Source organism: Pinus tabuliformis, chromosome J (assembly GCF_031772625.1).
Source record: "Pinus tabuliformis cultivar Carrire ecotype Pingquan chromosome J, CPIR1, whole genome shotgun sequence".
NCBI classification, from domain to species: Eukaryota; Viridiplantae; Streptophyta; class Pinopsida; order Pinales; family Pinaceae; genus Pinus; species Pinus tabuliformis.
The window spans coordinates 208,068,182-208,356,539 of NC_142295.1; the positions used below are offsets into that span (position 1 = coordinate 208,068,182).

The 288,358-nt window shown below is 40.0% G+C and overlaps 1 protein-coding gene across 1 annotated transcript; it reads right to left on the reverse strand.

The window, feature by feature from the left end:
• Nucleotides 1-9,246: 9,246 nt before the first annotated feature.
• LOC149226416 (fanconi anemia group D2 protein) lies at nt 9,247-207,370 on the reverse strand. The gene is made up of 23 exons (XM_089380195.1): nt 207,347-207,370; nt 206,118-206,260; nt 205,915-206,012; nt 205,642-205,723; nt 205,438-205,489; nt 205,207-205,287; nt 148,746-148,841; nt 148,505-148,608; nt 77,565-78,060; nt 13,673-13,711; nt 13,302-13,515; nt 13,066-13,199; nt 12,465-12,648; nt 12,013-12,245; nt 11,759-11,854; nt 11,267-11,359; nt 11,114-11,146; nt 10,840-10,974; nt 10,683-10,743; nt 10,523-10,578; nt 10,291-10,347; nt 10,065-10,185; nt 9,247-9,978 (listed from the first exon to the last, which is right to left on the reverse strand). Exons 1-23 carry the CDS (start codon nt 207,368-207,370, stop codon nt 9,800-9,802), a joined length of 2,811 nt encoding a protein of 936 aa, XP_089236321.1. The 3' UTR covers nt 9,247-9,799.
• Between the last annotated feature and the right edge of the window lie 80,988 nt (nt 207,371-288,358).

Consider the following 288,358-nt stretch of genomic DNA (forward strand, 5'->3'; position numbering starts at 1 on the left):
GATTAATGCATATGCTTTGCTGTTCTTGTTATCCCAAATGACGAGCTCTTTGTCTGATGTAGGTTGTACTGGGTCATTGTCTCCTTCTCCGACACACACTCCCTTCCACAACTCATTGAAGATGAGGGTGTGTTTTATCATCCGGGACCATTCAGGATAGTTCTCCTTGCCAGTGAGAACTATTCCTACCATAGAGATGATTGAATGCATTCTGTAAAAAATACTTCTGCTAAAAAAAACTTCTGCTGATAAGAAATTTCTGCTGATAAGAAACTTCTACTGATAAGAAATTTCTGGTGATAAAAAACTTCTACTGATGTACAGTGAAATTGTACTCAAAAAGGGCAAAAAAAAATTTCAAATACTTTACTGTTTCTTTAAGTCCCTCCAAGGATCCTCATATAATATATGCACCATATTCCATATGTACAGGCTATTTTAATGCAGTCATGATCCATTCATGAGACAACCTCCCTTTCTGCTTACAATATAATATGATGTGTTTAAATCCTTTAGAATCAACAGTGCCACGTTGTAAAAACCCAATCATAAACAAAAGCTAAAAAAAAAAGGGCACCACGGGATCATATCACAGCCTCAACGCTACTTTACATCAGATAAATTCATGATCCACCATGAAGGTTAATGTTATCAGCTATATTATAAATAGCCAGACGTTTCCAACTAGAACCAAAGAGCTGTTCACCGCATATGTAAAATGTCAATGCCCATGATAGAATCACCGTTGTATACACTATAAATCCAATGGCTATTCAAACAGCGTCCAAGGCATATACAACCGACAAGCCATAGTTACAACGCGTTCAAAACATAAACAAGGCATATCATATACAAACAACGTCCAAGGCATATACAACCCAATTCAATGTTGCACATTACAGAGTATTAAACCAAGGGATATGAATATCAGACCAACGCACATATAAACTTCACCGCACATACCAGGAGTTTTAACCAATGCACAAAGAATACGCACAGAGACTCGGAGATTATTCAACACAAAATATAAACCACGGAGCCCCACATAACTTACTGCTTCATACCAGAGATTCAATGCACACCATTGTATTCAACGCTCCATTCCCACGCTACAACGTTGCATTCAATGTTGTATTCAACGGAGTTCAACCTACGCTTTCAATACGACCTTCACCACAGTCCATTCATCACACAAAGACTATGAATCGATGCATAGAGATGCTTCAGTGTATTCATTGCTCGAACTATTCAACACACTCGCTGCTCAAACACATTCACGGCTTCAACTATTCAACGTATTCACTGCTTGAACAAGGAGGGTGTCAGGCCATCGACAGAGGCAGAGCAGCGCTCAGGACTGAGGTAGTGGCAGACTATTTCAGGACAGAGGCAGTGGCAGAGATGAAGGGAGTTACAACTATTTTTAGAACTGAATCTGATACCATGTCAGGCCAGGAGTAACTCCAGACTTGGCAGAAAAACTGATTCGTTTATTTCATTAGGTAGCTATTGTTATATATATGAATGTGACTGATCAGTTCATCTTCTTGATGACTGTTCACATTCCAAATTCACCCAATCGAAGAGGATTAGGTGTCAACAGAAACAAAAGTCCATTACACTTAACACAGTTGAGGTAGAGGATATTGCTGCTAGCATGCATAGTTGTGAGGTAGTTTGGTTGAGGAAGCTCTTTGGAGAGATGTTTGAGCATGTTTTGGATATGACAATGATATATTGCCACAACAAGAGTGGGATCCGATTGGCAGAGAATCTTGTGTTCCACGACAAGTCCAAGCACATTGAGATTAGATATCACTACATCCGAGATATGATTCAGAGAGGAGCCGCAAGACACCATCACATTTAGACCAGTGAATAGATAACATATATTCTTACCAAGGCTTTGCCAAAAGGAAAGTTCTTCGTCTTTTGAGAGAAGCTTGGACTAATGGATGTGACCTTCTCGGGAAAGAGTCACACGTGATTGAGGATACTGAGCTATGATTTCCCTCCTGTCTAAGCTCCCAAGGAGAGAAATTGAGCCAAAGAACTCCTGGGGTTGAAGGAACTTTGGACAATAAGATGTGTGATCCTTGCCATCTATGATAAGTTGGGTATCTTGCCTATTGTATCCTTGTCATTTATGACAAGTTGGGTATCCTCCCCTACCATCGCGTTTGGGACTTGACAAAGTATACCCCGATATGCATCCTCCCACCAGTTGGTCTTGTCGAGATTAACACCCATCTGCCCAATAAGTGAGGAGAGACTTCGAAGTGTGTGATCTTGACCTCTAGTAAATGGGTATCCTCCCAAAGTGAAAGGATGCATGTGTTTTATCACTTGATTCTTGAGGGTCAAGGTGGGAAGATCAATAAGCAATATGATGTGTGATCCTTGTCTCTCATGGCAAGTTGGGTATCCTTCCTATTGTCCTTGGATATAGGATGGCATATTTATCTACCCTATGATGATTCTTCTTCGTTAGATTTGAGTGTTCAACATATGAACAAACATGAGATATGACATAATACAACAATGATGATGACAGGACTTTTGAGATGAGATTCATGACGCAGTTGGTAATTCCTCCCTAGCTGAGAGGGAGTGTTGAAATTTGGTAGCTCATGGAGAAATTTCCTCCATTGAGAAGCCTTCCTCATCCAGAGAAGCCCCTACTAGCCCTTGGAAGAATTTAATTTGGTCAAGGAAAAATATTATTTTTAATATGAAACCCACATGTGCACAAAAGTTCAAGTCGGCCTGGGCAAGGAAAAGCCACTTCATCAATCTCATATAAATACGCATCATGTCACATCACTTGAAGGACATCATCACATCCCTCTCTTGATTTGATTGGTTCGTAGAGCTCTAAAAATTGCAAGTTGATCTCACACGTGCGAAGGAGAAAGTTATATTTTGTTGGCCAAATTTGTCTTTTGTTTTGGGCCTTTGACTAACGTTGACTTTTGGGACTTAAGAGCATGGTTTAACTTGGGTTGACTCTGTTTTTTTGATCTGTAAGGCCGAGTTGACTAGAAGGTTGACCAAGCTTTTTTAGAGCACTTTGAACAACATTGACTGAGATTTCAAAACTAGGGTTTCCATAGGTCAAAGTTTGACTTTGACCAAATTTGTAGTGACTATTTTGGGTTGACTTTGACCAACAAAGGAGGGCACATTTTCTGACTATCAACCGAGTTGCTTTGGACATGATTTGATTGTTGACCATTGACTAATTAGGGATGCCACCATTGTTGTTGACTTTGACATAATTTGAAGATTTGACTTTTTGGTCTCATCTTTGATTGGATATTGGATTGGTATTTGGGATAGTCAAAGCTTTGACCTTCAACTTTTTGTTGATAAACTTGAACATGTATCTCTTTGTTGAACATTTGACGACAATCTAATAGAAGAAGAATTTTGAAAGGGTTTTCCCCCTTGTGGGGTTTTTCCCTAGTTGTTGACCAAATATTGTCTCTATTGTTTTTGGTTGTCTTCTATTGTGCATTGGTTTACTATTTTGTCTTCTATTGTTTTTGGAAACAAATTGATTGCTAATTGAAGAAGAATTGATATCAGTGATTCTCTATGAAATCAGCTTCATCCCCTTGGCCCGTCGTGTCCCGAATCGGGCGAATCAGACACAATTTAGTCAGTTTTGTGTCCTTTTGATTGTGTCTCAATTAGACACAATCGTGTCCCAATTCTGGGACACAAATCCCAAATTTGGGCTCTTTGCGCGGCGTTAAGACGCCGTTTTGTCCATTCTATGTTCACATTCACTTCTTTTGTTTGTTGTGGGTGTTTGGGAGCAAAGGGCAAAGAGTGTGGGAGCATTTTCAAGGAGATTTAAACAACATGTAAGTGCATTTTCTCTCTATTTTTTTGCATTTTTAGTACAACAGTTTGCATGTGCATTTCTTTACAAATTTGTGCATTTTCTGTTTATTTTTTTATAGCATTCATGGCTCAATCAAGGGCAACAGAGAAGGGGCAAAAGAAGGAGAAGAATGTCCCCATTGGAAATGCCCCTCCTCTCCCAATTTTATCAGGGTCTACTGCAAGTGTTCCCTCTATTGCAAGTAGGGTTGCAAAAACAACTTCAAATGTTGAGGGAAAACATCCTCCTCAAGATAACAAATATCCCTTGTGGAAATATGTCACAAGAGAGTAAGGTGAAGGGAGGAGGCAACGTGAGTTGGAAATGCAGCTATTGCAATACTAATTTCACGAGCACATATTACCATGTAAAAGATCATTTGATGGTTTTACCAAGTTGTGGAATTGCAGCGTGTACAAAGATGCCTTTACCAAAGAGGAAAGAAAAGCAAAGAGAGTCCAATTTTGGTATGGAAAATGTGGTTGCAAAATCTAAACAAAACAACAATGATGACCCCCTTCCATTCTTGAAGAAAAGCAGCAACAAATTCCCATTTGAGAGTTCTGGTGGGGGACAAGCAATAAAATGAAAGGCAATTTCACTTGGTCCAATGGACAAAATTCTTCAGAAAGAGAAACGCGAAGAACTTGATCTCGCCATTGCCTTTTTTTCTATCAAAACTTCATATCCTTTAATGTTGCACGCTCACCTCTATTTATTGAAATGTGCCTAGCTCTAACTCAAGGGGCTCCATCAAGGTATGTGCCTCCTGTGTCAGAGAAGATTAGAACCACATTGTTGACGAGGGAAAAAAAAGAAGTGGAAAAAATGCTTGAGCCTATTAAATTAGCATGGCCAACATTTGAGGTTACCATTGTTTCTAATGGATGGACAGATCCAACACGACACCCATTCATCAACTGCATGGTGTCTTCCTTGAATGGTCCAATTTTCTTGAAATGGGTGGATGCACTTGGACAATACAAGGATGTGTAATATATGGGTGAGTTGTTTATTAAATTTATTGAAGATGTAGGTGTTGATTATTGTGCGCAAATCATTATAGATAATGCACATGTTTGCAAGGCTATTGGCATGACTGTGTAAGCTAAATATCCACAAGCATTTTGGACAGCTTGCATTGTCCATTCATTGAATTTAGCACTTAAATCTATTGTTTCTGATGTTCTTTGGATTGGAAGCATTATTGAAAATGCATGACATATCCACAACTTTGTACAAAATCATACAAATGACCTCACTATCTACAAGGAGTACACCAATCTATCATTGTTGAAGATTGCAGATACACAGTTTGCCTCTTCATTCATCATGTTGAAGAGGTTGAGGGAGGTCAAGACCACTCTTGGAGCCATGGTTATTTCAGAGTTTTCGTATTTTTGGAGAAAGACAGATCAAGCAGTCTCTCAAAGAGTGGACACAATGTTAGATGATGCTTGGTGGGAGAGGGTAGATCTACTTATTCAAATCATGGACATTATCATTTATTTGTTTTGATTTGCAGATACAGACCAACCCATCCTAGGAGAGGTTGTGAGGGACGGGATTCCATGATTGAGTCTGTGAAGAGCATTATTTTACATAGTGAGTGCCCCGAGTATGAGACATCATCATAGGCTTTCTTCACCACCATACAAAATATTCTTGTTAGCAGATGGAACAAGGATTGCACACCTTTACATTGTTTGGCTCACTCATTGAACCCAAAATACTATAGCCATGAGTGGCTGAATGGTGGAACTTCTCACTGATTCCCTCCTCACATGGATGATGAAATCTCACAGGGGAGGAAAGATGCATTCAGGTGGGTTTTTCAGGATAGAGCATCCCTTGATGAGGTGGAAGATGCCTTTATAGAGTTTTCCACTAGCATTGGTCAATTTGTAAGATATGATTTGATTAGAGACAAGGGGGCTAAGAAGCTCTATTCTTGGTGGGCAAATCATGGGGCAACAAGCCCTCCTCTACAACAATTAGCAATGAGGTTCCTCTCTCAAGTGACTTCATCCTCTTGTTGCGAGAGGAATTGGAGCACATATGCAAATTTGTATAGTGTCAAGAAGAGCAAGCTTGAGCAGTCCAGGGCAGAGACAATGGCGTATGCGCACAACAACCTTCGTCTTATTTACAGGGAGAGGATTAGTGGTTGAAGGGAAAGCCAAAGATGTGGGAAGTCTGTTATGAATAAATATATAGGAAATAACGTAAATGATAATAATTAATAATGATTAGTTAACTAATAATTAGGTTGAAGAGTCATGTCTAATGAAGACATGACTCTCCATGAAGAGGCACCTACATAGTATATAAGCAGAACTCCCACTCTCATTTGTATCATCAATCTTATTCACATATTTAATAGATAATATTTGTATCCTTGTGGATATATTTATATTCCAAGTCTTTTGGACTAATTAATCTTAAGAAATAACTTTGTTTGCTTCATTTGGTTGAAAGCCCATCATCACTCCTACAAAATGATGTAACCCAGTGTACCAAGAAATTGCAGTTAGAAGATCAAGATAGGAAAAATAGCCAAACTTCGGCAAAAAAAGAAAGTGTTACAACAAGAACATAAAAATTTTGTGGATATGCATTACAAGAAAGTAATGGAAAAGGATGAAGAAATCTCTCACCTCAAGGACCATGTTGAAAAATTACTTGCACAAGTGAAAAAGACTAAGGTCACAAAAAAAGAACTCAAGAAGTATTTATCAGAACAAGAAGAGGAAACTTTATGTTTAAAGAACCTTAATAAAAATTTATTAAAACAAATCAAATATCTAAAAGATGAAAAACTTAAAAAGTCAAAACATTGAAAATAACACTGATGAATCAGAAACCAAAAAACTTTTACGTCTAAGAAACCATAATCAAAGTCTACTCACTCAAATTAAGAAACTTAAGGATGATAATAAAGCATCAAAAGACAAGTTAGAACAATTTACTCAAGGAGAAGTATCCTCCAATCGTAATAGCCCAAGTTGAAGATAAGTGAACGAATACCGATCCAGTGAATATCATAACTCAAGAAGAATGCAAACTAGTTGAAGAAAAGATGCACTTAGATGTTGCAGTTCATATGATAAACACCCCAAGTGAAGGTTCTGTAACCAACTCAACAACATTGCCACCTAAAGTAAATAAAAAAATTTCCACACACCTAATAAGGGAAAGTCAAACCAAAAAGGTTCCCTATCGACATTCAAATCATGGGAGTAGACAACTCAACCAAGCTACGTATCGGGACCATTCAAAACAGAAAAAACAAATTGATGTTTTAAAGAATAGTGATGTAACCTCAATCCAGTCCTATGATGACAAGTTGTTACAAAATTCCAGTGATTAGAATATTCCACAAAAGATTAATCTAGGATGGTTTGATCCCTTCTCAGTGCGACATTTTTGTTTGTCACTTAGAAGATCATATCAACTTGTATTGACGAAGATGATTGTTCCGAGACGAGAAGACATTCGAAACTGAAAAAAGATGAAGCCTTTCATCAATAAGCTTTGAGGACAAAGGATTTTGAAGAGGAAGTCAATGTTACGAATCAATATATAGGAAATAACATAAATGATAATAGTTAATAATGATTAGCTAATTAGTAATTAGGTTGAAGAATCATGTCTAATGAAGACATGACTCTCCATGAAGAGGCACCTGCATAATATATAAGCAAACCTCCCACTCTCATTTGTATCATCAATCTTATACACACATTTAATATATAATATTTGTATTCTCATAGATATTTTTATATTCCAAGTCTTTTGGAGTAATTAATCTTAAAAAGAAACTTTGTTCGCTTCAATGTATTTCTTGATGATATGGGTCTAGACAATAGTGTTGAGTTGGCATTGGCCAACTTGGATTTCAATGATCCAGTGCTAGAGCTTGTCACATTTGATGATGGTGATATTGTAGAGGGGTCATCCTCCACACCAATAGATGTAGAAATGACTTTAGATACAGAGAAAGAGGATGCAACAGAGGAAAGTAGTGGTGACCATGATGATAGTACAATGATGTTGATTTTGATGATGAGGATTGATGACTCATGAGCTACCTAATACCTTGAGGCTTGTATACTTGCAGTTGTTTTGTATTTGCTATTTCTATTTGCCATTGGCATTGCACTAACTATGTAGCGCATTTTGATTTTGATGACTTAATGAGAAAACTATAGTGTCTTACTATCTCGTCTTTCTCCTATTGGATCATTGATGAATTGAATATGTATTATGATTTATCATTTATGTCACAATTGTATTTGTATGCATAATGTTACTTTGTAAAACTTACATCTAGATGAAGATCTATGTTTGAATCAATGCATTTCTATCATGAATGAGGATTTGTGTAAGAAATATCTAATTTTTAATATATATATATCCAAACATGTACATATCCGACACTTGAATCCTCGTGTCAGCTGACTTAAGTGATTGTGTTAAGCATAGAACACTGGAAAATTAACAAATGAGGGTAATTCCACCAAATCCTTTTCCCTTGGCAAATTATCATGGCTTGATGAGGGTAATGCCACCAACTCCCTTTCCCAGTGAGAGTTATCATCTCGTTGGTTCCTTGGTACAATTTCCTCTTGGTTCCACTCATCTTCCTTCTTCCCATCTACCTACTTGGACGAGATAGATACCTTGAATCCACTACCTTTGGTACCTTCATTCCCCTCTATGAAATTTTGGTTTATAACCCTAGCTACAAGGGTTTGGTTCCCAATTTTTCCTTTCAACACTTTTGGACCATCCAACTTCACATCTTGATATCTAACTAGAGTTTCACATCTTTTTTGAACTACTATTTTTGTGTATATTCATGTAATTTTCAGTGGTTATTTGGATTTGTAAGTAATATGTATAGTTTGAAGCATGGTTTTCCACACATCCTATTCAACCTTTTCCAAAATTCTGATACAAATGGAACTTTTGAAACTGGCAAGCATGCACAAAACACCCAAGAATTAACAGAGAATATGCAACCTAGAGATTCAACACAAAAAAATCCATACCATTGGATAGAACATTGACATCTGATGAATGTACCATCCTCAGAGGACCACAAGTAAAGCTGATAGCATGCAATCTGCATCATTAATCATACTTTTGCAGTAGCCTTGTTCAAACACAAACTTGTGGCATTCTATTTGTAGCTAGTTGGCATGGCTAACAAGATGCCAAGCACTAAATGCATTTGCATGAGAAGTTGAAAGAATAGTGTAGCACAAATTGCAACAATATTATGAGCTTTCTTATTAGTAAATGTACATACTACAACTACTTCCAACATTCCAAGTCACCCATACAACTTTAAGTCACAAGGTGTCTGAAATCTACAAATCCGGGGTCAAAAGGATAAAAAGTATTACCAAATTAGCCATCCTGGTGTCAAGGTCTTAAAGAAGTGACGTCGAATAAGGTTCTACAGGTGCTCCCAAAGAGATTATCCCATCAATTATCATCTACTGAAAATATCTGAGATTTAGTTCCCTTGAGAAGAGCCATTGTTTACTATTTACATCAGGTATTCGTAAAACATACCTCTGATAACAAGATGATGTTTGGTGAACATATAGCTACAGACATGAATCTATTCTGATTATGGCTGATTGGTGTTCTAGTGAGAACTGTTATGTTCTCTTCTGAATTATTACAGGTATAGCTGGCTGCAAAAGAAGAGAATCATATTTATATTTATAGGCCCTTGTTCCTTGTTGAAGGGCTCAATTGGTACATTTCTATATCTAAAATTTTATGGGCATTGTTACATGGATACAGTCCAGATACTGGCATCAGCACAGATCAGCGAGACATCTAAGAAGAGAGATGCTACAAATTTCATTTCCTCATGTCGCCTGGCTTGAAATTTTAATCATTCAACTCTTCCAATCCCTGACCATGATTATTTTCATCATCATCATCATCATCATCATCAGCAGACTCAGCCACCCCATTCTGATCATTTAGAGGTTCATCCTCTTCTTCTTCACTCACATGCAACTGAGAACTAACCTCCCGACCTTGCAAGTCTTTATGCTTTAGGTTGCCTGTTGGCCACAAAATTATTTATATTTATAATTCAGGATAAAAAATTAACAAGGACAAGGAATATCTTCAGTAAGCAAATATATACCCATCCAGAAAGAATTTCCATGTGAGGTACTGTGAAGAAGAGCTTTAACACAAAACAGGTAACGCTCCATAGACCGCTTCACAGCAGGGATCTTGCTTGTGACTACTGTCCTTTTGAAACCCTGCATTAAAGCACTATCATCAGACCACCTGTTGAAATTTCAGAAATCAAGAAATAAAGATGATAGTACCAAGTATCATGTCTGAGGACGGCGTTTGTTCATGACCTTGGCCTCAGAACAGAGAGTTTGAATAGTCCTTGTTGCTTTCTGGAGCTCCTTCACCTACAAGTCCAGTAAATGATAGAAGTGAGTTGTGATTCAATATCTCAAGGGCATACGTAAGGCAACTAAAGCATGACAGGTGTAGTCAGTACATAAACAAGTTATCATGTCAGCTCTCTTCTTTGCACTGACACAAACATGTTATATGTGGGCTCTCTTAGCACTGACAACTTACCAACATAATTATGCTATTCTTGTGAGCATCATAGCGAGCCTTGAGAAATTCAAAACCTGGAAGAAAAAGGGGAATTTCACAAGTGTCTCAGGTAGTCAATCAGAAATTTGGTAGCAGAGATGAGATTATTTAAGCTACTAAGAATCAAAATATAAATTACCTTTCAGAAAGCTGTCTACAAATTTCCCACCATACTTAACTGCCATGGCATGTATAGATACCTGTAAAGTGTATGGTAAGGAAGTCACTTTCATTTTTGCCATATCAAATGCATAACTGCTGTCTATTCTTACAGTTGTCAAGCCAATGACCAATACCTTATCATGAACTTTAGTCAGATTCACAAGAGATACAACCACATTCACACATTGACGAGCAATGCTCAAAAGCTTTTCAACATTCTCTTCATTTACAGTGGCCTTTGACTTGTGACATGCTAGTATTTCTTGGATCTGCACAACATAAATAGTATGGGATTTGTAAAGAAGAAAGCCTCATCCAAAAGGCAATTTTGTGTTTCAAATTTTCATCTATTTCAATACACACAAGTTCAAACCTCAATATGTGACCTAATAAAAGTAGAGCTCTCACCACTTTGTTTAAGATAATAAGGATTTCTTCATGCTGCAGACAAATCAGATTTCAATTAAACCCAGATGCATCAAACTAAACTTAATGCTATCCAGAAGATATATGAAAAGTTACTACAAAGGAAATTACTGTGAAAAGACTAACATATCTGACCTGTACTCGATACCAAATAATGAATGTAGAAGAGGAAAGAGTAGGAAAGTCTGGAACTGAATCTTGTCCACTTCGGGATTTCCCAGCAGGCATCTACAAATACAAGAGAATTTCTAAGCTTCCATATTTGTAGCCTGTAAATACTTATATCTAGAGATCAAAATACCAAAAAAGCCAAACAGTCACTCAAGTTCCAAAATATGACACTCAGATTTCCCATATCAAGGTGTATTACTCCTGGGTTCCCTATATAGAGAATGCAAGTGATCTAGCCACCCTTACAATCAGCTGGACAAAAACTGGAAATCCTATCCGCCCTGTAACTTCTTGCCATCATAGCTAACTTATGGAAATAAAGCTCTTGTAAATTTTAGGAGTATCTTCAATCCATCCAATGAAGTGAATTTATAGGGTAGGTAGGAAGGTCTCTAATGACTTAACAGACCCCTCCCTCAAAGACTCCCATTATGCGAAGCCCAAGACAGACCATACCTGTGGCATAATCCTGCAAGCAAGTTCTTCAAGACAATCAATTGGAGATTCACTGTATTCAATGTAGATATGAAGAACTTGCTGTAACACATCTCCCTGTATACAAAAACTTAGCTTTTTAACCAAGAATTTGATTGAAGACATAATTCTCAGTTTAAATGAATGCTATGTGGCAATGATAAATTCATAGAAAGAGATAGAACACATGGAACTTCTAGCACTGAAACAAAATGCATTCCCGCGAGGTGGCTCACCTTGCTTGTCCACGTTTTACCCTGACCATCAATATCCCAATTGTGCTCCAGTAACTTGCGGGCTGATGCACTAAGCCTCTTATGCAAAATTGGGACAAATCTTACCATCCCACTAACACTTGAGCGTCGTCGCTTACTTTCAGCAAATTTTTTAACACAGGCTTCAGCACAATTTGCTAACGTTCTGAGTGTCATTATAAGTTCTGATGCCACTAAATATGAAGTTGTTCTAGCTGTGCCACACAGATGCATTAATCACAAAACAACACATTGTGCAGTTAATATGGTTTGTGCTAATATCTAAGTTTGCATTATCTACTTCAAATATGCATCTGATGCCAATGAAGATGTCCATTTCATTTTAATGCATGCCTGCTAGAACTCAAAACAAAGAGAATATATGATTGATGGTATGCAACTTGCAAGTAATGAAATGTAAGTTGATTGCATACCAGTATCGAAAAGCCCATCAATGAATGCATAAGCACTACAGAAACAGTACTCTATTGTGCCAACAGAAGGGCATGGGTGAACTGAACAAAGATCATTTGCAGCATCAGGTGACTGAAATGCCTCAAGCAACTCTTTTAGAGTGGGTACATTACTAGGAGTGGACAAGTCATCAAAACTTAACATCTGCAATTGTTCAACAAAGTCACCAGCTGAAAATCAAATTTGAAACAAATAAAGAAAATTTTGTTGCCTTGAATGGAACATGCATAATATGCCTCTGTCATTCCAGGTTACGTTTCATTTTGTTTTGATAGTAAATACTATTATAAACTCCAAGTAGGTCTGGTCTAGAACCAGGTAGATACATTTCCCTTTTTGAATCATCAGCTCTCTGCTATGTCCCTAGATGGGAAAAGACTGAAATCAGAACAGTTCCACTTTTTTTTCACTATGGTTCAGCTTCCTTTGGAAGCCGGCCACAGTCTGGACTGCTTGTAATATTTTCTGTATAATATTAATAGATTGAGTAGCTAAATTACAGAAAAAGAACTTGCACAACATAACTAAAATTATTTCATTGGAGGGCTAATCAGCATTTACCTTACGCACACAGCAAAGAATCTCCTTGAAAACAGATTCCGCAGTTACAGAACATGAAGCAATAACAGCTGTTGTTTGTGGGTTTCCAGATTGAAGAGACTCAGCCATCCAGTGTTGTTGGTAACCTTTGCAATCTATACAGTGAACATTTTGCATTGATTTTTAATAAGCAGATATACAGAGATCTTATTATGAGCAGATATTCCTAATTGCTCCAACCAATGGAAGCAACTTACCTTCTTGAAGCAAATTAACTGCACAGTCAAGATGCCTTCTGAGGCTTGGAAATAGGCCTTGCACTTTCTTGAGAAATTCAATTAAGGACATATTCTTAAGGCCAGAAGGTGCCTTGCTGACAGTGGATAGCATAGCAGGAAATTGCTTGCGAGGACAATCCATGCAGTCCAGCTTATAGCAAAAATCACGTATAAGGTACAAGTGAACTGGCAGCTGAAACAGGTATAAACTTGCAAGTTGGCAAACTTATTTACTTGAAGAGCAGTTTTGGATGTTGGAAAAGAAATACATACCCAAAAACTAAGTATATATTCCAATAAAATTTTCAGATCAGCTTTGCCTATAAGAAAAGTAAAACCTTTACTTATACCTCAGCTGCGGGATCAGCGCAACAGGATGCTTTCGACTCCTGCAACTCAAAAGAAAAACTCTGCTCTTAGATAGCACTGTGGTAATGATTAATAGGCATAGAATGCCGCATTAAATTTATGTATGATTCATTATTCATGTATAAACTTATTAAAACTAGTCATCCTACATGATCCACTTCTAAAATGATAGTTATTAGATTCCCCATGTTACAACATCAGACAGTGACAGGATAATGGGCTAGTTCTACAGTGGAGTATAATAGAAATGTTGCCGCATATGTGGGAATGCTTACATCATATGTTGGTTTCAAACAAGTTATAAAAAAATCTTTATATATACCAAGCCTAGATCCATCTTAACCCTGGATCTATCAAGCACCGAGAGGGATCAAAATCTCTCGAGGTGCAAACCTCCTTTTTGATTCCTCTCGGTGCTTGATAAATCCCGGGTTAAGATGGATCTAGTCTGGTTTCAGTCATGCGTGGTGGCACAAATTTGTTGAATACCTAATTATTTTGATCATTTTAAATATGCTAAATATGTATAAAATTAATCTGGTCATTCTAATTTTAAATTTACTCAATTACCTTGGTTTGTTGAGATGATAGAGATTATTAATAACTTGAATGATGAAAAATGATGAAATAAAATTTTTGAATGCAAAGTGATATTGTAAAAGTGTTGAATGATAGACAATGTGAATAATAGCAATGTAATCAATTACAAATAGTCTTCATTGTGATCAATCAAACTATTTTCATCTATTGTTCTTATCATCACACCTGTTAGTTTTGCCATCTTTTCACATTGATCATACGAAAAGGGCGGTTGAAATTATAAACCATTCAAATCTTTAACTCGAACCATTGTAGTAAATGTCATACCTTGTCTCTCTTGCTCTCTAATAGTAATAGACTAATAGTAGCTTTCCCCAAAGTCAATCATTGTGACTTATGGAGTGTTAAACACCAAGTAAGTTTCAATGGTACTTGTCTCCTATTACATCATTTGAATGCAAGTGACTAACAATGTTGAATGATGGAAAATGGGAATAATAAGAATGTAGTCAATTACAAATAGTTTACAGTTTCAAGAAACAAACATTTCAGGTAAGTATACATTTTATTTAAGATGAAAATTAAGATACTTTATTTATAATTGAATTACAGTAAGTCTGTAACACAGAAATTAATGCACGCCGTTGTTGAAATGCTGAAGTTCTATGTTGTAATAATTACTTCATCCAATAACTTCTTTAATCTGCAATGTTAGTTAAACAATTGTAGATAAAACATAAACCATATACAGAATAGAAAACAACTAAGAACTCAATAAGACACAGTGAATTTAGGTCCAATGACTAAGGCAAAACCCACTAGGGGAAAACCCAACCAGATTCTTCTTCTATTAGAAATCAATGTTCAACAAAGATACTGTTGATTTGTGATAGTATTGAATGTGCTCTAGCCATGAAAATTTGTGGAGAGGCTAAGGCACATAAGATCTCCAAGTCCCAGAAATGGTTTGGGGAAATTCCACCCGGTTTGAGAGATATTAAAATAATTAATATTTTTAATGGGGTTCCTAAGTCTAAACTTAGGAAAATTAAAATATTAATGGTATTAATATAAAACTGGGTGAGAATGTTCTAAATGACATGGATCAAGCCAAATCTAATCTTAGCCGTTGAATCGTCAACATGAAAAGTATAAGGGGAGGCTTGAGGGTCAGTTGGAGATACACCAAGACACCAAGAGAGATTAGTTAGTTCGATTTTTTGGGGCGAGGTTTGCTGAGGAAATTGAACAAGTGATTAGTTGCAGTGAAGGGTAGCTTGGTAGGAGGCCGAGGAATACATATCAGAGAGGCAGTAGAGTGTCAAAAGAGGCAGCATAGAGCCTAGGAAGGTTGACGCAGAGGCCCAAAGGCATTGACGCAGAGGCTAAGGATGCCAGCGCAAAGCACGCAAAGGCCCAAAGGAGCTGATGCAAAGGGCTTTAGAGGCTGTGCTGAGGTGATTCAGTGAGACAGACTGAGATTTGATTGGCTGACGCAAAGCCAGAGAGGGTGACGTAGTTCCAGACAGTGCGTGGAGCAACATTCGCTGTCCAACACAAGGAACAGTCGGAGTTGTTGTGGGATTGTTCATTCGGTTGCTGATCAGTTAGAATATTTGTCTCCAGATAGATGTATTGCTGCCAAGGAAATTCTCTGAAGGGTGAGCTATTTTTGGCACCCTAGTTGTATTCAGAATCTGCTTAATAATAAAACCCTCTATATGTTGCATCGTTTTTGCATTGGGTTTTTCCGGGGACGATTGTCCAAAAATAACATTGTCCCTTGTGTTGTCTCAATTTATTTCAATTTTCAGTTGTTGATCTGTATATTTGTGAAGGTTGCAATTGTGTTTACTTCAATATTTATGTATTTAAATAACTTGTTAATGTAAAGAACAAATAGGAGATAGTAAATTAGAAATTGCAGTAGGGGTTTCTGATGTGTTAGATTCAGAAATTTTCACATGGTATCAGAGGGATTGTAGATCAAGGATTGAAGACACCAACAGGAGAAATATGAGGATTTGCAGCAGTGAAGCAGCTGTCCCAAGAAACAACGTTGTTCAAGAGCTGAAGAGGCAAGAGGAGAAGGGACGCAGTGCTAAGAGGGTGACACAGAGCCTGCGTCAGCATTCAGAGCCAAGAGGAGAGCCAATTCAGAGGCAGAGGAGGGGCAGATAAGGCCTACGCAATGCCCAATCATCTTTCTCAGTCAAGAAGGATTGACACTGAGGCTAGGAGGAGCTGATTCAGCTCTCATTGTGATTGCGCAGAGCCAAAAGGGCTCAGATTCTTCAGTTGTTGAGGCTAAGGGAGCTGCACAGATTGTGATTTGAGGAGCTGGTAGGACGTTGTTTCTGTCTGAGCAGAATAGTGTCTAAGAAGACCGAACCAAGGTAGAGGGAAGCACTACCTCGACAGATTTCTAGCCAAGAAATCTAGATCCGAGTTGCAGTAGCAAAGGGGGATTGGAGAGGAGTGAATTGACAGTTGGCAAGAGGATTTGCAAGAGGATTTCCAAGAGGGAAGTCGAGACTCAGAGGGAGTCTAGAAGAGGAGCAGAGATGGCAACGAGCAGATTGAGGGATCATGATAGATTGGACGGGGCTTCCAATTTTGTCATCTGGAAGGCCAAGATCCTGGCAATCCTGGATAAACATCACATCAAGGACTATGCCTTGAAAACCATAACTGTACCAGTTGACTCGAATGCTAATGAGAAGTATGAGGAGGCCAAGGTGAAGGTCAAATGCATGATCCTAGACGGGGTCAAAGATCATGTCATATTGCTGAGAAGAACATAGCAAGGGAGATGTGGGAGACCCTGACCACCTTATACAGCGGAAGATGCTATTAGAGAATCAGCTGAGGTCATATCAGATGCAGAAAGGAAAGGAGATAGATCACTTCCTCAGGTTGCAAGGAATTCGCGACCAGCTTACTTTCGTGGGGTCTACACCGGATCTTGAGTTTATGGTCAGGATTGCTCTGAATGCAGTCTTCGAGGACTGGGAAACGTTTGTCCAAAGCATCTTGGGCAGAGCGACTCTCCCTAGTTGGGAAGAGATGTGGGTAGCTCTTCGACAGGGAGAGATTAGGAGGTTGACCATGGCGAGGAGTAGTGGTAACGGAGTTCAAGTCAAGAAAGAGGAGGAGGAGGATGCGGCTCTAGCATCTGTGGGACAATAAGGGAAGAGAAAGAAGAAAGACATCTCCAAGGTTAAGTGCTTTAATTGTGAGGAGCTGGGACATTATGCATCTTAGTGCCCTAGGAAGAAAGGGAAGGGAGAAGCTTCTGACTCAAAGGCAGCTCCAGCTAAGGCGGAGAAGGAAGTCGAGATTGATGACGACTGTGCCATGAGTGTTCATGCACCTCTAGAGAAGAGGTGGGGAGACATCGAGTTGTAGTCAGGAGGACTACATACTAAGGGCAGGATCCTTGAGGTGCCCAAACTCTTGGATCATATCTGGCTACGGGAGCCCTTAATAACAATAGCATGATGGTAGGTGTTGGGTGGAGCAAAGTGTGGTGGAGCGACAAGGCAGGGCTAGGGTGCATAAGTTTGTAGCAACGCAATAGAGGTTGTGACAATGCGAGAGGCACATAGGTGTTTGCAGCAGCGCAGTGGCAACAAAGGGAGCATAGGATAGCAACAAAGGCAACTTCAACATCACGAGGCTTCCAGACTAGCTGGGATGTCAGTATTTTGGGAGAAGTCAGTTACCTACTTCTTGATAACTGAGTTGCAGTTAGCAGTGGCAGTGCTAGGGGCAACATGGGCAACATATTGAGAGGGAGTTGCAGTACAGATGTAGCAGTGGCAGTGGCAGTGTTATGGGTAGCAATACAAAAAGCAACAGTGTAGATGATGTGAGGTAGCAGGCCAAGCATTAGCACAGATACTGGTGCGGAGGATTAGTGTGATGTTTCCATGGTGAAACATTACTAGAGAACATTCCATGCTAAGAGGGAGTGTTGATTTGTGGTAGTATCGAATGTGCTCTAGCCATGAAAATTTGTAGAGAGGTTAAGGCACATAAGATCTCCAAGACCCAAAAATGGTTTGGGGAAATTTCACCCAGTTCGAGAGATATTAAAATAATTTATATTTTTAATGGTGTTCCTAAGTCTAAACTTAGGAAAATTAAAATATTAATGGGTATTAATATAAAACTAGGTGAGAATGTTCTAAATGACATGGATTAAGCCAAATCTAATCTTAGCCGTTCATTAGGGACTTAATCTCGGCCGTTGAATCGTCAACAGGAAAAGTATAAGAGGCTTGAGGGTCAGTTGGAGATACACCAAGACAACAAGAGAGATCAGTTAGTTTGATTTTATGGGGCGAGGTTTGCTGAGGAAATCAAACAAGTGATTAGTTGTAGTGAGGGGCAGCTCGACAGGAGGTCGAGAAATACATATCAGAGAGGCAGCAAAGTGCCGAAAGAGGCAGCGCAGAGCCTAGGAAGGCTGACGCAGAGGCAACAAGGGTTGACGCAGAGGATAAGGAGGCTAGCACAGAGCACGCAAAGGGCCAAAGGAGCTGACACAGAGGCCATAGAGGCTAATGCAGTTGATGTAGAGGGTTTCAGAGGTTGCGTTGAGGTGATTCAATGAGACAGACTGAGAGCTGATTGGCTGACGCCACTATATATAATATCGCTGATTTTCGCAAATATCACGATATTTTTGGGGAGACGAAATATCGCTGAGGAAATATCACAATATTTCGGCAAATATCGCTCGACGATCGAAAATCTCACCAATCGAGTAAAAAATCTTTGGGCCACTGTTAAAAAAGGTGAATTTCGGTTTTTTTTTTTTTTTTTTGGGAGAAAGAAGGGGAGAACATTGTGCTTGCTTTCAAGGAGGAATTGAGGGTTGAATAGCCATTATCGCCACCAATGAATTTTTTTTGATCAAAGATTGAAGAATAGTGAGACAATCTTCATTTCTTCCATTAACAGGTATGTGCTAAGAAACCCCCATGTTAATGATTTTTTTGATAGATTTTGGGTTATTCTTGCTTGCCTCTTTGCCTACCAACATTTCGTTTTTTTTTTTTTTTTTTTTCATTTGCTATGATTTTCATGCCCATGAGCCAATGCAAGGGTTTTCTCCATATTTGGACAGCAAACTCCATTTCTTTTTTTAACTTTCAAATGCACCTTCTTATTGTCACTTTTCATTGAATTCACATTGCAAATAATGTAGCAAAAAAATTATTTTGTAAAATGAGGTGGTTATTACTTTTTATTTTTTGTGTATGGGTGGAGTAATTTACTAATTTTAAATTTTAGTCATTAACTCCAATTTTTTTTGGTGCCCTAGGTTTGAGTTAGCTCACTACAAAATTCAAATATGCCAAAAGCCTTGGACCCATTTTGGGAGTATGGGGAGTCTGATGGTGGGACAAATCGGGAATATCTATCATGCAAATTGTGTGGGACCAAGATGACAGGAGGGGTTACACGATTGAAATACCATCTAGCTAGACTCACTGGACATGATATTGGGATTTGTACAGTTTCTAGTCCGGAGCTTATACAAAAATATCTTGAAGCAATTGATGAAAAAGACAGAAAGAACGAAGAGGTAGAAAGAAACAAGGTTGAACGTGTAGGTAGATATTTCGGGATATCTTCTTCTGATTTTGAGGTTAAGGGTAGTGGGAGGGGCTCCACAACATCACCTGTTACTGCTAGTGCGAAGTCATCATTTTTTGTTCCACGAACAGGAAATGGAGCACAACCTTCCATAAATCAATTGTTAAAAAAAGGAGAAGCAAGAAGCAGATAGAGTCATGGGGAGGTGTCTTTTCTGGAGTGACTTACCTCTCGGCATCATCAAAACCAATCCATTTTGGTAGCCAATGTATGATACTATTGTTGTTGCGGGCCCAAGGTACAAAAGTGCTACATATCAGGAGTTGCGGGGGCCAATTCTTCAAGCAGAAAAGCAGGACATCAACTCTAGATTGGTGGAGTTGAAAAAAACATGGGAAGTTTCTGGATGCACAATGATGTCTGATGGTTGGATAGATAGAAAAGGTAGGACCCTCTAAATTTCTTGGTACATTGTCCTAAAGGTACCATGTTTATTAAATCAGTGGATGCATCAGTACAAATCAAAGATGCAACAACGATATGTGAGTTGTTAGATGGGTTCATTCAGGAGATTGGTGTGCAGAATATGGTGCAAGTCATAACAAACAAAGCAGCGAATTATGTGTCTGCCGACAAGATGCTTATGGAGAAGCATCGCACATTGTTCAAGACTCTGTGTGCAGCACATTGTATCGAATTGCTTCTTGAGGATATGGGGAAACTCTCCTTCATTAAGGAGGTGGTTGATATGGCTAGGAGTGTCCCCAAGTTTATTTATAACCATGCTTTTGTTCTTAGCCTCATGAGGAGGTTCACTAGAAACAATGTTGCTTGGAAGCGGGAGCGGAAGCGAAAACGGGAGCAGGAGCGACCATTTTCAGAAGCTCCCGGTTTGGGAGCGAATCCGGGAGCAATTTTTTAAAAATATATATATATTTTTATATTTTTTAATTTTTGATACATATATGTCAACAAAAACATGTAGAATGATGAATTAGACATAGAAAACATAAAAAAACATAGATTGATCATTGAACCATCTCACATCAATCATCTACAAATTATAATCATCATCAAGTTCGTCAACCATGTCCACAAGTTAGTAAAATACATATTACAACTGCAACATATTGAGTCTCGTGAATCATGATTCATCAAATTCAATCTTAAAGTTTCAACTTCAAGCTTTCAAAATTGAAAATTCAATAACATTTATCATCATTCATCACCAAAGTTGTACTTGTAAGCTAAGTTTAACCATTACAAGAAGTAATATCTTATTTCTAAGTCCTAACTTCTAACTGTTAACATGATATGAAATGTTATAAATTTATAAAATGAAACATGAATAATGAAATGAAATGAAACAACTTTAGTCTTTCACGAAGCATCATATTCATAATTCACAATCATTACCAATGAGTTATAATTGCCAAGGCCCAACTTCAAACTTCAAATTTTCATTGTCACAGTGATATATTGTTTACAAAAAATATCATTATGATATGAAAGAGTCAAGGGTCAAGAGTCAAGGACTCAAAACTCAACAGTTATGAAAACTGAAGTCTAATAGAAACTAAAAGAGACAAGTAAACTGTAAATCTACATGTGGCCCTTGCCACGAGAGTCTCCAGAAGTATAAGCAGGTCGTGGTGGTCTTCTAGGAGTCTCCCGCACAGACCGACGACCAGAACTAGAACCTCCACGTGAGGGTGTAGATGGAGGTGGCGACAACAAAGGAACAAGACTCGGACCTCGAGCACTGCTACTGGATGGTGGAGGTGGAGGTGGCATGGCTGCTGCAGCTGCTTCATCTTCATCCCTTACAAGTTCCTCTTCCAGTTCTTCAAGATGTACAATGCCATCCTCCAAATTGTCATCCTCTGGGTGATTGTTCCAAATTTTATATGTGGGATCCTCATAAGCCCGATCACAGTAATGGCTCAACAACCTCAAGTTGTAGTGCACATAAACCAAGCTTTCTGCTCGGTTTTCATTGAGTCTGTTTCTTTTCACATTATGTATGTAGCTGTAGGTGCTCCAACACCTCTCTGCAGAAGAAGTATTTACAACCTGTCAAAGAACCTTTTTTTGCCAATTTTGGCAAAAGTCCTTGGCCGCCATATGTTTCCCACCATGTGAGAGTATCAAATCTATCTCTGTCGTCCATTGCATGGAAGTTACCATACAAACCAGTGCCACTGAAGTATCTGCCTATTTCAAGGCGCATAGCTGCACATTCCTCCCTGTCAGGTATCAAATTTTCTAATGCTTCCAAATATCCTCTAGTTACCTCTGCATCTAAATGGGGTTTGGTCCTAATCCCACCCCCTGGTGCAGGTTGGCCCAACCAAGATGTAGAGTAGTATTTTGGCGTAAGGATATACGCCAAGCAATGTAGTGGAAGATTAAGTCTATTCCACCGTTCACACACACAATCGTGAATCAGATTGTACAAGTCGGGATCTCTGTTATGAACAATATCTTTTATTTCCACCAACATGGTATCCATCTGCTCATACACCTCGCTAATCATTGGTTTGTCTGTATCTGCAAACTGAATCATGTGATAAATGGGCTTGGTGAAATCCAATACTTACCTCACACTTGTCCAAAACTGACCATCAAGAGCGGCCTCCTCCACCAACTCAAAACCTCGTCTGTCCGCTGCATTTGTAGCCCTTTCCTTTAATACCTGCCAATGTGGACTTGATACCATGCTAGCCAATGACTCTCTTACCTTCAAAAGGCGCCTGAAGGTCAGGTAATAGCTACCAAATCTGGTCTTCGCAATCTTCAACAACTCCAATCTCGAGTGACTACGGAAAAGGCCATGGGTATTGGTATGATTTGTAATAAATTTTATCATTTGTTTGCCTTTCTTGTACAAATCACCAATCCATTGGTATTGTGCATTTTTGTTTTTGACAACATCATGCATCAAAAGGTTCAATGTGTGAACCAAACATGCAGACCAAAATATGTTGGGGTATTTATCCTCAATAATTGCTCCCGCTGCCTTACAATTAGGAGCATTATCAGTGATGACTTGGATGACATTGTATGGCCCAACACGATCAATTGTTTCAAGTAATGCTTCTGCAATGTTGATGGCGGTCCTGAACTTGTCTGAGTAATCATGTGCAGTTAGAAAGATGGGACCATTAACAGACACAGCAAGAACACTTATCAATGGCTTGCCTTTTACATTTGTCCATCCATCAGATACAATGGACACCCCATGGTCAGTCCAAGAACTTGTCATTCTATTCAAAGAATGTGATATTTTTGCTTTTTCATGATCAAGGCCAACGGTTCTTGCCTTGTCATACCCAGGGCTCTTGTATCCTTTAGGGGCATCATTTATGGTAGAAACCATTTCGTGCCAATAAGGTGAGCGAAGAACATTGAATGGTATCCCACATGCATAGAGAAACCTGTAAACCTTTGAATCCACATCATTCCTACACCCCTCATCAAGGAAATTTGATATGGTTCTACGCCTTAAAGCTGATGACCCTATGCCTCCATATCCACTGCCTTGGGAGGATGTTGAAGGAGTTCTTTGTGATTGTGAGCTTGGTTCAAAGAAACCCCTTGATTTTTTTGATTTGTATTGGGCTTCCTCCTCTTCCCTTATGTATTTGGCTCTATCCGCTGCTGACACCGCTGGACAAGTTTTGATTCCTATTTGTTTGTCTCCATCCCATGGCCTTTTCCCGCAGAGGTGTCTTCTAGCACGGGTGTATGAACCTGTGTAATCATTGTTGCAATGGGGGCAATGAAATTTAGTGGTTCCACCCCCTCTCCCTGTTTCAGCCCTGTTAACATATTTCCACAATGGGGTTTGGTCTTGTTTAGTTTTTTGAGGGTCATGTTCACCCTCCTCCAGCTCCTCCTCACCGGGGTTTTCATCAATTCGACTTTCTCCAGCTTCTTCATCCCCCTCTTTAGTTTGGCCCCTTCGTTTCCTACTCTCCAGCACCATAATAACCATAAAAGGGACCAAGAAGAGGAAAATGCCAAGAAATATAGCCAGGTCCATGGTGTTTGATGTTTGTAGGGTTTTGAATCTGCAAATTAATTTAATTTATTGGGATTAATTAATTTAATTTAAATTCATGATTTTTAAACTAAATAAACTAAATTAAATTAACTAAATTACTACCTAACTAAATTAAACTAACTAAATTACTAAGTTACTTACCTCTTTGCAGGCTTGCTCCTCGCTCCTCGCTTCTCCTTGCTCCTTTGCTCTTGCTCTCCAAGAAACTCAACTCAATGAAGTGATAATGAATTTTTTTTAGGCCCATTGGGCTTTTAAAACAATTTTTTTTTTAAATTTAATTTTTTTCGGGTCCGCGGAATTTTTTTCCGCCGGATCGCTCCCGGCGCCGCCCGAAATGCTCCCGGAGCGATTTTTTAATGTTCGGGAGCGATCGCTCCCCGATCGCTCCCGGGCTTAAAATTTCGCTCCGGGAGCGACGGAGCGATCGCTCCCTACAACGATCCCGAAAATGGCAGGGAGCGGAATTTCTTTTTCGGGAGATCCCGGGTTTAAAATTTCGCTCCGGGAGCGATCGCTCCCTACAACGATCCCGAAAATGGGAGGGAGCGGAAATTTTTTTCGGCAGCGCGCTCCCGAAAATGAAGCGCGCTCCCGCCCGGAGCGCGATTCGGGAGCGGGTTCGAGGGGAGGGGGGCGCTCCCCCGCAACTCTGACTAGAAACAAGGACTTGCGGCGTCTTGCAATCACAGGTTTTGCCACAAACTTTATTACTCTTCAGTCTTTGCTTCGATGCTAGTTTGAGTTGAAGAAAATGTTTTGTTTCTGATGAGTGGCGTGATTGTAGATACAACAAGAGACATGACAAGACAACCATTGTAAAAATGGTGTACTCTAACACGTTTTGGCGGGGAGTAGAAGAAGCATGCTTAGTTAGTGAACCTATAGTAAAGGTTCTGAGATTGGTATATGGGGAGAAGCCTGCAATGGCTTATTTGTATGAGGCCATGGATAGGACCAAGGAGGCCATTCGTTCTTATTATGCAGACAAGGGTTTTGCTGGGCTTGATAGGCATATGATGTTATGGGATGAGATTGATAGTCGGTGGACAGGGATGCTTCATCGACCCATTCATGTAGCAACACTCTTTCTCAACCCCACATTTTCATACAAATGCGGCTTTGATTTTGATGGCAAGGTAATGGAAGGGCTCTGTTCCTGTATTCATAGGATGGTACCTAATCTTGAGCTTCGTAGCAAAATCAATCGCGAGATACAGTTTTATCGGGATTGTGTTGGTCTATTTGGCTTTGATGATGCTATCAGGGATAGGACACTCTTCATGCCACGTAACTAACAAGTCACCACTCATTAGAAATTAGAATTTTCAATTTAGAATTTCCTTACTTATAATTCTAGATTTTAAAAATTCAATTATGTAACTTTTATTTGAAAGTTTTTGACTTTTTTATTTCTTTATTTTGTTGTAGGTATTTGGTGGCAAAGCTATGGTGCAAGGGCACCAAATTTGCAGAAATTGGCCATAAGAATCTTGAGTCAAACATGTAGCTCTTTAGGGTGCGAGCGCAATTGGAGTGTGTTGTCACACAAAGTGTCTAGGCAGCACGACAACGCTCTGGGTAAGAGCTGTCACTCTTGATCCTTACTCACTCTATTTAGACTCTCTCCTAGGCAAGTCAAGGGGGGTAGTCCCTAGGCAAATGGATGAAGATAACCTGTGAAGAACAAACTATAAGAGATTTTAATGGTGGACAACTCGATGAATCTAAACGATTAAATCAGATTGATAAATTAAGTGCCATCGTAATCAAGACATGACCACAAGACAAAAACAATTTTAGACCAGTGCCTTCGATATTTGAATAAAACAAGTTGCCCAAAACGATTTTCAATATGTGACGAAAAGTGATGATAATCCATATAAATGCCCAACACTGTATCATGCAAGATATTCCAGATTTAAAAATGATTACTGTTAATCACAAGATCTAGAACAATCACTATGATTTATCGCGCTAGACTATGTGAGAATTATGAAAAATTGCATTTAATGACCAAATGACACTAAGGAACTTCAGGTTAATTGTTTTTAATTATTCTTTAGGAACTTAATTTAGTCAAAGGGCTAAAAAAATCAAAATTTTTTAATGGGCCATAGGCCACATTAAAATTTCAAAGTTTAAGTGAATAAACCCCTTAATTTTGTTTATTCTCAGTCACAATTTTTTATTTTTTTTAGATTCTCTTAATCTTTTTAGAAACTTTTAATGTTTTAAATTTTTTTCTAATTTTATATATTTTTAAATGTTTTTGGATTTTTTGAAATTTTATATATTTTTTTAGATTTAAAATCTTTTAATGTTTATAATTTTTAATTTTAGAAATTTAATTTTTAGATTTTTTTTAAGGTTTTCAAAATCAAAATGAAATTAAAAATAAAAAAGGTGAAATGAAATGAAAAAAGTATTAGAATCTGAATTAATGTATATAAAAAAATAAAAAATTAGAATGAGTGAAATATCACATGAAAATCAAAACGAAAATAAAAATAAAAATCAAACTTAAATCAAAATCAATGAAACTAACCCTAAGTCCTAAGTCCTAAGTATATATGCAAGTGAAATAAGATAAAAGAACCAACTAACGCAGCATACATAGAAAAAAAAGAGGGTTTCGAATGTTTTCGTTTGTGTTTGCAGGTTCTAACGACAGAAAGGAGGAGGCTGCGATGAGAGGTTTGCTGCAAGGAGAGGGATGAGCTGCGGGGGTAGTGGTTGAGGAGATCTGCGGGTAAATGTTAGCTGAAGGGAGCCACAGGGTTAGAGGGTCGCAGGGTATGAGGATAGTGGATTTGATTGGGCAACGTTTGAAGAGATCTGTGGATGGGAAAAGAGTAGGTTGATGGCGAGTAGTGCAGCAAGGATGAAAGTCTGAGGGCGAAGAAGATGGCTAGCGTTTGGATGAACAACGGAAGAAAAGGCAAGGGATTGATGGTAATGAAGAGCTTGAGAGTAGCGTGAGGGTTAACGAAAGGGCAACGGTGGGAGCTGAGGGATGGATGCAGGGTAAAGCAGTAAATAAAGACTGCGTGAGGGGAATGGGGAGTTGTGGGGTTAGAAGGCTGGAGCAGCAATGAAACAACCGCAGAGGGGAGCGCAAGGGAAAGCCGGATTGCCCACAGAAAAATTTGAATTTTTCCTGCAATAAAAATAAAACCCCAGGCAGCAGCCAGGTAGCCAAAAACTGGAGAAGAAATTACAGATTGGAAAGTTATACTTATGCTTAAAATTTATCAATGAAACCCTTATAGAAAATTCTCCAGATTTAATTAAAATATTTAATCCACTTCCTTCAGATTTGACCCTGAAACCCTCATTAAATTTCCAGATCTGAAACTAAATTTAAACCCTTGCAAAAAATGATGTTGATGGACCTCCAGAGATCCAGATCTTACCCTCCAAGGCCTAGATCTGGACTTTGCACAACTTTCAGCTTCAGATCTGCAGCTGCAATACAATAGAAAACAACACCCAAACAATATACACAATGACCCTAAAAACATTAAAACCCTGAAAACCAAAGTCAGAAACTAAAATTAATTACAGATCTATGTACACAAATGGTAGATCTATCAGATCTAAGGAGTGTGAGTCCGACTCTGCTCCGAGATCTGATGATTTGTGGTTCTCAACAGTGAGATCTGACGATTTAGCACAAAAAAATTAAAATTTTTCGAATTTTGGAGGTACTAAGCTTGAAACCCTTCATGCATCACTCATAAAAATAATATCTTATGATAAGCCCGAGATCAAATTCAAACTGGGCTCTTCAGAAAACATGGATCGGGAGTTGGCTGGTTCAACCGAGAACTTCCCCAAACGCCCGATGATTTGATAATCAAGGATTTTCCTGCAAAACTCAATTCAGCCGTCAATCATAGAGCAAGAGAACAATAATAAAATTCAGATCTAATAGAGATACCTGCTATTATATTCAAAACTTAAATTACCATTCAAACCCCAGCGACTGAGCAAGATACCTGTACTCAAATCGCTCTTCAAAAAGTTATATCAATGGCCAAAAAGAAATATATAAATGAAAATAATACATCTTACAGCATTTCCATGAAGAGTAACACCAACAAAAGTTAACCCCAAAGTCTTTCTTTATTGCTCATAAAAAGATTACAAGAGAGAGCTTTTCGCTTAGTACATGATCAAAAGATCAGATGAATCTGACAGACAAAATGACCTCCTATTTAAAGATAAATCTTCCAACGGCTAGTTCGAGTGATCCTTGTCAAAGTGATCTCGACTGTTGATGAGGATCAAAATTTCTTTTAATCTCATTCGTCGAAATTTTAAATATTGAGGAAATTTTGGATTTTTCAATTAAATGCATTTTAATAAATTCAAAAATTAAAATTTTGCATTTATTTCCTTAAAATTTTGACTTTGACTTAACCCCAGAGATCCAATCCTCACGACATTTCTTCGACATTCATCTTTTATCTGTCTCATCTCTCATTTGAGCCGGCAAAGTCAACACTCCTTGGCGTTGCCACTGGGGACAAAGGTTTTTATATCCTTGGTTTCTTTGAAATCGCGTTTAATCATCTCATCTTTTCCGCCATTCATTAGCCTGTCAAGCGGCAAGCTTTTCCTGGTGTCATTTGATCTTTTCATCGCCCTATCTTTCGTCATCTCGTTAATTGTTTCATTTGCACCTTTAGGACCATTCGGTTAGTTTCTTGTTTGGGTGGCGGCTCCACTTCTTCCATTTATTATTTCTCAGACAAGAAGCCCTCCCTTATATCGATTGTTTGTTGCCTTTTGGATCCTAGCGTTAGATTCATGTTCAAGTGGCGACTCTACTTCTTTCATTTCTACTCGAAGCTCGATTCTTGTGGATCTCTTGATTTTCTTGAGCAGAGGTCTCTTTCTATCATCCATTTGGTTCCTCATTATTCATCATGGATGATTCTTTTACCCCATGTCATTTTACTGATGTTCTCCATGATATTCCAGAAGTGGCCATTCATAAATTGTCTTTGTTTTCGGGTGGTGATTTAGTCGCTGTTAGAAAGCATTTATGCAGGTTTACTTGTACAATGCTCATATATTGTAGTTCTCCCTAGTATGATCATGAAGATGTCAAAATGCGTCTATTTGCCTTTTCTTTAGAGGGTGATGCTTTGAATTGGTTTAATAATTGTCCTGAAGATTCTTTCGCTTCTTTACAAGACATCGTTCATGCTTTTAAAGATAGATATGGTTATCAAGATAGCTCGCCTTGCCCTTAAAATTATGCAACATAATGAAAGTGATCTTGTGAAGGATTCAACTATCAATGAAAGATCTCAAGACAATTCTCCATATCAGAATGTCCCATCCATTTGCACCATTACAGATCAAATCCATGACAGTGGGAAGATAGGGACAAGTTGTCAAATCAGTGTCGACAATGAAAGGGAAAATGATAAGCAAATTATAGAAGAACTAATGCGGTTGGTAAAAAATATGGAGCTTAATCAAGAAAAATTTGTAACTGATTACGTCAAGGATATGAGAACTTTATACACCCACCTGGAAAAGCGAGATAAGGAGATGGAAACCATGAAAGCTAATCATGATAGGAAAATTAATTCTATGCAAAACAAGTTATTAACTACGGATGAAGAAATGACCATCATGACATTCGATTATAATAACCAGTTGGCTACCATGCAAGCAAATCATAAGAAAGAGATAAACCATATGCAAGATTGTTTCATGGGCATGAAAGCAAAGAATGACAAAGCAATAAAAGATATGGAAGCTAGTTAGATATGTCTTCAGAACAAGTTGTTGAGCATGGAGGAAGACCATGCCAAGGAAGTTGGTGCTGTGAAGGTTGAACATTCTAGCTAGATGCATGCCATAACAATATAGGTACAAAAATTTCAGCGTCGGTCAGAGGATGAAAGAAACAAGGAGATGTCAAAAGATCAGAAGCCTCCTTATCTGCTATAGTAAGCTCCATCTTATTATGAGGAGGTCATTTGTTCCATTGAAAAATGGTTAATTGAAGGTGACCCAGATAAATTGAAAACGATAAAAAATCAGATGCAAAATGAAGAAAGACATGCCACAGATATCTTACATATTTCATTTGAGAGTTTTGAAGCAGAATGTTCTACGTCATCAGTAATACAGCCTGCCACAAAGAAAAGACGCAAGAGAAAGAGAATGAGAAAACGATTTGATGCATTAGATGGCCACAAGCAACTTGATTTTCAGATAGGAAAAAGTCCTACCATATGCAGAATTGGACATGGCACATTCGAAAAACAGCCGACAGATTTGCCTGAAAGCAGGCAAATGCTCAATATGCACTATATTGAATGCATTTGACGCCATGGGTATCTTTGTATTGTATTTCTAACCTTATGCTATGTTATTTCAGTGTTTCATTTTGTAGTTAGATTTGGTTTTTCATGTTGTTAGACTAGTTAATAAATGAAGAGCTTATATCTTTCCTGTGCTTAACTTTATATGATGATTTTTGGATGGACGCTACTTATGTTTTGTTGTGTGTTGCTTGGATTCAGATTCTGGATTCTCACATTCCTCCAGTGCAGCAACGTGTCCCCAAGTAGAGCCAGATGTTGACCACTACGTGTCAACAACCCATAGCAGTACACCCCCTTTTTTTGCAAAAGGGATAGTGCCTGATCGATGTGTTCCTGCCATCCAGCGATTATCGTCAGCCTGAGGATCATCTTATAATGTGAACCCAGTCTGCATGTGTATAATGTAAATAATATCAGCAGATCCGTGTCATGTATGTAATCACCTAAGTAAACCTAGTTTTTTCGTAATGATCCACATTCCGAGAGTTTTTTGTCTCACCGATCCATTCTCGGATGGTCAACAGAGTTTTCCTTCAGCCTAACCCAAAGCCGGAATGGATTTTGTCACTGGAATCTTAGGTGAGTCCTAGTGTTCTAGATCGAGTCTATGTAAAAAGTGATTTGGGAATATTCCTAACTATTTGGTTAGGTTATTTTATTACAAATTGCTTGATTTGCTAGATTATATTTGTGTCGTAGAATTGGGTAGTTTGTGACGGTTTTTTGCAAATGGGCTTTCCCCCTTGAGATGTAAAAATGTAAAAAATCATGATGTAAAGTGTTTTGAGGGTTAGAAAAATAATTTATCCCCTCATAGGTCTTTGGGGTTAAAATAAAAATAAAAATAAATTTAAACTAAAAACATTTAAAAATCTTTAAAAAATTCTAAAAATTCTAAAATTTTTAAATTTTGTGATCAAGGATTTAAATTAAGGGGTTTTTCACTTAAACGTTTAAAATTTTTAATGTGGCCTATGGCCCATTAAAATTTCAATTTTTGACCCGTTGATTAGTTTTAAATTCCTTGGTGTTTCTGATGTTAAACGCTAAATCTTAAATTCTCACGATTCTTCTATAGTCTAGTGCGATAAATCATATTGGCTTTTGGAAAAGATTGATTAATTCTTGGTCATTAACGATAATCATTTTAGATCTAGAATTCTTTGCATGTAGCAGTGTTATTGTTACTTTTTCATCACATATTGAAAATCGATCTGGATAGCTTGTTTTATTGATGGTTAATTCAAATATCGAAGGCATTGGTCTATAATTGTTTCTATCTTGTGGCGTGTCTTGTTTATGTTGGCGTTTAATCTATCAATCTAATGTAATCATTTAGATTCATCAAGTTGTCCATCATTAAAATCTCCTAGAGCCTGTGATCCATAGGTTTTCTCATTCATTTACCTTAGGGACTACCCCCCTTGACTTGCCTAGGAGAGAGTCTAAATGGAGTGAGTAAGGATTAAGAGTGACAGCCCTTGCTCTGAGTGTTGTCGCGTCGCCTAGACACCTTGTGCGACAACAGGGTGTATTTGAGAAAATACACGCAAAAAAGCGCAACAGGTATAACTTTGAGCTTCGACCTTCAGTTGAGCAATTACACTTATTGTAATTTTATAATTTTTAATTTATGATCTTCAAGTGTCAAGACCAATGTTGCACGAAGCGGGGACGAAACAGGGATGTTTTTTGGAAGCGGGGATGCGGAAGCGTCATTTTCCAAAAATGTAGGAAGCAAAGCGTCTGCTATATATATATATTTTATATTTTTTTTGCATTTATACTCAAAACAAACATCCCAAATACCAAATTAGTTGTAGAAAACATGAAAACATGCATATTTTTGCATAAATCAAGATAGATATGGCATCCATGATTCCATTGTATTTACTAGTATGTACATCGATGATTAATTATTCAAACATCAACCATCTATATTCTAACAATTGCAAACATACATCAAATTTTTAAGCATATTATAAAACATAAAACATAGAGCATATTATGATTTATCTAGCAAGTGAGCAATTGTCAACATTTGTCATGTCCAAAATTCAAATAATAATGTTTACAAAATATGTCACTTGGTCATCGCCGAGACAAAAAGGTTCAAATTCACAAGCCTACAAGTCTAATGATTAATCTATGACAAAAGTAGTAAATTGTGAATATATCTATTGTGAATATATCTACTAATCTCTCCTCCTTGCACCACGAAGAGAACGTGGTGGCGGGCCTCCATGTGCTGGCAATGAAGAAGATGGTGCCTGTGGAAGTTGCGGCATTGAAATTGATGAAGACGAACCCCCTGCTGTTGGTGTTGAACCATGGAACCTAGGAACCAAGGGACCAGATGGGGGTGGCATCTCAACACGATCATCATCATCCTGGAATCGCTCAAAAAATTCATACAAAAAAAACACTAGTTAACAAAAAAAATTAAAAACATGAATTAGAGAAATGCTTTATAAGCAAAATTCATACCACAATGGACATACCTGGATAAGAGCATCCTCTAATTGCTCTAATCGCAACACTCCATCCTCCAAATTGGGCTCCTTTGGATTCCTGTCCCAAATCTTAAGGTCTTTATTAGTCTTTGCATCATCACAGTAATGGGACAACAATCGCAAGTTGTAATGAACATAAACCAAGCTCTCTGCTCGGTCTAAACTCAACCTATTCCTTTTAACACTGTGGATGAAAGAATAAGAGCTCCAACACCTCTCTGCAGAAGAAGTGTTTACCACCTGTGATAGCACCCGCAATGCCAAAGTCTATAGAAGTGGAGTAGCCCCTCCATGCATGTTCCACCACTCAAGAGAAGAAAAAGTCTCTCGATCTCTAATTGCATGCATGCTCCCAAATGGACTAGTGTTAAGCGTATAGTTGTTCAACCGTCTTCGTACCATGGCAGCCTCCTCCTCATCAGGGACTAATTTACTCAATGCAATCATATATTTTTTGTGAACCTCTTGATCTTGGTGTGGTTTTCTCTTGCTTCCCCCCCCCAGGTGCTGGTGTTGAAAGCCATGATGGATGATAGTATTTAGGTGTCAAAACATATGCTAATGCATGCAATGGAACATTTAGCATTTCCCATCGGTTTTCCACCTTTGCACGAATATAATTGTACAAGGTGATATCTCTAGGCTCAACAATGTCTTTAACCTGCCCCAACATGCTATCCATTTGCTCATACACCTCCCAATTATTGGTTGATCTGAATCTCCAAACTTGATCATGTAATAAATTGGTTTGGTGAATTGCAAAACATATTTAACCTATGACCAAAAATACATGTCAAGAATAGTGTCCTTGGCTGCATTAGCACCATATCTATCAGTGTTAATTTCATCCCATGTTTTAGCACACACCATATTAGTTAAAGCTTGTCTCACCTTCACTAGCTGCCTAAAGGTGAGGTAATAACTGGCAAATCTTGTCTTTGCAATTTTAAGCAACTGCAACTTGGAGTAAGTGCCATAGAAGTAGTTTATCCTTGTATGCCCTGTGATGAATTTAATGAGTTTCTTCCCTCTCCTGTAAAGCTCATTAATCCACCCACATTCTTTATGCTTCACAATATCATGCATCAAAAGGTTCAATGTGTGAACTAGGCACCTAGACCAAAAGATGTGTGGATGAGTACGCTCAATAATTTTTCTTGTTGCCTTACAATTTGCTGCATTATCTGTGATCACTTGAAACACATTATTTGGATTGCAATAGGAGATCTGCAATGTTTTGGGAAGATGCACTGATGGAGGAGGAGTCATGAAATGTAATAAATACTGCACTACTAGCAAAAACACCAAGAACATTTATCAAATGTTGGTTTCTAATATTTGTCCACCCATCTGATACAATGGATACCCCACAATCTACCCACTCATTTGTAAAATGTGTCAAAGCTCTTTGAACCTTTGTTTTTTCTCTTTCTAATAACACTGTTCTAGCTTTCTCATAGTTGGGGGACTTGTATCCTTTTGGGGCTTCATTGATGGCCTTTACCATTTCATGCCAATAGGGAGAGCGAAGCACATTGAATGGTACACCGCAAGCACAAAGAAATCGGACTATCTTTCCATCCACATCATCCCTCCCAGCAACATTAAGGAAATCCCCTATTGTTCTTTTACCTCCAGAGCTTCCAGAAGTACCATGAGGAGATGAGCTACCAAATCTAGAGGTTGCACTTGATTCAAAATGAGTTTTTTGTTTCTTGCTTTTTTGTTGTGCAACCTCCTCTATTTGGATGTATTTTCTTCTTTGTTCAGCGAAAATGTTTGGGCAAATTTGTATCCCCACAACACCCTTTTTATCATCATTGTCCATCACCCCACAAAGATGTCTCCTCACACGGGTATATGAACCACTAAATGGTTTTCCTCCATGACAACCATGAGGGCACAAAAGTTTGTAGCTTCCACCACCCTTTCCCCTTCAAGTTTGGTCACATAGTTCCACAAGGGTGTTAATGCAACATTCCCCTCTAGTGTTTCAGTTTCCCCTTCAGGTTCAACTTCATCCCCTTCCTCTTCAAACCCTTCCTCCTCATCATACATTGGGTCACTCATATTGGGACCACTATCCCCTTGTGCTTCTTCCCTTCTATTCCTACTCCCCCTTGCCATCATTAAAACCAGTGTAATGATACATAGAAGCCAAAAGAACACCATCTTGGAATATGGATATAGGTGGTGGGCAACCTGCAATTAAATGAGCAAGTAGAAACAATGGAAAAGAGTAGGAAAGGGAGGAGAAAAATACAAAAAAATTGTCAAAAGAATAAGGGAGTTTGGAGTTTGCACTTTCCTCTTTAGCTCTTGTAGATGGAAGTCCTCCAAGCTCTCCTCTCTTCTCTTCTCATCTCCTCTCCAACTCTCATAAATTCAAAGTGAGAAAATGAGAGATGAATGGGGCATTAAATCCCTTCATTCCTCACCCTAACCCAAGGTGGACCCACCCCCAACAATCCAAAATGCCAAAAAATGAAAAAAAAAATAGCGCTTTTTTGGCCGTGCAACAAAAACGGAGTAAGTTGTATGGAATCGCTCGTGATCCGTACGCTTTGTATTCCGAAGCGCGACTCTTCGACCGTACGAAGCGCTTTTCGAAAAAATCGAAACACTTCTCGATCACACGCTTCCGAAATTTCCAGGGAGCATGTTTATCAGTTCGAAACACGTTTAGTACAACGCTTCCCCCACGCATCCATAAGGATCGCGGATCGGGGTTTTGATCTGGGGGGGACGTTTCCTGCACCATTGGTCAAGACTCAAGACTCCAGACTCATTAGTTTTTTTGACACTCTTACAAGTTGGAGTTCGCACGCCTCAATGATTTAGTGTATGTCCATTACAATATCCGACTTTGAGTGAAGCAAATAGAAGCACCAATGGATCCAGATGCCATTTCCTTAGACAATACTGATGTATTGTCTTAGTGGAGGGTGGAGTCTGAGGAGCCCATCTTGGAGGAGTCACCTTCATGGTTAGAGCCAGATGATCCATTAAAACATGGGCAGCAAGAGGAGCAGCACGAGGAGGAGGAGGAGGAGGAGACTGTGGGAGCATTAACATCAACACCATCTGCTATAGATATAGGAGAGCACAACTCCATATCTAATACTCATTATTTGACATTAGGTGCAAGGGCAAGGCCAGGGCCTTCTACTGCTAGGGGTAGGCCTGGCAAACAACCCATCATGTGTTCCCGTAAAAGGGGGAGAGTGCATTGATTTCAGATAAATAGTTGCTAGTTTTATTTGTTTTGCTAAATATAACTCATGATGATGAGATACTTTTATATATGTGATGTTATTTTGTATTGGTTCTCCACATTTGAGTCCTTGATTAGACAATTATCAGGGATCAATAGGATTTGGTATCGCCTTTGATGTATCATTTCTATTTGATATCATCTATATCGGTGCTTTCTTCATATTTATGTGTCAATGTCTTTATTTCATGTTGTTATTTCTTTATATGTTTAAAAATATGAAAACAATTAATATATTATGCATTTTTTATGCTTTCCGATATTTGCCGATAAGATGTTTTCTAGACCCTTGCTAATATTTTGCCGATAATGATATTATCAACATTGGTTGACACAGAGCCAGAGAGGAGCTCACAAAGAACATGCTAACTGCAAAACATATTGGCTCGTCATGCTAACTGCAAAACATATATCCGGACAAGAGTTCACCAAGAACATCAATGCTACTATGAGTAGATGAAACTCAGACGCATTTCCCAAATCAGGTTAGACTAACACTACTGCATAACTTCTTAAAGTTAAGCTCCATTGGGGTAGTCACGGGCTTGCAGTCTACAATCCCATATTCGGAATCCAGCTCCCTCTTACATTTATGAATGAAAGGTCTATCATCCACGACCTTAAAGCAAAGGTTTGGATTGGCTTTACTCCTAGTGAATCTCAGCTTCATCAGATAGCTATCAATCTTCTCAAACCAAGTATGGGATGCTTGCTTCAAATCATAGAGAGCATTCTTTAACCTGTATATATGAGGTTCTCGGTCATGAACCTCAGACCCATTGGGTTGATCCATTTCAGTAGTCACGCTACTTCTTGAGGGAAAAGGTTTTCCTTCGGTACATCTTGTACATTCATGCTCTTTTGACATCCTTGTCACCACCTGTCTTACATCAGGTAGGGATGTGTCGCAAGACATGGCCCTCACTAGACTTCCTGCAACTTGATACAAAGTGCTAACCCTGAACCCAAGAGTAAAAGCATCTTTAAAATCTCTTTTCCAAACACGTTCCTTTCCATCGATGAATGCCACCTTGTAACCTTTGTCTTCCATTGTCGAAATGGACACCAGGTTCTTCTTGAGATCATGTACATAAAAAACTTCTTGTAAATGAATCGAGTTACCCTGATCCAATTGAAGAGTAACATTCCCTACACCTTTCACAGGATAGGTGGCATCGTCTCCAAGAATAATCTCCAAGTTTGTTTCCTTCTCTATCAAATTAGAGAGAGCTTCCTTGTATCCGGAGAAGTGCCTTGAAAGTTGAAGCACCACTATCAATAAGGCAATTTCCCAAAAAGTTTGGAGGAGAGGTAGTGGAGAGGGCTGATATAAGATAATACTCCTTTTGCTTATCAGAAACAACATTTGATTCTCCATACTTGGAGTTCCTGGCTTTCTTGGAGGGTCGACCATTTTCTTGACGTCCTTTTTCCTTTTTCCTTTGCCATTGAACCTTCCATTCCTTCGATCATTGAAGTAGCCCTTGGAATGATTGTGATCATCATCATGTGATGTGTCCCTTCTATTTGGACACTCCCTTGCAAAATGACCAAACTTATTGCAGGCAAAGCATCTGCCTTTCCTTCCACCCTTAGATCTAGGCTTTCCATTGAAGTGACCTTTAGGCCCTGCATTATTTCTCCTTTTGGCATGAGCGGAGAAAGCAGTAGTGTTTCCTCTATTAGAAGGCATTTCTTGCTGCATCATCTTGGTTTCTTCTTGAATGCATATCGACATCAATTCTTCAAACCCTGGAATTCAATCATTATTGAGAATAGTGGTTCTAAACATATACCACTCAAGTGGGAGTCCTCCAAGGGTAGTGATAGAAAGTTCTATGTCAGATATGATTTCTCGAATCGATAGAAGATCATTCTTGATCTCAGTGATCCTTAAGAAGTAGGATTGAATATCCTCGTCCTCACCCTTCTTAATATCCTTCAACTTACTTTTGAGAAACAAAATTTGATTTGCATCACTGACCTTGAACATGCTTACAAATTTGTCGTAGATCTCCTTGGAGTTGTTTAGATCGGAGAGGTAGGCCACCAAACACTTGTCAATGGAATCTCTGATAATTTTCTTCGCTTTGACTTCACCTTGGTGTACTTGTTCTTCGTAGCAGCCAGTGCATTTGATGGAGGCTCAGGGATTTTACCCTTCACATAATCCAGCACTTCTTGCTCTTCCAATGTCAGATCCAGAGACATCTTCCATCCGTGAAAGTCAGACTTTTCACAGAGTTTGTCTTTAGTCGGAAAGTGGGATGAGGAACCCATTGAGCCTTTTGACCTTTCCAACTATCTTTGGCGATTGCTCTTTCACTCTTGCTTGGGCTTTGTCTTCACCTCACCTTTGACACCATGTTAATTTTAGGAAACAATGGTATGTTCTATGCTTAGGGCAGTTTACTTCAATTTTTCATATTAGCCCAATAACAATATTCAGATTTGCAATCACATCAACATCATAGCAAGTCCAGATAGAACATAAACATAAACAATAGAAGACAAGCCAAGACAAGAGGACACAAGATGTGGCACCAGCCAGGGACAAACTCCAATATGGGGAAACCCTTGATCAATTCTTCTTATATTCTTCAATAGTTCAGCAGAGAGAGATAGTACAAATACATAAATCTGATATTTATGACAACAGTAGTTATGGAAGTCTTCAATCATGAAGAATGTTGTAGCATGTCCCTTGATAGTGAGAGGTTGTTGATCTGATGAGGGCACCCGAGGCTGACCTAAACTTCCTTCATAATCTCCCAACAGTCCAATAGAGCAACTTTAACAAACCCTTGCTATGATGCTATGGCCTATGGCCTAGAACATAGCAACACAGAAGTAAATGTCCTTATAACTGATATATAATCATCATCAATGCTTCAGAATATTAGCATCCAATCTGCATTTGAAGTCTAAGTGCAGGCTCCTTCATCACACAGGTTTACCTTATGACTGTGACTTCCACTCGCAAGCATTCCCATACCTGGAACAACCTTTATCACAGTGCTAACATCTACAACAATGAGCTGTCACCTACAACAATCTAACCATGCTTATTCTTGATGTGCTGAAGCTTCCTTTGGCTGCGACTTAGTAACTCTAACGTCCCTTCTTGCTGTGGATGAGAGACTTACATTGATATGCAGATTAGGCTCTTTAAACAGTGGATCTCTAGACAGTTAATAGGTCTTCTATTAGCCTGCGGCCAAACCTCCTCACTGCTGCTAAGGCTTCTCCTTTCAGCGAATAAGGGTTTCTTCTAGGCCTGCATTTAGGGCACTTTTAGGACTGCAGATAGGAGCCTCTTCTTAGGCCTCCTTCACTGCGGTTAGGACAGTGGCTAGATGCTCCTCTTGGCTGCAGATTAAAGCCTCCCCTTTACTGTATAAGTGCCTCCTCTTGCTGCATATAAAACCCTCATTGACTGCGGCCTAGGGCACCCTTAAATGCTGCGGTTAGGAGCCTCCCCTAGCTACATATAGAACCCTCCTTGACTACAGCTTTGGACAGCGTATGAGTCTCCTTAGACAGTGTATAGAAGGCCTCTCCTTGTTGCGTAGATAAACCCTCCTTGACTATGTAGAGGTGTCTCCTCCTAGGACTGCGTATAGCCTTCTCTTTTGACTGCGTCTAGGGCTAGGGCATCTCCTCTAAGGCAACGTATTCTCCTTTAGATCTCTCTTGCCACTAAAACCCAAACAAGTGGAGAGAGATCACAAGAGATGTGTGTGTAAAATGACTTGCAAGCCACCTCTATTTATAGTGCAACGTTGGGTTAAGTTGGGGTTAATTTCGTTGTTGGCCGACTTTGACAATTTGTCAAGTAATACAAATAAATTAATATCTCCATTAATACATATCGGAATCGGATGATCTTTAGATCAATCCTACACCTCTCGACGAGAGGAATCCAAGAAACATATCAGCTACCATAAATAAGAAGACCCACATGGAGTTTGGCCCAGTTGTCAATTTTAACAAAGAGTCATTATTGTAAAAGAGTCAATCTGCCTAGAGTCGAAAAGGCATTATTGGGAGGTATAGGAGTCTTTGTTGGGATGATGTCATGGTTGGGTTGCAGCCTTGCAGGTCATATTGTGATTGGGTGTTCGGTCAAAATCATTGTAAATAATATTGTATCGTGGATCATTGTCTCTGGTACGGGAATCCACACTCTTGTCTCATTTTAGTGATTATAGGGTGGCAAGGAGGTCCTAGGAAGGTGTATGAAGTCGGCTACAGGTTGGGGCCTATGAACCCTTCATGGTGGTAGGGTGGTGCTAGGGCGAGTTGTGGCTCGCTAGACTGTTGGGGCATCCATTCAGTTGATTACTGAAGAAACCAAGGCATTGGGGCATCCTTCTAGTGGGAGCTGGAGAAGAATGCTTTTCTAGAATTCTAGGAAGTCGCTTTCATTTCAATTGGGGCTGAAGATTAAAGAATTTATTAGAAAAAGCGTTCGGTGGTTTTTGACCTGGAGGGGTTTTCCACCTAAAATTCTTGTGCCTACTATGTTCTTTTATTTACTGTTATTACTGCATAAACAATAATAATAATTGAAGATTAACTAATGCTCTGAAAAGATTTAAAAGTGTTATTGCTAAAGAATACTGATTCACCCTCTCACCCTCCCCCTCCTCTCAGTATTTCCAACAATGGACTCTTCAACAAATGGATGTGAAAACTTCTTTTCTACATGGCTTCCTCAAGGAAGAAGTATTTGTGGAGAAACCACAAGGCTTTGAAATGCATGACAGGAAAACATGTGTGTAAAGTAAGAAAAAGGCTCTATATGGATTGAAGCAAGCCCCAAGAGCTTGGTATGCCTGCATTGATAGTTTCTTGATGAAGCCTAGTTTTACGAGAAACAATGTTGATCCAAATCTCTACTTCAAGATGGTCCAAGGTATGCCTTTGATTTTGGTATTATATGTTGATGACTTATTCTTAATATGTGGAGAACCTCTTGTCCTCCAGTGTAAGAGGGAGTTAGCTTCTGAGTTTCAAATGAAAGATCTTCACTTGATGCACTACTTTCTAGGCTTAGAGGTATGTGTTGAAGAAAGTGTAATTAGGTTCGGTCTTCATAAATGTAATTTTGATCTTTGTATTTATAAAAGAAAAGGAATAGTATTTTTATTATTTATATCAATGAGTTTCTTGCTCATTGGATAGGTCTAGAACATGTCAAAGTGCTATAGGAAAGTCAGAGTCAAAAGAAATGTTGAAGACCCTTAAGGGCATGTTACACCATGTATATTTATGTATTAGAGTCGAAAGAATACCTCTAAGCAAAGTCAACAAGTCTCCTCCATGCAACTACATCACCAAAGAAGCAATCTGAATTATATATGACAAGTAGGCCTCAAGTCAGCCTAAAGAAAGGACAAGCCTCTATATATAAGAGGCTGTCCACTCCTCCAAAGACAATGAAATCTACCTCTGAAATCAGCAAAGTGAAGGGACAAGAAAAGGGTGAAAAAGAGACGAGAAAGGGAGCCTCTAGTGCAGCGAAGAAGGAAGGAAGAACACTGAACCTTAGAGGACTGTTCTAAGGTCTATTAGAGTCACACGTGTGAAGATAAAGAGGGTATCTCTGCTGTCATAGCAGCCCTCCACCACAGTCATACATATCTCATTGTTTGGGCTAGAAAAGTAGGCCTATAAGGCCTCTCACTCAAGCGAAGAAGAAAAGAGGACTTCCACATAAGGATCTTGAAGGAATCCCCTCACACATGCGAAGAAACAATGATACACTATTGTCATATCAGACCTGCAACTATATCTCAAGAAAGAGCTCGGTTGGAGGAGGGATAAAGTACTCTTCATATGTGAAGGAATCTACCAAGGAACAAAGAGGAATATCTCTTATAGAAGAAGCATAACAAGGACTACTATCAGTTGCCGGAAGAAGGACGAAGTGCTAGAGGAAGGAGGACGAAGTGCTAAAAGAAGAAGGACAAAGACTTGACTTGTGCTTGGAGGATATTCTTGTCAAGGGTCTAGGGTTTGGCATTTATCAATATAAGCTTCAATAAGAGAAATTTGAAGAAGGGTTTTCCTCTCTAAGAGAGAGAGGTTTTGCCTTGACAGAGAGCCAACATCTTGTGTTCTTGTCTTTTGTATTTTGATAGCAGTTTGATGAAGTAAAAGAACATACACTAATAATAAGAAGAAGATCAAGCTAACAAGAAAAAGTTAAAAGTGCTTCACAAATTGTTATCATTGCTAGAAGAATCCTATCTTAACTATGATGCCCTAGATTCTTCAACATGGTATCAGAGCTAAGGTGACACATCAAGGAAAGGGCATCTCAAGAACACTCATCAAGAAAAGACATCTACAAAAGTTGAAGCATCAAGTCAAGAAGTCTCAATCTCATCAAGCACAAGAAAGGACTACAAGAAGACTACAAAGCAAAAGGAGAAGCCTTTTGTATAAAGGCACCTACAAGAAGAGCAAATCAAGAAGGGATCTACATTAAGCCACACCATCTTCAAAAAGAAAAGCACTACAAGCACAAGTCATCAAGCAATCAATCAAGTCAATTTGAAGAAAGCAACTTGAAGAACATCAAGATCCAAGGAAGGCAAGCCATCAAGTCTTCAAGAAGAAAGCAAGTCCACTACATCTCAAACTCTATCAAGTATATGTCCCCTTCTGATTATACATCAATGTCTTTTTGCAAGGAGAGCAATAAATTGGTTGTAACCACTAGCTTCTTTGGATGGAAGAAGAGGACTGATTTATTTCTCAAGGAGAATGAACTTTTAGAACACATCAAAGGGAATCACTATCCCTACTAAGGAACAAACTCAAGCCTTAGCCAAGTACAATAAGGATGAGACAAGAGCTCAAAGGATTCTAATAGAATCCATTAAAGACTCTCTCATTCCTTATGTCTCTAAACGTAAAACATCAAAAGAAATCTATGTCAAGCTAATAGAGCTATTCTAGGTAAGCACAGATGGAGAAGTGATATCTCTTTGAAATGATTTGTATAAGATGAAGATACCAAAAGAAGGAATAGCTCCATATTTCATGAAGATCTCTAAGATGAGGGATCAACTTCAAGCGCTGGGAGAAGTCATGTCTAACAGAATAATGACAATCGTAGTACTTAATGCTCTACCTGAGGATTGGGGCAACTTCACATCAAGCATATATGCCAAGAAGAAAGCTACTCCACTAAGTGAATTATGGTCTCTATGCAAGATAAAGGAAACTAGACTCAAAGCAAAAGAGGATGTGGGATCAAAGGAGCAAGCATTTGCAACCATGGCCAAGAAAAGAGGAAAATTTGGCAAATTTGGTCCACGAAGAACAAACAATAGAAATATGTCCAAAATCCAATGCTTTGGATGCCAAGAATATGGACACTACAAAAGGAATTGTCCAAAATTTAAGAAGGACAACAACAACAAAAGAAAAAAGGAAGAAGCTCACATGACTCAAGAGGTGAAAGAAAAAGACAAGAAGCAAAAGAAGGAAGATCCTTTGTATCTCTACTATGACTAAGTCTATTTCTTTACTTAAAATCTTCTTTCAATGTTTTGAGTAGTATAGGAGCGTGTAGGAATAGAATAAAAATGCATGGCTAGAAACATCTTCTAGAATCTAGAAGCATGATGTACATAGAGTTCAAAATACTCATGTAGAAGGAGCATTTAGAAATAGAACAAAATGCATGGTTAGAAATATCTTCTAGAATATAGGAGCATAGTGTACATATAGCTCAAGATATTCATATAGAAGGAGCATACCTATTATAAGACCTCATCCATGATAAAAGAATAAGTGATCATGATTGTAAATCCTAGAAGGCCACCATCATCAAAAGAAAGAGACATTTGCAGGATGAGGATCTACAAGATCCTATGACAAGAATCTTCAAAAGAAGGTTCATAAATAAGAGCATATGTGTCAACAAGAATTCCATTCATGGAATACAAGGAAGAATGATGTGCAAGCAAGAATGGATGAAGCAAATAAGGGCTACATCAATCAAGAAGGACCATCAAATGAAGCCGAGATGATCAAAGCAGAATCAAGATGAGGTATGTATGCACTAAAAGGTAAAGTCATGTCATCTTATATATTATTAAAGTCATGGGAATAGATCTAAGACATGATCAAATAAAAAAAGATCTCATTCACCGAAGACATACTCAAGAGCATGTACAAGTCAACAAGAGAAGTGCTCACATAAGGAGCATAAGGTTGTTGATTACTCCATGAAGCAAATGAAGAAGAAAATACTCTCCTAAGGAGTACAAGATTGCTAACTAAAAGACATGTGAAAAAGAAATGTTGACTAGTTCAAACAAGCAGGAAAAGAAGAAAGTGCTCTCATGGGGAAGTATAAGGTTGTTATCTAAACAACTCAAGAAGAAGTAAATGAAGAAAGAGATCAAACATGTGAAGAACACCATGGTCATAAGGAATCACTATCAGACAAGATCCATTAAGGACATCTCCCGAAAGAAGGTATGACAACTCTAACAAAGATCAAAGGACCCTTGACACCTATGAAGGCCTTGGAGATATTAAGGTGCAAATAGCTGATTCAACTCTACAAAGATGTCATGATGAGGCCATCCAACAAAATCACTATCTAATGTCGAAGCAAGTCAGGATGAAGTCAAGAAGGGCTACCAAATTGAAGCACGGAAACAAGCAAGTACAACTAAGCATCTATGTGATAAGTATTCTAAAAGCATAGACAGATGACAAAGGAGTAGCCAAATGATGAAAGAACCTGACACACATCTAGAAGGACACTTTCCACGAAGAAGCAATGACATGACAAGCCAAGAAGGAAAGTGATCGATGGTTGGTGCCCTACCAAGAAGAAGTTACAACAAAGAATTCATGACATTAAAGAAGGAGATCAAGCAGCTGAAGGACCCACGAAGAAGAAGTTGTTGATGAATGGACAAGTCCCTAGCTAAGAGGGAGTTATAACAAGTTCCCAATTACAAAGGAACTTGGACAAGTACCTTGTTAGAGGATACTTGGGCATATCTTCCTCAATTGAGAGGAAGAGATAGACACAACATTCTTGTCTTCAATTAGGAAGAAGGAATGGGAGGATTGGGTGCCATCCGATACTCTGTGAGGATGTGTAGGGCATCCAAGACAAGAGTAGGCAAAAGGACCGATATTCTTTGAGGGTTGGGCACCCAAGAAAAGAATAGTCCTAGAAGGTCATACTTAGTGAACACCCGGGTGGGTATGTACCTTGAGAGACAATGACTAAGGTGTCTATAAGTCATTGGTCTCGCCAACATTGTGCTCGGATCCAATGAGAGATAGAGCTGTAAGTCAAGGCCTTGCTATGGACAATGTTGGTTACTATGATGCTATAAGAGATGGATTGCCAATCCAGTTTCTCTTATGTGAATTCTTCAAGATTGAAAATGGCCAAACACTTTGTAATGATTTATGTATACCTCCCTAGTTAAGAGGGAGTGTTGAAGAAAGTGTAACTAGGTTCGGTGTTCATAAATGTAATTTTGATATTTGTATTTATAAAAGAAAAGAAATATTATTTTTGTTATTTATATCAATGAGTTTCTTGCTCATTGGATAGGTCTAGCACATGTCAAAGTGCTATAGGAAAGTCAAAGAGTCAAAAGAAATGTTGAAGACCCTTAAGGGCATGTTACACCATGTATATTTATGTATTAGAGTCAAAAGAATACCTCCAAGCAAAGTCAACAAGTCTCCTCCATGCAACGACATCACCAAAGAAGCAATCTGAATTATATATGACAAGTTGGCCTAAAGGAAGGACAGACCTTTATATGTAAGAGGCTGTCCACTCCTCCAAAGACAACGAAATCTACCTCTGAAATCAGCGAAGTGAAGGGACAAGAAAAGGGTGAAAAAGAGACGATAAAGGGAGCCTCTAGTGCAGCGAAGAAGGAAGGAAGAACAACGAACCTTAGAGGACTGTTCTAAGGTCTATTAGAGTCACATGTGTGAAGATAAAGAGGGTATCTTTGTTGTCATAGCAGCCCTCCACCACAGTCATACATATCTCATTGTTTGGGCTAGAAAAGTAGGCCTATAAGGCCTCTCACTCAAGCGAAAAAGAAGCTCACTCAAGCAAAGAAGAAAAGAGGACTTCCACATAAGGATCTTGAAGGAATCCCCTCACACATGCGAAGAAACAATGATACACTGTTGTCATATCAGACCTGCAACTATATCTCAAGAAAGAGCTCGGTTGGAGGAGGGATAAAGTACTCTTCATATGTGAAGGAATCTACCAAGGAACAAAGAGGAATATCTCTTATAGAAGAAGCATAACAAGGACTACTATCAGTTGCTGGAAGAAGGACGAAGTGCCGAAGGAAGGAGGACGAAGTGCCAAAAGAAGAAGGACAAAGACTTGACTTGTGCTTGGAGGATATTCTTGTCAAGGGTCTAGGGTTTGGAATTTATCAATAGAAGCTTCAATAAGAGAAATTTGAAGAAGAGTTTTCCTCTCTAAGAGAGAGAGGTTTTGCCCTAGCAAAAAGCCAACATCTTGTGTTCTTGTCTTTTGTATTTTGATAGCAGTTTGATGAAGTAAAAGAACATACACCAATAATAATAAGAAGATCTAGCTAACAAGAAAAAGTTAAAAGTGCTTCACAAATTGTTATCATTGCTAGAAGAATCCTATCTTAACTATGATGCCCTAGATTCTTCAATAGTATGATAGAGACCTAGTGAGATGTTCCATTCTCAAGGAAAATATGTTGTCAAGCTTTTGGAAAGATTTGGTATGAAAAAATGTGAGTCCATGAACACACCAATGGAAATGAATTTCAAAAGGTCATGTGGTGAAGTTGCAAGACCTGATTTGGCTAATCCTTCTAAGTATCAACTGTTGAAATATGTAACTAGGTTTGGTCTTCATAATGACATGTAATCATGATTTGATGTATTTAATGGAATGAAAAAAATAAATTTATTATTGTTATTCTTGAGGCATGGGTTTCATGCTCAAAGAAATTTATTTTAGAGGTCAAGTTCCCATTGAGAGCTTCTGGGGCTTATAAGTCATTGTCATGTATGAAATACCCATTTGGGCATGTTACATATTGTAAGAAGAATTTATTTGAGTCAAAGTCAAGTCAAAGAACTCTCCAAGACCAAGTCATGATGCAATATTCAAGTCGGCCTACACTCAAGAACAAGTTGACCTAAAAGGAGAAATTCGACCCAGTGAGAAGCCTATATAAATGAGACATCGATTTCACTTGGAGGACTCACTTCACTCTCACAAGTTCGATCATAAGAAAGAAAAAGAGTGTGAAGGAATGGAGGATGAAGAAGGAAGAGAAAATCGAGTTTTTGGGATTGTTTCTGGGCTACTTCTCTCCACATGTGCGAAGTAATTAGGTTCATGTTCTTGCAGTAAAGTCGAGTTGTTGAAGTGAAGTTAGGTCATCAAGAAGAGAAATTTTGGAAGCCGAATTATCTAGGAGAGAGAATCTACCCAAGCGAAGGAAAAAGGAACAAGATCATATCATCATTTCTCACACGTGCTAGGGTTAGAGTTTCTGCAAAAGATTTTTCTGGGCAAGTCGAAGTTGTAGAAGCAGCTATTGGGTAAGTCGAAGTTGCAAAAGAAGTTGTTGGGTAGGTCGAAGTTGTAGAAGAAGTTGTTGGGCAGGTCGAGATTGCAGAAGACGCTGTTGGAAGTCAGAATTTGCAGAAGTTGCTAAAAACAATGTTTGACTTGGTCTTGGAGGTTCTTGGTCAAGGGTCAAAGGTCTTGGAATTTGTCAATTGAAGTTCTATAAGAACTTAAGAAGAGAAAAAATTCTGGTGGGTTTTCCTCAATGTTGTTAAAAGCGCGAGCGGGATTAAATCGGCGCCGGGAATGAAGCGGAAAAAATCGGAAAAGCGGGAAAAAAGCGTTTGGTACAAAAATATTCATTTTTTTTTCAATTTTCATTATAAATCGCGCTGCCAGGGACCCCCGAGCTTTTTTACGAAAAAAGCGCGCTTTTTTCGAAAAAAGCGGCAAAATTTTTTTAGGCGCTTTTTTCCCATAAAAAGCACGATTAAATCGGCTTAGGGAAAAAGCGCGCTTTTTTGAAAAAAGCGAGATTTAATCGCGCTTTTAACAACACTGTTTTTCCTCTCAAGTTGGAGAGGTTTTGGCCCTAGCTGATCGCCTACATCTGGTGTCCTATCGTCTCATTGTTCCTTATGTTTTGGTAGTTGTTTGATGATAGAGAATGCTAATTATAATAAAGGTAAGAAGAAGAAAATCAAGAAAAGTAAAAATACATCACAAGCAACTATCAAAGCAAGAGAAATCACCTACACTGATTGCCCCTAGATTTCTCAACATCAACAACTGATTGGGGCACTGATGCTCTTAGTGAACACTAGACCAAACATATGTTTTGCGGTCAATACTCTGATCCCATATATGATTAAGCCATCACATGTACACTGGATTGCTACAAAGCATGTGTTGAGATACCTGCATGGGACCATCAATCTTGGATTGAGATATATTGCTTGAGATGTGAGATAACATGGATACTTTGATGTTGATTGACCTGGTAACTCTGTTGATAGAAAGAGCACATCTCGACGTTGCTTTAGCTTGGAATCTACCATGATATCTTAGATGAGCAGAAAACAAAAGTTTGTAGCCCTTAGCACGGCTGAAGTCAAGAACATTGCTGCTAGCATTGCTAGCTGTGAGGCAGTATGGTTGAGGAAGCTCTTTGGAGAGTTGTTTGAGCATGTACTAGATACGATAGTAATATACTGTGACAATAAGAGTGGGATTCGACTTGCAGAAAATATTGTGTTCCATGACAAGTCCAAGAATGTTGAGATCAAATATCACTATTGTTCATTTGGGGTAGCATCGGATGTGTTCTAGCCACGAAATTTGGTGGAAAGGTTGGGGCACATGAGATCTCCAATACCCAGAAAGGCTTTGGGCCGATTGTAAACGGTTCAGGGGATATTAAAATAATTAATATTTTTAATGGAGTCCCTAAGTCTAAACTTAGGGAAAATAAAATATTAATGTGTATTAATATGAAACTGTGTTAGAATGGTCCAAAAGACATGGATCAAGCTAGATCTAATCTTAGCCATTGATTAGGGACTTACTCTCGACCGTGTCAATGAGAAAAGTATAAGAGGAGGCTTGAGGGTCACTTGGAGAACACACTGAGGGAGACCAGTCAATTCAATTTCTGGAGTGGGGTTAGCTAAGAAATTGAACCAGTGGTCTGAAGAGCAGTCAGGAGGTAGCAAGTATGGAACAGAGAGACGGGAGATCAATGCAGATGCAAAAGAGGCAGACACAGGGCCAAAGGAAGCCACGCAGAAGGCCAGAGAGTCTACGCAGAGCCTCAGTAGGCTAACGTAGAGGGTTTCAGGCTGATGCAGAGATTAGTAGGGCCTATGTTGGGTTCAGAAGCAGTGTTGGAAAATTTGTCTATCTGTGGGTAAGCCAGTTTGGCACCCTGTTGTACTAGAAAATTGCTGAATAATAAAAATCCTCCCTTGCTTCACCGGTTTTCCCACAGTGGGTTTTTCCGGGGATATTAGTCCAAAATAACTGTGTCAATGTGTTGATTCTTGTGCATATGTTTGTTTCTGTATTAAGGTGTGATATCTGCAGCAATATTTATTTTAATGTTTGTTGAAGTAATTTCATTAATAACTTATGGTGAAATAAGTAGGAAAAGTAAATCAGTTGCTACAGTGATAGAATTTTCACATGGTATCAGAGCAAGTAATCAGAGACAAAAAGGGAAAATCAGTTATGGGTTGAGACAACGATGCAGAGGCATCCACCTTAGGGGACTCATGCAAATTTTCAGAAGATTGCACAAGAGAAGGAGATCTCGATTTCTCTATGTTGGCTTCCAAGTTGGAAGAAGAAGTGGCATGCATGACTAGTGCTGCATCATCAGAAGTATGGTATATAGACAGTGGAGCCTCGTGGCATATGACAGGAATCAGGGAGTGTTTCTCAGAATATCGAGAAGAAAAGATGAACTTTCAGATCACCATGGGGAACAAGGCAAAGTGTACTCCAGTAGGAAAGGGTACCATAGTTTTTAGACAGAATCAGGAGAGCGGTTCCGTGCCACAAATGTGCTGCATGTACCAGGATTGGGGATGAACTTACTTTCCGTGTCACAACTACAAGGAAAGGGCTATGACGTCTACTTCATCAAGGAAAAGGTATACATCAAACACTCGAGCTGGAAAAAGAAAGTGTAGATCGGGATCAAAAGTAATCGGTTGTATAGATTACAACTAGAATCTCCAATGGCACTAATAGGCAGTCATCGGGACAAGGACCTGAACGAACTATGGCACAGAAGGATGGGCCACTTGCACCATGGAGCTCTGAGAATTCTCAGGAGCACTGTAACAAGAGTTCTGAATCTGAGTACGAAACGAGATGATGTATGAAGGGGATGCGCTCTAGGAAAGTATGCCAAGGTGGCATTTCCTAGGAGCAAACACAAAACCAAGAGTGTACTAGGATCAGTGTTTTTAAAACCGGCCTAACTAACCAGCTACCAGTCTAACCGGTCGGTTAGCAAGGCCATCGGTTGGAACCCACTGAAAAACCCGGTCAGGAAGGCAATGTGGCGAAGTTTTGGCCCTAACCGGTCCTAACCGACCGATTTAGGACGGAACCAGGTAGTTTGTAGTCAAACCGGTCGGTTCAGTCTTAAACTGGCCGATTACCTGCCATGCCAGCCTCCACCATTTGGATTGTTGGTTTGGCATGTGGTGTGAAGAAAGTTTGCTATGGAAACTAAAATTGTGTCATTCTATGGTTGAAATTTGCATTATGGTTACGTTACTCGGTAGCAGGGGATTCTTCATTACAAGTTTTTTTAAGGCATGTTGGACTGTACAAAACATAAACAATGTACTGATTTCATGTCCGTTGTTCCACTATGGTATTGGCAGCCTGTAGGGCACGTTGAATTCCAACCGATTGAGGATGGTAAGTTTGGAGAATTCACAATTTAAAGGTTGTAAGTGCATTTTCTGGTGTTGTTTCAACATCTCAGACAACCTGCAGATTTAACACTGTTTCCAGTAGTGAAGTATATCTCCAGGAATCATGTAACAAAATTCAAGTAGCAAATGCATCAACAGAAAGAACACTCCAGTGCAATGTTTCTTTTCAGATTATAAACGAATTCTGGTTGAACCTGATTTCATGCTTAGATCATCCTTCGTCCAAGCAGCCAAAAGACTAGAAATAATCTCCAGTAAACATGTAACAATAGTCAAGTAGCAAAATGTATCAGCAGAAAGAGCGCTCCAGCAGAATGTGTTCTCTAGTTTAGAAAGAATACTGGTTGAACCTGATTTCATGCCTGGATCATCCTTGGGTCTAGCAGCCAAAAGACTAGAAACAATGGTCACAGTCACCTTTCAGAGTGTAACAAAGAATACTTTGAGCCTGTCTAAGGGAACACCTCACCTCTTATTGCTCACACTTTGGTTACAATAAAACTTAAAAGGTGAGCTCAATATTGAAGGAAAAGGAATAATCAACCCTTCTATAGATATTGTATGCTCAGTCCTGTTTCTGGCAGCAGAATTACAGAGGGTGCATGATTTTGGAACATTTTTGTGGTTATGGTTATATATATATTCCCAACATTCTTTCGTGTTTAAGGGCTGACCTAAGACAAGATGCGGGAATGTTTGAGAAGACATATAGACTGAAAATTAAATTGATTTAAAATAGAGTTTTAAATCTGAGCTGACCTGTCCATATAACTAGAAGCAGTTTTACTTGAGACCATGAAGAGCTTGAAAGAAAAACATGTTGACCCACTTGTCCATATATAAAGGTGGATTTGAGGTTTAGTTTACATGATGTGTACAAATTTGTAAGGCATAGATGGCATTTGTATTACTGGTTTGTTTGTGGAGATCCTATCTCTGACATGGATATTGAGAGTTTAATAGAGAAATGTCTAATTGGCATACTCAATTACACCAATTACAATTAGTGTCAAAGACCATCTCATGAAGCATAGAGAAAGAATTGTAGGGTCTATCTTTGATGATCTCAGAGAGCCAAACATGGTGGAGGCAGGTGAACCATTTTTCATTATTAATGAACAACCATATCTTTTCATCGTGGTGATTCAGTGCAAGATAAAGGGTTTTTTTATGGCAATAAAATTGCAAACCAAACAAATTGGTTATTTGAGTCATTGCTTATGTATTTTACTATTTTGTCGATGATATGTATTGCACTCGGTGCCATTTTGATATATTCACCTTTACATGGTATATAAATGAACAAATTTTGCATATTTTGTCTCTATTGGCTTGGAATGATGGTTTGAAATCTTAAAAATAGTTTTGTTTCATTAAAAATTAATTAATTAATGTATTTTTCTAAAACCGGTTCGTTTAGACCTAACCAGTCCCAGTTCGACTGGTTCCGATCGGTAAACCGGTTCATTAGGTGGACCGGTCCGGTCACCGGTTTCGGTTGTAAAAAAATTGAATAAGATTGATACACTCAAATATCTGCAGACCTATGTCTGTCAAAGCTCTCAGCGGTCCTGAGTATTTCCTTACCTTCATTGATGACCACTCGAAGAAAACTTGGATTTATTTTCTGAAAACCAAGGATGAGGTTTTTTGTAGATTCAAGGAGTTGAAAGCTCTAGTAGAGAATCTGACCATTAAGAAAATAAAAGTCTTGCGCTCAGATAATGGTGGAGAATATGTCGATAAGGACTTCACTAATTATTGCGCTAAGGAAGGCATCAAAAGAGAGTGGACAACTCCCTACAATCCGGAGCAGAATCGGGTGGTAGAAAGGAAAAATAGGACTATTGTAGAAGTAGCTAGGGCCATGCTGTATGATCAGGATATGCCAGAATTCCTATGGGCGGAAGCATGCAACACAACTGTCTACGTTTAGAACAAGACTCCTCATCGAGCATTGGGCAAGATTACTCCAGAGAAAGTCTTCATTGAGAAGGCGCCTGAAGTCAGTGATTTCAGGATATTTGGGAGTTTAGCATATTCTGCATACCCAAAGAAAAGAGGAAGGACCTGGATCAAACTGCAGAAAAGGGGTATCTGGTGGGATATAGCAAGAATGCTAAGGCATACAAAATCTATCTTCCAGGGAGCAGGAAGGTAGTAGTACGACGATATGTAAAGTTCATGGAGGACAGAGCTTTCAGAAGATCTCATGAAATGCGTTCAGAGGAGCAGTCGAAAGAGGATCCGTTGGTCATGCCTCTTCAAGCAACGGAAGTGAAGAATTCTTCCTCAGGTTAGGAATATTCTCAAGATGAGGAGGAGGAGCAAACAGAAGCACCAACTGGCAGAGGAAGAACTAGCAAAGAACTTTGTCAGATTCTGCGTGATGCAGAGAACTTCATCAGTGAGCCAAGGAACAATAAGAGGGAGCGAAAACAGCCAGACAAGTATCAGGTGTTAGTAGCTTAGGATGAGGAGCCTGCCAGTTTCAAGGAGGCAGCTCAGCATCAGGTCTGGCTAGATGCGATGATGGAGTATAACTTCATAATGGTGAATGATGTCTGGGAGGTGGTGTCAAGGCCTCAAGACAGATCTGTGGTAGGTTCAAGATGGATCTACAAGCTCAAATATGCTGCGTATGGTGGTGTTGAGAAATACAAGGCCAGGTTTGTGGCTAAGGGGTATGCTCAAAAGGAAGGGATTGTCTATGAGGAAACCTTTGCCATGGTAGCTAGGTATACATCTATTAGGACTGTGATATCTCTTGCAGCCCAGATGGAATGGGAAATCCATCAGATGGATGTCAAGACGACATTTCTAAATGGGGTAATAGAAAAAGAGGTATACATTGAACAACCCGAGGGCTTTGAAACTCATGAAAAGAAGTCTCATGCATGCAGACTGGAAAAAGCCTTGTATGGTCTGAAGCAAGCACCAAGAGCGTGGTATGGTCGAATAGATGGCTACTTGCAGAAGATGGGGTTTGTCAAGAGTGACGCGGATCCGAATCTCTACTATCTGGTTGTAGAGAACGAGCCTCTTATCTTAGTATTATATGTGGATGATCTCTTTCTGACAGGATCATCTAGACTCATTGAGGATTGCAAGAAGAATCTAGCCACAGAGTTCAATATGAAGGATATGGGATGAATGCACTACTTCCTAGGGTTGGAAGTTTGGCAGCAAAAAGGAGACATCTTCCTTGGGCAAGGGAGGTATGCTACAGAGATCTTGAAAAGGTTCGGGATGGGAGACTGTAGATCTATGGCTATGCCAATGATTTCCAACTAGAAGAAGATTGATGCATTAGAAGACAAGGATGTCGATCCCACCCTATACCGACAGCTCATAGGGTCCCTGATGTATCTGGTCAATACCATGCCAGATATTTGCTACGCTGTCAACATCCTCAGTCAGTTCATGGTGGAACCAAAAAGGGCACATTGGGTAGCACCCAAACATGTTCTCAGGTATTTATAGGGAACAATTGATTATGGGCTCTTATACACCAAGGGGAAGGATATCAGGTTGAGTGGAATTACTGATGCAGATTGGGAAGGAAGTTCAGTGTATCGGAAAAGTACCTTTGGGTACTGTTTCAACAATGGATCAGGAATGACCTCCTGGTGCAGTAGGAAACATAAGTCCGTGGCTCTGAGCTCATCTGAGGCAGAATATATGGCAGCAAGCATAGCTTTGTGTGAGGCCATATGGTTTAGAAAACTGTTGGTGAACCTATTCAGAAGAAATATGGAGGCGACTAGGATCATGTGTGACAATCAGAGTTGCATCAAACTCTCTTAGAATCCAGTATTTCATGATAGGTCAAAGCATATTGATATCCGGTGTCACTTTGTCAGAGACTGTGTCCAACGAGGAGCTGTACAGTTAAGCTACACTCCTACAGGAGAACAAGTGGCAGATATCCTAACCAAGACGCTTGGAAAGTCAAAATTTGACTACTTCAGGGAAAAGATGGGGATGGTAAAGAACCCCTTTCAGAAGTAGTGTGTTAGCAGCACAAATGAAGAGGGAGTTGCAGTGCAGATGCAGTGTTGGGAGAAAGGACCAACAGCAGCACAGAAGCAGAGGGAGTTGCAGTGCAGATGCAGCGTTGGGAGAAAGGACCAGCAATAGCATGGATGCAGAGGGAGTTGTTGTACAAATGCAGCATTGGCAGTAGTAGAGTCATGGGTAGCAGTGCAGAGGATGTTGGGCAGGGAGGCTTAACATCATCACAGGGACCGATGCCACATGATCAAGGTGATACTCAGTGAGGAGTATTACTAGAGCACAGTCCTCACTAAGAGGGAGTGTTGATTTGGGGTAGCATTGGATGTGCTCTAGCCACGAAATTTGGTGGAGAGGTTGGGGCACATGAGATCTCCAATATCCAGAAAAGGTTTGGGCAAATTCTAAACAGTTAAGGAGATATTAAAATAATTAATATTTTTAATGGAGTCCCTATGGGAGAGGCAGCTACGGAGCAGGACGGTTTGGGAATTCTTGGTGAGGTGGAAGAATTTACCGGATGAGGATGCTACTTGGGAGAGCAAGAAAATTTTGCAGCATCCATCACTTCAGTTGCTTGAGGACAAGAAACATTTTGCCGAGGGAGACTGTGATATTCCTAATTAGCCGTGGCTAATTGGAATATTCGATTTTTGCTCAATTTTTGCCTTCTATAGTTAGTTATGAATAAAAAGGTGAGTAAGGGTGACATAACTCATTTTTAGAATAAAGTCACTCCCTAGTAGCACAATGTTGTAACTTAAAGGGGAGCCAAGGGGGCCAAAGGACCACGTAGAGGAGGGGCCCACGTAGACACTTGGAGTGACTGCGCAGATGGATAGGAACACGTGGCAAGAGGGAGGCTACGTTGGAGAAGGTTGGCTTAGGGTTTAAGAGGGGCCAATGCTATAAAGGAGAGAGGAGCCTCCTCATTTTGGCATTCGATTATGTGCATTTGAGCTAGTCACTTCGACTTAGAGCACGCCGACTATTTAGCTAGTCTGCAGCACTGTTTAGTGCATTGAGTGTCTCCATTCGGAGATCTCACCCCTAGCCCCGGGGGACTTCAAGTGCCTGCTCGGGCAAGGTAGTTCCATCAGTATATTGCAACAGTTTCATTGGCAGTTGGCAGGAGGATTGAGCATTGTGGATGACTGCGCAATCTTGAGAGGGATGACATTGTTCTTTCTGGCAGGAGTTTCGGATTGGGGTTTGGCAGGAGGATTTGTGCTGGGCAACTGAGCAGGGGATCAGCTCTGCATATTGGAGGATTTTGGCAGAGTTTCAGGTAGAGATCTAGAGGGTTTTCTTCAGTGGCAGCGCAGAGCATTGAGGGACTGCGCAGATCCCCAAGGGGGTGATTTTCGAGGGTCGGCCATTTCAGAAAAGCTTTTTGGGTTCTGGGTTTATTGAGTAGAGGCAGATTCCAGAGTTTCAGCATTTTTTGAGGAGGGGAACAACCTCAAATCCTCATTTGATTCTGGTAGCAGCAGCAGCAGCACTGCAGTACTCCAGCAGCTGGGATGCAGTTCAGAGAGGAGCCATTTCTTTGCTATTCTGAGTGTATTTCTTCACTTGCCTTGAGCAAGTCGAGGTGCCATCTTTTTGATCACCTCCTGTACTCGTTCCATTACTCAATATAATAAAATGGCTTAGCATTTCTCGCTACATTTCTTGAGTATATGTTTATATTTCACGTATACATTATTGTTTATTGTATTATTGTTATTATATCTCTGTAAGTTTCTCGGCTACTATACCACTTGTGCGTTTTTCTGGTTGGGATTTTGCTGCGGTTTGAGGAATATTCCTGGAAAGGGATATTACAGTACATCTGATAAGCAGCCTATTGATCTACCTGTAAGCAAGCAAATGTTTTAGATTATGCCACACAGATGACATCTGATGCCATAGGGCATCATTGTATAGTATCTCTTACCCTACTCCTTTTCATTTATAAGTTTATTTTATGCACTTATGTTTCGTATCTTTATATTTTAGTTTGTTAGAGTAGATTTTTCTATTTCGGCAGATTTACTATATATGCATGATGATTTCGATTTTGAATGGATATCTATTTGATAGACTTCTATTTTCTTAATACAGGATCATGTGATTCTCACATTACTTCATGGAAGCAACGTGTCCACATATGGAGCCAGATGTTGCACACACTTTGTCAAAGTTCTAAGGAAGTAGTTGTATCAAAAAATTTCAAAAAATCACGATCATCAGCCATCAGCTTTTTGAATCATTGTAAACCCATTCTGCAATTTTATAATGTAAATGATGCTAGTAAGACCATGTATGTATGTAACAAACCTAGGTAAGCCTATTATTTTGGCAACGAATTTCATCTTAGGAGGTTTTTCATCACACTAATTCATTTATGTTTCTAAACACGGATGATTTTTACCCTCTAGCCTCACTCCAAATCTAGGGTTGAATTTATCGTCGAAGTCTTAGTTGAATCCTAATGTTTTAGTCAAGTCTTCTGTAAAAGTGATTTGGGAGTAATTTAAGTTATTTGGCTAAATTATTTTATTACAAGTCACTTGGTCTACTAGAGCATCGTGTGTCGCAAAATTGGGTAAGTTATTTGAGGGTTTATAACTTTATAATGAACGGGTATTCCCCCTTTGATAGTTGAATTTTGTAAAATCTTATGTAAAAAATATTTTAGTGCATGGTCCCTCATACTTGGACACCATGGCCAAAATATTTGAGGGTGGAAAAATAATTAATCCCCTCAAGTGTCAATTAATTAATTTTTCTGGCAAAAATAAAATTAATCTTAAGCCAGAAAATTAATTAATTAGAGTCAAAAATTAAAATGTTAGAGAAATTAAATTCTCCAAGTGGAAAAATTCGTGGGTCTTGAAGAAATTAATTTTTGGAAGTCCCCCACTAAAGTAATATTGGAAATTTCAAGAAAAATTGGACCCTTGGGCCTTGGTGGTCAAGTAAAAGTCAATTTTTTGAGGAAATTAGCTCAAAATAATTATTTTTGAGCTAATAAAAAATGGGTTTAATGAGAAATTCGAAAATTCCTCAAAATTAAGTATTTTCGACGACAAAGATTAAAAGTTGATCAAGCATCTATTGACAATCGAGATTATTTTGACGGGGATCAAACCAACTAGCCATTATTTCTATTTGGAGGATTTATCTATAAATTAGAGGTCATTTGTGTCTCAAGTCAGTGGATTTTTGGCTACAGTTCATCGTGTCTTTGTTTCGTTGATTTGTGGTATGTAATGGTTATGGTCGTTCCTATATTGTGCTTTAAAATTTTAATGAATCATTATTTCATTGTAGATGATAAGAACATTCTATTGGTAAGTTTTGGGCTTATCTTAGGTGATCCAATTCATTATATGTTCTAACGGATTATTCTTGAGAAAATATATAGTGTTTGTAGGTTCCTTAGCTTTTGGGCTCCAATTTCACAAACTATGAGCACAGGCCGACCATGTTTTGATTCTAAATATTTTATATGATTGTATAACATCGCTAAGGTTGTGGTTTGGCATTTATTTTTCGAAATACATCTATCCATTGTCAAAATCTACAAAATTTTCCATTCTCAAAATTTTTCTAAGCATTGTACACTTGTATATTTTGTAAATATATATTTGTAAATTGTTTTATTTTCTAACCCTTGTTTTGCAGGTGGGGTTTTCTGGGGTTGTAGGATTTGGAATTTTTGTATATATTAGGGTTTTGGGCTATTGTAAATCTATTTGTGCAGGTGAGATCAAAGGAAAATTGTTGGATTAGAGCTAGATCTAGGTCCTTTTGGGTAAGATCTAGCCACTACAATTTTTTTGCAGGGCCAACAACTCAAGAATTTTGCAGAAATTGAAGATCTAAATCAAGATATTTTTTTTGGCAGGGCTTTCAAGTTTTTTAGGCCTCTTAGGCCCAGCATCCTCCTTACTCCTAGCCATCCAACCTCCTTGGCCCCCATCGTCAACTCTTTTCAGCCTTTTAAGGCTAGTCGTGGGCCCCTAGAGGCCTCGGCTTGCCCTTCTCTCTTAGCCGTGGTGCTTTAAAGGCCTTCTTAGGCTTGGCCGTAAGCCTTTGAGGCTTCGGCCTCCCTCCTTGCACCTAGATAACAACCTTTTAGGCTTGTTGTGGGCCCATCTAAGCCTCTAAGGCCTAGCCGCAGGCCTTTTTAGGCATTTTCCTTCCCTCTCCTCTTCCTTGGCCCTTCTCTTTTGCCTTTTTAGCCCCTACGTCCTCCTCTTTGGCCTCTAGACCCTGATCGTAGGCCTATAAGGCCTTTTTCCCTTGCCTCTTGCTCTTTTCCTAGCCCTAGCTTGCCCTCATCCATCTTCTGATTGGTCATTCAATTTCTGGACTGAATATTGGTGGGTTTTCCAGGGAAAATTGGCTCAATTTTTGATGTTTGCAGGTGTTCCAGCTCTCGGAAAATTTTGAACAAGTTTGGCAAGCTCTTTCTAGGCCTAGGGCCTTTGATTTGACCTCTAACCCTTATCCTCTCATCTCTTTTTCATTACAACAGTCATAATAACTTCATAACAGTGGAAAAATATAATTTTAATTGGCTTAAAACAAGTTCATAAATTGCCTAACATACTAAGGAGTAAATTTCTTAAGTTGGGCATTCATCATTAGGCTTGTTTTATGGTTTATTGCTGACTGTAATGAGAGTAATCAGAATCTGATATATCACTGATAAACACATTCAAGAGGAATATAATTGATTGGTAAGGTATCTAGCACATTGTCAAATCATTTAAGTAACTTGGGCATTAATCTTTCGGCATAAATCTTCAAGTTTTCTTGACTGATATCTCTGCATAATAAGTGTGATCGGATATGATATAATTCTGGAAACTACACCATAAGAATGTTTGTTAACTCACAATTTCATATTGGCAAGTTTGATTTGGCATCTAGAAGTATTTTGGCATATTTAACATACTTGTAGCTCACTGTTTTCATAAGATATCTACTGTTGTCATACACAATCTTACTGTTGTCCTAAAGGGTTAACGATTGCTTATTTAATTGGAATACAAGTTACATAAGTACTCTCATTGTTTTAAATTCTATTGCGAAGAAGGATTGCTAAACATTGGAACGTAACATTTGTTTGTCTTGTGTAAGCTCTAAATATCCTTCTCTTTGCACTAAACTCACTCATATAAGCATTATCACTGTAATCTCATATTGATGTTAAGATTTAAATGCTCTTTACTTGAAGTCTTTGAGATAGCATTTAAGTAAACTTGTTCCTCTTAAGTGGCAATCTAATTGGTAAATTGATACTTTCACATGATCATTCTTGTTTTAATGATATCCATTTATGAATGATAAGTACACATTGGTATTGAAATTCTAAGTGCCCTTGGTTCTGATCTAATCGAGCATCCCTTGATTGTTGGCATAAGATCATCATTGGCATTTACTTCGTTGAAATATCCTGGAAGATTTTAAATTGTCTCAAGTAATTGTCATTGTTGAATCATTGAAGTGGATAAGTGCTCTAACTTGCTATCATTTATATTGGTTAAGCATCTTGTGGAAGATAATCTTGGTCGTGGATATCTATTGTTGAGTATTGGCACTTGATAATTTGGCACATTCTTGGTGATAAGATTGTCTTTCCATTTGTTGTTAAGTACTCTTGTCAATAAAGCTAATCATAACTTAAGTACTTAAACATTAAGCAATCTTAACCTAAGAAATCACTCATACACCTTGCATAAGCATTCTAAGTCTAGTTGCATTAATAATGTACCTCCAAGCATAAGCTTGGTTGATAGACATCTAGGGCCCCCTTTTCTCAATTTAGCTTTAGGAATTCAACACCTTTTTAGTGGTTAACACGGTGACCTTACAGTCGTCAGAGCCATAGTTGCTACAGCGCCGGAGGCATTAGGTGCTTGGAACACATGCAGAGGTATCATTAATCAAGCCTTTGCTTGCTTCCTATTGGCTTCCATCCCACAACCTACTCTAAAGACTGGTTCTAAAATAGTTAAGAGGAAGGTCATACTTAGAATAGGCATATAACTAAAAGTAACCAACATTCTTGCATCACACCTAGGTCTTAGGATTTGCATAGCATATAAGTTAGTCAAGCATTCAAGGAACAATTGTCCATCTGGTTACTTCGCATTCAATTGGTAATAAGCAAGAAGTTAACTCCATAAGGCACTGGTCTCACATTCGAATCCAATCTAATCCTTAAGTCTTGCTAAATTTAACCAAGTAGCTAGGCCACTCAATCGTGTCTCCCAAACTCGTTGGTTGCCAACCTGTCCTTCATCTTCACATTTCCATAAGGACTACCCCCCATAGCCTGTTGTTGGGAGACAACTAGAACAGAGAGGTCAAGGATCAGAGTGACAGCCCCCGGCTTGGGTCATTGTCGCAGTGCATGTACAATCCGAGTGACAACAAGTCCACATATTTCTATTCGGTCCACAAGGTGTTAGCATCCCCTTCCCCTTGTCCATAACTTGGGTCGGGCCTGGAACGATGCCTTAGAGATTAATGTAGCTAAAAAAAAAAGATAGAAGCATAATATGGCCACATACAAAAGGAAATGTACCACAAAATGCAAAAGATGGTCAAGATAATAACATTTAGCGCGTGGGCAAAAGCCAATCATGAGCTCTACCCCTTATCATTATGGTCATCACCATGGTTCCTAGGGCCCCTATGAGTGCCTCTTGCATCATTAAGGAACCCATGCATGTCCCAACCCCTAGTGGGTGATGAACTACTCCACTTTAAAAGGGTAATCACAGCTATATCATACACAACATGCTCTCATCCCTTGGAGCCCCGAGCAGTAAAATAAAATAAAAATCAATAAAAGGTAAAAGACATATGAAGAAGGGTAGAAAAAAAGGCAGAGGTAATTCATGTACCACAATTTCTCCCTCCTACATTCATATACCCAAGCTATGGGCACTCCTTATCTTAGCTACCCTTATACCATGGCATGTGGCTTGGAGCCTTCCCTTTGTCCCCACTCTGTTCCATCATTATTGCACATGACACCTGCCATTTGAAGGATGTGGCTTCGATTTGTCATTCCCTTAAAGGTTGAAACCACCTAATAGGGCCCTTCATTAACCACTCCTACTTAGGAAGGTAACACTACTACATGTTCAAAACCCCAAATTTGGAAGGGAAACCCACTATTAAGTCTCACTTTTGACCTTGATTAACAAGCTTATTCACTCAATTTCACTAATGAATCATTACATTTGAAGGTGAGAAGATGCGTTGGATCTTATACAGGATTGTAGGTGGGTTTTCATCTTGGACTTGGCCTCCCTATATGGGAACCAAGCCCTCCATAGGATCATGATGGCATTTGTAGGGTGAGCGTTGAGAGCCATGGGCCCCCATTCATTCAAAGCATTAATTGCCACACCATGGACTTCTTCAACACAATTATTTGTTTGTTCGTGCCCCAGTTATTTGAGATGATGATACACTTGGTCCAAGATGCCCTAGTTGGCTATACATTGCACCCGACACTCGGCAGCTGATGCAAGGCCCAGAGGAGGTTGTGTCTTTCCTAGGCAGACATGGGAGGGCATGTGTCATTCTTGAGCCCTCATTGATGGAGCATCTACTTGATTTTGAACCATGACTCATTTTGGGGCCCCAAACCCAAAATAGGGGTCCTAGAGATGTTTTGTAGCATAAGGAGGATGTTGACCACTACGTGTCAACTACCCATAGCAGTACACCCCCTTTTTCGCAAAAGGGATAGCGCTTGATCGACGTGTCTGTGCCTGTCATCATCAGCTCGATCATATTATGCTGTAAACCCAATCTGCATGTGTAAATTGTAAATAATCTTAGCAGATCTGAGTCATGTATGTAAATTGCCTAGGCAAACCTAATTTTCTAGTGATAATCTATGTTTCAGAAGGTTTTTTGTCTCACCGATCCATGATCAGCAGAGTTTTCCTTCAGCCTAACCCCAAAGCCGGAATGGATTTTGTCATTAGAATCTTAGGGGAATCCTACTGTGCTTCAAGTCTATGTAAAAGTAATTTGGAAATAATTCTAACTATTTGGTTAGGTTATTACAAATTGCTTGATCTGCTAGATTATAGTTGTGTCACAGAATTGGGTGGTCTATGAGGGTCTATGTCAAATGAGTTTTCCCCCTTGAGATGTAAAATTGTAAAAGTCATGATGTAAAGTGTCTTGAGGGTTAGAAAATGTTTTATCCTCTCATAAGTCCTAAGTCCTAGGTCCTAGGTGTTTTTTCCAAAGGTTAAGTTCGAGGATCTAATAAAAATAGTAAAAAATAATAAAAATAAAAATAAAATTAAAAAATAAAATAAAATTAAAAATAACTAAAAATTAAAAATAAAATAAAGTAAAATTTAAAAAATAAATAAAAAATTTGAGAAATAAAATAAAATAATAATAAGTCAAAGTTTTGAGAAAATAAACGCAAAGTTTTAATTTTTTTTAATATATTAATGCATTTAAAATTTCGACAGATGAGATTAAAATGGATTTTGATCGTCATTGACGATCGAGATCATTTTGACATGGATCACTCGAACTAGCCGTTGGGAATTTTTTCTTTAAATAGGGTGTCAGGGGTCATTTGAGATTAGATTGGATCTTAGAGTCTGGTGCTAAAGTAAGCTCTCTTGTAGTCATTTTTTGTAAAATAAAGAAAGACTTTGGGGTTGAAAATCTTGCTGGTGTTACTCTTTTGGAAATGCTGTAAGATGTTGTTAAATTTGGACAACTAGGTCCAAACTCCATGTTCTGATGCTCAGATTAAGAGGCTAATATTTTTGTTGGATTCCTCTTTCTGAGAGGTGTAAAATCCATATAAAAATAGTCTTAATCCGATGAGCAGAACTTATATTTTGAATTTATTATTCTTAATAAATTATATGTGCAAGGTCAGCCAGTTTTGTAATGTAGGCTCACATGCCCAACAGATGTGTCACACACCCTCATTGATGGATATATATATAGGAAAAGTTGGAGAGAATTTCATCACAACAAAACTCACATCTTAGGGTTGTTGTGTCACATGCTGGGCTGGCTGACCAAAGGAGACTTTGCTGGTTGAAGCATCCTGTTGACCGCCGAAACGATCACATACATTTTTCTTGTTTCTGATTTGTCTTCTGTAAGATCTGCTTATATGTTCTATCTGCATTTTGCTTATCTACTTGTATGATTGCTGTGAGAAAAGTGAAATTGCTCTTAGCATAGAACATCTACAAAACTTAACATGGTATCAGAGCCAAGTTGAAGACAAACTCTATCTATAACAATCATCTCTTGTGATCTCTCTCCACTTGTCTTTGGGTTTTGGTGGTGTGAGAGATCAAAAGGGATATGCTATCCTAAAGGATGCCCTAACTAATACGCGGTCAGGGAGGAAGGTTTCATAGCGCAGCAAGGGAGTGACCTAAACACAGGTCTAATGTTCCGTTGATTGGTTTGCATATCTACTTGTTCGTGGAATATATAAGTTCGCAAGACTGTCTCGCATATGATATGACCGCAATCCCTTTTCGCATAAGGTATACCCGTGTATGTCACAATCTCTGGCCCGCATATGGAATAACCGATGACTCGCTGAAAAACACAGTCACGTTATCAAATTGCATTATATATTATCACCACATTGTGTATGGCAAGGTATGGCAAACAACGTATGGCAGACAATGTTTCTTTGACATGGCAGACAATGTCATGGTATGGAAAACATCATGTTGAAACATGATATGGCAGACAGTTCTTTCATGGTATGGCAAACATCATGTTGAAACATGATATGGCAAACAGTTCTTTGACATGGCAGACAATGTCATGGTATGGAAAACATCATGTTGAAACATGATATGGCAGACAGTTCTTTGACATGGCAGACAATATCATGGTAAGGCAAACATCATGCTGAAACATGATATGGCAGACAGTTCTTTCATGGTATGGCAAACATCATGCTGAAACATGATATGGCAGACAGTTCTTTCATGGTATGGCAAACATCATGTTGAAACATGATATGGCAAACAGTGCTTTGACATGGCAGACAGTGAACAACATATATATACACGGTATGGCTGACAGGATTTTGGTATGGCTAACAATATATATATATATATATATGACATGGCAAACATAGTATCCATGACAGGGTAGTCTCCCTAGTGACATGATATAGTGGACGCAGTAATAAAAGGACACAGTCAACCGCAATCTAAATTCCACAGTCCTGAGGTGTAGCTGGAGTTATGTATACGCTGTGCAATTATACGCTGGGCAGTCATGTCATACATTGCAGTTATGGTTATATACATTCGCTGGACAGTCCTGTACACATCACATGAGGATATATATATGCACGCAGAGATCCTGTACACGTCGCAGAAGTCTTGTACGCATTGTAGAGGAGTTATATCAGCCGCAGAAGTTTTATACAATATTATATAGGTCACAGAGGTCCTGTACACGTCGCAGAAGTCTTGTATGCATCGCAGGGGAGTGATATTAGCTGCGGAGGTTTTATACAATGTTCCTGTACACATCGCTGAGGTTATATATACACGCAGAAGATGCCAAAGACTTATATATACAAACAGAGTATGCAAATGTCCCTTATGTATATTCGCCGAGGCTGCGGAGGTTTCATACAATTGCATTGGTATATGGTCTCACATTCGTCTCTTTGATGTGGTATGACATTCGCATAATATCCCTGGTTATAATGGCAAATGATATGATCGCGATACTGTGATGATATGTGATATTGCTCTGGTGTGAAAATTGATACAAGATGTATGGCATCAGCGTTATATGACAGGGTCTCGATATATATGATCTTGCTCCAGCAGTATATAGGGTCTTAATATGTATCTGGTCTTGATGTGTATGGTCTTTATATATACGGTAGACTGTACTGACGATGGGCAGTAATCGCTGGACAATATACGCTATAGTACATAAGTTATATATATATGCTGGACATGTATATACACCGGGCAGTCATGATTATATATACACTTGTCATGGTTATTAATACCAGGACCAGAAATACCAGGTATGAGGAGTCTAATGTTGTTGATAAAAGAAATAAGTTCAAAGACTTTTGCAGAGAAGCTGGCATTAAGAGGGAGACTACCACTGCATATACTCCTGAGCAGAATGGTGTTGCTGAACGCAAGAATAGGACTATTGTGGAAACTGCCCGTGCCATGCTATGTGACCAGGGTCTTCCAAAGTTTCTGTGGGGAGAAGCTGCAAATACTGCTGTGTACATTCAAAACCGATGCCCTCATTCCGCTTTGGACTCCAAAACTCCCGAAGAGGTTTTCTCTGGTAAGAAACCTGATGTCTCACATTTTAGAATTTTTGGATGTCCTGTCCATTTTCATGTGCCGAAAGAAAAGAGAAGTAAGCTGGATGCTACTGGGAAGAAAGGAATGTTTGTGGGCTACAGTGAGACTTCTAAGGCATATAGAGTCTATGTACCTGGTCAAAGGGAAGTAGAGATAAGCCATGATGTCACTTTTGACGAAGATGCTTCCCTGAAGAAAGTAGTAGATCTTCCTAGATCTGAAGAAAACCATGAAGAAAGACCTGGAAATCTGGAAGAACCCCAGGATGAGACTATGCCTGATGTTGAAGGGCCAATGGATCCTATTGATCCTTCCCCTTCTCTAGGAAAGAGGCCATCATGGCTCAGGGTCACCCTCGAAGATGCTGAGGGTCATGCTGCCCCAAGGGGAACATTCCGAGAAAGCAAGAAGCCGTGTAGATACCAAGGGTATCTAGCTGCTATGAGTACTATTATACAATCTGAACCTGGATCTTTTGAGGAAGCCATCAAGCATCAAGTCTGGAAGGATGCTATGCATGAAGAATATGAGGCTATTATGAAGAATGATGTCTGGGATGTGGTCCCGAGACCGAAGGACAAATCTGTTGTCACCGCTAAATGGCTCTACAAGATTAAACATGGATCTGATGGGAGTGCTGAAAAGTTTAAGGCAAGATTTGTTGCCCGTGGCTTCCCTCAAAAGGAAGAAATTGACTATGACGATATATTTGCACCTGTGGCTCGATATACCACCATCCGATCCATCATAGCCCTTGCTGCTACGCAAGGATGGAGTCTTCATCAGATGGATGTCAAGACCGCTTTTCTGCATGATGCAATAAAGGAAGAGGTGTATGTAGAACAACCTCTGGGATTTGAAGTTCAAGATCGAGACACTTATGTCTGCAGGTTGAAGAAAGCCCTCTATGGGTTAAAGCAAGCACCCAGAGCTTGGTATGAGAGGATGGATAGTTACTTGATGAAGCTGGGCTTCACTCGAAGCAATGCTGATCCAAACCTTTACTTTAAGGTTGTGGAAGGAAAGCCTCTCATTCTAGTGCTGTATGTGGACGACCTCTTCCTGACAGGTGATGACCCTCTCATTCATCAATGTAAGAGGGAGCTTGCTGCTGAGTTCGAGATGAAAGACCTAGGACTGATGCACTATTTCCTAGGCCTGGAGGTCTGGCAGAGACCTGGAGAGATTTTCCTTTCTCAAGGAAAGTATATTGTGAAGCTTCTGGAAAGATTTGGGATGGTGGACTGTAAGTCCGTGTCGACACCAATGGAACTCAACTTTAAGAAGTTGAGTGGCAGCGCTGCAGGGCCTATCTTGGCCAATCCTACTGAGTATCGTCAACTCATAGGAGCTTTGATGTTCTTAGTGAACACCCGTCCGGACATATGTTTTGCAGTGAATACTTTGAGTCAACAGATGGTTGAGCCTCATCATTTTCACTGGGTTGGTGCCAAGAATCTTTTGAGATATCTTCGGGGCACGATAAACCATGGGCTGAGATACACTGCCGGGAGTGTGATACTCCGGGGATATACTGATGCCGATTGGGCTGGCAGTGTGGTGGATCGTAAGAGCACATCTGGATGCTGTTTCAATCTTGGTTCTGCTTCGATCTCATGGATGAGCAGGACGCAGAAGTCGGTGGCTTTGAGCACCGCGGAGGCCGAATACATTGCTGCTAGTATGGCCTGTTGTGAAGCAGTTTGGTTGAGGAAGCTCTTTAGTGAGCTGTTCCAACATGTGCTAGATACCACTGTAATACTCTGTGATAATCAGAGTGGGATTCGTATGACTGAGAATCCTGTGTTCCACGACCGATCCAAGCATATTGATATCAGGTACCACTTTATCCGGGATATGGTACAGCGAGGCGCCGTAAGGCTCGATCATATAGGAACTGATGAGCAGGTCGCGGATATTCTCACTAAGCCCCTGGGGAAGGTCAAGTTCTTAACCTTCCGTGAGAGTCTTGGTGTCGTGGAAAGACCCTATGATGTGGGTCCTGTTGGACGATGAGCTCTGGGAGCTCTAGGGGGCTTTGGGGATAGCTTCTCAGAGCTATAAGCACTCATAATGCTTCTGCCCCACCCTTGTGATTATTGAGCTGGTTCGCCACTCATTTAATCTGTGCCCCGTATGCATCCTACCCATTGAGTTCAGGGCTCATGGGAAGTACCTCTCATTTGGCCAATGAGGTGTGGAAAAGCTAGAGACTATTAGCAAAGACTGATGGACGCATCAGAGATTGCCGTACTCTCTATCTAGGATGGCATGGTCCAACCACTTGATCTGGGATCAAGATTTGTGAGGTCTGGGACCTCTGGACTGATTATGTCAGTCGGGGAATGATGTCTTTGTGACTGACCCACTTCTGTTCTGAAATAAAGAAGCCAGCAAAGCAAGTTTCGGCGGGATGACTCACGATGTTAATTGCACTAATAGATGGAGTTCTCCCTAGTTGAGAGGGAGTGTTAAATTTGGACAACTAGGTCCAAACTCCATGTTCTGATGCTCAGATTAAGAGGCTAATATTTTTGTTGGATTCCTCTTTCTGAGAGGTGTAAAATCCATATAAAAATAGTCTTAATCCGATGAGCAGAACTTATATTTTGAATTTATTATTCTTAATAAATTATATGTGCAAGGTCAGCCAGTTTTGTAATGTAGGCTCACATGCCCAACAGATGTGTCACACACCCTCATTGATGGATATATATATAGGAAAAGTTGGAGAGAATTTCATCACAACAAAACTCACATCTTAGGGTTGTTGTGTCACATGCTGGGCTGGCTGACCAAAGGAGACTTTGCTGGTTGAAGCATCCTGTTGACCGCCGAAACGATCACATACATTTTTCTTGTTTCTGATTTGTCTTCTGTAAGATCTGCTTATATGTTCTATCTGCATTTTGCTTATCTACTTGTATGATTGCTGTGAGAAAAGTGAAATTGCTCTTAGCATAGAACATCTACAAAACTTAACAGATGTTTTATTTTTCTGCATAATTTTATTTTCAGCCATTGATAATAGCTTGATGAAGATTGATCTAGGACCAGGTATCTTGTCTGATCTCTGGGGTTTGAATGATAGTTTAATTTCTAAAGTATAATGGCAAGTATCTCCATTTGATCTGAATTTCACTGTTGTTTTCTCCCTCTATGTTAATGGTCGATTTAAGCTGTGCAAGATATCTTTAGTTTTGAGTTTACCGGGCGTTAGGGGAAGTTCTCGGCTGAACTAGCCAACTCCTGGATTGCGTTTTCTGAAAGAGCCCAGCCAGTTTTAATCTCGGGCTTATCATTAGAATTTGTGTTGTAGATGCATGAAGGGTTTTCTGAAGCACCTCACATTAAGTTTAAAATTCTGAAAATATTTATGTGGCATAACGAGAAATCTGGCTACCTAGAGCCTTCAGTTTGTAAACACTGTAATTATTTAGCTGGTTCTTAGGGTTTTTAGGGTTTCATTTATTTTTGCATTTTCAGGTTCTGGCTGCTTGTTTTCAGGTTGCAGGTTGAAGATCTGAAGTCAAAATTTGATTTTGAAGCCAGATCTAGGCCATGGAGGGTAAGATCTGGCCTCAAAACTAGCTTGTGCAGGTACTTCGTTTTGCAGTCCAAGGGTTTTAAAGTCATTCATTTTCAGATCTGATTTTTTTTATGAGGGTTTCAAGAAATCTGAAGCAGAGCTGATTCAAAAAAAATTCAAGTTTTCTGAAAAATATTTTTTAGGTTCTGGTAAATTTTTGATTGAATGCCCAGTGAGGTTTTATTGCCGTAGAAAATCTTCAAAATTTTTAAAAGCCCATAGGCTTTGTTGCTGCTATACGAACTCCACCCCGCTGCCCATGCAATAAGCTTCAAATTTGACCTGCGTTTATCCTTCTCCAACGCTGCCATTCAAGCCCCCTTCACGCCTTCAACCTGCAGAGACAAAGAAAAAACGCATTTCGATTTCTGCTCTGTCACCGTCGCACGTATACTCACTGGCTACTATTCTGCATAGACATTGATTTCACTATTCGTCAAGCAGCATCCAGTTTCTTGCAGCCAGCTCTCTCAATGCAGCTCCAACGCTACCAATTCTACTTGCGTGAAATTCTTGCATCCTCCCATCCTCCATCCAGCTTTATCAGCTCTCTATCCCTTGTATTTTGCTCATCCTCGAAACCCCATTATGCTGCTCCAGCTCCCTACGCATATTCTGAAACCATCACACCGCATTCCTTTTGCCCCACGCAGCTCCCTTGGCTCCTACGCAATCTTCATTTCATCGATTCTTCTCAGTTCTCCATTGTTGCTTTGGCTATTCTCTCCATGCAGCAAGCTTCAAATTTCGACCTGCATTTATCATCCTCCATGCACATTAACCCTGCGTTTTTTTTTCTCCATGTATCTTCTAAACCTTCCATTCATGCTGCCAACTGCCTCACGCAGTTCTTATGCCATTCTTACACTGCCAGCAAACTCAAAACCCCCACAATCTCCACCTTCACGCAGTCGTGCAGCCGTTACCGCCTTCAAACTTGCAGAACAATAGCAATAAACACTACAATTTTGTGCTTTTTTTATTAGTTTCATATGGCTAGTGTATTTATGATTTAGGGATTAGTTCATTTTTTTTGTATTTCATTATTTCAGTTTAGTTCACGTATTTTAATTTCTGTTGGTTTAACATTTTATTTAGGATTCGTTAGGTTATATAAGAATTTTCGATTTTTTCTATTTTCATTTAGATTTTAGAATTAGATTCTTATCTTAGTTTAGATATATTCGATTTATCTTATTTGTTTTGTTTGATTTTGTTTAAGTTAAGTTTTAGTTCAGGCTTTGGTTATTTAGTTTTAGAATTAGACTTTTTTACTTTTGATTTTATTTAGCTTAAGTTTTTGTTTTATTTTTTTTAGATATATTTAAGCTTAGATTTTGTTTTATTAGTTTAGCCCATAGTTTAGTTTAGGACTTAGTTTTTTAGAATTATATATATATATATATATATATATATATATTTAGATTTCATTTTTGTATATATTTTAAGTTTCATCTAGTTTAGAATTAGACATTTTTCTTTGTTCAGTTTTGTTTCAATTTTTTTTTTTTTTTTTTTTGTCTGAGTAAGACTAATTCTATTAACAAAGTAGAGAAATATATTTACATAGAGACCGAAGTCAAGACTCTGCTCTGATGAGAGGCAGAACTATCAGGAGAAAATAGGTGAGGAAACAGAATTCAGAACCCGCGCAGGGGACCGGGATGATACTCTCCTTGTGCTTCATAGTTGACAAAAACAACAAAAAACACAGGAAATTCACAACACAGTTTACATAGCAAACTTGCCCAGTGATAGACGTAGCATAACCAAAAAACGATGCCAGGAAGAGCGCGCTAGTCATCTTGTGGTTCTTCCACGATATGGCACCATCCAAATTCTGGCACATCCTTAGCTTGAGCAACATTCTGATCAGAGGGGCCAGGGTCAACCGGCATCATCTCCACATCCTGAGTGCGGCAACCCAGAACATTCAAATCCTGCCGAGGCGCATTTCCAATTCCCAGTTGGATGGAAGGAGAAGGAACAGAGACTGCCCCCGAGCCTCCCGGATGAGAATCAGAATCCTCCATCTAAGTAGTCTCATGGAAGACCACCATAATGTGAGCCGTTATCCTAGGCCGATGCAGGGAACTATTAAAAGAGAAAATTGCAGAGCCAGACGAGGAAGGAGGCCCAGGGTGGTGTCTGGAGGCACGGAGCCGCCCTCTCCCACTGCGCGTGCTGGGGTAGCGACGGGTAAACAGTTCACTGGAGAGGGAAGGCGAATCAGAGGATGAGCTTGTTGGCGCACGCCGGGGCTGGCCTCTTCGACACCCCATTCTTTGGCGGAGTCGAGGCATCTGTGAGGGTGAGACAATGAGATGCCGGACAGGCTGAGCAGCGATTAGGCAAGTGGAGCAACGAAGACACCGAGACCAGGAGGGGAGCCTGCGAATGCCCTTCACCGGCAAAGCCAAATTGAACACTAAGTGATTCTTTCCAGAGAAAGTTCGGGCGACCTTAGGATTGACTGGGCCAATCTCCCGCCACCCTGTATCAGAGACGAGGCTTGAGACCAGATGATTAATCGTCGGGACAGAGGCTATGAAAACACAACTCAAAACCCACCACCCAAAGCCAGAGACAAGACCTGAGACCGGATGATGAAATGTCGAGACTAAGACCACCAGACAATAGCTCGAGACCCAGCGGAGGAAAGAGAGGAGCAGTAGGAGCCGCTCCAGGAGGTCCGAGCCAAGCTCCAGAGAGACTTTCCCCAGCAAGTGCCGAAAGCCTTCAGAGAAAACAGAGTTAACCTCAGACCATAGTTTTAAAACTCCGACTCTGACTCCGACTCGGCCGAGGATCGACTCCGACTCCGACTCCGAAACGGTAATGACTCGGCCGGCTCGATTTCAATGACTCGATCATTGTAAAAAATACATTAAATATTTATTTATTTTTTATAAAAAAACATAATTTTAAAGATTTTAAACATAATTTTAAAGATTTTCATTCATCTTTCCAAACACACAGCATTATAATATAGATGGAAGACAACATATGATCAAAGTAGGCTCATGAACCAATCCATTATATCAAAATGGTACCCAATGGCAATACATAGTCAACTGTCATACATGATCAAAGACTAAAAACAAAAAACACATAACCAAGGAGGCTAGAAATGGCCTCTCCAACAAAAGTAAATTGTGACCAGACTCCAGTACTAGTACTATAGCTACTGGCTAGTAGCTACTGCCAGAGGAGCCAAGATCATGTTGATCAATCTCTGGGTCATCATCAGAGTCAGACAGGCGGCTCCATGGCTCCTCCTCATCATCATCATCTCCAACTACAGCTGTAGAAGTGGTACCACTAGCAGGCTGTGCAACTGCAGCAGATGCAAGCTGAGATAGAGTAGATATACGGCTGCGCTTCTGTCGTGGCTGAGCAGAGGAAGCACCTACAACTGGAGTCCTTGCTGGCTGTGAGACTGAGGTTGGTGGATTGGGATCTGCATTCAACTGAACAGCATGTTCAAGTTCAACTGATGTCTCGATATCTAAATCTAAATCAAGATCCTCATCAGGATCAAACTCTGCTGGAAGACTCTCGAGTCTCCACTACCCAATCTGATGTTGGATCAATGTCTTCCAACACAATGGGATCTGAATCAGGTCTTTTGTTCAACAAATGGTTTCGTCTGAGCCGGAGGTTGTATTGGACATAAACTAGATCATTTAACCGTTTTTTATCCAAATGGTTTCTCTTCTTTGTGTTACTTGGGAGGAGCGAAAACGAGAGCGAGAGCGACATTTTCAGAAGCTCCTGGTTTGGGAGCGAATCCCAGAGGAGTTCGACAACCAATGTCACTAACATCAAGGTACATAGAGGGATTGGTGCTCTTGATTAAATACGAGTTCCATACCCTAATACATGACAAAATTCAATGGAAACATTGCAATCCTCCAATCCTGAAATCCTGAAAAACTGATAAGTCTGCTGGATTTTGAATGAAATCTAAAATTCTACTTTCTCCATATGAAATCCAATGAGGCTGAAACCACTCTCAAACATCCTGAGTCATTTCATGGTAATGTTAAAAATTTAAGTAAGAGGATGAAAATGAAGATTAAGGAGAATGTCAGTTTTACTTTAAGAATTTAACATTACCATGAAATTTGAATAGCATATCAATAGTAGAGAGCATTTGAGTGTGTTAATTAGGGTTTTGGAGGGGGAAATGGACCCCAAATAACATTTAACTAATTCATAAAACGCATTGGAGTCCAAACCAATCAGCAAACACTTCAAAATTTCATTAAAAAAATGTCAAATCGCTGTTTTGATGGGGTTACGGGCCACCGGTTATGACTCGGCCGAGTCAATACGGAAACGACCGAGTGGGCCGAGTCAGCCATGACTCGACCAAACGAGCCGTTTCTTCAACCGAGTCACTCTTGAGGGCAACGAAACGGATCAACTCGGCCGTTTCCGTTTCGAAATAGCCGTATTTTAAAACTATGCCTCAGACAGCTTGAAAACCGAAATGAAAACTGAGGCGAGGGGAAGAGCCAAGTGAAACAACCCAAATGACTTCATCGCAAACCCAGAACAGAGCCTGGCCTTAACCTTTCCTGGCATGCCTCGAGAAGCCCCTTCCATTACTGCAGCATTGAAGAACGCCATCATCTCTTGCAGGTCAAAGCGTGCGGAGGGAAGAACCGTCGCGGTAGACAAGAAATATGAACCAGAGCCACTGGAATGTGAGCTATTTAATCTTACACTGCGCGCATGCCAAGCGCTCTCCAGCTTACATGTATTTAACTCTATGTACTGGGTGGGTAGGTGTGGGACTGCCTCACCCCACTCCTGTCTCTTCACCGTAAATGCCGCCTCAATCACCCGCATCCGGGGGTTCAGTTTTGTTTCATTTAAAAATATAAAAAATAAAAATAAAAAGGGTATCAAAAAGGTTCCTTTATGGTTTTAGATTTAAATTTGGTTTAGATTTAGATTAGATTAATATTTAAGATTTTGAGTTATTTTGTTTAGTTTTTCATTTAGTTAAAATATATATATATAAAATAAAAAATATAAATATAAAATATAAAAATCATAAAAAGTTTTTTTTTTTTTGTTCTCATTTTAGAATTTTCTAACCATTAAAAAAAATGAAATATTTTTGTGTCGTATTTAGTCTTAGTATATTTTTGTCACGTTTCCAAATTTTGGTGTATCTCGCTAAGGCTAATAAATTTTTGATGTGGGATTAATATTTATCATTTTTATGTGGTTAAACATGCTTAAATGTTCATTTGAAGATTAGCCATATGAAAGTGATAACTGGTTAGCATTTAAAATTGCGTGGTTATTTAAAGCATTTAATCTTTTGAATTTTAATTGCTGGAATATTGTTAATGCATTGAGCATTTATCGACTGTCTCACATTTGGTAAAATTGATCTTTGTTTGAGTTATTTGATGATAAATCACTGTTAATAGTGGAATTACAAAGTTCATATTTCTGCAGCATTTGATAAACAATTATTTAATCATTAACTCCATAAGGCACTGGTACATTAACTTCTAAAATCAATCAGGTGCTAATTTGCCTTGCTGTGTCTCCCAACCCAACTGGTCCACAGTTGGTCATCATTTATCTCATAGGGTCTACCCCCCTTAGCCTTGGGAGATGGCTTAAACGGAGAGATCAGGGATCAGGGTGACAGCCCTCGGTCGGAGCGTTGTCATGCTGCCTAGACAATCTGTGCGACAATAGAGGATATCACCCTCTTCATCATGATTTTTGGGGCCCTGTCCCACACTTCTAGCACAAGAGTCCTCAACACTGCTCCTCTAGGCCTCCACGCATGCATGACGTCATCCTTGCATGGGCTTAGGAGAGATTAATTTGATTTTTAAAGCTATCATGGTTGGCTTGTGACCATGGGTGGGTTACTTAGCACATTAAACATGTTAGACGAGCTCTATTATTTGTAATATGACATTATAGATATTGTATATATTTGTGAGACCACATTTGGGATCTCACCATCACACTTGGGAATTTCGCATACCTCATTAGAGGATTCAGACGTGCAATTTGGAGAGGATTTTGGAGGCTTATGGATGAATTTTGATGTTTGGATCATTTTCACAATCTTTTTGGAACCTCTAATGTCTTGTTGATGGATGGATATACTTCACATTGTCTTGTAAGTGCTCTTTATGATGAATTTCTTATTTTCACTAATGTCTAATGCATGGAATATCATCTCATGACGAAAATTTGTGCCCTAGTTTATTGAATATTGTTCTAGAATTGTAATATTGGGAAATTTTGCATGTGTTAATCATTGATAATATGAATAGAATGTTTCTAGTGGATAATGTTCATATTTAGTCCATGAAACTCCATCAACTAAGATCAAAGAGAGTAAATGATCAAGGGTAGTTAGGGCTTCTTGTTTAGGCCTCCTTGAATGACAATTTGGTCAAATCAAAGTTCCCATGATTCCAACCTCCCACTGGTCTAGGCACTAGTCTTGTCCCTTGGTGGTCACACTTAAATTTTCCTTCTTTTCTTTGTCCCTTTAAGGATAAGGAGGTTCATCTAAGGCTTGGTGCGAATTCTATTAGAGGAGGAATTTTTGAATTTGGTTTGAATTGAAATCTCCCTTTTTGTCTCCCATGGTGCATTCTCCATAAATTTTGATGCCCTAGTTGTCACATCAAAAGGGAACCCTAGAAACTAATCCTTCAACTTAAAGGATTCTTTGAAGGCAATTTCTTTAGTACATGGTGAAGTAAATCATACATTCCCTTTTCTCTCATCTACATTGCCCTTGGATGCACATATATCTCGTATCGAGTCTCAACCCTAGGTTTTCTGTAGTCTATTTTCCAAGGGATTTTTCATGGAAAGTCTTACTAGCTTCTCCCAAAGCTTGCACCTTCGTTGAATGTTTCCATTGAATGAGCTACCTTGCCTCAATTCAAACCTATTTTAGATACATTTATCACAAGTGAGTAATAGTGAGACTCCTCCCGCCTGGGAAAATCTGAGAAGAGTAGGGGACTTAGGCTGTGGTGACAATGGGCCTCTGTCATAGTGTTGTTGTGCCCTCTAGCTTTTGCCTCATCAAAATGCCTGCTAGTTTGTGTAGCAATAGGCCCATAATAAGAGCCTCGAGTAAGGGTAAAAATGCTAACTATTAGATCTCATACAGTCAGGGTTTAAATTCAACCATAAGGTGATGCAAGGGTTAGAGAGCAAATAGCCTGATGCACACCTGTATGCATCATCTGTCATGATCTGAATACACTGACTTCTAGTTAACAGTAGGCATCACTTGTAGTGTAGTTAACGCATTGTCCTCGGTATCATCATATCGAGTGTATTTGCAACAATAAAATAGTGAAATAGAATTCATGTCTCTACATTGCATCCATTTTTCAATTTGGAACAATATTATGGAGACTTCTGAAAGGAAAAAATGATTTATTCCGTGAAATACTATAGACACGAAAACAAAGAACTATTTCTATAGCTGACCTGTGAAAGAGAGAGGATTGATAAGCAGGATAAAACTAGTGGCCTGAATTTGAATCTCTGCATCTCCAACTGTTCAGGGAACATTGAAATATCTATCAATTCATGTTCATCATTATTCCTAGCTTTTTCCTCCTCGCCTCCAGTTCCCATTTGTTTATCTGAACTGGCAGGAAGGCCTCGACTCTGCTGAGAAGATTGCTGACTTGGTCCTGTTGTTACATTTTTCAAAACATCCGAAATTGTTTGCTGCTTCAGTCTTCCACTAGAATTTATATCTTGGGAAGACTTTGAGGTTGTACTCTGACTTTTAGCTATCTCTGATGCACTGCCAAAACCTGTGGCTTTTGATTTTCTTCCTCTTTTTTTCATTGGAGTGTTCTTTAACTGGTGATGCTCACTACTTTCTGCAGGTCCAGAGCTGTCTGTAAGAGAATGCAACTGTGGCAAAAATAGAGGTGATGATTTGAGGCACATATTGAGTAAACTTTCCAAGAACCTGCATAAATTTATATAGCAATCAGAATCTTAATAATATCTATGACCTTCATATGTTTCCAACAGTGAAGTGTCTTGTGAATATAACCATGCATATGAATTATCTCCATGAAAACATGTATAATTCAAAATGACAAAATGGTAAGTTCACAACTATTATTCTAATACTCGATTCCAATATCAAAAAGCATCTAATATTCTAATATCAAAAAGCATCCATTATTCTAATCCCTTTCATGCTAACCCAACCATAAGAACCTCAAGGACACAAATGTAAACAATGATTGCAAGGTAAATCGGAAGCATCATGGTTACTGTGAAATTGATTTTGCATGCTAAACAAATTATAAATTATAAAGGAAACAAGCCACAGCTTAAGATATAGTCCATTTTAAGGATTTCTGTACTCTTTATTTGTACAACAAAGGAACTGAACTTTAGTTCAATTACAACAGAAAGTTTCTAGGTTCCTATCTGGGACTTCTGCAAACAGTTAATGTACCTGAATTGCCACAAGATGGCAGCATTGGTGAACATTGTTGGGAATTTTACTGCTTAATCCCAAAACAAAAATATCTTGAACAGAACAGAATAATGCTCTGTTTTTCAACACAGCGGAAACTAAAATTGTTTGGGAGAACAGAGTTTCATACAAGCACAGAGAAACTTGTATTCATTGATAAAAACAACTGTTACAAAAGTTCTTCCTCTGCCAGAGGGATTCTTCTAAATAAAAACAACAAAAAAAACTTTAGATCATTTCTGCACTGCTGTGCAATACAAAAAAAATTACTGTCTCAGCTTGAAAACTTTACACTGCTGTGTGTAAAAGTTTTCTTTTTACATTCACTGCTGTGTGAGAACTTTTTCTTTACTCACTCCTTGCTCACTCGCTGCTGCGTTTCACTTCGTCTTCTCAACAATTGAATTATGCGATTTGCGATTTTCGATTTTATCTTATCGCGAAATCGCAATCAGCGCAAAGCAGGGGTGCAACAGGTTAATGTGAGATAGCGATTTGCGATTTGATCGCATCGCACAATCACATCGATCCAATTCAAGGTATAACGTTAGAATAAATCAAAATTGCATGCGTTTACTACAGATATAACCTCAAGCAACTGATGACCATAGTAACTTCCCCAGCAAACAACCTTCATTGAAATTATACAAACATGCCTACATATCTGCAATTTATTACTGTACATGGACACAGCAATTGGATGGAAACCCAACATGGACTGTATCTGCCTTTGCATTATCAATATATTATTTCATGACCACAAAAGAATTTCATCAAAAATGAAATTGTTCCCAAAAGTAGCAATTAAATCATGTTTACCTGCAACCATGACTGAAGATCAATTGAAACCAAAATTTTGGCCAATGTTTAGCGCTAGCATTACTCATGATTAATGATAAGCTTTGCTGGAAAATAATATATGGTCCACGCCTAGCAGGATCTGAATGTAATGGCAGACATAATCCATCAAGATAAAGTGGCTATTATCATTACATGTTCCCAGAACCCCTCAAGTATTTCTAACGGAATGGCAGACATAATCCAGCAGGATAAAGTAGCTGTTATCATTACATGTTCCCAGAACTCCTCGACTATTTTTAAATGTCAAAAGTTTTATCGATAATCCTATATTTCTTTCTTATGCTTGACCTACATGTTAAGAGTTTAACTGCCTTATGGATGGATGGATGCAGACCTCCATTGGACTTGATTACACTATATCTTAACACCTACGGATGTGTTATTAAGTAAAATAATTTTCTATGAAGCAATATATGCAGAATTTCTTAAAACTAAATTGGGCTATGCAGAATCTGGAGATTCAGCCAGATCATTGTCTTCTTTCTTCCATTACCTCAATCAGTGATGCCTTGCTTTGTTCCTCAAAGAAGTGGCAACTTTTAGACTTTAGTGTTGGACGTATGTTGTCTAACCTTTCCTTGTGGCCCCAATGGCCTTTAAAATCCTTTTATTATACACCATTAATGGGCCATTGTGGAGCACATTGCTGTCACTGGGTGACCTCTTAGGCATCACACCTCAGGTTAGGGTCCACATGATAAGTGTCCCAAACACATATTTATAAAGAGGCCCATGCCTCATTTATACTTTATGTCCCTTCAACAAAATATATCACTATTTATACTATCTTGAGAGGCATTTAATGTATCCAAACAATTCTTGTGTTATGGGTTATCTTTTGTTATGATTTGTGATTATTAGTGAATTAGGTTTAGCATATTTATCACATGTAATCGATGATATCCAATACCATTTCTATATGGTATAAGTGCAAGCCATATTGCCCTGCATCATGACATGCACCTGAGAAAAGCAATGATTTTGGCACAAAAAAAGGCTTGTAGATTTAACAACATGATCAAGTGCTCAGTGTTTAGCTCAAAAATCAAAGTTCTCAAAATGGCTCGAAACCTGAACAACCGCATCCGTCTCGGAAAAAACGATTCTAACGCAACTTGTTTTGCAGAAAACCGAGTTCGTATGAGAAAGTTATTGTGTTCTAATCGCTTTGCTAAACAAGTGAAATTTGCAACAAAAAAATGCCCAGTCACTGCACAGTCAGCAGTCCGTACTGCTGACGTGGCAAGTGACTAGGCAGGGTCAATGGTCAACAACGAATCACAGATGGACAAGTGGCATTGTTTCATTGGGTTTCAAATTGGTGTGTTGGCACAGTTTGATTGGTTTATTTTTGGGCCAATGAAAGAATGCCATGTGGCAAGCCCAGAGGCCACCACGTGGCACCTCCCAACGCCTTGGGCAGGACTCAACACAGTGGAGCAAAATTTTGGGTGGAGGTCGGGTTGAACCCACGACCTCCACTATATATTCCACAAACCTTAACCACCTCTGCTATCAGGTGATGCTTACCCCATAAGCTTTCTGCATTCATTTAAAGTTTAGCAGTGTGGGAACGGGCAGTTAGGAGGGCCAACCCTCCACATGTGATCGCAACAACCCATAACGCGGTTACAGTTAGTGTTAACCCCAACGGCTCCAACACGCCCACACCGCAATGGTCTTTGCCATGTGAACGCTATTTGTTGCAACTCCTGAAGTAATGCCCAAAAGGAGAGCCACAAGGCCACAATCTCCACCACCCAAAGTTCCAATTCCAGTTGCACTTGAAACTCCTCAAGTTTTGCCTTCAACTAAGATTGAAGAGGTACAAGCAATACCAGTTTCTGAGCCTGAATCCACAACCATTATGTCTAGAGAAAGAGAGCCTAAAGGTCCTTCTTCAGAAGAGGAAGAATTCAAGAAAGCTTTCTATACTTTGACTGAGATGGTTAAAGTCCTCTATGAAGAGAGGAACACTAGAATGGTTGGAGAGAGTTCTAAACCTCCACATGGAGAAGGAAGCTCAAAGGACAAAAAAGATGAGAAGAAGGATTCCAAAGGGAATGGTGGAAAGCCACCTCCATCTCCACCATCCTCATCATCTTCATCATCTCACATAGCATCATCTTCCACTACCACCACTGAAACTGCCCATACTCATTCAAAAACCCCAAAAGGAAAGACTCCCTTACTCAAATTGGACATTAAGTTTGAACTTCCCATGTACAATGGAGAGGTGAATGTAGAAAAGTTGGACAATTGGATTTGACAGTTGGAGGTATACTGCAAATTCAGAACCTTCAAGAAGATGACATAAAGATCCAGTTGGCTTCATTGAGGCTAGAAGGAGCAGCATTAGTTTGGTGGGAAGCAAAGACTCGAGAGGAAATGCGAATCCATGGTAAGATATAGATTACTTGAGTTAAATTTGTTTTTGCACTTAAAAGATAGGTTTATCCTTTAGCCTATATGAAAAATGTCATTATGAGTTGGCAGAATTTTAGGCAGCTCAAAGGCCAAACAGTCCAAGATTATACACAGGAGTTTAGGAAAAGGGCTTTGTTGTTAGGAGTAAATTTGAATTCCCAAGATACACTGTTGAAATATATTGGGGGTTTACATTCCTATTTGAAACATACTATCCTTATGTTCAATCCAAACAATTTAGATGAGGTATGTGTGCAAGCCACGCACCTTGAATCTAGAGGAAAGAACATTCAGGAAGAGGGTAGTAAGAGGAAGCCATTCAAGGGCAAGGAGAAAGAGAAGGGTGGAAAATGGAAGGGAAAGAAGAATGCAAGTGTGAAGAAAGAAGGGGAGAAAATCACATGCAAACATTGTTCCAAAGAGGGGCATGATGAAGCCCACTGCTGGAAATTACATCCCGAATTAAGGCCTAAGAAACAAAACAATAAGGGAAAACAAAAGATGACCGCTACCACACAACATGACCTTGGTTCAGACTCTGGTGATGAGACCAAGATTTCAGCCATGGTTACAAAAGGAAAAGAAATTGTTGCAAGCACTAGTTCATCACATAGTCAAAACAACACTCCAAATGAAGAATCAATAATAGAGTTGTTTCATGTAAGAGTAATTTCAAATCATACAAAGATTGATGCATTATTCGATAGTGGGTCACAATCAAACTTGATTTCAGAAGACTTGGTTAAAAACTAAACCTTGAAACTGTACCTCATCATAAGCCATATCCATTGGGTTGGATAGTTAACAATGCAAACTTATAGGTTACAAGGAAGTGTTTATTCAAGTTTGCCATTACTGAAAAGTTCATTGATGAAGTTGAGTTAGATGTAGTTCCACTTGAAATCTCAGGAATCATTTTGGGTAGTCCTTATTTGTATGATAGGAAAACAATATTTTATCGTAGTGACAACAATACATATTGTTCAAGAATGGGTTGGAGTACATTGTGAGAGCCCATCGCAAAAAGATGAACATTTCTTTGGTTAATGCAGGGCAAATTAAGAGCCTAGTAAATGCAAGTAAGAATTTTGTGCTTCTCATGATCAAGAAAAAGAATGATATTGATTATGAATCTTTTTAAGGTTGTGATGATAAATTCAAATCTGATTTGTTTGATGTGGTAAGCAAGCATGGCGAGATGTTTCAGGAACCAAAGGGGATACCTCCCAAGAGGGGAATTCAGAATGAGATTTAGTTGCAACAGGATGTTCCACTTTCAACCATAGGCATGTATCACATGTCGATTATGGAGAACATGGAAATCGAAAAGCAAATTCAAGAATTGTTGAACAAAGGTATCATACGCCCATCTACTTCGCCATGTGGTTCGCCCATTGTCTTGGTGCCTGTTGTCGCGCGGATTGACACGACAACGCTCAGAACGGGGGCTGTCACTCTGATCCCCGATCCCTCCGTTTAAGCCGGTCTCCTGCGGCTAAGGGGGGTAGACCCTGCGAGATGATGAGACCAACTGTCGACCAGTTGGTTGGGAGACACGAGACACGATATGAAAAGCACTCGATGGATTTGGTTAATTTAGCAGACCAGTGCCTTAAGAAATTGTTATTAAAATGATTACTTGTTAAATGATATAAAAAGATGGACCATGAACAGCAATCATCTATCATCAGCTAAAAACACAATGACAAAAACGATATCCAGCAGGTAAAAATTTGAAAAGATGAATGCTTTAAATCACCACGAGAATCATAAACCATCAACCAGATATCAATTTCGCATCTCAAACTTGAAAATTTAGCATCTCAGCATAAAACATATAACGTGAAAGCTCCTGAGATTGGCAAAAATAATTTCCCACAAAATTTTTATTTTTTAATTTTTTTTTTTTATTTTTTTTTTTTATTTATTTATTTTTTTTTTATAAAATCTAAAAAACTAAACTAAACTAAAAAATTAAATTAAAATTAAAAAATCTAACAAAAAAACATTTTTTTTTTTTTAACAAAATTAAAAACTATTTTAAAATCTAAACAAAGTAAATCCTAATAAAATCCTAAATTAAAAGTCTAAGTCAAAACTAGAAAACTAAACTAAATTAAACAAAATTTAATGGTAAATAAAAAGCCCCTCTTCTTCTTTTTTTTTTTTTTACAAATGAAAATTTAAAAATCTAAAAATTATAAAAGATAAAAAAATAAAAAATAAACCAAAGTCCTAAATTAAATCTAAAAACTAAGTATTAAAATCTATTTTAAATATAACACAAAACTATAAAAATAAATAAATCTAAATCTAAATCTATTCTATTGAAAACTTATTAACATATCATAACATTATAATGAAACTTTTATAAAAGTCCAAACTAAATGAAACAAAATCGAATTTTAAATCTAACTATAAACTTTAATCCTAAATCAAAATTAAATCTATTCAAACAAAAAAATTAACCTACGCTAAAAAAAACAATTGAATGCATCTAATTTAAATCTATGTTAATTTGAAACAAAACTAAAAAAACAAATCTAACGAAACCTAACTGAAACTATCGTGACCACATAATACAAAAACGACTGAATGATACAAGAAACTAAGGCCCGAGATTCTGGACGTGAGCAAGGCTTAGGTAGGAAAAAATTTCGCACTTCACGCAGCAGAGGAAATGTCGATACGTTTTGGATTTCCCTTGGTTTGTTGACTGGCAGGTTGCACACGGGTCTGAAACGGAATGAGCAGCAGCAAATATCATGCGTATTACTTCGGTGAGAAGCCGTCAAAGAAGGGAAAGCGTGGATCGGAAAGCAGGTTATTCCGCCCAGGAAACAAGCAACAACAGGAAGCGTTCCGGATGGCAATAAGGAGACACATGAGAGGACACAGCTAGCAGGCGGAGAGACTGACAGCGATTTTTTTTTTTTTGTTTTAAAAAATCGATTTGAGCTTGCGTATGTAGAGACAGCGGCAATGAAGCAGTGCTTACCTGAGAACGGCTGAGGCTCACCTTCGTCTCAATCTTTTCTGTCTGGCGTGAAAACCTGAGTGACCGATGACGGATTCAACAAGTAGAACATACTGCGTAGCCAGAACTCCGACGGCGGCCCGAAGAAAAGATCCTTATGCAGGCCTGAGTGTTTGTAAATGAAATGATCGACCCCAGATTTGCTGCCTGAATGAAACTGGAGCCTTCACGCAATATACACTTCGCTGTTTCACTTGAACGTTGGACGTGGTGAGAAAATGATTCACCCGATCAATGCGCTGCGTCCTCAGATTAGTTAAATAAGTGAATATTCGTTGATTAGCCCGTATTAAAATGCAGGTTGAGGCTCCCAACAGTCGCTTGTCCCAAAATTTTATGCCTGTAGACACAAGAAAACTGAGAACCCTAATCAAAACTGTACAAAGCAGAATCTTGCAAATCTAAAAAACATTGTGAAAAGCAGAAGCTTGAAAACCCTAAAAAAATGAAACCCTAAGACAGCGAATAAATTTACAGATTTGAGGCCCCTGAAATGCCAGATTTGACAATAAATTGTAGTAATGTTTTCAATATATCAGAAATTTTTTAACTTCACTGTGAACAGAAAGAAAATCTCTTAATGTAAAACAGAAAAGAAACTTTAAATGATTAACCCAGGGAACAATCAGCTGGGCTCTGCACAGAAAGTGCTTGCGGGAGTTGGCTGGTTCAGCCGAGAACTTCCCCGAACGCCCACAAAATTTCCTTCAAAAAATGTTTTCCTGCACATCTCAAGCAACCATCAGCAAAGAGAGAGAGAAAGCTGCTAGATCTCAGGAAATAATGGAGATACCTGCCATTATTTCAGAAACCCTAGCAGCCCTCAAACCCTAGCAGGTGAACAAGATACCTGTGCTCACACTACTTTAAAAACAAGCTATGATTAATGGCTGAAAACTGAAATATGCAGAAAATTAAAGATCTCACAGCAATTCCCGAGAGCAACACCAACACGATTTGGACCCCAAAGTCTTTTTATTAACCAGAAAATCAGATTACAAGAGAGCTTCTTCAGTCTTTTACTCACAGATCAGATGAATTGAAATGACCCCCTAAGACCCTATATAAAGGAAATGATCCTAACGGCTAGTTCGAGTGATCCATGTGGAAATGATCTCGACCGTTGATGAGGATCAAGACATCTCTTGATCTCATCCGTCGATTTATTCACTTAAAATATTATTATTTTATTAGTTAGGGTTTTTGCTTGATTTTTTTTTAATTTTTTATTATTTTTCATTATTTTATTATTTTTATTCATTTTTTAATTTTTTAATTCATTTTAGAATGGATCACTGAACTAAACCTTCGGAAACATCACCTAGGACCTAGGACTTAGGACTCATGAGGGGATTTAAAACATTTCTCGACCCTCAGGACACATTACATCATGACTTTTACAAAAAATACATCTTAAGGGACAAACCCATTTAATACAGACCCTCACACAAACACCCAGTTCTGCGACACAACGATAATCTAGCAGATCAACACACTAGGATTCTCCTAAAGTTCTAATGACAAAATCAATCCCTGCTTTGGGGTCAGGTTTGAAGGAAAACTCTGCCGATCCGTGGATCGGTGAGACAAAAAACCTTCCGGGACGTAGATTATCATCAGAAAGTTAGGTCCACCTAGGCAAATTACATACATGACTCATGTCTGCTAAGATTATTTACAATTAATACATGCAGACTGGGTTTAAAATCAAAAAGATCAAGCTGCTGATGATGGCAGGATGGCACGGACATGCTGATCAGGTGCTGCTTATTTCTGTCAAGAAAAACGGGGTGCACTGCATGGGTAGTTGACTAGTAGGGGTCAACATCTGGCTCTACTTGGGGACACGTTGCTGCTTGCAGGAATGTGAGAATCCAGAATCTGCATCCATACAACACAAAAATAAGTAGCGTCCATCCAAACATCAACATATACGTTAAGCACAATAAAGATAAAAGCTCTTCATTTATTAACTATCTAAAACAGAAACGAAAATGCGGAAAAAACAAGGAGTAGGGTTAGAAATACGATACAAAGGATGCCCTACGGCATCAGATGTTTTCAATATAGTGCATACTGAGCATTTGCCTGCTTTCAGGCAAATCTGTCGGCTGCTTGTCGGATGTGCCATGTCCCATTTTGCATATGGTAGGACTCCTTCCTATCCGAAAATCAAGCTGCTCGCGGCCGTCTGATGCGTCAAATCTTCTTCTCATTTTCTTCCTCTTGCGCTTTTTCTTTCTGGCAGGATGAATTACTGATGAGCTAGAAGTTTCTGTCTCGAAACTATTAGATGAAGTACGCGTGATATGTCTCTCTTTAGCCCGCATCTGATCTTTATCATTCTTAAGTCCATCCTCAATCAACCATCTTTCAACTGAACTAATAACCTCCTCATAATAAGATGGATCTTGTTGCAACAAATGAGAAGGCTCATGATCTATTGATGTTATCTGTTTTCTTTCATTTTCCAATTGCTGAAATTTTTGAACCTGTATTCTAATGGCATCCATCTGTCTAGAGTGTTCAACCTTTATAGCACTAAGTTGTCTGGCATGATGTTCTTCCATGTTTTTTATTACTTTAACATTTTCTTCCTTTATGTTCATCAAGCAATGCTGTATGGAATTTATTTCTTCTTCATGATTCGCTTGCATGTTTCCAATTTCCGTTTCATGTTTAGTTTTCATGGCCTCAATTTCATTAGCATGTTGATTTTGCGTGTCCTCAATCTCCTTATTACGTTTTTCCAGATGGGTGCGTAAAGTTTTAACATCATTGATAAGATTAGTTTGGTTGCTTTCCAGATTTTTCACCAGCATCTTTAAATCTTGTATTATTTGCTTTTGCTCCTCCTTTTCATTGTCATTTATCCCTGATTTTTCACTATGATGATCTGCAATATTTCCGGTGGATGACACATTCTGACCTTGAAATCTTTCTTCAACAGCTGAATTACTTTCTTTCTGTTCAACAATTTTAGAAGTAGAAGGCAAGCTGTTTGGACTATCATATCTATCTTTAAAAGCATTGAAAATGTCTTGTAAAGAAGTGAAAAAATCATTAGGAAAGTTATTAAACCAATTCAAGGCATCACCCTCTAAAGAACGGACAAATAGACGCATCTTGAAATCTTCATTATTATATTGAGGAAATCTACAGTATAAGATCATTACACAAGTAAACATGTTTAAGTGCCTCTTAACAGCGACCGAATCATCACCCGAGAACTTAAGTAATTTACCAATGGCCTCTTTCGGAAGATCATGGAGATTATCAGTAAAATGACATGGTTTAAATGAATAATCCATGATGAACAATAAGGGATCAGATGGATGATAGAACTAGCTCTTTGCTCAAGAAAATCAAAAGATGAAAGAAGTGGAGTCGCCACTTGAACAATAAAACTGATTCTAAGATCCAAGAAGTAACCAACAAACAGATATGCGGGAGGCTTCTTGTCTGGGAAAAATATAAAAAATGGAGTCGCCACCCAAACAAGAAACACACCGAAGAGATGCTGCTGATATGTGATGAAAAGATGCCAAAATATTGAATCTGCCAGCTCAAATGAGAGATGAGAAGATGAGAAGATGAATGTCGATGAAACTCCAGGAACAGAAAAACTCTGTCCCCGGCAACGGCGCCAAAAATGTTGTCGTGCGGATTGACACGACAACGCTCAGACCGGGGGCTGTCACTCTGATCCCCGATCCCTCCGTTTAAGCCGGTCTCCTGCGGCTAAGGGGGGTAGACCCTGCGAGATGATGAGACCAACTGTCGACCAGTTGGTTGGGAGACACGAGACACGATATGAAAAGCACTCGATGGATTTGGTTAATTTAGCAGACCAGTGCCTTAAGAAATTGTTATTAAAATGATTACTTGTTAAATGATATAAAAAGATGGACCATGAACAGCAATCATCTATCATCAGCTAAAAACACAATGACAAAAACGATATCCAGCAGGTAAAAATTTGAAAAGATGAATGCTTTAAATCACCACGAGAATCATAAACCATCAACCAGATATCAATTTCGCATCTCAAACTTGAAAATTTAGCATCTCAGCATAAAACATATAACGTGAAAGCTCCTGAGATTGGCAAAAATAATTTCCCACAAAATTTTTATTTTTTAATTTTTTTATTTATTTATTTATTTATTTTTTATAAAATCTAAAAAACTAAACTAAACTAAAAAATTAAATTAAAATTAAAAAATCTAACAAAAAAACATTTTTTTTTTTTTTTTTTTTTTTTTTTTAACAAAATTAAAAACTATTTTAAAATCTAAACAAAGTAAATCCTAATAAAATCCTAAATTAAAAGTCTAAGTCAAAACTAGAAAACTAAACTAAATTAAACAAAATTTAATGGTAAATAAAAAGCCCCTCTTCTTCTTTTTTTTTTTTTACAAATGAAAATTTAAAAATCTAAAAATTATAAAAGATAAAAAAATAAAAAATAAACCAAAGTCCTAAATTAAATCTAAAAACTAAGTATTAAAATCTATTTTAAATATAACACAAAACTATAAAAATAAATAAATCTAAATCTAAATCTATTCTATTGAAAACTTATTAACATATCATAACATTATAATGAAACTTTTATAAAAGTCCAAACTAAATGAAACAAAATCGAATTTTAAATCTAACTATAAACTTTAATCCTAAATCAAAATTAAATCTATTCAAACAAAAAAATTAACCTACGCTAAAAAAAACAATTGAATGCATCTAATTTAAATCTATGTTAATTTGAAACAAAACTAAAAAAACAAATCTAACGAAACCTAACTGAAACTATCGTGACCACATAATACAAAAACGACTGAATGATACAAGAAACTAAGGCCCGAGATTCTGGACGTGAGCAAGGCTTCGGTAGGAAAAAATTTCGCACTTCATGCAGCAGAGGAAATGTCGATACGTTTTGGATTTCCCTTGGTTTGTTGACTGGGAGGTTGCACACGGGTCTGAAACGGAATGAGCAGCAGCAAATATCATGCGTATTACTTCGGTGAGAAGCCGTCAAAGAAGGGAAAGCGTGGATCGGAAAGCAGGTTATTCCGCCCAGGAAACAAGCAACAACAGGAAGCGTTCCGGATGGCAATAAGGAGACACATGAGAGGACACAGCTAGCAGGCGGAGAGACTGACAGCGATTTTTTTTTTTTTTGTTTTAAAAAATCGATTTGAGCTTGCGTATGTAGAGACAGCGGCAATGAAGCAGTGCTTACCTGAGAACGGCTGAGGCTCACCTTCGTCTCAATCTTTTCTGTCTGGCATGAAAACCTGAGTGACCGATGACGGATTCAACAAGTAGAACATACTGCGTAGCCAGAACTCCGACGGCGGCCCGAAGAAAAGATCCTTATGCAGGCCTGAGTGTTTGTAAATGAAATGATCGACCCCAGATTTGCTGCCTAAATGAAACTGGAGCCTTCACGCAATATACACTTCGCTGTTTCACTTGAACGTTGGATGTGGTGAGAAAATGATTCACCCGATCAATGCGCTGCGTCCTCAGATTAGTTAAATAAGTGAATATTCGTTGATTAGCCCGTATTAAAATGCAGGTTGAGGCTCCCAACAGTCGCTTGTCCCAAAATTTTATGCCTGTAGACACAAGAAAACTGAGAACCCTAATCAAAACTGTACAAAGCAGAATCTTGCAAATCTAAAAAACATTGTGAAAAGCAGAAGCTTGAAAACCCTAAAAAAAATGAAACCCTAAGACAGCGAATAAATTTACAGATTTGTGGCCCCTGAAATGCCAGATTTGACAATAAATTGCAGTAATGTTTTCAATATATCAGAAATTTTTGAACTTCACTGTGAACAGAAAGAAAATCTCTCAATGTAAAACAGAAAAGAAACTTTAAATGATTAACCCAGGGAACAATCAGCTGGGCTCTGCACAGAAAGTGCTTGCGGGAGTTGGCTGGTTCAGCCGAGAACTTCCCCGAACGCCCACAAAATTTCCTTCAAAAAATGTTTTCCTGCACATCTCAAGCAACCATCAGCAAAGAGAGAGAGAAAGCTGCTAGATCTCAGGAAATAATGGAGATACCTGCCATTATTTCAGAAACCCTAGCAGCCCTCAAACCCTAGCAGGTGAACAAGATACCTGTGCTCACACTACTTTAAAAACAAGCTATGATTAATGGCTGAAAACTAAAATATGCAGAAAATTAAAGATCTCACAGCAATTCCCGAGAGCAACACCAACACGATTTGGACCCCAAAGTCTTTTTATTAACCAGAAAATCAGATTACAAGAGAGCTTCTTCAGTCTTTTACTCACAGATCAGATGAATTGAAATGACCCCCTAAGACCCTATATAAAGGAAATGATCCTAACGGCTAGTTCGAGTGATCCATGTGGAAATGATCTCGACCGTTGATGAGGATCAAGACATCTCTTGATCTCATCCGTCGATTTATTCACTTAAAATATTATTATTTTATTAGTTAGGGTTTTTGCTTGATTTTTTTTTTAATTTTTTATTATTTTTCATTATTTTATTATTTTTATTCATTTTTTAATTTTTTAATTCATTTTAGAATGGATCACTGAACTAAACCTTCGGAAACATCACCTAGGACCTAGGACTTAGGACTCATGAGGGGATTTAAAACATTTCTCGACCCTCAGGACACATTACATCATGACTTTTACAAAAAATACATCTTAAGGGACAAACCCATTTAATACAGACCCTCACACAAACACCCAGTTCTGCGACACAACGATAATCTAGCAGATCAACACACTAGGATTCTCCTAAAGTTCTAATGACAAAATCAATCCCGGCTTTGGGGTCAGGTTTGAAGGAAAACTCTGCCGATCCGTGGATCGGTGAGACAAAAAACCTTCCGGGACGTAGATTATCATCAGAAAGTTAGGTCCACCTAGGCAAATTACATACATGACTCATGTCTGCTAAGATTATTTACAATTAATACATGCAGACTGGGTTTAAAATCAAAAAGATCAAGCTGCTGATGATGGCAGGATGGCACGGACATGCTGATCAGGTGCTGCTTATTTCTGTCAAGAAAAACGGGGTGCACTGCATGGGTAGTTGACCAGTAGGGGTCAACAGTGCCAAAGAAGGATGGAACTTGGCGCATGCATGTGGATTTCCGTGCACTGAACAAAATCATAGTAAAGAATCGTTATCCACTCCCAAGAATTGATGATTTGCTTGATCAGTTGAGGTCTGCAAAGTATTTCACTAAGTTAGACTTACGAAGTGGTTATCATCAAGTTAGGATAGATGAAGAAGACATTTGGAAAACTGCATTTAAAACCAAACAAGGATTGTTTGAGTGGCTTGTTATGCCTTTTGGTCTTACAAATGCTCCAACTACTTTCATGAGGGTAATGGATGATGTATTGAGACCATTTTTAGATGATTTTGTCATTGTCTACTTAGATGATATTCTAATATTCAACAATTCAAGAGATGAACATGTCATGCATGTAACAAAGTACTAGATGTCTTGAGAAAAAAACAATTGTTTTTAAAGATGTCGAAGTATGAATTTGGCAAGACTTCTTTAGTGTATTTGGGAAATATCATTGGAGGAGGTGCGCTGAAGATTGACCCCTCTAAGGTTGAGGTCATTCTGAATTGGCCCAAGCCCAATACAGTTACAGAGGTAAGAAGCTTTTTAGGGGCAGCACAATATTGGAGAAAGTTTATTGCTAATTTTTCTTCCATTGCAGCTCCATTACATGCATTGACAAGTGTCAAGAAAGTCTTCCATTGGGGAGATGTACAACAAAAAGCATTTGATGCTTTGAAGCAAAAGATAAGTTCAGCACCGATATTGGCTCTTCCGAATCTTAGACAACCATTCGAGATTCAAACGGATGCAAGCGATTATGCCATGGGAGCAATTCTATTGCAACATGGTAAGCCCATTTCATTTCATTCTGAAATCTTTAATGGAGCTGTAACTAACTATCCCACTTATGACAAATAACTTTATGCATTGGTACAAAGTGTTAAGAAATGGAAACACTACTTGATGGGAAAAGAGACCATCATCCATACTGACCATCAACCATTGCAGTACTTACAGTCACAGTCAAAGTTGCAGCAGTCACGACATTTCAGATGGATGGGTTTTCTACAACAATTTCATTTGGTTATCAGGTATAAAAAGGGAATCTACAATAAGGTAGTTGATATGCTTTCAAGGCCTATTGTAAATTCATTTGTTATACTCAAGCATAATTCTGTTTTGCATGAAAGTTACATAGAACAATATGCAAATGATAGTGACTTTCAAGAAGTATATGCAAGCTTGAGTCAAGGAAACCAAATTGAAGAGTTGGATTATCATGTACATAACAGTTTGTTGTATCACTTGGGCAAGTTGTGTATTCCATAGGGAGAAAGAAACAATATCATAAGGGAGGCGCACACTTCATTGATTGCTGGACACTTTGGTGTAGGCAAGACAGTAGCGAATCTTCAAAGGTATTGTTATTGGCCACGCATGTTGGATAATGTTTCTCATTTCATAAGAGGATGTTCTTTATGTGCTACAAGTAAGCCTAGCAATAGGAAACTTGGTTTATACACTCCACTTCTGGTACCTTCACATCCATGGGAGAGTATCTCAATGGATTTTGTAGGAGGTCTTCCATTGTCAAGGAAAGGTCATGATTACTTGTATGTAGTTGTAGACAGGTTCAGCAAGATGTGCATACTAACACCATGTAAAAAGCAAATTACAACTGAACAAACAATTCATCTTTTCTTCCAAAACATTTGGGTTCATTTTGGTCTTCCTACTTCTATTGTAAATGATCGAGATTCTCGATATGTTGGGAATTGTTGGTCAAACTTGTGGGACATGATGGACACAAAGTTGAAGAAGAGTACAACCTTTCATCCACAAACAGATGGACAAACCAAGGTGGTCAATCAAACAATCATTCATCTTCTTAGAGGATATTGCAGCAAACATCCCAAGTTGTGGGATGAATAGTTACATTACATACAACATGCATACAACAGGGCAAAGCATTCTTCCACAAACACATCGCCATTTGAGACATGTTATGGATACTTGCTAAGATCGCCATTGGACTTCATCTTTGAGAAAGATGTCGCCATCGATGGTCACAGTGACATCGATAAGGCAAGGAAGTTCATAGAGCAAATTCAGTTGATACATCATACAGTGCAAGAACAACTTGAGAAAAGTCAAAGCAGCTACAAGGCAAGGCATGACAAACATCGGGTTGATCATAAATTTCAAGTTGATGACAAAGTTTGGTTATATATTAGCAAAGGGAGACTTCAAGGGGAAGGTAAAAAGCTTAAACCAATCTGTTATGGTCCTTTTAAAATTCTGGAAAAGATTGGTAATAATGCTTTTAAGTTTGATTTGCCTCCTTATATGAAAATATACTATGTTGTTCATGTTGAGAATTTGAGATTGTTTGAGCCTCCTTTGATTGATGATCAAGGAGAGCATGTTTAGCTGCCATCAATAGATGATTTATCACCAGAATATCTAGATGATCTTCAGCAAGATCTCATACTTGACAAAAGAATCAGGACTTCAAAGAGAGGGGATGTTGAATATCTTAAAGTGGGACTCAAAGGACAAAAGCCTTCTCAAGCCAAATGGTTGCAAATCGAGAAGGTGAGGGAGTTGTACCCTCACTTGTTGAACAATTGATAGTATATTTTGGGGTCCAAAAGGCTTCTAGTGAGGAGGAATGATCAGGTGCTCAGTATTTAGGTAAAAAAATCAAAGTTCTCAAAATGGCTCAAAACCTAAACGATGGTGTTCGTCTCAGAAAAACGATCCTAACGCAACTCGTTTCATCCAAAACCGAGTTCGTATGAGAAAGTTATTATGTTCTGATTGCTTTGCTAAATAAGCGAAATTTGCAAAAAAAAAGCCCAGTCACTGCACAATCAGTGGTTCGTACTGCTAACGTGGCAAGTGACTAGGTAGGGTCAATGGTCAACAACGAATCACAAATGGACAAGTGGCATTGTTTCATTGGGTTTTAGATTGGTGTGTTGGCACTTTTTAGGCCAATGAAAGAATGCCACGTGGCAAGCCCGAAGGCTACCACGTGGCACCTCCCAATGACCTGAGCAGGACTCAACAAAGTCGAGCAAAATTTTGGTTGGAGGTCGAGTCGAACCTGCGACCTCCACTATATATTCCACAAACCTTAACCACCTTTGGTACTGGGTGATGCTTACCCCATAAGCTTTCCACATTCATTTAAAGTTTAGCGGAATGGGAACGGGCGGTTAGGAGGGCCAGCCCTCCGCATGTGATCGAAAAAACCCATAACGCGGTTACGGTTAGTGTTAACCCCGACGGCTCCAACACGCCAACATTGCAACGGTCTCTGCCATGTGAACGCGATTGTTGTAACACCAAACAGTTAACCATTCCAACGGCTCCAATAGGTCTATTAACTCGACGGTTAATGACCCCGCTTTACCACCGACGGTTACGGTTAGAACTAATCATTGGTTATGGTTAATTAATCCGGGTTAATTTAATTAACTCTCAGTTTAAAATGGCGTAAGTTTTGGTGGTGCCACTAATTTTGGCCCTGTCTCCACATTTAGCGGCTCTAACTAGAGTTGTTCCACAATTAGAGGGGTTTTTCTAGGAAAAGGCTGTCTAAGTCATAAAGAAGGCAATTTTCAACCAAACTGAGCTCAGGAAGAGGTGTTCTTGGCTAATTTGGACATTCTGAACACAATGGTGCAGGTATTAAGAGCCATAGAACTTTGTAAAACAACATTTTTCCATATTGAGCTAATACAGAGGCCCAAGCCATGGAAGTTGGACCAAGGAGATGTATCCTAAGAGGGGTGAACTCCATCAAAACACTGCATTAAAATGTCTCTTTGATGGTTTGTTGTACTTTGAATGTCTGTTGTTCAGTACTTGTTTTTTTGAAGTTATTTTGCTCATGAATGTCATTTTAAACTTAAGGAAATTTACCTGATTACATACAAAAACAACTAATGAAACCCGAGTACAAGAAGCAATAAGCAAGCACATGTTTAGAAATCTGTAATTGATATTAGCGCAGCATAAACTAACAATCAAAAACAAATCATAGCATAATCTTGAAAGATAAATATCAGACTATTGTGGAAATGTCCATTTTGTTGATGGAAACAACAAGCTGTATTGTGGAAAGAATATTGCATTTCTCAGTTGTCTGATTATGTCAATGTTACTTGATTCCCTCCTCCTACCCCCCAATGATCCCTCTGGCGAGTCACTCTCCAAACTAAAAGAGCTCCTAGGAGCATCCTTCTGCCCCCAAAAAAACGATCCCTAGTTTGACACAAAGCTCCTGCTCCACATTTCACTCAATTGATGCTCTAGTAGCACTCCTTGGACTCTACCGCCATACATGTTTTATTACCAAGGATGAATAACCAAAAGATGCAAAAGCCAATGCTATTCAAAATTTATTTCAAAGAAATAAATGTTATGTACAAGCATACCTATAGAACATAACAAAATGTGAAACGAGACAATGTGATGTGATATGTTATGATATTTAAGGTGATGTGCCATGTATTGATTTGACAAGTTGTATAGCTACTAGTTATAAGAAATTGTGGTTCATAGTACAAGTATGTTTCAATTTGAGAAAACTATAGCAGGGGCTATCCCTGGGCATGGCCCTTGATTTTCCACCTAGTTTCTAACACATCTAGGTGACTATCAAATGAAATATGTAGAACCTAATCTCTACATATTTTCCACCCAGTTTCTAATACATCTAGGTGACTATCAAATGAAATATGTAGAAACTAAGCTCTACAAATTTTCCACCTAGTTTCTAACACATCTAGGTGACTAACATTTGGTGAGCTTTGTGTATGCTCACCATGGGATCATTGCTAGGGAGGCATACTTCTTGATGTGGTAGTTGACACATGCAATTGTTTGACATCTTCTACAAGGATGCTACTATTCTTGGCATAGTTGTCATTGATGGCAAAGGGGCTGCAAGGTATGTTGCAAACGGTTGTTGAGTATGTTGCCTGTCGGAGCTTGCGAGCAGCCACAGTGATAAGGTTGTATGCTCTAGATGAGTTGCCAGTGAAGTGATGCAAGGTTGTTTAGGTTGCAAAGAGCTGAGTATGTGATGCTTATTAGATGTTGCTTGCATATGTCGCGTGAAGCGAACAAAGGTCATTCTTCGGGTTAAGTACTCCAAAAGACTTGGAATATGAAGATATCCATTGAAGATACAAATATTATATATTAAAAAGTATGAATGAGAATGATGATACAATTGAGAGTGAGGGTCCTATATATATAGCCAGGTAAGTACCCTTTATGAATGGTCATGTCTCCTTAGACCTAAGTTACCAGAAAACGGATACGGGTATGGGGTTTGAAACGGATACGACAAATTTTCAAAAAATCTGGATACGATACGGCAAGAAACGGCACATAATAAATATAATATATATATATATATATATATATATTAAAAATAAAAAATTCATATTTCCATTGATATTTCAGAATCTAGATTATCTGTATCATCTATGATCTATCATGATTCATGATTCATCATCGTCAATTCAAGTTTCAACATATGCCATATTGAAGCAACATTTCAGTGTTCACTCTCCAAAGAGGCAGAGATTACCTTCTCATATCAAGCCAAGGGTTCCTTTTTTGCTGGCTAAATATATCTTGTTATCTGGGCCGAGTTTACCTCTTATTACTTGCTAGTCGAGTTTGCTGCTTTGTGGGCTGAGTTCTGCCATTTTAAATGGGCTGAGTTTTGTCCTTTTGAGGACCCAGTTCCAGTCTATTTCTGGAGTTCAAGATGCTACTAAAAAGGGGGTTTAGTCCCCTCTTGTTGTGCCATTCAAGCTGCCCAAGACCTCTGTTATTGGTGGCTGAGGATTTGTTTGGAAGAACTGTGGGTAATATTTGATATCAGTCTTGCGTTTTTTGAATCTATCTTGTGCTAGACCAAAACAGTTCCAGTAAAAACTTAAAAGCCAAGGGAGGCAGTCTTGCTTGTGTCTGCCTGTATCATGTCAACTATGTTCCAACTTCCAAGATGAAGATAATGTTCCAACTTGCCGAAAATGCTTTTTTTTCACCAAAAATGTTTCACGATTTTTGAAAAACCTTTTAAATTTTCTAAATACTCTTCAAAATTTCCTGAAAACGTTTTCATTTTTTTAAAACTACAATTTTTTTCGACAAAAATGCCTCAAAAACGGCTGTGAAAAAAAACTTCCCGTTTCCAGAAAAAAAAACGGCAAAAAAACGTTTTTCCGACGTTTTTCCGGCGTTTCGTACGCAGATCCGGATCCGAAACGGGAAAACACCGTTTTGGGGTTGGAGGTAGCCGTTTCCGGCAACTTAGCCTTAGACATGCCTTGTATAACTAATTATTACTTATTTACGTATTATTCTGTTTATTATTTATTATCTATATTTATTACTTTTCCATAGTTATATTCATAACATTGCCTTCCTCTTCAAAGAGCTTTGTCCTCAAAGCTTGCTGATGAAAAGGCTTGATCTCTTTTTTTGTTTCAAATGTCTTCTCGTATCAGAACTGTCATCCTTGTTGATACAAGTTGATATGATCCTCTAAGTGATAAACAAAATTGTCGCACTGAGAAGGGATCAAACCATCCTAAATTAATCTTTTGTGAAATTTGGCAATTACTTGATAGCTGGGATAACTTGTTATCATCAGACTGGATTGCACTGACATCATTTTTCTTCATAACATAAGTTTTATGTTCTAAGTGATACGAATTCGTAGATTGATTGAAATGTTTGTTCTTGTGATTCAAATGTAGATAAAGAGTTCTTTTGGTTTCCCTTATCATGTGTGTGGCAAGATTCTAATTTACTTCAGGTTCCGATGTCATCGGGTTGGTTACAAAGTCTTCACTTGGAATTTACTTTGTTTGAACTGCAACATCTGAATATGTTTTAACTTCTATTGTTCCTCATCTTCTTCAATTGTGATATTGACTAGATCGGTATTTGTTCCTCTTTCTTCTACTTGCTCTGAAGACTCCAACACTTCTTTCGTGACAAGTTCTTGTAATTTGTTTTTCAATGATTTCTTATCATCCTTAAGTTTCTTAATTTGAGTGAGTAGACTTTGAATATGGTTTCTGAGACATAAAAGTTCTTGATTTCCAGAGTCAACTTTATTTTGGTCTTCAAGTTTCTCATCCTCTAAACAATTGATTTGTTCTAATAACCTTTGGTTAAGGTTTTTTAAGCATAAACTTTCCTCTTCTTTTCCTGATGGACTTGTGTTGAGTTTCTTTTCAGAAATTTAATTTTCTTGTTCTAACTGGTGTTTCTTAGCTTTACATTTTCTCACTTGTGTAAGTAGTTTTTGACTATGCTCCTTCAAACATGAATTTTCCTTATTTTTGTTGGATATGACTTCTTCAAGTTCTTTTTGCTTCCTTGATACTGTTTCTGGATTCTCTTGAAACATTAGTTTTGAAATATCCTTAAGATCTTTTGATGAAAGCATTATCAGTTTTGATTTCGTTGTCATGTCTTGGAACATGACCATTTCCTCTTGTAAGGGAACATCAAGAATTTTTTTTTTTGTGTTTAAAATGAACGTGCCTAACTCTTTGAACAAAGGTCGACTGAGAATCATGTCAACCTCTTTGTCAAGCATAGTTATAACACGAAATTGAGATATGTACTCATAATGATCAACTGTCATTTGTAAATCACTAATTTCATATTCTTTTATGCCAAAAAGGCCTTTTCGTTCACCTATATTTGGCTCTAGAACTAATAATTGATTTGCCAAATTAATATCGATGTGATTATTCTCGATGCTTGGATTAATAGCGATACTAATCTCTTTCCTTTGGATACACCCCTTAAATGTAAATCTCTTTCCCTTGGATCTCCCCAAGTTGACTTGTCTTTCCTTGTCAGAAATCACACCTCAATGTCGCCTTAATGCATGAAGATGATGACTCCTATAGATTCAAGGCAGCAGCATAAGGGCATAATCAGTCTCCAAAAGCCAACCCTGATGCTATGGATGGAAATAAATTTATAGGAAATGAATGGTAGTTTAGGATTTACCATAATGAGCTTGAGATCCACTTATGATGGGAAGATGTACTCAAGGGATAAGAGGTGAAGTCTCCAAGGTAGGATCATATAGGACTTGAGCTTCTTATCCAAAGTAAATGGTTAAAACAACCCCTAGAAGCTTCTGGAAGAGGAAGCTTCAGAAATATTTTTCATTTTCCTGAATTTCTAAAATCAACGCACCCCCAGCAAGGAGCAACTAGCGCTGACCAACACTAGTGCAGAAGGGAGTAACCAATGTTGAATGTAGGTGGCCAAAGGGCCAAGGTGCGCTTGAAAAGAAAATATATCGTTCAATAAATAGACTTTCTCTCTATCAGAGAGAAGAACAAGGTTTACATATTTCAAACATACCTCATTTATGAGTTGTTTCATATAAGCATACAAAATAGAAATTTGCATCAAACATCTTCTCAGAAAAGGTAGAGGTCATGGTCAAAAACCAGAGGAACAAGAAGCCTTGTAATCGAAAAATAAATAGATATTTAGATTGATATGTGGCCAAACCCTTGCAACACACAATTATCAAAATACTATGAAAAAAGGAAACAATTGTTCATTCTAGGTACTTAGATATAAACTGCAAAAACTAGTCTACGAATGGATACAACTTTTATCAAGTCCTCCAAGGGGGGCTCTGTTGTGCTTGATTTGTCTCGCATAAGGAGTCCAGAGGAAATAGTTTGGTTCCCATCTAGAAATTCCATGTGTGCCAATAGTTAGAGATAGAGCATGATGCAGTGCGAATCTAAAATCTACAATTGGAATACCTTTATAGGAAAATCGACCTTCCTTCATTTCTGAATTAGACTCCATTTGCCTCATCTTTTAAACCTTTTTGTTTTCAACTTAGATTTTTTTTTAATATTAAATGTTCTTAATACCTCCTAAATAACTTTTATTCCTTTTTTTTATAGCTCATTTTCTCCTTTATATATATAAATAATCACCTTCCCTTAAAACTTTATGAAAAGTACTTTAATACCTAGTCAAGTATAATTCTTTTGAGTGAATTTTTTTAATTGTATTTTTTTTTTTTGGTTACGTGACACTGTTTACAAGGTTTGGTGCTTTCTTTTCTAATGCCAACCACCTCTCATTGCTTTTTCTTAGTAGAACGTGAACAACAGGTTTTGCACAACTGATGGTGGATATGGACGCGTCTGTTTGCAGAGAGTCATTATTGTATGAAGTTGTTATTGTACGAACATGATAGTTTGCATTAGTGAAACAGTGAATTAATCGTTGAACATTCTTTGTACGGGATATGAATCGGTGGATGTGAGTTGCGGTGAATGTCTGACTGGTGGAACAGTGGCGATGGTAGCGGACAAGAGATGAGGGCAGATAGTGAACCAGAAGGCAATGAAAAAGATTCAACGAATAGCAAGTAGGGAGGCCACAATGGACAATGCTTGGCGTAGGTGGTTGCAGACGCGGCAGAGTAGGGAGCGAGTTAACAACAATTTACAGTGACTGTTGAGACGTGCCGATCGTAGTCGTTCGGCTAACTAGACAACAACAACTATATTCGACGCAGAGTGGATGGAGGCATGTCAACTTGCTGCAACATGCTCTGTGCAGATAGTGTTGAATGTGGCTCTATTGGTTGGCGATGGTGGGGGTTTTGTTCCATGGTGGTTGGTTGCAGGCAGCGATAAACTTTTATTTTTTTATTTCAGTGACGATGAGGAGGGCCTGTGCGCAACGGTTTTGTGGCCGTTCGAATGAATTTTTGGCGGTGGTCGTGGCGTTGGTAGTCAATAGCAGCGGCAGTGGCAGAAGAGTATGCCAATGACAGTGGCGTGTTTGCAGTTAGACGGCGGCGGTAGCGAGATTGGGGCAATTCGTCGATTTGGCTGTTTGCTGTGGCAGCGACTATGGCTGCAAGGACTATATTATTTTTTTTTAATAATTTTTAATATTTCTTTTGGATTTTTTTTTAATTTTTTCTTCTAATAATTTTTTTTGGATTTTTTTTTCTAATGTTTTTTTTAATCTCTTTCTTTTATATAAATTCTCTTTTTCTTTGTTCTTTTTTTATTTCTACTCTTTCTTTTCCTTTTCCTTTTCAATTCTTTTTTTATGATATATTCTCTTTTTTTTTTTTTTTTCTTCTTTCAAAACTGGCCAAGGGCCTCTGACGAACTCAGCAACGGAGAGTTCGTAAAGTGTAGCAAAACGCTTCAATCTTGACAGCAACAGTGTTGACGAAACCTTGATGGCCAAGGGGCTGGATCGGAGAGCGTAGATCTGTGCAGCGGTTAAGCAGCCTAGAGGACCGAACTGCTCTGGTACCAAATGAAGTGAACAAAGTTCATTCTTCAGGTTAAATACTCCAGAAGACTTGGAATATGAAGATATCCATTGAGGATATAAACATTATATATTAAAAAGTATGCATGAGAATGATGATACAATTCAGAGTGAGGGTCCTGTATATATAGCCAAGTAAGTACCTTTTATGAATGGTCATGTCACCTTAGACATGCCTCTTTGCATAACTAATTATTACTTATTTACATATTATTTTGTTTATTATTTAGTATCTATATTTATTACTTTTACATAATTATATTCATAACATTGTGATGTTGCTTGTTGTTGAACTGCTCGCATATATTGTTATGTTGTGAGGCAGAGATCGGTGTTGTTAGAGGTTGTTTGTTGTGATTGCATATGTGATGTAATGTTGTGATGCTTGTTATGCTTGTAAGTCAAGGTATGTTGTTGAAACAGCTGAAGATGTTATGTTGCAGAGGTATATTGTGTGCATATGATGGTTGAGCTGATTTGCTTGAAGAGGTGTTGTTAAAGATGCATGAAAAAGTTGTGATGCAAAGCAATCACAAATGATTTGGTTGAGTGTGCTTATATCAAAACATGTTATTTGATTATTTTGAACATCATTTTATGTATTTTTAATATTCAACAATTGAAAGAGTTTGGAAATGAAGAGATAGCCTTGGAAAGCAAAGAGGCAAACTTTTCATTTCATATTCATGCATGGAATACTAACAGTCAACAAACTATCTTGATAAAAATATGTGCTTTTTGGAAAGACTGAATGGTTAGAGAGTATGTGGAAGAGTTCAATTGTTCATGAGTTTCCTAGCACAAAGAAAGAGAAGTAGAAGAGTAGATGTGAAGCAGATTTGAGGAGGAGAAGAAGCTGAAATAGAGATAGAGGTATTCAGAATTATTGTCCAGTTAAACCACCACATTATAATTTTTATGTATTAGGGGATTGTAGTCTCCTTTCAAGTTGTAGTTTGAAAAATAACAGGGTGGAGCTTGTTGCGGTAGAAGCCTCCTGTGGATTGCAACATACAGAAAATTTATGTAAGTGGGAGTAGGAGCTTCCTAGCAAGTTGTAACTTATAGAATATCAGAGAAGTTGAAGCCTCCAAAAGGCTGATGTAATAGAGGAAGTAGGAGCTTGCCTTTGCATCACAACAACAATAAATTCATGGTTTTCTCCCTTTATGGGTTTCCACTTATATTTGGTGTCCACATGTGTTGATTTTGTGCACTAATTTTTATGTTGTGGTTTACATGATACATGTTGTTTATAAAAGAAAATTTGTTGTTCATATGATGTATTGCAGGTCATTTAATAATTCAGTTAACCATTGAAAAGAAAAGTAAAAGTTGTCCATGAATGCACTAAACTGATTCATCCCCCTCCCTTCTCAGTTTAGTCAAGTTCCAAGAATTACCACTTAAACTAGTAGGGTTTCCAAGGTTCGAGCAACCTTCTAAGACGATGCACAAAACAAGTGCCCATTGTCACCTCGACACAAGTCCCGGTTGATGTTTGGGGTAGCATCGACAATATCCTCACACATATGGGTCAAGTGGGCTAAGTGATGGGGTTTTGCACCCATAGACTCATGGTATTATGGTGATCCATGGTTTAGACCTGTTACCCACCAAAATGGGTGACCCCATAGGAGAAAACTTTTCTCCTATTTTCAATAGCCAGTCGGTCAATCATATAGCTAGCAGCCTTTGACAACCACCAGTGGTTGATGATATGCCACATATCTTCGCCACTTGCATTAGTGATTTTGCTTCTCACCCATCTAGCATGAGCACAAAGACGAAGTTGGGCTTCCACTCTAAATTTATTTTAGTCATTTTGCAATCGGGTGCTTATACTTATTCGTCGTAGGGAATTTTATATGGATTATAAATTTATATATTGATCTAGAAGAATGAGGGGCTTTGACAGTGATCTTGTTCTTTCACCTTTAAATGGGGGTTTCATTTTTTATCCTAGTCCAGTGGGACCTCCCTTAATAGCCTGGCGAGCATAGGAGGGGCACTACTTCAAAAGCCCTAATTGAGGTAGAGTAGTTCCATATTCCCATAAATCATACTTAACACCTTCCATCCTACATTAGAAGCCCATATCCGACTTTCACACTTCGGGATCAACTTGTCATTAATTCTTTGGGATTTGGCACCCATATGTCCACATACCTAGGTAGGGCTTGGAAACTTTTCCCTAGGAGGTATCATCAAGAGGCCAACAACATGTACAACATCAAGAACAAATCTTCAACAATAGATGTGTAAAGGCAGAACTTCCACAAATCCGAGCTTGAGAGAAACCCTTTCTTCACTTGTCAATTTCAGACTTCAACCCTCCTTCGTTCTGCAATATTTCAAAGCAGATTATGTGAATTGTGTGTGTCCAAATAAGCTCAATTCTCCCTCTATTTATACTGTCTAGAGGGGTTCGAATAGACATGTCTTCTAGGGTACGAATGACTTGGCATCTAGAGGCAATTTTGACACAAATGACATATTTGGAAATCCTTTTTCTAGGCTATAAATAAGCCTTTGACAAATAGTAGTGAGTATGAAGAACATGATTAAATAAAATAATAATTTGACCTGAGATGAAACCCATGCTTGAAAAATAAAATTTCATTTTCTTCTCTTTGATTTTACATAAAATATACAATGACACAAGTACAAATATAATTATGAATACTGAACCTAGTTTCATCTTCCAACATTGGAGATACTTTATGATGTGCCCAACGGAACTAGCATGCCCCCGGGCTGGAGTTGACATTGTTTGATGGGCATGACTTGATCCGTAGTCCAAATGATGATAGTCACATATAGGATGACAAGGTGCACTACCACTTGGAGCCCCTATGTTTAAGAGAGATTGTGCCATGTGATATTTCTAGCCACTTTGAAGATGACACAGGGCACCTAGAGCAAGGTTTTGACACTTGGAGACATTTTGAGGCATGTCTTGAGGGCTTCCCATCAAGGATGGAGTTGATTATGATGATAGGGCATCCACATAGCCTATTTCATGCACTTTTGTTATGAATATAATTCATATAAAAATAGTAAATATAAATATAAATATAATAATTAATTAACTAATGGTTAGTTAGTTATTAATGAAGAGGCATGTCTTAGAGACATGACCATTCATAAAAGGGCACCTGCCTAAGGTACATAAGAAAGCCCCCATTCTCATTTGTAATCATTGTTGATTTTTGGTAGTGTCAGATGTGCTCTAGCTCCGAAATTTTGTGGAGGGGCTAAAATACATAGGATCTCCAAGACCCAGAAATCGTTTGGAGAAATTCCACCCGAATGATGAGTTATTAAAATAATTAAAATTTTTAATGGGGTTCCTAAGTCTAAACTTATGAAAATAAAAATATTAATGGGTATTCATAAAAGTATGGGTGAGAAGCTTCTAAGAGGCGAGGATCAAGTTTGTTTTAATCTTAGCCGTTGATTAGGGACTTAATCTCAGTCATTGATTCATCAACAGGAAAAGTATACGAGGAGGCTTGAAGGTTAGTTGGAGATACATCGGTTGATCAAATCAGTTCGATTTTTCTGGGGTGTGGTTAGCTGAGAAAATCAAACTAGTGATCTGAGTTGCAGAGAGTGGGGTAGAAACAGAGATATGGATCAAAAAGGAGTTTCGAGCCAACGAGTACCAAGCAGAGAGGCAGCAATAGCATCAGAGAGGCAGCGTAGAGGCCTATGCAGCCCAGGAAGGGGCTCACGCAGAGCTAAGGCAGGCCAAGAGGGTCTCTTGCAATGGCAATGTAGGATAATCATCAGAAGTTCGAGATTTTGCTAGAGAAGCTAGGTTCTGAGCCGGGAGGGCTGAACAGAAGTCTTCCTCCAGCAAATCGATCCAGTGGAATGAGTGACACAGTCTCCCAGAGGCGAGACACTGGCCCAAGCAGAGATTGCGCTGGGATTTTCGTAGTGCTTGCTGGAGTCAGGGCATCCAGTGGATCAATTGTGACTTGGAGAATGAGGTAAACGCTCATATGTATCTCTTGTTGCCGAGATTTCTCTGAAAGGTTCGCTGGTGTGAGAGGCAACCTGTTGTACTCATATTCTGCTTGCTTAATAATACAAACCCTCTATATGTTGCACAGGTTTTCCCGCATTGGGTTTTTCCGGGGACATGTTGTCCAAAAATAACGGTGTCCCTTGTGTGTTTGTCTCATATTTGTTTCAATTCATGATTTGTATGTCAGTGTAGTCTGCAGTTATGTTTTTCATCACTATATATAAATTAAATAACTTGTTGAAAGTAATAACAAGTAGGAGATGATAAACCAGTGATTGCAGTAGGATTTCCGATGTGTAGATTCAGAAATTTTCACATAGTATCAGAGCATTGCAGGTCATAAGATATTGAAGTCATCAGTGGGGAGATCCAGAAAACCTGTTGCAGAGAGGTAGCTGTCCCAAGTGACAGCGCGGTTCCAAAGCTGGAGATGCAAAGGGAGAGTGACGTCACACAGAAGAGGTGACGCAGAGGCTCACGCAATGCCTGCGTTAACATTCTAGGCCAGGTGAGGGTGACGCAGTAGCTGGGAAGAGCCCACGCAGTAACTGCGTCAGCTATTTAGGTCAACGTAGAAGCAGAGAGGGGCAGATCACGCAGAGCCACATCATCTTTCTGAGCCAGGAAGGAGCGACGTAGTGGCCAGGAGGCGCTGATCTAGCTCACGCAGTGACTGCGCAAAGCCTAAGGAGCTCAGATTCTTTAGTTGCCAAGGGTGGAGGAGCAGTGCAGATTTGATCTAAGGAGCTAGTGGGACACTGTTGTTGTTGGTGCAGAACAATGTCTATGGAGACGAAGCCGAGGTAGAGGGAGTCACTGCCTTGACAGATTTCTAGCCAAAGAAATCTAGATCCAAGTTGCTGAACAACAACAAAGGAGGATTGGAGAGGAGTGATTCGACATTTGGCGGGAGGATTTCTGTGAGGGAAATCGGGACTCAGACAGAGTCTGGAAAGAACTTATTCCTTAGAGGATTTCTAGCACCAAAGAAATCCAGATCGGAGTCTTGTTGGGGCAATAGTAAGAGAGGGAGAAGAGAACCTGTTCTACACTTGGTTAAGCAGAGATGGCAATCAATGGACTAAGGGATCAGGACAGATTGGATGGACCATCCAATTTTGTCATCTGGAAGGCCAGGATCCTGGCAGTCCTAGACAAGAATCGCATCAAGGACTATTCCTTGAAGGTGGTTGTTGTTCAGGTCGACGCTGATCCGCTGAAGAAGTACGAGGAGGCCCAGGCGAAGGCTAAACGCATGATTCTAGACAGGGTCAAAGATCATGTGATCCCACACATTGCTAAGAAGGAAACAACAAGGGAGATGTCAGAGACGTTGACCACCTTGTACCAGGGGACTTCCGTTCAACAGAAGATGCTATTGGAGAATCAATTGAGACAGTATTAGATGCAAAAGGGAAAAGAGATTGATCCCTTCCTCCTCAGGTTGCAAGGGATTCAAGACCAGTTGACTTCCATGGGGTTTACACTAGATCCTGAGTTCATGGTCACCGAAGACTGGGAGACATTTGTCTAGAGTATCTTGGGCAAAGCTTCTCTCCCCAGTTGGGAGGAGATGTGGGCAGCTCTTTTTGACAAGAAGAGATCAGGAGGTTGACCAAGGCAGGGAGTAGCGAAAGAGGAGCCCGAGTTAAGAAGGAGAATGCAACTCTCGCATCATCGGGACAGCCTAGGCAGCAAAAAAGAAAGAAAAAGGATATATCCAAGATCAAATGCTTCAGGTGTGGGGAACTAGGACATTTCGCCACTTAATGCCCCCGAAAGAAAGGCAAGGAAGAGGCTTCTGACTCGAAAGTTGCTCCAGTGAAAGGTGACAAGGTGGATGATGACGGTGATTGTGCCATGAGTGCTCATGCACCTCTGCAGAAGAGGTGGGGCGAAATAGAGTTGTAGTCGGGAGGACCACACTCAGGCAGGATCCTTGACGTGCCCAAACTCTTGGATCACATACGACTATGAGAGCCCTTAATGACAGTAGCAGAATGACGGGAGTCGGTGCGAGGGATGATGGAGCAACAGTGGCAGAGCTAGGGTGCCAGAGTCTAAAGCAGCACTGTGGAGGTTGTAGAGTGCGAGAGGCACAGAGAAAATTGCAGTAACACAGTAGCAGCAGAGGGTCAACACAGATCAACAACAGAGGTAGCTTTAGCTTGACAAGGCATCCAAACTGACCAACATGTCAGTTCTTGGGTGAATTTTTAGTTGCTTACTTCTCAGCAACTGAGTTGCAGTGCAGCAGTTAGCAGTGGCAGTGCTATGAGCAGCATGATGTAGCATATTGAGAGGGCGTTGTAGTACAGATGAAGTAGTGGCAGTGGCAGTGTCATGGGCAGCGGTATAGGTTGCAGGAGTGTAATGGATGAAGGGTAGCAGGCCAAGCATCAGCAGCACAGAAGACCAATGTCGTGGATCAATGTGATGCTTCTATTAGGAAGTATTGCTAGAGCACATTTTGGGCAGCATCGGATGTGCTCTAGCTTCGAAATTTTGTGGAGGGGTTAGAATATATAAGATCTCCAAGCCCCAGAAATCATTTGGGGAAATTCCACCCGGATGATGAGTTATTAAAATAATTAATATTTTTAATGGGGTTCCTAAGTCTAAACTTAGGAAAATAAAAATATTAATGGGTATTAATAAAAATATCAGTGAGAAGCTTCTAAAAGGAGAGGATCAAGTCTATTTTAATCTTAGCCGTTGATTAGGGACTTAATCTCGGTCGTTGATTCATCAACAGGAAAAGTATAAGAGGAGACTTGAGGGTCAGTTGGAGATACATCAGGTGATCAAATCAGTTCAATTTTTCGGGGGTGTGGTTTGCTGAGAAAATCAAACTAGTGATTTGAGTTGCAGTGAGAGGGGCAGAAGTAGAGAGTTGGAAGAGAAACGAGTTTCGAGCCAACGAGTACCAGGCAGAGAGGCAGCAATAGCATCTGAGAGGCAGCGCAGAGGCCTATGCAGCTCAGGAAGGGGCTCACACAAAGTTGATGCAAGCCAAGAGGGTCTATTGCAGTGGCAATGCAAGATAATCGAAAAAGGAAGCTAGGTTGTAAGCCGGGAGCGTTGAACAAAAGTCTTCCTCTAACAAATCAATCTAGCAAAAGGAGTGATGCAGTCTACCAGAGGCAAGACGCTGGCCCAAGCAAAGATTGCGTTGAGATTTTCGTAGTGCTTGTTGGAGTCAGGCCACTGAGTGGATCAGTTGTGACATGGAGAACGAGGTAAACCCTCGTATGTATTTCTTGTTGCCAATATTTCTCTGAAAGGTTAGCCGATGTGAGAGGCAACCTGTTGTACTCAGATTCTGCTTGCTTAATAATACAAACCCTCTATATGTTGCACCGGTTTTCCCGCATTGGGTTTTTCTGGGGACGTGTTGTCTGAAAATAACAGTTTCCCTTATGTGTTTGTCCCATATTTGTTTCAGTTTATGATCTATATGTCTATGTAGTCTGCAGTAGTGTTTTTCATCACTGTTTATAAATTAAATAACTTGTTGAATGTAATAACAAGTAGGAGATGATAAACCAGTGATTGCAGTAGAATTTTTGATGTGGAGATTTACAAATTTTCACAATCATCACATATCTTACATCAATTCAATATACAATATTCAATATATAGTTACATGTCCTACAATGGACATTTACATCTTTGAAGTGTTTTAAAGATTTCCGCTACATATACTCTGATACCAATGTAACGACCAAAAGTCATATACGCGGCAAGGATAGGTTTGAGGTGAGTCAAGGCGGCTCATTCAATGGAAAGGTTCAATTAAACAATGAGCGTTAGGAGAAGATAGTAAGACTTTAAATGAAAAACCCCCTAAAATAAATACTATACAAGACCTAGGGTTGAGATATCTCATGAAACAAGAGTTCATCCAAGGTCAAGATAGTCAAGAGAAAAGGTTTTGAATCCTATACTACTAAATTACAAACCTTCAAGATGTTGAGAAATCAATGCTTATAGTAATTATGGTTTGATTCCTCTTTCTTGATAATTACTCATGAATAATGTTGGCTTCTTTTATTTCTTAATTAGTTTATCTTTCATCAAGCAATTACCAAATTATATGTATATGAAGACCACAAGAACATGAGACACGAGATGTAGGCGCTCAGCTAGGGCAAAACCCCTACAAGAGGAAAACCCAATCAAAACTCTTTGTTCAGTAGATTCAAATCAAGATAAAACACTTCTAGACTTCTTAGACCTAGACAAAGACCTCCTCCAACCACCAAGTCCGCCCTTGCCTTCAATAAATGATTCCTGACAAAATCTCCAAGTGACAACTCCCCAATGGCAAGTTCAGTCCCGAATTTTGGCCCCCTAGCAACATAATTTCAAACCTATATTAGGCACAAAATTTCGGCCATAGCAACTACCCAGAAACTTCGCACGTGTGAGAGATAGATAGCCCAAAAACTTTGCACGTGTGAGAGATAGATAGCCCAGAAACTCAACTTAGGTCTTCCCAGCAAATTTCATCCTTCTCTAGCCACTTCGCTCTCTTTTCTACCTCTCTTCTTTGAAAATCGAACTTTTTGAGTGAATGCTCAAAATAGGTCGAATTGCCTCTCTTTATATAGCCTTTTTGTTGCGTCGAATTGCGCAAATGTAGACTGACTTTGTGGGGACAAGGCCAACTTGGTGTGGAGGTGTCAAATAACTTTTTTGACTCAAAAATATTTTTTTTTACATGATACAAAAGCCCAAGAAGGTTCTAATAAAAATGACAATGACTCTAATGACTCAAGAAAAAACTTAGAAGCCTTCAATGGAGGCTTTGACCTAGAAAACATTGACCCAAGCATGAAACCCATGCTTTAATAAGTCATTTTCTTTAATAATAAAATTTCTTTTGATAAGTACAATTATGAAGACCGAAACTAGTTACATTCTTCAACATTCCCTCTTAACTAGGGAGGTATTCATAATTACATACATATAAGAGTACATGGAAGATTTCAAAATGAAATGAACGACAAAGAGTTCTAGCACACTCAGTGCTGCGAACTAGATACCTGACTAGGGTATTCTATCTGGGTGGGACTAAGGGGACTCAAGCTTTAGCCATTCTAGGTACCATCAGGCTTTTAAGCTCTACCACCAACCCATGGATTTAGGTGTGTATCCAAGGTTGGAGCTCCATGACTAACGCCACCCTCCCTCTTCGGGATCTAGAAATCAACACATAGACCGATCATATGTCCTCCTAAGCATCTTGCCATAAGATGCTTTATCTCTCCGTATTAACTAAATCTGTAACATCAACCAATCCAAGCATGCTCCTAAAATATTCAAACTTCTTATTTGACAGATATTTTGTCAGCACATCAGATACATGTTCATCTGTCGAGATATATTGTAGCTTCATGACCCCATCTTGTACCAAACTCCTAATGTTGTGGTACTTGTTGTTGATATGATTTGTCCTTGCATGGAATACAAGGTCCTCAGACATCTTGATGCTGCGTTGATTATCACAATTTATCACTGTAGGATCCAAAGGCTTTCCAAACAAATCTGACAAAAGTTTTCTTAACCAAACAACTTCCTTTCCTACTTCACATGCAGCAACATATTTTGCTTTAGCACTACTTAACACAACAAGATCTTGTTTTCTACTCATCCATGAAATCATTGCAAATCCAAAACTGAAACATCCACCAGTAGTGCTTCTTCCATCAAGCTCACTACCATCCCAATTGGAATCGATAAAACCTGTTAACTTGACTTCCTTTCCATCATACTTTAGGCAGTGATATATAGTGCCACGTAGGTGTGAAAATTCCGTAAACTGGAATCCCTACTGCAGCAACTGATTAAACTTCTCCTATTTGTTACTTACTGAAACAAATTATTTACCGCTTCCTACAACAAATATCGAAGCTAATACACTACAGCCTACACCAATTAAATAATATGCCCAAAACAAGAACATAACAATAAAGAAAGATCCAACACAAATGACAGTATTTTTTGTACAAATGTCCCCGGAAAAACTGAATGCGGGAAAACCGGTGCATCAGCTCTGAAGTTTTTATTATTATGCAGTAATTTTCTGAATACAACTCTGGATGTCCTCCCGGCAATCTAGTTACAGAGAAATACAACTGGCAGAAGAAATTTGTGAGATTACCTCACTCTACTCAGTAAGTCCTGATTGATCCGACAACTGAATCAACATGTTCCCGACTATTTCTACACTGCCCCTACGTGGGCCCTGCGTTAGATTTGCATTGGGTCGATTTTCTCTTCCGGAGCTCTGACATCAACCCTCCCGGCTCAAATGTCAAACCCCAACAAATTTTTCGACTTCTGCTGGGAGGAATGCGCTGCATCTGCGTGAGCCCTTCTGGGTCACCATCAACCCCTCCTGGGTACTACGCTACCTCCTTCTAGTGTCTCTCTGCCTCTCTGTTGTGTATCCTTGCTCAGGAGAAGACTCTCCAACTAAATTATCCCTGCCCCTCACTGCAAAAGATCACTATTGGAATTCTCCCAGCAGTTGCTCTGCTTCAGAAAATCGAACTTCTGAACTCACTAAGTGTGTTTTTTTCAAGTGGCCCTCAAGCTTCCTTAAATAATCTCCTCGTTGACATTCAACGGCCCAGATTAGAAGCCAATCAATGGCTAAGATCATTTCTACTTAATCCTTGTCTTCTTCTAGAAGTTACACCCACATTTAGATTAATACCCATTAATTATTTTAATTTCTTAAGTTTAGACTTAGGGTCCCATTAAAAATAATTAATTATTTTATTAAAACTGTTTCTGGGTGGAATTTCTCAAAACACTTTCTGGGTTTTTTGGAATACATGTGCCCTAGCCTCCCTGCAAAATTTGAGACTTAAAGCACATCCGATGCTACTAGAAATCAACACTCGCTCTCAATACAACCTGCTGAAGCATCACTCTGTTTTGTAACATCTCCCTCTGCGCCGTTGATGGCTGACATGTTGTCCACCAACCACTGCGCAACTGTTGCATTTGTACTACTATTGACCCTGCCACTGTCAACACTGCGACTCCCTTTGCATTGCAAACTGATGCTGCTACTGCATCAGCAACGAAAAAAATCCCAAATTACTTAACTAACTGTGTTCAATATGATACCATGTGAATGTTGGAGCCCGACTGCTGCTAGTCTCTGCGCTAACCCTCTGAATCTTCTACGTTGTTGCTGACCTGCTTTATGCCATCTACACTATTGCCAATTCTACTCTACGTTGTTCAATCTCTAACGCTCCTAGCCATTGCAACTGTCTCTCTGACACTCCTTAGCACCATTCGACACTAGTCCATCCTGCTACTTCTAATCTGGGCTCCCGTAGCAATGAATTGATCCAAGAGGTGGGTTCCTAAAGGATCCTACCCATCTATAGCTCTTTCGAACTACAGCTCCAAATCAGCCCACCTCCCTCCTAGAGGTATCTCGGCTGTCATGGCAAACTCCTCCTCCTTGATCTTCGCAGTTGCAGCCTTCAGATCGTGCTTCTCATCTTTGTCCTTCTTCTTGAGAGGACACTGTATTGCGTAGTGACCCATTACACCACACCTGAAGCACTTTATCTTCGAGGCATCCTTCTTGCGTCTCTGTTGTTCCTATTGCCCCTTCGATGCAAGCGTTGCATTCTCATCCTCCTCCTTGGGCTTCGACCCACCATTGTTGCTTCTGTCAAGCTTACACTTGACTAGATCTCTCCTCAACTCCTCTTGTTTAAGAGTTGCCCACATCTCATCCCAATTCGGCAAAGTCACCCTGCCCAGGATACTCTGGACAAAGACTTGCCACTCATCTGAGAAAGAATTGAGGGCTAGTCTAACCAACTCGGAATCTTGAGGTGTAGATCCCACAGTTGATAACTCATCTCAAGTCTCCTCAAGCTTCGTGAGGAATGGATCCACACACTCCCCCTTCTACATTTGAGCAACTCTCAATTTTTGCTCTAAGTACATCTTTCATTGCTCGGAAGATCTATGATACAGTGTAGAAAACGCATCCTACATCTCCTTAGTAGCCCCTTTGCTAGCGATGTGACAGACAACATGATCCTCCACTCCATCGAGGATCATTCGCTTGGCCTTTTCTATTTCTCTCTTCTACTTCTTTAGCAGATCTGCATCTACAGGCACAGCCACCATGTTGTTGACATATGCCTTAAGGGCATGCTCATCTAGAAGGAATGGAAGTGTACGAGGATTTGGATATGAGGGCGAGATTGATCATCCTTGATGGTGTGAAGGATTCCCTAATACCTCATTTGTCCGGGAAGAACACTGCACATGAGATGTGGATGGCTCTTCAGAATTTGTTCCAAAATAACAAGGAGAACCGAGTGCGGGTATTGGAGGATAAGTTGAAGTCCACCAAGATGATACAGGGTGAAGAAGTGACTTCGTATCTAACGAGATTGTCTCAGGTCAAAGATGAGCTTGTTGTCATTGATGTGACTATTTTAGATTCGGATATGGTGAGGATTGCTTTGAAAAGGTTCACTGAGGAATGGAAGCCCTTCATCAAAGGGATTGTTGCCAGAGAGAAGTTGCTAGACTAGAATAGGTTGTGGGACGACTTCATTCAGGAAGAGTTGTGAGACGAGGATCTTCATCCGAAGAAGAGGGCTTCAGAGGATGACATGGCACTTGCAACGCGAATGAAGGGTAAGCAGAAGAAGGACTTGAGTAAATTCAAGTGTTTCAACTGTGGCGAGATGGGTCATTTTTCGTCAAGATGACCGATGAAGAAGAAGGGAGATGACGAGAAGAAGAAAGGAAAGCAGGTCGTCAGTGTTGCCACTTCTATTGAGATAGATGCTCTCACCAGGAGATTGGAGGAGGAGGACTTTGCCATGATCTCTCATTTCTCGTAGGGTACTATCAATGAGGATGGATGGTACGTGGACAGTGGTGTGACGAAACATATGACAGGGTCACAAGAGGTTTTTGAGACTCTAGCTGAATGGGACTCAAAGTTGCACATGGTGTTGGGCAACAAGAGTAAAAAGGAGATTCGAGGATCGGGAGTTGTGCCATTCAAGATGGAGACAGGACGAGTGATGTGGGTCTAGGATGTATTGTTTGTACTAAGACTCAGATATAGCGTGATATATGTCTCGATGATCAAGAAGACGGTGTTTGAGGTCTTGTTCTAGGATGGGAACTCAGGCCTAGAGGCTTTGGGTTCGATGGGATTGTGCTTGGAGTTAGAGAGCATGGTCTATACAGACTGAAGTGCAAGCCTATGGATCATGGGAAGAAAAAGTAGGTGGAGCAAGTGTAGGTTTCAGAGAAGCAGGTACAAGTGCAAGCTTCAAAGGGGCAGGTACAGGTTCTAGAGAGGAAGGTCCAGATTCCAAAGACTCACAGGGAGTCAAGTTCTAGTGGGAGCTTGCAGATTCATAGGGAGACTTTACAGCCCAAGAAGAGCACATGTTCAGTGGCGAGCAAGCGTGCTTCCACATGTGGCATGAAGGAATCATGGAGAGACTAGAAAGTGATACAGGAGAAGAAGAAGAAAGATGCTTCCAGTGATAGCAACACTTCTGAGAGAGGCGTAGTCCATGCTTCAAGGATTGATGCAGTGGTGAGCACCAAGAGTTGGGGAAGTGTTGCGAGTAGTGATGATGATGAGTTATTTCCTAGTCTTAGATGTACCTCCTGTTGATTTTGGGTAGCATCAGATGAGCTCTAGCTCTACAATTTTGTGGAGGGGCTAGAACACATGAGATCTCGAAGACCCAGAAATCGTTTGGAGAAATTCCACCCGGATGAGGAGTTATTAAAATAATTAATATTTTTAATGGGTTCCTAAGTCTAGACTCTAAACTAAGTAAAATAAAAATATAAATGGGAATTCATAAAAATAAGGGTGAGAAACTTCTAAGTGACGAGGATCAAGTCTGTTTTAATCTTAGTCATTGATTAGGGACTTAATCTCGGTCGTTGATTCATCAACAGGAAAAATATAAGAGGAGGCTTGAGGGTCAGTGGGAGAAACATTTGAGAGATCAGTTAGTTCGATTTTTCTAGGGCGTGATTTGCTGAGAAAATTGAATAGGTGATATGAGTTGCAGTGAGGGGAAGTTCGGCAAAGGGTCTTCAGTCCAAGGCCGACAATACATAGCAGAGAGGTAGAGCAACACCAAGAGATACAACGCAAAGGGAGAGCTCTGTCGCAGTGACACAGTGGAGGCTAAGGGGTCTCAATGTTGCAGTAAGGGAGTGGCGTAGTGTCGCAATGATGCAGTGACGCAGTTCCGGCGCAGAGCTTGGAGCAGCCATCGCTGCCCAACACTGGGAACAACACAGTCACTTGTGGGGTTTGTTCATCCAAGTGCTGGCAGGGTTTATTCTCTGTTGGGTGAGAATAAACAAACCCTCTATATGCTGCATCGGTTTTCCCGAATTGGGTTTTTACGGGGACGATTGTCCAAAAATAACGTTGTCCTTGTGTATGTCTCATTTCATTTCAGTTCATGATCTGCATGTATATGTAGTCTGCAATAGTGTTTTCATTGCTATTTAAATAATTAAATAACTTGTTGAATGTAAAAACAAGTAGGAGATGGTAAACCCATGATTGCAGTAGGATTTCTACTGTGTAGATTCAGAAATTTTCACATGGTATCAAAGCATTGTAAATCATAGGAGACTGAAGACATCAGCCGAGAGATCCTGAAAATTTGCTACAGAGAAGCAACTGTCCCAAGTGACAGTGTCGTTTCAGAGGCAAAGGAGCAGTTGAAAGAGTGAGGCAGAGCCAAAGAAGTGACGCAGAGGCTCACGTAGTGCCTACGTCAGCATTTCGGGCCTACAGAGGTTAACACAGAACCCGAGAGGAGCTCACAGTGCAAAGCCTGAGAGGCTCAAAACGATCATTTGTCGGGGTTGGAGGAGCAAAGAAAATTCGATCAAAGGAGCTGGTGGGACGCTATTGCTATTGGTGCAGAACAATGTCTGTGAAGACAGAGCCAAGGTAGGGGGAGTCATTGCCTTGACAGATTTCTAGCCAAAGAAATCTAAATCTGCATTGCAATAGCAAAGGAGGATTGGAGAGGAGTGATTCAACATTTGGTGGGAGGATTTCCTTGGAAATCAGGACTCAGAGGGAGTCTAGAGGTACTTGTTTCTTAGAGGATTTCTAGCGCCAAATAAATCCAGATCCAAGTCTTGTTGGATTACCAGCAGGAGAGGGAGAAGAGATCTTGTCCTATATTTTTTGAGTAGAGATGGTGGTCAATGGGCTGAGGGATCAAGACAGATTGGATGGAGCTTCCAATTTTGTCATCTCGAAGGCCAGGATCCTGGTAATCCTTGACAAACATTGCATCAAGGACTATGCCTTGAAAGTAGTTGTTGTTCTGGTCGACACTAATCCATTAAAGAAGTATGAGGAGGCCCAGGCGAAGGCCAAGTGCATGATCCTAGACGGGGTCAAAGATCATGTAGTACCACAAATTGCTAAGAAGGAAATAGCAAGGGAGATGTGGGAGGTGTTGACCACCTTGTACCACGACAATTCCATCCAACGGAAGATGCTATTAGAAAATCAGTTGATACAATATCAAATGCAGAAGGGAGAAGAGATTGATCCCTCCCTTTCAGGTTGCAAGGGATTCGTGATTAGTTGACTTCAGTGGGGTCTACACCAGGTCCTGAGTTCATGGTCAGGACTGTGTTGAATGCCGTCACTGAGGACTGGGAGACATTTGTCCAAAGTATCTTGGGCAGAGCGACTCTCCCCAGTTGGGAGGAGATGTGGGCAGCTCTTCAACAAAAAGAGATCAAGAGGTTGACTGAGTCAAGAAGTAGCGGCAGAGGAGCCCGAGTCAAGAAGGAGGAAGAGGAGAAAGAAGAAGGATATTTCCAAGGTCAAATGCGTCAAGTGTGGGGAACTTGGACATTTCGCCACTCAGTGCCCTCGGAAGAAGGGCAAGGAGAAGGCTTTTGGCTCGAAGGTTGCTCCAGCAAAAGAAAACAACAAAGGTGAGGATGACAATTGTGCCATGAGTGCTCATGCGCCTCTAGAGAAGAGGTGGGGTGACATGGAGTTGTAGTCGAGAGAACTACATGATCCAGGTGGGCAAGATCCTTGAGGTGCCCAAACTCTTGGATCACATTCGGCTACGGGAACCCTTAACGACAGTAGCAAAATGACAGGTGTCGGTTGGAGCGAGGTGTGATGGAGCAATAGTGGCAGAGCTAGAGTGCCAAAGTCTAAGGCAGCGCAGTGGATGTTGTAGCAGTGCGAGAGGCACAAAACAGTTTGCAGCAATGCAGTAGCAGCAGAGGGTTAGCACAAGATCAACAGCAGAGCTAGCTTCAGCATCACGAGGCATCCATACTAACCAACATGTCAGTGCTTGGGTGAGTTTTTCAATTACTTACTTCATAGTAACTGAGTTGCAGTGCAGCGATTAGCAGTGGCGGTGCTATGGGCAGCATGATGCAGCATTTTGAGGGGGCGTTGTGGTACAGATGTAGCACTGACAATGGCAGAGTCATGGGCAGTAGTACAAGATGCAGTAGTGCAGTGGATGAAGGGCAACAGGCCAAGCATCAGCAGCATAGAGGACCAATGCAATAGATCAGCGCAGTACTTCTATTGAGAGGTATTGCTAGAGCACATTCCTCGCTAAGAGGGAGTGTTGATTTTGGGTAGCATCAAATGTACTCTAGCTCCGAAATTTTGTTGAGGGGCTAGGACACATGAGATCTCTAAGACCCAGAAATCGTTTGGAGAAATTCCACCCGGATGATGAGTTATTAATATAATTAATATTTTTAATGGGTTCCTAAGTCTAAACTTAGGAAAATAAAAATATTAATGGATATTAATAAGAATATGGGTGAGAAACTTCTAAGTGATGAGGATCAAGTCTGTTTTAATCTTAGTCGTTGATTAGGTAGTTAATCTCGGTCCTTGATTCATCAACAGGAAAAGTATAAGAGGAGGCTTGAGGGTCTGTTGGAGATACATTTAAGAGATCAGTCACTTCGATTTTTCTAGGGTGTGGTTTGCTAAGAAAATCGAATAGGTGATCTAAGTTGCAGCGAGGAGTAGTTCGATAGAGGAACTGCAGTCTAAGGCCGAGAATACATAGCAAAGAGGCAGAGCAGCACCAAAAGAGACAGCACAGAGGGAGAGCTTTGACACAATGACGTAGTGGATGCTAAGGGGTCTCGGTGTCGCAGTAAGGCAGTTTGCAGTGAGGCAGTGTCGCAGTGATGCAGTGTTGCAGCTCCTAGAGGAGGTGACGCAGTTCTAGTGCAAAGCTTGGAGCAGCCATCGCTGCCCGCACTGGGAACAATGAAGTCAACTGTGGGGTTTGTTCATCTAGGTATTGGCTTGGTTTGTTCTTCGTTAGGTGAGCCAGATTTGGCACCCTAGGTGTATTCAGAAATTTGCTTAATAATACAAATCCTCTATATGCTGCACCAAATTTCCCGTATTGGGTTTTTTTGGGGACGATTGTCCAAAAATAACGAGTCCCTTATGTATTTGTCTCATTTCATTTTAGTTCATTATTTGTACGTATGTGTAGTCTGCAATAGTGTTTTCATCGCTATTTAAATAATTAAATAACTTGTTGAATGTAAAAACAAGTAGGAGATGGTAATCCAGTGATTGCAGTAGGATTTCTAATATGTAGATTCAGAAATTTCACACCTCCCTTGCTAAGTGGGAGTGTTGATTTTTGAGTAGCTTGGGCCGTACTCCAAGCACTAGTGTTCATGGTTTGGAGAGCAAAGCACCACAACAGTCACTTGTGGGCTTGGAACCCAAGCTTGGGGTTTTGCACCCATCATGATTTGGGCCAAAACCATGAGCACATTTTGACATGTGATGGAGGAGGACAATGTTGCGGGGGAACGCCGCACCCCCCTCGATCCCGCTCCCAATCCGCGCTCCGGACGCTCCCGACTTGGAAGCTCCTTACAAAAAAAAATGCCCCCTGCCTTTTCGGGAGCATTTAGCCTTTTTTGCAAAAAAAATTGCAGTGATGTTCCAAATGCAATTTTTTTCAAAGAAACAAATAAGTTTTGAGTGGAGCAGCTTAATGATAAAGTTTATGGCCCCAGTATTGATATGAAATTCATGGTAATGTTAAATTCTTAAAGTAGAAGTGACATTCTCCTTAATCTTCATTTTCATCCTTTTACTTAAATTTTTAACATTACCATAAAATGACTCAAGATGTTTGAGAGTGGTTCCGACCTCATTGGATTTCATATGGAGAAAGTAGAATTTTAGATTTCATTCGAAATCCAGCAGACTTATCAGTTTTTCAAGATTTCGGGATTGCAATGTTTCCATTGAATTTTGTCATGTATTAGGGTATGGAACTTGTATTTAATCAAGAGCACCAATCCCTCTATGTACCTTGATGTTAGTGACATTGGTTGTCGAACTCCTCTATCATGACCCTCCTAAAAATGTACGCATCACTCAAACAAAATCTTGACTTGACATGCTATGCTTTTTCTATCTTATGTTAATGCTTAGAAGGTGATATTAATGACAAAGATCCTGATTTTCCAACAAGACTAAAAGATTAGATATTTCTCGTGGTGGCAAGAGGCCCAAGCATAGCCAATAGATAATAGATTTACTTGTCTTTTCTAGTTTCTAGTAGTTTTTATAACTCTTGACTCTTTCATATTTATTATGATATTTTTTTAAACAATATATGACAATTTAAGTTTGAATTTGGCAATTACAACTCATTAGTAATGAATTATGAATATGATGCTTCATGAAAGATGAAAGTTGAAAGTTGAAAGTTGTTTCATTTCATTTTATAACATTTCATTTCATGTTAGATATTATTTGTTGTAATGGTTATACTTAGCTTACAAGTACAACTTTGGTGATCAATGATGATAAATGTTATATATTGAATTTTGAAAGCTTGAAACTTTAAGATTTATGAATCATGAGACTCAATATGTTGTTTGTTACTATGTTACTAACTTGTGGACATGGTTGATGAAGATTATAACTTCTAGATGATTGTTGTTATATGGTTCAATCTATGTTTTCTTATGCTTTTTATATCTAATTCATCATTCTACATGTTTTTGTTGATATATATGTATCAAAATATAATATATATATATATATATATATATATATATATATATATATATAACGCTCTGGAATTTGCTCCCAAACCAGGAGCTTCTAAAAATTTTGCTCCCGCACCCATTTTCGCACCCGCTCCCAAGTAACACTGGATGAGGACGATAGCTCTCGTCGAGACGAATCCAACGCAATGAAGATCATCCAATTCCATGTTGTAGAAATGGAGATATGAATTTTTGAAGTTATGGAGTGGGTTTACACCAAATGAGTTAAGGTCAGCTTAAGTTTAGGAAGCCTCTTGAGTCTTGACAACTAGACAAGCCCATGGAGGACGTTGGAAGAAGCCCTTCTTTTGTGTATAACAAGAAGCTGAAGGAGAGTCATTTCTCTCATCTGAAGTGCAACATTCATTGTGAAAATTACACCTGTCGAAATCGCAACTCAAGAAGAGTAGGCCAAGGAGCATAAGGGACAGCTTTGAGACATTTTGTTTGGGTCGAGGAGTAGCAGAGGAGTTCGAGCTATTCTGGGCAGCTTTGGTGCTAGTTTGAGGGTGGTATATCCCTGTTTGGGTGAGCCGCAGGCCCTGTGGTCACATTAGAGCCACCACAGTTGGGCAAGTTAGGAGGGTCGTAAGGACTATTCTAGGGTGTTGGAGCAGAGGAACAGGTAGCGTAGGCCGAGGGATCAAAGAGGAGGGGAAACCGCAGTAAATAAGGGACTGTTGTATGGTTTTGTGAGGGTTGTTGGGGTCTACTATGATGCCCTAACCAGAACGCTATACAACAGCAATTGCACTAGCCCACAGGTACAGGTAGTTTGACATTTTCTATGTTGAATTGTTGCTAGATGGAAGGTTGTCCTAGTGCTTTAACAGTGTAGCCTATGGAAGTCAAGGAAGAGGGGCAGTCTTTATGGTTAGATGCCCTAACCAGGTGCTAGATTCTATAGTGATGATCAGTATGGATTAGTTTATATTACAGTCTGTCGAAGCCAAGTTGAAGGCTTGATTTGGTGATTGGGAGCCTTCATAGGAGCAAATATTGCAGTGATTGAGTTGGGGGCCATTGGTCTAGTGGAGGGCAGTGTGTTGGCTACCCAAAACAACCCTAGACAAGCAACCTTAAAGTGACAAAGAGAGCTGAAGGTTGGGTCAAGTTTGGTGCCTAATGCGCAACACTTTGATGGACAAAAGTGACTACTAGATTGGCAAATTGGAGCTCAAGGATTGGCCAGCCTAGATGAGCATATTGGATCAGCTCGTGTACATGCAACATAAGTGACTTGCAGCATTGTTAGGTGGCGGCCTCCTGGAGTCTCTATGTGTTGTCCTTTGAAGGACTAAGGGGCAGCTAGAGAGCAGTACGGAAGCGAAGGACTGATAGGAGAAGATACGACATAGAAGCTACAACGAAGATTGTCATTGTATCTCGCATTCTATAGACTGTTGTATTATTCAAATTGGTTTAATATAATGAAGATTGGGTTGTACATTATTGCACAATATTTGTTAAAAATTGTGTATATTTGTGCATATGTGATTTACTTCTTTATATTTTCTGTTGCGCAAAGTAGTTCTTGTTGAGATTCTTGGTTTGGTAGCGTTAGAGATCCTAAGATTCTTTCCTACACCCAAGATCTTGGAACTTCAACGCTTTGCAAAGGTAAAATGACAAAGTGTTCGAGGATGTTGATTGATCCGGTTTTCAAGCCCTTTGAGCAAATGTGACAAAATGACCTGTAACAGTTAGATCTTTTCATTAAACAATATCAAGAACAGTAAAAGCAACAATAGAGGACACAAATATAGGCTCTCAACCAGGGAAAAACCCCTCTAAGGGGAAAACCCGGAAAATTCTTCTCTTAGAATCTTCTTCTAATGAGATAAAAAGACCCAAACATTAGACCAAGTCCTTCTCCTAGTACCAAGTCAGCCCTTCCTCGAGTCCTTCCTTGATTCTGCACCAAACTGTTGCACACTGCAACTTCAATGTGAAAACTTCAATACTACAGCTCAACCTGCAATTTCGGTCTTGCAACTTCCAATGAAACCCTAGATCAGCCTCCTTCTGAGACCTTCCTAGAGCAGTACAGCTCTTCCTAAGGTCAATGAGGTCTAGATACAATATACTTCCTCCCAGCGACAAGTTGTTGCACTTCATCCTACTGCAACTCGATCCTGCAACTTTGGCCTCTTTCTGTAGCCCAAAAACCAAGAAATTTTGCCCTTCTTCCAGCTTCCCAAATACAGATCGAACTCTTTCTTCAAATATCGAACTTGTGAATGAGTTTGTCCCAAATGAGGCGAACTGCTCCTTTATATAGACTTCTCAAGGGGTCGAATTCCCTCCTCTAAAATAATATGTCACCACGTGGAGAACTTTTATTCATAGTTCTCACGAGAGCCATACAGAGAGAAGAATTTATCCTCCTTTTATAACCTTCTTTAAGTTAGAATGGTAGCCAAAGGAGGCAAGTTGATCTTTAGTATTTGGAGGGAAATTTTGTAATTTATGTTTTACATATTTTCTTTAATAATTACAAACCCAATTTTTGTATAATAATATTTCTTTATCTAATTTGAATTTTCTCGTGGGGTAGATGGGCTCCTCTTGGAGTCTTAGGGTTTCTATAGGGAAATTCGTCCCATAGCTACCAATTTTCACCAACAAATATCATTGTTCACTTCCAAGTAGCATTTCACATTTTTGCAAGTATTGTGGGCTTACTTTTACAAGTATTTACATTCTTGCACTTGGAACATTTCATTCGAAGTTCACTTGTTTATCTTGAAGCATTTGGAGCTTATTTAATTATCTTGGACTATCTTTCATTGGTGCAACTCTTCCTTCAAGTATATTTCATGTGAACATATTTACTTTCAAGAGAAAATTGTATCTTTACTTGCTATCTTTCCAATACATGTTCTTGCTTTACAAGTAACAATTCCTTCCTTGAGCATTTATATTCTTGCAAGTTTACTTATTTGGCACTGGACTTATCATTTCAATTCTTGCAAAGGATCTCTCTTGTTGATATCATTGCTTATCTATTTTCATTACATATTGGTTATCTCTACATGCTCATGGTCATATCATTTACTTGTTGAAGTATTTACATGTTTCAATTTGATGGTTGATGTATCTCTTGATTAACTAATCTTTCATCTCCTAGAACTTGTTTAGTATCACTAACCAAGCCTTAGATTTTCCTTAGGGTCTACCCCCCTTGGCTTTGTCTAGGAGAGAGCCTAAATGGAGGAGTTGGGAATTGGGTGATAGCCCCGACCCACAGCTTGCCCACTATGAGAATTTCTGAATCCATGCATCAGAAACCCTACTGCAATTACTGGTTATTCATCTCCTACTTGTTCTTTACATTCAACAAGTTATTTAGTTATCTAAACATCGATGTAAACACTATTGCAGTCTACACATACATGCAGATCATGAACTAAAATACACTAAGACAATCACACAAGGGACACTGTTATTTTTCGACAATCATCCCTGGAAAAACCCAATTCGGGAAAACCGGTGCAGCATATAGAGGGTTTGTATTATTAAGCAGATTCTTCAATACAACTACGCTACCAGATATGGCTCACCCAACAGAGAATAACCTTGGCAGAAGTACCTCTATCCGGCGACAGATATTTTGACAATACCAGTAACTACATGATCAAACTCCACAGATGACAATTGTTGTTACCAGTTCTGGGCAGCAATGGTTGTTCCAAGCTCTGCGCTGGAACTGCGTCACCCTCCCAGTGAGCCTCCCTTCCTCAGAAAGTCGATATGTTGGACTGCTCTCTCTCTTCCCCAAAGAAAACCCCAGCGCTGCCTCTAAGGGTCTGCGTCAGCCCTTCCAGCTTCTGCGTCACCTGCGTCAGCCCCTCTAGCCCTTGAGTCACCCTCTCTGGAGCTATGTTGTCTCTCCTGGTGCTGCTCTGCCTCTCTGCTATGTATTCTTCAGCGTTGGACTGAAGTCCCTCTGCCGAATTGCCCCTCACTGCAACTCAAATCACTAGCTCGATTTTCTCAGCAAACCTCGCCCCAAAAAATTCGAACTGTTTTGATCTCTTGGTGTCTTTCAAAATGACCCTCAAGCCTCCTGTTATACTTTTCCTGTTGATGAATCAACGACCGAGATTAAGTCCCTAATTAACGGCTGAGATTAAAACAGACTTGATCCTCATCACTTAGAAGCTTTTCACCCATATTCTTATTAATACCCATTAGTATTTTTATTTTCATATTAATTATTTTAATAACTCCTCATTCGGGTGGAATTTCTCCAAATGATTTCTACTTTTTGGAGGTCTCATGTATTCTAGCCCCTCCACAAAATTTCAGAGCTAGAGCACATCCGATGCTACCCAAAATCAACACTCCCACTTAGCGAGGAATGTGCTCTAATAACGCTACACAATAGAAGCATTACACTGATCCACTGCATCGGTCCTCTGTGTTGTTGATGCTTGGCTTGATGCCCTTCATCCACTACACCGTTGCTTCCTGTACTGCTACCCATGACTCTGCCACTGCCACTACTACATCTGTACTACAGCGCCCTCTCAAAATGCTACATCATGCTACCCATAGCACTGCCACTACTAACTGCTGCACTGCAACTCAGTTACTGAGAAGTAAGTAACTAAAACTTCACCCAACACTGACATGCTGGTCAGTCTGAATGCCTTGTGATGTTGAAGCTACTGCTACTGCTAATCTGTGCTCCCTCTCTGTTGCTGCAAACTGCTATGTGCCTCTCGCACTGCTACAACATCCACTGTGATGCCTCAGACTTTGGCACTCTAGCTCTGCTACTGTCGCTCCATCACACCTCGCTCCAACCAACGCCTGTCATTTTGCTACTGTTGTTAAGGGCTCTCATCGCTGTATGTGATCCAAGAGTTTGGGCACCTCAAGGATCCTGCCCCTTTCATGTAGTCCTCTCAACTACAACTCCATATTGCCCCACCTCTTCTCTAGAGGCGCATGAGCACTCATGGCACAATCGTCATCCTCGACATCCTTGTCTATGTTCGCTGGAGCAGCCTTTGAGTCAGAAGCCTCCCCTTGCCTTTCTTCATGGGGCATTGAGTGGCATAATGTCGCAGTTCCCCACAATTGAAGCATCTAACCTTCGTTATGTCCTTCTTCCTCTTTTGTTGCCCCTGTTGTCCTGCTGATGTGAGAGTTGCATCCTCCTACTCCTTCTTGACTCGGGTTCCCTTGCCGCTACTTCCTGCCTTGGTCAACCTCCTAAGCTCTTCTTGTCGAAGACCTGCCCACATCTCCCCCAACTGGGGAGAGTCGCTCTGCCCAAAATACTTTGGACAAATGTCTCCCAATCCTTGGTGACTGCATTTAGGGTAGTCCTGACCATGAACTCAAGATCTGGTGTAGACCCCACGGAAGTCAACCGATCGCGAATCCCTTGTAACCTGAGAAGGAAGGGATTTATCTCCTCTCTTTTTTGCATCTGGTATTGTCTCAGCTGATTTTCTAATAGCATCTTCCGTTGCACAGATGAGCCCTGGCACATGGTGGTTAGGGTCTCCCACATCTCCCTTGTTGTGTCCTTCTCAGCAATGTGTGGTACTGCATGATCTTTGACCCTGTCTAGGATCGTGCACTTGGCCTTCGCCTAGGCCTTCGCCTAGGCCTCCTCATACTTATGTGCCACATCAGCGTCAACCGGAACAACAACCAGTTTCAAAGCATAGTCCTTGATGCGATGTTTATCTAGGATTGCCAGGATCCTGGCCTTCCAAATGACAAAATTGGATGCTCCATCCAATCTGTCTTGATCCCTCAACCCATTCATTGCCATCTCTGCTCAAAAAATAGGGTTGGTTCTCTTCTCCCTCTCCTGTCGTCAATCTAGCAGGACTTGGATCTGGATTCCTTGGGCGCAAGAAACCCTCTAAGGAACAAGTTCCTCTCTAGACTCCCTTTGAGTCCTGATTTCTCTCTCAAAATTCCTTCGGCCAACTGTTGAATCACTCCTCTCCATTCCTCCTTGCCTGCTGCAACCCGAATCAGGATTTCTTGGGTAGAAATTTGTCAAGGCAGTGATTCCCTCTACCTTGGCTCTGTCTCCACAGACATTGTTCTACACCAATAGAAACAACGTTCCACCAGCTCCTCAAATCGAAATCTGCTCTGCTCCCTTAGCCCCGGCAACTGAAGAATCTGAGACCCTCTGGCTTTGTGCAATCCCTGCATGAGTTGGATCAGCTCCTCCTGGCCATTGTGTCAATGCTTCCTACTCGGAAAGATGGCATGGCTCTACGTGAACCTGATTTTCCCCTCTGCTTTTGCATTGGCCTAGATAGCTGACGCAACTACTACGTGGGCTCTTCCCAGCTACTGCATCATCACCCTCACCTAGCTTAGAATGTTGACGTAGGCACTACGTCAACCTCTACATCACCTCTTCTGCACTACGTCACTCTTCCTTTTGCATCTTTGGCTCTGGAACAACGCTGTCTCTTGCGACAGCTGCTTTTCTGCAGCAAATTCTTTTGATTTCTTGGTTGGTGTCTTCAGTCTCCTATGATCTACAATGCTCTGATACCATGTGAGAATTTCTAAATCCACACATCAAAAATCTTACTACAATTACTGGTTATTCATCTCCTGCTTGTTCTTTACATTCAACAAGTTATTTAGTTATCTAAACATTGATAAAAACACTATTGCAGCCTACACATACATGCAGATCATGAACTGAAATAAATTGAGACGATCACACACGGGACACCGTTATTTTTGGACAATCGTCCCTAGAAAAACCCAATTTGGGAAAACCGGTGCAACATATAGAGGGTCTGTATTATTAAGCAGATTGTTGAATACAACTAGGTTGCCAGATATGGCTCACCCAACAGAGAATAACCTTGGCAGAAGTACCTCTATCCGGAGACAGTTATTTTGACAATACTAGCAACTGGATGATCAAACACCACAGATGACAACTGTTGTTCCCAGTGTTGGGCAATGATGACTGCTCCGAGCTCTGTGCTGGAATTGCATCACCTCCTCTAGGAGCTGCATCACCCTCTCAGTGAGCCTCCCTTCCTCATAAAGTCGATATGTTGCACTGCTCTCTATCTTCCCCACAGAAAAACACTAGTGTTGCCTCTAAGGGTTTGTGTCAGCCCCTCCAGCTTTTGCATAACCTGCGTCAGCCCCTCTGACCTTTGCGTCAACCTCTCTGGAGCTACGTTGTATCTCTTGGTGCTTCTCCACCTCTCTGCTATGTATTCTTCGACCTTGGACTGAAGTCCCTCTGCCAAACTACCCCTCACTACAACTCAAATTACTAGCTTGATTTTCTCAACAAACCTTGCCCTAGAAAAATCGAACTCTTTTGATATCTTGGTGTCTTTCCAACTGACCCTCAAGCCTCCTCTTATACTTTTCCTATTCATAAATCAACGGCTAAGATTAAGTCCCTAATCAACGGTTAAGATTAAAACAGACTTGATCCTTGTCACTTAGAAGCTTCTCACACATATTCTTATTAATACCCATTAATAGTTTTATTTTCCTATGTTTAGACTTAGGAACCCATTAAAAATATTAATTATTTTCATAAATACTCATCCGGGCAGAATTTCTCCAAATGATTTATGGGTTTTGGAGATCTCATGTATTCTAGCCCCTCCACAAAATTTCGAAGCTAGAGCACATCAAATGCTAACCAAAATCAACACCCACAATGCTACACCGACTAAAGTTAGGGATTTTCTCCACACTAACCTTAGTTGTGGAATCAAGCGGCAACACAGGCAAATTATCGCAATAATTTAAGGTGATGATATTAGTGAGGGGCAGTTTGGTAATAATATCGCGATAATTCCGATATTATCATGATATGCACAACACTGTAAAAAAATCACATGTGGGGCTCATTGTTGGAATTTCTATGTCTACCCCATTAGAAACCCTTCATGTACTTTTCTGATTTATGTCTACCTACTTGTTCTGATTAATTAACAAGTTATTTACCATGTAAATACTGAAATAAATAAAAGTACATGCTCAACACTTTACATATCAACAACTGAAGGAAACAAAACAAGCACACAAGTGAAACCGTTGTTTTTGGACCAATGTCCTCGGAAAAACCCAATGCGGGAAAATCGGTGCAGCTATCTAAGGGTTTTATTATTATCCAGTTTCTGAATACAATCTGGGTGACAAAACCGGCTCACGCAACAGAGAATAATCTCGACAATAGTACCTCTCTACTCGGAAGTAGATATTCCAGTTGAAACCCCAAATAAACACTCCGACAGCTCCCAACTCCAATTTGCCCCACGAAAACCCTAGCATCAGCCTCTAGGGACTGTGGCAGCCCTTTCTGGCCCAGCATCTGCCCAAGGTTATCCTGGCTTGCCCTGCGTCAGCCTCTAGAGGCCCTGCATCAACCCTTAGATCCTCTACGTCACCCACGCTGGCTCTCTGAGGCACTGCGTAGCTCCTAGCTGGCTTTGTGTCCCTCTCTACCGACTCCTGCACTGATCCTCCAAGTACTATCTTTGCCTCTCTGCTTCTATATTCACTGCCCCTCAGCGGTAATCTCTTATCACTCTTTCGACTTCCTTAGCAAACCCTGCACCAGAAAATTGAAATCTTGATCAACTTTGTGTATTCTCCAAGTGACCCTTAAGCCTCCTCTTATAATTTTCTCGTTGACAATTCAACGGCCGAGATTAAGTCCCTAATCAACGGCTAAGATTAACTTTGGCTTGATCCATGACTTTTGGACCCTTCTAACATAGTTTTATATTAATTCACATTAATATTTTATTTTCCCTAAGTTTAGACTTAGGGACTCCATTAAAAATATTAATTATTTCAATATCTCTCAAATTGTTTAGAATCTGCCCAAACCATTTCTGGGTATTGGAGATCTCATGTGCTTTAGTCTCTCTACCAATTTTCGTGGCTAGAGCACATCCGATGCTACCCCAAATCAACACTCCCCCTTAGCGAGGACTGTGCTCTAGTAATATTCCTTACTGAGCATCACCCTGATCATCCGGCATTGGTCCCTGTGCTGATGCTAGCCCTGTTGCCCAACATCCTCTGCACTGATGCATCATGTACTACTACCCAAGGCCTTGCCACTGCCACTGCCACTGCTGCATCTGTACGGCAACTCCCTCTACATTCGTGCTAGTGCCCATGGCCCTGCCACTGCCACTATTGCATCTCTACTGCAACCCCTCTCATCATGCTGCATTGTGCTTCCCATAGCATTGCCACTGCTAACTACTGCACTGCAACTCAGTTACGGAGAAGTAAGTAACTAATCTCCCAACTCTGACATCTCCGTCAGTCCTGCTACTTCTCTTCGGGGCTCCCATAGCAAAGTATAATCCAAGAGGTTGGGTACCTCAAGGATCCTGCGTGATCCGTCAGACTACAGCTCGATGTCTCCCCACTTCCACTTAAGTGGCGTGTGAGAACTCATGGCACAAACATCATTTGTCTCCAATTCCTTCTCCGCTCTTGCTGGCGCAGCCTTGGTCTCGAAAGCCTCTCCCTTGCTCTTCTTCCTCGGACACTGGCTCGCATAGTGACCCAGTTCCCCACAGTTGAAGCATTTGACCTTGGAGAGGTCCTTCTTCTTTCGTTTCTCCAACTTTCCCTCAGATGCTAGGGCAGCATCCTCCTCTTCCTCCTTGATTCTGATAACCTTGCCGCTGCTTCCCGCCTCGCTTAGCCTTCTGATCTCTTCTTGGCGAAGAGCCACCCACATTTCCTCCCAATCTGGAAGGGTCGCCCTACCCAGTATGCTCTCGAAAAAAGCCTCCTATTCTTCTGAGCCTGCGTTCAGGGCTGTTCTCACCATCAATTCTTGATCAGGTGTGGATCCTATGGAAGTCTGTTGATCTCGGATCTCCTTCAATCGACCGAGGAAGGGGTCGATCTATTCTTCCTTCTACATCTGGTATGACCATAGCTGATTTTCTAGTAGCATCTTCCTCTGCACGGAAGTATGCTGATACAACTTCTTTAGGGCCTCCCACATCTCATTTGTCGTATTCTTCTCGGCAATGTGTGGTACTTTATGGTCTTTGACTCTGTCAAGGATGATGCTCTTGGACCTCGCCATTGCATCCTCGTACTTAACGTTATCAGTCGGGACAACTAGGACTGCTATTGTCTTCAAGACAAATTGCTTGAGACAGTCCTGTCTAGAACGGATAAGATTCTTGTCTTCCAGACTACGAAGTTTGAGGCTCCGTCCAGTCTGTCCTGGCCTCTTACCCCATTCACTGCCATCTCGCTGCTCCTCTACTTCCTTTCTGGAAGTTCTCGGTGTGACTCCCTCTGAGCCTCGATTTCCCTCCTGGAAACCCCTCTGCCAATGTTGAGATGCCCCCACTCTAATCCTTAGTGTAGCTGCACCACTGATGTGAATTTCTCGGCTACAAATCCTTGGTAGCAACTCCCTCCTCCTTGGTTTTGCCTTGTTAGGTATTGTTCTGACTACAGTACCCCACCAACTTCACTCTGCAACTTACCCACAGCCTCCTAAGCCCCAACAAAGTGAAGGATAGAGCTTCTAGGATATGCGCAATCCCGGCACCAGCAAAATCCGTACAACTTGGCCACGGGCGTCAATATTTCCTGACTGAGAAAGATGACCGGGCACTGCATAGGTCGAGTTTGCTCTCCTTTGCCACTGCGTTGATCCTCTTCCCAGCTCAAACTTGATGGTGCAGGCACTGCGTCACCCCTTCCTTGCTGCTTCTCTCCGCTAGGAACAGCTTTTGTCACTCAGGACAACTGTTTCTGTTGTTGTTGATCTGCTCGGCTGATGCCCTCAGTTCTCTTGTGATCTGCAACCACGATTCGATACCATGTTGGAATTTCTACGTCTAACCTGTTAGAAACCCTTCATGTATTTTTCTGATTTATTTTTGTCTACCTGTTCTGATTAATTAACAAGTTATTTCCCATGTAAATACTGAAAATAAATACAAGTACACGCTCAACACATTACAGATCATCAACTGAAGGAAACAAAACAAGCACACAAGTGACACCGTTGTTTTTGGACCAATGTCCCTGGAAAAACCCAATGCGGGAAAATCGGTGCAGCTATCTGAGGGTTTTATTATTATGTTGTTTCTGAATACAATCTGGGTGCCAAAACCGGCTCACACAACAGAGAATAATCTCAGCAGTAGTACCTCTCTACTCGGAAGCAGATATTCTAGCTGAAACCCCAGATAAACACTCCGACAACTCCTAGCTCCAATCTGGCCCACGAAAACTCCAGCGTCAGCCTCAAGGGACTGCATCAGCCCTTTTTGGCCCAACATCTGCCCAGCCTTACCCTGGCTTGTGTCACCCACGTTGGCTCTCTAAGGCACTGCGCACCTCCTAGTTGCCTCTGCGTGAGCCCTGGCTGGCTCTATGTGAACCTCTGGCTTGCTCTGCGTCCCTCTCTCCCGGCTTCTGCACTGATCCTCCTAGTACTATCTCTGCCTCTCTGCTTCTATATTCACTACCCCTCAACTGCAATCTCTTTATCACTCTTTCGACTTCCTCAGCAAACCCTGCCCCATAAAATCGAAATCGCGATCAACTCGGTGTATTCTCCACGTGATCCTTAAGCCTCCTCTTATACATTTCTCGTTGACAATTCAACGGTCGAGACTAAGTCCCTAGTCAACGTTTAAGATTAACTTTGGCCTGATCCATGACTTTTGGACCCTTCTAACACAAGTTTATATTAATTCACATTAATATTTTATTTTCCCTAAGTTTAAACTTAGGGACTCCATTAAAAATATTAATTATTTTAATATCTCTCAAACTGTATAGAATCTACCCAAACCATTTTTGGGTATTGGAGATCTCATGTGCTTTAGCCTCTCCACCAATTTTCGTGGCTAGATCACATCCGATGTTACCCCAAATCAGCATTCCCTCTTAGTGAGAACTGTGCTCTAGTAATACTCCTTACTAAACATCACCCTGATCATCCGACATCGGTCCCTGTGCTGATGCTAGGCCTGCTACCCAACATCCTCTGCACTGATGCATCATGTACTGCTACCCATGGCCCTGCCACTGCCACTACCACTGTTGAATCTGTACTACAACCCCTCTCATCATGTTGCATCATGCTACCCATAGCACTGCCACTGCTAACTGCCACACTGCAACTCAATTACTGAGAAGTAAGTAACTGATCTCCCAACTCTGACATCTCCGTCAATCCTGCTACTTCTCTTCGGGGCTCCCGTAGCAAGGTATAATCCAAGAGGTTGGGTAGCTCGAGGAACTTGGCCCCCATCACCTGTAGTCCGTCTAACTACAGCTCAATGTCTCCCCACTTCCGCTCAAGTGGCGTGTAAGCACTCATGGCAGAGTCATCATCAGTCTCCAATTCCTTCTCTGCCCTTGCTGGCGCAGCCTTGGTGTCGGAAGCCTCTCCCTTGCTCTTCTTCCTCGGACACTGGCTCGCATAGTGACCCAGTTCCCCATAGTTGAAGCATTTGACCTTGGAAAGGTCCTTCTTCTTTCGTTTCTCCTGCTTTCCCTCAGATGCTAGGGCAGCATCCTCCTCTTCCTCCTTCTTGATTCTGATCCCCTTGCCACTGCTTCCCGCCTTGCTTAGCCTTCTGATCTCTTCTTGGCAAAGAGCCGCCCACATTTCCTCCCAATCTGGAAGGGTCGCCCTGCCTAGTATGCTCTGGACAAACACGTCCTAGTCTTCTGAGACTGCGTTCAGGGTTGTTCTCACCATCAATTCTTGATCTGGTGTGGCTCCTACGGAAGTCAGCAGATCTCGGATCTCCTTCAATCGATCGAGGAAGGGGTCGATCTGTTCTCCCTTCTGCATCTAGTATGACCACAGTTGATTTTCTAGTAGCATCTTCCTCTGCACGGAAGTATGTTGATACAACTTCTTTAGGGCCTCCCACATCTCATTTGTCGTATTCTTCTCGGCAATGTGTGGTACTACATGGTCCTTGACCTCGTCAAGGATGATGCTATTGGCCCTCTCCATTGCATCCGCGTACTTATCATTATCAGCCAGGTCAACTGGGACCGCTATTGTCCTCAAGGCGAATTGCTTGAGACGGTTCCTGTCTAGAACAGATAAGATTTTGGCCTTCCAGACTACGAAGTTTGAGGCTCTATCCAATCTGTCTTGTTCTCTTACCCCGTTCACTGCCATCTTGCTGCTCCTCTACTTCCTTTCTGGAAGTTCTCGGTGTGACTCCCTCTAAGTCTTGATTTACCTCCTGGAAACCCCTCTGCCCATGTCGAGATGCCCCCACTCTGATCTTTAGTGCAGTTGCACCACTGATCCGGATTTCTTGGCTAGAAATCCTCGGTAGCATCTCCCTCCTCCTTGGTCTTGCCCTATTAGGTATTGTTCTGACTACAGTACCCCACCAGCATCACTCTACAACTTACCCACAACCTCGTAAGCCCCAGCACACTGAAGATTAGAGCTTCTAGGCTATGTGCAATCCTAGCACCAGCAAAAATCACACCTCCTGGCCACGTGCGTCAATCCTTCCTGACTAAGAAAGATGATCAGGCAATGCGTAGAGGTCGAGTTTGCTCCCCTTTGCCACTGCATTGATCCTCTTCCCGGCTTAAACTTGATGACGCAAACACTGTGTCACCCCTTCCTTGCTGCTTCTCCACTAGCAACAACTTTTGTCACTCGGGACAGTTGTTTCTGTTGTTGCTCCCGCTCTACTCGACTGATGCCCTCAGTTCTTCTGTGATCTGCAACCACGCTCCAATACCATGTTGGAATTTCTAAGTCTAACCTGTTAGAAACCCTTCATGTACTTTTCTGATTTATTTCTACCTACTTGTTCTGATTAATTAACAAGTTATTTACCATGTAAATACTGAAAATAAATACAAGTACATGTTCAACACATTATAGATCATCAAATGAAGGAAACAAAACAAGCACACAAGTGACACTGTTGTTTTTGGACCAATGTCCCCGGAAAAACCCAATGCAGGAAAACCGATGCAACTATCTGAGGGTTTTATTATTATGCAGTTTTTTAATACAATCTGGGTGCCAAAACCAGCTCACCCAACAAAGAATAATCTCGACAATAGTACCTCTCTACTCAAAAGCAGATATTTCGGCTGAAACCTCGGATAAACACTCCGACAACTCCCAGCTCCAATCTGCGCCAAGAAAACTCCAGCGTCAGCCTCTAGGGACTATGTCTTCCCCTTCTAGCCCAGTGTCTACCCAACGTTACCCTGGCTTGCCCTGCGTCAGCCCTTACAGCCTCTGCGTCACCCACACTGGCTCTCTGAAGCACTGCGTAGCTCCTAGCCGCCTCTGCGTGAGCCCTGGTTGGCTCTATGTGAACCTCTGGCTTGCTCTGCATCCCTCTCTCCCAGCTTCTGCGCTAATCCTCCTGGTACTATCTCTACCTCTCTGCTTCTATATTCACTGCCCCTCAACTGCAATCTCTTATCACTCTTTCGACTTCCTCAGCAAACCCTGCCCCAGAAAATCTTAATCTTGATCAACTCGGTGTATTCTCCAAGTGACCCTCAAGCCTCCTCTTATACTTTTCTCATGACAATTCAACGACCGAGATTAAGTCCCTAATCAATGGCTAAGATTAACTTTGGCTTGATCCATGACTTTTGGACCCTTCTAACAAAGTTTTATATTAATTCACATTAATATTTTATTTTCCCTAAGTTTAGATTTACAGACTCCATTAAAAATATTAATTATTTTAATATCTCTCAAACTGTTTAGAATCTGCCCAAACCATTTCTGGGTATTGGAGATCTCATGTGCTTTAGCCTCTCCACCAATTTTCATGGCTAGAGCACATTCGATGCTACCCCAAATCAACATTGATGCAACTAAATACTTTCAGTCAAAAACCCCTTTATTTATTCCAAATTTTATTATATGTCATATCACTAGTTAGTCTAGAGTAAAAGCACACTTTCTAGCTGTTATAAAGTAAAATTTATTGTTGGAATTTTTTTGGGTTTTACCCTTAAGGAGATTTATCATATAACCCCTGTTTGTTGAAATATGTAACTAGGTTCGGTCTTCATAAATGTATTTGACTCACAATAAAATATATTTACCCAAAGAATGAAAATATTTCTATTATTATTATTATGACTTATTAAACCATGGGTTTCACACTTGGGTCATCATGTTTTAGGTCAAAATCCCGATTGAGGACTTCTAGTATTTATATTGAGTCATTAGAGCCATTGTACATATTATGAGACCCTTCTTAGGCTTTTGAATCATGTAAAAAGATTTAGTATTGAGTCAAATTAGGTATTTGACACCTCCACACCAAGTCGGCCTCAAGGAGATCAAGTCAGCCTCAAACAGAGCAATTTGACCTCACCTCAAGCCTATATATACAAGGAGATCAAATTCATTTGGAGCACTATCTCACTCACTCATAAGTTCGATATCTAGAAGAAAGAGTTGGAAAAGTGTAAAGAATGAAAGGAGGCTGAAAGAAGTGCGAAGTTGGAGAAAGAGAAAGGAAAAGAGAAAATCGAAGTTTTGGGCTCTCTATCTCTCTCTTGTTTGGATTCCTCTGGGAGATCGAAATTTTCTTTGTCTAGTCAAACTTACTAACGCTGCCATCTGCTAGGTCAAAGTCCTGCAGCTTCAAGGTCGAAAATCTGGGTCGAAGTTGCTGGAAGAAGAGGTTGACTTGGTGGTTGGAGGAGGTCTGTGTCTAGGTTGAAGAGTCTCAATAAAACTAGTGAAGGAAGAGATTTCGACTGGGTCTTCGCCTAGATAGGGGTTTTTCCCTGGCAGAGTCCCTACATCTTGTGTCTTGTGTTTTTGTGATCTTCATACACACATAATTTGGTAATTGCTTGATGAAAGATAATATAACAAATAAGCAAAAGAAGCCAACATAATTCACAAGTAATTATCAAGAAAGAGAAATCTAATCCCAATTCTACTAGCATTGATGTCTCAACACTGTTTTGTCCCAATGGTTTCTAAATTGTTGGAAACTTTAAGTTACTTGCAGATCTGAAGTGTGAGGTTGACTTGGTGGTTGGAGGAGGTCTGTGTCTAGGTTGAAGAGTCTCAAGAAAACTATTGAAGGAAGAGATTTCGACTGGGTCTTCGCCTAGATAGGGGTTTTTCCCTGGCAGAGTCCCTACATCTTGTGTCTTGTGTTTTTGTGATCTTCATACACACATAATTTGGTAATTGCTTGATGAAAGATAATATAACAAATAAGCAAAAGAAGCCAACATAATTCACAAGTAATTATCAAGAAAGAGAAATCTAATCCCAATTCTACTAGCATTGATGTCTCAACACTGTTTTGTCCCAATGGTTTCTAAATTGTTGGAAACTTTAAGTTACTTGCAGATCTGAAGTGTTAGGTGATTTTTAGTTGATAGTGACTTGTTTGCTAGAGCATTCCCACCCACAAATCCATTAATTTAGCGCGTTTCCACACTTGTGGGTGGCCCCTGAAGGACATTTTGTTTGTTGTTTTATGGGTTTTTTCCTACTTTTGCAGGTATGAAAAGCACAAGACAGCGATATTATTGTCCATTTTCAGCCACTTACAAGGAAGTAACTCAAGGAAAATCATCCTTCAACTGGGAATATCATTCATCACTCGACTTTGTACTATTTCTAGACTTATTTTTTGCAGTTGGAGTGTTCTACTTGTCGGTCTATGTTATTTTTGCATTTAATTTCACTTAAATATCAATAAAACTAAAACAATTATCTCCGACGTTCACCTAGACATCATAGTTAGGCACTAGTTTACTCATCTTGTATGAACCTTTATGTGCATATAGTAGGAAAGACTGCCATAACCATATGTAGGAGTTGGTCTTATAGAGTGGGGACTTGTGCCGAGTTGACAATGGGCACTTGTCCTGTGTCATAATACCTTAGTGTCTTGAAGGAACTTTCTAGGACCACTAAATCGAATTGTAACGGACCCCATACACTTTTCTCACAACGATAGCAATTATTTTCTCTTAATTCTCATCTAAGCTTGGAATTGGTTCAACAAATGGGAATCCAACCACTTGAACTTCTCCTGATTACTAATATGTAAATTCCCAATAAAGCCTTGTTCAACATTACAAAACAATAATTGTTGATTTGCGGTAGCATCGGATGTGCTCTAGCCACGAAATTTGGTGGAGAGGTTGGGGCACATGAGATGTCCAATACCCAGAAAAGGTTTGGGCAGATTCTAAACAGATCAGGAGATATTAAAATAATTAATATTTTTAATGGAGTCCCTAAATCTAAACTTAGGGAAAATAAAATATTAATGTGTATTAATATGAATCTGTGTTAGAATGGTCCAAAAGACAAAGATCAAGCCAGATCTAATCTTAGCCATTGATTAGGGACTTAATCTCGACTGTTGATATGTCAACAGGAAAAGTATAAGAGGAAGCTTGAGGGTCACTTGGAGAATACACCAGAGTGATCAGTCATTCTATTCTCTAGAGCGGGGTTTGCTAAGAGAGATAGAATTAGTGATCGGGAGAGCAACTGAGAGGCATTGAGTACAGAGAAACAGAGAGGCAGAGATAGTGCCAGGAGAGCAGCAGAGCAACTAGAGATAGTGACGCAGGAGCAGCCAGTGTTCACGTAGGGCCACGCGGAGGCAGCTAAGTGTTGCGAAGAGCACCATAGAGGCCAACGTAGCTGACGCAGAGGATCAGAGAACTTACGCAGGGCCTCCTGGGGCCGACGCAGGCCTATATAGGCTAACGCAGGGCCAGTTCTAAGCAAGGAGAGGCTGACGCAGTGCAGATAGGCAGACGCTGGGGTTTCTAGGGCAAATTTGTGTTGACTAGCTGCCAAAAGGTTTATCCGGGGTTTCAACCAGGAGATCTGTCAGAAACTAAGAGGTATTACTGCCAAGGAAATTCTCTGTTGGGTAAGCCAATTTCAGCACCGAGATTTACTCTGATATTGCTTAATGAAAAAACCTTCAGATGGCTGCACCGGTTTTCCCATATTGGTTTTCCCGGGGACATTAGTCCAAAAATAATGGTGTCATATGGCATGTTTGTTTCTGTTTCTTTTAGTTGTTGATCTATAATATGTTGAGCATGCACTAGTGTTTATTTCAGTATTTACATTGTAAATAACTTGTTAAGGAAAATAACAAGTAGGTAGGAATAAATCAGATAAAGTGCATGGAGGGTTTCTAACTAAGTAAACTTACAAACTTCAACATGGTATCAGAGCGTGATTACAGATCACAGGAGGACTAAATGACATCAGTGGAGCGGAGCAATAGCAGTAGAAAATAGTGGCCTCGAGGCGACAGAAGTTGTTTCTAGCAAAACAGCAACAAGGAAGGGTGACGCAATCGTGTCATCAAGGGTGAGCCGGGAAGACGCAACACGGAGGTGAAGGAAGGCAAGAGAAGCTCACACAAAGCCATGCAGTAACTGAGAGGGCTGATGCAGTTGGTTGAGGAGGCCGGGTTGTAGTGTCAGGATTGCGCAGAGCCTAGGAGCTCTCACCTTCAGGTTGTTCGAGTTTAGAAGGCTGCGGGAATATTGCAGAGTGGAGCTGGTGAGGTACTGTAGTTAAAACAGTGCCTGACAGAGTAAGGCCAAAGGAGTTGCTACCGAGGGTTTCTAACCGAGGAACCTGGATCAGTGGTGCGGTTGCACAAGACGATCAGAGTAGGGGGGCATCTCGACAAGCAGCAGAAGGATTTCCAGGAGGTAAATCAGGACTCAGAGAGAGTCCAAAAGAAAACTTCCAGACGGGAAGTAGAGACTCAGTGGATTCAAATAGAGAACTTCCAGGAGGGAAGTAGAAGAATATCATGGCACTACACGGAGTAAGAGACCAGGATATATTGGACGGAGCATCGAACTTCGCAGTCTGGAAAGCCAGAATCTTATCCATACTTGACAAAAATCGTGTCAAGAACTTCGCCTTGAAGGTAATAGCTGTCCCGGTCGACCCCAGTGATAATGACAGGTACGAGGAGGCGATGGCGAGGGCCAAGAGCATTATCCTTGACGGGGTGAAGGATCATGTAGTACCACACATAGTCAAGAAAGAAATGGCATTTGATATGTGGGAGGCTCTAAGGAAGTTGTACCAGCATACTTCTATGCAGTGAAGAACACAGCTTGAGAATCAGATGAGGTCGTATCAGATGAAGAAGGGACAATCGATTGACAACTTCCTCGGAGCACTGAATGAGATCCGAGATCTGTTGACTGCTATAGGGGCGACATCGGTTCAGGAGCTAATGGTGAGGACAGCCTCGAATGCTATCTTAGAAGACTGGGAGGTATTTGTCCAGAGTATACTGGGAAGAGGGACACTTCCACCTTGGGACGAGATGTGGGTAGCTCTTCCCCACGAAGATATCAAACGGAAGTCGAAGACGGTAGCGGCAGCAAGGGGATCAAAGTCAAGCAGGAGGAGGAAGATGTGGACCTGGCATCTGAGGAAAAGCAGGAAAAGGGGAAGAAGAAAGATCTCTCCAAGATCAAGTGCTTCCGCTGTGGGGAGCTGGGTCATTATGTGACATAGTGTCCAAGGAAGAAGAGTAAGGGAGAGTCTTTCGAGACTAAGGCAGCACTAGCACGAGCAGAGAAAGAAGTTTTGACAGACGATGACTGTGCCATGAGTGCACACATGCCACTTAAGCGAAAGTGGGAAGACATCAAGCTATAGTCATATGGACTACAGGCGGTGAGGGGTAGGATCATCGAGATACCCAGCCTCTTGAATTAGACCTTGCTACGGGAGCCCCGTCGAGGAGTAACATGACTGGCTGGGTCAGGTAGAGACGGATGCGGATGGAGCGGCAGAGAGAGCTACAGTGCAGGAGTCCCGAGACAGTGCGAGGCTAGCAAGTTGCAGCAGTGCGAGAGGCACAGGAGTGTTGCACCAGTGCAGGATGGCACAGAGAGGTGTGCAACGGTGCAAGATGCAGGGAGTTGTTGCAGCAATGCAGAAGTCAGAGAGGGAGCACTTGTCAGCGGCAGAGGGAGCTTCAGCATTAGTGGGTGTCTCTAGCCCAATAGGGAGGTCAGATTGGGAGATCAGTTACTTACTTCTCAGTAACTGAGTTGTAGTGTAGCAGTGGACAGCACGATGTCGCATGATGAGAGGAGGTGCAATGCGGATGCAGTGCTGAGAGAAAGGACCAACGGCAGCACTGATGCAGAGGGAGTTGTCATACAGATCTAGCAGTGGTAGTGGCAGAATCATGGGCAACAGTACAGGATGCAGCAGTGCTGAAGATGTTGGGCAGGAAGGCCTAGCATCAACACAGGTACCGATGCCGAATGATCAGAGTAATACTCAGTGAGGGGTATTGCTAGAGCACAGTCCTCGCTAAGAGGGAGTGTTGATTTGGGGTAGCATCGGATGTGATCCAGCCACGAAATTTGGTGGAGAGGTTGGGGCACATGAGATCTCCAATACCCAGAAAGGGTTTCGGCAGATTCTAAATAGATCAGGAGATATTAAAATAATTAATATTTTTAATGGAGTCCCTAAGTCTAAACTTAGGGAAAATAAAATATTAATGTGTATTAATATGAATCTGTGTTAGAATGGTCCAAAAGACAAGGATCAAGCCAGATCTAATCTTAGCCATTGATCAGAGACTTAATCTCGGTCGTTGATTTGTCAACAAGAAAAGTATAAGAGGAGGCTTGAGGGTCACTTGGAGAATACACCAGAGTGATCAGTCATTCTATTCTCTAGAGCGAGGTTTGCTAAGAGAGATAGAATTAGTGATCGTGAGAGCAGCTGAGGGGCATTGAGTACAGAGAGACAGAGATAGTGTTGGGAGAGCAGCAAAGCAGCCAGAGATAGTGACGCAGGAGCAGCCAGTGCTCACGCAGGGCCACGCAGAGGCAGCTAATAGCACTGCTACTGCACCACAAACTATTGCTGATAGCAACAGAAAAACATCCAAAAGTACTGAACTAACTGTGTTCAATATGATACCACGTGAATGTTGGAGCCTAACTGTTGTTAGTCTCTACATTGACCCTCTGAATCTACTGCATTGTTGCTGAACTCTGCTCTGTGCCATTTGCACTGCTGCCAACTCTGCTCTACGCTGCTCAGATTTTGGCGCTCCTAGCTACTGCAATTGTCTCTCCGACACTCCTCGGCACCATCCGACACTAGTTCATCCTACTACTGCAAAACTGGGCTCTCGTAGCAAGGTATTGATCCAAGAGATGGACTCCTCAAAGATCCTGCCCATTTGTAGCTTTTTTGAACTACAGTTCTAAATCAGCCCACCTCCCATCTTGAGGTATCTCGGCTATCATGGCAAAATCCTCTTCCTCGATCTTCGCAGGTGCAGCCTTCAAATCGTGTTTCTTATCCTTGTCCTTCTTCCTGAGAGGACACTGTGTAGCGTAGTGACCCATCTCACCACACCTAAAACACTTGATCTTCAATACATCCTTCTTATGCCTGCGTTGTTCCTGTTGTCCCTTTGATGCAAGGATTGCATTATCCTCCTCCTTGGGCTTCAACCCATTGTTGTTGTTGCTTCCATCAAGTTTGACCTTGACTAAGTCTCTCCTCAACTCCTCTTGTTTTAGAGCTGCCCACATCTCATCCCAATTCGACAATGCTGCTCTGCCCAAGATACTCTGGACAAAGACCTGCCACTCATCTGAGATGGAATTGAGGGCCACTATAACCAATTCTAAATCCTGAGGTGTATGCCCCGCAACAAACAACTCATCACGGGTTTCCTTCAGCTTTGTGAGGAACGGATCCACAAGCTCCCCCTTCTGCATCTGAGCAAATCTCAGCTTTTGCTCCAAGTACATCTTTCACAGCACGGAATATCCCTAATATAAAGTAGCCAAGGCATCCCACATCTCCTTAGCAGTCCCTCTGCTAGAGACATGACACACCACGTGATCCTTTACTCCATCAAGGATCATACTCTTGGCCTTCGCCATTTCTGATATGTACTTCTTCAATGGATCTGCATTTGCAAGGACAGCCACCACGTTGTTGACGTATGCCTTGAGCACATGCTCATCTAGAAGGAATGACATTCTTGCCCTCTAGATAACATAGTTGGATGCTTCGTCCAACCTGTCTTGATCCCTTAAGCCATTGGTTGCCATTTCTACCAAAAATAGAAAGTCAAATGACCTTCGCTCTCCTTTCTGTTGTTGTTGGGCTAGCCTATGCACTCCCCGATGGCACTAGTACAACTGTTTCCCCTTATTGTTGCTCAGCTCTAGAGAATTTGAATTCCTTGGCAAGGAATTCTCTGAGTAAGAAATTCCCTCAGTCGTGTTTCTCCTCTTTCTTCTAACAATTTTCTGCCCAGCAAACTACTTGCAGAAAAATTTGTGTCCCACCAGCGTCTCGTCACGTTGAGGCTTCAACGCTATGCCCTCTTCCCCAGCAAAAATTCAAATTGGGAGCCCTTCTCTCTGTCGACTCTCTCGAAGAGGTACTGCCTCGAAAATCTGCCCTCCCGGCTTGGACTGCGCAACCCCTCTAGGGTTTCAAACTACTGCCTCCTACAGCTTTTTCGAACTCCCTCTTCTATTAAGCGTTGGATCTACCAATTCTGCTCTTCTTGCTTCACCTGCAGCTCCAATACCATGTGAAAATTCCTCAACCGAAATCCCTACTGCAACAACTGAAGATATTACTCCTATTTGTTAAATTCCTTTAAACAAATTACTACTTGTTTCCTATGGCAAATATCATAATACATACACTGCAACCTTCACTTAATTAAATTATATGCGGAAACACGAGACTGAGCAAGAAAGAAAATACAACACAATTGACACCATTATTTTTGGATAAATATCCCCGAAAAATCCCAATGCGAGAAAACCGGTGCAATAGATCTGAGGGTTTATTATTATTAAGCAGTAGCAAATTTTGAATACATCTCTGAATACCTCTCAAGTTATTTAGTTACAGAGAGAAATACTGGCAAAAATATTTGTGAGATTACATCACACAATCACTAAGAAAATCCCAGTTGATCCGTATACAGAATGAAGTGCCTCTGGCAAGCCCTACATTGCCTGTACGCAGTCCCTGCGTCAACCTCTCTAGGCAATGTGTCACCCAGTCTGCTGATCGATTTGCTGCCCAGAGTCTCTGCTCTCAGCCTCCCGGTCTCACACCCTGGCTCCCGGCTTCTAAAACTGACTCTCCCCAACAAAATCTTGGACTCTCTCTCACTCTCTGCGATGTCTCTGCATGGCCCTTCATGACCCTGGTTCAGCGTTTGAGTCTGGGCTACTGGATCACTCTCTGCCTCTCTGTTGATGATTCTCTGGCTGAGAAAATCTCTCTCTCCGGATGTTATCCATGCCCCTCAACTGCAAGAAATCTCCTTGATCAGAACTTCCTCCTGAGAACATCTCACTTCAGAAATTCAATCTCTTGATCTCTCGGTGTGTTTTCCAAATGACCCTCAAGCTTCCTTAAATAATCTTCTCGTTGACATTCAACAGCCCAAATTAAAAGTTATTCAATGGCTAAGATCATTTTAGCTTGATCCTTGTCCTCTTCTAGAAGTTACACCCACAATTAGATTAATACCCATTAATATTTTTAATTTCCTAAGTTTAGACTTAAAGTCCCATTAAAAAATATTAATTATTTTAATAAAATTGTTTATGGGTGGAATTTCTCAAAACACTTTCTGGGTTCTTTGGAATACATGTGCCCAAACCTCCCTGCAAAATTTGAGGCCTAGAACACATCCAATGCTACTCCAAATCAACATTCTTCACATGCCTTTTGCCTTTGATTGATTTTTCTTTATCACTGCTTGGGGCTCCAGGGGATGGAGAGCATGATGTGTAATATGTAGCAAAAGATACCCCCCTTTAGGTGGGGAAGTTCATCACCCCCACCAAAGATTGGGACAATCATAGGTTCTTTAATGATGGAGGGGGCTCATCTAGGGCCCATAGGAACCAAGGTGATGGGCTAATGTTCGACTTTTGCCCACATGCTAAATTTGTGTGTTTCAACCATCTTTTGCATTTTGTGGTACATTTCCTATTGATAGTGGCCAAATTATGCTTTTTACTTTCTTTATAGCTGCATCAACCTCCAATCCATCGTTCGACACCCGACCCAAGGTATGGAACAAGGGGATGGGGAGGTTAACCCTATGTGGACCCAATGGACACGTGGACCCGGATGGGAAAAGAGATGAATGGGGCTCAAATAAGTGGATAGGGAGTAATATAGGTGGTATTGAGAAGCAGGACCACACAACCAAAATCGAGATTTCCCATGTAGTGCCAACCCTAAAGCTAATGGCCAAATAAAGAAGATCCCACAGGACTAGGATACATGGGTAACCACGAAATCAGGCAATAGAGACAAGAACACAAACCTAACCCACTCTTTCCATCAAATCCCCCACCAATTCATGCCCAAGAGTGCCCATGACAAGTAAGGAAAACTACTCAACTATACCAATGAAAAGTCATACCTATGTTGCAGGAAACGTGGGGCAGAAGGGCGTTTCCGTACGGAAACGGGTACAAAACGCTGAAACGCGTTTGGTACGGCCCTGAAACGCGTTTCAGGCTGTACTACCACGTTTCACGAAACTGAAACGTGGCCAATACGGCCTGAAACGCGTTTCAGGGCCGTACGACCCACGTTTCAGCATTTACTTTTTTTTTTATTTGTTTTCTAATCTATTCTTACGTTAGCCTAGTGACTTCTAGTTGCTTCCAGATGCCTGTCTAAAGTTATAAAAGTGAACTTTTGCCCTAGTGTTGATATGCAGTTCATGGTAATGTTAAATTCTTAAAGTAAAAGTGATATTCTCCTTTATTTTTCATTTTCATCCTTTTACTTAAATTTTTAACATTACCATGAAATGACTCAGGATGTTTGAGAGTGGTTTCGCCCTCATTGGATTTCATATGCAGAAAGTAGAATTTTAGATCTCACTCAAAATCCAGCAGACTTAGCTGTTTTTCAGGATTTCAGGATTGGGGGGGTTGCAATGTTTCCATTGGATTTTATCATGTACTAACGTATGGAACTTGTATTTAATCAAGAGAACCAAGCCCTCTATGCAAGGGAGACTCCCAATAATCAAGAGAATGTAGGGTACTAGGGTATGAAACTTGTATTTACTCAAGAGCATTAAGGTCGTTCGACTATGTAGGAGGAGACTCCCAATCAAGCATGAGACAAGAAATTAGAAATTTCTCGTGGCTGATTTTGGATATTTCTATTTTCATTATGTGATTATTCATGAGTAAATATGATGCAAATTTAAATACTTATAGTTTATGCATTGACAATTGACAGTTTTATCATAATGTAATAAATTAGAATGTATCATATATGCTTTATGATTGCACATATTTCTTAAATGTCCTAATATATATATATATATATATATATATATATATATATATATATATGTTTCCCCGTTTGCAATCATATATATATATATATATATATATATATATATATATATATTCGTGTTTCCCCGATTCCAAAATTTGGGGAGTTCACGTTTCGTATCGCTTCCCGTTTCGGAAACTCGTACCCGTTTCCCCGTTTCGTGCAACCTTGAGTCATACCTTTGGGGTCAGAAGGCCCACCTTCAAACATGCATTCATAACAAATGGGAGAGGGACCACACGGCAGGCTCAGGTGGCAGAGAAAATGGTACATTGAGCTATCTGGGGGCTGCAAGGGGCTGCTAGCTATCGCTGAGGACCATCTAGGAGAAAACTTTTCTCCTATATATACTAACCACAAGTGGTGGGTAACACTGCCAAAATGTATGCTCAAGCTACAAAATGCATCCAGATGATGATCTGAAATTTGCTGAGTGTTCTTCATATTCTCATGACCTTCCCATGTGATTTGACCTCTCTCCTCTCTCTCTGTATATATATATATATATATATATATATATGAAATTGCTATTGCTTTTTCTCTTATAAATAAAAATGTTCTATTTATACTAGACTTCCTAGAATAGAGGCAGATCGAAGTGCAGCATTGCACGATCTTTCAGGGGAGAATTCAGTGGGGAGCAGCTCTTTTAGGGGAGTCCCACTACTTAGTGATGTCAGCTTTCTCAGGAGTCTATCATTCCCTTAAGGCTTAAGAGTCACCACATTGTTCACTATTTGGAGACCAAGATGTAAGCATGTTTTGCCTGATGTGGTCAATTTGATTCCTGTTTTTATCATGTTTGGCAGGAAGATGCATGTATGTAATTGATAGCTAAAAGATATCTGCAGAGATGTCCATTCTACTTTTATTACTATTTTAATAGCGTTGAGGAAGGGGATATCAATCATGTTTGTACATAGCCTTCTGCCTTTATTTTCTCTTTCATAGAAAAAAATCAGTTTATACTTGATATATTTCCAATAATAACAATAACACATCTGTCAGATATAGTCAAATATTGAATATACTTAGACATTCAAAGAATTGAATATTCAACAAAATTAGACAAATCAAATTTGAAAAAGGATACTAGGATTTATGGTGTGAGTTACTTGTTTAACCTAGATAATTTTAATTCGTCAAGAACTTGTGATGTATGCAATTAATCGCATAGAGAAGCAACATAGTAGACTAATAATGGAGAATGATGTGAATTAGATAACATAATGGAAAGTCAAAATGCTGAGATTGCTAGAAAATGCAATGTAAGAATAACACCCCTCTTCTAAATAATGTTTTTTTTCATCAACTCAACATTACATTAAATAAAAAGAACATCAGAACGAAATGTACATCCACAATAATATCTTGAGCAAATGAGATTCCAATATTTATCAACTAGGAAACACATTCAGTAATGGAATCTAGAAACAATTTGATGATATCTAAACAACCCTAACATTCAATTGAGATAGTAGCTCCAAAGGATGTTTATTGAATGAACTCACAATAAATTTCTCATGCGTTTCAATAATTTTGCAGCTGTTTCTTCCCTCGTAAATTGTGTCATACTCTCCATTTGGTCAGCAATTTGTGTAGAAAAGGCATTTATCTGTTAATTAACATATACAGACCAATATGTTCAAAAGAAATCAGTTTAGAACTCTACTTCTTTGTCCATCAATTGTATGTGAGAAGACACATCACAATGGCCAACTACAGATGATTTATTTGTAACATAATGCTTACCAACTCCCTTATCCAGCTTATTCCATAGTAAAGTGAAAGGCATATTATATGCTTCTGACCTTTAGCTAAAGATTTCCATGCATCTCCAAATAAAATCTGAGATCATTAAACAATGTAAACCACAAAATATTAGAATCAATGTTCAAACAAAGTAACCATGAATCTTAAAGTATGATTTATCATGACTATATCATATTTGAAACATACACCCAACAAGGTACAAAAGTTAACTATGTCATGGCTTGCAAACCATGCTTTGATCAGAAATGGGGGTACTTCATTCTATGGAAGCTTATCAAACTGCAGACTGGATCATACAGGAATGGCACTTGAATACAATGGATCTATACTTGATTGATGGCAATCAAGGTTATTTTGAGCCACGCTTACCCATGGCCTGGCTCCAAAGAGACTATTCGTAATTTATTAATAATATTCTGAGCCTGCCTTATTTGGCTCCTATGCTTGTGGTTCTGCTGCTTATATCATGGGATAGATATAAATATATGATCTCATTTTCATTTTTTCACATTCAAGTAACAAGTCCTTTTATTATATCATTAAGGGTGCAAATGCACGTCTCATGTTTATTTTTTTGCTTGTCTACTGTCATAAACATGACCCATATTGAATCATGATAAACCTACATATACACAATCTACACCAGATATGGGCATGGAGCACAACTCTCAAGAGTAAGAATATGATGAGTTATAGAATAAGCCAATGGATATTAGGAGAAGAACTCCAAATAAGCAAATGCATTTATATATCAAAATCATAAGTCGATATATGTAATAATGACTCTATTGACCTTTTACATATGCTAGTTCTTACTTATTACCCGTGTAGGCCCATTACCAAGCCGACCTACCATTTGCATATGCATTTGACCCCGCTACATCCCAATTAGAGTCACTGCATATATTACATAGTAACCCCTTAGAAAAGCTTTGTCCTTAGAGTTATCTTGTTACATACATTACACATTAAAAAAATAATAGGATTTCCTCATTCTCTTGATGCCATTGTTGATTATCAATCCATCTATAACTGATTTATGTTTCAATCCTTAATAGTTTGATGCCGCATAGCTGATTACTTTGATTCCATGCACTGTTGTAATTTTTCCAATCTATTGTAAATGTTGCTCTCTTATAACATTTGACCACATAATGGTTCCTCAATACCACATTTCATGTGTCAATAATTCTTACATCTATATCCTTGATAGTGTCAATTTGCAACTTCCTATCCAAGGATATGTACAACACCTTGTTTGGGGGAATTCCTCCTCCAGAATCACACTCTCAAGCAATTCATCTAGGCAATGCATTTCCAAGCATTAAAAAATGGTACCTACCCTCTATGAGTGTGCCTTGCTCCTTGCAAACTCAAGAAAGGTAGACACACCCACTAATGGTGATGGTGTATCCAACATGATTTAAGCATTTAGAAATAATGCAACTAATTGTAAGGGAACAAGAAAAATCAATGCATACGTGCATCCTGACACCATTTCGTCTAAGTGTTTGGTTCACACATTAAACCCTTTATTGTATGATCTTACTAGGCCAAAAGAGTGTAAATGGTTTGAGGACTTCTACAAGACAAGGAGCTCACGTGACAAGGATAATCATAATGCAGTGAGGTATCAATGATTTCCTCTACCTCTTTTATGGGAAAAGATCACCATTGATGCTCTTCCCCTTGAAGCAATAGGTGGACAGGTTAAGGTTAAGCCTAGGGTCGAAGGTGCAACTCCTCAAGCTAAGGTGGGGAAGCTAAAGTGGGTTGCCTTCCATGTTGTTCCCTAGTTGTTTGTCTCTAGGGAAGTGGCAGTTGTGGTACACTTTGACATTCCCCTCCAAAATTGTCTCTCCCAGAAGTGAAACATCCTTTCGTTCCTATTACCACTCAAACTAACAAGGGACCTAAAGGGGAAAATGCTAGACCAAGGGCAACAAATGGAGACTTAGCCCACTGTCACCTCAACTAAGGTTCCCTACTATTTACAGACTTTCACCGATGGGAGGAGACCTGGTATATATGTTGTCACAAATGAAGGATAAATCAACAAGTGGACGTACAGTGACCCAAATATTCCCTTTCTAGAAAAGGTTGAAGAACAGAGCTTGCTTGCTTTCTAAGCAAGGTACAATGTCTTCTAGGAGAAGGATGGGAGGATTTGAGGGTTAGGTTTAGGGGATATGACTTGTGAAAGAGTTTCCCAATCCCTAAAATCCTTATTGAAATTGGTATCCCAGATGGTTCTTGAAGAATTGTCTTTTCAAAGGAATGGGACCACATGGGACCAAGTGGACCCAGCCTAGGTTAGGAGGTAAGAGTTTAGCAACCAATGATGTTCTTAAGCTAGGCAAGGAGGGGGAAAGGATCAACATCAATGAAAGGATATTCACTTAAAGGTGTTGAATTGATCCTATGAGGCACTAGCCTTAAGGATATAAGGGCAAAGTTTGATCTCAGAGCTAGGGCTTGGATTTTATCACAACTCCATCATCGGAATGGCTTCAAAACTGGAGGACGCCTTGAGGTGATACCATCGCAGGACATGCTATGAGATTGAACTTATTAAAGGGGTATCTTGTCGGGGAAATGATGCCCTAGGTGACCCAACTTGCCTAGACCTAGGAAAAGGTGAAAAATAATTGATTTAGGGTGACCATCTCTTAGTATTTCAGTGCCCTAGTCTTGGGAGAATGGAGTCTATGATAAATATTACTGAGCACCTTTGGTTCTTAGTCAAGGAGACCTCAAGACTACTTTGCTAGCCTTCTAGGTCAAAGAGAAGCAATCTTGCAGCTTTTATACTTCGATGTGCAAAAGGTGATGGCTTATCAAGATAAATTTGTTGATAGAATTATCCCTAGGAGATTTCATTCAAATCACATGGCCCATACATTGAGAGATGCTATATAGAGGAAAATTCCACAATTTAAGCAATAAATGCATGCAGCAATTACCCCTAAAAATAGTGAAAATCCCAATCCAATGTATATGACAAAGTAAAACAAGAATAGTATTGACAACATGTACTTACATGTAATAGAACATATCCAAACATCCACAATTTGACAATAGAGAAGCTCCAAGATAAGATAAACCAAATCCACACATCAAAATTCATCCATAGAGCTCCAATTCATCCTCCAAGAAAAAGTGTGAAATTCTCAAGAGAGAGAAGAGATCCAATCCAAAGTGATGATGAGAAAATGAACTCATCTCACTTGAATTTATACGCTAATGAGGAGTTCGAATTAACCTCCTTGGCCTACATAAGCCTTAAAAATAAAATAATGTGCTAATATTCTAACTTTTGGTGACAAACCCACCAAACTAGTTCACAAATGAAAGAATATGCCTCTTAAGAGGTCAAATGATGAATAATACATGTTGTAGGGCCCTCTAAGAGGATTGATGAGGTCCATGGGTGCCATAATGAAGAGTAGGACCCTCAAAAGTGATGGACAAGGGGTTGGCCCCTTCTTCTCCACACAATAAACCTATGGTGCTCTCAATGGGTGTGGGGGCACAATAATAACCTCATGGGTCTCCAAATGAGTTGAAGATGCCTGTAGGTCATCTGTAAGGGTTATGATGATGGTGTAGGGGATGTCACATCGTCCTACAAGTCCTGGATCAGCTGCCAAGTGCATGGTACATCTATGGGAACAATGGGGCAAAGGTGAACCAGGTGCATCTTCCTCGTCCAATGGGAGTATCTTGAGCATCTTTGACCATCCTCGAGGATCCATGGAGTGTTGTCTACTGTTGTGGAGGCCCATGGCTCTCAACACACACCCTACATGTGCCAATATGGCCCTCTGAAGGATTAGGACCTCGTATAGGGAGACCAAACCTAAGATGGAGACCATCTGCAATCCTGCATAAGATCCAATTGTCCCCTAGCCTTATAGTATAAGTCATTAGAGAAACTGAGTAAATGAGTTTACCAACCATGGAGCACAGGTGGGGACTTCATAGTGGCCTACACTATTGTAATGTGCTTCAGGGTGTGCCAATGTCTCCTAACTCCAAATGGGGTTAACCAAGTATCCTATTACGTGGTCTACTTCTAAAAGGGATATGTTCAAGGTACATCCTTCAAAAGGTGGTGGCATGTGAGAGATAGGTGAATGAAGTAGGGGATAAGAAGGGGCAGCCCTGGGCCACATGTTGCGGTACAAGGGTAGCTAATAAAAGGGAAGCCCACAATTAGGTTTTGTAATGTATAATAAAAGGGAAGCCCACACTTGGGTTCTGATGATGAGAAAATGAACTCATCTCACTTGTATTTATACACTAATGAGGAGTTCGAATTAGCCTGCTTGGCCTACATAAGCCCCAAAAATAAAATAATGTGCTAATATTCTAACTTTTGGTGACAAACCCACCAAACTAGCTCACAAATGAAAGAATATGCATCTTAAGAGGTCAAATGATAAATAATACATGTCGTAGGGCCCTCTAAGAGGACTGATGAGGTCCATGGGTGCCATAATGAAGAGTAGGACCCTCAAAAGTGATAGACAAGGGATTGGCCCCTTATTTTCCACACAATAAACCTATGGTGCTCCCAATGGGTGTAGGGGCACAATAATAACCTCATGGGTCTCCAAATGAGTTGAAGATGCATGTAGATCATCTGTAAGGGTTCTGATGATGGTGTAGGGGATGTCACGTCGTCCTACAAGTCCTAGTCCAGCTGCCAAGTGCATGGTACATCTGTGGAACAGTGGGGCAAAGGTGAACCAAGTGCATCTTCCTCGTCCAATGGGAGTATCTTGAGCATCTTTGACCATCCTCGGGGATCCATGGAGTGTTGTTTACTGTTGTTTTGGCCCATGGCTCTCAACACACACCCTACATGTGCCAATGTGGCCCTCTAGAGGATTACGACCTTGTATAGGGAGACCAAACCTAAGATGGAGACCATCTGTAATTCTGCATAAGATCCAATGCATCCCCTAGCCTTCCAGTACAAGTCACTAGAGAAACTGAGTAAATGAGCTTACCAACCATGGACCACAAGTGGGGACTTCATAATGGCCTACACTTCTGTAATGTGCTTCACGATGTGCCAATGTCTCCTAACTCCAAATGGGGTTAACCAAGTATCCTATTACGTGGTTTCTACTTCTAAAAGGGATAATATGTTCAAGGTACATCCTTCAAAAGGTCGTGGCATGTGAGAGATAGGTGAATGAAGTAGGGGATAAGAAGGGGCAGCCCTGGGCCACATGTTGCGGTACAAGGGTATCTAATAAAAGGGAAGCCCAAACTTGGGTTTATAATGTATAGGAGGAAGCAATCATGGTACATGAGGTGCCTCGACCTTGATTTTTCCACCCTTCTTTATATGTCTTTTGTCTTTTTATGATTTTCTTTTATTAACTGCTCGGGGCTTAAGGGGTAGAAGCATGATGCATAAGATATAGCAATGAATACCCCCTTTTAATGTAGGGTGGCTCATTTCCCACCAGGGGTTGGGACAATCATTGGTTCCTATATGATGAAGAAGGCTCATAGAACCTATAGGAACCAAGGTAATGGCCATGACGATGGGATAGAGTTCATGTATTGGCTTTTGCCCACGTGCTAAATGTGTTTGTCCTAGCCATATTTTGCATTTTGTGGTACATCTTCCTGTTGAATGTGGCCAAATATGCTTGTCTTTCTTTTTAGCTGCATCAACCTCCGAGGCATCATTCCAGCCCTGGCCCAAGGTGTGGGCAAGGGGAAGGGGTGAGCTAACCCTATGTGGACCCAATGGAGGAATATGGACCTAGGTGGGAGAAATGATGAATGGGGTAATAATGAGTGGAAATGGGGAAATATAAGCGGATAAGGGAGCAATACCACATGACCAAAATCGGGGTTTCCTGTGAAATACCACCCCTAAAGCCAAATAGTCAATAAAAGAGATCCCACGAGACTAGAATACAAGGTTAATATCCAAACGGGGTCTAGGGGACAAGGGCACAAACCTAACCCATTCTTTCCATTGAATCTCCCCATTAATCCATGCCCAGAAGTGTCCATGATATGCAAACTACAATACTCAATTACCAAATGACAAGGCATAGCTTTAGGTTCGGAAGGCTCAGATGGGAGATGGGTGAGGGACCACACAGTTGGCTTAGGTGGCGGAGAAATGGCACAATGAACTAGCTGTTGGCTGCAAGGGGCTATTGGCTGTCGACTGAGGACTATCTTGGAGAAAGAAAAAAAAAAATCTCCTAGGCATATCACCCACAAAATGGTGGGTAACAATTCCTTCTCCTCCAACACCTCAAAATCATGCCCCAACCACTTAGGTGCCTCCTCCATGATAGACCTTGTTACCCCTTGACATCTAGGGGTAACAAGAGAAGGATTTTCACAATAGAAACACAATAGTTTGGTCAAAGACCAGAGAAAAACCCCACAAGAGGGAAACCCCTTTCCTAATTCTCATTCTATTAGATTGTCATCAAATGTTCAGTAAAGAGATACAATGTCAAAGTATATCAACAATGAGTCAAAGGTCAAAGCCTTGACTATCCAAACTAACCATCCAATAACCAATCAAAGATGAGCCCAAAAGTCAAATCTAGTCAAAAGTCAAATCTGAAGTTTTTGGTCAAAATCAACAACAAACAACGCAACCCTAACCAATCAATGGTCAATGGTCAAAGTTTCGCCAAAAGGTTCGGTCAAGGCATCAACAAATACAACCTCCTTCCTTCAATCACAATAGGCAAAATAGTCCCAAAAATTTGCCCATAAAATTATGGCCAATGTCAAACTTTGACCTGCGGAAACCCTAGCTTGAAAATGCAGTCAACGTTGATCAAAGGTACCCAAAAAAAATCGGTCAAAGCAATAGCCAACTCAGCCTTTGAAACAAATCCAAAAACCAAAGTCAAAGTAGCTCAAACCAAGTCCAAACACCAAGAGTCAACGTTGGTCAAAGGGCCAAAACAAAAAGTCAACACAATGAACAGATTCTCTCTCTCCTATTCGCACACATGAGCTCAAACATGTAATTTCAAACCTATACGAACCAATCAAGAGAAGATGTGATGATGTGACGATGCCTCCAAGCGATGTGACATGAGGTGTATTTATGTGTGGTTGATGAGGTGGATTTTCCTTGCCCAAGCCAACTTGTACTTTTGTGCAGATGTGGGTTTCACATTATAAATAATATTTTCTTTATGAAAATTAAATTCTTCCAATGGCTAGTAGGGTCTCCAAAGGGTGAAGGCGGCTTCCCAAAAGAGGGAATTTCTCCCTGAGCTACCAAAACTCAACACTCCCTCTCAACTAGGGAGGAATTACTGACTGCACCATAAGTCTCATCGTTGTAATATCTCATCTTTGCTCATCTGTTGAACACTCGAGATCTAAAGAACAAGAATAATCCAATGACAATCGGCAAGATATAACTTACCATGAAAAGGTAATGATCACAACCATCCCAATGTCCAATGACAATAGGCGAGATACAACTTACCGTGAGAGGTAAGGATGACATCCATCCTATTGCCTGCTAACCTTTCCACTTTAACCCTCAAGAGTCAAGTGGTAGAATACTTGCATCTTCTACCTTGGGGGAGATACGCAACTTACCAATGGTAAGGATCACACACACCCAAGTCTCCTCACCCATTGGCTAGATGGGTGGCAATCCCTACAAGCCCAGCTTGAGGGTAGGATGTATATTGGGGTATACTCTGCCAGGCCTGTTAGGGAGAGATACCCAACTTGCCATAAAAGACAAGGATCACGCACACCCTATAGTTACAATATGGGAGATACCCAGCCTACCACAAAGGGTATTGATCACACCCACCTATTGTCAAGAGATCCCTCAACCCCAGGAGCTCTTTGGCTCAATTCCTCTCCCTAGGAACTCAAACAAGGGAGAAGAGCATGTTGGAAATACTGAGGGAGGCATAAATCAGTATTTCCTTTTACAATTGTTATTTTACCAGTTAAGATCTCTTAAAAATAGAACACAAAATGAAAAACAAAAGAATAAATTTATTAACAATAATGATGAGGACTCCAATCCTCTTTACAACGAATCAAGTACAAAGATAGTTCAAGGCTTCAACCCTAGATGAAGACTTCAATCGTCAAATCAACCAGGCTCCAACCTGTACAATGCCAAGCTCCAACTTGATCTTCTAGAGGACCCCAATCCTCTCAACGGTTCAGGATCCAACCTGGTATTCCACAAGGCTCCATCCCTATGGGAGGACTCTAACCCTTACAATCTGCTCCAATTCTTCAAAGTGGCTTTAGTGTTGCTTAAGGGCTTCCAATATATTCTTCAACAAGTCCTGATAATACCTCCAAGATCACCTTTAACAATGGTTTATGTATAGCTCCAAAATTGTCTTCATCAATTGCCTAGTATGTGTCTCAACAACTCTTCATATCTGCTCAAAACAATTTTCTTCTACGCTACTTCATTAGAGCTTCAATAATGCTCCCCTTAGATGACTTCTTCAATAGGTTGCCTCAAGGTCTGTCTTCACAAAGTGTTTCCAAAAATGCTTCCATAAGCTTTCAATAGTGACCCAACAAATAGTTCAAGGGTCCTTCAATAATAAGTCTTCAAGATGCCCTAAACAATGCTCCAAGCTTCAACTACTGATCTTCAAAATGGTCTTTAATAGGCTACTTAAGAAGTCTTCCAACAAGTCAACAATACTCAAGCAAGGTATCTTCAAATTGACATCAACAAGGTCTTCAAGAGTAGCTCCAAAGGATCTCCAAGATGCTATGGAAGCCTGCTTCACTAGAGACTTAAACTTTTTCCACTAAGACGTTAACAAATCTGCCCACATATTCTAGATATTGGTCACAAATTATGTATGAAACATTCCCTAAATTTGAGCCTTTAAAGTCATCAAACCTTAGATCATTCACATGTCCAAGAGACTATCCATTGTATTGTCTTCCTTCTGCCTGGTTCGAGCGTCATAGGTCACAATTTTAGGCCACTTAAATGCTACAAGTTTGAGTGCCTCAAGCCACCGAAATGCTATAGGTTTGAATGCCTCAGGCCACCGAAAAACCACAAGTCCAAGTGCCTCAAACCACCGAAAAACCACAGTCAGAATTGCAGGAGGGTCTGAGTGCAGGTCTACAACAGGGTCGAATTGTGTAATGCAAGTTCAACGCTGACTCTGGTATCCCTCTCCATGTATTCACTGGAACTAGAAATCACTTCCTTCCAATGCTGCCTTTGATCCTCTCTGCTTGATCACTGGTTCGAATTCCTTAGTAAACCATGCCCTAGGAAAATTGAACTAACTGATCAACTCTCTGTGTGTCTTCAAGTGAACCCCAAGCCTCCATCTTATACTTTTCCTGTTGAGTCTTCAACAGGCGAGATTAAGTCTCTAATCAACAGCTAAGATTAAAACATGACTTGATCCGCCTTCTAGATCATTCTCACCCATATTTTGATTAAGACCCATTAATATTTTAATTTCCCTAAGTTTAGACTTAAGAATTCCATTAAAAATATTAATTATTTTAATAAAATACTATCCAGGTGGAACTTCACCAAAAGGTTTTTTGGTTCTTTAGAACTCATGTGCCTTAGCCTCTCCACCAATTTTCAAGGCTAGAGCACTTCTGACGCTACCAAAAAGTAAAATTTAGTTATTATGATGCTACTTTAAGCATCATCATCTTATCCAAATGCATCTCGTTGGAAGCTTCCTTCTTCAGTTTTCTAGCAGCACCAAACTCAACCTCAACACTTTTCAACATAACCAAGTTTTCTTTGCAACTTTATCAATCATGAATAACCTATCTGTAGTGCTTTAGCTATTCCCTGGTCACAATCATCCTTGTGATCTTTATATCAAGTTCTCAACTGGAAGAGATTAACTTTTCAACCAAGCTCCCTCTCAACTAGGTATATATACACTTTTCATTTATCCAAGTTTCTTTTTAACTAGAGAATAAGCCCATCAATAATATTTCTTCTTCTAGAACATCAAGAACATCATCCTTTCTTACAACTCCCTCTTTCCCTCATGCTCATTATCATTATCAAGTCATCTTTAATGATGAACATATTCAACATCTTGAAGATTATGTACCTACAAATCTTCAACAGCAAGTACCACCAAGTACAAATATATAGAAGCATGAAGTCAACTATATCAAAATCATGTCATTATAATGGAAGCATCAAAATAATCAAGTTTTAGACATCAAATACCTAAACCTAGTTAGGTTCATAATCGACAAGGGTTACATCTTTTATATTCTAGACTTTAACAACTTTCTAGGGTTTTTGTCATAAACCCTAGATTCCATCATCGAGACTTAAAGCCTTAAATATCAACAACTAAATCAAGTTAGCAATCCAATCATAGCACTTTACATTTTCAATATTATGCCCTAGAATTTCATGTCAAGCTTTACTAGGGTTTTGTCACAAACCTTAGATTTCATCAACGAAAGGATATCAACAATCAAGTTAGCATTTCATATCAATCCCTACTAGGGTTTCATCATAAACCCGAGATACAAAACATCAAAACTTGTCCAAACTAGGTTTTCGACAGAAGCATATACACATAGGGTTTCACTCCTAAGAATTTATATATTGACTTATTGCAAGGGTTATAAACCCTAACTCACCAAACCCTAAAGATCTAGGGTTTCATCATATAACCTAGATATCATTGACAAACCCTAAAAGGCTAGGCTTTCTTTATAACATTACCAAAATCTTAAACATCAAGAGAGTTGGATATCATTATGTGTTCTAGACTTTATTAATGAACCTAAGTAGACTAGGGTTTCTTTATAATTGTCAACATACCCTAAGCATCAAAAAGGCTAGGGTTTTACAGTGAACCCTAAAGGTTATGGTTTCACAAAAATGAACAAATGGTAAGGGATAATATAACAAAGGTAAATTCAATCTAATGATTAATCACCCTAACAAAAACCTTTATGATTCAAGACCTTAGTCACAAGAGAGTTAGTGATACGAAGAAAATTTTAAAAATGATTGTACCATTTTAATGAAAAAGATTAGCTACAAATTTTGTGGTCTTGAACATACCTGAAGTTGCTCCTTTTCACTGTTGAAAAATGTGTAACTAGGTTCGATCGTCATAAATATGACATGTACTTTTGATTCTTGTAAAATGTAAAATGAAAGAAAATTATTATGATTATTTTTTTAGCATGGGTTTCATGCTCAAGGTCTTTTATTTTATAAGTCAAGCACCCATTGAGTGTTTCTAGGGTTTGTCCTAGGTCAACAAGTCAAAAGAGCCATTGTCATAAGTTGAAGACCCCTTCGGGCATATTGTAACTTGTAAAGAAAATTACTTTTGTCCTTAAAAGTGTCAAAATACCCTTCAAGACTAAGTCGGCTAAGCAGCTGGCAAGTCGGCCTAAAATGAGGAGCTACGTCCACCTTGAAGAGCCTATATAAAGGAAGAAACTCGACCTCCTTGAGGGACAGTCATCAAACATTCATTCAAGCGAAGAAGGCAGCAAAGTAGGAATAGGATGAAGGAGACTTGCTTTGGGGCTATTTCTCTCTCACACATGCGAAGGAAGGCTAGGTTTTCTACAGCAGATCCAGGTTTCTCTACAAGTTCGATCTTCAAGAAGGGAAGGCAAGAAGGTCAAGCGAAGGTCACAAGAAGCCATCCTAGGGATCCAAAAGTCAGAAAAAATCCAAGCGAAGGTTTGAGGAAGCCTCAGGAGGCTAAACGAAGCTCACATGTGTGGCAGTAGCAATTGCAGGAGGGCCGAAAAATTTTAAGTCTTCAGTGAACGCCGAAATTCTGCAGCTGGAGGACGAAGTTGTGCCACTGGAAGAGATTTGACTGGGTTTGACTTGGATAAGGAAAGCACATCATCCGGAAAGGCTGGACTTGGTCTTGGAGGGAATTAGTCTTGGTCTAAAGGCCTTGGAATTCATCAATTGAAGAATCTATAAGGAAGAGAAGGGATTTGTGGGTTTTCCTCGCAAGTGGAGAGTTCTGGCCCTGGCTTGCAGCCGACATTCTGTGTTCTTATTCTTATTGGTTTTGGTAGTTGTTTGATAAAATATAAACATAATAATAAGAAAAGAAGCTAACAAGTAAGATAAGTAAAAAGATATCACAAGCAGTTATCAAACAAAGATAAATCACTATAATCATTACCCTATAGATTTCTCAATACCGTATCAGAGCTAGGGTTGATTAGGGTATTATGAAGATCTCTACTACATTGAAGAAGTTTCTCAAGAAGTGTTCAAAGGTAGCAAGCCATCTCAAGAAAGGTATCAAGGAAGCATGAAATCTTCTATTTACTCCAAAGAAGGAAGTTACCAAGACAAAGGATGAAGGACTCTTCTTGGCACTCACTAGCACATTTCAAGATGAGAACATTTGGGTGATCGATAGTGGTGCATCAAGAAATATGACTAATCATCACAAGCAACTAAAGGCATTGTCAAAAGGAAATTCTTCTTGTTAAAATATGATAGCTCACCAACGAATTCTCCTAGAAGAAATCATATATTTCAGTTATGTTTGAACCACCTATAATAAAATTTCATTTCTAACAATTATAATATGAGTTTCCAAAAATAGTAAGTCACGTCTCATTTTGGAAGTGACTTTCCAAAAATAGAAAATCATGTCTAAATGATCAAGGATGATCTTGACATATGGAATCCACTTTAAAACCATATCAATCATGATTATACAAGTCAAAAATTAATATATTTATCCTTACTAGTATTATTATTATTATGATACTATTATTTATAAAATAGTCTAAAGTCATTTACCTTTAATACATTAATAAAAAATGAATTCTCTCATGGAATATGTAAATTAAATTGAGAATATTTTACTTGGAAAATCGAACCTCTCTATTGGAATAAAATAGTAACTCCGCACTTAAGAGAATGTAACTTTCTCTCACTAATTCAATCTATGACAAAAGTGTCACTCCTCATTAAATGCACTTGTCACTCCCTCATTCAATTCGATTTGTAACTCTCACCAAATATTCTCTTATGTCTAAGTGTAACTCTCTCTCCATAATTCGAATTGTAACAACTCAAGACAAGTGTATCTCTCTCTCTCTCTATTCTTGGGATGATTTACACTTCTCCTCAAGTAACTCTTCACTCATGGAATTCAATTCTCCTATTATTGGCTCAAGGCATGAATTCATCTTGTAACTCCTTTCTCATATATTTAAGCAAGAGCAAGTGAGAGTTGAGTGTAGCATTTTCATTGTGAAGAAGGAGAGTTAGTGTTGAGTGTGTGCAAGAAAAGTGTGAGAGCGAGTAAAGAGCAAGAGGAAGAGCAAGTGTGAAGGACAAGATCTGAACAAGAGAAGGAGATCTTCAAGCAAAGAGAACGAGCACTTCAACTGCAAGTTGATCGCACATTAGTGACTTTATTCATTCTCATTCTCTCTCTCTTTCTATACTCTGCTAAATAAATTAAGAAATCTAATAGAAAAAGGATCATTTGGGTTTACCCTTTGAGGGTTTTTTCCTTGGTCATTGAACCTAACTCTCTGTGTCTTATATTTGTGCTTGGTTGTCTTCATATGATCCTTAAGTTTATTTTTTATCTGCAATTGTTGATCTAAAAAGTTTTGAAGAAGAAATATGCATTCTAAGTAATTGCAAACAGTGTAGCACGACTCTTATAAGACACGCGACTACCCGCGGGTCTTGACGGGTTCTATAGCGAGACGGGTCCCTGGCATAAGGCCTGCGGTCTGTACCCATACTCGTCCAAACCCGCATAGAACCTGTCTACTCGTATTGAACTCGTGAAGTTCCGCATGTGACCCATATAGGACCCGCATAAGACCCGTGGACCCACTCAAAATTCATATTTTTTAATTTTTTTGGAGATCATATTTTTTTAAGCTTTTTTATATTTTTCCGAGCCTTATGTGAGTCTTATACGGGTCATTCCCGAGTCTTATATGAGTCTACGAGTCTTATACGGGTTGCCGAGTCAATAGCCAGACGAGTCTTATATGAGTACGAGTCATGCAACATTGATTGCAACAACATAGAAAATTCAATTTTCATGCAAAGTAAATTTAGTTTTCTGCAAATTACATTCATTTTTTTACATAGAACTTTCAAGTTTTTGCAAAGAATTTTTAAATTTCCTCAATAGAACTTTTAGATTTTAACACTTCTTACTCCATAGAACTTGGAGATAATAAGAGCTATCCTGTAAGAGGAATTGGATCAACCTCAATAGAGATGGAGAATGGAGGCAATATTCATCTCAACAACATCCTATTTGTTCCAAATAAGTACTTACTCTCCATTTCAAAGTCCAGAAGATAAAGGTGATAGAGTGGTTTTCATTTATGGAAAAGTTGTAGTATGGAGTAAGAAATCAAGCGTAGAAAATGCTAGAGTGATTGGCATTCCTAAAGGAAGACTTTACAAGTTGATATCTGTTGATTTTTCGTACCATTGGATATGCTCTAGCCATGAAAATTGGTGGAGAGGCTAAGGCACATGAGATCTCCAAGACCTAGAAATCATTTGGGATTCCACCCGGATGGAGAGATATTAAAATAATTAATATTTTTAATGGACTTCCTAAGTCTAAACTTAGGAAAATTAAGATATTAATGTGTATTAATATAATATGGGTGAGAAAGTTCTAAATAACGAGGATAAAGCCAGATCTAATCTTAGTCATTGATTAGGGACTTAATCTCGACTGTTGAATCGTCAACAAGAAAAGTATAAGAGGAGGCATGAGGGTTAGTTGGAGATAGACCAAGACATCAAGAGAGATCAGTCAATTTGATTTTCTGGGGCGAGGTTTGCTGAGGAAATCGAACCAGTGATCAGTTGCAACCAGGGGCAGTTTGGCAAGGGGCCGAAGAATACATATCAGAGAGGCAGCAAAATACTGGAAGAGACAACGCAAAGCCTTCGAGGATTGACACAAAGGAAGCAAGGGTTAACGGAGAGGCTGAGGAGGCCAACGCAAAGGACGCAAAGGGCCAAGAGGATGACGCAGAAGTCGTAGAGGCTGACGCAAGGGATGCAAAGAGCTTCAAGGGTTGCGTTGAGGTGATCCAATGGGACAGACTGAGAGTTGATTGGCTGACGCAGAGCCAAAGAGGGTGATGCAATCCCTAAGAGGGTGACGCAATTCCAGAGAGTGCGTGAAGTAGATGTCGTTGTCCAGCACAAGGAATAGCCTGAGTCACTGTGGGATCGTTCATCCGGTTGCTGATTAGCCGGAATATCTGTCTTTGGATAAAGGTATTGTTGCCAAGGTTATTCTCTGAAGGGTGAGCCATTTTTGGCACCCTAGTTGTATTCAGAATTTGCTTAATAATAAAACCCTCTATATTCTGCACCGGTTTTATCGCATTGGGTTTTTCCGAGGACGATTGTCCAAAAATAACAGTGTCCCTTGTGTTGTCTCAGTTTATTTCAATTGTTGATCTGTATGTTTGTGAAGGCTGCAATTGTGTTTATTTCAATGTTTATATTATTAAATAACTTGTTAATGTAAATAACAAGTAGGAGATAATAAACCAAATATTGCAGTAGGGGTTTCTGATGTGTTAGATTCAGAAATTTTCACATGGTATCAGAGGGATTGCAGATCATAGGAGCACTGAAGACACCACAAGAAAAAATCTGAAAATTTGTAGCAAAAGAAGTTGTCCCGAGAGACAATGATATTCCAAAGCTGAAGCGGCGAGAGAGTGACGCAGTGCTTAGAGGGTGACACAGAGGCTCACACAAAGCCTGCGTCAGCGTTTCGAGCCAAGGGAGGGGCCAGCGCAGAGCCTGCGTCAGCGTTTTGAGCCAAGGGAGGGGCCAGCGCAGAGGCAGAGAGAGGCAGAACAGGCTCACGCAAAGCCACATCATCCTTCTCAACCAAGAAGGAGCAACGCAGTTGGTCGGGAGGAGCAGTTTCAACTTTCAACCCACGCTGGGATTGTGCAAAGCTTGAATGGCTCAGATTCTTCAGTTGTCGGGGCTAAGTTAACTGTGCAAATTGTGATTGAGGAGCTGGTGGTACGTTGTTTCCATCACCACAGCACAGTGTCTAAGGAGACGGAACCAAGGTAGAGAGAAGCACTACCTCGACGGATTTCTAGCCCGGAAATCCAAATTCAAGTTGCAACAACAAAGGAGGATTGGAGAGGAGTGACAGTGGGCAGAAGGATTTCCATGAGGGAAGTCGAGACTTAGAGGGAGTCTAGAAGAGGAGCAAAGATGGCAATCAAGGGATTGAGGGATCAGGACAAATTGGACGGGGCTTCCAATTTTGTCATCTGGAAGGCCAGGATCCTAGCAGTCCTGGATAGACATCGCATCAAGGACTATGCCTTGAGAGTAGTGGCTATCCCAGTTGACCCAACTGAGAATGAGAAGTATGAGGACGCCCAGGCGAGGATGAAGTGCATGATCCTAGACCGGGTCAAAGATCATGTCATACCACATAGTGCATGATACTAGACGGGGTCAAAGATCATGTCATACCACATATGGCTGAGAAGAACACAACAAAGGAGATGTGGGACACCCTAACCACCTTATACCAGGGCTCTTCCGTGCAGCGGAAGATGCTATTGGAGAATTAGTTGAGGTCATATCAGATGCAGAAGGGAGAGGAGATAGATCCCTTCCTCCTCGGGTTGCAAGAAATTCATGACGAACTTACTTTCGTGGGGTCTACACCGGATCCAGAGTTTATGGTAAGGACTGCTCTGAATGCATTCACCGAAGACTGGAAGACATTTGTCCAAAGCATCTTGGGCAGAGTGACTCACCCCAGTTGGGAGGAGATATGGGCAGCTCTTCGACAGGAAGAGATCAGGAGGATGACCAAGGCGGGGAGTAGTGGTAAGGGAGTTCGAGTCAAGTAAGAGGAGGAGGAGGATGTGGCTCTAGCATCTTCGGGACAACAAGGGAAAAGGAATAAAGACATCTCCAAGGTCAAGTGCTTCAACTGTGGGGAGCTGAGACATTATGCATCTCTGTGCCCCAAGAAGAAAGACAAGGGAGAATCTTGTGATTCAAAAGCAACTCCAGCTAAGGCGGAGAAGGATGTCAAGACTAACGACGATTGTGCCATGAGTGCTCATGCACCTCTAGAGAACAGGTGGGGAGACATCGAGTTGTAGTCATGAGGACTACATGGAGGGGCAGCATCCTTGAGGTACCCAAACTCTTGGATCACATCCGACTACAGGAGCCCTTAACGACAGTAGCATGATGACAGGTGTCGGGTGGAGAAAAGTGTGGTGGAGTGGAAAGGCAGGGCTAGAGTGCAGAATTTTGTAGCAACGCAACAGAGGTTGCAGTAGTGCGAGAGGCACAAAAGTGCAGCAGCGCAGTGGCAGCAGAGGGAGCACAAGACAGCAGCAGAGGCAGCTTTAGCATCACGAGACTTCTAGACTGACCGGGATGTCAGTATTTTGGTATAGTCAGTAACTTACCTCTCGGTAACTGAGTTGCAGTGCAGCAGTTAGCAGTGGCAGTGCTATGAGCAGCATGATGCAACATGTTGAGAGGGAGCTGGAGTACAAATGTGGCAGTGGCAGTGGTAGTGTCATGGGCAATAGTATAGGAAGCGGCAATGCAGAGGATGCGAGGCAGCAAGCCAAGCATCGACACAGGTACCAGTGTGGAGGATCAGTGTGATGTTTCTGTGATGAAGCATTACTAGAACACATTCCTCGCTAAGAGGGAGTGTTGATTCTTGGTAGCATCGAATGTGCTCTAGCCATGAAAATTGGTGGAGAGGCTAAGACACATGAGATCTCCAAGACCCAGAAATAGTTTAGGGAAATCCCACCCGAATGGAAAGATATTAAAATAATTAATATTTTTAATGGGCTTCCTAAGTCTAAACTTAGGAAAATTAAAATATTAATGTGTATTAATAGAATACGGGTGAGAAAGTTCTAAATAACAAGGATCAAGCCAGATCTAATCTTAGTTGTTGATTAGGGACTTAATCTCGATCGTTGAATCATCAACAGGAAAAGTATAAGAGGAGGCTTGAGGGTCAGTTGGAGATACACCAAGACATCAAAAGAGATCAGTCAGTTCGATTTTTTGGGGCGAGGTTTGCTGAGGAAATTGAACCAGTGATCAGCTGCAGCGAGGGGCAGTTCGGCAGGAGACCGAAGAATACATATCAGAGAGGCAGCAGAATACCGAAAGAGGTAGCGCAAAGCCTTGGAGGGCTGACGCAGAGGCAACAAGGGTTGCCACAAACACTGAGGAGGCCAGCGCAAAAGAAATAGAGGGCAAAGAGGCTGACGTAAAAGCCATAGAGGCTAACGCAATGGATGCAGAGAGCTTCAGAGGCTGCACTGAGGTGATCCAGTGGGACAGACTGAGAGTTGATTGGCTAACGCAGAGCCAAAGAGGTTGACACAGTCCCTAAGAGGGTGACGCAGTTCCAGAGAGTGCGTGGAGCAGCTTTCGTTGTCCAGTACAAGGAATACCCGGAGTCACTGTGGGATCGTTCATCCGGTTGCTGATTAGCCGAAATATCTGTCTCCGGATAGAGGTATTGCTGCCAAGGTTATACTCTGAAGGGTGAGCCATTTCTAGCACCCTAGTTGTATTCAGAATCTGCTTAATAACAAAACCCTCTATATGCTGCGACGATTTTCCCACATTGGGTTTTTCCGGGGACGATTGTCCAAAAATAACGGTGTCCCTTGTGTTGTCTTAGTTTATTTCAGTTGTTGATTTATATGTTTGTGAAGGCTGTAATTGTGTTTATTTCGATGTTTATATTATTAAATAACTTGTTAATGTAAATAACAAGTAGGAGATAATAAACCAGATATTGCAATAGGGGTTTCTGATGTGTTAGATTCATAAATTTTCACAATATCTCCCCTGGTTGAAGCTTTGGTTCACATTGAAATCAGCCCATGTGAACTCTAACATAGAAGATTTGGACATCTTCATTTCAAAATCCTTCCAACTCTAAGTTCAATAGTAGATGGAATTCCTGAACTGAAAGAAGATCACAAAGGAGTATGCAAGGGATGTGCATTCGGTAAGAACACCAAAAAACCATTTGGAAGCAGTGCTTCACGGTCAAAAGAAATCTTGGATCTTGTTCATTCTGATGTTTGTGGTCCTATGACTCCTAAATCACTTGGAGGTCATCTATATTATGTCACATTTATAAATGATCATTCAAGGAAAACTTGGATTTTCTTGATGAAATCCAAGGATGAAGTATTAACCAAATTTCAAGAATTCAAAGCTGAAGTAGAGAACCTTATAGAAAGAAGAATCAAGATATTAAGATCTGATAATGGAGGAGAATATGCATCCAAAGAAATCATAGCTTTCTATAAGGAGTCTGGGTTAAGAGGGAGTTGATAGTTCCATACAATCCCGAACAAAATGGAGTTGCGGAATGAAAGAATCGGTCCATTAAAGAAAGTGTAAAAGCTATGTTACATGATCAAGATTTGCCGAAATTTCTGTGGGGTGAAGCTACGAAGACAATTGTATACATACAAAATCGAAGTCCCCACAAATCACTGGATAACAGAACTCCTGAAGAAGTATTCACTAGGAAGAAACCTACCATGGATCATCTCTGAAATTTTGGTTGTGTTGTCTACATTCATATACCTAAGGATAAGAGAAAAGAAGCTAGATCCATCAAGCATGAAGGGAACATTTGTTTGTTACAGTAACTCTTTTAAGGCCTATACGATCTACATAAAGGAAGGACAACAAATAGAAGTCAGTTGAGATGTGATATTTGCCGAAAGTATTGCATTCAAGAAATCAAAGGATCTCCCTATGGATTCTGATGATGAAGAACTTTCAGTCTTTGAGGAGGAAGTTACTAGGGAAGAAGAATCAAATCATGAAGATGAAGGTCCCAGTGAACCTATACAACCTATGGTTATCCCCAAAACTAGAAAGAGACCTCACAGGTTGAAGTCTACACGACTTGATGCAGAAGGTGATGGAGCAGCTCAAGGCACATTCAGGGAAAGCAAGAAGCCCAAACGATATTCTGGACATGCAACCTACATGACAAAACTAATAAAAGCAGAGCCATTTACTTTTGAAAAAGTTATCAATCACCAAGAATGGAAGGATGCCATGAATGAGGAATATCAATCTATAATGGGGAATGGAGTTTGGGAGATCGTACCTAGGCCTAGTGAAAAATCTACAGTAACTTCAAAATGGATCTACAAATCAAACATGGAGTGAATGGAAGTATTGATAAATATAAGGCAAGATTTGTGGCTAGGGGCTTCTCTCAACAAGAAGGCATCAACTATGAAGAGATATTTGCTCCGACAGCTAGGTATACAACTATATGTTCGTTGGTCTCTATGGCAGCATTGATGGGGTGGAACATCCATCAAATGGATGTCAAGACTGTTGAAGAAAGTGTAACTAGCTTCGGTCTTCATAAATGTAATTTTGATCTTTGTACTTGTAAAATAAAAGAAATATTATTTTTGTAAATTATAAATGAGTTTCTTGCTCGTTACATAGGTCCAGCAAATGTTGAAGTGCTATAAGAAAGTCAAAGAGTCAAAGAAAATGTTAAAGAGCTCTTCTTGAGCATATATGTAATGTAAATGAGTCAACCTAGTGTCTAGATCAGCCCTCCAAGATGAGCACAATCCTCTTGAAGAAGGCAGCAAGCAAAACAATGAAGAAAGCAGTCATGTCGACCTCAAATTGAATTGAATAACTAAAGGACAATCATGTCAGCTCAATAAAAAGACACAACGTTTCACACTGTCATGTCAGTGTGAATACATGAACAGACAACTATATATGAGCAGCTAAAGTCACCACTGAAGCTCAGAATCTCGGACAAGTCTCTACAATCTCGGATGGGTGTAGGAAGTTCAGGATCTCAGACAAGGTACAGTGGTGCAAGAAACTCAGATAAAGGCAACAGTTCAGTATTTCGTATGAAGGAGGATCACTGTGATTTTCGAATATACATTACAGTGGTACACCTTCTCAGTATAATTGTGATCTCGGTGCAAGGAGAATACAATTACAGTCTCGGTGGAGGTATCAATAAGAAAGACACAATCACGTTCTTGTCATAACTATTATAAGGATCTCAGTGATACTCTCTTGACATACTACTAGATGTTGTCATAAGTCTCAATACAGCAGTGTTGCAACAATAATGATCGTAGTGATGACCTTGATGGCAGCAGTAGAAAGAACTTGTTGACATGGTGATGAAGCAAACAATGGTGCAACAGTAAGGACCTCTGTGGTACTACAATGATAATCTCAGTGAAGCAGTAATGATGATGATGATCTCAACAGTAAGAAGAAGATTGGTGTCTTGGTCTTGGAGTGGCCTAATAGGTCAAGGGTCATGGTCATGGTATTTGTCAATTGGAATCTCTGTAAGAAGAATTTTGTGCGGGTTTTCCTTTCCAAGAGGGAGAGGTTTTGGCCCTGGCAGAAAGCCAAACATCTTGTGTTCTTGTCTCTTTGTTTTGGTAGCTATTTGATGAACTAAAGAAGACACACTCTAATAATAAGGAAAGATTGTACTAATAAGAAAACGTCTCAAATAGTTATCATCCTAAGAAGAATCACATTAACTATAATTGCCCTAGATTCTTCAACAAAGACCGCATTCCTCAATGGCACAATTGATGAGGAACTCTATATAGAACAACCCTTGGGGTTTGAAGTTAAGGACAGAAAGGCATATGTTTGTAGATTGAAGAAGGCATTATATGGCCTCAAGCAAGCACCAAGGGCATGATATGCTAGGATGGATGCATACCTACAAAGATTAGGCTTCACAAAGAGTTATGGTGATCAGAACCTTTATATTAAGGTTGTGAAGGGTGAGTCGGTAATCATTCTTCTGTATGTGGATTATTTTCTCTTGACAGGTGTAGAAAGTCGAATTGAAGAATGAAAAAAGAAACTAGCAGCAGAATTTGACATGAAGGATCTAGGGCTTGCGATCACTCAAACTAGCATGGGTCCTAGAAGGGGACCCTAAAGGGGCAACTGCTAGGTCAAGGGCAACAATGGAGAAATAGCCCATTGTTGTTGGAAAATGTAACTAGGTTCGGTCTTCATTTAATGTATTTGAGTCATCATGTAATGTACTTGTCAAAAGAATAAAGAAAGAATTTTTATTATTATTATTGTGATTTATTAAAGCATGTGTTTCATGCTTGAGTTACCATGTTTTAGGTCAAAGTCCCCATTGAGGACTTCTAGGATTTATTCTGAGTCAATAGAGTCATTGTACTTTTAAAGAGACCCTTCTTGGGCTTTTGAATCAAGTAAAAAGGTTAAGTATTGAGTCAAATATAATTTATGTACCCTCCACACCAAGTCGGCCTAAGGACACTAATTCGACCTCACATGGAGCCTATAATTACAAGCAAATCGAATTCATTTGGAGCACACTCTCACACAAGAACTTCGATATCTCTTGAAGCTGGGAAAAGTGCAAAGTCTGAAGCCGAGAAGCCAAAACAAGTGCGAGTTGGGTGGAGTCTAAGGAGAAGAAGAAAATCGAAATTTGGTGCCTCTCTCTCTCTATTTCTTGCCCTAGATTGGGAGATCGAAGTCTTCCAAGTTTCACTGATATCGGATGCTGCCTAATGCCGGAAGCAGCTGCCTAGTCGAAGTTGCTGGAAAGAGGTCAAATATCTGGGAGGCTAACTTGGTGTGGAGGGAAGGTTTGGTCTTTGTCTAGGGTGAAGAGTCTCAAAGAATACTATTGAAAGGAAGAATTTTCTTGATAGGGTTTTCCCCTCGAGGAGGGTTTTTCCCTAGCATAGTACCTACATCTGGTGTCCATTGTTTTATGTGTTGCTGCTTTGGTAATTGCTTGATGAACTCAAAGAAATAATATATAAAGAATCGTAATAAAAAGAACATCGCAAGTAATTATCAAGAATAAGAAAATCTTTCTGCCTTTCTGATTTTCTAACATGGTATCGGAGCTTTGGTGAAGAAAGAAAGAAAAAGGCAGTCTCAAGCACTTGATCAAGGAACCATTCAAAATGATTATCTAAAGGAAAGAGTCTACTATATTCAAGGAAGATGTCTAACACAATCAAGGGAGAGAACAAACTTGAAGGAGCCTTAAATTATAAATCTTGGAAGAAGAGGATTGACCTCATCCTTGAAAAGAACAAAGTACTAGACTTGGTCAAAGGAAAAGTAATGAAGCCTATAGATGACTCTAGTGATGCTAAAAAAGTGAAATTCATGTAACTAGAATTGGTAGCCATGACTCTAATGGTAGAAAGAATAAAGGACAACCTTGTCCCATTCATAGCCAACATCGATTATGCTCAGGAAATGTATGAAGCCTTGTCAAAGTTATTTACTATTAAGAACATTGGTCAAGTAGCAAGTTTGAAGAATGAGCAAAGGACCACAAAGATGACTAAAGAAGACACAATTGCATCCTTTGTGAAGATAGCAAGAACCAGGGATGATCTTTTGGCCATTGATGAAATTGTTCCAGACAAAGAACTCGTGATCACTGCTCTATTAGGATTGCCACCTACTTGGGGTGCATTTGTTGCAGGACTTAACAGTTGGAAGGTAGCTCCCACCTTCAAAGAACTATGGACTGCCTGCAGTCAGAATGAATTAAGGATGTCATTAGTTGTCAATCCTGAAGGAGTATCAAATGCCTACATTGCTCAACATAAAGGAGAGAAATCAAAAGGACAAAGGAGGAAAGTTGATATGTCTAAGGTAGAATGCTATCAATGTAATAAGAAGGGTCACTATAGGAGTGACTGTCTCGACAATCCAAGAAACAAGAAGAAAGAAACAGATCAAGCCAACATTGTTGAAGAAGAAGACCCAAAGAAAATCAAGCCTGAAGAATCTGACATAAGGGACTTACACTACTAAGTCCTTTGCTTTTAGTCTTAGTTATTCTATTTTATATTTTTGATATTTAGAATTTGGAGGTTTTAACATGTTTTTGGAAAAGATATTTTTATTGTTTTCATAAGTTTTTAGGTATCCCTCAAGCTTTGGAGGGAGCCCCCAACAACTCCCAAAGATAAGTATCTCATTTCCTTTCAGTTGCTGGTTTCATGTACTCATTTAGTTTTGATTATATTAAATAGTAATCATCATTCTTCCTCTATTGTCTTGATTAGGAGAACATATGATATATTATCAAGGAGTATGAAAGAGGACCTCTCAAGACAAGGTTTGTCGAAAAACAAAGATATGCGTTAAAGCATTGAATTCTTTATTGTTTATGTTTATTCATTTGACAATCCTTTACTAACATTGTTGTGTCTAGCTATATTGAATCATATTGATTCTTATTTTGGGTGATTCATCACTTAATAAATCTACCCCACTCCTACTCTTAACTGATTTTATTTTACCTTAGACAAGTTCTATGGAAAACCCTAACCTAAGGGTATGCTAATGTGAGCGTTTGAAACCCTAAACTGCTTAGGGTTATTGAGAAATGCTATTTGAAGTTCTTATTGATGATGTCATGTTTGAGATTTCGGTATGATCATGAAATCTTAACTTGTTAGGGTTGAGTGATGTTTCTCTGAAATCTTGAACCTTTGCAATTTTGATATTGTAGGGTTTGTTTTGCTATGAAAGCCTAGATCTTTAGGGTTTGGTTGGGCCTATAAGCAAAACCTTTGTTATGTATTTGAAAGAAAGATCCTAGGAATGAAACCCTAGGGATATATAGATGTGTCCTTTTGGTAGAACCCCTAGCTTGGTCTAGGTCAAGTATATGTCTAATGTATTAACGATGTTTGACATATGATGTGCTTATGATAAACTGATGAATTCCTAGATATATGTGTTGACCTAGTTATCGATGGTCATAAGTCTTAGGATTTAATATAAGTCCTTGTTTGAGATTCTAGGATGATGATTTTTGGAAATCTAGGGTTTTGCAACTAAACCCTAGTAGTAGTTAAATTCTCTAGTATGTGTGATATAACAATCTGAGATCTATTTATATAATGATTATTGAGATTGTGAAAAATGAAATTCTAGGGTTTTGGAGTTGAACCTTAGTAGAAGTAAAATCTCTAATGACAATATGATGATTCGAGATTTGTGTAAGATTGTTGAAATCTGAGTTTTGGTTAGGATTGATGGTTGATTCAAAATATAGGGGTTGCAACTAAACCTAGTGGAAGCTGGTCATGTTAATGACTAAGATGTGATTGGTTTTGATTGATTCTCTTGTATGAAATCTAGGATTTGTATGAATCCCTAGTGGAAAATCTAACATATGAATTCTGAAAGTTGTTAGATACCTTGTATATCTATATTTGAATTGTTTCTAGGGTTTGTTATATGTTGTAATAGGGTATGTTACACCTTTGAAAGAAACATTGAAAGCCTAGATGGAATGAAAATTGTTACGAAATAGTCTAGGGTTTATGACAAAGTCCCTAGCAAGATGTTGAAGAGTATACATCTCTTGTTTGGGTATCTGATATGTATAAAGTTGAAATGATTATGTGATTCTGCTATGGCTAACTTCATGCTTCTATAAATTTGGTTGTACTTGCTATCAAAGTTGTGCAGGTACATCATCTTCAAGTTGGTGAAGACGATCGTAAGTAAAATTGATGTGATAAGCATGATATATGAATGACTCTGATAAGAAGAATGAAAGCCATGAAAGATTCTTTGATGACGTAAAGAAGAAGTAAATCTCCCTAAGTTAAGAGGGAGTCTGGATGAAATCTCCCTAGGATAAGAGGATGGTTGAGAATATTCTTTGTACAAGAATGATTAGATCCTATTTGATTAAGAGGGAGTGACAGATATGGTTCTCTACTTCATGTGTCATGCACTAGACCAGGACTAACAGTTGTTAGTTTTAGTGAAGGTCGTGAATAGGAGAAGGAAATTGGAGAATGCATTTTTGAGGTGCTACTGAAACAAGGAAAGCAGGATCGCATTGAAGAATATGTCGCTACATATGAAGTATGAAAGAAAAGTGCATGATTGAGGAATCCTCTGTCAAAGATTCGGTTGGTAGTCCTGCCATGGAAAGTTCAGAAGCAACATGAAGTTGTCTAGAAGACCCCGGAGGTTTGTATTTGATTATATATATGTTGGTAGTCCTGCCATGGAAAGTTCAGAAGCAACATGAAGTTGTCTAGAAGACCCCGGAGGTTTGTATTTGATTATATATATATATATATATATATATATTGATTGTGTTTGTGTTTGTATAGGTATATCTCTAGAAGGTTTTGATAGCATGATGGTTACCAATCAATTTGATTGGGAGAGATTGGTCATCCTTGATCTGCTGGATCAAGGAGTGTTGAGGCTTTATGAGTGAAGCATTGCCTGGGAGGACATCTGGCTGGCACTTTGTGTTGATGTCTAGGTCCTGAAGTTGGAAAAGGTGGTGTTGATTATAGAACTCTGTTTTTGGATACACACCTGGATCTTTGGGTTAGTGGTTAGCAAGTAAGCCTGATGGTACCTAGACGGGTTGAAAGCTTGAGCCCACCTTATTCCCACTTGGATAGATTGCCTTGGTCAGGAATCTAGTCCATGGCATTGCGGTGCCTAAATTGTTGACAGACCAATGGATAGATTGCCCTAATCAGGAATCTAGTCCATGGCATTGTGGTGCCTAAAGTTCTTCATTGTTCATATAGTTTGAGATCTTCCTTGTACTTGTATATGATGAATACCTCCCTAGTTAAGATGGAGTGTTGAAAAATGCAACTAGGTTCATTCTTTATTTAATGTATTTGAGTCATCATTTAATGTACTTGTCAAAAGAATAAAGAAAAGAATTATTATTATTATTATTGTGACTTATTAAAGCATGGGTTTCATGCTTGGGTCACCATGTTTTCAGTCAAAATCCCCATTGAGGACTTCTAGGACTTATTTTGAGTCAATAGAGTCATTGTACATTTAAAGAGAACCTTCTTGGGCTTTTGAATCATGTAAAAAGGTTAAGTATTGAGTCAAATATAATTTACGTATCCTCCACACCAAGACGGCCTAGAAGAGATCAAGTCAGCCTAAGGACACTAATTCGACCTCACATGGAGCCTATAAATACAAGCAAATCGATTTCATTTGGAGCACATTCTCACACAAGAAGTTTGATGTCTATTGAAGCTGGGAAAGGTGCGAAGTTTGAAGACAGGAAGCCAAAAGAAGTGTGAGTTGAGTGGAGTCTAAGGAGAAGAAGAAAATCGAAATTTTGGTGCCTCTCTCTCTTTTTCATGCCCTAGATTGGGAGATCGAAGTATTCCAAGTTTCACTGATGCCGGAAGCTGACTGATGTTAGAAGTTGCTACCTTGTCGAAGAGGCTACCTTGGTGTGGAGGGAAGGTCAAGTTTTGTCTAGGGTGAAAAGTCTCAAAGAATACTATTGAAAGGAAGAAATTTCTTGACTGGGTTTTCCCCTCGAGGGGGGTTTTGCCCTAGCATAGTGCCTACATCTGGTGTCCATTGTTTTATGTGTTGTTGCTTTGGTAATTGCTTGATGAACTAAAAGAAAGAAGATATAAAGAATCGTAATAACAAGAACATCACAAGTCTTTACAAACTTTCACCAATGGGAGGAGACCCTGTATAAAGGGAATCACTAAATAAATGAGTCAATAAAGGGAGAAAGAGTGATTCCTGTTGATTTCTAGTAGCATCGATGTGCTCTAAGTTTCAAAATTTGAAGGGAGGTTTAGACACATGCATTCTCCAATACCCAGAAATTGTTTTGGGAAATTCCACCCGGAGACAGTTCTATTAAAATAATTAATTTTTTTATGGGTGCCTAAGTCTAAACTTACGAAATTAAAATAATTAAAGGGTATTAATCTAATTGTGGGTGAAACTTCTAGAAGAAGACGAAGATCGAGTCCAAATGATCTGAGCCATTGATTAGAATCTAATCTGGGTCGTTGGTTCTCAACTGGAGGAATATAAGGAGGACATCAATGGGCACCTGGAGAACACATCGAGTGAAGATTAGAAGATCGATTTTCTGAAGCAGAGCAGCTGCCACAAAGAATTTCAAAGTGATCTTTTCAAGAGAGGGGCAAGGATAGTATCTGGTAGGAGTCTTTTCCTGGGCCAGAGAGTACAAGGCAGAGAGGACACAACAACGTCCAGAGAGAGGCTGACATTGGCCCACGCAGTGCTAAAGTAGTGGCAGCGCAAAGCCTAGAGGAAGATCGAATTTTCTGCTGAGGAAATCGAGTTTCAAAAGCCGAGAGCCGAGGTGTTAAACTGAGGCTGGAAACAAAAGTTTCTGGGTAGCAGAGGATCCGAAAGAGGAGCAACGCAGTCCCCAACAGAGGTGACGCAGACACTGTGTAGGATTGATGCAATTGTTGAAATTTCTAAGTCTGACGTGTTAGAAATCCCTACTGCATTATCTGGTTTAATTTCTCCTACTTGTTTATTCCATTAACAAGTTATTTATAAATATAAATATTGAAATAAACATAAATGCAGCCTTAACTCATATACAGATTAGCGACTGAAATAACTAAGACAAACACACAAGGGACACCATTATTTTTGGACAACCGTCCCCAAAAAACCTAATGCGGGAAAACCGGTGCAGCAGATATGAGGGTTTTATTATTATGCAGTTTTTGAATACAACTAGGGTGTCGGAAATGGCTCACCCAACAAAGAATGCCCTCGACAATAGTACCTCTCCTCAGAGATAGATATTCCGGCTAATCAGTCACTGGATGAATGATCCCAGAGCAGCTATGGAAACTCCTTAGCTGGATAGCGAAAGCTGCTCCAAGCTTCTCTATTGCTCTGCGTCGCTCTGCAGGGACTGCATCACCCTTCCCATCTCACCACTCAGTCTGCCCCACGAAAAATCTCTCGGCACTACTCCTTGGCTCTGCATCAACTCTGCTAGCCTCTATGCAACTATTGAAGCCTCTGCATCAGCCCCTTGGCTCTTTGCATCAGCGCTCAGACCCTCTGTGTCACCCACGTTGACCCCTTCAGCCTCTGCGTAGCTCCCAGCTGCCTCTCTGTCAGCCTCTCCAAGCTCTGCATTGTCTCTTTGGCACTATCTCTGCCTCTCTGCTATGTATTCTCGGCCTCGTGCCAAACTGCCCCTCATTGCAACAGATCACTAGCTCGATTCTCTCAGCAAAACCCCGCTCCAGAAAATCAAACTGACTAATCAATTTGGTGTATCTCCAACTAACCCTCAAGCCTTCTCTTATACTTTCCTTGTTGAGTCTTCAACGGCCGAGATTAAGTCTCTAATCAACGGCTAATATTAGATTTGGCTTGATCCATGTCATTTAGAACATTTTCACCCAGTTTTATATTAATACACATTAATATTTTAATTTTCATAAGTTTAGACTTAAGAACCCCATTAAAAAAATTAATTATTTTAATATCTCTCCAACTGAGTGGAATTTCCCCAAACCATTTATGGGTCTTGGAGATCTTATGTGCCTTAGCCTCTCCACCAATTTTCATGGCTAGAACACATCCGATGCTACCACAAATCAACAGCAATTATGCTCAGAAGTTGACGCAGAAGGGACGCAAAGCCTCTTCCAAGCGAGATCACGGTCAGATTCTTCTAGTGATAGGGTGAGAGCATCTCACTACTTGTTTTGTCAAGTTTCTCTGTATAGGATAGCCAGTTGGGCATCCAACAAATTGTACTTAGAATTACTACTGCATAATAACAAAACCCTTAGTTGTTGCACTGGTTTTCCCGCATTGGGCTATTCTGGGGAAATCGTTTGGTGTAGGCTGCAAAAGTAATTTACTTCAGTATTATTCAGTAAATAACTTGATAATGTATATTAAAATCAAGTAGGAGAAGTAAATTCAGTTTTGCTGCAGTAGGGGTTCCTTGAGGATAGGAATTTTCACATGGTATCAGAGCATTGATTTTGGAACAAGAAGAGTAGATCCAGCACTTAGCAGACAAGCCAATAGTTGCATTGGGCAGCAATTCGAATCCCCTTGAAGGGATTTCGCAGTCCTTGCCAAGAAAGCAGAGATCCGAGGAAATCTCTCCCTAAGAGAGCCAACGGAGAGGTACGATTTCCAAATCATGAGCTTGCAGAGGCAGAGGGAGTGACGCAGAGCCTGGGCACAGTCCTTGAAGGACGTGGTTTCTACCGGGGCAGAAATCTGTCGAAAAAGAGCGAAGACACATAAAAGGAGAATTTTCTCCTCAGAGGACTTTTCTCGCCAAAAGTCTAAATTCTTCACTTATCAGACCGCAGATCAGTGCTGAGCAGTGACCAAAGGAGTCAATTTGACAATTTGGGTGAGATGGCATCACATGGGCTCAGAGATCAGGACAAGTTGGAAGGAGCTTCCAACTATGTCATATGGAAGACCAGAATCTTAACTGTTCTAGAAGAGTACGATCTCAAAGCTTACGTCAAGAGCGTTGTGGATGTTCTCGCAGACAATGATCAGAAGAAGAAGTGCAAAATCGAGCAAGGAAAGGCGAAGAGGTTCATACTCGATGGAGTTTGAGATCATGTGGTCTCACACTTGCAGGGCAAAGATACAGCCCGAGAAATGTGGGAAGCTTTGTCTTCACTATATGAAGGCTCTTCCGAATAGCGGAAGATGTACCTAGAACAAAAGTTGCAGTGGACATTGATGCAGAAGGGAGAAGGGGTTAACTCCTATCTTCAACGTCTTCAGGACACCAGAGACCAGCTTGCTGCAGTGGGGTCTACTCAATCTACCGCGATGGTAAGGACAGCCCTAAATGGAGTCTCAGATGAATGGCAAGTCTTCGTCCAAAGTATATTAGGCAGGCAAAGACTACCTTCATCGGAGGAGATGTGGGCAGCCCTTCAATAGGAAGAATTAAGGAGGGATTCGGTTAAGGTCAACCTCCATGGCAGCAGTGGGAGTGGCACGAAGACCAAGGAGGAGAAGAACACAACTCTAGCATCAAAGGGACAGCAGAAGCCGACTCGAAAGGACATTTCGAAGGTGAAATATTTCACATGTGGCGAGATCGGCCACTTTGCCTCCTAGTGTCCTTTGAAGCAAAAGGATAAGGATGAGAAACATGATCCTAAGGTTGCTCTAGCAAAAATTGACAAAGATGATTTTGCCATGAGTGCCCACGCATCTCCAGGGGGAAATGGGCCAATATTGAGCTGTAGTCGGGAGGACTACATGTGGGCAGGACCCTTGAGGAGTCCACCTCTTGGATCAATTCCTTGCTACGGGAGCCCGAGATTCAACAGTAGCGAGATGGACTTAGTGTCAGAGGATGCAGTGGGTTGATTAGGGAGACAGATGCAATAGCCTGAGACCAAAGACTGATCAGCGCAGAGCAAGGTTGGCAGGAGTGAAGATGGCACAATGTAGAAGTCAGCAACAGTGTAGAAGATTTAGAGGGTCAAACACTAGTAGCAGTCAGATTCCAACATCCACATGGTATTATGTTGAACACGATTAGTTCAAAAATTTTGGATGCTTTTTCGTTGTTGAGCAATAGCGATTGGAAAATTACGCAGTTCAGAGCTAGCAGTGGCAGTGTTAGCAGCAGATGCAGCAATGGCAATGGCAGTGTCATGGGCAATAGTACAGTAGCAGCAGCAGCACAGTGTTGGTGGCAGCAACAGTGCGGAATGGAGATGCTTTAGAGACAGAGCAACATGAAGTTGGCCATTGTTGCTAGAGCACATTCCTCGCTAAGAGGGAGTGTTAGTTTTTGGTAGCATCGAATGTGATCTAGCCATGAAAATTGGTGGAGAGGCTAAGGCACGTGAGTTCTAAAGAACCCAAAAATCATTTGGTGAAATTCCACCCAGATTGTATTTTATTAAAATAATTAATATTTTTAATGGGGTTCCTAAGTCTAAACTTAGGAAAATTAAAGTATTAAAGGGTATTAATCAAAATATGGGTGAGAATGTTCTAGAAAGCAGATCAAGTCAAGTTTTAATCTTAGTCGTTGATTACAAACTTAATCTCGATCGTTGAAGTCTCAACGAGAAAAGTATACGGAGGCGTGGGGTTCATTTAGAAACACACACGGAGAGAACAAATTGATCTGGAGTTCGATTTATGGGGCTAGAAAGTTGAGGAATTCGAACTGAGTGATCATTCTACAGCAGAGGGGCAAGGATAGTTTGGGAATACTGGGCGGAGAGGTGGAGAGCCACTAGTGGACGCAGCGCAGCATCTAGAGGGACTGACGTTGGGCCAGTCTGGGCCCACGTAGGCCTGACGCAGAGCCAGAAGGGCCAACGCAGAAGTGAGACTGCCCTCACGCAGAAAGCTGGAAACTATCAGGGAGCTACCAGAACAGCCGGGAGAGGCTGACGGAGAAGCTCCAGGAGGCAAAAAACACAGGGTGGGGCTGACGCAAAGCCTATAAGGCTGACGCAGGGCCTACCAGGGCCAACTCAGAGATAGTCGGGGTTAGCCAATTCTGATGTCAGATCAACTGGAAACTGCCAGGTGAAGTGAGGTAATCTCACTCAGTTTGCCGCCATTGTATTTTTCTCTGTCACTGGATTGTCGGGAGGGCAACTAGCATTGTATTCAAAACCACTGCTTAATAATATAAAACCCTCAGAGTTGTTGCACCAGTTTTCCCGCATTGGGTTTTTCAGTGGACTATTTTGTCCAAAAATAATTGTCCTATGTATCTTGTTCTTTGCTCAGTTTCATGTTTCATGTAATCAAATTAAATTGGTGTAGGTTGCAGAAGTAATTTACTTCATTATTAGTCAGAAAATAACTTGATAATGTATATTAAAAACAAGAAGGAGAAGAAAATTCAGTTTTGTTGCAGTAGGGGTTCCTTAAGGATAGCAATTTTCACATTGAGAGATCAGGATCAATTGGATGGTGCATCCAACTATGTGATCTAAAAGGCAAGGATGTCGTGCCTTCTGGATGAGCATTTTCTCAAAACCTACGCTGACAGCGTAGTAGTTGTGCCCGCTGATCCAGATGCGCTCAAGAAATACAAGGGAGAGATGGCGAAGACAAAGAGAATGATCCTCAACGAGTGAATGATCATGTGGTCTGTCACATCGTTGGCAGAGGGACTGCCAAGGAGATGTGGGATGCATTGTCGATGTTGTATCAAGGATCTTTTGAGTAGCGGAAGATGTATTTAGAGCATAAGGTGAGATCTCTGCAGATGCAGGAGTGGGAGTGCATTGATCCATTCCTAACGAAGCTTCCAGAAATCCGAGACTCGTTGGCAGTTGTGGGGTCAACACCTCAACCTACTGAGATGGTAAGGTTGGCCTTAAATTCAGTCTCAGAAGAGTGGCAAGTGTTTGTCCAGAGCATCCTGGGCAAAGAGAGATTGTCGGATTGGGAAGGGATGTGGCTCTCTCTTCAGCAGGAAGAGATGAGGCGAGACCTGGTCAAGTGCAAACTTGATAGCAGCAGTAGCAGTGGGACGAAGTCCAAAGAGGAAGAAGAGAATGCAGCCCTTGCATCTAAGGGGCAGCAAGAGCAGCGAAGGCGGAAGAAGGACGTCTCAAACATCAAGTGTTTCTGATGTGGTGAATTTGGTCACTACGCTACACAATGTCCTCTCAAGAAGAAGGACAAAGACGAGAAGCATGATCTGAAGGCTGCACCCGCAAAGATCGAGGAAGAGGAGTTTGCCATGATTGCCCAGATACCTCCAGGGGAGAGGTGGGGTGATCTAGTACTCTAGTTCCGAAGAACTACAGCTGGGCAGGATCATTGAGGAGTCCACCTCTTAGATCAATACCTTGCTACGGGAGCCCATATCAGAAGTAGCAGGATAGACCAGTGTCAGCTGGTGCAGAGGAGTGTCGGAGTGACAATTGCAGAGGTTAGTAGCGCCAAAGACCGAGCAGCACAGAGCAGAGTTGGCAACAGTGCAGATGGAACTGAGCAGAGGTCAGCAACAGCGCAGAGGCTTCATAGGGTCAGCATAGAGACTAGCAGCAGTCAGACTCCAGCAACGAGATGCATCATACTGAACACCAATTCAGTAATTTGGGATGCTTTTCCATTGTTAATGAAGTAGCAGCAATAGATGAAGAAAGTTGTCGTGCAGATGCAATTGGCAGTGGCAGTGCCAACAGCAGCACAGATGCAAAATTGAGAGGGAGTTGCAGTATGGATGCAGTGTTGACAGTGACAGGGTCAGCAATAGTACAATGCAGCAATTGCGCCGTAGTTGATGGAGAGGATGTCAGAGATCAGCAGCGCAGAAGGAGATGTTACAGAACAAAGTGATGCTTCAGCAGGATGCATTTCTATAGCACATTCCTCGCTAAGAGGGAGCGTTGATTTCTGGTAGCATCAATGCGCTCTAAGTCTCAAAATTTCAAGGGAGGTTTAGACACATGCATTCTCCAATACCCAGAAATCATTTTGGGAAATTCCACCTGGAGACAATTTTATTAAAATAATTAATTATTTTTAATGGGTGCCTAAGTTAGGAAATTAAAATAATTAAAGAGTATTAATCTAACTGTGGGTGAAACTTCTAGAAGATGGAGATCAAGTCCAAATGATCTGAGCCATTGATTAGAATCTAATCTGGGTTGTTGGTTCTCAACTGGAGGATTATAAGAAGGACATCGATGGGCACTTGGAAAACACATCGAGTGAAGATCAGAAGATCGATTTTCTGAAGCAGAGCAGCAGTCGGAAAGAATTTCGAAGTGATCTTTTGCAGAGAGGGGCAAGGATAGTATCTAGTGAGAAGTCTTTTCCTGGGCCAGACAATACAAAGCAGAGAGAATAGAACAACATCCAGAGACAGGCTGACAGTAGCCCACGCAGTGTTGATGCAGTGGTAGCGCAGAGCTTAGAGGGAGATCGAATTTCCTGCTGAGGAAATCAAGTTTCAGAAGCCGGGAGTCATGGTGTGAGACCGAGAGGCTAGAAATCGAAGTTTCTGGGCAGCAGAGGATCCGAAGGAGGAACGCAGTCCCCAACAGAGGTGATGCAGAGACTGCGTAGGGTTGATGCAGTTCTCCGCAGAAGTTGACGTAGAAGGGACACAGAGGCTCTTTCCAGCGAGATTAGGGTCAGATTCTTCCAATGACAAGGTGAGAGCATCTCACTACTTGTTTTGTCCAGTTTCTCTCTGTATAGGATAGCCAGTTGGGCATCCAACAAATTGTACTCAAAATTACTATTGCATAATAATAAAACCCTCAGTTGTTGCACTGGTTTTCCCCCATTGGGTTTTTCTGAGAACGTTTGTCCAAAAATAATTGTGTAGATGTGTGTGTGTTGTTTCTCTTTCCTGTTCAGTTTCTTGTTTCTGCTTATAATTTAAATGTAGCCTGCCATGTATTTGTTTCAGTGTTTACTGTAGGAAACAGTAAATAATTTGCTTCAGTAATGAACAAATAGGAGAAACGTAATCAATTGTTGCAGTAGTGATTCGGGATTCCGAATTTTCACAATTCCTAAAGGCCTATTCACAAGAGAGACTCAAATTGTGGTTTGCTTGCTTGAAAAGCGAGGTGTAAGGCTCTCTAAGAAGGGCCAAGGGAATTTCAAGGGCAAGGGTTTGTAAATAAGACTTGCAATGGAGGGGCCTAGTCCAAGAAATATTTGTGAAAACTTGTATTCCAAGTGGCCTTTGTGAAATTACCTTTAAGAGTTAGCGGGACCACACGAGACCACGTGGACCCACTATTAGGTCATGGGGGTAGAGTTAATCAATTACAGGTATGTTTGACCTAATTAAGGAAGAGAAGGAGATCAAAGGAGGTATTTTCAACAATCTGAATCCAATGAGGTCACTAACCAAGGGAAACCTAGGGCAAGAAACGATCCTCGAGCTAGGGCTTGCAATATCTCGGAATCCCCAATCAAATTTGCTTCAAATTTGGAGGGCCTCTAGATCAAACTCCAGCATAGTTGCGGACCAAAAACCTAAGTGTTTAGATGGCTAAATTTTGAGATAATTGATGCCCTAGGTGACCTTTGTAGGATAGGCCTAGAAAGAAAGGGAGAAAGGTGAGAAAAATATGCTTTCAAGTGATCACCTATGGAGGATCAATGCCTAATCCTTTGGAAAAATGGAGGCAAGAAGATTTCAATGTTTGAGATGGTTTCACTTCATCAAGGAGGCCTCTAGAACAATTTTGCATGGCAATTAGGGCATGGGATAATTGCTTCAAGGTCTTTATACTTCAATGTGCAATACGTGGTAAGTTATCAAGATAAAATTTCAACAAAATATCTCTAGCAAAATTCACTTATTCAAACATGGCCCATGACATGATGCAATGCTAATAAAAGACAAATTTCTACTCTTTCACACAAGAAAAGAAGCAAAATTTCAGCCTAGTATAGCGAAATTCCCCAGCAACATGCATGTGACATAAAAAAATTGATAAATAGCATTTAAAGAGCACTTACATGTGAGAACAATTCTATTGAATCATCATCATATGCCAATATAGAAGCTCCAAGACAAAAACGAGGGGATCCAAACATCAAAATTCATCAATCCATCAAATTTTGTTCACCAAAAAGAATAGTGAAAATATCTTAAGAGAGAATGATCCAATCCAAGTGATGATGAGAGAATAAATCAACTCATCATCTATTTATACAATGTCTAATGAATTCAATTTAGCTAATTTGGGCCTAACTTAGCCCCTAGAATAAAATAATGTGCAAAATAACAATAACAATGGTGACAAGCCCACCAAATAGCTAAATAATACATTAATAAGCCTCTCAAGTGTTGATTTCTGGTAGCATCGGATGTGTTCTAAGCCTCAAAATTTGCAGGGAGGCTAGGACACATGTATTCCACAATACTCAAAAATCATTTTGGGAAATTCCACCCGGAGACAGTTTTATTAAAATAATTAATTATTTTTAATGGGTGCCTAAGTCTAAACTTAGGAAATTAAAATAATTAAAGGGTATTAATCAAAATGAGGGTGAAGCTTCTAGAAGAAGACGAAGATCGAGTCCAAATGATCTGAGCCAGTGATTAGAATCTAATCTGGGTCGTTGATTACTGAACTGGAGGATTATAAGGACTTCGATGGGCATTTGGAAAATACATCGAGTGGGAGATCAGAGATCGAATCTCTAAAGAGAGCAGCGCAGCAGTTGCCAGAGAGAAGTTCAAATTGATTTCTTACAGTGAGGGGCAAGGATAGTTCTGGTTGGAGATTTCGCTTGATCTGGGAATACTCAGCAGAGGAGGCAAAGAGAGATCCGGGAAAGGCAGCGCAGAGGTTACGTTGGGCAACGTAGGCTACCGCAGAGGCAACGCAAAGCCTTGAGGAGATCCATATTTTTGCTGGAGAGGTCGAATTCTGAAGCCAAAAGCCGAGGTGAGAGACTGGGAGGACAGAATCGAAGTCTGAGAGGCAAATCGATCAGCAGAAGGGGTGACGAAGCTATGACGTTGGGCCTACACAATGACTGCGCAAAGGCAGCACAGAGGCAGCAAGGGACAAGCCATTTTGTGGCTGGAACGGTCAGGATTGCCAGTGATAGTGTTAGGTATCTCACTAATATTTTGTCAGTGATATTCTCTGTATTGGATAGCCTGCAAGGCATCCAAAGATTGTATTCATAAAACTACTGCTTAATAACACAAACCCTCAGCTGCTACACCAGTTTTCCCGCATTGGGTTTTTCCGGGGACATTTGTCCAAAAATAATTGTGTAATGTGTTGTGTATTTCTTTCTTGCTCAGTTACTTGTTTCCGCATATAATTTTAATTGTTGAAGGTTGCAGTGTATTAGTTTCGATATTTGTTGTAGGAAGCAATAAATAATTTGTTCAATAATTAACAAATAGAAGGAACTTAATCAGTTGCTGCAGTAGAAATTTGGGATTCCAAATTTTCACATGCTATCAGAGCACAGGGGAAACAAGAAGAGCAGACTGGAAAAGTCGAGCATGGAAGAGAACGAGGGAGATCGAAGTGATGCGTAGGAAGCAGATCGAATCCCTAGAGGGATTGAGCAGTCCAAACCAGGAGGGCAAGATTCTCAAGGAAGATCTCTCTCTAAGTGAGTTGACAGAGAGGTAAGATTTCCAGATCGAGTTTTGTTAACCGCAGAGAGAGCAGCGCAGCAGAAGCTTCAGCGAAGAGCAGTCTTCAGGTGAGACATAGTTTTCTACAACAATTGTTGGGGCAGAAAGACATCGGAAGAAGAGAGGATACACTTTTTGAGGGAATTTCTTCCTCAGAGAATTCCTACCCAGGGAATTTGATTTCTCAATTTCTGAGCAGCAATAGAAAGCAGCAAATCTACTAACTCCAGCGGGGAGTGCATAGGCCAACCCAGCAGCAGCGCAAAGGAGAGAGGAGGCAGTTCGACATTTCGTTGGCAGAGATGACAGCTAATGGGTCGCGAGATCAGGATCGGTTCGAGGGTGCATCCAGCTATGTGATCTGGAAGGCAAGGATCTCATGCCTTCTGGACGAGCACGATCTCAAAACCTACATCGACAATGTGGTAGTTGTACCCAAGGATCCAAATCCGCTCAAGAAGTACAAGGCCGAGATGGCGAAGGCCAAGAGGTTGATCCTCGATAGAGTGAGGGATCATGTAGTGTGTCACGCTACCGGCAAGGATACTGCTCGGCAGATGTGGGAAGATGTGGCCACGCTATAGGACAGATCTTTTGAGTAGCAGAAGATGTACTTGGAGCAGAAGATCAGATCAACGCAGATGCAGAAGGGGGAACGCATTGATCCGTTCCTTACGAAGCTTCGGGAGATCCGACACTCGTTGGCAGCTGTGGGGTCAACACCTCAGCCTACCAAGATGGTAAGGCTAGCCCTGAACTCAGTCTCAGAAGAATGACAAGTATTTGTCGAGAGTATCATGGGCAGAGAGAGATTCCCAGATTGGGAAGGGATGTGGGCCGCTCTTCAATAGGAAGAGATGAGGAGAGACCTAGTCAAGTGCAAACTTGATAGTAGCAGCAACAGCAGTGGAACGAAACCAAAGGAGGAGGATGAGAATGCAGCCCTCACATCTAAGGGGTAGCAGGAGCAGTAGAAGAAGAATAAAGATGTTTCGAAGATCAAGTGCTTCCGGTGTGGTGTACTTGGTCACTACGCTACACTTTGTCCTCTCAAGAAGAAGGACAAGGATGAGAAGCATGGTCCTAAAGCTGCATCCGCACAGATTGAGGAGGAGTTTGCCATGATTGCCCAAAGGTGGGGTGATATAGAACTGCAGGTGGGCGGGATCCTTGAGGAGACCACCTCTTGGATCAATACCTTGCTACGGGAGCCCAGATCAAAAGTAGCATGATGAACTAGTGTCAGTTGATGCAGAGGAGTGTCGAAGTGATAGTTGCAGTGGTTAAGAGCACAAGAGACTGAACAATGCAGAGCTAAAGTTGGCAGTAGTGCAGTTGGCACACAACAAAGTCAACAGCAGTTCAGTAATTTTGGATGTTTTTTGGTTGCTGATGCAGTAGTAGCATCAGTTGGAGAAGGTTGCAGTGCAAATGCAGTGTTGGCAGTGGTAGTGCCAGCATCAGCACAGATGCAAAAATTATGAGGATTGCAATACAGATGCAGTGTTGGCAATGGCAGGGTCAGCAACAGTACAGATGCAGCATTTACGCAGTAGTTGGTGGGCAGCGATGTCAGACATTAGAAGCGTAGAGAGAGATGTTACAAAGAAAGGTGATGCTTCAGCAGATTGCATTACTAGAGGACATTCCTCGCTAAGAGGGAGTGTTGATTTCTGGTAGCATTGGATGTGCTCTAAGCCTCAAAATTTGCAGGGAGGCTTGGACACATGTATTCCATAATACCCAGAAATTGTTTTGGGAAATTCCACCTGGAGACAGTTTTATTAAAATAATTAATTATTTTTAATGGGTGCCTAAGTCTAAACTTAGGAAATTAAAATAATTAAAGGGTATTAATCAAACTATGGGTGAAACTTTTAGAAGAAGACAAGGATCAAGCCAAAATGATTTGAGCCATTGATTAGAATCTAATCTGGGCCGTTGATTACTCAATTGGAAAATTATAAGGACTTCGATGGGCATTTGGAAAATACATCGAGTGGGAGATCAGAGATCAAATTTCTGAAGAGAGCAACGCAGCAGTTGCAAAAGAGAAGTTCGAAGTGATTTCTTGCAGTGAGGGGCACGGATAGTTCCGATTGGAGATTTCTCCTAATCTGGGAATACTTAATAGAGGAGGCAGAGAGAGATCCGGGAGAGGCAGCGTAGGTTGACACAGAGGCAGCGCAGAGCCTTGAGGAGATTTGTATTTTTGCTGGAGAGGTCAATTCTGAAGTTGGAAGCCGTGGTGAGAGACTAGAAGGACAAAATCAAAGTCTCAGAGGCAAATCAATCAGCAGGAGGGGTGACATTGTCCCTAGAAGTTGTGACGTTGGGCCTACGCAGTGACTGCACAGAGGTAGTAAGGGACAAGCCATTATGTGGCTAGATCAATCGGGATTGCGAGTGATATTGTGAGGTATTTCTCACTAAGCTTCTATCATACATATTCTCTGTCCTGGATAGCCAGCAAGGCATCCAGAGATTGTATTCAGAAAAATACTGCTTAATAATACAAACCCTCAGTTGATGCACCGGTTTTCCTACATTTGGTTTTGTCGGGGACATTTGTCGAAAAATAATTGTGTAATGTGTTGTGTATTTCTTTCTTGCTCAGTTACTTGTTTCCATATAATTTAATTGGTGGAGGCTGCAGTGTATTAGTTTCGGTATTTTTTGTAGGAAGCAGTAAATAATTTGTTCAGTAATTAACAAATAGAAGGAACTTAATCATTTGTTGCAGTAGAAATTTGTGCTTCCAAATTTTCACATCAAGAGGGTCGAATGATCATCAAAGTGAGTGATTAGGCCTTTGAGGAGGCCTGATGGAGTCTAAGGGATGCCATAATGAAGAAAATGACTCCAAACATAGTGGAAAAGGGGTTGACCCCTTGTAATCAAATCAAGAACATGTTGTGCTCCCAATTGGGTGTGGGGGCACAAGGACATCCTCATGGGTCTCCAAATGGATAAAATCTACCTGTACACCATTTGTAAGGGCTGGAGTGATGACATAAACCATCCATCTGCAGTGGGAGGCATCCTGGAACATCTGCCAAGTGTGTGTTGCAGCTTTGGAGTCAACTGGGCATGGTGGACCAGGCGCATCACCCTCATCCAAAAGGTGGAAAACAAGCCATCAATGAACACTGTTGGGGATCCATGATGTGATATCTACTATGGTGGAGGCCCATGGCTCTCAACGCTCACCCTACAAGTTCCAATGTGGCCCTCTGGAGGGCTAGGACCCCATATAGGGAGACTAAGCCCTAAATGAAGATCCACCTGCAATCCTGCATAATATCCAATGCGTCCCCTTGTCGTCCAATACAACAAATCATTAGAATAATCAAGTAATAATGCTTACAATTCATGGGATCAATGGGGCACTTCATGGTGACATACCCTTCCATAGTGGGCTTTGGCAAGTACAAGTGTCTCCAAGCTCAAAAGGGAGTTAACCAAAGACCCTATTAGATGGTTTCAACCTCTAAAGGGGGTGACATGTCCATAGTACATCCTTTAAGAGGTAGGTGCAAATGATATAATGATGGAATGGAGTGGGGGATCATGGGAATCATCCAGACCACATGTCAAGGTACATTGGATAGCTCTAACAAGGGAAGCCCACACCTAGTTATATGAGTGTAGGAGGGAGCAAATCATGGTACATGAGTAACCCCAACCTTTGTTTTTCCACCCTTCTTCACATGCCTTTTGCCTTTGATTGATTTTTCTTCTTCATAATTGCTCGGGGCTCGAGGGGATAGAGAGCATGATGTGTAATATGTAGCAATGGATACCCCCTTGAGGTGGGGTCGTTCGTTGCCCACCAGGGGTTGGGAATATCATGGGTTCCTTAATGATGGAGGAGGCTCATCTAGGGCCCATATGAACTAAGGTGTTGATCCAGGTGGATATTGATGGCCACCTACCTATTCCACCTAGACCCCCACCATTGTTTATTTCATTTTTTCAGTTTCCTTAATTGTAGCACAGTTTTACTATTTTTGGCAGTTTTTTGGGTCCTAAACTTCCGGAACCGTTTTGAGCCCCTAAACGACATTTTTTTGGAAAACATGCAAAAAGAAGTGTTTGACTGACGTTTGTTGTCGAAAGTTGTAGTCCTCGGATAGATATTTTTCACGAGGTATTGTGTGCGTTAAACGGAGATCGTATGCCAAGGTTACGACCCAGGAAGTTGATGTATCAATTTACACCAACGAGGCCCACAGTTTTGGCCCTTCATCTCTTAGGGTTAGGTTTTTGGATGTTTAGAGTTTTCCATTGTTTCTCAATAATAAATAGGCCTTTGAGCATAACTGTAACACAGTTCAGAGGGCATGTAGCCGCCACATCTCTTCTCAAAGATAAGCTACCATTGCCCGAGCTAGTTTATTTCCATTCTGTATGTAAGTATATTTGAGTTCTTTGATATTAATGAAATGAAGTTTTATTTTTGTTGCATCTCTGTGTGTATTGTTATATCTGTATTTTGTTGTGTTCCTATATAAATATGAATCAATGGTATCAGAGCAGTGTGCTCTTTCTTTGTTTTTCTTTGCATGTCCCCGACAAGGTCAAGGTATAAGGAGTTAGGGCTCGAACTGATTGAACCTTTACAAGACCAACCTCGCAAACCTCGAGGGCCTCCCATGGCAAAAAAAAAAGAAAGAAGAGGGAGCATGAGATATTTGCAAAATATTGCTTGGAGAAGCCCTCGAGCGACAGAGGAACACGACAATGGACAACTTTGCCCAGATCCTTCGGCGACTACCCACGGGAGATGCATCTTCATCCAACAGCCACTCTGGAGGGAGTGGCACGGGAGATGCATCTTCATCCAAGCAGCCACTCTCGAGGCGCCACTCCCTTTAAGGTACAAGTCAACTTTGACATCCCCATATTTGAAAGCCAGATAGATGTGGATGCCATAGATAAATGCCTAAATTTGTTAGAAGGATATTTTTCGGTTGATGATTTTCCCAATGGGGAAAAGATTACTTTTTCACTCCTCAAAATTGCCCCAAGAAATTATAAAAGAAGTTATAAAAGAAAGAGAAATCACTCTAATCATTGCCCTATAGATTTCTCAACATTTACAAACCTTGTAGGTTTTTCATTATTGAAGGGCTCCCTCTAAATTATGATAGCGTCTTCATGGTTCATTTCCTTATGAGTCAACTTGTACCCAAGGATCCCACTCGATTTATCAGTTACCACTCCTGCAATATTAATTGACAAGAACAACCAAAATATACAAGTATAATAGCATAACGACCATTTAGGGTTTCCATTACTTTGAATGAATTTCAAGGGATTTTGCGTACTAACCCAGACTAGCTCTAGGGGAAATCCAAACATCACTCAAATCTATTTTCATAAATAATTATCATACCCTAGATACTCCGAGTTAGAAACAAGAGTATTGGGGTAAGGGTTTATATATATATATATACATATATTTAACCTTCATCTCAAAGAGAAACTTGCAGACCTCAGAACATAAAACTTTCATATTAGACAATGAACATATAGTACATACCTTAGACTTCTTTTGATTGTAAGATTGGTGTTCCATAGGACTTGAAGCTTTTCTTGGAGACTGAAAACATATTAGTAGATGACTAAAACACAAAATAACAATACTTACCTGATTTTAATGAAATATTCAAGGCTTCTTCTACATGTTGGAGTAATACAATTAGATGGCTTCCTTCCTTGAGATGAGTTCTTCCCTTCTTCAATGATTTATTATGCACTCTTATAGTAAACTGATCTTACAGCAGAGATTTTCTAATAAAATTTTTGCCACTTATGTGTCACGGTCTCCATGTGTATATATATATTATACACAAGTCTCTTCAATCCTTAGATATTTTGTTTACGGGATTAGCGAGCTATTATCGAAGGTCTTTTTTAGAAATGATTGTAGACCTGATAGAGACTGAAGTATTTGGTAAGGTTTTCTAATGAGATTATGAATGTCTCTATGTTACTGGGTCAAGTAAATTATTTGCGGGTTTCAAAAGTTATCTCCAAATTTCAAAATATATAACTCGGTTACTCATAATTTTTGGACAGGCCATTGAAATTTCGGATCTCACAAAAGGTTCAGATTCTTTTGATGTAATTTCAGACCTTAACATTTAAGCACAATACTTCACTTTCTCCTTCAAAAGATTCGGCCTTGAATGGACTATTTTCTTAGCCTCTCGCATTTTTGAAGTAGAGTTTTTAATGCTCTTCAAAACCCCTCGCTCTTCCTTGCTTAGGCCTGCGGCCTAGTCACTGTGGCAAGGACTAATAGAATGTGCCCAAAATTTTTTCTCCTTTCTCCTAGGAGCTCAGTCTTATAGATCTAGTATTTCTTCTTTGTTATGAAGTCTATGTGATCTTCTTACAGCCCTTATGCCATCAAACCAAGCTCTAATACCATGTTGAGAAATCTAGGGCAGTTAGGTTAGGACTAATTCAATTTGATTTCTCTTAACTTTGATAGATGCTTGTGACATTATGTTAGATTTTTCTTCTCCTTGTTATTATTATGTTATCTTATCATCAAACAGCGACCAAAAACATGAAGATCATCAATGAAAAATGGATACCAGATGTAGGCACTCAACCAGGTTAAAACCCCTCTGAAGGGGAGAACCCAGTCAAGCTCTTTCTTTCGTAGAATCAAGTTGAGACAATCCTAGACCCTTGACCTAAACCCCTCTCCATCCATCAAGTCAGTGTTTCATGAGATAGAACATCTTCTAGTTCATTTCTTTGACCTTATCAAAACATCGATCTTGTACTAAATTTTAGTCCTGCAACTATACTTAATTTCGGTCCCTGCAATCATGCTTAGACTTCAATTCCTGCAAACATGCTATACTTCGATTCCTGTACTCATGCTAGAATTTAGTTCCTGCACTTAGATCAGACTTCGGTTCTTGTACTCATGCTAGACTTTAGTTCCTCTACTTAGATTAGACTTTGGTTCCTACATATAGACTTTGTTCCATCTTCCTTCATCCCTTTTCATAGGTAGCTCTTCCTTATTACCTCTACGAACTTCTTGCCTCAAGAGAATTATAGATCAAAATAGATTGATTGTTATTTCTTCAAGGTCGAATGCTCTTTTATATATGCAGTCTTCACAAGGTGGACGTGTCCCTTCATGAGGTCGACTAGACAACTAATTGAGGCCAAATTTAAGTGGTTCCTGCATATAGACTTTGTTCCATCTTCCTTCATCCCTTTTCATAGGTAGCTCTTCCTTATTAACTCTACAAACTTCTTGCCTCAATAGAATTACAGATCAAAATAGATTGATTGTTATTTCTTCAAGGTCGAATGCTCTTTTATATATGTAGTCTTCACAGCGTGGACGTGTCCCTTCATGAGGCCGACTAGACAACTAATTGAGGCCAACTTTAAGTGCCTGAGGCTGACTTGATGGTGGAGGAGTTTTTATGACTAAAATACATGAAATAAATTTCTTTCTTTGATATAATGAACCCAAGAAGGGTCTAGATAATGGCAATAACTCTAGAAGCCTACAATGGAGGTTTTGACCTGTTAACCAATGACCCAAGCATGAAACCCATGCCTTAATAAGTCAATTTCTTTCAACAATAAAATTTATTTTTCTTTCTTTTTGACAAATACAATTATGAAGACCGACACTAGTTACATTCTTCAACAAGAACAAGTCCAAATCAGATAGCTCACTTGACAAGCATAAGGCAAGGCCCATGGAAAAAGGATTTGTAGGAAAAGTTGTTGATTACAAAGGTAATTTTGCCTCCACGGCGAAATGGGCCACCATCCAGACTCTCTTTGCCTTGGCAGCTCATAATGGATGGAGAGTTCATCAAATGGATGTGAAGACTGCTATCTTGAATGGAGACTGGAAAGAAAATGTCTTTATGGCTCAACTTGAAGTTTGCTCTAAAGGAAAAAAAAACTGAAAGTGTAAAGTTAACTGGCCATCTTCCAAAATTGAATTTCAAACACTTTAATCAGGATGATGCAACTCTATTTGTCAAGAAAGTTGGCAAATTTGTTGTATATCTTGTGATATATATAGATGATATATTAATAACAAGGAACAAAGAAAGTTATATTGCATCCAGAAAGAAAAAGTTGAAGAAGGGCTTTGAGATGACATATTTGGGAAACATTCACTACTATTTGGGCATTGAAGTAACCCAACATCCAAAGCACATATTCCTCTCCCAAAAGAAGTACATTGGAGAATTGTTGAACAGTTTTGGCATGGTTGAAAGCAACCCTCTATCTACTCCAATGGAACAAAACTCGAAGCTCACATCAAAAGAAGCGAATGAATTTGAAGACGCAACCAAGTAGAGATAGCATATGGGAAATTTTGTGTTAGTACTACCAAACCAAATATTGAATTTGTTGTTGGAATCCTTTCTAGATTTATGCAAAAACCTTGTGAAGCACATTGGTAAAGTCAGCCCCCTATAAGTTCAAGTCGGCCTACCCCTATAAGACACACCACTTGGGATCATCCAACCAATGTATAAACCCAGTTTGTCTCTCCTCTTCACCACCAATTCGGATCACTTCTGGGGAAGCATAAGATCTTATGTTCAAGTGAAGGAGAAGAAAGATAGTAAATCAAATTATCTGAAGCAGGCCTAATTTGTGGCCAGATCGAATTCTCTGAGGTAGATTGATGACATCTAAGGCAAGCGAATTTTTTGGGCAGATCTATTGGGAAGAAGGTCGTGTTCTAGGCAAACCTATCTCTGGGCATATTGACCAGGTTGTTCTATTAGTTAATATGACTTTGACTATAAGGATCAGATTGTATCTCTTCTTGACTTGAATAACTTCTCTAAGGAAAAGGTTGTTGGGATTTTTCGCCATGTGGGTTTTCTGAGATTAAAATATCCAATTTTTTTGTTTGGTTGTCTCTTTATGATCCTATTGTCTATTGTTGAAGATATTTGGGGTAATTGCTTAATGATTAATGTGAATATCAATAGAAGTAATTATCAGCTAGAAGACCTACAAAAAATCAACACAAAAAGAGTTTTGAAGTACTTGAAAGGAATTCAAGAATTTGGATTAGAATATTCAAAGGTGGATGACTTCAATTTGATTGGATATTCATATTGAGAGTTTGATGGAGACAAAGAAAATAGAGTGTTGACTACAAACTATCTCATGAATCTTGGATTAGCAACTGTTTGTTGGAGGTCACACAAACAGTGAGTTCCAGCAAATTCCATAACAAAGTTTGAATATGTGGCATTTGTAGAACAGTAGAAGCAACAAAGGAGATAATGTGACCTGACTATTGAAAATGTAACTAAGGTCAGTCTTCATAATTGTCATTGTAATTATATCAATATGTATTTCATGTAAAAACAAAAGAAGAAAAAATATTTTATTTCCTAGCATGTTCTTCATGCTTTGTTTTTGGTCAAAATAAAATGAAAAAGGGCATGTTCTTCATGACCCTTGTTATATAAAAATTAGTTAGTTAAGTAGTTATTAGGCAAAGGGCATGATCAAAAATCATGCCCATTCACCAAGAGGCACCCAGGGCAGTAATCATATTCTATCTTTTAATAATAATAAATATGATTTTTCTGAGTAATTGAAAGTGTTGAGCCATCTGGTATCGGAGCATTCCGCACCCGGGACGTTGCTGTTGTTAGGCCATCAGGTACCATTGTTGCACCTGTTCAACGCTGCTCCTGTCACATTCAGATTCCATCTGCATCTCCCGTTGCCTCCCTGCGACCACCCTGTTGTTCGTTGTTCTTCGTCTGCTGTTCTCCGCCAGTCATCAACCCGACCGCACCGGTTGCCATCGCTATCCTACCGTCTCAACCACCCGTTGTTATCTCTGCCATCTCCTGTCCTCTCACCCCCACCCGCCACCATCTCCGCAAGCAAGTACTGCCATCTCAACACCTCCCAACACCGATAGAACCAGCAGCTAAAAATTTGTTGCTATTCTGACCATCAAAACAGTGTGTCTCCAGTCAACGGGACACGTCAGATCAGCTACATAGGTCGATATACAATGCGGAATTACACTATATAATTAAAATTTAATTAGTTAATTTATATATAACTTAATTTAATTACTTAAATTAGTTATATAATTTAAATTATTTAAATTTAAAAATATAAAAAATAAAAATAAAATAAAAAATTAGTTCAAGTTAAGAAAGGAATTTAAGTTGGTGGACAAATATACAGCCCCACAAACCTGTTTAATGTCGTCAATGACAATGACCGATTTCAGCAAAAAATTGATTGATCTGGAGAATAGGATTACTAGCCACTCCAATGATTTCAACCAAAAATTAGTCTATCTCGAGAGTAAGGTTATCGAACATTCCGACAATATCAAGAAGCTACAGGATACGACAAGTCGAATAGAACAACAGCTCGGGCAGAACTATATCAAATCTGAAATAAATCATAATCAGACAATGACGTTGTTGAACACTTTGTGTGAAAGGATGAAGGTTACACCCGAACAACTACTGTAAAATGATGGAGGTAATCAACAGCATAATTCATCAGATTCAACAAATTAAGCAGATTCTCATGAAAAAGTGGAGTCTCCAAAAAAATCATCCACGCACCATCAAGGAAATAGTAATGCGACTTTTTCAAATAAGCAACATTGGGATACATTCACCAATCAATACCCTCTTTTCACTCCACCGTTAGCGACTTATCAACGAAGAGAAAAAATCGAGCTACCCAAATTCGATGGTAACAAAAAATGCAACGTTGCGTTGTTGAATAAAGCAGAAGAATATTTCGAGATTTACGATATTGACAATGATGACGAAAAGATTAGACATGCTTCCATGAAAATGGAAGGCGAAGAATATAATTGGTATATGTGGTGGAAGAAGACGACAATCACCATCAGTTGGAGAAAATTTAAGGATGCATTCTTTAAAAGATTCCAAGGTGTAAAGGAAGAAGAGTTATTTTCAGCACTCATTAGATTACGACAAAAAGGAAATGTGGATGAGTACACTCGAGAATGGGAGACCTTAGCAACACGAGTACCTAGGTTATCAGAATCTCATCTAATTCAATCATACATCTCCGGACTTAAAACTCATCTACGAGTAGAGCTTGAGCTTCATGACATTACATCAATAACAGTAGCAAGACAAAAAGCAAAAGTTGTTGAAAAGAAATTTGAACAGATTCTGTGGTCAAAACTAGAAAAAGTATATTTGAAACGAAGAATGCCCCAGTCTGTGAATACGGATAATACAAGATATGTTCCACCACATCTTCGGGAAGGCGAAAAATCTAGCGTGGAAATACAAAGGATAAAAAAAGGCAAATGCAAACGTTGTGGCAAGAAGTGGGACCCTAAACATAGGTGTGCTAAAGGAAAAGAAACAAAAAACGTATATAACTGTGAAGCAACTAATGATTCAAACGGTGATGAATCAGACATAGGAGTAGAAGATGCCCCAAAATTCCCTCCGAAATTAGATGACGAAAGTATTCCGCAAGTGTCACTATCAACTATGACAAGTATATCACAACCCCAGACTTTAAAATTAAAAGGACAAATAAAGAAGAACAACGTACTGGTTCTCATCGACTCCGGTATAACCCACAATTTTTAAGATGCTACCGTGGCAAAGAGACTCAACCTTTTCTCATTTCCCTTACCCAACATGAAGGTGATGGTAGCTGACGGTAAGAAGATTGAAAAGGTAGGGAAATGTCATAAGGTCAAATTACAGATTCAAGACTTTAATTTAGAATTCCCATTCTTCACTATACCATTAGGAGGAGTAGATGTCGTCTTAAGTATCCAGTGGCTACGAACCCTAGGCACTTACTCTGCCACCCATCAAGAGCAGTTCATAAGCTTTAACTCGGAAAGGCAGAGGTACAAGTTATACAGACTCCAAGCACCAGAGAATCAAATTGTGTCGTCGTCCCAGATGATGAAGATGATTCGGAATGGAGCACCAACTTATGTAGTACAATGTCACTAGTTAGAAATGTTATCTACAAACATGATCAGCGAAGAGTCACCAGAAGTACAAGAGCTAATTCAGAAGCATGAAAAGGTATTCCAAGACCTGCCCATGAAAATGCCTCCTAACAGGGAAATCAAGCATACAATAGAAGTCAAACCAAGATCAGACCCCGTGAACATCACGCTGTATCGATATCCACATCACCAAAAAACTGAAATTGAGAGATTAATCCAAGACCTTTTCAAATGTGGGATCATCTCGAAAAGTAAGAGTCTGTATGTTGCTCCAGTGGTATTGGTAAGGAAGAAGGACGGATCATTCAGGCTATGCATTGATTATAGAGGATTAAACAAAATAATGATTAAAAATAAATTCCCAATTCCCTTTATCGACGAAATGTTGGATGAACCACATGGCGCAAAATACTTATCAAAATTGGACTTAAGGTCAAGCTATTACCAAATCAGAATCAAGTTGGACGACATACCAAAAACGACATTCCGAACACACGAAGGTCTCTATGAATTTAAAGTAATGCCCTTTGGGTCAACCAATGCACCAGCAACATTCCAAGCCACAACGAATGAGTTATTTCGTCCATATTTTGAGAAGTTTGTATTAGTATTCTTTGATGATATTTTAATTTACAGTAAAACTTGGAAGGAGCACCTACAACATTTGGATAAAGTTCTTACACTACTGACAAAGCATCAATTCTACACCAAGAAATCAAAATGCACCTTTGGGAAGGAAGAAGTAGAATATCTCAGACACATAATATCCCATGAAGGAGTAAAAGTGGACCCTAATAAAATCAAAGCTATAAAGGAATGGACCAAACTAATTAATATATCCAAGCTAAGAGGGTTCTTAGGATTGACTGGATATTACCGAAGATTTATTAAAAACTATGCACATATAACTACACCTCTAACAAACCTTTTAAAGAAGAATTCATTTCAATGGAATGAGGAAGCGGGAAGGTGTTTTGAAGAATTGAAGGAAGTTATGTCCAATGCCCCGGTATTGGCAACTCCAGATTTCTCTAAACCATTTATCATCGAGTGTGATGCTTCCGGATTCGGTATAAGCGCAGTGTTAATTCAAGAAGTGTTACAATTTGGGTACCAGAGGACAAGTGGTTCCCTAAGGCTTTGATCTTTGGCTTAGGGTAAAGTGTAAAAAAATATTTTTTACTTTTCTCCTAAAGTGACTTTACAAGTGGTAAAGTAAATTTAATTTAAAAGTGGTGGTAAAGTTACATTCTAATTTAAAAGTGGCTTTATAAGTGGTAAAGTTACATTCAAATTTAAAAGTGCCTTTATTAAAGTCAATGAAAAATTAAAAAGTGAAAAAGTGACTATGGAAATAAAAGGCTAAGTGGGTCTTTATTTAAGTGGGTGAGTTAAAAATTAGAAAATGAGAATTAAATGCACATTTATTCTCATCCCTAGATCTAAATGAATCTCAGCCATTAGATCTTAGGGTAACCTAAAAGGTCATTTAGAGAATAAAAGGAGAAGAGAAGAGGAAAAGATTAATTCATTTCTTTCATGCGCATTTGAGAGAAAGAGAAGAGAGAGCAAGGAGAAAATTTCATAGCAATGAGGAAGTGAAGGAGAGTAGCAAGAAGACATTTCAGCAAATCTAGGCAACAGCGTTTATTGGCACACATCCCAAGGCAAAACGCACAGCAGAAGAAAGACACAGATATCGAGGAAGAGGGATAGCACAGAGATCGAAGAAGAGGGACAACAGCAAGGGCACAAATTTTGAGGCAGTCGTAATGCTGAAATATGTACGGTCTGTACAAGTTTTGGGCACATTTTTCGAGGCAGACAGTACAGCATTTAATGTTGTTTTATTGCTAGAAAAAATTATGTTTTTGCTATTTGTTGATTGGCACGATTTTTGAAGTGGAGTTCAAGCACGAAATCAAGATAAGTTGTAATTTGTGGTCGCTGGAATCTTTACTGTGTATTTTAGTTTCTCTGTAAAAGAATTTTCAGAAATAAAGAAGAGCTCTCAAACTGGTTTTCCCCAAGAGTTGTAGGGGGTTTCTCCAAGGTCACATTGACCAAAAATCACTATGTTATTTTGTGTGTAGCTGTCATAATTTTGTTGTGTTTTATTTCTGCAATTTCAGCAGTTGTGAAATCTCTAAATTTGTGTTTTCAGAAAAATATTGTCATTTCCAGATTTTAGAATTTTTATCATGGTTGGATTTAAAACTAAATGCATGGAGTGATAAGGAAAATTGATAACTGGAGTGGGGGTTGAAATTTCTTCAAGAAGGGTATCCAATAGCTTTTGAAAGCACGAAGCTCAAAAAAAGAGAACGTCTTAAGCCCACATACAACAAGGAAATGCTCGCTATTATGCATGCACTGGCTAAGTGGAGACAATATCTTTTGGGAAGTAAGTTCTCCATTCGAATAAACCATAATTGTCTCCAGCACCTCCTTCAATAAAAAACACTTTCCGAAGAACAACAAAAATGGATCGAAAAATTTTCCGATTTTGACATGGAGATACTACATAAAAGGGGAAAAGACAATGTAGTAGCAGATGCCCTGTCAAGGAAAGACGAAGAACCAGCACTACTTGCAGTCTCGATTGTTGTTCCTGAATGGCTTAATGAGATTCAAAGTGAGTATGCTAAGGATCCATAAATAACTGCGATAATCAATAACCTTCCAAATAACTCAAAATTTGAATTGAAGAACGACATTCTATGGTACAAAGGAAGAATCTATCTGAATTTAAACTCCAAGTTTAAATCCAAGATACTCAAGGAGTCACGTGATTCACTGTCAGTCGAACATGTAGAATTCTTTAAAACTTACTACAATGCACGTCAATCATTCTTTTGGAAGGGGATGAGTCGCGATATTCAGAAGTATGTAGCGGAATGTGACACATGTCAAAGAAATAAAAGTGAAAATATTATGACACTGGGATTACTTCACCCCTTAAACATCCCGAATCAAAAATGGGAAGAAATATCAATGGACTTTATTGAGTGATTACCTGTATCTGAAGGCAAGGATAAGATTTTCGTAGTAGTCAACAAACTCACCAAATATGCTCACTTTATTGCAATGAAGAAATTAAACTCAGCTAAACAAATCGCTGAGATATTCTGCAAAAATATTTATAAATTACACGGTTTTCCGAAATTCATTGTGAGTGATAGAGATGCCAAATTTAAGGGTAACTTTTGGAAAGAGTTGTTCAACCATATAGGAACCTACCTAAATATGAGTTTCGCTTACCACCCTCAAATAGATGGACAAACGGAGGTTGTCAATAAATGTTTGTAAGCCTACCTACATTGTTACGCTACAGAAAAACAAAATAAGTGGGCTCAGTGGTTGCGTCTCACTGAATGGTGGTATAATTCTACTTATTATACCTCAGAAAAAATGACTCCATTCCAAGCTTTGTATGGGCACAGAGCTCCAAAACGGAAGAATCTAGCTACCGTCTAGACAAATCTACCAGTTGTTAAAAGCCAACTAGAAAAAACCCAAAAAATCGTCCAAACCCTAAAAGAAAATTTAAATAATGCAAGAAACCGTATGAAGCAACAAGCTGACCGAAACAAAACTGAAAGAGAATTTGAAGTTGGAGAATGGGTATTTGTCAAGCTCCAACCATACAAGCAGTTGTCCTTGAAACAAAAAGGAAAAAATAAATTGGCACCGAAGTTCTATGGACCATACCAGATCAACAAAAAGATTAGCCAAGTTGCATATAGTTTAAGCCTTCCGGATAAAAGTCGTGTTCACAACGTCTTCCATGTATCCTGCCTTAAAAGGGCACTGGGCGACCATCAATCAGCACAAACAATGCTTCCATCCTTAGATGATGAAGGAAGGGTCATTTTAGAACTAGAAGGTATCATATCCACCAGAGAAAAGAAGCTTCGATCTCGTGTAATCAAGGAATACTTGATCAAGTGGAAGGACTTACTAGAAGAAGAAGCTTCTTGGGAGACTGAAGCATTTCGTCAACAACATCTGTCGTTACCTATGCTTTGAGGACAAAAGAATTTTCTGGAAGGCAATGTTATATAAAGTTAGTTAGTTAAGTAGTAATTAGGCAAAGGGCATGATCAAAGATCATGACCATTCACCAAGAGGCACCCACAGCGGTATAAAGTCAGGGGCCTCCCTCAAATTGTAATCATCTTCTATCTTTTAATAATAATAAATATGATTTTTCTGAGTAATTGAAAGCGTTGTGCCAACCTTTGTAAAAGAAAAAAAATTGAACTTTTGTAAGTGTCATTTGTCTCTCCAATTTGCCAAATCGGCCCTCCAGAAGACAAGTTGGCCTACCCAAAGGATGTGTCCCTTCACACAAATGAACAACTATAAATAGAGCCAATTTGTCTCAATCAAGGACAGATTTTGTAGCATCTTTGAGGCATGAGAGCGAGCTTTCTGAGGTACGAGGGCAAGGTTCCTGACACATATATATCCGAGATTCCTGAGGCATATATCCAAGATTTCAGAGGCAGGATAAAGGGTGATATATGAGGCAACATATTACTGTGAAAAAGGCACTATACCCATGTAAAATGACAAGTTATTTGAGGCACTGTAGTTCTGTGAAATGTGAACTTTTAAGAAAGTTTAGTTCTGTGATGATGCAAGCTTTGTGTAGCACGTCATTTTGTGATGATGCGAGCTTCCTATATCACTTCCTTCCTAATGAATCATGATGTAAGCTTTTTGTGGCAACATACTCCTGTGGTATCCAAGCTCACTGTGGCACTATACTGTTCATTTGGGGTAGCATCGGATGTGCTCTAGCCATGAAAATTGGTGGAGAGGCTAAAGCACATGAGATCTCCAATACCCAGAAATGGTTTGGGCAGATTCTAAACAGTTTGGGAGATATTAAAATAATTAATATTTTTAATGGAGTCCCTAAGTCTAAACATAGGGAAAATAAAATATTAATGTGAATTAATATAAAACTGTGTTAGAAGGGTCCAAAATTCATGGATCAAACCAGAGTTAATCTTAACCATTAATCTCGATCGTTGAATTGTCAACGAGAAAAGTATAAGAGGAAGCTTGAGAGTCACTTGGAGAAGACACCAAGTTGATCAAGATTTCGATTTTCTGGGACAAGGTTTGTTGAGGAAGTCGAAAGAGTGATCAGAGTTGCAGTTGAGGGGCAGTGAATACAGAAGCAGAGAGGCAGAGATAGTACCAGGAGGATCAACGCAGAAGCCACAAGAGAGGGACGCAGAGCCAACCAAGGGTTCAAGGAAAGCCAGCCAGGGCTCACGCAGAGGCAGCCAGGAGCTGCGCAGTGCCTCAGAGAGCCAGCGTGGGTGACGCAGAGGCTCTAAGGGCTGACGCAAGGAGAGGTTGACGCACGGCAAGCCAAGGTGACATTGGGCAAACGCTGGGCCAGAAAGGACTGACGCAGTCCTTAGAGGCTGACGTTGGGGTTTTCGTGGGGCAGATTGGAGTTGGGAGTTTTTGGAGTGTTTATCCGGGGCTTCAGCCAGAATATCTGCTTCCGAGTAGAGAGGTACTACTGCCGAGATTATTCTCCGTTAGGTGAGCCGGTTTTGGCACCCAGATTGTATTCTTAGACTGCTTAATAATTAAAACCCTCAGATAGTTGCACTGGTTTTCCCGCATTGGGTTTTTTCGGGGACATTGGTCCAAAAACAACAGTGTCACTTGTGTGCTTGTTTTGTTTCCTTCAGTTGATGATCTATAATGTGTTGAGCATGTACTTGTATTTATTTTCGGTATTTACATGGTAAATAACTTTTTAATTAATCAAAACGAGTAGGAAAAAATAAATCAGAAAAGTACATGAAGGGTTTCTAACAGTTAGACTTAGAAATTCCAACATATACTTATGTGATTAGTTGACTATCTTGCAGAGAAAACATGGAAAAGTTTGGAGGGCTGACTTGGCACTTGGTTCACTGGTTAGTTTGACTTGTATCTCTCTTGTTGATGAGAATCTATAAGGAAAGGATTGTTGGATTTTCCCCTTGTGGATTTTTCCCTGGCCTCTGGCCTAATCTCTAGTATCTTTTGTCTCTTCTACACTTTCTTTATATCTTTGAAGGTATAATTGCTTGATGACCTAAGTAAATGAAGTAAATACTAAAAAGAAACATAGATAACAGTCACCAGTAATTATCATGTTCATAAATTCCAGCTTTCAAACAAATTTCAACACTGACAATATTAAATTATACTAGAGGCTTCAAATTTCTAATAAATAAGGGGGTCAAATCTTCCTATAAAACAAAGAGAAAAGTAAAAATATAATTTTACACAATAATTAAACAAAACAAGAAGACATTAATACTGTATAGCTGACCTGATACTTCGGAAGATACAAGGGACAACCAAGGAGTGCATCAATGCTCCCCAAAGAACCTTTGTTCGTTAGTTGCTCCACCTATATCACAGAAATTATGTAGTTTGAAACTAAATAATGACCTGATTTAGCAAATCTTCAAAAAATCCCATTAATTCAAATATCACAATTTGTGCACGTAACAAGGCCAAACAATATTTTAAAGCACCAAAAAGGTATGCAAGTACTCACAACTGCTAATAGATGAAAATTAGCAGGAAGAAACTGCAATGCCGGAGAGGACCTACAACCCACATTGCAAGAGTGTTCAGCCACAGTCGGTCATAATGCTAAAACATTCATAAAATAAATACAATATGAATGCATGGGCATCATCGAAATCTGTCTTGAGACTTGAATGAACATATTGGACAGCATATCCTATTCAGCAGCAACCTTTGCAGGTAAGATGTCACTAGAGGCAGGATATTAAGGCAAATTGGTGACACCTCACCATCCAAATTCATCCATATTTCACCTGTACAATGGTAAACGCCTATCAAAATACAAACTATGTGAACTGGGATAGAGGCAGCATGACAATCAACAGAGTTAAATTATTAAACAATTGGATTAGCATGATATTTATTTTGATAGAAAACTAAGCTATAGGCAATTGTTTCTGTTTAATGCAAATTATAAGTTAACTTACAAAAAAGTCCAGCATACCTTGTAAGCCACCACAGGGACCAGGATCAACCTGAAGATGGCCAGACTCAAGATCTAAAAGGAAAAGGCTCTCAAACTCTCCTGTGTGTTTGGATATCCTGCCAGAAACAGGCACGATATGTTTGTAAAAGTCTTTAATTCAAGTCCAATATGTCACAATACACTCATAGGAGTAAAGTTAAACATCTAGCAACGAAAGTTACCATTCTATAACAGACGGATGCAGTTCTGTACAGCCTATTAGTCCCGCTAATTCATCATAAAAGAAACCACGAGCTAGTGGCAATGACTTGCAAGACTCCACAACCATTTGCAACAATGATAATGCCTCCTCAGAACTTGCTTTCTGCAAAGGTAAACTCAAATTTATCAGTAAAAATAAAGAACAAAAGTCAAACATTAACCAAAACACCAAGCAAAAGTATAAGGCCTAGTTTTCAAAATACTTCCCAAGGAAAACAAAGAAACTACTAGATTTAGTCAAAATTGAAAGAAATAATTATGTTTTATGTAAACACAACCATCAGACTCATGAAGTGCAGTAGAAAAACTGAAACAGTAAGAAGATACAGAAGATTTATATTGTAGTACACATACATACAAAAATGTCCAAGGTGTCACGGGAGATTGCACAAAATAAAGGATAAGAACTCAAAAAACAAGCTTGGAGAACCGTAAATATCAAGACAAAATAGAATATAACCAAGCATAAAATACAAAGCAGTAAGTAGCAAAGGCAACATACAGAGCAAAATTCGAAAGCCTGCCCTTGAAGAGTAAGCTTATATATATTGCATTGGCCACAATGTAGTTTGTAGGAGTTTATTTTCAAAACTGAAATCAAAGTGAGGCTAGATATGCAAAAAGGGGTTGAAACTTGAAGTCTGTTTAACATCCATAGTTTCCCAACTTTAGCTTTCCCTTGCCATGAAATCTAAAGAACAATGGATATTAAAAACAGTAACAGAAATGCAAATGTTAAATATAGTCAATCCAACATGTTTAAAGAAAGCTCTTGTAATCGAATAAAGCAATTCAAAGATTCCAAAACACCTTGTAAGATCATTTCATCCTTAACTGTGAGCGCTCTCAAATGTCATATCAAGGCAAAGAAGAGAAGAATTTCAATTTCTCATACAAAAGTAGCATTAAGTGCATGCAATTGAGTGCTAGAATTTATGAAGGTAATGCCGTGATTGACACTAATGTTACAGACCAATACAAGGGCACAGTTCAATAATCCCTAGACAATGGGGAGTTTTGTTATTTTAGCTTAGAGAAAAAGATGTTTTGAGGTTGTCACCATTAAAATTAATGGAAATAAATTGGGGCAGATATAAATTATGTGACAAGGTTTGCCAAACTTCAACCTTGCGGTTGGAATTCAATAAACCTAAAAGAGAAATTTAAAGTTTGTTGAGGTTCATCGAACCTCATGGTCATTGATCAAGTCCATAGCTCAAGCTCGTAATCTACCCTCGTTATTTCCGTGCCCATCATAACATTTATTATGATTGTCAATGTTGATTTCCTACTATTTTACGTTTATTTCATTTTAAAATTCATATATATATAAAGATGAACCCAATAGCAAACCTCATGAGAAATTCACTGAAAACTTCGAATGCAAATTGAACCTGATCATTGTCAAACTCGAACTAGAACCCAAACTGGGTGACTTACAATATATGCAAGAGAATTAATGATATATTATATTTACTTTTACACAATTTGTACAAAATCTAGTATGTCTTGTAGAGGGTGTTGAAATTTTTAAGTTTAACTCGTTAGAAATTCTTCCTGTACTATCTGATTTATTTCTTCCTACTTGTTCAATTACTTAACAAGTTATTTACCATGTAAATACTGAAAATAAATACAAGTATAGTATCAACACATACAAATCATCAACTGAAAGTAAACAAGCACACAAGTGACACTGTTGTTTTTGGACTAATGTCACCGGAAAAACCCAATGCGGGAAAACCGATGCAGCGATTCAGAGGGTTTTTTTTATTATGCAGTTTCAGAATACAACCCGGGTGCCAAAAATGGCTCACCCAACAAAGAATGCCCTCGGCAGTAGTACCTCTCAGTCAGAGACAGATATTCCAGCTAAATCACTGGATGAACGATCCCACAGCAACAATGCAGCCTCTGCTGCTCTGCGTCACTCTGATAGGGATTGCGTCACCCTATCCGACTCCCCAGCTCCCAGACTATCCCACAAAATCCTCTAGCGTTGCCTCTAGGCCCTGCGTCAGCCTCTTTGGCCTCTACGTTAGCTTCTATATCCTCTGCATCATCCCCTAGACCCTATGCATCTCACATGCTGGCCTCTTTGGCTCTGCACAGCTCCTAGCTGCCTCTATGTGGCCTCTAGTTGGCTCTACATCAACCTCTCCCGACTCTGCGCTGATCCTCCTGGTACTAACTCTACCTCTCTGCTATGTACTCACTACCCCTCAACTGCAACTCAGATCACTCACTCGATTTCCTCAGCAAACCCTGCCCCAAAATCGAATTCTTGATCAACTTGGTGTGTTTTCCAACTGACTCTCAAGCCTCCTCTTATACTTTTCTTGTTGGTCCATCAACAGCCGAGATTAAATCTCTAATCAACGGCTAAGATTAGATTTGACTTGATCCATGACTTTTGGACCCTTCTAACACAGTGTTATATTAATACCCTTTAATATTTTATTTTTCCTAAGTTTAGACTTAGGAACTCCATTAAAAATATTAATTATTTTAATATCTCCCAAACTAGTTAGAATTTGCCCAAACCATTTCTAGGACTTGGAGATCTCATGTGCTTTAGCCTCTCCACCAATTTGCATGGCTAGAGCACATCCAATGCTACCCCAAATCAACAGAGGGTCACCCTACAAGGCAAACACTAGACCAAGTGACAACAACGAGGTAAAGGTCATGTTGTCGCAAAATCTAGCAGACCTTGGAGACGGGTACCCTAAAAGGATAGAACTAGACCAAGGGGTAACAATGGGATAGTGGCTTGTTGCAGCAAAATCTAGCAAGTCTTGGAGAGGGAAAACCTACAAGGTATAAACTAGACCTATACGCAACAATGGGGTAGTGGCCCACTATCACCACAGCCAAAAACCCCCTGCTCTTTACAGAATTTCACCAATGGAAGCACTCGCAGTAGAAAAGAGATCACTTATAATAGGTATGCTAGGGCTAAATTATAAAACAATCTCGCTAGGAGGTCTTCAAGAAAGACACAATTTTGGACCAAGGCTTGACAAGGAAGATGAAGAATCTTGGAAACGAGGACTCAAGACCTATGGTTTGATTGATTTGATGAGTGTCAGAGAAACTCATGGTCAGAACAAGGAGAAAAGGTTTCTTGCATTGTATTTTAACTACGCCAAGGCTTATGAAACCTTCAAGAAAGTCCTTAACTTGAGGGAAGAAAAACTAGGGTTCCTCTTAGGGCAAACACCTAGGGCAAGAGAATTTATAGATGAAATTGAAGTGGATGCCCACCAAATTAACAGGTTTTGTGGAAAACCTAACCAACTTGACGTTTACGCTCTCCAACCACCAAAATCCTTCTCCCGAGAGATTCACACCAAGCCCTAGAGTTTTTCCCTAGCCTTGAAAGGACCGAATTTAATAGAGAGAAAAGATGGATTAAATATGAGATTGATCACCAACAAGTTGGACTAGTGCCTTGTTCTTTGGGAGAATGTAGTCTAGGATGATTTAAGTTAGATAAACTTGTTTTCGAGGTTGAAATTTGATGCTTGTTACCACTCAAGCTAGCAGGGGACCTAAAAGGGGTTCCTAAGAGGGAAACTGCCAAGTTAAGGGCAACGGACGAGGCTTAGCCCTTTGTCACCACAGTTAAGTCTCCCTGCTCTTTACAGACTTTCACCGATGGGAGGAGTCCTGGTAGTGTAGGGATCACTTGTAAAGTATATGTCAATGGATAGGTGGAAAGTGACCCTGGAAACCCTTTGCCATGGATGGAGTGAAGAATGGAACTTGCTCTCTTTAAGCAAGGGACTTAGTCCTCCAGGTGTAAGGGGTGAGGATTGGAGGGTTGAGAGGAAGGAATAGGGTTATAGACGAGGTTCTCAATCCCTATAATCCTTGGGAAACTTGGATTCCCAAATGGTCCTTGACAGATAATCTTTATTGAGAAGTGGGACTACACGGGGCCAAGTGGACCCAGTCCAGGTTCGGGGATGGAATGTAACAACCAATGATGTTCCTATCCTAGACAAGGTGAAAGGAAAGGACCAAACAAGAATATTTACTTCAAAAGGTTGAATTGATCCTGTTGAGGTCTAGCCTTGGGGATGCCTAGGCAAAATTCGATCATAGAGCTAGGGCTTGGGATTCCTGGAGATTCCACTGTTAGAATTGCCTCAAATTTCGAGGAGAGGGCGGGGACCTACCAACGCAGTAGCCTATAGGAGATCGAAATTTTCCCTTGGGTAAATTCCCAAGAAATTGATGCCCTAGGTGACCTAATGGGGCTAGACCTAAGGAAAAAGGGGAAAAGGGTAAAAAAAGGGTTACAATGATCACCGCTTGTGAGGGATCACTGCCTAATTCACTTGAGGATATGGTGTCAAGGATGATGATGAGTAAGAACTTGGTTTCTTGATCAAGGAGGCCTGGAAAGTCAAATTCATCCAATGTTGAGAGAAAGAAAAGAAAAGTGACTTTCAATAATTTATACTTCAAAACAAATGATGCAAGATTATAGAGACAAATAGGAGAAGTGGTGAAAATTGATTTGTCAAAAGCTTACGACAGAATCCGCTGGACCTACCTCCGGATGCTGTTAACACATCTAGGATTTATAGTTGACTTTATCAATTGGATTATGGGATGTATCACTAGTGTCAATTATGCGGTCCTTATTAATGGAGCAACCTCTCCCTTCTTCAAAGGACAAAGAGGGTTAAGACAAGGATGCCCTTTGTCCCCACTGCTCTTCCTTCTGGTAGCAGAAGGGCTGAGTCAACTAATTCTAAAAGCCAAAAGGGAAGGAACTTTAAAAGGGTTGGAGGTTGCAGTCAACTTATTCATTTCGCACCTTCTCTTTGTCGATGATATTTTACTCTTCAGCAATGGGAACCAGTCTGAAATAAAGGAGATTAAGAAGATTCTTGAGCTTTTTATGAAAGCTACCGGGATGCAAGTGAATCATAGGAAATCTCAGCTCATTCTGGAAGGCTTTAACAGACAGGAGACAAGCCAAATTACCTCAGTTCTTCCTTTTGATGTTTATAAGCTCGAAGATCCTTTCAAATATCTGGGGTTTTGGCTAAAACTGGATAATTACAGGAAACAGGACTGGAATTGGTTGGTAGCAAAGATTGAAACTAGAATCTCTCATTGGAGCTTCAGGTGGCTTTCCAGAGTAGGAAGGTTAACTTTAATTAAATCAATCTATTGTCGCACAGATTGTCACGAAAACGCTCAGACCGGGGGCTGTCACCTTGATCCCCGATCTCCCCATTTAAGCCTGTCTCCCACGGCTAAGGGGGGTAGACCCTATGGGAAAATGGATGACCAACTGAAGACCAGTTGGGTTGGGAGACAGAAGGGAAAACAAGCACTTATTTGATTTTATTAAGTTAATAGACCAGTGCCTTATGGAGTTAATGATTAAATGATTATTTACTAAATGTTGCAGAAACATAAACCATGTAGAGCAATCATTTATCATCAAATAACCCGAGCGATGCAAGATATCCAGTAAATTCACAATGCTTTAACGGTGATCCAACAATTAAACTTAAAGAAAAATTAAATGCTTTAAATGATCATAAAATTTAAACGTTGATTAGTTACCACTCTCACATAGCTAACTTTAACTAAACATTTAAGTGCATTTAGCTATAGAGAAATGGAACATAAACACTGCAAAAATCGCCAAAAATGAAATTTTCAATTTTTTTATTAAGCTTTTTCAAAAAATTTAAATTTATTTAATTATTTATTTATTTATTTTTATTTTATTTTTATTTTTTTTCAAATTTTATAACTAAAAATGCAATAAAACTAAATTAAATCTAATATCTAATCTAAAATTTTAAAAGGAACCTTTTGATTTTTTATATTTTTTTTTATAAATGAAACAAAAAATGAACAAAGAAAAATATCTAACTCTAAAAAAAACGAAGTCCTAAACTAAATAAAACTTTAAAAATTCAAAAGTTAAACTGGAAAAAAAAAAATAATAAATAAAAGAACAAATCAAAAATCTTTTTATTTTTTCAAACATTTATGATTTTTATTTTTTTATATTTTTTTAGCTTTTATGATTTTTTTATTCATAAAAAAAAAGACAAAACTAAATGTAAACGTAACTATACAAAACTCTAAAACAAAACTAATGATTAAAACTTTTATAATTTTTTGGGACTTTCTATAAAAAAAAAAATTATGATTTTTTTTAATATATTTATTTATTTTGTTATTTTTAAAGTCAAAATTTGAACAAAACTAAACCAATCTAAAACTAAAATTTAAAATCTAAAAAAAAAAAAAAAAAAAACCTAAAATCTAATCTAAACCTTAACTATACGAAATCTAAACTAAATAAAACGCAAAAAATATAACAAAAGACGAAAATGGATTTTTATGGTTTATTATTTTTTTATTATTTTTTTTATGAAATTGTAAAGTTCTGAAATTAAAATCAAAATAAAATAAAACTAAAATCTAACTAAAAAAATTAAAATCTAATCTGAACAAAGAAAGTACGCTAAATTAAAATCTCAGATACGTTCTAATCTATACTAACTTTTACCCACGCATAAAAAAGTGGTGATCGTATTGTGTGTGTGTACAGGAGGAACACAGGTCTTCGACAACAGCAAAATGGAGCTCTGGCATTCGAAGGTGAGCAGCACGTGAAAGAGAAATGCATGCAGGGAGCTGTGGCAATGTTTTGTGGCAGAAGTATGGAGCAACTAGCGTGCAGGCAGAGAGAGACAGTTACAAACTTCTGGCAGTGTGGATTTGCTAAGGATTATGCAGGCGGAAAGGAGATGACAGTTTAGAGATGGGGCTGCGGGTGAACTGAGGGTTTCAGTTTTTTGATTTTATTTTTATGTTTTTTGCAAGCTAGATGTGGAGGAGGCTGTTGCGGTGAGGGGAGAAGAGACAACGATGAAGCTGCGTGAAGGAGGAGGAACGAGCAGCAGATGGAGCCACGGGAACAGAGGACGCAGGGGATGAGTAGATAATGGGTTTCATATGCAAGGAATGAGAAGGCAGCACAGAGAAATGAAAACGACGTGCAGTTGCGTGAGGGTGAGGGTTTGGACAGTGAAACCCCTCTAAAAATTTTTGAAATTTCTCCAAAAATTTGAGACTCCAAGAAGCAGGAGAAAAAGGGACCAAAAAACCCTCCAAATTCTCCAGATTAAATTGTCTCAGATTTATTTATGAAATCCTTGCAGACCTTTTCTCTAGATAAAAAATTTAAAACCCTGGATTGCAAAAAAGATGCACCTGCAAAGGCTATTTTCTGGGGCCAGATCTGGCTTCACACACAAAAAAATTCTTCTCAGACCTGCAACCTACAAATGGAAAACAAAAACCCAGAAAATATATGCAAGGATTAAAAATAAAACCCTACAAACCAGCTACGAATTTACAGTATTTATAGATCTAAGGCTCTTTAGCAGCCAGATTTGTCAATAATCCACAGTTATATTTTCAGAATTTCAAACTTAATGTGAGGTGCTTCAAAAAACCCTGCATGCATTCATAAAAAAAAATTCAAATGATAAGCCCAGGATCAAGAACTGGCTGGGCTCTTTCAGAAAACACAATCCGGGAGTTGGCTAGTTCAGCGGAAAACTTCCCCTAACGCCCGGTAATCTAAAAAAAGGGATATCCTGCACAGCTTACAATCAACCATTAACATAGAGGGAGAAAACAATAGTGGAATCCAGATCAAATGGACATACCTGCGATTATATTTCAGAAATCTAAACTATCATTTAAACCCCAAAGATCAGACAAGATACCTGTGTCTGAATCAATCTTCATCAAGCTATTATTGATGACTGAAAATAAAACTATGCAGAAAAATAAAAGGCCTTACAGCATTTCCAGAACAGTAACACCAGCAAGATTTTTAACCCCAAAGTCTTTCTTTATTGCACAAAAAATGACTACAAGAGATCTTTCTTTAGCACCAGAGTCTCAGATCCAATCTGATCTCAAATGACCCCTAGCACCCTATTTAAAGGAAAAATTCCGAACAGCTAGTTCGAGTGATCCATGTCAAACTAATCTCGACCGTCGATGAGGATAGATATATTTTAATCTCATCCGTCGAATTTTTAAATGCAATTTAATATATTAAAAAATTAAAATTTTGCATTTATTTACTCAAAAATTTGACTTATTATTATTTTCTTATTTTTTTATTTATTTTTAAAATTTTATTTTATTTTATTTTTTTATTTTTTAATTATTTTTAAAATTTTAAAATTTTACTATTATTTTATTATAATTTTTATCTATTTTTTAATTAATTAATTTTTATTTTTGGATCCTCGAACTTAGCCTTCGGAAAAAACACCTAGGACCTAGGACTTAGGACTTATGAGGGGATTAAAACATTTTCTAACCCCCAAGACACTTTACATCATGACTTTTACAATTTTACATCTCAAGGAGGAAAACCCATTTGACATAGACCCTCATGGACTACCCAGTTCTACGACCAAATATAATCTAGCAGATCAACACACTAGGATTCCCCTAAGATTCTAATGACAAAATTCATTCCGGCTTTGGGGTTAGGCTGAAGGAAAACTCTGTCGATCATGGATCGGTGAGACAAAAAACCTTCCGGAACGTAGATTATCACTAGAAAATTAGGTCCACCTAGGCAATTTACATACATGACTCAACTCTGCTAAGATTATTTACAATTCACACATGCAGACTGGGTTTACAACATAAATTGATCAAGTTGACGATCACTGTCGAATGGCATGGACACGTCAATCAAGCGCTATCCCTTTTGCGAAGAAAAGGGGGTGTACTGTTATGGGAAGTTGACACGTAATGGTCAACACAATCCTTCTAGCAATTCCAGTTTACTAGGTTGCAATGACCTGGGTTCCTAAAGGTATTTTGGAAAAGATAAGAAGAATCTGTAGTAGATTTCTATGGGCTGGATCAAAGGAGGATTCAGTGCTTCCCTAAGTTGCCTAGGAGAAAGTGGCAAGACCGAAAGAATGGGGGGGGTGGGGTATAAAAGACCTCACTGCTTTCGAAACCTCCCTGGCAGCAAAATCAGGGTGGAGAATCATCAATATGGAAAATCTCTGGACGAAAGTGGTAAAACGGAAATACATTGACCCCACCCCTCTTAAAGATTGGATAAGGAACCCAGAAAAGAAAGGAGGAAATGTGTCGGTAGTCTGGAGGGCGACTATAGATGCCTTCAAGATTATTGAACAAGGCTTGTCCTGGCAGATTGGAAATGGTGAAAATATTCGAATTGGTAGGGACCCCTAGGTGGGGTGTAACGAAAATTTTGCTCTGCCCCCAGGCCTGATTAGGCATCTAGAGTCAAAAGGATTTCTTTTCCTTAATCAAGTAGAGAAAATTGGTCATTCATCCATATGGGGACAAGCATGGAAATCAGGAGAGGAATTGGACCTTCATCCCCATTGGTGGAATGATTGGAAGGTCTACATTCAAGAACTTTCTAGATCTAATGTAAGGTTAAAAGACAAACCGGATCAGCTGGTGTGGGCTCACGCTGATTCTGGGTCCTACTCCCCAAAATTTGGATACAAGTTCCTCATGACTAAGAAAGGTTGGGGAGATCCGGAATGGTGGGCAAAGTAATTATGGAAGCTAAAGTGCCCTGCTAAAGCCAAGATTTTCTTCTGGTGTATTCTAAAAGGAAAAGTCCCTACATGGGACATTCTCCAATCCAGGTTTAAGTCAGGGCCGGGAAGATGCCCTATGTGCAAAAATGACTCTGAAACTATAGCACACCTTTTTATTGGTTGTCCTGTAGTTAAAAAAGTATGGGTGGAGGTTGAAAAGCTTATTCAATTAGCGGCAGCCTAGGAAGGGGGAAATATCCCTGAAGCATGGCATAAATGGTGGCGCTTATATTCAAATGGGAAATTGCGGAATCTACCTCCTATTATCTCTTGGGGTATCTGGATTGCAAGAAACAGAACCATCTTTCTAGACAAGGAAACCCCTATTGAATCAATCGCCATTCAATGTACGTCTATTTACTCAAACATACCTGATTCAGAGGAAGAAAGGATGCCCAGACAGGTTAGAGAAGAACAAATCAAGGAAGGAGTGCCATGGGCTTATTTTGATGGAGCATCTCAAAATAACAAAGCTGGAGCAGGATTAATCATCCATATAAACGAAAGACAGTCTCTAAAAGCTTCCGTGGGCTTAGGCAGTGGCTCAAATAATTTTGCAAAATTATCTGCTCTAAAGCTGCTCCTATGTTGGCTTATACACAGGAACATCTTCACAGTTCAGATTTTTGGGGATTCATTAAATGTTATAAAATGGGAAAATGATCAAAGCAGATGTAAACATTATATCTTGTATCCTTTATTAGAAGAAATTCAGCGTTTAAAATTATCTTTTAATGTTTTCTCTATTCATCACATTAACAGGGAGCACAACGGTTTAGCAGACAGGCTTTCTAAAGAAGGTCTGCAACAAGCTATGGGCAGTTGGAGAATAGTGGAGGAAAACAATGGAGAAATCCATCTCTCGGACCAGCCTCCTTATGTATAGATGCATGCTTCTGAAGACTTAGCATACTGGTTTATATAGTTTCTTTTTGTATACAACTGAGAGTTTCTTTTTTGAAAATCTAGACTTGGACATCCTTTCTCAACTTGGGTTGTTTTCCTTGATAGAGGAGATCCGGGGGGAAGATGCTTCTTGTTGTTTTTTATTACCATGGATGCCAAATATATGAAAAACTGTTGATACTTTTTGATGGTGCTGAGGAAGGGAGTTGTTTTCCTCTGTAGAGGAGGCTCTTGTTATGCTCAGTATGCTCCACCTCTCTTTTGCTGAAGGAAGGCAGAATAGTCTTTATACAGATCTTTATGATGATCCATCATAGAGTCAAAGGAATGCTTCGGCATATGATATGTAACTTTTTATCATAATTATAAAAATTTCGTTTTTTTCTTTGGAAAAAAAATCTTATCGAGACAAATAATCTCTAGGAAATTTCATTCATATAACATTGGCCCATACATTAAATTAGCTAAAACATGTTTAATTCCACATTTCAAGTATGCAGCAACTACCCCTAATTTTAGTTGTATGCAGCAACAAGAATAACAACATCAAAATTTACTTGCAACGTTATAGAATATATCCAACCAGCATTTCGTTTGCAAGACAAAGCTCCAAGACAAGAAAAATAGCCCAAATCCATACGTCAAAATTCATCCATCTCCAAAAAATATCCTCCAAGGAAAAATGTGAAGTTCTCTATGATTTCAGAGATCTCAAGCCAAGTGATGATCCAAATTAATGTATCTAACATCAATATATAGCCTCCTAAGGAACTCGAATTAGCATATGGGCCTACATTAGCCCCTAATGATAAAATAATGTGCAAATAAAACCCATATTAGTGACAAGCTCACAAAACTAGCTCACAAGTGTAAAAATAAGCCTCACAAGGGGCTAAATAAGAATATGTACATGTCGTGGGGCCCTCAAAAGGCCTAATAATGTCCTGAAGTGCTATACTGAGGAATAAATTCCTCGGAATATGATGGACAAGGAGGTGGCCCCTTGTTCTCCAAGTAGTAGACCTGTGGTGCTCCCAGTGGGTCTGAGGGCACATAAATGACCCCATGGGTCTCCATATGAATCAGAGATGCCTGTAGATCCTCTGCAAGGGTCCGAGTGGTGGAATGAACATTGTCAAGACATCGTACAAGTCCTGGGACACCTACCAAGTGTGTGGGGCTCCTGTGGGGGCCTGCTGGGCATAATGTACCAAGCATATCACCATCATCCCAAAAGTGGATCGCTAGTAGTCTTTAAGCATCGATGAAGATCCGTGGAGTGTTGTCTGTTGTTGTGGAGGCCAATGGTTCTCGATGCACACCCTATATGTGCCAATGTAGACCTATGGGGATTAGGATCTTGTATAGGGAAACCAAACCGAAATGGCAACCACTTGTAATCCTACATAAAATCCAATGCGTCCCCTAGGCTTCCAGTACAACCAATCATTAAAATAATCGAGTAAAAGAGTTTACAAATCATGGATAACAAAGTGGGCACTTCATAATGGCATGCCCTTCTGTAGTGGGATTTGGCATGTGTTAGTGTCTCCAAGCTCCAAAGGGGGTTAACCAAGTACCTTATTAGGTGGTGTCAGCCCTTAAAGGGGATAGTATGTCCAAGGTACATCTCTCTAATGGGGGTAGCAAATGATAAATAAGTGGAATAGAGTAAGGAATGAGAGGAGCAATCCTGGGCCACATATTGGGGCATAGGGGTAGCTAGATAAGGGGAAGCCCACACCTGGGTATGTAATGTGTAGGAGGGAGCAATCGTGGTACAAGAGGTTCCCCGACCTTGATTTTTCCACCCTTCTTTATGTTTTTTTCCCTTTTATGAATTTTCTTTAATTAATTGCTTAGGGCTCAAAGGACAAGAGCATGATGTGTAAGATATAGCAATGATTACCCCTTTTACGTATGGCGGTTCAATGCCCTCCAAGGGTTGGGACAATCATGAGTTCCTTAATAATAAAGGAGGATCATCTAGGGCCTATGGAACCAGGGTGATGACCATGGATTGGGGTAGAGCTCATGTATTGGCTTTTGCCCACGTGTTAATTACTTTGTCCTAACCATTTTTTGCATTTTGTGGTACAATTTCCAGTTAAATGTGGCCAATTATGCTTTTTTTCTTTTTCTTTTAACTACTTCAACCTCTGGGGCATCATTCCAGGCCTAACCCAAGGTTGGGGCAAGGGGATAGGGAGGTTGGACCTATGTGGATCCAAAATGGAAATGTGGACCCAAGTTGGAGAAATGATGAATGAGTATAGTGAGTGGAAAGGGAGTAATATATGGGGGTAAAGCAGCGGGACCACACACCCAAAGTCTGGTTTTCCCAAGTAGTACCACACTAGAACCAAATGGTCAATAAAGGAGATCCCACGGGACTAAGATCCAAGGGTAACAACCAAAAGAGATCAAGGGGACAAGAGCACAAACTAAACCCATCCTTTCCGCCAAATCCCCCCATCAATCCATACCGAGAAGTATCCATGATAAGTAGACCCAATACTCAATTACCAAATGACAAGACATACATTTAGATTCAAGAGGCCCACCTTCAAACATACAATCAATACAAGTGGGTGAGGGACCACATGGTTGGCTCATGTGGCAGAGAAATGGCACAATGAGCTAGTAGGAGGTTGCAAGGGGTTATTGGCTATTGGCTGAGCTTCATTATGGAGAAAAATTTCTCTTGGGGATATCACCCACGAAGTGGTGGGTAACAATGCCCTAGCAAGCAAATTTCAAGCATTTGTTGACTTGGGGTAACATCAAATGTGCTCTAGCCACGAAATTTGGTGGAAAGGGTGGGGAACATGAGATCTCCAATACCCAGAAATGGTTTGGGCAGATTCTAAACAGACGATGAGATATTAAAATAATTAATATTTTTAATGGAGTCCCTAAGTCTAAACTTAGGGAAAATAAAATATTAATGTGTATTAATATGAATCTGTGTTAGAATGGTCCAAAATACATGGATCAAGCCAGATCTAATCTTAGCCGTTGATTAGGGACTTAATCTCGACCATTGATATGTCAACAGGAAAAGTATAACAGGAGGCTTGAGGGTCACTTGGAGAGCACACCAGATGATCAGTCATTCTATTCTCTAGAGCGGGGTTTGCTAAGAGAGATAGAATCAATGATCAGAGAACAGTTGAGGGGCATTGTGATCCAGGTGGATATTGGTGGCCACCCGCCAATTCCACTTGGAACCCCATCATTGCTTGTTTCAGTTTTTCATTTTCCTTAATTGTAGCACAATTTACTATTTTTAGCAGTTTTTCAAGTCCTAAACTTCGAGAGCCGTTTTGAGGGCCTAAACGATGTTTTTTTTGGAAATTACCGCCAACGATTTTTTATTTAAATTTGTCTTTTTTGTTGTAATCCTCGGAGAGATCTTTCCAACGGGTTATCATGCGCATCAAACGGAGATAATATGACCAAGTCACCACCCCGGGAAGTTGGCTATCCAACTCGCCCCAACAGGGCCCATAAACTCTTGGTGTTACATCTCCTCCGATTAGGGTTTTGGTTGTTTAGGGTTTGCTCTTATTGTTCAATAATAAAAAGGTCCTTGAGCCTCATTGTAAGGCAGTTCAGAGGCATGTAGCCGCCACATCTCTTCTCAGAGATAAGCTACCATCGCCCTAGCTGGTTTATTTCCATTTCTGTATGTAAGCATATTTCAATGTTTTACATTAATGAAATGAAGTATTATTTCCGCTGCATCTATGTGTTTATGGTTATCTTTGTAATTTGTTGTGTTCCTGTTTAAATCCGGATCAATGTTATTAGAGCGGTCTGCTTTTTCTCTCTGTTTTTCTTTGCATGTCCCCAACGAGGTCGGGATATAAGGAGTTAGGGCTTGAACTGGTCGAACCTTTGGAAGACCAGCCTCGCAAATCCCAATGGCCTCCCATGGCGAATGAAAATAATGACGAGGAGGCAGGAGATCCTATCAAAATCTTGCTCGAAGAAGCCCTTAAGCGACAAAGGAAAGCGATGATGGACAGCTTTGCCCAGATCCTTCAGCGGCTACTCAGAGGTGACGCATCGGCTTCCAACAGCTACTTTTGAAACGCCACACCGTTTAAGGTACAAGTTAATTTTGAAATTCCCATATTCGAGGGTCATCTAGACGCAGATGTCATCGATAAATGGTTAAATCTGCTGGAGGGTTATTTTTATGTTCATGACTTTTCCAGTCGGGAAAAGATTATTTTCACTTTTCTCAAAGCAACCCCCCATGTCAAGGACTAGTGGAAAACCTAGTGCGAGCAAAAGGATGAAAGTACAGGCTCACTATTTTCAGTCGCACCCACTTGGAATTCATTTCGGGATGCCATCAAGGAGCAGTACTACCTTGTCGAAAGCTATGAGGATCAATACATAATGTGGACCATGTTGCGGCAGAGAAGGGACCAAGACGTGCCGGAGTTTACCAATATTTTCCATACCCTTCACACAAAGTTGGGTATCAAGGATTCAGAGCACCATTTGGTACTCAAATACCACGGCTGCCTGCACAAGTACATCTAGGAAGAAATAGAATTCCCGAACATCACCTCGCTTGCCGCGACATACCGATATGCCATCAAGGTCGAGCAAAAGTTTAAACAAAAGAAGCGAGACTTTGGATCTGTGAATCCGAAGCAAGTGAAAGGTGCCCCCAAACCACAGAACAAAGGACAAAGCCAAGGCACAGCGGCCCAAGACAACCAGCCAAAGCTACAAGCAAAGAATAGCATCACGAAGCCGCAAAGGACATAGGAAAGTGGTGTAAGTTCCATAAGAGCTCCACTCACAACACAAGTGAGTGTCAGGCCAAGCAATCACTAGTGGCCGAGCTAAAGGTTTCAGAATCAGATGTATATCTCGACTCTGAATCAGAACCTGACAAGGGGAATGACAAAGGGAAGCAGATTATTGATGCGGAGCCCAACACCATCGTTGCCACCACGAAAATCCATAAGGAGGAACCCGAAGATCCAGAGGAGGAGGAGCATCTCTTCCACTCGTAAATGTCGGTAAAGGGCTCCCTGCTACAGTTCATTGTCGATAATGGAAGCCAAAAGAACCTCATTTTAGCAGAGGTCGTAAAGCGACTAGGCTTACCGACCACAGCACATCCACAACCGTACACCATCAGGTGGCTTCACCAAGGACGGGATCTTCGCGTGAGCCAGCAGTGTTGCCTTCCATACGACATCAAGCCTTTCACGGAAGAGGTATTGTGTGACATTGCTCCCCTTGAAGTTTGTGATGTATTATTAGGACAACCATACTTGTGGAAGCGACATGTTGTGTATGAATCAAGGCCGCGTGCTGTTATTGTTACTTTGGGAAATAATTTGTACAGGACACCAGAGGTAGCACCACCTACCATCATCTCTTTGGTTACTGCAAAATAATGCAGTAAGCTCATTTCCAAAACCGGGAAATTTCTTTTCCTGATGATACGTCCTTAAGAAAAGAAGAAGACGGTGGCCACGACCTCCAGACAAGGCCCCTCCGCACGACAACTACAGATGGACAAGGTCGTGGAGGAATACGAGGACATCTTCACCTCCCCCGCAGGGGTTCCTCTGCACTATCAAGTCAAGCACTCCATCGATATGACCCTAGGTGTGCCGCTACCCAATGGACCAATCTATCAATGTTCCGTTCTAGAGAACGATGAAATCAAGAGGCAAATTCAAGAACTGTTGCAAAAGGGTCACATCTGTCCGAGTTCATCGCCCTATGGGAGCCCGATCGTATTGGTATAGAAGAAGGATGGGACTTGGAGACTCTGTGTTGACTATCGGGCGCTGAACAAGATCATTGTCTGTAATAGGTACTCGATCCCACGGATTGATGACTTCTTGGACCAACTGAAGGGGACAAAATATTTCAGCAAGATTGATTTGAAGTCAAGATATCACCAAGTACCAATCGAACCCTCTGATGTGTGGAAGACTGCCTTCAAAGCCAAGGAGGGCCTTCTCAAATGGTTGGTTATGCCTTTCGGATTGACGAATGCTCCTGCAACCTTCATGAGGCTAATGGATGACATCTTGCGCCATTCACCAACTCATTTGTAGTGGTTTACTTGGATGACTCCTGATCTTTAGCCAGAGTTTTGTAGATCTAACCCAAGATATTATGATAATAGAAATAACCCAAGACTAACAAGATAGAAATAGATAGAAATGCTTCTTTATTATCAAACCCTTAAGGTAGGGCAACACCATACATTCACTCCTTAAGGAAGGAGAACACTCCACAAGCCATATGCCTGTTCATACAATAATCCTTGACTCTCTCTCCATGTGGAGTCTCTAGCCTCTATATAGACCTCATACATACAATACCATGGGTCATTACCATGGTTCCCTTATACCATCAAATAATACCATGGGCCCATTACATTATTACTAACTACTTGTGGTCCCTTACATGATGTGGGTTAACCACCTTATTTATTACTATGGCCCATCCCATTATTACATTATTACCTTGGGTACCTCCCTTGGTACCCCATATTATCCCTCCTAGGTATATAACATTCCACCCCCCTAAGCATGTTTCGTCCCCGCAACATGGGAAGAACACAAATAATAAGATCTACTCAAAAGAGTAGTCCACTGGTACCATGCACGTGCATCTAGCCATCCAAGAGAAAGGTGAACGCTCGATCTCGCTGGTGCCTCGCTCGCTTGAGATGGAAGTTGACCGTGGTAGCTCTTCTGTGTGGATGTGTAGTAGGTGGATCTTCGCTTCTCTCGATCTATCATGCGAGGGTTGTTGTCCACGTGGCTAATTGATTGTCATCTTGATGGTTGTCTTGCGGGGTGATGTGGGTGATGATATGTTGAAGTTTTAACCCACGATGGCTTTTTCTTTACTTCACCCTACTGTGGTGGCTGTTGTGGTGTCTTCTTTTTCAATATGACTTCAACCACTGAGCCCTCCTCTGATGTATCATCACATGTAACTTTTTCTTCTTCAGCCTCTGTTTATGTTTGATTGTTGATCATCAAAGGCTCATCATCTGATATGTCAGCCCTTGGAACATCTTCTGCTTCAACCTCCATGTGCTCTACCTGTTTATGGATGGAAATATCCTGTAATGTAATTTTCTTCTTTTTCTACCATAGCTTCAGGAATTTCTTCTGCACATTAATATTGATAGTACCCGCAGATTCCATCCAAGGATATCCCAAAACAACATCCATATCATCCATCTCTGACGTATAAAAATCACCATGCAACACATACTTATCCACAGAAATCTTCAAATCCTTGTACAATAGAACATCCTCATCATCCACCTGTGTGTTTTCAATGTGTGTTCCTGGAACTTGCAATTTTTTTACCAAATTAACATTGATAAAATTATGCTTGCAACTAGGATTTATAGAAACAATGATCTTCTCTTTCTGAATCAATCCATGAACCTGCAATACAGAGATACCAGCAAAAAATAACCCTTTTGGTTCATTGGTTTCCTTCTTTCCTGTAAAAATAAAATCTTTGCTAGGTTGTGTGTCTGTTGGTGGGCTCCAGTATTGTAGCAATAATGCTACAACTCCTGGAGCTTCCTTCTTTAATTTTATCAACCCGGTAGTTCGTAACAAACTTGGAAGCGACGGTGTTGTATGCACAAGTACTAGCTCTTGTCGCAGCTGTCACTTGGTCAGCTGGCACAAGTCCGCTAGGGGCTCAAGCCAACTTCTATGAGCTCTTAGAAGAAGCTTTTGAACTGATGGGCGAAAGCTAATATCAAAAGAAGCTAATCTATTTGCAAAAAGGAACTGAAAGCCAACAAGAAACGCAAACCCTAGCAAACCCTAATTCTACCAGCTAGTCTTACTGATGCAGAGATGGGGATGCAAACTACTGAAAGCGATGCCATTACTTCTATGAAGGTGAAATGCAGGTGTTTAGACTACCTCTATCTGAAGAAAACACTTTTTGTATTTTTGTTCCAATTATTAGAATTATCATGCATGTGCTTTTAACTAGCTTTTTACTATGCCGAGGTGGATCAAGGAGGTGGAAGGTTTGAAAAAGGTTGGGAAAGTTCAGAGAGGGTCTAAGGGGTCCCTAACACCCTTCCAGAGAGTCTCACAAAGTTTGGCTCCCAAGAAACCGTGCTTATGAGCCTCTACAGGAAGTCTGCAGGGGTTCTACAGGATCTTTCAGAACTTCTACAGGATGTTCACTAATTCCTACAGGATGTTCTACAATCGGATTTTTGGGTGATGGGTGAGTGGAAGAGGCTGCATGGGTGGATAGGGAGGTAGGAGAGGGGTTTGTAATGACTTAGGGACAGAGAGATTAGATGAAGAGGGGGTGTGCAAAGCTAGGTTGTCTTGAAGAGGGCAGAGGGAATGGAAGGCAGAAGAAGGTAGAATAACGAGGGTAATAGAATAGTTGAGAGACAAGGGGTCTAATTGGGAGATGAGTAGTTGGCCTGGGCACGACTTAGAAGGACAAGAGAGTGAGGGAGTAGCACTGCACAGTGTAAACGAAACAAATCATCCACGTCCTGCACATAACCGAAATATTATTAACCTATTCTAACTGTTTAATAAAACCAATGAACAACAACGTTATTTCTAAGGAGAATCATGCATGGTACTGAAACAAAGAAACATTCCAAGAGATCTGAACACATGGACACTTCTACAAACAAAAATATTGCATCAAAGATTGCATGGACACGTAAACCAATGTTTTTAGTGGGCAACACTGTCTGCAATTCCAGCCCCTAGAAAGAGGTGAAAATGAGTGTGCAGTCAACCCTTCTTTGGAACTTTTATTAATTCTAATCGGGTCACTCTATTCTAAACAGCTGAAGCAACTCTGTCTTATAAAACTGACCTACTGAACCACACCAAGAAATCTAACTCAGCAAACTACGTTTCAATTGCATGTATAGGGAAAAAAATATAATGTTGAAAGAAAGATAACAATACAAAGGAAGGAGGCATTAGGCTCTCAGGTTGGGCCCAACCCCGAGAGCTATGGCACCTTTAAGAACTCAGAACTAAACTCAAATCTGCCTGCTTCCCATTAAAAGATAATAATCATAAGTCAAATAACATGCCAATAATGGCTACAAAAGAGCAAAACCGAGCTAGCAGCTCGTAGTCCAGAATGTGCAACAAGGTTTCAAAAGTCCTTTTCGAAGGCTAAAGCCCTATCATTTATACATCTCGAGGCCCCAAGTTGGCCTCCTAAATCAGTGGGACTTGGCTGACCAAACTAGGAGTGAACTGTTGCTTCCTCAAAATCCGTTTGGCTGCCTTCTAGATCCGGTTGTGGTGGCTGTCAGAGCTCGGAGTTGGGGGTGAAAATCCCGAGGAAGTCCATTTAATGCTGTGGACAACCCTCCTACGAATCCTCAACCCCATCTTGGCTGTCTCCTAGCCCTCATCTGCGTGGTTTTGCTCCATTAAATGTCAAAAAACCTTAAATAAGCACGTGTTAGCCACCTAGGAATAGTGACTGCCCTTATTCGTACAAATGACATAAATATACTAAAAAATGATGCATAAGTTATGAAAAATGAAGGGTTGAGCAAGGGTAGTTAGGCCAAATGAGCCCAAAATGTTACCAAATTTGGGCTCATCATCACCCCCCAGCTAAAATGATTGCTCATCCTTGAGCAACTAATCCAGCTCCTCGTCCTTCATTGCTTTCACTGCCACCCTCACATCCCAGGCCTCTGAAGTGGTCTCCTCCTCACTGGCATGGAACCTAGCCTTCCTTTCCACCTCTTCCCACTGCTTTTTCTCTTCTTTTTCTGTGCTGCCTTCCATCAATCCTAACAGCAGAGGTGGGCTTAGCTTAAGGCCAATCCAGCTGGCTTGAAGGTTTTGTATGGACTTTTTGTAGAGGGGCTCCCGTGCTAGAGCTTCCCTCATTCGAGTTGGAGTATGGTATTCTCTGATTTAAAGGCTGTGGGACAATGAGTTCCATCGGTGGGTGCAAGCATGAACACAGTTGTCCCCTAATAGTCGCTCCATATCCTCGAAATGTGCTATGGCTTGTGCCTGCTGATCCATATATTTCAATAAAGTTTGAGGTTTGGTGGCTAAGTGTTGGTGGGCCGATATCAACGCAGTGGGATCCCCTGGCTCTGCTCTGATCAGCAGTGGCTCATGTAATTCTCGGTTCATGACCTCCTTGACTTCTGCTGCCCTCTTTTCTTCATGGTTCAACCATGAGGCAAATGCCATCAATTGCATATCCCCTACAACTGTGTTGGGATCCCATGTAGTCACGTTAGGAAGGGCAAAATTATGGAGATAGAACTCCGAGAGTTTGGCCTTATCCTCTGATGAGCTGCTATTACATAACGCTGTGAACTGCTGCGTGTCTTGGAGTTGGGAGATACCCCTCTGCGCTAATGCGTTGATTTGAAATTGCAGCCACTGGTCTCGTAGGTACAGGCCATAGGATTTGGCCGGTTGTCTGCATTGTATAGCATCCACGGCCCAACTGGCCATGCAAGCCAGTTGTGCCTCTTTTTGCTGCAACTGCTGTTTGAGAGCTTGTATCTCGATTTGTGCTTGCAGTTCCCCTTCCTGTAGATGCAAGGTTGGCTCCCCAAGACCGACTTGCAGTCCTTCTCTGCCTTGATGTTCTGCTGTAGTGTCCCTTGAGGATGTGCCCTTGTCCTTCTTCAGCTCCTGTAGCTGCAGTCTAAGTTTCTCGTTCTCTTCCTGTAGAAACACCCGCTGGCAGTTTGCCACGTGTTTGGCCATAGCTAATTCTTTTCGTGCCTCCTTGAGTTGTTCCTCCAAGGGGCCTATATCAGCCACTCCTTTTGATTTAGCTATTTTCATCCACGTGTGAGTTCTCACTCTTTCTTCCTCCAACGCGAAGAAAAGTGGCACCGTGAATTTCTGTGGTATAATTTTTCCAGCTTCTAAGAAGTTATAATATGAGCTCAAACTTAGCTGGGGACTAGGCTTCGGAATATGCTCTTTCTCTTCTTCTCTTGGTGGCTCTACTTTGTCTTCCCTACGTGGTGATGAGGGTGCCTCTCCCTCCATTCTCTCTGTCTCCTTAAGCCGGGCTAAGGTTTCCTGTAGAGCGGCCTCAGCATCCTGTAGCTGGTCTTGTGAAGCCAACATGTCCATTCTCTCTTTCCAAGTGGTTGCCTTCGGGCTCCCCCGCTCATAAGTGACTGATATTTTTGAGGGGGACCTCTCCCTGGGCGAAGTAGGGGCATCCTCTATAGTAATTGGGCTGCTGGATGGAGGCTGTGGCCTACCTGTTTTGATTCTCACACTTCTCTGGGCTTTAAAATACAGAGGGATCTCCCTCTTTCACTTTTCCTTCATCTTAGGAGGTGTACTAAGGGCGGCCAGCACAGCTGCTGCCTCCCTTGCAAGAATTTCGGCTCTCTTCTCCTTTGATTTTCCTTTCTCAGGGCTTCCTGTAGAAGGCCCTGTATCAGCTGATTTCTGGCTTCCTGTAGAAGCCATTTTTGGTTTTCCTGTAGAAACAAGTGGCACCGTTTTAGCTTGTTTGACTGCGGGTGCTTTGCTTTTTGACTTGGTTGGGGCTGCTGTCGAGGTGCCTTTACTGACGTGGACTTGCTCAGTCCTGTCCACCCTACTTTGTAACCTTTTCTCCCTGGGTGTCAATGTGGATTTGTCATCCTTCTCTTCGGCAACCTTTTTCTCTTGTTTCCCTTTTTGCTCTTTATTCGGTGCTTTGGCCGCAGGTTCTTGGCTTTTCCCTTTCTTCTCTGTGTGTACTGGCTCCTTTTCCTCGCTGCTGGAGGAGGTGAGCTCCTCGGTCAACATTTTTATATCGCCATCCTTAGTTAGATTCCGGAAGGCTTCCCACGAGAGAGGGACTTTGTATGTGTGGAGTGCATCCTCCACGAGGAGCTTAATGAGCCCATGATGAGCTACCTGGTCTGGCGTGCCCTCTCGTAATTTGGTGGCACATTCAGTCATAGACTGTAGGAGGAAGTAGGGAATACTTAGTTTGCTTTCTGCAGGTAGGTCCATCTGGTGCCTCAATTCTGTGAGTAGCCGGAAATGGTACCCATAGACAATGCTGAACCGTCCTTCGCAGGTGATGTATTTCATAATTTGGAGGCTAACCTCACTCCAAAGTGGCTGTAAGCTAGTTCTGCGAACCCCGTTCTTATCTTCTGAGAATTGCTCCTCTGGGGGGAAGAACTCCTTTTGAGCCTTCTGGCCTAATTTCCTCTCCTCCTTGTCCCACGGTACCCCCATTGGGAGCTGAGTGACTCTGCTGATAAACTGTGGGGTGAGTCTGAGACTCAAACCCCTGAAATTGGCAGTGGCCAGCGTTTTTGATTTTGGCTTCAGAGCTCGCAAGAACTCCTCTGCCACCTCATCATCATAACCTTGAAGTTTGTCGCAGAACGACATCCATTGCGCACGAGTGAACAGTTCCACCACCTCAGGGTTCTCCCTTAGTTTCTTTGAGTCTGTCGGTTCCTTTCTGATGAATCCACCCGGCATGGTGAAAGCCTGCTATGTTAACCGGAGGTGGCGGGTGCGTATCAAAAGATGGCCTTTCAAATTTCTTTGGGACAGAGCGTAGAATTACGCCTCTGTCACGCACACAATTCGTGAAGATTATCTACAGATGAGCCTTGACAGGGGCTCAATTATAAATCACATCCTGTAGAAAACCCCACATATACTTCGACGACAATTCATGCAAAAGGAAGATGACGCTTGCAACTTTATGCTCAGACTGTAGTTTTACATTTTTGAAGACGTCGACTTCGCCACCCTTTAAACCAATTGCATGGGAGGAACGGGTTCAGGCTTACCTTTTCCAATTCGCCACCTTTGACGTGAAGGGACCAATTTTCCTCGTGGCAGTGAGCTTCCTGTAGCGTAGCTTTCTTGTAGAAGTAGCGCACGGGTTCCGGAGAGCACAACAGTGGTTCTACGCCTTCTGTGCCGCTACCAGACGTTCGAACAAGCTGAAGACTTGGAGTAACGAGCTTCAGAGAAATTCAGACGCTCACTCGACTTCAAAACGGCTGATGATAAATGAGTGGAGTGGCGATCTAGCCGGTGGATTTGAATCCTTGCGGAATTCGTGGCGCGGGGGTGAGCTGTCCCTGCCGGACCATTGGACGACGTCACCTACTCATTTCACTGCAAGTCTCCCTGACTGCCGCATCATTCCCTGCAGCTCTGCCACCGCCATTTCCGTTAACTCGCCGCTTCTCCCCGACTGGACATTCCTCACGTGTCTATTACCCATTTTGCTTGCCACGACCACCACTTTCCAAATCTGACTAGACCATCTGAATGGTCGTCGTGGAAAGTTGAATGGCCATTCGACTGCTCAACCCATTCATTTCCACACTTGCAAACATTTCAGAGTATTATTCATGTAATTTGACGAAAAAAGGGTGAGGCACTTACCTGTGTGGCCGCGACATGATTTTCAGGTTTCAGGACGATGGCGATTAGATTTGCTCGCTGCTGCTATTTGTACAGGCCCGGGGGTCCTTCCTTTTCGCAGACTGCTGATGGTTACGACGCTTATTACCTGGCTGTGGGTGGTGCATGTGCCCGCTCTATGTGTTGCAGGCGTCGTGATGGTGTACACTTTAGCTGGCTGAACTGCTACAGGATTCCTATAGGATGTCCTGTAGCAGTTTTTCCTCCTCGGGTGCATGCTGAATGGCGGAGACGGTGGCATCACGGTCATGATCGCAGGGCCCTCGGATGGCTTTGATAAGTATTCCATGGTATCTCTGCATTTTTTTTCCCATTTGAGAATCGCTTCCTCTGATAATTCAGTGTTCTAATTTGACTGTGCAGGTATTTCCATTGCATGGCAACTGGGGTGGTAGAAGGAGGTGACAGCAGTGCGTGATGGAGAAAATATTAGCTTGCATGCCTCCGTGCCGGACCTCGGGCATTAGATCTCCCCACACAATTAGTTCTGGGCCGTCCAAAACTTCTACAGGAAGTTTCCTGTAGAAATACAGAACTTCCTGTAGAAAGTCCTGTAGCTTCCTGTAGAAGACTAAACTGTGATCAAATCGTGCCCAGACCTTGGAGAAGATGAGTGTTTCCGGAGGGGGTGCTGGTGAGGTCACCTGGTAGCATAGTAAGGACCCTTGTCTTTGAGTTGAGGGACCTCTTTTCCTTCATAGAATACCTGCAACCTGCATGCATTGCCACATTGTGAACTTGCTATCCCTGTTTTTTTGTTTTTTTTTTTTGAAAGACAGCAGGGGCGCCTCCATGAGGTTTTCACCCTTACTATCTGCCTTGAGCGCCTCAGAGAAGTTTTCACTCAAGGGTCTTTTTCAAACCCCTTTTTTTTGAAAGACAGCAGGGGCGCCTCAATGAGGTTTTCACCCCTACCATCTGCCTTGGGAGCCTCAGAAAGGTTTTCACCCAAGGATCTTTATTTTTTTTTTTTAATTTTTTTTTTTTGAACTCAGGGTATGCCCAAAACAGAGGCAGAACCTTTCTCGATGACCAGCACCGATTTTTCCACAGTTTTGATGAATTCTTGCCTTGACAGAGGCTTTCTGTAGATCTTCAACCGATGCCCATTGACAAGCATAGGGATGGCCTCCTCATCAATGGTCCGAATAAGAACAAATCCATTGGCATTACATTTTTCCACTGCATATGGTCCCAGCCATCTGGTTCTCAGCTTCCCCTTGAAATCTTTATGCCTGGAATCATACAACAGTGCCCAATCTCCTGGCTGAAATTGCTTGTCATTGAGGTGTTGGTCATGCCACACCTTCCTCTGAAGTTGAACCACTTCTGAGTGGAGAAGGGCCTGCATTCGGTGCTCATCCAATCCATTCAGCTGTAATAACCTTTCTTGTTGGGCATGGCTGAGATCTAGGTCCAGCTGAGCTGCCATCCTCAAAGTGTTGTACTCGAATTCAATTGGCAGCAGAGCTCTCTTCCCATAGACCAGCTCATAAGGTGTGAAGCCGGTTGTGGTCTTCCAAGTGGTGTTGTAAGCCCACGTGGCCTCAACCAGGCGATCTGCCCAATCTTTTCTACTGCTGCTCACCACCTTAGTCAAGATCCCTTCCAATGCTCTATTGGTGACTTCCACCTGCCCATTTGCTTGAGGATGATAGGGGGTGGAATTCCTATGCTTGATTTTGTGATGAGCTAGTAGGTCTTCAATTAAGTTGGAGGTGAACTGGCTTCCTTGATCGGTGACTAGCTCTCTTGGGTAGCCAAATTTGTAGAAGATGTTTTCTCTTAAGAACTCGGCCACCTTTTCTTCTGTCACTGCTTTGATTGCCTTGGTTTCTGCCCACTTTGTCAGGTAGTCTGTGCACACAATGATGTAAGACCTCTGCCTCGAAGGAGGATTGATTGGACCCAAAAAATCCATACCCCACTTCTCAAATGGCTCAAGAGTCACTTGAGGTTGGAGAGGCATTTCATCCCTTGGAGTCGGTTTCCCCATCCTTTGGCATCGGTCACACTGGCTGATATACCTTCTGACATCTTGATGAAGCGTGGGCCAATAGTAGCCTGCCTGCAGGATTTTGAAGGCAGTCCTCTTTGCTGCAAAATGTCCTCCACAAGGCCCGTCATGACAGGTGAGGAGGATATCAACGACTTCCTCCTCCCTTACACAATGCCTTAAGATCTGATCAGGGCCAAGCTTGAACAGGTTTCCCCCGATCCAAGTGAATGAGGCGCTCTTTCTGACGATTCTACTCTTTTCTCTTGAGGATAAGTGCGGAGGGAACTGTGCTGAAACAAGGTAGTTTGCTATATCAGCAAACCATGGAGAGAGTACTGAAATAGCAAACAGATGTTCATCGGGCATCTGGTCATCCATTGTTCCATCCTCATCTGCAGGTAAATCCAATCTAGACAAAAAGTCAGCAACAACATTTTCTTTACCTGGTTTGTCAACGATAGTCAAATCAAACTGCTGCAACAAAAGTAACCATCTAATAATACGAGCATTCACATCTGGTTTATTCATTAAATATCTAATTGCAGCATGATCAGTATGTAAAAATGTTTGATAGCCAGTGATATAATGTCGGAACTTGTTCAGTGCATGGACCACGACCAAGAATTCTTTCTCAGTTACAGTGTAATTCAGTTCTGCCTTGGATAGGTTTTTGCTGACAAAGCAGATGGCATATGGAAGTTTTTGTTCAACTTGTCCTAAGGCTGCCCCTATGGCTTTGTTCGAGGCATCAGTGTGGATGTGGAAAGGTAGGGCCCAGTTTGGACCTCTCAAGATTGGGGCAGACACCAACTTGTCCTTTAATTCATTCAGAGCCTTCTGACAATCGTCAGTCCATTTAAACTCAACATCCTTTGCCAAGAGGCTAAACAATGGCGAGGCTAGCTTGCTGAAGTCTTTAATGAATCTCCTATAATACCCTGCTAATCCTAAGAAACTTCGAACATCTCTTACCTTCTGAGGGGGTGGAACCTTCTTGATGAGAGCAATTTTGTTAGGATCCACTTGTAACCCTTGGCAAGAAATGGTATGGCCTAGCACGGTCCCTTCAGTCATCAGGAATTCACACTTTTCAGGACTAAGGGACAGGTTCATCTCAATGCACTTGGTTAGGACTTTTCCCAGATTGGACAATGCTTCCTGGAAGTTGGACCCATAAGGAGTGAAGTCATCCATATAGATTTCCACCGAATCATGGACCAGCTCAGAAAAGATGCTCAAGACGGCTCTCTGGAAGGTGGCAGGAGCATTGCATAGTCCAAAGGGAAGAACTCGGTAAGCAAAGGTACCCCAAGGACAAGTGAAGGTGGTCTTATCTTGGTCTTTCGGGCTGATTTGGATCCGGTTGTACCCGCAAAACCCATCTAGGAAAGAGAAAAACTTCTTTCCTGCCAGTCCATCCAACACTTGATCTATGAAAGGTAGAGGAAAATGGTCTTTCTTGGTAGCTTTGTTCAGTTCTCGGTAGTCCACATAGATTCTCCACTTCCCATTTTTCTTGGGAACCGACACCAAAGGGGAAACCCAGTCGCTATCCGAGATGGGGTAATGAATCCAGCATCCAACAGTTTTTGTAATTCCTCCTTGACGATGTCCTTAAGGGCTGGATTCATTCTCCTTTGGGGTTGCCTAACCGGTTTACAGTCTTCTTTGATGTAGATGTGATGGGTACAGACCGAAGGATGGACTCCTTTCATCTCCTTATAGCTCCAAGCAAAAACATCTAGATGACTGGCCAACAGACTACACAGCTCCTTTTCCTGGGAAGGAGATAAGGAGGAGCTGATCTTTAACGTTCTCTCAGGACCGAACTCCACATTTTTGACTCTGGGAGTGACGGGGTCGGTCACACAAAGGTCCACTAAGGTGCTGGCTTGGGCATCCTCCACCAATTCTTCTAAGGACAATGCACTGGGAGGTGGAGTCTGAATCAAGGTCTCAATCAAATCATCCTTGGTTGGGAGGCTTCCCCTAGTGGTGTCTAGGGTGCACAAAGGTGTTGAGTACACCTCGTCCTCTTCTCCTTCCTCCAACCAAAGTGGTAAGTCATGCTCTAATAAGGGTTGGGCAGGAGGGTACAGGACTAGCTGCTTGGACATAGGACCATTTTTGATGGTCATGTTTCCTGCACGGCAGCTTATGTAAGCATCTGCAGTGGCTAACCAAGGCCTTCCCAAAATGAGAGGGTATCCAGTAAGCTTTGCCTTTGGTTGCAGAACCAAGAAGTCTGCGGGGTACTCCCAAGAGTCAACCGAGACCAAGACATCCTCTACGATCCCTTCGGGAGTCACAGTGGAGCGATCTGCTAGTTGTAGGACTGTCGAGGTATTTCTCAGGGAACCCTGAAGGTTGAGTTTGAGCATGGTATCTCTGGTCATCACATTAATGGCAGCCCCCAGATCAATCAATGTGTGAGGTATGATGGTGCCATTGATGTGGACATCCACTACAGGACTCCCAGGATCCAGATACTTTGGGCAGATGACCTGCCCCAACATAAAATCAGACAGTTGTCCTATGACATTGATGGTTGAAGCATCTCTTTTTCGCCTACCTGGGTGTCTGAAACATTTTTCCTTAACCAGTTTGTTGTATATCGGTACATCTTTGATGGCTTGGAGAAGTGGTATTTTCACACACAACTGTTTGAGTTCCCCCAGAAGCTCATCCTCCTCTGGGTTGGGTTGTGTGGTGGCTGTTAGTCTCTCAGGAAAGGGTGGAATAGCCTTTGGTTCACTTTCCTGTTTATCTTCCTCGTCCTCTGGGGGAGGAGGTTGGCGATCCGGAAGAGTCTTTCCAGATCGCAGATTGATCTCCTGGATCTCCACAGCATAGGTAGGGCATGATGTTTCCCTAGTATATACCTGCTGGGCTTGTCTGTTGTTGGGGTTCGGGTTCGGTTGAGCAGGCATTTGGGGTTGCCTTAGAGGAGCAGGAGGTAATGGTTGTGGTTGAGCCGGTGGTGGAGGCAAAATGGCAGGAGGAGTATTGTACTGGGGCCTCCACCCCGGTTGAGGCGTATTCCACTGAGGTTGTCGCTGGGCATGTGAGTGAAACGAAGGGGTAGTGGGCTGAGTATGGTACTGAGGTGGGTAAGACCATGGAGGAGGTATAGACCAGGAAGAATGAACAGGGGGTCCCCAGGAAGGCATAGGAGCAGATTGGTTGGGGTTGTAATAGGTTTGGGGTGTCCCTTGCATCCCCTGTTGGTAAGGTCTAGGTCCATGTGGCCTCCTTTGGTTGAGGAAATAGAGGGGTTCAGTGGGCGCTTCTGTCCCTTGATACATGGCTTTAAGCCCAGGTAAGGTTGGACATTGGTTTGTGGGGTGGTCCTCCTCACAGACAAAACATACCTCAACCGAATGTAATGGGCACTCATTCTTAGGGTGTTTCCTTGTACACCTAGGGCAGAAGATAGCCAAAGCCCTCTCAGCTTCCTCTTTCTTCTGCTGGATTCGGAATGTATCAAGTTGCATGGCGATGGTCTGTCTCACCTCACTCTTGAGGTCCTCTAATTGATTTGCAAACTCATGTTTGGAGAAAGGAATACCAGCTGAGAGGGGGTTTCCTCTACCTCTTTTCCGGGCTGCCCTAGAGTGGTTTCTAAACACAGTTTTTATGTCCTCATAAGGCAGTTGGTAAATATCTCCTCCAGCTAGCATGTGAAGGGTATCTAAGAGGTCTTCCGGGACTCCTCGGAGCAGGACCAACTTAAGAGATTCAGGGTCATGTGTGCACCTAGCCCGTTTATAGCTAAGCTGGAACCTTTCCTCGTAGTCCTCTAAAGACTCATCGTTCCCCATGGTCATCCGAAAGATTTCTCCCTTGGTTTCCTTGGACCTACAGTAGTCCCGGTATTTGGTATTGAAGGCTTGCTGCATCTGGGCCCAAGTGGTGATACTGTTCCCAGGTAAGCCCATGAACCAGCGTAATGTTGCATCCTTGAGGGCAGAGGGGAAGAGTTTCAGTTTTTGCTCATCCTCGGTATAATCATAGGTTCGACAAAGGACTGCAAACTCAAACAGGAAGGTATCAGGATCTTCAGTAGTCAGTCCATGGAAGTGAGGTAAAGCGGAGGGGCTGATGTTCTTCATTTTCATGTCCCCATTGGTCTCTCAGATGGGGAAGGCACCTTCAATTCTCTCATCTTCTCCCCTATTGTCAGCCATAGCTTCAGATGGAGTGGTCTCTAACTCTTCTTCTGCTATAGGATCTTCGTATATCTCAGGAGGTTCACCTATAGGTTCTTCTGGAACACTGTCACCAAAGAAGAGAGAATGGTGACTTAGTGATGTGGTGGGGGTGTTGGGTAAGAATTTGCCTGTTTTATCTCGGTTTCTACGAAGCATGAAATGAAAAGACTTCTGATTGCTTTTGTTTTTTTCTGGTACCTGCAAAACTAAAACAAATTGAACTGCAACTAACTATCTTGCTGAAATGGAAATGCGGAATTGAAATGAAAGCATGAAAGAATTAATCTATTTTGCTCAAATGAAATTGCAGGAATGAAATGCTAAGCTATGCTTTGCAGAATTGAAATGTTAGTCTACGCTTGCAGAAAGGAAATTGCGGAATTGAAATGTTAATCTATGAAAGCAGGAAATGTCTATGATACTTTTGCAGAAAGGAAATTGCAGCATGGAAATGAAATACTACTTAGCAGAAGGCGAGAGTAGGAAAGTAGAAGAAAAGCAACAATCACCAATACTCTGACGCTTCCCCGACAATGGCGCCAAAAAGATGGTGGGCTCCAGTATTGTAGCAATAATGCTACAACTCCTCGAGCTTCCTTCTTTAATTTTATCAACCCGGTAGTTCATAACAAACTTGGAAGCGACGGTGCTGTATGCACAAGTACTAGCTCTTGTCGCAATTGTCACTTGGTCAGCTGGCACAAGTCCGCTAGGGGCTCAAGCCAACTTCTATGAGCTCTTAGAAGAAGCTTTTGAACTGATGGGCGAAAGCTAATATCAAAAGAAGCTAATCTATTTGCAAAAAGGAACTGAAAGCCAACAAGAAACACAAACCCTAGCAAACCCTAATTCTACCAGCTAGTCTTACTGATGCAGAGATGGGGATGCAAACTACTGAAAGCGATGCCATTACTTCTATGAAGGTGAAATGCAGGTGTTTAGACTACTTCTATATGAAGAAAACACTTTTTGTATTTTTGTTCCAATTATTAGAATTATCATGCATGTGCTTTTAATTAACTTTTTACTGTGCCGAGGTGGATCAAGGAGGTGGAAGGTTTGAAAAAGGTTGGGAAAGTTCAGAGAGGGTCTAAGGGGTCCCTAACACCCTTCCAGAGAGTCTCACAAAGTTTGGCTCCCAAGAAACCGTGCTTATGAGCTTCTACAGGAAGTCTGCAGGGGTTCTACAGGATGTTTCAGAACTTCTACAGGATGTTCAGTAATTCCTACAGGATGTTCTACAATCGGATTTTTGGGTGATGGGTGAGTGGAAGAGGCTGCATGGGTGGATAGGGAGGTAGGAGAGGGGTTTGTAATGACTTAGGGACAGAGAGATGAGATGAAGAGGGGGTGTGCAAAGCTAGGTTGTCTTGAAGAGGGCAGAGGGAATGGAAGGCAGAAGAAGGTAGAATAACGAGGGTAATAGAATAGTTGAGAGACAAGGGGTTTAATTGGGAGATGAGTAGTTGGCCTGGGCACGACTTAGAAGGACAAGAGAGTGAGGGAGTAGCGCTGCACAGTGTAAACGAAACAAATCATCCACGTCCTGCACATAACCGAAATATTATTAACCTATTCTAACTGTTTAATAAAACCAATGAACAACAACGTTATTTCTAAGGAGAATCATGCATGGTACTGAAACAAAGAAACATTCCAAGAGATCTGAACGCATGGACACTTCTACAAACAAAAATATTGCATCAAAGATTGCATGGACACGTAAACCAATGTTTTTGGTGGGCAGCACTGTCTGCAATTCCAGCCCCTAGAAAGAGGTGAAAATGAGTGTGCAGTCAACCCTTATTTGGAACTTTTATTAATTCTAATTGGGTCACTCTATTCTAAATAGCTGAAGCAACTCTGTCTTATAAAACTGACCTACTGAACCACACCAAGAAATCTAACTCAGCAAACTACGTTTCAATTGCATGTATAGGGAAAAAAATATAATTTTGAAAGAAAGATAACAATACAAAGGAAGGAGGCCTTAGGCTCTCAGGTTGGGCCTAACCCCGAGAGCTATGGCTCCTTTAAGAACTCAGAACTGAACTCAAATCTGCCTGCTTCCCATTAAAAGATAATAATCATAAGTCAAATAACATGCCAATAATGGCTACAAAAGAGCAAAACAGAGCTAGCAGCTTGTAGTCCAGAATGTGCAACAAGGTTTCAAAAGTCCTTTTCGAAGGCTAAAGCCCTATCATTTATACATCTCGAGGCCCCAAGCTGGCCTCCTAAATCAGTGGGACTTGGCTGACCAAACTAGGAGTGAACTACTGCTTCCTCAAAATCCGTTTGGCTGCCTTCTAGATCCGGTTGTGGTGGCTGTCAGAGCTCGGAGTTGGGGGTGAAAATCTCGAGGAAGGCCATTTAATGCTGTGGACACCCCTCCTATGAATCCTCAACCCCATCTTGGCTGTCTCCTAGCCCTCATCTGCGTGGTTTTTCTCCATTAAATGTCAAAAAACCTTAAATAAGCACGTGTTAGCCACCTAGTAATAGTGACTGCCCTTATTCATACAAATGACATAAATATACTAAAAATGATGCATAAGTTATGAAAAATGAAGGGTTGAGCAAGGGTAGTTAGGCCAAATGAGCCCAAAATGTTACCAAATTTGGGGATCATCATCTGTCTGTGTGAGCTTATCCACAAGATTAGATTTACGGTCAAAGTGCTCTATAAGAGCTTGTTTGAAGGCATCCCAAATCAAAAACCTTCCATTGGAACGTTGATGCTCTTGCCACCATTGTCGTCTTTCATAATCCAAGTACATGCTTCCCACCATAAGCTGAGTCTCATTATCATAGACACGCTCCAAATATTTCTCCATTTGTGCTAGCCATCTAGCTTGATGAGAGCCATCAAATTTATACAAGTCCCTCAAAGCCCGATCTAGGGCCGCCATCACAAAAAATATTGGCAAAAATTTGAAATGGTCACAATTCCGTCAATATTGCTCAGAATCCCTATTATAAGCTGTTTTTAGAAATGGAACAATTATTTTTCATCTACCCATGTGGTAGAAATCTTGATCCAGGCACTTGGAATTTCAGATCTGTACTGCAACTCTCCCGCCGTCACCAAAATTTCTGCAAAAAATAGCTGATTTTAAATAAGCGATATCTCCCTCATCCGGACTCCGATTCGACTGATTTTTTTTTTTAATTTAGGTATCTTTTCACAAAGAATCCAGATCTACAATTAAATTTTGCAGATCTTGTGTTAGGACGTCCAGATCTGCGCCGCAATTTCGCTGCCCCAAAAAATTATCTACAACCCCACTGATTTTTAAATCAGTGATATCTCCTTCATCCGGACTCCGATTCGACTGATTTTTTTTTGAATTCGACTATTTTTGCACAAAGAATCCAGATCTGTAATTATATTTTACAGATATTGCATCAAAATGTACAGATCTGACCTGCAAAGTCGCCGCCCCCGAAACCCTGCAAAAAATTAAAAAAATCTCCACTTTTGTGCCCAATAAAGTGTTCTGATACCAATTGTTGTAGATCTAACCCAAGATATTATGATAATAGAAATAACCCAAGAATAACAAGATAGAAATGCATTTTTATTATCAAACCCTTAAGGTAGGGCAACACCATACATTCACTCCTTAAGGAAGGAGAACACTCCACAAGCCATATCCCTGTTCATACAATAATCCTTGACTCTCTCTCCTTGTGGAGTCTCTAGCCTCTATATAGGCCTCATACATACAATACCATGGGTCATTACCATGGTTCCTGTTGATGCCTCGAAAATCGCTGCAACAACATTGGGGGATAACCACCCGGTCCGGACCTTAAAAGCAGCTCCTTTTCCGTTTGGTGTGGTGGCTCCGATTGTTCATCTAGGTCCAGTTACCTTCTCCCTATTGCTATTGGTTTATAATGTATCTTTAACTACCAATAGAAGGACATCAGATCACTTCTCCTTGCTGATCAGGCAAGAGAATGACCCTTAAGCTGATTTGGGCTCAGCCAAGCCACAACTAAATTTTTGCCTCTTTGAAGAGAGGACTTAACAGAGTGTATAATTTACTCTAAATGCAAGTTTATTCTATGATGCAAGCAAAAGAAACTAATCTAAATCCTATCTTAATTAGGCAGATATAGATCTAACCCAACTAAGAGCAAGATAATTAAAATATTAGGATTTAAACATGTCTTGTTTATAATGAATATCAAGTTAATGAAGTAGTTCAATTAACTGATATTATGGTTACCAAAACACATTCTATTGAGACCTTAAAACTGAAATAATAAATCAACAACATTCAGGAAGTAGTTCTCAAAATGATATTGATTATTAAATCAATAAATCCAATAATTGAATAATGATATGTAGAAATAGTTCACACACATTATTATTCAATAAATCAGTTTCATAAGACAGATTTCAGAGTAAGTAGTTACTCCAAAATGAGAAATTAATCCATAAAAACAGAGATACATAATAACAAGATTGAGACAAATTACCCATATTGACAATAGTTCACAAACATGAATAAAATGACACATTCATATCACCATAAAATTAAAACTGATATTTGAAACAGTAGTATTAGAAATACCAATTTATTGCATCCATTTCTCTGTTCTTGGTCTCCAACAGCCCTTTACATTGCTTGAACTTCTGCCTTCAAAACTAGAGCCACAATAGTGCAAACTTTGTTTTCATGCATAATTCAATATACAAAGGGAAAATCCTCAATAATCCCCAGCTCTGAGATTTTTCACTCCTCCCTCCTACAACTTTAAATTCCAATTACAATAGTGCTTTTAGAAGCTCTAAAATTGCAGAGGAGAGCAGCCCCTTTTACCTTCTGCAATCTGTTATTTATAATATTTGTGAAGGAATTTTAGAGATGAGAGTTTGTTGAAGAGAAATCTGCCAAATATAATTTTACTTGCTCCTAATTCTGATCTTCAATTGCTGGAGCATTCTCATTGCTTCAAATCCTTTTCTCCATATCTTTTCCACTATTTTTCTGCAAAAGAAATCAAAATAAATTAAAATGCAATCAAAATATCATTTCTGGCAATTAAATCAAACCCAATCAAATTTTATTTAAATAAATAATTGAAAATAAAATATAAGCTCCGTATTGATGCTTGGAATGATTTGATTGGCAAAGGATATCATTGACCAATGGATCTGCAATTAGAAGAGGCTTTGGACAAATGAAATTGAAAACAATAACTCAGAAAATTGATTTTGTTTTCAAAATTCGGAGCCTGATCTTCTGCCTGATTTTTGGCCCAATAAATGATCAAATCTGTTGGTGAAACCTCCTTCAAAATGTTCTCCTTGATTTTCTCTTTCCAATGAGCCGTCCTGGGCCTCATTCGGCCAAGTAGAACTCAATTTATGAGCTTCCAAAGTTGATGGGTCAAATCAGATGTAAATCTGAAAATTCTGTTGCTGGGCTAAAAAAATGAGAATTTGAATTAAAAATTAAATCCTAAATTAGTCCCTAATTAATTCTAATTTAATTGGTAATTATAAACTAAACTGTTTATTAATTTAACTAACTAATGATTTATAAACAAATCCATTCTTAATTAAAAACTAATCAATATTAATCTAATTAAAAAAAACTAATTAATATGAATCTAAATGATATTTAAATTAATTAAATATTACATATAATTAATTAATTTAAATAATATAATATATTACATATTAATTAATTTAATTAATATAATGTAATACATATAGTATACTAATATATTAACTAATATTAATACACATTAACCTACACTACTTCTTACCATACGTTAACATATTTAAACATATCAAATTAAACATATATCACACCATACATCTTACTCACTCCACTTATTCCATATTATTCACACGTCATTACATAAGCCACTTTTAAAACTATGAAATGGAGTTATGGTACTCCTCTTATGCCTTTTCGCATCGGCAAATCGGAGGATGGAGGCGCTCATTAAAACATGTCAAGTGAACTTCCCCGATGCGATATCGCATCGGGGGTTATGGGTGTCTTCATTAAATCAAATATGCTTTTTCAAGTCATCGTGTATCGGCCGTCGGGAAGGTGGAGTGGATATGGTATCGGGGGTTTAAAAAATATGTTGTGAATAGAGCTTGCGATGCGATATATATTATTTCCGATTTATATATATTATTTATTTATTATATATATATATATATATATTTTTGTTTTAAATTTTAATTTAATTAAATTAATTATATAATATATTAATTAATTTAAAATTTAATTTTAAACTTAAATTTTCATTTTTTGTTTTGTTTTTTATGAACATAAGTTTCTAAACGATAGCTACTTGGAAAATAAACGAAAAATAAACTGCAGCCATTTGAATGTTTAGATTTTTGAGATTAAGATTTGATTTGGCAATTGGAGTGAATTTCTTAAAACCCCGATAATTAATAATTTGGCTGCATGACTAAAAAATGAAAAATGTTAGTAAAAACTTGCTACGGGTTAATATTTAAAATGAATGCCTTATTGAACTAATTTATTTGCAAAATGCAATATTGTACATTTTATACATTTTTAACCCAGGCTAGATAAATAATGAGACTTCAAAGGAATGCCATTTTCAAACCAGTTGACCAAACGAGGCGAAACAAGCGTCAATGGGAAGCTTATAAAAAATAGATTCTAACAAAGCAATCAAAACAAGAATCCAAAGAAAACTAAAAATTAACGAAAGCGTAGGGTAATTAACTAAAATAAAAATCAAAAAGGTGCTTAGCCAAAATTTTATAGAAAGGGTCTCCATTATTCGAAGTGGATGCATCAATAATGGGGGGTGTTGTGTTTTTACCACAACAATTGGCGACACACGGGAGAAGAACCAGTTATCTCTTTTTGACATGAATAAGATTTTCCAAAAATTAAAGTAAAATAATTTAAAGAAGAGAGAATTATGCTTGAAATGCTTGACATAGGTTCATTAGTCTGAATAAAAACCAGAATCATCTAACTGTAATTTTTCTTAAAATTCCTCATAAATTAAAATATTTCAAAACTCTATATCAGTCATTAATTAGCTGAAGGGATAAAGCAGGGGTAACTTTACAGCTTAGCTTTTAAGGTATACTCATTTGTCACAGGTAGAGCCACTGTTGCCAGTAAACATCCATAGTTTCGACAGGGTTACCTTTTAATCATCAATGATTCAGAATCTCATCTTTTCAAGAATTATTGACCTAGAGATAAATCCATTTATATATGTATTACTTTTTATTTTTTATTATTTTTATTTTTTATTAAATCTTAAAAGCCATTGTCCTAGTATGGTAGCCAGATAGTTGACAATGCCATTCACTGGTTAAAATTGGACTGAACAAGCTGGCTCGTGATGAGACCCCTCGTCTTATAATTGTTTGCAATCATAAGCCATTACCCTGGTTTGTTTAGCAGTGTTGGTAATGTCAGCCTATTTTCCCCTATGATCATGGTAAGCAGGCTCATGATGAGACCTCTTATCTTTTAAGTTTAAATATATTTCTGGGTTATACTCTAGAAAATAAGACTCTTTGGGACAGGGAGAATCATTAACTCCTTAAGAGTTACGAATGACAATTTCAGAGTTAAAGGTGCTTTGCTGTAAAGTATCTTTACTTGGTTAAAAATAACTTTTCTTGACTGATAATGGAACTTTGAAAGATCTTAATAAAATTTTGAAATCTCAAAATGATTACAATTTGATGAAGAAGAATTTTTTCAGATTTTATGATACTTTGCCAACTTCTCGACTGGTAATCTCTCCCTTAAATATGTTTACCTTTATAATAAGAAAATTAAACTCTATTAAGAGATTTAAGAAAAAGCTAATAGGTAACTATTAACAATTTTTCTCCATGTATCATGACCATTGTTAGGTAACAAATAGGCCTTTCATATAAATACTGACAAATTCACCAAAATCAAAATTGAAATCCAAAGGAAAAGAATTCTTATGCTAAAATGAGAAAAGAAATCAGCGAACAAAAATAAAAACAAAGAAATCTCTAAAAATGGAAAGGAAAATCCAAGTTTCGCAAGATAAACTCAAACAAGAATGTTTATACCAATGTCTCCAACAATATGAAGAACAAGAAAATAAGCATGTAATCATTCCTTCTTATGTTGAGATTTAGAAAAACATACCTTGCAGAGTTGTGAATGCTTTAGGCTTTTAGATAACAGTGATTGTAAAATTCAGCCACAATGAATAATTTCTGTTTGATATGAATCTTCTTGTTCCCAAGCATCATCTTAATCATTTTCTAAAAGAAAAGGAATGCTTGAAGAAACAGATTAAAGGTTCAGAAACTTCCTGGTGTGGCTGTTTCAATGAGGATTATCGCTGCTCCTTGAAATAAAGCCAGGAGAAGAGTATGGACTTTGAAAATATGATTCGGCAGAAGAGTGAAAAATTTTGTGAAGAGCTGCAAAACAGAGTTTTATATCAGCATAATTTAAAAACAAAAATGAAACTAGAGTGACGAAATGGAAATTAATGAAAGTGGGTACATGAATCTTACCATTGGATCCTTGCTTTTGATCTTACCTGAAAGGTATCAGTTTCTCCAAAGTGGCTGACTTCTTATTTTAATTAATATTAAAAACATGAAGAAGTCAAACTAACCAAAATCATATAACCCCAAAATCATTATTTATTTTATTTAAACTAAAGCAAGCAGTAAAAATGGAATGCTTAGTGCTCAAGGGAATTGAAATTAAAAGAAATGCATCAGAAATGAAAATGAGAATTTGCTGTAATGACTGTTTCTCAAAATATTATTAGTTTTATATAAACTCCATGATTTTATAATTTGTCCAGAATCAAGACCAATTCTATGATAATAAAAATTTAAATATGAAGATAGAGGTCTTGAACTCCATTTTTAATTATGGAATTATATATTTAAAACTAAAATGTATGAGAAATTGAAATGATTTAAATGTACTGCAAATTCGTCATTAACTACTTTCTTACCATAATTATTACCCAAGCTAGCTTTTAGAATAACACATCGTTGTATCGGATGATTCGCATCAAATGTCTCTTCACCATGCTTGAATTTTAATTTACAAGACTTCACCTTTTGTTGCTATGCCATATATTGATTAAGTGTTAACGGCTTAGAGGCATGCATTGGAAGTTCTCGCATCAAATGTTGCAATGGCGAATCGCCGATATGAAAATATGCGATGAGAAGTTGTGCTATGAGATAGAGCGATCGTATCATTAAAGAAATATTATATCGGGGATCAGAGAATCAATTGCATCGTGCTTCCCATATTGCAAAATACATATTGTAGATTCAGAGAAGTGATGTGAGCGTAAGAATGTGATGAAATGATTGCAATATCGGCGATGCGATGGATGTCGTAGCTTAATCGGCAATCGGCAAACTTTGGGTACCCGATGTAACACATTATATTTTTTTGCGATGCCGATATGCGATGAAGAGCGGACCCGATAACTTTTATGATGGGATTTCAATAATCAAATCGGATCCGAGATATCGGCCGTAAATAAAACTGCAAGGGAGCGATTGCGATATCAGCGATGCGATGGATGACGTAAATCGGCGATCGGCAATCTTAAGCACTCGATGTAACACAATATGATTGTTGCGACGCCGATATGCGATGAATGACGTGGCTAATCGGCGATCGCGATCGGCAATGTTATGCGCATGATTTAACAATTCTTAATATGCCGATATGTGATGAAGAGTGGACCCGATAATTTTATGATGGGATTTCAATAACATATCGGATCTGAAACATCGGCCTCCTTTAAAGTTATACTCCTACCATTATTGCGATTGAACAGACGCGATATTTTTTATGAATTTGCTTTGAATTTCATATCAGGTCCGGAATTATGTGTTTATCGCAATATCAGTAAACTCGATTATCGGCGATTCATGTTCATAGAAGTACACTTCGCTTGGAAAGCTCCGATATGCGAAATGCGATATGGCATATGAGTAAGATAATACATCGGAGGTCTTTGATGAACAATTCTTTATCAAAAGAAATACTAAGAACTACTTCCGATGAAATCTTATGATGCGAATGGGTTTTCTAATGAATGAAAGCAAAGCTAAAAAAATGCTTAAATTCTAATGAATCAGAATTGAATTTCCCTGAACCTGTTTGCAAATTTGGAATGAGTTTGCTGCTTACTTCATGTTTTGAAAACAAATGAAAACCTGCAAATAAAACAGAACACGAATCAAAAATAAACTAAGAAAAATAGAAACTAATAAGAGATGAGAACGAACTTATAAATGCGTACCTGAAAGGAATTTGTCTGTAAATTTTACCTGATAAATCTTCAAATTCTTCCTTTGATTAATCAAATTTTCCCTTCGTTTCAAATTATCTCATTATTTATTCTAAATCTAAGTGTGCAATCAGCCTAAACAAAATCTGTTTATTCATGTTCAGGAAATATAAAATTTATCAGAAATAAATATTAAACTATGCTTCCCTTTCGAAGTGAAACAACAATTTATTACCTCTGCTCATTGCGAATTAATCTTGATAAAAATCTGTATTGTTATAGTGGCTGTTCAATAATGCCTTTAGTAAATAAAGATGATGCATTTTACAGCATCAGATAATAAACTAAAGATGAGATTAAGCCACTAATTGTAGAAAAATATCAAAACAGATTTGAATGTGTGCACTCGGCAAAATGGGCATTCTTAAGATCAGCTTTTGGCAAATTCCGAGGAAGATAATATGAACTTCATATGATTACCGTGACAGGTTAGACTGACTAATAATGATTAGAATTAGGCTTATCATAGTCAATCACACATCTCATGGGATAATGGGATCATGAAGCTTTTATATCCTCAAATCCTTACCATAGAAATTTCAAAAGAAAATCTTAGAAGGAAATCTCGAAATGAAGAAAAATGGCTTTGAGGCAATCGATGCCAAGTGCAACCTCAATTGAAGACATTATTCAAAATAAGCAGAGTTAAAGTATTGCTGCAAGAAATTTTAAAAGACAAGCAAGAATTAAAACTTTCTGATAAGGAGAAAATGTTTCAGTGAACATACATGAGAATGGCTGATTGCTTTGTTTTATTTTTAATCTACAGAGCTGTTGAAAATAAATTAACTACATAAAACAAACAAACTAAATTAATTCTACTCCTATTCTAACCATATACATGAAAATGACTAGGTATAGTCATATTTCCAGTGTAGCCATTTTCTCATTTTTATTCCCGCGTTTATGTATAGTTCAAATGTTAGTAATAAAAATACAGATTTGACTAAACTAAGGAAAATAAATATGAAATCAGAATGTACAGTTATTGTTAGGAATTTAATTAAAATCTCTCTCTCCTGAAATTTCCTTTCCAATTGACTACCAATTGGATCATAAAAATCTGGATGAATTTCTATTAAGGATTGAGAAATGTTCAAAGGAAGAGATAACAGGCCAGATTGTAAAGATGAGCTTTTAGATTCTTTGACCCGAAAAAATTGTTAGTATTTTGTACAAATGTTAAATCGTTGACAATTTTCCTTGAAGGAAAAATTCCCAAACAATTTTCAAATGAGTCAATGAAAAATGGATGGAAGCCTTTCAAATAAAATGGCAATTTATTAATTGAATTGAATTGCTGGCCAGATTGCAAAAATACATTCTCTTGTTGACATTGCCTTTGAAAAGATAGAAGCTTTTGATGAAACATTAGCATTGATATAAATTGGAATATTAATATCTTTCGATGCTGATGATTATAATATGAAACTTGAATTTCCCAATTGGGCAATGCATCAATTGAGTGTTTGATAATAGGGTGTTCAATATGCCAGCGAAAAGTGTGAAAATTTTGCAAAATAAAATCAGAAAATAAATCTAAGTTTAAACAAAATAGCTGTGAAAGAAAAACTAAAATGAAGTCACTATTTGTACAACTAATGTTACAGCATATTTGGGATCGTTTTGAAATTATTTCATTTTCACAAGGAATGGCCATAATTATGGAATTTGAATAATTTTGAATTCCAACTTGTGAAATAGAAAACGAATTATGATTATGAATAGGAATGGGAGTTTGATCCTCATATGAATCATAAATTGGATTGTTTTCAAGAATAATGAAATCATGAAGATAATTAGCTACTCTAAAATGAGGATTAGTTGGGATAATTCCTAAATTGAAGCGTTCCTCATTTTCAGATGTTATTTGAATTTTATCATGAGGATTCTCTTGAGAAGAATAAAAATCAACATCCTCAATATCAGAGTAGTCATCATAAATGACCTCACAAGACTCTCTAGAATTCCCTTCAATCTCATCCAATATATCCAAACAAGGAGGAACAAGAATTTCATGTTCATTAATGGCAAAAGAATGATCATTTATTGTTTCTTTATCTTGATAAAAACTTAATGGTAATTTATTTAGATCAGCCTTTTTAATTTCTGGAATATCATTAGTACCAAGAGGAAAAATATTACCATCATTAAAAATATCAGGATAAAGGGAAAAATGTGAACCTGAAACAATGCATTTAAAACTGTCTCTGTTTGAGAGCTCTTGTGCATTATGCTCATTGTAAATTTCAGATTGCAGATCATTCCTTTGCGTGCATATGCTTTCTTGAAGAAGGCTGTTTTGCTGCTCTGATTTTGGCATTTGCTCATCATGGAGAAATTCAGAAATTTGTACAGCAGTTTGCATTTTATTTACTTTGATTGCTGTTTGTACTTGCTGATTTGCGATTTGATTTTCCAAATTTACTTCGAAGTATCTTTCAGATTTCAAGGCGGTTTTTTCTCCAAAATTGCTGCTGTTGTCTTCTTGCATTTGATTAGAAATATTTTCTAAGCTTTGTGAAACGGCTTCATCACAATTTATTCGCACATCCAAATTGGGATTCTCATTTATATTGGAAGGGGATGGAACAAAGCTTGAATCAATCTCATATGGATTGGGAATGGTTGGAAGAGAACAAATATATTTAAACCAATCTAATGATTCTTCTTCTGTAGGTTTATCTTCGTCCTTAAATCTTAAATAATTCAAGTGAAATCGAATATGAAAATCATTAACAGGCTCATTTTTAAACCTTTGTAGATATTCAATTTCTTCACATACCTGTTCATAATCGTAGCCGTCAAATTTACAAATGAAAATTGTAACAAATTGATCCCAGCTATAGATTGAGGCAACTGGAAGAGTTTTGCACCAGTTTCTGGCTTTTGCTGCAAATGTGAGAGTAAAAATTCTGCATAAGATGCCTTCATCAATTCCTTGAAAATCATATTTTGAAACATTTTGAATAAATTGAAAGACATGGTTAAAAGCAGAAGAATTTCTCTCACCATTGAACTTTACCTGAGACAAGAGTCTTACCACTTCGGGTGGAGTATTGGAGGATGCACGTCCATGAATACAACTCCAAATTGGAAGTTTGAGAGGAGCCATCGCAATAAATAAAATATTAAAATTGAAAAGACTCCAACAAACAAAAAGTCTCAGGCCCTCCTTCTAGCGCCAAAAATGTTGATGCCTCGAAAATCGCTGCAACAACATTGGGGGATAACCACCCGGTCCGGACCTTAAAGCAGCTCCTTTTCCGTTTGGTGTGGTGGCTCCGACTGTTCATCTAGGTCCAGTTACCTTCTCCCTATTGCTATTGGTTTATAATGTATCTTTAACTACCAATAGACAGGGACATCAGATCACTTCTCCTTGCTGATCAGGCAAGAGAATGACCCTTAAGCTGATTTGGGCTCAGCCAAGCCACAACTAAAGTTTTGCCTCTTTGAAGAGAGGACTTAACAGAGTGTATAATTTACTCTAAATGCAAGTTTATTCTATGATGCAAGCAAAAGAAACTAATCTAAATCCTATCTTAATTAGGCAGATATAGATCTAACCCAACTAAGAGCAAGATAATTAAAATATTAGGATTTAAACATGTCTTGTTTATAATGAATATCAAGTTAATGAAGTAGTTCAATTAACTGATATTATGGTTACCAAAACACATTCTATTGAGACCTTAAAACTGAAATAATAAATCAACAACATTCAGGAAGTAGTTCTCAAAATGATATTGATTATTAAATCAATAAATCCAATAATTGAATAATGATATGTAGAAATAGTTCACACACATTTTATTCAATAAATCAATTTCATAAGACAGATTTCAGAGTAAGTAGTTACTCCAAAATGAGAAATTAGTCCATAAAAACAGAGATACATAATAACAAGATTGAGACAAATTACCCATATTGACAAAAGTGCACAAACATGAATAAAATGACACATTCATATCACCATAAAATTAAAACTGATATTGAAACAGTAGTATTAGAAATACCAATTTATTGCATCCATTTCTCTGTTCTTGGTCTCCAACAGCCCTTTACATTGCTTGAACTTCTGCCTTCAAAACTAGAGCAACAATAGTGCAAGCTTTGTTCTTCATGCATAATTCAATATACAAAGGGAAAATCCTCAATAATCCCCAGCTCTGAGATTTTTCACTCCTCCCTCCTACAACTTTAAATTCCAATTACAATAGTGCTTTTAGAAGCTCTAAAATTGCAGAGGAGAGCAGCCCCTTTTACCTTCTGCAATCTGTTATTTATAATATTTGTGAAGGAATTTTAGAGAGGAGAGTTTGTTGAAGAGAAATCTGCCAAATATAATTTTACTTGCTCCTAATTCTGATCTTCAATTGCTGGAGCATTCTCATTGCTTCAAATCCTTTTCTCCATATCTTTTCCACTGTTTTTCTGCAAAAGAAATCAAAATAAATTAAAATGCAATCAAAATATCATTTCTGGCAATTAAATCAAACCCAATCAAATTTTATTTAAATAAATAATTGAAAATAAAATATAAGCTCCGTATTGATGCTTGGAATGATTTGATTGGCAAAGGATATCATTGACCAATGGATCTGCAATTAGAAGAGGCTTTGGACAAATGAAACTGAAAACAATAACTCAGAAAATTGATTTTGTTTTCAAAATTCGGAGCCTGATCTTCTGCCTGATTTTTGGCCCAATAAATGGTCAAATCTGTTGGTGAAACCTCCTTCAAAATGTTCTCCTTGATTTTCTCTTTCCAATGAGCCGTCCTGGGCCTCATTCGGCTAAGTAGAACTCAATTTATGAGCTTCCAAAGTTGATGGGTCAAATCATATGTAAATCTGGAAATTCTGTTGCTGGGCTAAAAAAATGAGAATTTGAATTAAAAATTAAATCCTAAATTAGTCCCTAATTAATTCTAATTTAATTAGTAATTATAAACTAAACTATTTATTAATTTAACTAACTAATGATTTATAAACAAATCCATTCTTAATTAAAAACTAATCAATATTAATCTAATTAAAAAAAACTAATTAATATGAATCTAAATGATATTTAAATTAATTAAATATTACATATAATTAATTAATTTAAATAATATAATATATTACATATTAATTAATTTAATTAATATAATGTAATACATATAGTATACTAATATATTAACTTATACTAATACACATTAACCTACACTACTTCTTACCATACATTAACATATTTAAACATATCAAATTAAACATATATCACACCATACCTTACTATATTTAAACATATATCACACCATACGTCTTACTCACTCCACTTATTCCATATTATTCACACGTCATTACATAAGCCACTTTTAAAACTATGAAATGGAGTTATGGTACGCCTCTTATGCCTTTTCGCATCGGCAAATCGGAGGATGGAGGCGCTCATTAAAACATGTCAAGTGAACTTCCCCGATGCGATATCGCATCGGGGGTTATGGGTGTCTTCATTAAATCAAATATGCTTTTTCAAGCCATCGTGTATCGGCCGTCGGGAAGGTGGAGTGGATATGGTATCGGGGGTTTAAAAAATATGTTGCGAATAGAGCTTGCGATGCGATATCGCATAAACCTCCGATGCGATATATATTATTTATTTATTATATATATATATTTTTTTGTTTTAAATTTTAATTTAATTAAATTAATTATATAATATATTAATTAATTTAAAATTTAATTTTAAACTTAAATTTTCATTTTTTGTTTTGTTTTTTATGAACATAAGTTTCTAAACGATAGCTACTTGGAAAATAAACGAAAAATAAACTGCAGCCACTTGAATGTTTAGATTTTTGAGATTAAGATTTGATTTGGCAATTGGAGTGAATTTCTTAAAACCCCGATAATTAATAATTTGGCTGCATGACTAAAAAATGAAAAATGTTAGTAAAAACTTGCTACGAGTTAATATTTAAAATGAATGCCTTATTGAACTAATTTATTTGCAAAATGCAATATTGTACATTTTATACATTTTTAACCCAGGCTAGATAAATAATGAGACTTCAAAGGAATGCCATTTTCAAACCAGTTGACCAAACGAGGCGAAACAAGCGTCAATGGGAAGCTTATAAAAAATCGATTCTAACAAAGCAATCAAAACAAGAATCCAAAGAAAACTAAAAATTAACGAAAGCGTAGGGTAATTAACTAAAATAAAAATCAAAAAGGTGCTTAGCCAAAATTTTATAGAAAGGGTCTCCATTATTCGAAGTGGACGCATCAATAATGGGGGGTGTTGTGTTTTTACCACAACAGTTCCCTCATACCATCAACTAATACCATGGGCCCATTACATTATTACTAACTACTTGTGGTCCCTTACATGATGTGGGTTAACCACCTTATTTATTACTATGGCCCATCCCATTATTACATTATTACCTTGGGTACCTCCCTTGGTACCCCATATTATCCCCCCTAGGTATATAACATTGAGTTGGGAAGAGCACCTCCACCACATCCGACAAGTTCTCCAACCACTGCGGCAACACAAGTTATGTGCCAATTTAGAGAAATGCACTTTTGACATGACCCAGGTTCAGTATCTGGGATACATTATTGATGAACAGGGGGTGCATGTGGATCCAGCCAAGATCCAAGTCATTCGGGATTGGCCATCTCCAACCACTCTGACAGAGCTACGCAGCATTCTAGTTCTTGCCAACTTCTACCGCAGGTTCGTGTTGGGATTTTCTCATATCACTTGGCCCTTGAGTCAAGTCACCAAGGGAGGAGCGAAAGCAAAATTATTTTGGTATGAATCTCAACAGAAGGCATTCACAGAGTTGAAAGATCATCTCTGCTCGGCACCAGTGTTTGCATTACCAAACTTGCAACAACATTTCAGGTCGAGACAGACGCCTCTGACTATGCTAGTGGGGCAGTCCTTACTCAACACGGGCATCCGGTGGCATATCAGAGTGAGACACTTTCAGACACATTCCGGAGGTATCCCACTTATGACAAAGAGATGTATTCCATTGTTCAGGCCTACCGACAATGGAAGCATTACATTTTGGGGAAGGAAATGGTCATCCACACAAACCACCGACCCCTGCAATTCATACAAACCCAAGGGAAATTACAGAATGATCACCATCAGAAGTGGTCCACATACCTGCAACAGTTCCATTTGAATATCAAGCATAAGAAGGGCAACACCAATAATGTTGCACATTGCCTTAGTCGACCACCAATCATGGCGTTAACCACCGTGCTCATCTCTTGTGGGCACGAGACTTCTGATTGGCCACTTCTATACAAAGCGACCCAAAATTCAGCCACACATACCAGACACTCTTGGAGGGTCAACATGTTCCAGATTTTCACCTCAGGATGCCCTGTTATGCCTACCTGGGTCACATTTGTGTTCCTTCAAGCGAGTGTGCCAAGGTGATTTGGGAAGCACACTACAGTCGGACTGTTGGGCATTTCGAGGTCGAGAAAACAGTGGCAATACTGCAAAAGTATTTCTATTGGTCGAATATTCGACAAGATGTCAAGAAGTACATCAGATCATGCACTGTCTGCGCCATTGCCAAACCGACCATCAAGAAGCAAGGCCTCTATACCCTGCTGCCTACCCTAGTCGACCTTGGGAATCCATCTCCATGGATTACATGTCAGGCCTTCCTTCCACTAAGCATGGAAATGCCTATGTTTTTGTGGTCGTCGACAGGTTCTCGAAGATGGCCATTATGGCGGCCTGCAAGAAGAATATCACAGCAGAAGCCATTGCTAAACTCTTCTTTGAAAGAATGTGGTACACTTTGGGATCCCACAGTATATCATCTCAGATCAGGACAGCAACTTCCTCAGTACATTTTGGTCCAGTCTCTGGTCGATGCTAGACACCAAACTCACTAAGTCCACAGCCGTCCATCCTCAAACTGATGGCCAGACAGAGGTTGTCAACAGGATGATCGTACACATTCTGCGCATGTACAATTCAAAGCATCCACGCACATGGGATGAGAGCCTCCCCTATGTTTAGCACAACTACAATCTTGCTCTCCACAGCTCGACTGGCCACAACCCTTTTCAGATTAGCTTGGGATTCCAGCCACTATTTCCCATTGATGTGGCCATGCCATTTGCAACTACTCACACAAATTCGGCTCATGTCCAGTCCGAAACAGGTAAGGCAAACAACTTCATTGAGCACATCCAACATATTCGCCAGCAGGTCCATGACATTCTGGAGAAATCAAATGCCAAGTAAAAGCAGCGACATGATCAACATCGGGTGCCACACAAGTTTCAAGTGGGCGACAAAGTCTGGTTGCATTTGCAAAAGGAACGCCTTACCAGAGCCTATCGGAAACTCAGACCACTCCGATATGGTCCTTACACCATTACCAAGGCTGTGGGAGACAATGCATTTGAGCTCAGCGTTCCCCCATTCCTTGGCCTACACCCAGTGTTCAATGTGGACCACCTTCGCCCATACTTTCCACCATTATTAGACACATCCGACATTGCAAAACAGCTCACACCCAGAGAGTTAAATCTAGATTGCATGGAACAAGCTGCAACTGATCGGATCATGGACACAAATCAAGCACACTCGCCAGTAGAATATCCAACTGTATCGAGTTGTCAAAGCAAGCCAACTCCTTCACCAGGGCAAGTGGCTCACCAGGGACCAAGTTCAACAAAAGTTTCCTCATCTCATGGAGGAACTCAACGCAATGGGGACCATTGCTTCCTAAGGGGGGAGGAATGATCCAGGTGGATATTGGTGGCCACCCGCCAATTCCACTTGGACCCCCACCATTGCTTGTTTCAATTTTTCAGTTTCCTTAATTGTAGCACAGTTTACTATTTTTAGCAGTTTTTCGAGTCCTAAACTTTCAGAGCCGTTTTGAGGCCCTAAATGAATTTTTTTTGGAAATCTACCGCCGATGATTTTTGTTTAAAATCGTCTTTTTCATCGTAGTCCTCGGAGAAATCTTTCCAATGGATTATCATGCACGTCAAACGGAGATAATATGACCAAGTCGCAACCCCGGGAAGTTAGCTGTCCAACTCACCCCAACGAGGCCCATAAACTCTTGGTGTTACATCTCCTCGGGTTAGGGTTTTGGTTGTTTAGGGTTTGCTCTTACTGTTCAATAATAAAAAGGCCCTTGAGCCTCATTGTAAGGCAGTTCAAAGGCATGTAGCTGCCACATCTCTTCTCAAAGATAAGCTACCATCGCCCTAGCTGGTTTATTTCCATTTCTATTTGTAAGCATATTTCAGTATTTTACATTAATGAAATGAAGTATTATTTCCATTGCATCTTTGTGTTTATGGTTATCTTTGTAATCTGTTGCATTCCTATTTAAATCTGGATCACATTGAGTACAGAGGAACAGAGAAGGCAGAGATTGTGCCAGGAGAGCAGTGCAGCAGCCAAGGAGAGTGACAAAGAGCGAGGAAGGGCTCACGCAGGGCCACGCAAAGGCAACCAAGTGCTACGAAGAGCACCAGAGGGGCCAGCGTAGCTGATGCAGAGGTTCCCAGAGCTGACACAAGGCTTCCTAGGTTTTTCGCAAGCCAAGAAAGGCTAACGCAGGGCTAGCCTGAGACAGAGGGGTTGACGCAGTCCAGATTGGGCAGACACTGGGGTTGTAGGAGCAATTTCGTGCTGAGGAGCTGCCAGAAGGGCTTTCCAGGGTTTCAGCCAGGAGATTTCTCTCAAACTGTGAGGTATAGCTACTAAGGAAATTCTTTGTTGGGTAGGCCAGTTACGGCACCCAGATTGTACTCTGATATTGCTTAATAAGAAAACCATCAGAGAGCTGCACTGGTTTTCTCGCATTAGGTTTTTCCGGGGACATTGGTCCAAAAATAATGGTGTCATGTGGTGTGTTTGTTCTTGTTTCTTTTAGTTGTTGATCTGTAATATGTTGAGCATGCACTGGTGTTTATTTTTAGTGTTTACTTTGTAAATAACTTGTTAAAGAAAAATTAACAAGTAGGTAGGAATAAATCAGAAAAAGTGCATGAAGGGTTTCTAAATTAACTAAGCTTAGAAACTTCAACATGGTATCAAAGCGTGATTGGAGATCACTGGAGGACTAAAAGACATCAGTCGAGCAGAGCAATAGCAACAGAAAACAGTTTTCCCGAGGTGACAGAAGTTGTTTCTAGCAGCGCAGAAGCCAAGTAGTGTGATGCAGAGCCAGCCAGAGCCTCAAAGAGGCCAATGTTGCTTTGCAGAGCGCCAGAGCGCTGACGCAGAGCATCCTAGGGCTGACGTAGACCATCTGGGGTGACGCAAAGCCAGCGTGAGGCAGAGAGGGGTTGACGCAGTTCATAGAGAGGAAGTTGTTGGAGTCTAGAAGGCTGCAGAAATATTGCAGAGTGGAGCTGGTGAGGTATTGTAGTCAGAACAGTACCTGACAGAGCAGGGCCAGAGGAGTTGTTACCGAGGGATTCTAGCCCAGGAACCTGGATCAGCAGTGCAGTTGCACAAGACGATCAGAGTAGAGGTAATCTCAACAAGCGGCAAAAGGATTTCCAGGAGAAAATCAGGACTCAGAGGGAGTCCAAAAGAGAACTTCCAGACAGGAAGTAGAGACTCAGAGGAGTCGAACATAGAAATTCTAGGAGGGAAGTAGAGGAGCGTCATGGCACTACACGAGGTAAGAGACCAGGATAGACTGGACGAAGCATTGAACTTCGCAGTCTAGAAGGCCAAAATCTTATTATTGCTTGACAGGAATCGTGTCAAAAACTTCGCCTTGAAGGTTATAGCTATCCTAGTCAACCCCAATGATAACGACAAGTACGAATAGGCGATGGCCAGGGCCAAGTGTATTATCCTTGACGGGGTCAAGGATCATGTGGTACCACATATAACCTAGAAGGAAATGGCAGTTGAGATGTGGGAGGCTCTCAAGAACCTGTACCAGCATACTTTTGTGAAGAGAAGAATGTTGCTCGAGAACCAGATGAGGTCGTATCAGATAAAGAAGGGTCAATCGATTGACACCTTCCTCGGAGGACTGAATGAGATCTGAAACCAATTGACTGCTATAGGAGCAACACCAGATCAGGAACTTATGGTGAGGAAAGCCCTGAATGGCATCTCAGAAGATTGGGAAGTGTTTGTCCAAAGTATCCTAGGCAAAGGGGCTCTCCCACCTTGACTCGGGATGTGGGCAGCTCTTTGCCAGGAAGAGATTAGACAGCAGGCGAAGACAGGTAGCAGCAACAAAGGGATCAAGGCCAAGCAGGAGGAGGAGGATGTGACACTAGCATCTGAGGGAAAGTAGGAGAAGCGGAAGAAGAAAGATCTGTCCAAGATCAAGTGCTTCCACTGTGGGGAGATGGGTCATTATGCGACCCAGTGCCCAAGGAAGAAGAGTAAGGGAGAGTCTTTCGAGACTAAGGCAGCGCCAACATGAGCAGAGAAGGAAGTTTTGACAGACAATGATTATGCCATGAGTGCACACGCACCACTTGAGCGAAAGTGGGGAGACATCGAGTTGTAGTCAAGCGGACTACAAGCGATGAGGGGCAGGATCCTTGAGATACCCAACGTCTTGGATTAGACCTTGCTATGGGAGCCTCGACGAGGAGTAGCAGGACTAGATCAGTGGGTAGAGACGGATGTGGATGGAGCGGCAGAGAGAGCTACAGTGCAGGAGTCCCAAGACAGTGCAGAGCTAGCAGGTTGCAACAGTGCAAGAGGCACAGGAGTGTTGCACTGGTGCAGGAAGGCACAAAGAGGTGTGCAACGGTGCGAGATAGTTGTTGCAGCCGCACACAGGTCAGAGAGGGAGCACTTGTCAGCGGCAAAGGGAGCTTCAGCATCAGTGGGTGTCTCTAGCCCAACAGGGAGGTCAGATTAGGAGATCAGTTACTTACTTCTCAGTAACTGAGTTGCAGTGCAGCAGTGAGCAGCACGATGCAACATGATGAGAGGAGGTGCAGTGCGGATGCAGTGCTGGGAGAAAGGACCAACAACATCATGGATGCAGAGGGAGCTGTCGTACAGATGCAGCAGTGGCAGTGGCAGAACCATGGCCAGCAGTACAAGATGCAGCAATGCAGAGGATGTTGGGCAGGAAGGCATAGCATCAGCACAGGCACTGATGCCAGAAGATCAGAGTAATACTCAGTGAGGAGTATTGCTAGAGCACAATCGTCACTAATAGGGAGTGTTGATTTGGGGTAGCATTGGATGTGCTCTAGCCACAAAATTTGGTGGAGAGGTTGGGGCACATGAGATCTCCAATACCCAAAAAGGGTTTGGGCAGATTCTAAACAAATCAGGAGATATTAAAATAATTAATATTTTTAATGGAGTCCCTAAGTCTAACTTAGGGAAAATAAAATATTAATGTGTATTAAGATGAATCTATGTTAGAAGGGTCCAAAAGACATGGATCAAGCCAGATCTAATCTTAGCCATCGATTAGGGACTTAATCTCGGCCGTTGATATGTCAAAAGGAAAAGTATAAGAGGAGGCTTGAGGGTCACTTGGAGAGCACACCAGATGATTAGTCATTCTATTCTCTAGAGTGGGGTTTGCTAAGAGAGATAGAATTAGTGATCGCGAGAGTAGCTGAGGGGCATTGAGTACAAAGGAATAGAGAAAGCAGAGATTGTGTCGCGAGAGCAGCGCAGCAGCCAAGGAGGGTGACACAGAGCCAGGAAGGGCTCACGTAGGGCCACACAGAGGCAGCCAAGTGCTGCGCAGAGCACCAGACGAGCCAGCATAGCTAACGTAGAGGCTCCCAAAGCTGACGCAGGGCCTCCTGGGGTTGTCGCAGGGCCTCCTGGGGTTGACGCAGGCCAAGATACGCTGACGCAGGTCCAACATGAGACAGAGAGTGGTTGACGCAGTCCAGATTGGGCAGACGCTGGGGTTGCAAGAGCATATTTGTGTTGAGAAGCTGCTGGAAGGGTTTTTTGGGGTTTCAGCCAGGAGATTTCTTTCAAACTGTCAAGTATAGCTGCTACGGAAATTATCTGTTGGGTAGGCCAGTTACGACAGCCAGTTTGTACTCTCATATTGCTTAATAAGAAAACCCTCAGACAGTTGGACCGGTTTTCCTGCATTGGGTTTTTTCGGGGACATTGGTCCAAAAATAATGGTGTCATGTGGTGTGTTTGTTCTTGTTTCTTTTAGTTGTTGATCTGTAATATGTTGAGCATGCACTGGTATTTATTTTCAGTATTTACTTTGTAAATAACTTGTTAAAGAAAAACTAACAAGTAGGTAGTTTTAGCGCTTGAAATTTCATCTCAGGCTGAGAAAGGCAAACTTCAAGGCAACATCAAACCACTTAGCCTCGTAGCTAGCCCTACGGGGCAGGAGAGGGCTCTCTCCGGTCTATCTCGGTAAAGATATTCAATGGGCGAGATAACCAATAAGGAAACACTGATTTTAGGCTAGTAAACTGATAAAAAGAGTTTGTTTTGGGATTTTTAGGGTTTTGGTGGAAAATCGGGGAAAGGCAATTTTGGGTGCGGGGATTGGACACAGTTTTCGCAGGGGGTTCTTTGGGGCAAGGTAGGAGACTGTATTGATGCCTTTGAAAGATTTGGATGGATGAGAATGACTGGTGAGGAGCTAAGGAGAGCAAGCAATCACCTTGAATTCTCCTTAAACAGATGAAAACATTGATATTAAGCAAACTTAAAGGCAGAGCACAACAACCATGAATTCTACCTTAACACTTCATTTGCATAATTTGCAGAAGACAAAGTAAGAAGATGATTCACATAACAAACTTAAAAGTACAAGGAGAAACACACCATCAATACATGTAACCACAGGAATCCCAAAAAGGACTGCAAAACCCTGGTCTTTCTTCCTTTGCCAAAATTGCAGAGATACAATGAATAATACAATAGAGCTTTCTCCCTCAAGAGTCCAACCTTCCCAACCATGAAAATGATTGAGAAAATACATAATATAGACCATGCCAACCCATTCCCTAGCCTCTAGGGGTCTATCTCATCCTTCTAGGAGCTGTTTCAACCAATTCTAAACTGAGCACTAAAATCTAGGCAGTCAAAACAACTTGCCTCTATAAGCTAGGAAACCAATTCATTCATTAAATGTTTGCTATTTCATGAATGAATCTTCTAGAATAGGTAAATAAGTGTCATATCAACATGAAAATACAATAATTACATCAAAGAGGGTGAAAAATCCCATCCCAAGTCAAAACTGGCCAAAGTTGGGCGAATTCCTGAGCTGTAGGTGAAAAATTATGAAAATTGCCTGATAGGTCGCGCCCTTAATCCTGATAGGTCGCGCTACTTTGGAGCTCCGTTTGAGGCACTTCCAGGTGTCCAAATGAGGCAAAAGTGGGCTTGTTGGAAAGGTTTGGATGTCTACTTTCCAACCCAACTAGAATTTATGAATTTGGTGGCCATTTGCCCCTCCCAAATTGCAATCTCCCAAGACTACTCCCTGTTTGTCAAAAAGGTGGCAGAAAGTCAATTTTTGCATGTTTTTTGACCTTCTGGAGGCTCAAAACTTGATGAAATCTCTTGGTAATTGCTGAGAAGGTGTATCTTTGCATGACAAATCCAGAAATGCTAAGTTTTTGAAAAATGAAGTTGCCCATCGGATAGGCAGGGAGAAAAACCTGTTTTTTGCCCAAAAATTCATAAGTGACCAAAAATGCTCAAATTTTTTTGAAATTTGTGTTGTAGTGAGGTCAATTAATATCATGCTCCTTCAAGGAAGCCTTAGCCAAGATGTGGAGGGGATCGGGCCTTTTTCTTCGTTTTAGTGCCTTGGCCAACCGCCCTTGAATCACCTTCATTTTCGCCTTGCATACGTGCATTCGGGCCCAATAGTGGTTTTTCATGTTTCAGAGCAGGTTCTTATCTTTGTTGGCCTTAGCCAGCAACCTCTCCAAATGAGCATTGACCTGGAGAAGCATAGCCTCTCAAGAGATAAAATCCTCCCATGGGATACCCTGCTGTTTTGACTGTTTAAATGCTGCTCCAAGGGGACGAAAACACAAGGGAGATGTTAGGGAGGGGGACTTTGATATTTTTGGTAAGAAGAATAGGTAAAAATGATAAGGGAGATGGTTGGGATGTGGGGGAAAAAATGGGAGTGAAAGGGATGACCTTGAGAGCAGCAAAACAAAACCCTAGCTTTACTTGCACTTTGACATTTTTAAACAAAATACACATGAACTTCTCCTTTCAAATTGATGGCATTAAAACACATTTTCATGCTCATGCAAGCTTTAGCAAGCAATAAACCTTGATGATTAGAGGCCTACCAGCAACCTTGAAGAGATTTGGGGTCAATTTGCAGTTCACAGGCAATTTTTTGTGGATGATTTCCCAACAGGTCGCGCGCAGGTGCTGATAGGTCGCGCGCGCTTGATAGGTCGCGCCAGTGTAATTTTTCAACTGGATGAACCCCCCTGATAGGTCGCGCGCGCTCGATAGGTCGTGCGCAAGTGTTGACAGGTCGCGCGTGGGTTTAGCTTGCCAAGTTTGCTCAATTTCTCTCCAAATCGCCCAAATCGCTCTTCACTATCGATTTGAGGCAAATGATGCTCAAATAGGAGAAAGGGGATTTATAGGCTTGATTTAAATTAATTTCTCCTCAAACCCTCTTTCTAATGTTTTTAACTTGACACTTTTTCAAAATTTAAATACTGCTGACTTTATGGTTTCCTTTTGTCCTGAAATTGTTTGAACTGATACTTTGTCTTGAAAATTTTTGTAGGGATAGCTTCTGAGGAATCTTGGAAAAGGGGACCAGGGCTGCATGCTGTCTTTTGAAAACTTTTGAATTTTTACAATTTTTTACAAAAATGAGAAAAAGACCTTGTCTTTAAAAACAGGGTTTTTAAATCCAAGGTTAAAATTAGCTGTACAGGATGAAACCTCAAAGACATGACCTCAAAGACAAATTGGACCTAAACCCTAGACCTAGGACTTTGACAAGACAAGGAACCTTGAAAGGATTTGTAGACTGAAACAACTTGATCCAGCAGTGCCAAGAGGGGAATAAAGACACCAGCTCCTCCATCAGGGTTATGGCATGCCTGATGGAATGCAATGAAATGACACTGATGAGACACCTACTTATGCAAATGCAAAGAGTTTTGATCGCTGATGGAGGGCTACTAGACCGACTCTAACATTGGCTCCAATGGGGATGGTAGCTCCTTGGAGGTAACAAGAACCGTAGACCTCTGGGAGAGCAGACCAGTGTTTTCAACCATTGGGCGATGGAGTCAAAAACTTAAACTAAAATGCATGACTGAAAACTGATGACTCAGATGACACAAATTGACTCTCACTCAACTAAAAACTGACTCAATACTTAAACACAACCGACAAACTGAAAATTATGCTCAAAGGGGAGCTTATTCATCAAAACCTACTTTAACAGTTTCATTCATCACCTGATCAAGTGAAATGAAACAACCAATGCAACCAAGTAAGTATCTCGTTTGCTGTTTGAAGTCTCCGCAAGTGCTCACTCAGGAACAACAAGAGAGAACTACTGAAAGGCAACTCCCATGATAAATTAGAAACAGATCCGTTGAATGATATGAATTCTCCATCCGCCTCCAAAAACACTGCATAAGGATCTTGAAGTTCATGCACACTGGAACTTAGCTTATCCAATGGATTACTTCTTTTCTCCTCATACCATGAATGCAAACTTTGATCTGAGCCTTGTGACAAGACCTTTGCTGAAAATGACAAAGAAACCGGCTGCCGGATCAAATTCATATCAGCACATGTTTCAAGCTCACCTGTAATCAATGGAAAAAGACTTTGACTGCAAACCTCATCCAAAACATCAGCTATTGGATCATGAAAAACTTGAAAATACTGTTGTAATGTATCCGTTGTAAATGCATGACATCCTTCTAGCTGTTCATATTTTTCTTGAGAGATTTTACGAAGATTCTGCCTTATAAACTGAAATGCTTCGAAACAAAAGGGTATAGAATCTTCCTGCATCATCAAATCATGTATTTTGTTTGCCACAGCTTCGTCTGTAATCTGCCTTTCAATTTCATTTGGTGGCTGCAAATCTGATGCTACAGGCTGCTCAAGAATTTTGTTATCTGTCTCATCCTCAACATTAACACTGAGAGATTGCTGATTTGTTATAGGCTGTTCATTTGAAGATTTACTATGAAATCTACCCTTCACAAACTGAAATGATTCAAAACAGAATGGTACAGAATCACCTTGAATCATTAAATCATGTGTGTGCACTTCCAAGTCTTCAGCTACAACTTGACAATCAATGGCTTTCAGGGGTTGCAAATCTGAATATGAGAAGTCTTGAACAAAATTTTCATTGCTCTCAAGATGGTCCAAATCAAGACTTGTTGACATTTGATTTCTGATTGCATGGTAGTTATTTCTGATGAACTGAAACGAATCAAAACAAAAAGGCAAAGATCCTTCACTTACTTCAAAATTTGCTGCACTTTCCTCGTCAATGTCATAGCTGATATGCATCATTTGATCATTGTACTCGAGCTGCTGTAAGTGAACCTCTTCCTCCCACAAACTAGCTGCTGATTTGTCTGTAAGATTAGCTTTTGTTTGGAGAACATAATCATCATCATACTGATCAAACTGAGGCAAATCATCGGTATAAAACATATCATCAAGAATGCAGGTCATATCAACAGTGCTTTCTTCGCCAAGGTGATCTACAAAACAATCATTATCAGATCTATGACAACTAGGATGAGAAACAAAATGTTTTGGATCAGCAACTTGTTCTTCTTCAATCAGCGAGCCTTGAACATCATAATCATTCCTTGTGTTGATCTTGTCCATCATCTTCTCCACTGCACTTACCAAAATGTCAAGCTTCACCTCTAGAGATGTTGATTCGGCCGGATCTATGTTTTTCATCTCTTCTTCTTTCAACCTTGCCTGTCGGATCAGCAGATGCGCCTCTACATTTACTGCACTGTTTTGCATCTCATGAATCATTGCAATATCCCTTTCTCTCAGCTGAAACTCCATCTCCGAATCAAAGGCACCCGAATAGTGCAAGAGAGCAGATCTAGGAGGAGGCCTTATATCAATTGGCATCGAATAATAAACTTGGTTAAATCTGGCTGAAAACTGTTGTACTGTCTCCCCTGGCAATCTTTTCCGCTGGTTATACTCTTCTACAATCAAGAAAAGGTTTTGTCCGATCATCCACCTGTCGAGAAAAACTTTGACGAACTGCTGGAAATCTGAGATGCTCGCATCAGGCAGGGCTTTGAACCAACTCTTGACTTTGGCTTGCAAAGAAAGAGCAAAAAGCCTTATATTGACATCTTCTTCATCAACTTCAAAAAGATCTAGAAAATTCTGCACATTTTGCTCGGCATTGACATTCTTACTTTCACCATCAAACCTCGGCAAATATAGATCATAGTTTTTGGGGAAAGCATGAAGAACAGAAGGTAAAACAAGAGGTTTATACCGATCTGGAATTTTACAAGGTGTAGGGATATGTACAACAGGTATAGAATCAGTCTTGGTCTCTTGAGATTCCTCAATCTGAAGATGGTCGTCACATTCGGAAAAAGGAACCTGATCAAGCTCAAAGGCATGCAAATCTTTGGTTTTCACACTCTTCGGAGGGAAAGAATCAACAACAGGCCTGAGATCTTTTCTCAAGCATAGTATACTTTGCAACACAGTCTTGACATTCTTGGGAAAAGAGAAGAAATAATTTAGAACAAAGAACAAATGTCTTGGATGAAATTCCAACTTGAATACCTGATATGTCCATGTTGTCCTTTCATGTTTTTGCTGGTCGGGATCATCCTCCAGTGGAGTCTTTGGATCTGATCTCGAAACTGATGTAGAGTCGCCAAGTGAATGATTTCAGCCTTTCAAGTGTCTGATCGTTGTCCACTATCAACAATCAAATCTGAACTTGATACATGTACTGGGGTAAAATGCAAATGAAGTGCTGTATTCACAAGCTCACGGAGATGGACTGAAGCAGCGTTTATCTACTTCTGCTAATGCAAAGCAAAAGCGTTTTGAAGGCTACCTGGCATAACTTCAGGCTCCGTCTAAGACTTATGAGACAAACACATCAACCCAAAAACAAGTTTTTTCTCCCCAGTATGGTCGCCAATATGTTAGCGTTTGAAATTTCACCTCAGGCTGAGAAAGGCAAACTTCAAGGCAACATCAAACCACTTAGCCTCGTAGCTAGCCCTACAGGGCAGGAGAGGGCTCTCTCCGCTCTATCTCGGTAAAGATATTCAATGGGCGAGATAACCAATAAGGAAACACTGATTTTAGGCTAGTAAACTGATAAAAAGAGTTTGTTTTGGGATTTTTAGGGTTTTGGTGGAAAATCGGGGAAAGGCAATTTTGGGTGCGGGGATTGGACACAGTTTTCGCAGGGGGTTCTTTGGGGCAAGGTAGGAGACTGTATTGATGCCTTTGAAAGATTTGGATGGATGAGAATGACTAGTGAGGAGCTAAGGAGAGCAAGCAATCACCTTGAATTCTCCTTAAACAGATGAAAACATTGATATTAACCAAACTTAAAGGCAGAGCACAGCAACCATGAATTCTACCTTAACACTTCATTTGCCTGATTTGAAGAAGACAAAGTAAGAAGATGATTCACATAACAAACTTAAAAGTACAAGGAGAAACACACCATCAATACATGTAACCACAGGAATCCCAAAAAGGACTGCAAAACCCTGGTCTTTCTTCCTTTGCCAAAATTGCAGAGATACAATGAATAATACAATAGAGCTTTCTCCTGCAAGAGTCCAACCTTCCCAACCATGAAAATGATTGAGAAAATACATAATATAGACCATGCCAACCCATTCCCTAGCCTCTAGGGGTCTAGCTCATCCTTCTAGGAGCTGTTTCAACCAATTCTAAACTGAGCACTAAAATCTAGGCAGTCAAAACAACTTGCCTCTATAAGCTAGGAAACCAATTCATTCATTAAATGTTTGCTATTTCATGAATGAATCTTCTAGAATAGGTAAATAAGTGTCATATCAACATGAAAATACAATAATTACATCAAATAGGGTGAAAAATCCCATCCCAAGTCAAAACTAGCCAAAGTTGGGCGAATTCCTGAGCTGTAGGTGAAAAATTATGAAAATTGCCTGATAGGTCGCGCTACTTTGGAGCTCCGTTTGAGGCACTTCCAGGTGTCCAAATGAGGCAAAAGTGGGCTTGTTGGAAAGGTTTGGATATCTACTTTCCAACCCAACTGGAATTTCTGAATTTGGTGGCCATTTGCCCCTCCAAAATTGCAATCTCCCAAGATTGCTCCCTGTTTGTCAAAAAGGTGGCAGAAAGTCAATTTTTGCATGTTTTTTGACCTTCTGGAGGCTCAAAACTTGATTAAATCTCTTGGTAATTGCTGAGCAGGTGTATCTTTGCATGAAAAATCCAGAAATGCTGAGTTTTTGCAAAATGAAGTTGCCCATCGGATAGGCAGGGAGAAAAACCTGTTTTTTGCCCAAAAATTCATAAGTGACCAAAAATGCTCAAATTTTTTGAAATTTGTGTTGTAGTGAGGTCATTTAATATCATGCTCCTTCAAGGAAGCCTCAGCCAAGATGTGGAGGGGATCGGGCCTTTTTCGTCGTTTTAGTGCCTTGGCCAACCGCCCTTGAATCACCTTCATTTTCGCCTTGCATACGTGCATTCGGGCCCAATAGTGGTTTTTCATGTTTCGGAGCAGGTCCTTATCTTTGTTGGCCTTAGCCAGCAGCCTCTCCAAATGAGCATTGACCTGGAGAAGCATAGCCTCTCGAGAGATAAAATCCTCCCATGGGATACCCTGTTGTTTTGACTGTTTAAATGCTGCTCCAAGGGGACAAAAACACAAGGGAGATGTTAGGGAGGGGGACTTTGATATTTTTGGTAAGAAGAATAGGTAAAAATGATAAGGGAGATGGTTGGGATGTGGGGGAAAAAATGGGAGTGAAAGGGATGACCTTGAGAGCAGCAAAACAAAACCCTAGCTTTACTTGCACTTTGACATTTTTAAACAAAATACACATGAACTTCTCCTTTCAAATTGATGGCATTAAAACACATTTTCATGCTCATGCAAGCTTTAGCAAGCAATAAACCTTGATGATTAGAGGCCTACCAGCAACCTTGAAGAGATTTGGGGTCAATTTGCAGTTCACAGGCAATTTTTTGTGGATGATTTCCCAACAGGTCGCGCGCATGTGCTTATAGGTCGCGCGCGCTTGATAGGTCGCGCCAGTGTAATTTTTCAACTGGATGAACCCCCCCTGATAGGTCGCGCGCAAGTGTTGACAGGTCGCGCGTGGGTTCAGCTTGCCAAGTTTGCTCAATTTCTCTCCAAATCGCTCTTCACTATCGCTTTGAGGCAAATGATTCTCAAATAGAAGGAGAGAGGAGCTTTATAGGCTTGATTTAAATTAATTTCTCATCAAACCCTCTTTCTAATGTTTTTAACTTGACACTTTTTCAAAATTTAAATACTGCTGACTTTATGGTTTCCTTTTGTCCTGAAATTGTTTGAACTGATACTTTGTCTTGAAAATTTTTGTAGGGATAGCTTCTGAGGAATCTTGGCAAAGGGGACCAGGGCTGCATGCTGTCTTTTGAAAACTTTTGAATTTTTACAATTTTTTACAAAAATGAGAAAAAGACCTTGTCTTTAAAAACAGGGTTTTTAAATCCAAGGTTAAAATTAGCTGTATAGGATGAAACCTCAAAGACATGACCTCAAAGACAAATTGGACCTAAACCCTAGACCTAGGACTTTGACAATACAAGGAACCTTGAAAGGATTTGTAGACTGAAACAACTTGATCCAGCAGCGCCAAGAGGGGAATAAAGACACCAGCTCCTCCATCAGGGTTATGGCATGCCTAATGGAATGCAATGAAATGACACTGATGAGACACCTACTTATGCAAATGCAAAGAGTTTTGATCGCTGATGGAGGGCTACTAGACCGACTCTAACATTGGCTCCAATGGGGATGGTAGCTCCTTGGAGGTGCCAAGAACCGTAGACCTCTGGGAGAGCAGACCAGTGTTTTCAACCATTGGGCGATGGAGTCAAAAACTTAAACTAAAATGCATGACTGAAAACTGATGACTCGGATGACACAAATTGACTCTCACTCAACTAAAAACTGACTCAATACTTAAACACAACCGACAAACTGAAAATGATGCTCAAAGGGGAGCTTATTCATCAAAACCTACTCTAACAGTTTCATTCATCACCTGATCAAGTGAAATGAAACAACCAATGCAACCAAGTAAGTATCCTGTTTGTTGTTTGAAGTCTCCGCAAGTGCTCACTCATGAACAACAAGAGAGAACTACTGAAAGGCAACTCCCATGATAACTTAGAAACAGATCCGTTGAATGATATGAATTCTCTATCTGCCTCCAAAAACATTGCATAAGGATCTTGAAGTTCATGCACACTGGAACTTAGCTTATCCAATGGATTACTTCTTTTCTCCTCATACCATGAATGCAAACTTTGATCTGAGCCTTGTGACAAGACCTCTGCTGAAAATGACAAAGAAACAGGCTGCCGGATCAAATTCATATCAGCACATGCTTCATGCTCACCTGTAATCAATGGAAAAAGACTTTGACTGCAAACCTCATCCAAAACATCAGCTATTGGATCATGAAAAACTTGAAAAGACTATTGTAATGTATCCGTTGTAAATGCATGACATCCTTCTAGCTGTTCATCTTTTTCTTGAGAGATTTTACGAAGATTCTGCCTTATAAACTGAAATGCTTCGAAACAAAAGGGTATAAAATCTTCCTGCATCATCAAATCATGTATTTTGTTTGCCACAGCTTCATCTGTAATCTGCCTTTCAATTTCATTTGGTGGCTGCAAATCTGATGCTACAGGCTGCTCAAGAATTTTGTTATCTGTCTCATCCTCAACATTAACACTTAGAGATTGTTGATTTGTTATAGGCTGTTCATTTGAAGATTTACTATGCAATCTACCCTTCACAAACTGAAATGATTCAAAACAGAATGGTACAAAATCACCTTGAATCATTAAATCATGTGTGTGCACTTCCAAGTCTTCAGCTGCAACTTGACAATCAATGGCTTTCAGGGGTTGCAAATCTGAATATGAGAAGTCTTGAACAAAATTTTCATTGCTCTCAAGATGGTTCAAATCAAGACTTGTTGACATTTGATTTCCGATTGCATGGTAGTTATTTCTGATGAACTGAAACGAATCAAAACAAAAAGGCAAAGATCCTTCACTTACTTCAAAATTTGCTGCACTTTCCTCGTCAATGTCATAGCTGATATGCATCATTTGATCATTGTACTCGAGCTGCTGTAAGTGAACCTCTTCCTCCCACAAACTAGCTGCTGATTTGTCTGTAAGATTAGCTTTTGTTTGGAGAACATAATCATCATCATACTGATCAAACTGAGGCAAATCATCAGTATAAAACATATCATCAAGCATGCAGGTCATATCAACAGTGCTTTCTTCGCCAAGGTGATCTACAAAACAATCATTATCAGATCTATGACAACTAGGATGAGAAACAAAATGTTTTGGATCAGCAACTTGTTCTTCTTCAATCAGCGAGCCTTGAACATCATAATCATTCTTTGTGTTGATATTTTCCATCATCTTCTCCACTGCACTTACCAAAATGTCAAGCTTCACCTCTAGAGATGTTGATTCGGCCGGATCTATGTTTTTCATCTCTTCTTCTTTCAACCTTGCCTGTCGGATCAGCAGATGTGCCTCTACATTTACTGCACTGTTTTGCATCTCATGAAGCGTTGCAATATCCCTTTCTCTCAACTGAAACTCCATCTCCGGATCAAAGGCACCCGGATAGTGCAAGAGAGAAAATCTAGGAGGAGGTCTTATATCAACTGGCATCGAATAATAAACTTGGTTAAATCTGACTGAAAACTGTTGTAATGTCTCCCCTGGCAATCTTTTCAGCTGGTTATACTCTTCTACAATCAAGAAAAGGTTCTGTCCGATCATCCACCTGTCGAGAAAAACTTTGACGAACTGCTGGAAATCTGAGATGCTCGCATCAGGCAGGGCTTTGAACCAACTCTTGACTTTGGCTTGCAAAGAAAGAGCAAAAAGCTTTATACTGACATCTTCTTCATCAACTTCAAAAAGATCTAGAAAATTCTGCACATGTTGCTCGGCATTGACATTCTTACTTTCACCATCAAACCTCGGCAAATATAGATCATAGTTTTTGGGGAAAGCATGAAGAACAGAAGGTAAAACAAGAGGTTTATACCGATCTGGAATTTTACAAGGTGTAGGGATATGTACATCAGGTATAGAATCAGTCTTGGTCTCTTGAGATTCCTCAATCTGAAGATGGTCGTCACATTCAGAAAAAGGAACCTGATCAAGCTCAAAGGCATGCAAATCTTTGGTTTTCACACTCTTCAGAGGGAAAGAATCAACTGCAGGCCTGGGATCTTTTCTCAAGTATAGTATACTTTGCAACACAGTCTTGAAATTCTTGGGAAAAGAGAAGAAATAATTTAGAACAAAGAACAAAATGTCTTGGATGAAATTCCAACTTGAATACCTGATATGTCCATGTTGTCCTTTCATGTTTTTGCTGGTCGGGATCATCCTCCAGTGGAGTCTTTGGATCTGATCTCGAAACTGATGTAGAGTCGCCAAGTGAATGATTTCAGCCTTTCAAGTGTCTAATCGTTGTCCACTATCAACAATCAGATCTGAACTTGATACATGTACTGGGGCAAAATGCAAATGAAGTGTTGTATTCACAAGCTCACGGAGATGGACTGAAGCAGCGTTTATCTACTTCCGCTAATGCAAAGCAAAAGCGTTTCGAAGGCTACCTGGCATAACTTCAGGCTCCGTCTAAGACTTATGAGACAAACACATCAACCCACAAACAAGTTTGTTCTCCCCAGTATGGTCGCCAATATGTTAGCGCTTGAAATTTCACCTCAGGCTGAGAAAGGCAAACTTCAAGGCAACATCAAACCACTTAGCCTCGTAGCTAGCCCTACGGGGCAGGAGAGGGCTCTCTCCCGTCTATCTCGATAAAGATATTCAATGGGTGAGATAACCAATAAGGAAACACTGATTTTAGGCTAGTAAACTTATAAAAAGAGTTTGTTTTGGGATTTTTAGGGTTTTGGTGGAAAATCGGGGAAAGGCAATTTTGGGTGCGGGGATTGGACACAGTTTTCGCAGGGGGTTCTTTGGGGCAAGGTAGGAGACTGTATTGATGCCTTTGAAAGATTTGGATGGATGAGAATGACTGTTGAGGAGCTAAGGAGAGCAAGCAATCACCTTGAATTCTCCTTAAACAGATGAAAACATTGATATTAAGCAAACTTAAAGGCAGAGCACAACAACCATGAATTCTACCTTAACAATTCATTTGCCTAATTTGCAGAAGACAAAGTAAGAAGATGATTCACATAACAAAATTACAAGTACAAGGAGAAACACACCATCAATACATGTAACCACAGGAATCCCAAAAAGGACTGCAAAACCCTGGTCTTTCTTCCTTTGCCAAAATTGCAGAGATACAATGAATAATACAATAGAGCTTTCTCCCTCAAGAGTCCAACCTTCCCAACCATGAAAATGATTGAGAAAATACATAATATAGACCATGCCAACCCGTTCCCTAGCCTCTAGGGGTCTAGCTCATCCTTCTAGGAGCTGTTTCAACCAATTCTAAACTAAGCACTAAAATCTAGGCAGTCAAAACAACTTGCCTCTATAAGCTAGGAAACCAATTCATTCATTAAATGTTTGCTATTTCATGAATGAATCTTCTAGAATAGGTAAATAAGTGTCATATCAACATGAAAATACAATAATTACATCAAAGAGGGTGAAAAATCCCATCCCAAGTCAAAACTGGCCAAAGTTGGGCGAATTCCTGAGCTGTAGGTGAAAAATTATGAAAATTCCCTGATAGGTCGCGCCCTTAATCCTGATAGGTCGTGCTACTTTGGAGCTCCGTTTGAGGCACTTACAGGTGTCCAAATGAGGCAAAAGTGGGCTTGTTGGAAAGTTTTCGATGTCTACTTTCCAACCCAACTGGAATTTCTGAATTTGGTGGCCATTTGCCCCTCCAAAATTGCAATCTCCCAAGGCTGCTCCTTGTTTGTCAAAAAGGTGGCAGAAAGTCAATTTTTGCATGTTTTTTGACCTTCTGGAGGCTCAAAACTTGATGAAATCACTTGGTAATTGCTGAGCAGGTGTATCTTTGCATGAAAAATCCAGAAATGCTGAGTTTTTGCAAAATGAAGTTGCCCATCGGATAAGTCGTGCGCTATCAGGGAGAAAAACCTGTTTTTTGCCCAAAAATTCATAAGTGACCAAAAATTCTCAAATTTTTTTGAAATTTGTGATGTAGTGAGGTCATTTAATATCATGCTCCTTCAAGGAAGCCTCAGCCAAGATGTGGAGGGGATCGGGCCTTTTTCGTCGTTTTAGTGCCTTGGCCAACCGCCCTTGAATCACCTTCATTTTCGCCTTGCATACGTGCATTCGGGCCCAATAGTGGTTTTTCATGTTTCGGAGCAGGTCCTTATCTTTGTTGGCCTTAGCCAGCAGCCTCTCCAAATGAGCATTGACCTGGAGAAGCATAGCCTCTCGAGAGATAAAATCCTCCCATGGGATACCCTACTGTTTTGACTGCTTAAATGTTGCTCCAAGGGGAAAAAACACAAGGGAGATGTTAGGGTGGGGGATTTTGATATTTTTGGTAAGAAGAATAGGTAAAAATGATAAGGGAGATGGTTGGGATGTGGGGGAAAAAATGGGAGTGAAAGGGATGACCTTGAGAGCAGCAAAACAAAACCCTAGCTTTACTTGCACTTTGACATTTTTAAACAGAATACACATGAACTTCTCCTTTCAAATTGATGGCATTAGAACACATTTTCATGCTCATGCAAGCTTTAGCAAGCAATAAACCTTGATGATTAGAGGCCTACCAGCAACCTTGAAGAGATTTGGGGTCAATTTGCAGTTCACAGGCAATTTTTGTGGATGATTTCCCAACAGGTCGCGCGCAGGTGCTGATAGGTCGCGCCAGTGTAATTTTTCAACTGGATGAACCCCCCTGATAGGTCGCGCGCGCTCGATAGGTCGCGCGCAAGTGTTGACAGGTCGCGCGCGGGTTCAGCTTGCCATGTTTGCTCAATTTCTCTCCAAATCGCCCAAATCGCTCTTCACTATCGCTTTGAGGCAAATGATGCTCAAATAGGAGAGAGGGGATTTATAGGCTTGATTTAAATTAATTTCTCCTCAAACCCTCTTTCTAATGTTTTTAACTTGACACTTTTTCAAAATTTAAATACTGCTAACTTTATGGTTTCCTTTTGTCCTGAAATTGTTTGAACTGATACTTTGTCTTGAAAATTTTTGTAGGGATAGCTTCTGAGGAATCTTGGCAAAGGGGACCAGGGCTGCATGCTGTCTTTTGAAAACTTTTGAATTTTTACAATTTTTTACAAAAATGAGAAAAAGACCTTGTCTTTAAAAACATGGTTTTTAAATCCAAGGTTAAAATTAGCTGTACAGGATGAAACCTCAAAGACAAATTGGACCTAAACCCTAGACCTTGGACTTTGACAAGACAAGGAACCTTGAAAGGATTTGTAGTCTGAAACAACTTGATCCAGCAGTGCCAAGAGGGGAATAAAGACACCAGCTCCTCCATCAGGGTTATGGCATGCCTAATGGAATGCAATGAAATGACACTGATGAGACACCTACTTATGCAAATGCAAAGAGTTTTGATCGCTGATGGAGGGCTACTAGACCGACTCTAACAGGTAGGAATAAATCAGAAAAAATGCATGAAGGGTTTCTAAATTAAGTAAACTTAGAAACTTCAACAACATTTACTCACTGAATGAAAACTGGATTTTCATGGGAGAGCTACAATGAGTTCACCACTAGGACTATTCAATACATTTTCCACATGAGTAATGTATGCAATATTCCCCTAGATAGAAATTCCATTAATTTACAACAAATTAAGGCACAAAATGACCATGACCTAGAATCAATAATTCCATACATTAGACATAGAAAAATAGATATTCAATAATAAAGAGCACTTACAAGACAATATGCAAGAGTTTTTTACATTATTCAAAGAATAACTCCAAGAAATATCCAAGAATAAGCTCTAAATGTCAAAATGCATCCAAGAGATGCAAATTTTCCACAAGAGAAGAAGTGTGAATTCCTCTATGATGTTGAAAATCCAAGTGTGACGATGATGAGTGATCAAATGAGAGATCTCTAATATATATGTGCTCTATAATAACCTATTTTAGCCTACAAGCCCCTCTAATAATAAAATAATGTGCAAGTAATGGCCTAGGTCACAAGTCGTCCTAGTAACTTTTGCAATTTTGATTTTATCCCCACAAATGCTAGCCGAAATGTTGATGCCATGCTTGTGTGGCCTTCTTGAGGGCTATTGTTGAGGCCTTATGGTTCCATGACAAGTGTAAAAGGCCTCTAAAATCAATATCTAGGGGTTGGCTCCTGTATATCAATGCAAATCATCCTAAGGACCCCAAATGCGGGTTTGGAGCACAAAATTGGGTCTCATGGGTCTCCAAGTGGTGTAACCTTTGTCTCTACTCCAACATTGAGGGCCTTGAAGATGGTATTTCCCCTACCATATCTCAAGGCATGAGACAAACCTCATATAAGCCTTAGATCAACTACCACACCATCTATACTGCTAACTTAGTTGGGGGCATGATGGTAAAGGTGCATCATCCCATGAATAATAAAGCAAACGCAGAGACGTTGTGGGTTTTGAAGGTGCCTATGACTATGAATGATGCTCTGCAACTATCTGGAGTCCCATGGCTTTCATCACATCACCTGTGGGTATCAATATATCCCTCTAAAGGACCTTGACCCCAATTAGGTTTCCTAGATCTATAAATGGAACCACCTGCCAATCACACACAATATCCAGTGTTGCAACCTTCATCATCAGGTACAGTAATCATTATTGCATTTAAGTGAACCTAATAATAACACTTCAAGTGTGGCTTTTCTTCTAAAAATGGGGCCTTAGTCACGTAATGGTGTTACCTCCTATCACTGTGGCGAGTCTCAAACAACGATTCTCATCAATTAGTTCAGCAATTGACAATATATATATATATATATATATAACTTGATGATGATTCGATCAGTTTTACATAGAGGGGCCCCTGGCTTATATATAGCCTAGGGTGACTTTCCATGGAAGGGCGTGATCTTCTGATCGTGCCCTTTCCCTAATTAACTACAGTTACATAAAATCACATTACAATTTTTACATAACAAGTGCATGCAATAGATCACCTAGATAGCATTCAATAAATTAGGGCACAATAGCAATACCTAGATTCAACATTATTCCATACATTAGACACGTATAAAGTAAAATATTCAACAATAGGCACACTTAAAAGATAACATGCAAAATATTTCATCCATTAATCCAAAGAATAGCTCCAAAGACAAACAATTTAACTCCATATGTCAAAGTGCATCATAGATCAAAGTTTTCCATAAGAAAGAAGGTTGAATTCCCTAGAGAGGCCAAAATTTTGAGTTGTGCTCATGATTCAAAATAATCAAATAATGTGCTAATCACAAGTTAGGTCACAAGCCGAACTAGTAGCTAATGAATAAAATCAGCCATTGCCCACATGTGTGAGTCATAGCAGAAAAAGTGATGATGCCATGCATGTGTCAGCCCTTCTAGTGCTAGCGTTGATGGCTACAAGTGCCATGATGTGAGTATAATCCCTCGAAAATCATCTCCTAAGGGTTGACCCTTAGGTCTCTATAAATGTTTCTCTTGAATCCCAATTTTCATCTTGGGGCACAAAAGTGATCTCATGCGTCTCCAGGTGGTCAAAGTTCTTGTCTCTGCTACAACATTGAGGGCTCCCAAGGTGGTGCTAGCCCTCCCATGCCTCAAGGCATGAGATTGTCCTCCTCTGGGCCCTAGATCAATTTCCATCCTATTAGAAAATCAGAAAGGTAGAAAGATTTTATGTCGACAATAACTTGTGATATTATTTTGTTTTTGTTAAATTTATTATGTTCTTTTATCTTTGTTTCATCAAGCAATTATCAAAAGCAAAACATGAAGATCAGGGACACCAGATGTAGGCGGACAAAAAGGGCTAAAACCCCTATATAGGGGAAAAACCCAATCAACAAACTCTTCCTTTAGTATATTCAAAATCAAGATGAGATAGACCAAGACTCTAGACCTACAGGCCTTCCTCCTCCACCAAGTCAGCCCTTCCTTCTTGTAAATATCCTTCTCTTTCTCTTCTAATTGTCAGCCCTTCAAAGTGCAGCTACAATCCAGAACTTCGATCCAGCAGCAGAATTTTCAGCCCAGCTACTCCAGAATATTGGCTTCCCCAGCAGCTGCAGAATTTCGGCCTTCCAGCAAAACTCCAGAACTTCGCACGTGTAAGATGAGAGAGAGAGAAATCAAATTATTGACCTTGAACGAAACCTTCTTCTTTGCCCTTAGACTTGACCTCCTCTTCCTTGAAATTTCGCACTTTTCCAGCTACAATTTACTGCAAATCGAACTTGCTTGACATCCATTGCAAATGTGGTCGAGTTGCTCCAATATATAGGCTTCTTGTGAGGTCGAATTACGCTCTTTGAGGCCGACTTGTCCTTCCTTGAGGCCAACTTGTCCTTCCTTGAGGCCAACTTGGTGGACGAGGCCTAGAAGATCTAAAATACAATAATATAAATTTTTTCTTTGACAAATAAATCCCAAGAAGGATTCTTTACATTATGACATGGACAAGGACACTTGACATAAACCCTAGAAGCCTTTAATGGAGGCTTTGACCTAAAAACAATTAACCCAAGCATGAAACCCATGCTTTAATAAGTCAATTTATTTAATAATAAAATTTATTTTTCTTTCTTTTGACAAATACATTACACTATGACTTAAATACAATTTGTGAAGACCGAACCTAGTTACATTCTTCAACACTCCCTCTTAACTAGGGAGGTATTCATAATTACATATAGGTACAAGTACATGGAAGATCTCAAAATGACATGAACTACGAAGCGTTCTAGCACACTTAGTGCCTCAGACTAGATACTAAACCAGGGTTATCTATCTGGATGGGACTAAGATGGACTCAAGCTTTCAACAAGTCTAGGTACCATTGGGCTTACTTGTTAACCATCAACCCATGGATCTAGGTGTGTATCCAACGTCATAGCTCCATGACCAACGCCACCCTCCCTCTTCGGGATCTAGACATCAACACATAGGTCGGCCAGATGTCCTTCCAAGCATCTTCCATTAGATGCTTCAACTCTCCCTATCAAACCAGATATATCCAATTGTCCAAGCATGCTTCCAGAGTGTTGATCCTTTTTATGGAGAGATTTACCTGTATAAACACAAAACCCAATTAGTAATAAACTTTCAAATATTCATACAAGTAAACACAAACCTTTGGGGTCCTCATTTATTCGGATGTTGCTCATCTCATCATTAAGTTAACCATATGCAAATTTTTCTTCTTCTTTCAATTCTTCAACAACACCAAATATATTGCAGATCTATTTCTTCTACAAGGTATCCATCATAATATGCCCTCCCTCTCAAGTTAGGGAGATTAACTACTTTCTTTTTCTATAACGTGAGAGAACCTTTTATGTCTTCATTCCTTCTACCAAGGTCATCTTCCTTCATCTTGTTTATCATCTTGAAGATTGTGTACCTGCAAATCCTTCAATAGAAAGTACAACCAAATACAAATATACAGAAGTATGAAGTTAACTATACCAAAAATGGAAGCATTAAAACATTCAAACTTTAGACATTTGATACCTAAACCTAGTTAGGTTCATAATCAACAAGAGAAACATACTTCAATCTTCTACTATGATTATTGTCATAAACACTAGATCTTAACTCAATCAAGCTATCGGGCTCTTACTCTTGCATACCCTAGATTCGCCTTTGTGACACAAAGCCTTTAAATATTAGCAATTTAATCAAATAGCAATTCTACTATGCATGTTAGACTTCTACAAGGACTTGTTGCAAACCCTAGATCAAAACAAAAAATATCATCAAGTCCTAGAATATCAATCATTACTATGGCATTGTTACAAACTCTAGAATTCATGAACTAAAACATGAGAAACAACAAATAGGTCAACATACTCGCATATACATATCCAGGATTTTGTAATCATGTACTAACATATCACAACAATATCTACTAGGTAAACCCAAGACACATACATTAATAAAATTATATCTATAACAATTTTGATAAGCTTGGGGTTTCAATCAAACAGACAAATACACACCTAAGATTTCATCCATAGAATCTCACTACAGACATCACAGGGGTTTTGCTCATAAACCCTAATTTACCAAACCCTAAAGGTCTAGGAGTATGGTACATTAACAGTGAACCCTAAAGAACTTGGGTTTCTATACCAAAAATTTAAGCATCAAGAAAATAAGATTTCTAGATTTCATCATCAGCCCTAAGTAGATTGGGGTTTCATAATCAATATTGACAAACCCTTAGGTTAGGGTTCTATAGAGAACCTTTTAGGGTTCCATAAGAATGATAATGTAATGAGGGTAGATTTAATCTAATGATTAATCACCCCAACAAGAATCTCTTACGATTCAAAACCCTATACATAACAATGTTAGTAATGTAGAGCGATTTAAAAGAAGAATGATCGTACCTTTATATGAAGAGAACTTTGTAACAAAACCAATAGACTAATACATACCATTAATTGTTTCTTAACAAACCTTGTAGGTCATCAATTCTAAAAGGCAGAATTTCTTCCATGCTTCTATCCTTTGAAATTTCCTCCATAACTCTTGAGTATTCAGCAAGCTGGTAGGACTTCAATTCTTGATGGACTTCCACGACTTCTTTCTTGCTTCAAGTTTATCCTTTGAGATCTCCTCCATAGCCTTTGTGCATTCTACAAGCTTTTCCTACCATGGAGAATTATGAAGAACACGTTATTAGCATATAATACAAACAAACCTTAATGTGAAGAAGAAACTAAATATGAAAAGATGAAACAAGGAACAAGATACTTATCTCTTGGTAAATGATGGAGGCTCCCTCTTAATTCAATCTTTGAGGGATACCTACAACTTTTAAAAAATAATTTAAAAATGTCTTAACACAACTTGTTAGACCTACAAGTTTTAGAAATGAAAATATAAAAGAACTTAGAATAAAAGACCAAGGGAGCATATGCGAAAGGGGGGACTTAGTAGTATAGGTCCTTGGCTTTTGTTTCTTCGGATTTAGTAGTATAGGTCCTTGGTTTCTGATTCTTCAGTCTTGTTCTTCTTGGGAGGAACTTCATCAGCAACATTCGCATGTTCCCTTTCTCTCTTCTTATTTCTTTGATTCTCTGGACAATGGTGTTTGTAATGGTCCATCTTGTGGCAATTGTAACATTCAACTTTGGATAGGTCCATTCTCTTCTTTGGTCCTTTGAACTTCTTGAAGGTTCCCTTCCTGTGATGGGCAGAATAGGCATTTGAGATGTTTTCTTCTTCATCCTCCTTCTTGTTTACCATTGATATTCTAGCTTCTTCTTGACAACATGCGTTCCACATTTGTTCAAATGTTGGAGTATCCTTCCAACTGTTACGTTCTGATGAAAAGGCACTCCAAGATTTTGGTAGTCCTGGAAGGGCAGTAATTAAGAGCTCCTTTTCTACTATTACTTGGAGTTTATCTCTGATTCTAGTAATCATTATAAAATATGATGAAATTGTATCATCATTTTTCATCTTGACAATTCTTAGTTCATTCTTGAGGCTTGCTATTTGACCAATGTTCTTGATTATGAATAACTCGGAGAGAGCCTCATACATTTCTTGAGAGGAATTTATGTTGGATATGTATGGAATTAGGTTATCCTTAACTCCATCAACTATTAGATTCATAGCCACGATTTCAATTTCTCTAAACTTTGTTTTCTCTGCATCACTTGATTCCTCAGTAGGCCTCTTGACTCTTCCTTGAACAAGATCTAAAACTTTGTTCTTCTCGAGAATGATGCCTATTCTCTTTTCCCAAACCCTGTAGTCGGAGGCCCCTTCTAATTTTTTTTTCTCCTTTCATTAAGTTTGTCATAGTTCCAATAGATAGTAGGCTTGTCTTCTTATGTGATCCCCTTTTAATGACCCTTTTCTTCATCTCCTTTTTCCTCAATAAATCCTTTTAACCTACCTTTTTCATTCTTCTTTACCTTAGCTCTGATACCATGTTAGCAAATCAAAAAGGCAAGAAGATTTTCTTATGTTGATTATTACTTGTGATATTCTTATGTTCTTATTAACTTTCTTATGTTCTTTTATCTTTCTTTCATTAAGAAATTATCAAAAGCAAAACATGAAGATCAGGGAAACCGGATGCAGGCAGACAACCAAGGCTCAAACCCCTATATAGGTGAAAACCCAATCAACAAACTCTTCCTTCAGTAGATTCAAAATCAAGATGAGATAGACCAAGACTCCAGACCTACAAGCCTTTCTCCTCCACCAAGTCAACCCTTCCTTCTTGTAAATATCCTTCTCTTAGTCTTCCAAATGTCAACCCAAATGTCAGCCCTTCAAAATGCAGCTACAATCCAGAACTTTGATCCAGCAGCAGAATTTTCGGCCCAGCTACTTCAAAATTTTGGCTTCCTCAGCAACTGCAAAATTTCGGCCTTCCATCAAAACTCCAGAACTTTGCACGTGTGAGATGAGAGAGAGAGAAATCGAATTCTTGACCTTGAAAGAAACCTTCTTCTTTGCCCTTAGATTTGTCCTCCTCTTCCTTGGTATTTCACTCTTTTCCAGTTGCAATTTACTGCAAATCGAACTTGTTGACATCCACTGCAAATGAGATCAGGTGGCTCCAATATATAGGCTTCTTGTGAGCTCGAATTACCTTGTTTGAGGCTGACTTGTCCTTCCTTGAGGCCAAATTGGTGGAGGCCTAGAAGATCTGAAATACAATAATTTTTTTTTTCTTTGACAAATAAATGCCAAGAAGGGTTCTTTACATTATGACATGGACAAGGACACTTGACATAAACCCTAGAAACCTTCAATGGAGGCTTTGACCTAAAACCAATTGACCCAAGCATGAAACCCATGCTTTAATAAGTCAATTTATTTAATAATAAAAATTCTTTTTCTTTCTTTTGACAAATACATTACATTATGACTTAATACAATTTAAGATATCGAGCCTAATTTCATTCTTCAACACATCCCTCTAATAGGCTAAGCCGATTAGGGGCACATAGGTCCAAGTGCATCATCCCCAAAGGTCATTAATCAAGGGCAACGTGTTGGAATGTTGTGGGTGTTGGAGGTGCCCACGGATGTGTATGATGCTCTATTGTTGCTTGGAGTCCCATGGCTAGAAGCCTTCAATGGAGGCTTTGACCTAAAACCAATTGACCCAAGCATGAAACCCATGCTTTAATAAGTCAATTTATTTAATAATAAAATTTATTTTTCTTTCTTTTGACAAATACATTACCTTATGACTTAAATACAATTTAAGAAGATTGAACCTAGTTACATTCTTCAACACATCCCTCTAATAGTGCTAAGCCGATTGGGGGCACATTAGGTCCAAGTGCATCATCCCCAAAGGTCATCAATCAAAGGCAACATGTTGGAATGTTGTGGGTATTGGAGGTGCCCACGGATGTGTATGATGCTCTATTGTTGCTTGGAGTCCCATAGCTCTCAACAGTTCACCTATGGGTGTCAATATATTCCTCTAAAGGACCTTGACACTAGTTAAGTTGCCAAAGCTGTGGAACCACCTGACAATTACACACAATATCCAACGCTGCAACTTTTACCATTAAGTACAATAATCATTTTTGCATATAAGCCACCAAGCTTTAAAGTAAAGGGCAATTTAACACTTCAAATAAGGCACCCCTTCTAAAATCAGGGCTTTGAACTTGCAATGGTATTACCTCCCTAGGTAAGAATGGCTAATGGGCAACCCTATTAGGTGTTTCGAGACCCTAAGGGGAGAAGACATGCCCTTGATCCACCCATCATGTTGTAACATTTTATTGGCAAAATGAACCAATTAAAATTCTTTGAATTTGTCTGTTCATTTCTTGGTTAGATTCTTGGTCATATGCAAATTTTTATTTGTTTTATTAAAAATTTGGGTCTTTATTTAACTACCCCAATCTTTATATTATATACCACCAAGTTCAACCAGGGACCAAGGCCAATAACCAAACAACAATAGCCAATGTAAATGCTGAGAGCGCGCACACATGGACCACCATAGGAAGAGGGGCATAACTTGTGCACATCGCATCTTTAGTGATTGGGAGCAATGCACAATATAAAGAGTTTGTTGGTATTATTCTTCATTCATGTGACATATATCTCACTCATGCAACAAAGTTCAATGTGTCGACAATAAACAATAATACTAAAGCATGATGACAATGCAGGTTAAAGGTGCAAACGTGGTGATTAAGTGCCAAAAGGGCAATGAATTTTCTAAAAATGGAACAGACAACGCGTTTATATAAAACACTTGCAGCTTTCAACTGTGGATATTGGCACTTAAAGATTGACGTAAGTAGTGAAGTTAAGCGACCCCCCAGTTGTCCGAAGTTTAATAGGGGGTCCATGATTTGTTGTTTTTTCAAAACCGTTATTGGGTAACATGGCATGCGCAGTTAAATAGCATAGCACCCCCTCACCGGTTTCTAATACCACTAGGGACCCCTTGCTAACCTCCTTTCACAATCATTCTACAAAGAAAGGGCAGGACTAATCATTTCAAGGTTGGAAATGGGAGAGCCTAATGATATAGTCAACATTAGCAGGCTCTAGAATGTACCCATTTCCCAATCTTTGACATTTATATCCTCAACAAGAATTCATGGCAAATGTATCAACCGAATTCCAATTGATTGAATCAGAAGCCGAGAATAAAATCTGGAAGCGAGGATCATGTGTGAATAAAGTAAAGGCCATCAGCTTTAGCTTAAAAGTTGAGATCGATGGGAACTCTTCCTCTCTGCTCTTACTGTTGTTGCTTAACCAATAAGAGAACAAACTTCTTGGCAAGAAGTCTTCTCAGGTAAAGTTCCCTCACTGTGCTTCTCTTCTCTTCTGACGTCTTTCTGCCCAGCAAAACGGCCTGCAGAAAAATTGCATCCCACCAGCTCCTCCTTATGTTGAGGCTTCAGTGATGCTCCCTCTTCTATGGCAAGATTTCGATCTGGAAGCCCTTCTCTCTGTCGACTCACTCAAAGAGAGACTTGCCTCGAAATTCAACCCTCCGGCTAGGACTGCGCAAACCCCTCCGGAGATTCGAACTATTGCCTCCTGCAGCTTTTTCGACCTCCTCTTCTGCTCAGCGTTGGGGTTTATGGCACTGTTCTTCTTGCTTCACCTGCACTTGCTCCGATACCATGTGATAATTCGAGAAATCCACCCAAATCTACTATTGCAGCAACTGATTAAACTTCTCCTATTTGTTAATTACTAAAACAAATTATTTATTGCTTCTTACAGCAAATATCGAAGCTAATACAACTACAGCCTTCACTTAATTAATGAATTTTCCCAAAACAAGAATAGAATAATAGAGAAAGATACATACAAGTGACGTCATGTTTTGGGACAAATGTCCCCGGAAAAACCCAATGTGGGAAAACTGGTGCAAAAGATCTGAGGGTTTTTATTATTATGCGGTAATTTTCTAAATACAACTATGGATGCCCTCCCGACAATCCAGTTACAGAGAAATACAACTCACAGAAGAAATTTATGAGATTACCTTACTCTACCCGACAAGTCCCGATTGATCCGACAGTTGAACCAACGTGTCCCCGGTTATTTTTGCATTGCCCCTGCGTCAGCTCTGCGCTAGGTCGATTTGCTCTTTCAGAGCTCTGACGCCAACCCTCCCGGCTCAGACGTCAAACCCCAGCAAATTTTCAGACTTCTGTTGGGAGGACTGTGTTGCCTCTGCATGAGCCCTTTTGGCTCAGCATCAGCCCCTCTTGGGTACTGCGTTGCCTCCTTCTGGTGTCTCTCTGCCTCTTTGTTGCGTATCCTAGCTCAGGAGAAGACTCTCCAACCAAATTATCCCTACCTCTCACTACAAAAGCTCACTATCGAAATTCTCTCAGCAACTGCTCTGCTTCAGAAAATCGAACTTCTGAACTCACTCTGTGTGTCTCTTCCAAGTGACCCTCAAGTTTCCTTAAATAATTTCCTCGTTAACATTCAACAGCCCAGATTAGAAGCTAACCAATGGCTAAGATCATTTATGCTTGATCCTCGTCTTCTTCTAGAAGTTACACCCACAGTTAGATTAATACCCATTAATTATTTTAATTTCCAAAGTTTAGACTTAGGGTCCCATTAAAAATAATTAATTATTTTAATAAAACTGTCTCTGGGTAGAATTTCCCAAAACGCTTTATGGGTTCTTTGGAATAAATCTTCCCAAGCCTCCTTGCAAAATTTGAGACTTAGAGCACATCCAATGCTACCAGAAATCAACATGGGTCTCTCAGATGTGCGTGTAAGGCAAACCAGTGGGTCCCTCTACAGCTAGACATACGATGGAAGGAGCAACAATGCAAGGCTAAGTTGGTCCACGCAAAAGACTAACAAGATCGTGGTTGTGAATGTTCATTCCTAGGTAGGCTACGTTTTCTCTTGCACTGTGTGGTCACATGTAGTTTAATAGTGGTTGCCACCAAGGCTGTGTTGACGGTGTTGGAAATCCATCAACCAAGGGGGTATCCCCAATGTGATATCCCAATTAGACCTCACACAGTTTGGAATAGGAACCCCATCTGGAGTATCAACCCAGCTGCCATATATTTTTACAGATTTGCCTTGGCTTTAGCTATCAGCAAGAGGGAGAAGCTAGTATGTGCCTTTGAAAAGCAAGTGAGTGTGCCTGGAGAATGTTTGGTTGCAGGTGTACCAAGGTTCTCCTACTGCAGGGTAAAGAAAAGTGAGCCTCTAAGAGAGAGGTAATAGTACCATCCTAGTAGAGACACACACCAATAGGAAGACTCGTCTAACATCGAGAGAAATAGTCCACACAAATGCGACGATGGTTATAACCATTACAGCGCATTCTCAATGTGATCAGCACTAAAATAACCAAAATAGTTCAAATACTTTAGTACAAGTGAAAGGAAACATGAATCATAAACATTTACAGAATAGTCTTACAAATATCCACAATCCATGCATGAAAACGTGTTGGCCATCAGTCTTCAGTATTAAGTAAAAGTCCCAAGATACATGAATACAACGAACATCACTAGCTCCAATAATGGAGCATTGGAGCCGCTACTTGCTCCCCAAAAGCACTAACTTTCTCTCTGGTGCCTTAGGGGAGAAACCAAGGTGAAAATTCCATTGCATAAGTTATGAAGGTGTATATATAACAAATGGGATGACCATTCATCTCCCTTGTGACTCTTGGACTACCCTCATGACTGTTTGACTTCTCTAAGACCTTTTGACTCCTATGTGACTTTTCACATTCCATACATGTCTCTTGGACTTCCACTTTACATTACAATTCTCCATTATAGAATTTACATAATCCACAAAATGATGTGGCACATGATTGATCCGGATTTAAACAGGAATGCAACAAATTACAGAGATAACCATATACACAAAGATGCAGCGGAAATAATACTTCATTTCATTAATGGAAAATACTGAAATATGCTTACAACCAGAAATGGAAATAAACTAGCTAGGGCGAAGGTAGCTTATCTCTGAGAAGAGATGTAATGGCTACATGCCTCTGAACTCTGTTACAATGAGGCTCCAAGGCCTATTTATTGTTGAGAAACAATGGAAAAACCCTTAACATTCCAAAACCTAACCCTAGGAGATGAAACGCCAAACTGTGGGCCCCGTTTGGGGTAAATTGGTACATCAACTTCCCGGGGTCGTAACTTTGGCATATGATCTCCGTTTGACGCATACAATAGCTCATTAGAAAGATCTATCCGAGCACTATCATTATTGGAATAGGCAACATCGGTCCATTCCATGGACCCATGTTGCCCCCGGATTCCCCAAAAAACGTCGTTTAGGGCCTCAAAACGGCTCCGGAAGTTCAGGACCCGAAAAACTGCTAAAAATAGTAAGTTGTGCTACAATTAAGGAAACTGAAAATGCTGAGAAAGACAATGGTGGGGGTCCAGGTGGACTTGGCAGGTGGCCACCAATATCCACATGGATCATTCCTCCCCCCTTAGGAAGCAATGGTCCCCATTGCGTTGAGCTCCTCCATGAGATGAGGAAACTTCTGTTGAACTTGTTCCCTGGTGAGCCACTTGCCCTGCTGAAGGAGTTGACCTGCTTCGACAACTCGATACAGTTGGATATTCTGTTGGCGAGTGTTCTTGATCTGTGTGTCCATGATTCGATCAGTTGCAGCTTGTTCCATGCAATCTGGATTTAATTCTATGGGTTTGAGCTGTTCTGCAATGTCGGAAGTGTCTAGCAATGGTGGAAAGTATGGCCGAAGGTGGTCCACATTGAACACTGGGTGCAGGCCAAGGAATGGGGGAATGCTGAGCTCAAATGCATTGTCTCCCATAGCCTTAGTAATGGTGTAAGGACCATATCGGAGTGGTCTCAATTTCCGATAGGCTCCAGTAAGGCGTTCCTTTTGCAAATGCAACCAGACTTTGTCGCCCACCTGAAACTTGTGTGGCACCCGATGTTGATCATGTCGCTGCTTGTACTTGGCATTTGATTTCTCAAGAATGTCAGGGACCTGCTGGCGAATATGTGGGATGCACTCAATGAAGCTGGTGGCCTTATCTGTTTCGGACTGGACATGAGCTGAATTCATGTGAGTAGCTGCAAGTGGCATGGCCACATCAATGGGGCATAGTGGCTGGAATCCCAAACCCACCTGAAAAGGGCTATGGCCAGTGGAGCTGTGAAGAGCTCGGTTGTAGCTGTGCTAAACATAGGGGAGGCTCTCGTCCCATGTGCGTGGATGCTTTGAGTTATACATGCGCAGAATGTGCACAATCATCCTATTGACCACCTCTATCTGGCCATCAGTTTGAGGATGGAAGGCTGTGGACTTCGTGAGTTTGGTGTCCATCATTGACCAGAGACTGGACCAAAATGTGCTGAGAAACCGACTGTCCCGATCTGAGATGATAGACTGTGGGATCCCAAAGTGCACCCACACTCGTTCAAAGAAGAGTTTAGCAGTGGCTTCTGCTGTGATATTCTTCTTGCAGGCCACCATAATGGCCATCTTCGAGAACCTGTCGACGACCACAAAAACACAGTCATTTCCATGCTTAGTGGAAGGAAGGCCTGACATGTAATCCATGGAGATGGATTCCCGCGGTCGACTAGGGGTAGGCAACGGGGTATAGAGGCCGTGCTTCTTA

Bases quoted from the DNA above. Each gene is read 5' to 3' on its own strand.
- LOC149226416 (XM_089380195.1), bottom strand. From the start codon at position 207,370: ATGGACTTGATCAATGACCATGAG. The intron at 206,013-206,117 runs GTAACTTTCGTT...TGTTTCTGGCAG, and splicing joins CATCCGTCTGTTATAGAATG to GATATCCAAACACACAGGAG. The intron at 13,712-77,564 runs GTCAGCTATAGA...TTTGAGTTGCAG, and splicing joins CAATCCTCTCTCTTTCACAG to GAGTCGAAAGCATCCTGTTG.